The sequence below is a fragment of the Scyliorhinus torazame genome, chromosome 4, assembly GCF_047496885.1.
Source record: "Scyliorhinus torazame isolate Kashiwa2021f chromosome 4, sScyTor2.1, whole genome shotgun sequence".
NCBI classification, from domain to species: domain Eukaryota; kingdom Metazoa; phylum Chordata; class Chondrichthyes; order Carcharhiniformes; family Scyliorhinidae; genus Scyliorhinus; species Scyliorhinus torazame.
The window spans coordinates 64,443,913-64,732,270 of record NC_092710.1 but is presented as its reverse complement, the minus strand read 5'-3'; the positions used below and the strand labels follow the sequence as shown (position 1 = coordinate 64,732,270).

Here is a 288,358-nt window from a genome sequence, read left to right as displayed (position 1 = left end):
TATTGGGGTAATACGACGTTCGTAACAGACAGAATTCAGGAGCACACCCCGATCAGATGGAGATTACCTCAGAATAACACACCCTTCGGCCCCCATCATTATTTCAAATGCCCTCGAGATCAGACTTTCTCCCCCCCCCCCCCCCCCCAACTCACAGTATCAGTATTTGATCAATTCGGGTAAAGCCACCTTACGAACATAACCCCCTTATCATTAGCATCCCCTTCCCAGATTCTCTGGAATGGAATCCCGTCTCTCTCCGACTACGGGATCGGATTTTCTGTAAGGGGCCAGACACCTGGGGGATCTGATCGGCAAGCTGTTCTTGAAGCAGTCAGCCGCCCAGTCCTTCTTATGACAGCGACATTGCTCACGTTCGTCGTTTGGACCCAGGCACCGTCTGCAGTCGAAATGCAAATGTTTATACCAGAATAACAGAGCTGGAAATGTGAGGAAACATGGAAAGGAGGAGGAAGCGCCAATTGCCCGGAACAATGGCGGCGAATGGCTGGAAACCCCGCGGAGTGGAGAGAGAAGAGGAGGAGACACGTCTGTTAACTGTGGGTCAATTGCTGACGTCATCATACAAAACGTCAGCCCGCATTCCATCCATTCCCAGCGATTAAGCGGAACCATCTCCTATTACAAGAAGGCTGCCACAAAACATTAGAACTGTGGCTATAATCTCTAGCTTTTAATCACAGTGTTAAATGGGACAGGAGGGGAATAAATCGTTTAATTATAAAAATGAGTGGCATTGTTAATTGAACCTCGGTGGAAGAGCGTGGTAGGTTGACGAGAGAGAGGGGAGAGTAGGAGTGAGGATGCAGATTTCAAGTGAGAAGTGATTGGAAGCGGAGCATTACGTCTGCATACTGAATGGATTCTGTGTGTGGTCCTATCTCAATGAGCAGGAGATGCGATTGAGCTCACACTATACCGATGTAGAATTGTAGTTCATTCAAGCAATTCACTGTTTCACCTAGAATGATCCCGGAATGTGAAAAGGAGGGAAGTGAAGTGACCGGAGTTCCACTTCTTCTACTTGCACAGGAAGACAAAAAGGAGCAGAAATTGCGTTAAATTGAATAGTTTAAGCAGAACGAGGCAATAAACGTTCATTCAGTGCATTTAATATAATGTAATACAACAGTTACAGAGGCATTTCTCATGAGATTATATTATCAGTTGTTAGGTAAGAATGTAAAAATGTAATTCTGTCCTGATAGTTTTAGAGTCCACTATTTGGTTAAGCAAAAGAGCCTTAGTTATTCTAAATTAGTCCGAAGACGATTAGTAGATGACTGAGTTAATTGAGTTGACCCTCGCATATGCAATAATTGACAAATGCATAATTAATCTAACATTTCAAATGAATGAATCAGACAATCGTTCTTCAGTTTGGAAATATGTAGAAAAATGCCATCTTGAAATATCTTGCCAACTCGATTAGTTACATCTTTATCATAATTTAACACATGTTCAAAACTGATATACATCAGACATCCCTATAGTATCGCACCTTCCGACACCTCAACCCTCGCTCCAACGCCCCTCACCTCAGTATTAATTCCCGTCTAGATCAGAACCCCTCAGGATCAGACTCATTTCAACATCATACCCCACTGAAGGTACTAGAATGGGTGGCAGGACGGGCGCCGGAGAGAAATAAACTGTTGATGGTGAACCTCGATGCATCTGGCAATAAAGATGGAGCATTATGCGTTGAAGGAGGCTGGTGAACTAAAAGTAAGCTAAGAATTCTCACTGGAGCGAAAGGGGTGAAACTTGTACCAAGGGAATTGGGCTGAAAAAGTCCAGCATCCAGTAACCATCATGGAGGGGAATCTGGGATGAGAAAGAATGATGAACTTTCGGAAGCACGTGATTGGAAGATAGCATCCCTGGAACACATGGAATGGAGGTGAAGTAACTGGGAGATATCAGAAAACAAACTGTCCAGCTAGTGGGAAACGATGAAATATGTTGAAGGGAGCTTCGGAGTCAGTTAACTTGTAGTCGGTGTTGGTGAAAAATTAATTCTGTGAAATTGAAGTTGATAGGCCGAGGAAGGGAAGCAAAGTGTCAGAGGAGAACCATGTAATGGGGTGGTGTAAATTAGGAACAGTTGAATGGATTCTCCAGTTGCCCAGCCACGCATTTCATGGTGGCGCACCATTCGCTGGTGGCAAGAGTCTATCTTCCCAGTGCTTGTCGATGGAATTTACCATTGAACCCAACCCAAGCCGCTGGTAAACCCGCAGGCTGGGGTGTGTTGGCAGCGTGAAAAGCAAATCCCAAAGGAATTCCGGCCAGTGTTACTGAAATGTTTAGTACAAAGCATAATAAGGAACAGGCACCAACACATTCATAAACCACCAAAAGACAGCAGAGTTGGCACAGATAAAGGCTCTCTCAGCGGGGCAGCTTGCGTGGATGATATACGTCCGCTTACACCCGTATTCCGCAAATGTATAATTTTTAACCTTGTCCCAGTGAAGAAATCGGGATGCGGAAACTGGGAAGGTTAAAATTCCCAGACTCGAGCTGCTAAGGAAGAGACAATTTCCACCAGAAATCAACCGGAAGTTAAATTAAACAATTCCAACTCAGACTGCCCCGGCGGGAAAACGGTCTCATAGTGCCTGTCAGTCAAGACAGCATCAATTTCCACTTAAAGTTGGGGTTTAATAGACTCCAGAGGAGAGAGAAAGACTGACATGGGCAATAAAGGAATTAGATTTCTGGAGTACAGCTCTTAGGTCAGAAGGAAGGAAACCTTCCATGTAATGTGACAGTCGGGACAGGATGAATCAGTGAATTGGCGTTTAGAGATTGAAGAAGGGAAAGGGAATTCTGAGTGGAGAAACGTAAGTGTCAAATAATAGTGAATAAATCCAAACCAGAAACTCAATACATTTGAAGCAGATATTTGACACAGTAATCAAAGACAATATTGAACAAGTCCAAAGAAAGAGAGGTCAGTTAACACAATGTCAGAGTTAGGCAAGATAACTTACTAAAAAATATAATACAACACATCTAAAAACACTAATTATGATAAAGAGCAATCAACAAAATGTCTGAAATAAAGTTTATACTTGGCTAACGTCATTGAATTATTTGAATAAATATCAGAAATTGCAGATAAGATTAATTAGATCTATTAGATTAGTGGCAAACTTTGATTTTCTGAAGGTCTGCGCTGGCTCCAAAATAACAGCATCATGGCTAATGTCAGAGAAAGTGAAGGCATGGGACAAGGGGCAGAATGGACAGCAAGCTAGCTAAATAAATGAAACAGAAAACAGGGTGTAGGTCTTAATGAGATTTACTCGGATTGGTGGAAAGCGCAAAGTGCCATTCCACAAAGATCAGTGCATGGTTATTGGTTTTTACAATTTCCATGAGTAATGAGGAATATGAATAAGAAAACAACTTAAAATGTATCGACGAGTTCATATTTGCAGTCAGGTGGTAACAGAGGAAGAAGAGAACACATCTGGATAATGTATTTACAATAGAGAGTCAACTAACACAGTGAACAATTTATTAATCAATGTATTTCTCTAAGCTAAGCTTCCAGGGTTGAGCTTTGATCGAAACAATCAATTTCGCAAATACTCCTTGGAAAATAAGTGCCTGAATGGGATTGCGGAGTTTATTTCGGGGTCCAGGAGAAGGTCATTTATAACAGTAGGTTACACAGGATAACAAGACGCACAACATCCAACCAAAGCATTGGAGATCATCTCTAGAAGGATATAAGTGAAAGGAAGACCACAAAGAGAATTGTAATGCTGCAACAGTCTTGCCGGGATGTTTACAAGTCAGGAACAAGATTATATTTGTTTGTCTTGAAGCTCTTTAATAGAAAGAAGAGAAATATCGAAACTTCTACCCTTTGCAATCCTTATGAAAGAAAACTTCAACAAACAGCAAATGTATTCCTCTATTCATTCAACGAATTGGCAAAACATAGAGGCAGCTCCAAGGAACTGAGAGATCACTCACCAAATATTTTAATTTATGAATTGATTCAACTTATCCCACTTTCGTTGACCCACGGACAGTAGAATTTAACGTTGACAGTTACTCCCAGTTCTACATACATTTATAGGGCTCAGATATTCCAGTCTGCTGAGTAACATTCACTCAGTACAATTTTACAACAACAGATACTCACAGTAATTCATAATGATTCTGATGAGGCATTCCACTCTACGGAGGGTGCCACAATAAATATAATACCATACTGACAAATACTCCGAGTAATATATGGTCACTGGGGCCTATTCGTAGTTAAGCACACTCATTTAAATTATCTTGGCCATAAATTTCCAGCAATAATTTTGGATGACAGATTGCGGTGCTGTAATGGATTGTTTAAATTAATCATTTACCTTGACCATAAGACGTCAACAGAGTCATTTATATAGATCAACACATGTAGGAACAACGGCGAATGCCTTACTTAACAAAATGCTATCACTGATCCGGTGTCTGGATATCTGCGAGACCTAGATCAGCATGTAACGTTATGAGTTCTAAAATAACATCAGAAAATATCTCACTCGCAGAATTACACAACTTCAATGGTTATACTAACTTACCAGGAACACCAATCAGAGCAACGATGATGTAGAATATTTTCTCTGTCATATGAATTGGAGGAAGCATCTTCAGTATGAAGTGTTGTGTCCTTTCCTTCTGTAAGGAATCGCTGCATTACACTCTGAAGTGATACATTCCCAAAGCCTTTCATTTATAGCCTGTGGGACTACGTCAGACATAATGAGATTTCAAAATCATCCAGTTAAATAAAGTGTTATGAACAAGTATACTCCGACAGTGTATGAAATCCCTGCTGTGAAAAATAATATTTGCTGCTGCCATAGATTGAGCAAGCTGCAAAGACTGACAATTACTTTCGCAATCATTAACAGATATATTTAGCAGCTGTATTCTCTCAGATATGGTCCTATCTAGAAAACCACTATCAGTCCCGACTTTAAATCTCATTGTGTTCCAGTGATGGCCTTCACTAGTCTGTGAACACTCAAGAAGTAAATTATCATTAATATACTCTTTCGCAGGTCTGTTCGACAACACTCTCGGGCATTTTGGCTCTCTTAAATTTGGGGATCCAGTTAATGATAAAGTGGGATAATTTGCACTATAGATTGCAGTGTTCAGATAATTAGGTTTTAAAAAACCATCAATTATATACAGATTCCAAGAATGAAACGGTTAAAGTGTATTACCTGAGCAGAGGGATCTGCAGCAATAACTAACAATTAAACGTGTATTCTTCCAGCATAATTATAATTAAGTATATAAATCCATGTTAGCAATTAAATATTCGCAAGGCATAATGGGTCTTAGCCAAATAACTTGGCCACGTTCTTTACAAGGTCAGATTCACACAGAATCACACAGAAACAGTTTGTTAAGCAGAAACATTTCTTCTCACCAACCTCCAGGCAACGTTTATGAATATGGACGATGGTTACAGCCAGGAACAAGGTTATGACTATGGAGATTGTACATCAATGAAGCAAGGACAGGAGATAGGAGGGTCTGGTAGACATCAGGGGCGTCATTCCCCGCCGGCGGGAGTCTCCGTTTTGCCGGCGCCCGGGGGTTTCCCGACGGCGTGGGGCTGCCCCACAATGGGAAAACCCCATTGACCGGCCGGTGTGACGGAGCATCCCGCCGGCGGGTCGGGGCAGAAATGTGGCGGGGCGGGATGGAGAATTTCGCTCCAGGACTTCATGCATGAGCCCGGAACTCTCTTGAGCTGATCATGCAATGAAATAGCCAATTTCATTGGATCCAATAATCAATGTATGCAATTTATAATCACAATGATTGGATCATACCCAGCCGAGGTGGGCTATTCACTATTTGTAAAATGTATAAAGGATGATGTTTTATTTTGTTCTGCGGGGAGATGGTTGGCTTTGACCAAAGGTTTACTCCCCGCCGCCTTAATCAATAAACCTTTTAGCCTTTGGAGTAGACCCGAGTGTGGAGTAATTCTTCCAAGATTAGTTCCCGCTATCAAAATTAATAAGCATTTCAAATTGGTACAATTGCTCAAATTAATACAACAGATAACAGCATGTTTATGTGATGTACACATTCCACTCAAAATGATTACGCCAATAATTATAGCTCCTGAAGCTCACATAGACCTTTCAATCAATGCAAGTTTTCCAATTTATACACATTATCTAATAAATTAAGAACCTCAAACCGATACAGATCCTTGAATCGATGCGGACAGTTCTTCCATTGCAGGCTCTGCAACTGACACCGATCTGCCAACTGATTCAACCCCTCTAACTGACATGAACCTCCAACTAATAGTCCATAAATACCAAGACTAACCCTACCACATGCATAGTTTCTAAACTCCGAGTGGATGACTATCTGAAACTAATGAAACAATCCAAAATAATATATCAGGTGATGCTAACAGCGGCCTCAGATTAGTCTTCAAATCAATGTAAGGCCTCAAACTCATAGATACGTTCATACTTAATAGATGAAGAGAATAATTCAGGCATTGGAACAATGCTGGATTACATAATCCTCAACGTGTGTTTCCCTAGCTTTTCTGTGGTGCCGAAGAAACTCAGTTGAACAAAGAATCTCGGGAGCTGAGTGTGGCAAAGCAGCAGCGTGACCGATACCAACAGGGCCCAGTCTTCATTCTTATGCCGCACATTGTTTCCAAGCCTCAATGGTTTAAATCGAAAAGTATAAACAGTCCAGACCCTCCTTCCATGTTCTACAATGACCAGAGTGACGGACCATTGTATTTATTTCTGTTTCCAGGCCTGCTGAGTATTTTCTGAAAATATTCAGAACTTCGCCATCTATTGCGTACCGGAATTTCTTTTTTTGGTGTTTTTAAGTAGACGTTAACTCTGAGGGGAACAAGCACTGACCTGCTTGTACCTTGCTTATTCCGTAAAATTCAGATAAGGCTTATTATCTAAGGAAACGCCACGGGATTTTGCTTGTCGACAGTTCCTCAGTCCTTGGATTGAAAGACACCCTCCCAGAAGCTGATCCACGCCATCCCACCCAGCCCAATTACCTGGGGCAAGGATCCAGTATCTGCCTACTTTCTTGCTCATTCCCAACAAATTTTTCTTTCACTGCCAAACTTCCTCGGTTTTTGGTTACTTCCCCTCCCACCCAAAACCACAATGCTTCTTCATCTGTCACAACATCATTCCCAATATGTTTCCTTCCCAGTTTCATTCCTCTCCCACACCACATTCGTTCTATTCACCCTTCCATGCCCCCTTCGCCTTCTCCCCTCTTTCCCCAGCAGCAACATTAATAACATCTGATACAATCAACAGAACTAAAGTTATATTTGAGACACTATTGTTCTGACAGTATTATCAGGGACAGTCAACATGATTAAAATTATGTCATCCTCTATTGCGATGACAGTAATGCCAGATACAGTCAACGCAATTGAAGTTATATTGGAGGGGCTTCCGTGAATACAGTAAGGTCTGGCACAGTCAACATACATAAAACTATATTAGGGACACTATTGTGATGAGAGAGCACCGTTAATCCAAAAATGCTGGAGAAGCTTTATTATCAATAGTGCTGAATATGATCATAGTCAGCAATGTTGCTTTAGGGTCACTGCAATAATAGTGGTGTACGTTCCGCAGCAGCAGTCTTCAAATTATATCATCATTGAAACTGTATAATAGGGTTGCCGACAGTAATATTAGGAACGGATTATAAGCAGTCAGCTTATTGCGGTCACCCACCTTCGAGTTGGTTCATCACATGAGATTTTATCATGGCGCCAGTATTTGCAAACCTACTGTCAAACCATAAGCAGGAGCATTATGTTGTCGTCACTATCAACCATTCTAACAATACAAATCGATTTTTAAAAATTAGGTGATGGATAAGTTGAAGTTTTCATCAGGTTTACCTGAGGTCCCAAAACCAAATATGCTGCAGGGGGGAGGTCCCCCCCCCCCCACAAGACGTGCACAGAACTCATCCCCTCCGGAATTACAACCGCTCCTTACCCTAATGAAAATTATTTCACAGATATAGACATTTGCCTATTATGTTTGTTCCTATGTTGATAGCTATTAGGCCTGCAGCATCGTCAAGGAGCAGTACAGTTTGCAAGATGTTTCGAGAATAATTGTTATTTAGGAGCTGTCACCTCTACTCAGGTGTTCCACCAAGACCGACAATGATATCGAATATTTCAAAAAAAGAAAACAAAGAGAAAAGCACATCATGGCAGATGTTTAAAAAAGGTAAAGTCGTATGGGATTCGGGTGTGCTAGCTAGATGGATAAATAATTGGCTTGGGAACAGGAAACAGAGTGTAGCAGTGGAAGGAGGTTTTTCAGAATGGATATCTGTAACTGGTGGTTTATAGAACATTACAGCGCAGTACAGGCCCTTCGGCCCTCGATGTTGCGCCGACCTGTGAAACCACTCAAAAGCCCATCTACACTATTCCCTTATCGTCCATATGTCTATCCAATGACCATTTGAATGCCCTTAGTGTTGGCGAGTCCACTACTGTTGCAGGCAGTACTTACTACTCTCTGAGTAAAGAACCTACCTCTGACATCTGTCCTATATCTATCTCCCCTCAATTTAAAGCTATGTCCCCTCGTGCTAGACATCACCATCCGAGGAAAAAGGCTTTCACTGTCCACCGTTTCTAATCCTCTGATCATCTTGTATGCCTCAATTAAGTTACCTCTTAACATTCTTCTCTCTAACGAAAACAGCCTCAAGTCCCTCAGCCTTTCCTCATAAGATCTTCCCTCCATACCAGGCAACATTCTGGTAAATCTCCACTGCACCCTTTCCAATTTGGCAGCACGGTAGCATTGTGGATAGCACAATTGCTTCACAGCTCCAGCGTCCCAGGTTTGATTCCCGGCTTGGGTCACTGTCTGTGTGGAGTCTGCACATTCTCCCCGTGTCTGCGTGGGTTTCCTCCGGGTGCTCCGGTTTCCTCCCGCAGTCCATAGATGTGCAGGGTAGGTGGATTGGCCATGCTAAATTGCCCTTAGTGTCCAAAATTTCCCTTAGTGTTGGGTGGGGCTACTGGGTTATGGGGCAAGGATGGAGGTGTTGACCTTGGGTAGGATGCTCTTTCCAAGAGCCGGTGCAGACTCGATGGGTCGAATGGCCTCCTTCTGCACTGTAATTTCTATGATAATTTCTATGACAATGCTTCCACATCCTTCCTATAATGCGGTGACCAGAATTGCACGCAATACTCCAAATGCAGCTGCACCAGAGTTTTGTACAGCTGCAACATGACCTCATGGCTCCGAAACACAATCCCTCGACCAATAAAAGCTAACACACCGTACGCCTCCTTAATAACCCTCTCAAGCTGGGTGGCAACTTTCAGGGATCTATGTACATGGACACCGAGATCTCTCTGCTCATCCACACTACCAAGAATCTTACCATTAGCCCAGTACTCTGTCTTCCTGTTATCCCTACCAAAATGAATCATGTCACACTTTTCTGCATTAAACTCCATTTGCCACCTCTCAGCCCAGCGCTGCAGCTTATCTATGTCCCTCTGCAACTTGTAACATCCTTCCGCACTGTCCACAACTCCACCGACTTTAATGTCATCTGCAAATTTATTCAACCATCCTTCTACGCCCTCCTCCAGGTCATTTATAAAAATGACAAACAGCAGTGGCCCCAAAACAGATCCTTGTGGTACACCACTAGTAACTACACTCCAGTCTGAACATTTGGCATCAACCACCACCCTTTGTCTTCTTCCAGCTAGCCAATTTCTGATCCAAACTGCTAAATTACCCTGAATCCCATGCCTCCGTGTTTTCTTCAGTAGCCTACCGTGGGGAACCTTATCAAACGCTTTACTGAAATCCATATACACCACATCAACTGCTTTACCCTCATCCACCTGTTTGGTCACCTTCTCAAAGAACTCAATAAGGTTTGTGAGCACGACCTACCCTTCACAAAACCGTGTTGACTATCTCTAATCAAATTATTCCTTTCCAGATGATTATACAGCCTATCTCTTATAAATCTTTCCAAGACTTTGCCCACAACAGGAGTAAGGCTCACTGGTCTATATTTACCGGGGTTGTCTCTACTCCCCTTCTTGAACAAGGGGACAACGTTTGCTATCCTCCAGTCTTCTGGCACTATTCCTGTAGACAAAGATGACTTAAAGATCAAAGCCAAAGGCTCAGCAATCTCCTCCCTATTTTCCCAAAGAATCCTAGGATAAATCCCATCCGGCCCAGGGGACTTATCTATTTTCACACTTTCCAGAATTGCTAACACTTCCTCCTTATAAACCTCAAGCCCTTCTAGTCTAGTAGCCTGAATCTCAGTATTCTCCTCGACAACATTGTTTTTTTCCTGTGTGAAAACTGAAGAAAAATATTCATTTAGTACCTCTCCTATCTCTTCGGACTCCACGCACAACTTCCTACTACTGTCCTTGACTGGCCCTACTCTTACCCTAGTCATTCTTTTATTCCTGACATATCTATTGAAAGCTTTAATGTTATCCTTGATCCTACCTGCCAAAGACTTCTCATGTCCCCTCCTGGCTCTTCTTAGCTCTCTCTTTAGGTCCTTCCTAGCTAACTTGTAACTCTCGAGCGCCCTAACTGAACGTTCATGTCTAATCTTTATATAAGCCTCCTTCTTCCTCTTGACAAGTGTTCCGGCTACTTTAGTAAACTATGGCACCCTCGCTCGACCACTTCCTCCCTGCCTGACAGGTGCATACATATCTAGGACACGCAGTGGCTGTTCCTTGAACAAGCTCCACATTTCCATTGTGCCCATCCCTTGCAGTTTTCCTCTCCATCCGATGTATCCTAAGTCTTGCCTCATCGTATCATAATTACCTTTCCCCCAGATATAACTCTTGCCCTGCAGTATATACCTCTCCTTTTCCATCACTAAATTAAACGTAATCGAATTGTGGTCACTATCACCAAAGTGCTCACCTACCTCCAAATCTAACACCTGTCCTAGTTCATTACCCAGTACCAAATCCAATATGGCCTCGCCTCTTGTTGGCCTATCTACATACTGTGTCAGGAAACCCTCCTGCACACATTGGACAAAAACGGACCCATCTAAAGTACTCGAGTTATAGCGTTTCCAGTCAATATTTGGAAAGTTAAAGTCCCATAACAACGACCCTGTCGCTTTCGCTCCTTTCCAGAACCATCTTTGCAATCTTTTCCTCTACATCTCTGGAACTTTTCGGAGGCCTATAAAAAAACCCAAACTGGGTGACCTCTCCTTTCCTGTTTCTAACCTCAGCCGATACTACCTCAGTACACGAATTCTCATCATACGTCCTTTCTGCCATCGTAATACTGTCCTTGACTAACAATGCCACCCCTCCCCCTCTTTTACCACCTTCCCTGAGCTTACTGAAATATCTAAACCCCGGCACCTGCAACAAACATTCCTGTCCCTGCTTTATCCATGTCTCCGAAATGGCCACAACATCGAAGTCCCAGGTACCAACCCATGCTGCAAGTTCACCCACCTTATTCCGGATGCTCCTGGCATTGAAGAAGACACACTTTAAACCCCCTTCCTGCCTGCCGGTACACTCCTGCAACTTTGAAACCTTACTCATGACCTCACTACTCTCACCCTCCTGTATACTGGAGCTACAATTCAGGTTCCCAATCCCCTGCTGAACTAGTTTAAACCCTCCCGAAGAGCATTAGCAAATTCCACCCCCCCCCCAGGATATTGGTACCCCTCTGCTCCAGGTGTAGACCATCCCGTTGTTAGAGGTCCCACCAACCCCAGAATGAGCCCCAATTATCCAGAAATCTGAAACCCTCCCTCCTGCACCATCTCTGTGGCCACGTGATCAACTCCTCTCTCCCTATTCCTCAGCTCGCTAGCACGTGGCACGGGTAACAACCCAGAGATAATAACTCTGTTTGTCCTAGATCTAAGTTTCCACACTAGCTCCCTGAATTCCTACATTACATTCATATCCGTTTTCCTACCTATGTCGTTGGTACCTATGTGGACCACGAATTGGGGCTGCTCCCCCTTCCCCTTAAGGATCCCGAAAACACGATCCGAGACATCACGGACCCTGGCACCTGGGAGGCAACACACCAACCGCGAGTCTCTCTCATTCCCACAGAATCTCCTATCTATCCCCCTAACTATGGAGTCTCCAATGACTAATGCTTTACTCCTCTACCCCTTCCCTTCTGAGCAACAGGGACAGTCTCTGTGCCAGAGACCTGTACCCTGTGGCTTACTCCTGGTAAGTCGTCCCCCCAACAATATCCAAAGCTGCTTCCTCCCAGCCCCTCTCACCGTCACCCATCTATCTATATTCTTCGGAGTAACTACATCCCTGAAGCTTCTATCTGCAACCACCTTGTGGTGTTCCACAAGGATCAGTACTCGGGCCATTGGTGTTTGGAATACATATAAATGATCTGGAGGAAAAATTCGAAGGTCTGATCAGCAAGTTTGCAGATGACACTAAGGTAGGTGGGGTTGCAGATTGTAAAGGGGACTGTCAGAGAATAAAGAAGACTATATATTGATTGGCGAGTTGGGCAGATGGTGTTCAATCCGGACAAATGTGAGGTGATGCATTTGGAAGATCAAATTCAGGTGTGAATTATGCAGTAAATGGCGGAACCCTTAGGAGCATTGATGTGGAAAGGAATCGAAGCATTCATAGTTCCATGAAAGTAGCAATGCAGCTGGATAAGGTGGTCAAGAAGGCATACGGCATACTTGCCTTGATCAGCTAGGGTATCGAGTACAAAAGTTGGCAGGTCATGTTGCAGACATCTAAAACTTTGGTTAAGCCACATTTGAAATATTGCATGCAGTTCTGGTCGCCACTACCAGAATGACGTGGATGCTTTGGAGAGAATGCAAAGAATGCTTACCAGATTGTTGCCTGGTCTGGAGTGCGTTTGCGATGAGGAGAAGTTGAATAAACTCGGATTGTTTTCGTTGGAAACACAGAGGCTGAAGGGAGACCTGATTGAGGTCTACAGAATTACGAGAGGTGTTGACTGGGTGAATAGTCAGAAGCTTATTACAAGGGTGTAAGACTCAATTGCAAGTGGGTGCAGGTTCAAGGTCAGAGCGGTACATTTAGGGGAAATGTGCAGGGAACGTTTTTCATGCAGTGGGTGGTGGGTTCATGGAATGCGTTGTCAGTGGAGGGGGTGTAGGCAGGCACTATAGCAACGTTTAAGGTGCATTGTGGTAGACCCATGAACGGGTGGGGAATTGTGGGATACAAATCATTTGGGCAATATGTAGTAGGTCTAAATAAGGAATCTGGATAGGTGCAGGCGAGTTGGGCCTGTTCCTTTGCTGTTATACACTTTGTTCTTCGTTCACACGGCTGAACATGACCAATTCCTGCTTTATCAAGTGTAGAGCAGTGAGGTCGAACCTCGGTAAAACATAAACTGCATTACAGTGTAGATAGTAGAATGTATAGCAGAGTGGGATGGCACTAGGAAGGGTACAGAAGAGATTCGCTGGTCTGTTGCCTGAGCTGGTTAGGCTAGTGTTGTTTTCCTTCGCGCAAAGACAGCTGGGGGAAGGGTGGGTGGGATCTCATCGAGATGTACAACATTTTGAGCGACATAGATTGGGTGGATAGGAAGAAACGTGTTCCCTCAGTAGGGGAGGGTCAATAACTGGTGGCACAGATTTAACCCACGAGGCAGGAGAGTTAGGAAGGATACGAGGAAAGGGGTTTTCTACTAGTGGTTTGAACTTGGAACTCACTGCGCGTAAGATTGGTAGAGACAGGAACCATCACAACACATAAGGTATATTTAGAGGTATACTTGAAACACCATCGCACACAAAGTTACAGACAAAATGCTGCAGAATGTGGTTGGAATGGACAGGTCTTTGATTACTGGCACCGTCACGATGGGCCCAAGGCCTCTTTCCATGCTGTAAAAATCTATTATTATTTGAAAAAAAGATCAGGTTCTTTTATTGACAATGTACACTGTATTGTTGAAGCAATCTGTTGCAGGATGTTCTTGCGAATATTGCACTTACTAGTCTGCCCATCAAAGTCAATCCCCATGTTTGACTAAATGAATGGAATGGGACACATTATTCTGAACAGCGTGTAATGGTGGAGATTGTAGGAATTTAGTCAATTACTGTGAAATTAAACATTTTGTTTTATAAATAATTACTATCTATATCAACTGGTCATTCAAATATTTAAGTGTTGAAACAGGGCAAAGACACGTGGGGCCTAGCAGTACGGATCGTAATTTTCTACCCATTGAGCTAATAGATCCAAATTTCTAAGCATGCCTCAAAGTCCCTGCAGTGTATTTTATCAATTTGTTTTTTTAAATGTTATCTTAAATAATGACGGAAACTGTGCCTCTATTCATTAGTCTCCAGGTGCAGGACATGATAGAAGAGAGGGAAGGGAGGGAGGAGCGAGGGAGGGTGGAGCAAGAGGCAGTAGCCAACCCCAGTAGGAAAGAAAGGGGAGTAGCAAAGAAGAAGGGGGTGGAGGAGAGGGGGGATAAGGTGGGTAGGGAAGAGGCGGGGAGGAGTGGGGGGGGGGGGGGGGGGCAGGGAGGGAGGGAGGACGAGGGAAGCAGAACAAGAGAGGGGAGCCAGAGGGAGGAAAGTGGAGGGAACACAAACTGGGGGGAGCGCGCAGGAAACGACAACGTCCAGAACAAGCACAGCGATGTGAAAGCGAGAAAGAAATAACAGGAAGGAGGAACAACAGATGGCCGAAGCTGAGGCAAATGGGCAAAGACACGAAAACGACGAAGAAACCCGTTTCTGTTTTGCTTGGTTTGTATTACAAAAAGAGGATTGGAGTGGAGAGAACCAGGGAGTTAAGCTACTGCGATGTGTTATGAGAAAAATATATCATGTATAATACCCAGTAAAAACATTTTTTTAAAATAATCTCCAGATGAAGAATTTTCAGAGCCTACCAATTCCGAATTGCTCATGATTAATTTCCAACCAGTGGTCATTAGTTTCAACTAATGGAAGCAATCTGTTCTGATTCTTCCTTTTCCCACTCGACTTAACTCCCTGGTAAAACTGGGTAAATAGACTAGACTGGTGTCATTGCGTAATCTAGAAGAGTTCAAGGATGCACAGTTTAAACTGGAGTTCCAGAACTGTCTTCAGAAGTACAAAAATTCACATAATCACAGAATACCTACCTACTTTCTACTTAAGTCAAGTGCGCAACAGTTATCTCCTTACTCATATGGAGGGATGAGAAACATCGATTTATGAGTCGATTTCGGCGGCGGGAGAATAGCTGGTGAGTCAGTTTCAGCGGGAGCATTGCGGAAGGAGGTTGCTGGGAGGTAAGTCAACCTTTAAAAGCACTTGTCTTTGCAGGGGCAGGCCAGTCGATTTCGGCGGCGGGAGAACAGCTGGTGAGTGGTGAGTCAGTTTCAGCGGGAGCATTGCGGAAGGAGGTTGCTGGGAGGTAAGTCAACCTTTAAAAGCACTTGTCTTTGCAGGGGCAGGCCAGTCGATTTCGGCGGCGGGAGAACAGCTGGTGAGTGGTGAGTCAGTTTCAGCGGGAGCATTGCGGAAGGAGGTTGCTGGGAGGTAAGTCAACCTTTTAAAAGCACTTGTCTTTGCAGGGGCAGGCCAGTCGATTTCGGCGGCGGGAGAACAGCTGGTGAGTGGTGAGTCAGTTTCAGCGGGAGCATTGCGGAAGGAGGTTGCTGGGAGGTAAGTCAACCTTTAAAAGCACTTGTCTTTGCAGGGGCAGGCCAGTCGATTTCGGCGGCGGAGAACAGCTGGTGAGTGGTGAGTCAGTTTCAGCGGGAGCATTGCGGAAGGAGGTTGCTGGGAGGTAAGTCAACCTTTAAAAGCACTTGTCTTTGCAGGGGCAGGCCAGTCGATTTCGGCGGCGGGAGAACAGCTGGTGAGTGGTGAGTCAGTTTCAGCGGGAGCATTGCGGAAGGAGGTTGCTGGGAGGTAAGTCAACCTTTAAAAGCACTTGTCTTTGCAGGGGCAGGCCAGTCGATTTCGGCGGCGGGAGAACAGCTGGTGAGTGGTGAGTCAGTTTCAGCGGGAGCATTGCGGAAGGAGGTTGCTGGGAGGTAAGTCAACCTTTAAAAGCACTTGTCTTTGCAGGGGCAGGCCAGTCGATTTCGGCGGCGGGAGAACAGCTGGTGAGTGGTGAGTCAGTTTCAGCGGGAGCATTGTGGAAGGAGGTTGCTGGGAGGTAAGTCAACCTTTTAAAAGCACTTGTCTTTGCAGGGGCAGGCCAGTCGATTTCGGCGGCGGGAGAACAGCTGGTGAGTGGTGAGTCAGTTTCAGCGGGAGCATTGCGGAAGGAGGTTGCTGGGAGGTAAGTCAACCTTTAAAAGCACTTGTCTTTGCAGGGGCAGGCCAGTCGATTTCGGCGGCGGGAGAACAGCTGGTGAGTGGTGAGTCAGTTTCAGCGGGAGCATTGCGGAAGGAGGTTGCTGGGAGGTAAGTCAACCTTTTAAAAGCACTTGTCTTTGCAGGGGCAGGCCAGTCGATTTCGGCGGCGGGAGAACAGCTGGTGAGTGGTGAGTCAGTTTCAGCAGGAGCTGAGAATTTTTCTTTTTATTTTATTTTAAATTAGTTTTTTTTTAGGCGGGAATAGGAAGTCGACCCGCGGACGTCTGGGAAGACCCTCCCCAATAAATTCTGGTGGAGAGGAAACCCGAGACACTACACGTGTAGTGTCTCCCACCTGCCCTCCTCCTCTAACCTAATAATAAAACCCATTGGTCTGAGGTAAGTACCATATTTTGTTATATTGTTATTATTTTTTAGCCAGATCTTGGTAGAAAGTTAGAGGAATGGCAGGAAAGGGAGTGCAATATTCCTCCTGCAGGATGTTTGAGGTGAGGGATGCAGTTAGTGTCCCTGCTGATTTTACCTGCAGGAAGTGCTGCCATCTCCAGCTCCTCCAAGACCGAGTTAGGGAACTGGAGCTGGAGTTGGAAGAACTTCGGATCATTCGGGAGGCAGAAGGGGTCATAGATAGCAGCTTCAGGGAATTAGTTACACCAAAGATTGGAGATAGGTGGGTAACTGTAAGAGGGACTGGGAAAAAACAGTCAGTGCAGGGATCCCCTGCGGTCGTACCCCTGAGAAACAAGTATACCGCTTTGGATACTTGTGGGGGGGACGACTTACCAGGGGTAAGCCATGGGGTACGGGCCTCTGGCACGGAGTCTGTCCCTGTTGCTCAGAAGGGAAGGGGGGAGAGGAGCAGAGCATTAGTAATTGGGGACTCTATAGTCAGGGGCACAGATAGGAGATTTTGTGGGAGCGTGAGAGACTCACGTTTGGTATGTTGCCTCCCAGGTGCAAGGGTACGTGATGTCTCGGATCGTGTTTTCCGGGTCCTTAGGGGGGAGGGGGATCAGCCCCAAGTCGTGGTCCACATTGGCACCAACGACATAGGTAGGAAAGGGGACAAGGATGTCAGGCAGGCTTTCAGGGAGCTAGGATGGAAGCTCAGAACTAGAACAAACAGAGTTGTTATCTCTGGGTTGTTGCCCGTGCCACGTGATAGTGAGATGAGGAATAAGGAGAGAGAGCATTTAAACACGTGGCTACAGGGATGGTGCAGGCGGGAGGGATTCAGATTTTTGGATAACTGGGGCTCTTTCTGGGGAAGGTGGGACCTCTACAGACAGGATGGTCTACATCTGAACCTGAGGGGCACAAATATCCTGGGGGGGAGATTTGTTAGTGCACTTTGGGGGGGTTTAAACTAATGCAGCAGGGGCATGGGAATATGGATTGTAGTTTTAGGGAAAGGGAGAATGAGAGTATAGAGGTCAGGAGCACAGATTTGACATCGCAGGAGGGGGCCAGTGTTCAGGTAGGTGGTTTGAAGTGTGTCTACTTCAATGCCAGGAGTATACGAAACAAGGTAGGGGAACTGGCAGTGTGGGTTGGTACCTGGGACTTCGATGTTGTGGCCATTTCGGAGACATGGATAGAGCAGGGACAGGAATGGATGTTGCAGGTTCCGGGGTTTAGGTGTTTTAGTAAGCTCAGAGAAGGAGGCAAAAGAGGGGGAGGTGTGGCGCTGCTAGTCAAGAGCAGTATTACGGTGGCGGAGAGGATGCTAGATGGGGACTCTTCTTCCGAGGTAGTATGGGCTGAAGTTAGAAACAGGAAAGGAGAGGTCACCCTGTTGGGAGTTTTTTATAGGCCTCCTAATAGTTCTAGGGATGTAGAGGAAAGGATGGCGAAGATGATTCTGGATATGAGCGAAAGTAACAGGGTAGTTATTATGGGAGACTTTAACTTTCCAAATATTGACTGGAAAAGATATAGTTCGAGTACAATAGATGGGTCGTTTTTTGTACAGTGTGTGCAGGAGGGTTTCCTGAAACAATATGTTGACAGGCCAACAAGAGGCGAGGCCACGTTGGATTTGGTTTTGGGTAATGAACCAGGCCAGGTGTTGGATTTGGAGGTAGGAGAGCACTTTGGGGACAGTGACCACAATTCGGTGACGTTTACGTTAATGATGAATATACACCGCAGGGCAAGAGTTATAGCTGGGGGAAGGGCAATTATGATGCCATTAGACGTGACTTGGGGGGGATAAGGTGGAGAAGTAGGCTGCAAGTGTTGGGCACACTGGATAAGTGGGGCTTGTTCAAGGATCAGCTACTGCGTGTTCTTGATAAGTATGTACCGGTCAGACAGGGAGGAAGGCGTCGAGCGAGGGAACCGTGGTTTACCAAGGAAGTGGAATCTCTTGTTAAGAGGAAGAAGGAGGCCTATGTGAAGATGAAGTGTGAAGTTTCGGTTGGGGCGATGGATAGTTACAAGGTAGCGAGGAAGGATCTAAAGAGAGAGCTAAGACGAGCAAGGAGGGGACATGAGAAGTATTTGGCAGGAAGGATCAAGGAAAACCCAAAAGCTTTCTATAGGTATGTCAGGAATAAGCGAATGACTAGGGAAAGAGTAGGACCAGTCAAGGACAGGGATGGGAAATTGTGTGTGGAGTCTGAAGAGATAGGCGAGATACTAAATGAATATTTTTCGTCAGTATTCACTCAGGAAAAAGATAATGTTGTGGAGGAGAATGCTGAGCCCCAGGCTAATAGAATAGATGGCATTGAGGTACGTAGGGAAGAGGTGTTGGCAATTCTGGACAGGCTGAAAATAGATAAGTCCCCGGGACCTGATGGGATTTATCCTAGGATTCTATGGGAGGCCAGGGAAGAGATTGCTGGACCTTTGGCTTTGATTTTTATGTCATCATTGGCTACAGGAATAGTGCCAGAGGACTGGAGGACAGCAAATGTGGTCCCTTTGTTCAAAAAGGGGAGCAGAGACAACCCCGGCAACTATAGGCCGGTGAGCCTCACGTCTGTAGTGGGTAAAGTCTTGGAGGGGATTATAAGAGACAAGATTTATAATCATCTAGATAGGAATAATATGATCAGGGATAGTCAGCATGGCTTTGTGAAGGGTAGGTCATGCCTCACAAACCTTATTGAGTTCTTTGAGAAGGTGACTGAACAGGTAGACGAGGGTAGAGCAGTTGATGTGGTGTATATGGATTTCAGCAAAGCGTTTGATAAGGTTCCCCACGGTAGGCTATTGCAAAAAATACGGAGGCTGGGGATTGAGGGTGATTTAGAGATGTGGATCAGAAATTGGCTAGCTGAAAGAAGACAGAGGGTGGTGGTTGATGGGAAATGTTCAGAATGGAGTACAGTCACAAGTGGAGTACCACAAGGATCTGTTCTGGGGCCGTTGCTGTTTGTCATTTTTATCAATGACCTAGAGGAAGGCGCAGAAGGGTGGGTGAGTAAATTTGCAGACGATACTAAAGTCGGTGGTGTTGTCGATAGTGTGGAAGGATGTAGCAGATTACAGAGGGATATAGATAAGCTGCAGAGCTGGGCCGAGAGGTGGCAAATGGAGTTTAATGTAGAGAAGTGTGAGGTGATTCACTTTGGAAGGAATAACAGGAATGCGGAATATTTGGCTAATGGTAAAGTTCTTGAAAGTGTGGATGAGCAGAGGGATCTAGGTGTCCATGTACATAGATCCCTGAAAGTTGCCACCCAGGTTGATAGGGTTGTGAAGAAGGCCTATGGAGTGTTGGCCTTTATTGGTAGAGGGATTGAGTTCCGGAGTCGGGAGGTCATGTTGCAGCTGTACAGAACTCTGGTACGGCCGCATTTGGAGTATTGCGTACAGTTCTGGTCACCGCATTATAGGAAGGACGTGGAGGCTTTGGAGTGGGTGCAGAGGAGATTTACCAGGATGTTGCCTGGTATGGAGGGAAAATCTTACGAGGAAAGGCTGATGGACTTGAGGTTGTTTTCGTTGGAGAGAAGAAGGTTAAGAGGAGACTTAATAGAGGCATACAAAATGATCAGGGGGTTGGATAGGGTGGACAGTGAGAGCCTTCTCCCGCGGATGGATATGGCTGGCACGAGGGGACATAACTTTAAACTGAGGGGTAATAGATATAGGACAGAGGTCAGAGGTAGGTTCTTTACGCAAAGAGTAGTGAGGCCGTGGAATGCCCTACCTGCTACAGTAGTGAACTCGCCAACATTGAGGGCATTTAAAAGTTTATTGGATAAACATATGGATGATAATGGCATAGTGTAGGTTGGATGTCTTTTGTTTCGGTGCAACATCGTGGGCCGAAGGGCCTGTACTGCGCTGTATTGTTCTATGTTCTATGTTCTATGTATCAGCCACCATGTGATGCATTGTTAAATTCAGTGGGAGGTGCTAGACAGACAGACATTTCCACGATGAATGTAAGGTCTTGGGATACCATAGTGTGAGGAAGTGTGATATGTTGCCCGCCATGGAACTAAATGTGCCATGAATAATGATGAAAACCATCGTAACCAATAAAGAAATGTAAATTAGATGTTTCTTTGTTAAAGTTCATTTTTAGCCTCTGTAGAATTGTGCAATTAAATGTCGTGGCGGATACATTATGTTAAATGTGAACTTTTAGGGAATTGTGCAATTAAGTGTTGTGCCGACTGCCCATTGAAGGATGAGAGAATATGTAAACAAAACGTCCTGTGTGTAATGAATGTCTGAATTTAAAACGCAAATCCCAACATAATGATCTCAAAACTGTACCAAAATTAAATTCTTAAACAAGTATCATTCATCGTGGTTGTAATTTCTTTTTTATTACAAGATCAAATTATATGTTTGGAGTGGGGGATTAATAAACCTGTATCAAGAACCTTACTGAAATACTAGAATATTGAAAGTTTTCAATTTATTGTTAAAGATCTTTTTTCACAATAGTATTTAAGTGTTCCTTTTGGAATCATATTTATATGTTACAAACCATGCTTAGGTTCAACATTTTAATTTGTTTCCCAGAGTCCATGCTCTATCAAATCATTTGAATCTAACTTTTGTCAGAAATTATGGCGCACAGAGTTATTTTTATTGTAATTTCCACATTCTCATTTAGCTGTGTTCAAATAACCAGCACTGCTAAAGTCGAGTTTTAAACAACAGGATATAATTATTACGTTAAAAGAAAAAATATGCATCCCTGTTGGCGGAAGCAGGTTAAATGTCATCAGGATAATTGCTCCTCTAGGCACACGGCCCTGCTTCTGGTCTGTAACAATTTTAGATTGCGCAACAATTTTAATTCCCCATTCTCATCGAAGTGCCCAACGTTTACTTTTGCTCCTCCTTTTTGTTACACTACCTCTTTTTTAGAATCATAGAATTCCTACAACGTAGAAGGAGGCCAATGGCCCATCACAGGCCCTCTGAAAGAGCCCCCTTCCGAGCTCAGTCGCAAGTTCTTTTCCCGTAACACCGCTTCATCAATACTTCCTCGGACACTAAGGGACAATTTAGCATGGCCAATCCACATAACCTGCACATCTTTGTGCCATTGAGAGGAAACCGGAGCACCGGGAGGGAACACACGCAGACACGGGAGAATGTGCAAACTACACAGAGACAGTCACCCAAGGCCGGAATTGATCCAGGGTCACAGACTTTGTGGCGCAGCATTGCTTACCACTGTGCCACCGTACCATCCCTTTATTGATCGACTTTACCTTTGTTTCCTAAATTATCTCTTACTTTTTCCTGAACATTCTTCCTTTATAAATAGAATATCGGTTCTTTAAAAATATATGAAATGTTTCATATAATCTTTGCTGCTTCTTCGCTTTTGTCTTCATTTGTAACGCATTTCTACGTTTCAATTTTGGCAACTCTGTCTTCTTAGCTTTGTGTCTGTGTTTTGGTTTGCATTTAAGTCAATGGTTTCCCAGACAGTGACATTCTATCACTGTAGCCGAGAGGATACTTTATTGTGAGACCATTAGATGTCCTTCCAGCATTGTACCTTACCCGCTTCAAATAGTTTTTTTTATCTAAGGCTTCTAGAATGGGGATTCAGTGGCGTAGTTATACTCTCGCTGGACCTTTGGAGACCGGGGTTCGAATTTCGATGGTGAAATCTGATTTCAATAAAATATATGGAATTTAAAGTCGAGTGATAACTTTGAAGCTGGCCCTCTTACAAATCCTGTAGTTTATGCTGTCCTGAATGCGATTCCACATCCACACCAGTGCTGCAAATAACTCATAAATGGTCATCAAGGACCTTGGGGATGGTCAATTAATGCTGGCTCAGCCAGCGGCGCCAATATCCCCTGAATGAATTTAAAAATGCAATCTGTGAATGGATTCGAAAGACAAACTTAGATACTGATCTTCTAAAAACATTGATTCAAATCGCCCAAAATGACTGCAGTAATTTTTGAAGACTCCATTTTGTTTAATTTAACCTACATTCCATGAAGCAGTTCTTGTAGTGGGATTGAAAGCCAGTAACTTTCTTTCCTTATTTGTTGTCTCCACACAAACAGTTGAATTCGGATATGCCAATGTCGCTTCTACCTTGTGGAACTCGTCGCTTATCAGCAGAGCTATTCTATTTTCCTTTCAGTTCCTTCCAGATTTCGGAAATATTTAAGAATATTTAATCCCCAATCGTGACCATTGTGGAATTACATTTATATAGTGATGATCATATCGTACCCTTTCATTTTTATCAGCAATGGAAAATGGCCAACATTGAGCCGAAAGGCATGGTAGGAAAGATGGTCAACACTCGCCGTAATGCATCATGGGAGAAGTAAGCAATGACTAACTTTAAAGAAGCTAACAAGAGAAATGCAGTTCTTTGCCAAATGGATTTCATGAGAACCAGGAGCAATAACATCAATGATACGACTGTTGTTTTTTGAACACAGAGGACAGGCTCACATGGCATCTAGTATAACGTCCTTGTTTTTGGAACGTGAAGGATAAGCTCGAATGACGCCTGGAGCTGGAAGGATTGTTTAATTTAACCCGTATAAAATACGGTACCACCGAGATTTTACCAAGGATAACCCGGGATCAACCACCGTATGTGCAGACCTGACTTTCAAAGTTAATTAATTTGTGCCCCTCCGAGAAACTGGCCAAGCTTTCTCTAATGGGAAGTATCATTTAAGCTGTGCGCCTTGAAGGTTATATAACTGCTTAAAGAAACATATATCTGTAGCCTTGGTAAAGTCTTAGAGAAATGATAAAGCTGTGTTTAAAGTTAAATCAACTAAACTGTGATTATTTAATGGTGTTTGCATTCGTCAGTTGCAGCCAGCAGAGACACAACAGATTGGCACCTCAGATTGGATATGTCTAACTTTAGAGGTGGTTGGTGATCCGCTTCTGAGTCAAAAATCTCAACCATCCAGACGGTGCCAGAATTAAGAAGGCAGTAGCCCGTGATGGTCAGGATTAGGTGGCTGAAGAGAAAATAAGAAAAGGAGCTCGGTGGGCAATTAGTTCTGAGGACGTGCTCGAATGACAGATGTTGGAGTCATAATTATTAGAGTTAAAAGGTTAAAGTGACTAACGATTACAAAAGAGAGCTCCAATAATCAACCATAGGGGGTCTTCTGCAAATCGCAAGTGTGTAGGCGAGATGAGACCAGGCGGACAGTTAGTGACAAGATTATCTGGAAAGAAGTTTAAAAGGGTGAAAGAGAGATACGTATTCTCTTCCTCTCTGTCAGAAACCAGTGCTGGACCACACAAAAGGTCAATTACTATGTTGATTAACTCAACTGAGAAATGTCTGGCTCTCGCCCGGAATGGGAACAACACTCAGAATTTACACTTTAGGCAGTACCTAAATTGTAAATGTCCCAAATAGATAGATAGTTTGGGGGGAAAAGAAGAGGAGGCGGTGACATAGTGGTATGTCACTGGAATAGTAATCGAGAGGCCTAGGATAATGATCTGGGGACCTGGGTTCGATCCCACCACGGCACTTGATGGAATTTAAACTCAATAATATCTGGAATTAACAGTTTAATGACAATAATGAAACCATTGTCGATTGTCTTTAAAAAAAACATCTGTTTCGCTAATGTACTTGAGCAACGTAAATCTGCCATCATAATCTGTTAGAGCCTACATGTGACTCCTGACCCACAGCAATGTGATTGACTCTGAAATAGCCTAGCCACTCAGTTGTATTCACCTGCAACGACGCTCCTCCTTACTAATATCTGGCGGCTTATGCCAAAGTTGAGAGAGCTGTGTCATAGAATTCATGTCTGACATAGTCATACTCACAGAATCATACCTGAGAGACAATGTCCCAGGCACCACTGTCACCATTCCTGTGTATGTCCTGTCTCACCGGCAGAACAGATCCTGCAGAGATGGCGGCACAGTGGTATACAGTTGGGCGGGAGTAGCCCTGGGAGTCCTCAACATCGACTCTGGGCTCCATGATGCCTCATGGCTTCAGGTTAAACATAGGCAACGAAACTTCCTGCTAATTACCACGTACCGGCCACCATCAGCTGATGAATCAGTGTTGAACACAACTTGGAGGAAGCACTGAGGGTGGCAGGGAGCAGAATATGTTCTGGGTAGGGGACTTCAATATCCACCACCATGAGTGGCTCGGTGGGACCACCACAGACTGGGCTGGCCTGATCCTAAAGGATATATCTGCGATTGGACTGCAGCAACTGGTGAGGGAACCAACAAGAGGGAAAATCATACTTGACCTCATCCTCACCAATCTGTCTTTTGCAGATGCATCTGTTCATGACAGTATCGGTAGAAGTGACCACCGCACAGTCCTTGTGGAGACAAACTCCCGTCTTCACACTGAGGATACCACAATGTCATAAGCTCCAGCTCCAGCTCATTCAACTTGAAGAGAATGTTCCTGTGTCCCAACCTCTTTCTACAGATGTAGTTGCGGAGGATCACATTGGTTTCTCCCAGCAGCTTGTTGCTGCAGCGACGACACATCATGTTCAATTCAATTATTGTTTGATTAACTAAATAAGGTCACACGTTTAAACATATCATTCAATGTTACTTTGTAATAGTAATAAATAAGTTATCTGATTGGGTTTCTAGTTAAGTTCTAAATGTAGTACCTGACATTGATTTCCTGATTAAGAACTTCAACTATTGCCGCAGCACAGTGGTAAAATGAGACCTTGAGCCTCGCCAACTAGTAACCGAGATGCATGACCTGTTAATAGTTTTTGATCTCAGATATCAGGATGATGCTGGATTCTGCGCCGGTTCGGTCCTTCGTTTCGCCCGCAGCGCACTCAAGCCCGTGGATTTCAGTCGGCGTGGGTTGCTCGCAATGGGAAACCCTTAGCCGGCTGGCGAGACAGAGGATCCCGCTGCCGGTCAGGAAATGAGGACTGCCTCCTCATCATTCTCTGAGTCCACTCCTTGGTTTTGAAAGGCTAGAACAGCACCTTTTCCTTCAGTGTTCCTAACTCCCCCATTCACCAAATCCTGAGGCTCTGTGCTCTGTTCAAATTGTACTCCAACGTGCTGGACTCGGTGTTATTCATTCCACTACATTTTCAAAAGCCCGGGATTCTCCGTCGGCAGGATGCTCCGCCCCACCGGCAGCGCACGCACGCTTCGCGTTTCCCGGCGGTGTGGGGTGGCCCCAATGGGAAATCTCAAAGGCCGGCTGCGGGAACGGAGAACCCCCGCTGCCTGAGAGGGTGGGGGGGCGTAAAACGGGGCTGGCGGGAGAGAGAACCCCGCCCCATATACATATATATACACAACTGTGATCGCTTTCTTTATTCAATCCAGACTTTTCCAAACTATCATTTTGTTTTATTGAATTACCATTTTCAAAGTGTTGTCTAATTTTTATTTTTTCTTAAAATAATTTTTATTATAAGGTTTTCATAAAATATCAATAACAAAATGAGAAAGAAAAAAGAACCCAACAGGGTTAAGTACAAAACACCATCTAAAAAAGCAACCCCCCAAACCCCTCCCCCCCCTACTTAATAATAAATTAACATTAACACCCCGACTTAAGACAACAGGTGTATACACCCCCTCAGACCCTTCCAGTGTAAATAACATAAACAAAAATAAAGTAACCCCCCCCCACCCCCGAGCTGCTGCTGCCATTGACCAATGTCTAGCGTTCTGCCAGAAAGTCTAAGAATGGTTGCCACTGCCTAAATAACCCTTGTACCGACTCTCTCAAGGCAAATTTCACCCTCTCCAATTTAATGAACCCTGCCATATCGCTGATCCAGGATTCCACGCTTGGGGGTCTCGTATCTTTCCATTGAAGGAGAATCCTTTGCCGGGCTACCAGGGACGCAAAGGCCAGAATTCCGGCCTCTTTCACCTCCTGCACTCCCGGCTCCTCTGCCACCCCAAATATTGCGAGCCCCCAGCCCGGTTTGACTCTGGATCCTACCACCCTTGACACCGTCCTTGCTACACGCTTCCAAAATTCCTCCAGCGCTGGGCATGCCCAGAACATATGGGTGTGATTTGCTGGGCTCCCTGAGCACCTAACACACCTGTCCTCACCCCCAAAGAACCTGCTCATCCTTGTCCCGGTCATGTGTGCCCTGTGCAGCACCTTAAACTGTATGAGGCTGAGCTCAGCCTCCCTAGGGCATCTGCCCACGTCCCCTCTTCGATCTCCCCTCCCAACTCCTCCTCCCACTTACATTTCAACTCCACCACCGAGGCCTCCTCCTCCTCCTGCATCACCTGGTAAGTTTCTGAGATCTTCCCCACTCCCACCACCCCCCCCCCCCGAGAGCACCCTGTCCTGTACAGTGTGTGGCAGTAGCCGTGGGAATTACACCACCTGCCGTCTGGCATATGCCCTTACCTGTAAGTACCTGAAGGTGTTCCCCGGGGGGGAGCCCGTGCTTCTCCTCCAGTTCACCCAAGCTCGCGAACTTCCTGTCCACAAACAGGTCCCCCAACTTTCGTATGCCTGCCCTGTGCCACACCAAAAACCCTCCACCTGTTCTTCCTGGGGCGAACCGGTGGTTCCCCCGTAATGGGGTCCACGCCGAGGCCCTAACTTCCCCCCTATGCCGCCTCCACTGCCCCCATATTTTGAGGGCCGCCACCACCACCGGGCTCGTGGTATACCTCCTTGGAGGGAGCGGCAGCGGTGCCGTTGCCAATGCCCCCAGACTCGTACCCACACAGGACGCCATCTCCAGCCTCTTCCATGCAGCCCCCTCCCCCTCCATCACCCACTTGCGCACCATTGTCGCATTGCCGGCCCAGTAGTACCCACAGAGGTTGGGCAGCCCCCCCCCCCCCCGATCTCTACTCTGCTCCAGGAACACCCTTCTCACCCTCGGAGTCCCTCGCGCCCACACAAACCCCATTAAACTCCTGTTAACCCGCCTGATAAAAGCCTTCGGGATAAACATGGGGAGGCACTGGAACAGGAACAAAAACCTTGGGAGCACCGTCATTTTGATTGACTGCACCCTACCCGCTAGGGACAGCAGCAACGTGTCCCACCTCTTGAACTCCTCCTCCATTTGCTCCACCAGCCTTGTAAAGTTAAGCCTATGCAGGGGCCCCCAGCTCCTGGCCACCTGGACCCCCAAATATCTGAAACTCCTCTCCGCCCTTTTAGTGGGAGCTCACCAATCCCCCTCTCCTGGTCCCCTAGCTGAACTACGAACAGCTCGCTCTTCCCCACATTGAGCTTGTACCCCGAAAAGTCCCCAAATTCCCTAAGCATCTTCATTACCTCTGGCATTCCTCCCACCAGGTCCGCCACATACAGCAGCAGGTCGTCCGCATAAAGCGACACCCTATGCTCCTCCCCACCCCGCACCAACCCCCTCCAGCTCCTCGACTCTCTCAGTGCCATAGCCAGGGGTTCAATCGCCAGTGCGAAGAGCAGGGGGGACAGGGTACACCCCTGTCTCGTCCCTCCGTGCAACCAAAAGTACTCAGACCTCCTCCTATTTGTGGCCACACTCGCCATCGGGACCTCGTACAACAGCCTAACCCACCTGGCAAACCCCTCCCCAAACCCGAACCTCTTCAGCACCTCCCACAGGTACCCCCACACTACCCTATCAAAGGCTGTCTCAGCGTCTATCGCCACCACTATCTCCGCCTCCCCCTCCCTCGCCGGCATCATGATGATGTTCAAAAGCTTCCGCACATTCGCATTCAACTGTCTCCCCTTCACAAACCCCGTCTGGTCTTCATGGATGATCTGCGGCACACAATCCTCAATCCTCGTGGCTAAGACCTTCACCAGCACCTTGGCATCTACATTTAGCAAGGAAATAGGTCTGTAAGACCCACATTGCAGGGGATCCTTGTCCAGTTTCAGGATCAAGGAGATCAGTGCCCGGGACATCGTTGGGGGTAAAGCCGCCCCCTCCCTTGCCTCATTAAAGGTCCTAACTAACAGCGGGCCCAACAGGTACATATATTTTTTATAGAACTCGACCGGGAAACTGTCCGGCCCCAGTGCCTTCCCGCCTGCATGCTTCCTATCACTTTGATCTGCTCCTCCAGCCCAATCGGGGCCCCCAGTCCCGCCACCAGTCCCTCTTCCACCTTTGGAAACCTCAATTGGTCCAGGAAGCGGCCCATCCCTCCCTCCTCCCGTGGGGGCTCGGATCGGTACAATTCCTCGTAGAAGTCCCTGAACACCCCATTGATGCCAACCCCACTCCGCACCACGCTCCCTCCCCTGTCCTTAACTCCCCCGATCTCCCTAGCTGCGTCCCGCTTCCGAAGCTGATGCGCCAGCATCCGTCTTGCCTTTTCCCCATACTCGTAGACCGCCCCCTGGGCCTTCCTCCACTGCACCTCCGCCTTCCAGGTGGTCACCAGGTCGAATTCGGCCTGGAAGCTGCGCCTCTTCCTCAACAATCTTTTCTCAGGTTCTTCCGCATACCTCCTGTCTACCCTCACCATCTCGCCCACCAGCCTCTCCCTCACCCCCCGCTCCCTCCGCTCCTTGTGGGCCCTGATGGAGATCAGCTCTCCCCTCACCACCGCCTTCAGTGCCTCCCATACCAACCCCACTCGGACCTCCCCGTTGTCGTTGGTCTCCAAGTACCTCTCTATACTTCCTCGGACCCGCTCGCTCACCTCCTCGTCCGCCAACAGCCCCACCTCCAAGCGCCACAGCGGGCGCTGGTCCCTCTCCTCCCCCATCTCCAAGTCCACCCAATGCGGGGCGTGATCCGAAATGGCTATTGCCGAATACTCGGTATCCTCTACTCTCGCTATCAGCGCCCTACTCAAAATGAAAAAGTCGATTCGAGAATAAGCCTTATGGACATGTGAGAAGAATGAAAATTCCCTAGCCCCCGGCCTTGCAAATCTCCAAGGGTCCACCCCTACCATTTGGTCCATAAATCCCCTCAACACTCTAGCCGCCGCCGGCTTCCTACATGTCCTAGACCTGGAGCTATCCAGTGCAGGATCCAACACCGTGTTAAAGTCTCCCCCCATTATCAGGCCCCCCACTTCCAAGTCTGGGATCCGACCCAACATACGCCGCATAAAACCCGAATCGTCCTAGTTCGGAGCATACACATTGACCAGTACCACCCTCTCTCCCTGCAACTTACCACTTACCATTATGTACCTACCGCCATTATCTGCCACAATGCTCGACGCCTCGAATAACACCTTCTTTCCCACCAAGATCGCCACCCCTCGATTTTTGGCATCTAGCCCCGAGTGAAACACCTGACCTACCCACCCTTTCCTCAGTCTTACCTGGTCTGCCACCTTCAGGTGTGTCTCCTGGAGCATAACCACATCCGCCTTGAGCCCCTTCAGGTGCGCGAACACGCGGGCCCGCTTAACCAGCCCATTCAGTCCCCTTACATTCCAGGTTATCAGCCGGATTAGGGGGCTACCCGCCCCCCTCCCCCACCGACTAGCCATGACCCCTCCTCGGCCAGCCACGCGCCCGCACCCCACACCCGGCCCGTTCCCCACAGCGGCATACCCCCGTCTTGACCCACCCCACTCGCTCCAGCTCCTCCTTGATCTTAGCAGCAGCAACTCGATTCTCCCCCCCCCCCCACCCCCCCAGCTAGGACCCATCCTAGCTGGTTTACTCCCCCCATTGCACTTGCGCAAGTCAGCTGACTCCTGCTGACCCCGGCCACTCCCGCCTCCCCTTCGACTCCTCCCATGGTGTGGCACACCCTCCTCTCCCGCTCCCCATTCACAGGCTCTCCCCCTCCGTTCTAAGCGTGGGAAACAATCCTCGCTTCCCCGCCCCGGTCCGGGGGGGACTGGGGGGCCCCAGTCTTCAGCGCGGGAAATAAATCCCGCGCTCTCCACCTACCAGGCCTCGCCACCAACCAAAACAGTGCCCAACCCACCCCATCCACCCTCCCCAACCCGAAAGTGAAGAACACAGAGAAAAAGAAACCCAAAACAATGCAAAGGCCCCCTCCACCCGAACCAAAAATAGGCATAACATATCCACCGCAGTCCCCAATCGCCCATCCCGACCCTCAGTCTGTGTCCAGCTTCTCGGCCTGAACAAAGGCCCACGCCTCCTCCAGAGACTCAAAATAATGGTGCCGGTCCTTGTAGGTGATCCACAGTCGCGCCGGCTGCAACATGCCAAACTTCACCCCCTTCCTGTGCAGCACCGCCTTTGCTCGATTGTACCCGGCCCTCCTCTTCGCCACCTCCGCACTCCAGTCCTGATATATCCGAACCTCCGCGTTCTCCCACCTGCTGCTCCTCTCCTTCTTGGCCCACCTGAGCACACACTCCCGATCGACGAACCGATGGAACCGCACCAGCACCGCCCGCGGAGGCTCGTTAGCCTTGGGCCTCCTCGCCAAGACTCTATGGGCCCCTTCCAGCTCCAGGGGCCCCTGGAAGGACCCCGCTCCCATCAGCGAGTTTAACATGGTGACCACATAGGCCCCCATGTCCGGCCCCTCCAGCCCCTCTGGGAGGCCCAGAATCCGCAGATTCTTCTGCCTCGACCGATTCTCCATCTCCTCGAACCGCTCCTGCCATTTCTTGTGGAGCGCCTCATGCGCCTCCACCTTTACCGCCAGGACTAAGATCTCGTCCTCATTGTCAGAGATTTTTTGTTGAGCCTTTCGGATCGCCACTCCCTGGGCCGTCTGTGTCTCCAGCAGCTTATCAATAGAAGCCTTCATCGGCTCTAGCAGGTCCTTTTTAATCTCTCTGAGGCAGCGCTGGATACCCTCCTGTTGCTCCTCCGCCCACTGCCTCCACGCTGCCTGTCTCCACCCACCGCCATTTTGTCCTTCTTCCCTCCCTTCTTCTGGTCCACCACCACCTTTTTTGTCACCCCGCTCCTAGTTAAAGCCATATACTGACGGGGAACTATTATTAACTCCTTCCCACACCGGGAAACGTCGAAAAAGTGCCCTTGGGGGCCCTGAAAAGAGCCCAAAAGTCTCGAGAGGGAATCCTTTTAGCAGTATTCGCTTCACCAATCTGCCCCAAAATGTCCGTGGAAACTCCTGAAAAAGGTCTAAGTGTCCATTCCAGACGGGAGCTGCCGAATGCGCGACCTACTCCTCCATGGCCGCCACCAGAAGACTCATCCCCGCTTCTTCAGTGGCCCTGGTGAGATCTTTTCACAGTTGTTCCCTCTGCTGTTAGAATTCACTTTTGATAAAGGTCCTCAGGACTGTTTGCAGCTTTAAGCTTGCCCTTCCCCCGCTTGCGTGCTGGAAGAGGTCCTGTTTATCCTGTTGCAGCCAAATCTTCAACTGCTTCTGCCGGGCCTGGCAGCCAAAAGACACAACACTCCTGGGGGACACCATCAGGGGAGTGTTGCAGTCCTCTTGCCACACCGGGTATTGTCAAACAAATGCCATGGGGGCCCTGTAAAAGAGCCCAAAAGTCCGTTCCAAGCGGGAGCTGCCGAATATGCGACCTAGCTCTGCATAGCCGCACCCGGAAGTCGTGTTGTCTAATTTATAAGGCACTGCGACCAGTATATTGCTAAACTGTACCCAGGCGCCCTTATTTGTGAGATGAGCAAAGGACTGACACAAGTTCATATTTCAACCAAATTTATTTTCAAATCCAAAAAAACATTCCCCCCCCCCCCCCCCCCCCCCCCGCCCCGCCCAAAATTATCCCAACGGTAATATGTCCAGGATTCTGATACTACTCGTGCTGACGAACTGGACCGAGCTGCTGGTCCAATCCTCTGAGTCCGATTCATCCTTGAACCTTCATCTGCGAAAACGGATCCCGCATTCCTCTTCCATCTGTTCCCTGGTCCTACACCGAGTCTTCTCTTCTGCCTCTGCAGCGAGTCTTCGCTCGGGAGGGTCTTTGGGTATTTTTTCCTTAGCCCACTCTTTGCAACTTTCTGTAGCTTTCTCTGGCCCTCCGCCAATGGGGTCGCTGGGCGGTGTCGCAACAGCCAATGGAGATGCCGACTGCAACCGTGCAGGATACCCGAAACTCCCCCCCCCCCTCCCCAGGTCCATCTTGTCGTATATTATCTGCACGTAACCTTGACACGCAGAAGCTGACCTGGGTGCAAAAAAGTGTGGGTACATCTGGGCAATCGACAACACGAAATCGATTTGAAAGAGACCGAAAATCGTCCGATATTGCCCCGGATGTCTGTCGCTGTCCAGTGTACTCGAGATTATCTGTTTGACTTCCCATCAGGCCTGCCTGTGGTTCTGACCGTGGCTTTAATTTGAAGTGTTCAATTCTTAATTTAAAGTGTTCAATACTGTATCGGGCCTAAGACTCAGGTTGTTGATCATTGCATCACCGTCCTTCCTCTTAATCTAGTGAGTATCAGCGAATGGGATCGCACAACTCTAGGCCAGTCCCCAGACGAGCAAGTACCAGAATCTCAGGCAAACAATCCTTATCCCTAACCCAACAAATATACATTCTGCAGAAAGAAATAATAATGCAAAATTAGACTGCTCAGATATCAAAATGAACTGTAGGGAATACAGATAAGTACAAAAACAGAACAATGCAAAAAACCTTTTGGAAGCGAGAGTCCTTAATATGTCCCTTCATCCTGGATCATGGTTTCCACATCCAAGCGCCATATTTCCTTCTCCATGGCATGGTAATTCGATCTTTCTGTTGTGAGTACTTTCTTCTGTGGGCCTCTATCCTCGTGACCATTCCAGGCTGAAGAATTCCAATCAGCACACCAAGAGTTCGTAATACATTCTGAAAAGAGATCATGGTAGCATCTGTTATTATTCCCGATGCCCGATTCCACCTTACCCTACACCCATCCATCGCATGCTGGTTCACGCTCTTTACTGACCCCCCCCCCTATTCTATAATACAAAACGGCATTTTCTCATACCTTTATTCCAGAATCTGAGGTTGCCAGACATATGTGGACGATGAAAAATGTTGCTAATACCACAATGTAGAGTTGCATCAGCGGAAGTTGCGTGTGCGAGAAGAGAAGAAGGCAGAGGTTCACAGACCTCGGAAGTGTGAAGAGTGGTATGTTTAGCCGAGGGTATGTTGGTTGCTGATGGTTAGCAATTAGACTATATTGCAATGCGGCGTGCTGGTCATTGAGACCAATCACATTTGGGTGGTGTCACTACAAGCAGAAGCTCGTGGAGGGTTATACTGCCCTCCCAAAGTCATAGTGAAAGGCAGTGAGCCTGTCTAAAAATCAAGAGAAACCTGCACCCAGGTGAAGACGTTCATTCATTGAGCAGAACCAGTGTCTGTTGCCGTCTCACAAGATTTCGCTGAGCGAGATTAATGTAGAGGGGGGGGGGGGGGGGAGAGTGTGTATCAAGGGAAAGAAAACAAGGGGCCTGATCAGGGGAAAACGAATACTCGACATTTTATGTACAATCAGGGACGGTGGGGTACCTGTATTCTTCTAGAGATGGCCATTTTCTAAGTGGGCGGGCTCTGGCCACCTAGGGCCTGCTATTCCACTGTCTCCCGATCTGAGCGCCGTACCCCTGTGCCAGACGTCATTGAGCGTACGTGGCTTGATCAGAAATCATTACTTTTTCGTTTGGAGCATTAGATTGAGAGTTTTGGGTCTGGGTTCTGTGGGGATCAAACTTGTTGCAAGGGACCGGAGGCAGAGGTCGGGGCCACAGCTTCAATGCCCTCCAGCGATACATGGTATTGCTGGCAGTTGTTTTGGGAGCCAGATGCCTTCGTTCGGTTCGCATGGTGCCATACAACTTCCCCGGCGTCCATCAGTACCCGGTAAACATATGGACTCGCCTTATCTACCAAAGTAGATATCTAGGGGATAGGAATGTTCGTAGCTGGAAACGTTGAAGCATTGCCTTCTGCCTGAGCACATAGGTAATGGGGTTCACCTTGTCATCTGTTTATTTCTTTTTCACATTTTAACATCTGCTGCCAGCTGTGCAGCCTGAACGTTGCTCAGCATGTGTTTTGACTGTGATCTCATGGCGAAGGGCAGCGAGCTCGCGATCGGATAACTCCAGCCCGACCAGGTGATCAATCCCTCTGGCAGATCGCCCTGACATGATTAGATAGAGTGAACCGAGTGAACCCGGAAACTGAGCTCCGTCTGTGACGAGGACAAACGGTCGGGCTTCGTTCCAAGTATGTCTTTTCTTCCGGACGGTTTTATGGATCATTTTTTGAAGCTGCAGTTTACGCTTTCCACCATCCCACTGACTTGAAGATGATACACTATGTACAGCTTTTGGTTGATTCCAAATAATCTCATTACCCGTTACATCACCTGGGCGGTGAAATGAGGGCCTTGGTCCGAATCTATACAAAGAGGGAGACATCCACCTCGTGAAGATTTGCTGAAATAGGATATCTGCCGTGACTTTGTCCGTATTGGTTCAAGGGGGAAAGTCTTCTATCCACTGACTAAAAGTGCCGATGACAACCGGCATTTGTTTGTAACCGATATAATCAATCCCCAGATTTGTCCATGAGCCTTGTACCTTGTCGGGTGTGCCTCAGTTTTCCCTTGTGGGCATATCTGTCGGAATTGCTTTGGGTGCAGACTATGCAGTTTTACACATAATAACACGTGTCTTTATCTATGTCTGCTCACGAGCATAGTCGCTTAATTTTGTTCACGCGTGGCTCCTGCCCCTTGATAGTCCTGGACATTATAGTATAGTAAGCAATATGTTTACTCTCCCTGATTGGTACTGTAGCCACCTGGGTTGGCCACTTCCCGACTTTAAAGTGGAGGTCCGCAAAGGCTGCAGGGAAATTCAGTCAAGCCAGGAAAATCTAGCAGACTTTGCAGAAACCCAGACAGCACTGAAACTACCGACCATCTGCATACTAATGAGCGATCCCCGGAAACAATTGGAAACATTTAGTAAAACAAGGTCAAGCCAGACTCCTCGGCGCCAGCAGGAGCCAAGACCAGGGAAAGCCAACGGACACTGAGTGCTGAATTTGGTGAATTTGAGTGCTATAGTAAGAGTTTGGTGACCAAGGGAGTATAAGGCTTCATTTTTATCTAAAGTTTAGTCTTTCTTTTATTTAGTTAATTAACTTAAAATTTGCTGTTTGGTTTAGAAGAAGGTGAATTTTCAATCAACTTTAAACAGACTTCTACTTGTAGGTACTTGCAGCTGGAGCTTGTTAATTAGTTAATTAGATTAAGCCCATTTTCAGAGTCTAGATTTACAGTATAAAAGTGATCCCCTACAGTGCAGACTTTGTTTGCACTGAGTGCTGAATTTGGTGCATTTTGAGTGCTATAGTAAGAGTTTGGTGACCGAGGGAGTGCTGAATTTGGTGCATTTTGAGTACTATAGTAAGAGTTTGGTGACCGAGGGAGTGCTGAATTTGGTGCATTTTGAGTGCTATAGTAAGAGTTTGGTGACCGAGGGAGTTAGGTGAGGAGGGAAGTAAGGTGCTCCTTTCATTTTGTTTCCGACATTTCCGCAAAGAGTACGAAGAGAGCCAGGAGTTTACAGAAAGTGTAGCTGACTGGGAGCAGGGTCGGAGGGCGGAGATCTAGTTAATCCACACGGCAGCTATATTCTGGAAGGGAAGAGGGGATGGAGGCTAGGCCAGTTACATGCTCCTCCTGTAGGATGTGGGTGGTGAGGGATACCACCAGTGTCCCCACTGACTATACCTGCGGGAAGTGCACCCAACTTCAGCTCCTCAAAGACCGTGTTAGGGAACTGGAGCTGAAGCTGGATGAACTTCGGATCATCCGGGAGGCAGAGGGGGTGATTGAGAAGAGTTACAAGGAGGTAACCACACCCAAGGTACAGGACAAGAATAGCTGGGTTACAGTCAGGGGGAAAAAAACAAACAGGCAGACAGTGCAGGGATCCCTCGTGGCCGTTCCCCTTCAAAACAAGTATACCGTTTAGGATGCTGTTGGGGGGGATGGCCTACCGGGGGAAGGCCCTAGCGGCCAGGTCTCTGGCACTGAGTCTGGCTCTGGGGCTCAGAAGGGAAGGGGGGAGAATAGAAAAGCAATAGTTGTAGGAGATTCAATGGTTAGGGGAATAGATAGGAGATTCTGTGGTCGAGAGCGAGACTCCCGGAAGGTATGTTGCCTCCCGGGTGCCAGGGCCAGGGATGTCTCGGATCGTGTCTTCAGGATCCTTAAGGGGGAGGGGGAGCAGCCAGATGTCGTGGTGCACATTGGTACCAATGACATAGGTAGGAAAAGGGGTGTGGAGGTAATAAACAAGTTCAGGGAGTTAGGCTGGAAGTTAAAAGCCTGGACAGACAGAGTTGTCATCTCTGGTTTGTTGCCGGTGCCACGTGATAGCGAGGCTAGGAATAGGGAGAGAGTGCAGTTGGACACGTGGCTGCAGGAATGGTGTAGGAAGGAGGGCTTCTGGTATTTGGATAATTGGAGCGCATTCTGGGGAAGGTGGGACCTGTATAAGCAGGACAGGTTGCATCTGAACCAGAGGGGCACCAATATCCTGGGAGGGAGGTTTTCTAGTACTCTTCGGGAGGGTTTAAACTAATTTGGCAGGGGAATGGGAACCGGATTTGTAGTCCAGCAACTAAGGTAGCTGATATTCAGGACGCCAAAGCATGTAATGAGGCAGTGGGGAAGGGAACACTGACAAAGGAGAGTACTTGCAGGCACGGAGATGGGTTGAAGTGTGTATACTTCAACGCAAGAAGCATCAGGAATAAGGTGGGTGAACTTAAGGCATGGATCGGTACTTGGGTCTACGATGTGGTGGCCATCACGGAAACTTGGATAGAAGAGGGGCAGAAATGGTTGTTGGAGGTCCCTGGTTATAGATGTTTCAATAAGATTAGGGAGGGTGGTAAAAGAGGTGGGGGGGGGGGGTGGCATTGTTAATTAGAGATATTATGACAGCTGCAGAAAGGCAGTTCGAGGAGTATCACCCTAATGAGGTAGTATGGGTTGAAGTCAGAAATAGGAAAGGAGCAGTCACCTTGTTAGGAGTTTTCTATAGGCCCCCCAGTAGTAGCAGAGATGTGGAGGAGCAGATTGGGAAACAGATTTTGGAAAGGTGCAGAAGTCACAGGGTAGTAGTCATGGGTGACTTTAACTTCCCAAATATTGAGTGGAAACTCTTTAGATCAAATAGTTTGGATGGGGTGGTGTTTGTGCAGTGTGTCCAGGAAGCTTTTCTAACACAGTATGTAGATTGTCCGACCAAAGGAGGGGCAATATTGGATTTAGTACTTGGTAATTAACCAGGGCAAGTGATAGATTTGTTAGTGGGGAAGCATTTTGGAGATAGTGACCACAATTCTGTGACATTCACTTTAGTAATGGAGAGGGATAGATGCGTGCAACAGGGCAAGGTTTACAATTGGGGAAAGGGTAAATACGATGTTGTCAGACAAGAATTCAAGTGCATAAGTTGGGAACATAGGCTGTCAGGGAAGGACAGAAGTGAAATGTGGAACTTGTTCAAGGAACAGGTACTACGTGTCCTTGATATGTATGTCCCCGTCAGGCAGGGAAGAGATGGTTGAGTGAGGGAACCATGGTTGACAAGAGAGGTTGAATGTCTTGTTAAGAGGAAAAAGGAGACTTATGTAAGGCTGAGGAAACAAGGTTCAGACAGGGCATTGGAGGGATACAAGATAGCCAGGAGGGAACTGAAGAAAGGGATTAGGAGAGCTAAGAGAGGGCATGAACAATCTTTGGCGGGTAGGATCAAGGAAAACCCCAAGGCCTTTTACACATATGTGAGAAATATGAGAATGACTAGAGCGAGGGTAGGTCCGATCAAGGACAGTAGCGGGAGATTGTGTATTGAGTCTGAAGAGACAGGAGAGGTCTTGAGCGAGTACTTTTCTTCTGTATTTACAAATGAGAGGGGCGATATTGTTGGAGAGAACAGTGTGAAACAGACTGGTAAGCTCGAGGAAATACTTGTTAGGAAGGAAGATGTGTTGGGCATTTTGAAAAACGTGAGGATAGACAAATCCCCCGGGCCTGACGGGATATATCCAAGGATTCTATGGGAAGCAAGAGATGAAATTGCAGAGCAGTTGGCAATGATCTTTTCGTCCTCACTGTCAACAGGGGTGGTACCAGGGGATTGGAGAGTGGCGAATGTCGTGCCCCTGTTCAAAAAAAGGACTAGGGATAACCCTGGAAATTACAGGCCAGTTAGTCTTACTTCGGTGGTAGGCAAAGTAATGGAAAGGGTACTGAAGGATAGGATTTCTGAGCATCTGGAAAGACACTGCTTGATTAGGGATAGTCAGCACGGACTTGTGAGGGGTAGGCCTTGCCTTACAAATCTTATTGAATTCTTTGAGGAGGTGACCAAGCATGTGGATGAAGGTAAAGCAGTGGATGTAGTGTACATGGATTTTAGTAAGGCATTTGATAAGGTTCCCCATGGTAGGCTTCTGCAGAAAGTAAGGAGGCATGGGATAGTGGGAAATTTGGCCAGTTGGATAACGAACTGGCTAACCGATAGAAGTCAGAGAGTGGTGGTGGATGGTAAATATTCAGCCTGGATCCCAGTTACCAGTGGCGTACCGCAGGGATCAGTTCTGGGTCCTCTGCTGTTTGTGATTTTCATTAATGACTTGGATGAGGGAGTTGAAGGGTGGGTCAGTAAATTTGCAGACGATACGAAGATTGGTGGAGTTGTGGATAGTGAGGAGGGCTGTTGTCGGCTGCAAAGAGACATAGATAGGATGCAGAGCTGGGCTGAGAAGTGGCAGATGGAGTTTAACCCTGAAAAGTGTGAGGTTGTCCATTTTGGAAGGACAAATATGAATGCGGAATACAGGGTTAACGGTAGAGTTCTTGGCAATGTGGAGGAGCAGAGAGATCTTGGGGTCTATGTTCATACATCTTTGAAAGTTGCCACTCAAGTGGATAGAGCTGTGAAGAAGGCCTATGGTGTGCTCGCGTTCATTAACAGAGGGATTGAATTTAAGAGCCGTGAGGTGATGATGCAGCTGTACAAACTTTGGTAAGGCCACATTTGGAGTACTGTGTGCAGTTCTGGTCACCTCATTTTAGGAAGGATGTGGAAGCTTTGGAAAAGGTGCAAAGAAGATTTACCAGGATGTTACCTGGAATGGAGAGTAGGTCTTACGAGGAAAGGTTGAGGATGCTAGGCCTTTTCTCATTAGAACGTTTATAAGATGATCAGTGGACTAGATAGAGTAGACAGTCAGAGACTTTTTCCCCGGGTGGAACAAACCATTACAAGGGGACATAAATTTAAGGTGAAAGGTGGAAGATATAGGAGGGATATCAGAGGTAGGTTCTTTACCCAGAGAGTAGTGGGGGCATGGAATGCACTGCCTGTGGAAGTAGTTGAGTCGGAAACATTAGGGACCTTCAAGCAGCTATTGGATAGGTACATGGATTACGGTAAAATGATATCGTGTAGATTTATGTGTTCTGAAGGGCAGCATGGTAGCATTGTGGATAGCACAATTGCTTCACAGCTCCAGGGTCCCCGGTTCGATTCCGGCTCGGGTCACTGTCTGTGCGGAGTCTGCACGTCCTCCCCGTGTCTGCGTGGGTTTCCTCCGGGTGCTCCGGTTTCCTCCCACAGTCCAAAGATGTGCAGAGTAGGTGGATTGGCCATGATAAATTGCCCTTAGTGTCCAAAATTGCCCTTGGTGTTGGGTGGAGGTGTTGAGTTTGGGTGGGGTGCTCTTTCCAAGAGCCGGTGCAGACTCAGGGGGCCGAATGGCCTCCTTCTGCACTGTAAATTCAATGATAATCTGTGATTAATCTAGGACAAAGGTTCAGCACAACATCGTGGGCCGAAGGGCCTGTTCTGTGCTGTATTTTCTATGTTCTATGACACCTAGGGACCGCCCAGCGATCAGGGAACAGCTCCAGTATTGGAGAAATCGATCCAAGTGATCGAAACGCAGTCCAATCACTTGGAACCAGGTACGGGGTCCACCCAAAGGGGCAGGAAGCCCCTGTGGACTATAAAATAGAGCCCCCAAGTTCAATTCGTTCTTCTTGGCAGGGTCACTCAGCAGCTCGAACTAACCCTTGACATGACCTGCCTCGCGGCCACATCAAACAAGTAAGTCTCCAGTCAATGCACGCTACGAGATAGGCGCCCCTAGCTACCAGTCCATACCAGCTTTGAAGCCTGCAGATTCAGAACCTGAACGAAAGGCCATTTGTTCCCCTGACCTGGTGGGCCAGTCCCAAAGCTAAGTATAAGCTTATAGTATAGAGATAGTCTAGTAAGTAGAGTTTTATGCATGAGTAGTGATTGACTATGTATAATAAATGTGTTTTGATTTGAAACTTACTAATTGGTGAATTGAGTTATTGATCAGTACTTGAACTTGAACCTCGTGGTGGTATCATAAAGATACCTGGCGACTCTAGAGCAAAGATTATAAAACAGAGCAAATTGAACCAACCAAAAGTTAGCAACAGTACCAAGTACCAGCCATCCACAAGTAGTAGCCCGTTTTTTACCGTAATGTTGTCACGCCACTTGTCTAAGGAGGCGGGCTGTGCTCCTTTCTGAATCAGTTTCAGGTCCTGGTCACTGCTCTGAGGCTGTTTAAGTGAGACTGTCTGCCTGACAGTCACGGCGTTGACCCGTTCAGTAATCGGGGGTTGTGATGTTTCCCCCTCCCGTGCGTCCTACTTGCCCAATTAATCTGTCCTTACGTTCTCAATTGCAGAAGTTAAATGGTGGGCCTTAACTTTAATGATGCCGTGCTCGCGGCCTTGGGTAGTCTGAAAAATAAATGTAAGCACCAGTGTAGACAGTAAAGGTTTGCTGTTTATCAGACGAATCCCTAGCTTCCCACAGTGGAAAGAAGTGAATTAAACTGTTCCAGACATGCATGTTGTCCCAGTGTATGTCTGCTACTGTGTGGAGCTGGTCAAGGTTACTGACCACGTGGGCTGCGGCCGCCAGCTCTGGGGGCACTCAACTGAGTCGGATGTTTTAAGGCTATCTCCCGCCGGGCTTGCTTTGTTGCTCCTCCACATAGATGTCACACACTATTTTTCTGTTCCCGTATTACACCATACAGAATCCATCTACAAACATTTTCAGTGCCTGATTGTTTGCTTCCCTGCATCCACCTGCCTTGGGGCAATGTATTGTCGTTATTGGCATCAACTTGGCTCCGTAGCTCAAGTTGTCAGCGAGGAAGCTGTGCGCTCAGGTATGACTTACCGTGATGTCGCAGGCCTGGAGCATGAATCTCAAGTGCGCCATACGGTTTTAACCAACCATCCCGTCTTTAATCCGGCCATCCAACAATAACTGTATGGCAAGGTGCTACGTGAGATTGGATAATGGCAAAAGATGTAGCTGAAACGTTGTACCGCCCAGAAAAACGATACAATGTGCTTTTCACACACTGAGAACCCTTGTTCAACTGCAAGTAGGAACCATGGATTTAAAGGTCACCAACCCGAGTCTCCCGTGGATCTCCTGCAGGAAGTGTGCTGTCCACGGTCGCGCCACCTAGCGCAAAGGAAAGATCGGGTTCGGTATTTGCAGTGCTGTTGCCTACGCTAGGACTGGTTTTAGAACATTACAGCGCAGTACAGGCCCTTCAGCCCTCGATGTTGCGCCGACCTGTGAAACCACTCTAAAGCCCATCTACACTATGCCCTTATTGTCCATATGCCTATCCAATGACCATTTGAATGTCCTTAGAGTTGGCGAGTCCACTACTGTTGCAGGCAGGGCATTCCACGCCTCTACCACTCTCTGAGTAAAGAACCTACCTCTGACATCTGTCTTATATCAATCTCCCCTCAATTTAAAGCTATGTCCCCTCATGCTAGACATCACCATCCGAGGAAAAAGGCTTTCACTGTCCACCCTATCCAATCCTCTGATCATCTTGTATGCCTCAATTAAATCACCTCTTGACCTTCTTCTCTCTAACGAAAACAGCCTCAAGTCCCTCAGCCTTTCCTCATAAGATCTTCCCTCCATACCAGGCAACATTCTGGTAAATCTCCTCTGCACCCTTTCCAATGCGTCCACATCCTTCCTATAATGCGGCGACCAGAATTGCACGCAATATTCCAAATGCGGCCGCACCAGAGTGTTGTATAGCTGCAACATGACCTCATGGCTCCTAAACTCAATCCCTCTACCAATAAAAGCTAACACACCGTACGCCTTCTTAACAACCCTCTCAACCTGGGTGACAACTTTCAGGGATCTATGTACATGGACACCGAGATCTCTCTGCTCATCCACACTGCCAAGAATCTTACCATTAGCCCAGTACTCTGTCTTCCTGTTATTCCTTCCAAAATTAATCACCTCACACTTTTCTGCATTAAACTCCATTTGCCACCTCTCAGCCCAGCGCTGCAGCTTATCTATGTCCCTCTGTAACTTGTAACATCCTTCCGCACTGTCCACAACTCCACCGACTTTAGTGTCATCTGCAAATTTACTCACCCATCCTTTTACGCCCTCCTCCAGGTCATTTATAAAAATGACAAACAGCAGTGGCCCCAAAACAGATCCTTGTGGTACACCACTAGTAACTGGACTCCAGTCTGAACATTTCCCATCAACCACCACCCTTTGTCTTCTTCCAGCTAGCCAATTTCTGACCCAAACTGCTAAACCACCCTGAATCCCATGCCTCCGTATTTTCTGCAGTAGCCTACCATGGGTTTTAGCTCCGAGACAGAACCTGTGTGTGGTGCTCTGTTCTGTTCCATGGGGGATTTATCTTTAAAAGATCTGTTGGGGAGGGGGGGCGGCTTTGTTGGCGAAACCATGGATGCGTTTTCGGCAGTACCCACCAAGCCGAGAAAGGAGCATAACGAGTTCACAGCCTTTGGTAGGAGAAGGTGTGTTACTGGCTCGATCCGCTTCCTTTCTCTTTCGAACTTCCCCTTGGTCACCACTGTCCCCAAGTATGAGACCAGTGATCACATAACCTGGGCTTTCTTGGGATTGACCTTTAGGTCGGGCATAGTGAGGAGCTTCAGCAGTTCTTTCAACACGGTCTGGCTAAGGAGATTGTCGACATACTGAGCCAAGCATTCGAGTTTTGAAAAACATCCCAGGCCCATTTTGAGCCTGTGGTGGAATACGGAGGGTGAGTTATGGAAGCTCTCTGGCAGTTGCATCTACATATATTGCCGCCCTTGAAATGCAAACATATACTTGCATTGCCCGTCCAGAGAAATCGACCAAACGCCATTCCTAATATCCAGCACTGTGAAATACTTGGCGTGTGAGACCTGCCTCATCATGGCTCTGGGACTGGTCACTTCCATGGGGACTGTGATCGGGGTGGGCTCCCAGTAGTCGATCGTCAGTCACCATGACCCGTCCAGTCTTTGTACAAACCAAATCAGGGACTTATTGGTGGAGGCAACAGGGCACAGGTCTCCTGCTGCAGTAAACTCTTGATAACTTTAGCCACCTCTCCCTCGGCCTCCTCATGGATGCTCTACTGTCTTTGGAGGTTTGGATCGGAACCTCCAATAATAACTTCCCCTGTCATGTTGCCACTCTTATGTTTGCTGCTTCTGAATGCCTGTGCCTGGATCCTACATCATGTCCGTAAGTCCATTAGTTCCCTGTGGTGTAAATCCTATCCCCCAAGATACATCCTCAGGTACATGGTCTGCATAACCCATATAAGGTGATCTGGGTGCCAGAAAGTCTTGCTTCATCTGGACAATCCACAGCAATCGATTTATTTGAATGGAGCCGATTATCTCCCTATATCCTGTTTGCAGGACAAGCCCAGATTTTCCCGCTGTCTGTCTCTGTCCAATGTATTTGTGTTTGGTTGTTTGATTTCCCATCAGGCCTGGCTGTGGTTCTGACTGTAGCTTTAATTTTAAAAGTCCAATTCTTAATTTCAAGTGTCCAATTCTGTGTCGTGCCTAAGATTCAGGCCTTTGGCCATTTTTCCACAAAGGTTTTCCTACTACAGATAGAAACTGCGATCTGGATTTGCTGGACTCATCCTCGGCTGCTTTGAATATGTTTAACGCATTAATTCTTCAATCTTACCATCTCACATCAGATAGATAGATAGATAGATAGACAGACAGACAGACAGACAGACAGACAGATAGATAGATAGATAGATAGGTAGGTAGGTAGATAGATAGATGAATGAAAAACAAATCGATCATGGAAATTGTCATATATCTGCAGCAATTTGCTTTTGTAAGAATTTGTTTTATTTCCATCGTGAGGAGATGTAAGCAGATGGGGATCGAACCAACAGAGGTGTCGGAGAGACTGTACTCCTGTTTCACTTCCGGGCCTTCAGTGAATGTTCTGACTGTCCTCCTGGTTCTCTTATGTACACCCTCCGAATATCCACTCTTGTCCTTTGTTCACTGCTTTCTGCCCGCATACTTGCCTTCCCCGTACTTTAATTTGGGAATCTGCATGCCACCTCCCGCCATTGTCCCTCTCTTCTTTGGTGTCTGTGACTCTGCCTGCATAGTTCCTGCAGGCCATCCAAAATCTTCTCATGGAATTTACAATGCAGAAGCAGGCCATTCGGCCCATCGAGTCTGCACCGGCTCTTGAAAAGAGCACCCTACCTAAGGTCAACACCTCCACCCTATCCCCATAACCCAGTAACCCCACCCAACACTAAGGGCAATTTTGGACACTAAGGGCAATTTAACATGGCCAATCCACCTAACCTGCACATCTTTGGACTGTGGGAGGAAACCGGAGGAAACCCACGCACACACGGGGGGAACGTACAGACTCCGCACAGGCAGTGACCCAAGCCGGGATCGAACCTTGGGACTCTGGAGCTGTGAAGCAATTGTGCTATCCACAAGGCTACCGTGCTGCCCTCATGTTTTTGTGCCAGTTCTTATTGTTGTGTCTGATTACTTCTGCTCACCTATTCCTGGCCCTCCTACTGTCTTCCTTTTCAGCTGACTCAATGCTCTTCAGTGCATAAGATTCCTGCTGCTTGTTTTCTTCTCACCCTCTCTCTCCCTTTTCCCTCTTTCCCCTCGTTAACAGCCCGTTAATGTTCCTGCGTCAACCTGGCCCTTTCCTTCCGGCCCACTAGCGGTTACTTCTTACCCCACAATTTCGGATCGTTGACCTGTTTTAATTTTTTTTCGTTTGTTAATTAGTTTAATGGTTGATGTAAGCGGATATTTAACCGCGCCCCTCAACTGTTCTCTGAACTTGGACTGTGTCGCCACATAAATAAAAGTGTTGGTGCAACAACTTAAATTCCGCAGCATATATGCCATGTTTGAAAACATATGAAAGGAGACATCATCTAAGCCACTTGCAACATTAAAAAAATATAAAACATACATGAACCACAGAAGTATAAAGCTGCCCGAAATGGTGAACAGTAAAAGCATGGACTTCCTTCTGCTCTCCATCTCTGGGTCACTGTGCTTTTGTTCCTTGCTCTGACCCCTCAGTCCCGCCCGAACTCGACTGGTCATCAATATGTGTCTGACTGTCAGAGCATTGAGTAACACAATTATCCCGAATGGTATTAATGGGGTTAACACCTTTTCAAAAATTCTAAATCCAATCCATCTAGGGTCAGTAAAATAGCTTGGCTTGTTCGAACAGCGCCATGGTACATTATCGACTATCCTTCTAGGTTTAAATCTAAAGTAGATGGGAACGTTTTTTAGACAAAGCAAAATGCCGATTGTTCCTAATATGATGGGTGGTGCTTTCTTGGTGCAATATTTAGATTTTAGCTTCTGACAACAAATGGCGACAAATCGATCAAACGTGAAAGCGACGGTGAACCAGACAGAACAGTCTGTGGCGGCACGGAGAAGTACATAGCGAACGCTACACACAGGAGTGATTTGCAGGACATTCGTTGAGAAATAATATTCATTGATTCGCTTGAGAATGATTTCAGTAACGATGACCAGGAGATCTGCCGTTGACATTGCCACCAGGTATCGAGTGGTGCAGGTGGAGAGACCACAATTTCCACGGGAAAGGATCACGATTGCCATTGTATTAACTGTAAGATAAGTATATGAAAATAGACTTGAAATTGCTGACATACATTCTCCGTTTCTGAGTCTGGATAGCTGGAATTTAACATGAAAAACAGGTGGGCTAGGAATACACAATGAGTAGGGAATCTCAACCATGATCACAGCTAACTTTCAACCCTCATTTTTTCAAGCACACCAAACCAACTCCCCCACCGCTCCCCCCCCCCCCCCCACACACACACACATCTTCCCATCTCCCAGACTCGTAACAGTCGTTCTGGTTGGGGAGGCGCATAAATTTCGGGCCACTAAATGCGATATTACTACATCTGGGTGCACAAATTTATCATAATATTTAATGTGATTCTATAAACGTGTTTAAAGCGCAAGCATTCATTTCTGCTGGTAGATCACTAAAAGAAGAAACATATTACATTATATCGAACTGTGAATAAATACACATTACGTGGTGTGTTGGGTTCTCGCCGTCCTATCACAAATAACATCGCCGAATCTCTGGGAAAGGTGCACATGCGCTGTACGAAAATATTACCAAACAGAGATCGGAATGAGCGGGAAATATGACCGAATGGAGGGCTTTACAGTTATAAAGGGGGTTGATAGCGTAAAGCTGGATAGGATACATGTGACACCTATGGTTGTGTCCAATTTTGACTTCCATCAATATAAGACGAAAATCAATGTAAATCCAAACATATAATCAAGATGGAATGTTTTTCTTCGACGGTTCTGAGAATGTGGAATTGCCACCAACTGGAATAGTTGAGATAAAAATTCAGAAGACGAAAGGTTAACTTATGGGTGTCAAAGGAATGCACGTTGGATAAGCTGCAATGAAGACTATTTGGGACGATTTTGTTGTTTTTAAATCTGCAACTTGAATATTCACTAAGCATGGTTATCGGTGCCTTGTGCAATAGATTATTTATTAAAGAACTGCACCCATCAGTCAGTGACTCGCAGGAGCATGCTTGGGGAAGGACCTTAATCAGTATCGGAATGTTCTATCATTAACTCTACTTCGAATAATTGTAAAATAGTGTCCCACACTGAGTAGAATTGTACAATGACGGATCAGCCGGAAAGCACATGCTCACTGCTATCTGGTTTTGGCTCCAGTTAATTTACCACACTCTGTGCAATTTTAGATTGACATGGTAAATACTGATAACACATGGCCTTTGAAGTCAGGTGTTCCTCTCCAGTTAAGCATCACATTCAGTATATTTCTACACTGACAGATGCGGTCGGTAATCCTTTTCCTCATGGGTTTCCTGCTTTGATATTTGATTCAAAAGCACGCCACATTGGGCTGAGTGCAACAACTTCATCACACAAAGAGAGCCTGTGAGCTGTAAACAGTTGATGCAACAGAATGTAACCGCACAGATAATTCAGGGGATTTATGGAATGTATATTATTGAGCGTACAACTGCGACAATAGACCCAATTTAACATGACCATTATTACAGAATAAAAGTAGAATCAAGTTCATGAATAGATTTACTCAACAGAGTTGGATTCAAATACTTACCAGGAACACCAACTATGGCAAGGATCATATAGAATATTTTCCGAACCCATTGAATTGGTCGATGCATTTTTGGTATAAAATGAATCTGTCCTTTTGTTCAGTAGACAATGTCTATGGGTTCAAGCCTAAGGTTATACATCCCCTGTGCACCACCTTTATACATACCAGGATCTCTACAGCGATACTGACGTGACAAGATTTTTTTTTCTGAAACTGTGAACAAACAGATTATGGCACCTGCGTTAATTCCCTGCTGGGGGGATACATGAGTCGCTGAGGTTTAATTGGCCCACCTCCTATCTCATAGACTGTACACGCCTGATCACATTTTCGGAATTGGAAGCGGTGTTGAACAGCAATAGTATTGTTCCTGTAAATAGCATAACATCCATCGATTGATTCCAAAATGTTTCAGAGATGATATTCCTATGATTGACCATTCAGTAATTAATTCCTTAAAGTCGAATGTCCATTCAGGTGCTGAGTACTGTAGAATGCTGTTGTTTTATTTAGCTGGGCAATTCGGTTCAATAACTCCGAATGAGGCAGGATCTCCTCTATCTCACACCATCTCCCTCTATCTCACACAGGCTCTGAGCAACAGGCGTTTCAAATTTCGCCCCTTTTTTCGATATATTGTTGATTCGGGCTGTGTCATTTCGCTGTTTTGACACTGAATGCAACAATTTAATGTTGTATTAAATTTATTCGCCTCACGAGACTTCTGGTGGTGACCATGCTATAGCCGGTCGCGAATTTGGTGGCTCCCGCGCCAGACAGCGCATTTCGTCCTGCTGTACCCGACCAGGCGGCCGAACAAGGCAGTATCGCGTGAATCAGGCAGTGAGGGGTGAAAGTCTCTCCGTTTGCGGTGCCGTGCTCACAGTCCCAAGACAAGAGCTAAAAACAAAAACGGCTGCAGGCGGACCGGGTGGTCTTCACGAGTACCGTTGAAGGCGCAATGGGTGCTATCTCAGAGGCGGCGCATCTGGCGCAGTGGTCGGCCGACTAGCTGGTCGACTTTCTAACGCTCCAATTCAAAAAACAGAGGTTGTAAAGTTCAGAAGATCCAGCCAGAGTAACGAATCTGATCGGGCCAGTGTGGAAAGAGTGGAGCAAAAACATGTAGCCCAAGGTGCATCGTTGGCCACCTTGGAGGCGGAGTTTTCCCTGGTTATTTGTAGACACAAGAAACAAGGTGGGTGACCATGACAGCCGCGACCGACGCCAATAACCTTAGCATGGGGGACAGGGGGGGGTGGTGGTTGCCGGAGGGGATTGAGGACTCGCAGACCACGGAATATGTTGCACGATGCTGAAGAAATTGATGGGAGAGCGTTTGCTCGTCCCCTGGAGGTCGACAGAGCGTGAGGAAGAAGTTGAAGGTGGGCGAACAGTCGAGGGAAACGGTGCTGCACCTGCATAGGTTTCGAGACAAGGAGAAAATCTTGCGCTCAGCCACACTGAAAAAGAAGAGCACATGGGAGGGGAGGGAGCACTGAGTTGGCCAAGCGTTGGGCCGGGTTCAGTAGGGACAAGGCGATTCCGGATAAGGAAGGCGTAAAAGTCGGGATGCGTAATTCCTGCTCGTATGGGTCACACTTCTGAATCAGGAGTATTACATTGATACTCCAGGAGAAGCCACAAGTTTCTTCGTGTCCATGGGATTGGGAGTCTGTAAATATGTTTGACTGGGTTTGAATTTTGTTGTTACTAGTTCGGCTGTTGTTTACTCATTTTTCTTTTATCCTCTATCTCTGTTACCCTCCTTTTTCGAATGCACTGGTACATACGGGGGTGATGTGGAGTGTGTAAGTGTATATGATCTCTCAGGTGTGAAGGTATTGAGATCGGACTGGGGAAGGTGAGGGCCTCGTGAGGAGGCGACCATACTATCGTGAAAGATAGTAAACCATGTGATGTGGGGTTCGAGATGATAATGGAGTGGTGTATATGATTTTAGTTATTTTCTTTCTTTGGCTTGGATGGGGGAGGATGGGTACGGTGGGAAGACGTGGGAAGGCTGATGTTGAGAGTGTCGTTCTGGAGCAGATGCATAAGAGTGACTTGCTGTGGACATCGTATGGAGGCCTGATTGGGTGCAAAACAAGGCCTGGGGAAGTTAACGAAGACAGAAATATGACTGATCTTAACGGGATGAGGAGTGGGTGCCCACTTATCTAATTGGTGACTTGGAACGTTCGGGGACTAAATGGGTGTTCATGCATTGAATAATCTAAGGTCGGACTTAATTTTCCTACAGGCAACTCATTTGGAAGTGGCAGATCAGATGAGACTAAGGAAAAGCTGAGTGAGTCAGGTTTTCCACTTGGCATGAAGCCGACAAGGGTGGCTGTGTTGATCAGCGGGAAGGTGGCTTTAACCGCGAAAAAGATTGTGACCAACCCAGTTGGCAGATTTGTGAGTGGGAGGTGGAAGCTTCCCCAGGTGGCGCTAGGCAACATCTGTGCCCCAAACTGGAATGGTATGGAATTCAGGAGGCGGGTTCTGGTGATGATCCCGGATTATTCACAAATTGATTTTGAGGGGTTTTCAACACAGTGCTAGATTCGGATTTAGACTGATCATGCTCTAGACCCCGGAAGATGTCGCCTATGGCTAAGGAGCTGTCAAGGTTTATGTAACACGAGTGGCTGCAATGGAATACTCAGCGATTGTGGTGTCTGGTCACTCACCGTAATGGTTGGATCAACAGGCAGATCGGGCTTCCCCCCAATGTTCCCAGTGGAGGATGGATGTGGGACTTCTTCCAGATAAATGGATTTGTGAGACGATAGAGGGGGGGCAATTCGTAATCATATGAAGCAGAATGACATGGGTGAGGTTTGCGCCCGTATGCTGTGGGAGGCACTGAAAGCTCTCATTAGGCGAGAACTCATCTTGATTCTTCTGAAAGGGCGCTATTTAAGGAGTGACAGAGGCTCCAAATGCAGTTTAAACCGGTTTCTAGTGAAAAGGTGGTGAGGTAATTGCGTAAAGCTACAGGGGTGGGATATGAATGTGGGCTGAAGGCCAGCAGAGTAATTGCCTAACAATTGAGAAAAGTGGCGGAGGCGAGGGTGTTAGGTAGCTGAGGGATGGGAGGGTAAAGAGGTAACAGACCTGGAGGGGATCAATGGATTTTTTTCGTCTTTCTATCGGAAACTATAACGGTCGGATCCTCCACTTGGGCAAGGGAAGAAGATTCTTTCTGGATAGGTTGGATTTCAAAGGGTAGAACAGGGGCTGGGAGCTCCAGTAGGGCTGAGGGAGGTGATGGAGTGTGTGGGGTCGATGCAGTCTAAGAAATCCTAGGACCTAGATGGATTTCCTGCCGAACCTGATCAGCGTATTGTGTCCCTGATGGCTGCCTTGTCGGTGTGGATATATAACAAAGCGCTGGAGAAGGGAGAGATCCTCCAACCATCCCCTCCCCCACCCCCACAGTGTCGCAGGCATCTCTCTCACTCATCCTAATGAAGGTCAAAGACCCTGAACAGAGCGGGTCTTGCCGGCCGATCTCACCATTGAATGTTGATGTGAAACGTCTGGCAAAGATTTTGGCTACTAGAATTTAGGGTTGTGTGCCAGATATAGTCGGGGAAGACTAGATGGGATTTGTTAAGGGTACGCAATTATCAACAAGTGTACGGAGACAATTGGATGTGATCACGATGCCTACTAGGAGTTAGGGTGGAAGTGATGGTGCATATGGATGCGGGGTAGGCAGTCGAACGAGTGCAGTGGGCGTACTTACTTGATGTACTGGAAAGGTTTGGGTTTTAAGAGGACTTTGTAGACTGGGTCAGATTATTGTACAAGGCCCCGAAGGCGAGAGTCCTGACTAATGGGGTCAGCTCGAAGTACTTTGCCTTGCAGTGTTGGATGAGACAGGAGTGCCCACTCTTTCCATTGCTCTTTGTCATTGTGATTGAGCCATTCACGATGGTCCTCCGGACGTCTAGGGAATGGAGTGCATTAAGCGAGAGGGAGTGCAACACTGGGTCTCCCTATATGCGAACGACCTCCTACTGTACATATCAAACCCTGCAGAGTGGCTCCGTAGGATAATGGAGATTCTGAAAGAGTTTGGGAGCTTCTTGGATTGCAAACTCAACTTTGCCAAAAGTGAGGTATTCCCGATTAACACTGGAAGGCAGAGGGTCGTTCGAGTAATATTCCGTTTCGATTGGTGAGGTCGAGTTTCTGATATCTGGAGATACATGTGACACGAGACTTGGCCGCACTCCAGAAGTAAAATTTGGCCAGAATTGTGGAGCAGATAAGGGAGGACTTCAAGAGGTGGGATGTGTTGCCATTGTCCTTGGGGACAACTCTCATTGGGGAGAGTTCAGACTGTAATTTGTTTTTATTCCTTCATGGGATGTGAGTGTCACTGGCTGGGTCACCATCTATTGACAATCCCTGAGGGCATTTAAGAGTCAACCACATTGCTATGGATCTGGAGTCACATGTAGGCCAGACCAGTTAAGGCCGACAGTATTCCTTCCCTAAAGGACATTAGTGAACCGACGATTATTTAATGACAATCGACAATGGTTTCATGGTCATCATTCGAGTTTTAATTCCATATTTTTATCGAATTCAAATTTCACCTTCTGCGTGGCGGGATTCGAACATGGGTCCCAAAAGTATGACTCTGGTTCGCTGGTCCAGCGATTGCTAGTTCAGCAAAAGTACCACTATGCTACCGGCTCCTTGAGGTAGTGCCGTTGTTTCAGAGTCTCCCTATTTTCCTGTCTAAATCGTTCTTTAACAAGGTTAACAAGCGAACCCTGAGATTTGTGTGGACGGGGATGATTCCTCGAATTAAGAGAGCTTTCCTGGAAAATGATTGAGGAGCAGGAGGTCTGGTGCTTCCAATGTTACAAAATTATTACTGGGCTGCGAACATTGTCATGGTCAGGATGTGGATGAACAAAGAACAATACAGACAGGAATAGGCCCTTCTGCCCTCCAAACCTGTACCTGTCACGATACCAACCTTTGCCAAAACCCTCAGCACTTCCTTGTGCCGTATCCCTCTGTACCCATCCTATCCATGTGTTTGTCAAGTGCCTTCTGGACGCCGTTAATGTATCTGCTTCCACAACCTCCCCTGGAAACGCATTCCAGGTACTTACCATCCTCTGCGTAAAAAAACCTGCCTCGCACATATCCTCTAAACTTTGCCCCACGGACATTAAACCTATGACCCCTGGTGACGGACCCTTCCATCCTGGGAAAGAGTCCTGCCCATCCACTCTATCCATGCCCCTCATAATCTTGCAGACCTCTGTCAGGCCACCCCTCAACCTCCGTCTTTCTAATGAAAACAGTCCGAGTCTATTCAGCCTCTCCACATAGCTAACACCCTCCAAACCAGGCAACATCCTGGTAAACCTCCTCTGCACCCTCTCCAAATTCTCCACATCCTTCTGGCAGTGTGGCGACCATAATTGTGCACAATATTCCAAGTGCGGACTGACCAATGACTGCATGAGTTGCCAGTTTTTATACTCGATGCCCCGGCCAATGAAGGCAAGCCTTCCGTATGCTTTTTTGACTACCTTATCCACTTGTGTTACCACCTTCAAAAATCTGTGGACCTGCACGCCCAGATCTCTCTGACTTTCTATCCCGAAGAGTTTTATCATTTATGGTAGATTTCCCCTCTATGTTAGACCTACCAAAATGCATTACCTCACATTTGTCCGGATTAAACCCCATTTGCCATTTCTCTGCCCAAGTCTCCAACATACGCATGTCCTTCTGTATCTTCTGACAATCCTCAACACTCTCTGCCACTTCACCAACTTTGGTGTCTACCGCAAACGTATTAATCAGACCGGCGACATTTTCCTCCAAATCGTTTACGTACAAACAACAGAGGCGCAAGCACCGATCTCTGTGAAACACCACTAGTCACACACTTCCATTCAGAAAAACACCCTTCTACTGCTACCCTTTGCCTTCTGTGACCGAGCCTGTATCCATTTTACCACCCCACCTCTGATTCCATGTGACTTTACCTTTTGTACCAGTCTGCCATGAGGCACCTTATCAAAGGCATTACTGTAGTCCATGTAAACAACATCCACCGCCCTCCACTCATCAATCATCTTTGTCACCTCCCCAAAAAGGTCAATCATGTTAGTGAGGCACGACCGCCCCTTCACAGAACCATGATGTCAATCGCTTATGAGTCAATTTGTTTCCAAATGGATAAAATCCTGTCCCTGAGAATTCTCTCCAATAATTTACCGACTACCGACGTGAGGCTCACCGGCCTATAATGTCCAGGATTATCTCTGCTACGTTTCTTAAACAGCGGCACCACATTAGCTATTCTCCAGTCCTCTGGGATCTCACCTTTTGCCAATGAGGATACAAAGATGTCAGCCAACGTCCCAGACATTTCCTCCCTTGTTCCCTCAGTATGCTGGGATAAATCCCATCTGGTCCAGGAGACTTGTCTACCCTAATATATTTTAAAAGACCCAATACCTCCTCCTTTTCATTGTTAACATGATCCAGACTGTTCACACACCCTACCCAAGAATCATCTTCTACAAAGTTTATTCCTTTCGTGAACGCTGATGCAAAGCATTCATTTAGTACATCACCCATTTCCTCTGGCTCAACACATAGATTCCCCGCATTGTCCGTAAGTGGTCCAATCGTTTCCCTGGCCACCCTCTTGTTTTTTACATATGAATAAAAAGCTTTGGGATTCACCTTAATCCTGCTTGCCAAGGACTTTTCATGACTCCTACTAGCCCTCCTAGTTTCCCACTTCCTTACTTTCCTACTTTCTTTGTACTCCTCAAGGGTTTCGACTATTCCCACCCTTCTAGACGGTACAAAAGTCTCCTTTTTCTTTTTGACAATATCCCTCGTTATCCAAGACTCCTTAAACTCCCCAGACTTATCCTTCATTCTCTCAGGGACGTGGCTTTCATGAATCCTAATTAACTGTCGCTTGAAAGACTCCCACATGTCCGATGTTGATTTATTATCCAACAGCCGCACCCAATCCACATTTTTCAATTCCTGTGGAATGTTTTCGTCATTTGCCTTTCACCAGTTCAGCACCTCAACACGGGGGTTCCCCGCATCCCTGTCCAAAAGTACCGTAAAACTTACGGAATTGGGTTGCTACTCGCAAAATGTTCCCCTACTGAAACTTCAACCACCTGCCCAGGCTCATCCCCCATTACCAGATATGAGTATCCCACAGGATGGAGGACCACGTATTAGTATGGGGAAGAATGGAATAAGCCTCATGTAAGGGGACCATCTTGAGGGTACTGGCTTTAACGCCTCTGCCATTCTCGCCAAAGAGATACTCATCGAATCCGATGGTGATCTCTACACTGCGGGTGTGGAACCAGTGCCAGCAGCTCTTTGGGATGGAAGTCATGATTGTGAAGGCACCGATTTGCGATAACCACAGATTTCTCCCGGCGATACTAGTCACTACGTTTGGGGAATGGGACCAGCTGGGAATTAGATGAATAGGGGACCTGTTTTGGGGAAGGAACTTTGTAGCCTTGTCAGAGCAGGTGGAGGTTTCCCAGTTACCTGACGAAAATGCGTTCAGATATCTTCAGATTAGGGCCTTTCTGAGAAAGGACGTGGGTTCATTCCCAATGTTGACACCTTTGGAACTAAAGGGCGAGATTGGGGGAAACGTAAGATCTCACTTTGCTATGCAGAGCTGACCAAAAAGGAGGATGCATCAATGGAGCCTATTTGGCTAATATTGGAGGAGGAGTTAGGGAGGCAATGGCGGGGGAAGCTGGGAGGAGGCATTTCATAGGAATAATTCTTCCTCGGCATGGGCTAGACTAAGTCTTATCCAATTCAATGTGGTACTCCAAGCGCATATGAAGACGACCAGGATGTGCCAATTCTACTCGGGAGCAGATGATCAATGTGTGCGCGCTGCTGGGTCAGGTGAACCATACCCACATGTTCCGGGCTTGTCCGAAGTTGGTGGGGTCTGGAGGGGGGGAGGTTATCGATGTACTGCCAAAGGTTCTGGGAACGGAGCTCCCTTCAGGAGCCCCTCCCACGAAGGGTACGGTGACCCCGGTGTCCGCCCGGGGGCGGGTGTGCGTGAAAGGACCCCCCTCCTCCTCCAGGATGCGGCTGGCGATGGGGGGGGGGGGGGGGGGGGGGCGGGGGGGGGGGGGGGACAGACCAAAGATGTGCAGGTTAGGTGGATTGTCCATGATAAATTGTCCCTTTGTGTCTAAAAGTTAGGTTAGGGTTATGGGGATCAGGTGGAAGTATGGGCCTCGGTAGGTACTCTTACAAAGGGCCGGTGCAGACTCGACCTCCTTCTGCACTGTGTGAATTCTATGATTCTATGATTCCGGGATATTGCCCAACGACAGTGAAGGAACGGCGACATATTTCCAAGCCAGGGTGGGGAGTGACGTGGAGGGGAAAGTCCAGGTGGTGGGGTTCCCAGGTATCTGCTGCTATTCGCTTTCTGGATGTTAATGGTTGTGGGTTTGGAAGCTGCTGCCTAAGGAACCTTGGTGAGTTACTGCAGTGTAACCTTTGGATGGTACACGAAGCTGCTACTGTTCATCGGTGGTGGAGGGTTTGAATGTTTTGTGGAAGGGGGAGCAATCAAGTGGGTTGCTTTGTCCTGGAGGTGCCGGGCTTATTGTGTGCTGTTGGAGCTGCACTCATCCAGGCATGTGTACTCCTGACTTGTGCCTTGTTGATGGTGGACAGGCTTTGCGGGACCAGGGGGTGAGTTGCTTGCCGTTGAATTAGTATTCCTTAACTTGCTCCTGTAGCCACAGTATTAATATGGCTAGTCGAATTCAGTTTCTGATCAATGGTGACCCACAGGATGCTAAATGTGGGAGATTCAGCGATGGTAATTCCATTGAATATCAAAGGACAATGATTTGATTCTGTTGCTCGAGAGACTACTTGGATTTCAGCAAGGGTTTTGATAAAATCCCACATGGGAGACTGATAGCGAAGGGAAGACCCCATGGCATCCAAGGGAATTTGGCAAATTAGATCCAGAAATGGCTGAGTGGCAGGAAGTAGAGAACGACAGTAGAGGGGTGTTTTTCTGACTGGGAGCCTGTGTCCAAAGATGTCCCACAGGGATTAGTGTTGGGGCCTTGTTGTTTGTGTTTTTTAAATGATTTAGATATGAATAATAATAATAGCTTATTGTCACAAGTAGGCCTCAATGAAGTTACTGTGAAGAGCCCCGAGTCACTACATTCTGGCACCTGTTCGGGGAGGCCGATATGGGAATTGAACACTCGCTGCTGGCATTGTTCTACATTACAAGCCAGCTGTTTAGCCCGCTTTGCTAAACCACCCCCATATAGGAGGGCTGATCAGTGAATTTGCAGATGACACGAAAATTGCTGGTGTGGTAGTAATGAGGAGGACAGCCTTCGATTACAGGAGGATGTAGATGGGTTGGCCAGATGGGTTCATCAATGGCAAATGGAATTCAATCCGGATAAATAGGAGATGATCCACTTGACCAAGACAAACAAGGCAAGGGAATATATGATGAACAGAATCCTGGGAAGCACCGAGGATCAGGGGGATTTTGGTGTGAATGTACACCGATCCCTTAAGGTAGCAGTGCAAGTGAAAGAGTGGTTAAGAAGGCATACGGTAAAGTTGTCTTTATTCACAAAGCCATAGTGTTTAAGAGAAGGGAGGTTATGCTAAATGACATAAAACGTTAGTTAGGTGTTATGGGTCAGGGTTTAGAGAATCCCAAAGTCTATCATGGAGTTCACCTGACCCACACCTTTTAATAGATTGTGGTATGGGTGGCACAGTGCCCACTCCACAAGCGTGTCCTTCAGAAATGGAAAAGTTTTTTTTTTGAAGCAAAACAATGTTTATTCTATGAACTCAAGTTAACCTATTTAAAATAAACAGTGAATATCTTAGCAACCATTAATTCAAAGATAACCCCAAAGAATACAACACTAAGTAATCCGTATGCTGTCCTTTTACACCTAAAAGACGAAACAAACCTTTTAACAGAAGCACATCAGAGTTTACATTGAATACTGAAAACATTGATAATTCTGAATTCACCAAATGAGTAAGAGATAGTCCTTCATGGCAGAGAGCTCAACAATACAGCTGCTTTTGACGAATGTGATATAAAATAGTTACTTTAGAGATACTAGTTAATGTAATGTAGAAATAAGCCACTTTGATTCTGGCAGTTAGGGACAAAGGGGTTTGAGACCGCATGGAAAAAGCAGGAAAAGGTGTGTCTATGAGAGTGATGCTGCATTGATAGGGGCCAGAGAAAGGGATTGGAAGTGAGCCAATCAGAATAGATCGAACAGGTCAGGAGGGACATAGGCTGACCTATGTCCGTCGAGTATGTGAAACTTGATACCATTTGAATTGATTTGCAGAGATCCCTTTGTTTCTTTGTTCATTCGCTTTCTGGGATATAGGAAACTGGATGTCTCTTATATTTCTATGAAATGAATCAAGCTTGCAAGCTAAATAAATAACTTCTTTTTACATGCGAATCCATCTCAACTTTTATTGAGGCCAGACTGACAGAGAAAGAAATTTGGGGATCAACACTTTGGCAGACTTCAGTTGCAACACACTGAAAAACGAAACCAAAAAGACAGACACACCCAAGCTTTTCTCAAAGTGAAACTAAAAAGCAGAACCAGAGCTCAGCTCCACCCACACTCTGATATCACTGCAGTAACATGAGCAGCTAAACATTTCTTAAAGCGACATTCTCATGACACCTCCCCGCAAGAAAAAAAAACCCATCAACTTCAAGATGGTTTCATTTTTCACCCTTTCACCATCCTTGAAGAAATGCACACAGTAAATATACTTTATCGTTTCAAAAAACAACACACGCAAACAGGTATAATAATATAGTCCATTTCTTTGTTTTATGGATTGGATTGGATTTGTTTATTTTTTCTTGTTCCTCCAACTGAAATCCTTCTCGATTAACAGTCTCTTTGAACAAGGAGGTCTCAGCACGATCCGTCCATTGCTCTCTACGCCTTGGCATTTCTCTTTAAAGTCAGATACTTTAGTTCAATCTGATCACAGAGTCCGTTGCAATTCTCCAACACAGGAGCATTGGTCATCACAGCTGTCAGGCCGTCAAATGCCTGTTGACACTCCACTGTCCACTGGAATTTGTTACGCTTCTTGAGCAATTGCATCAGTGGAGTAACCACGCTACAAAACGTTTTCACCAATATTCGATCAAATCCACTCATGCCAAGAAATTGCATTATTTCACTTCGTCTCGAGCGTATAGGAAAGTCCTCAAGGAAAGTGACTTAGGCTTTTCCAAATTCTCTTTTGGCTAGGTTTATCACCAAACCCGCCTCCTGAAGTCGCTCGAATGACTCCATCAGATGTTGTAACTGTCTTTCCATGTCTGGCTGAAAATTACCAGATCGTCGATGTATACCGCACAATTGGGTAATCCTGAAACAACTTTGTTAGTTAACAGTTGAAATGTGGCTGGGGCATCGTTCATGCCAAATGGCATAACTTGAATTGGTATATACCATCTGGAGTCATAAAAGCTGAAATCTCCTTCGCCCTTTTGGATAAAGGTACCTACCAGTAACCTTTAGGTAAATCCAATTTGGAAATAAAAGCTGATTGTCCCACTTTCTCAATGCAATCCTCCAAACATGGGATAGGATAAGAGTCCATTCTTGTAATTTTCATTAATCTTTCTATAGTCCACACACAACCGTTGGGTACCGTCTGGTTTAGATACCATCACTATGGGTGAGCTCCATTGGCTGCAACCCACTTCAATTATTCCATTTTTCAGCATACTCTCAATCTCTTTGTTAAACTGTGCCAATTTTAAAGGGTTAAGTCTGTATGGATGTTGTTGCATTTCCCACATCTACATCATGTATTGCCATTTTAGTACTTCCCAATTTATCTCTACAAACTTGCCCATGTGATATCAATAACTCCTTCAGGTCAGTCCGTTTTTCCCCAGGAACGTAATTCAACAATTTATCCCAATTTTTAAGAATATCCTCATTTTCCAATTTAATTTGAGGTATGTCAAATTCACAGTCATCTGGATTTGGTTCGTCACTTGGAGTTAGAATCATTAAAACCTCCTCCTTTTTCTCTCCTTCCCCTTTCAAAGTACCCTTTAAGCATATTCACATGACACACTCGCTGATTATTCCTTCTATCTGGTGTTTTTACCACTTAATTCACCTCACTTAATTTCTTTTCAATCTGGTAAGGCCCTACAAAACCTAGCTTTTAAAGACTCACCCACCACTGGTAACAACACTCAAACTTTATCCCCACTGGCAAAACTACGAACTTTGGATTTCTTGTCCGCTACCCGTTTCAACACATTTTGTGCAACTTTCAAATGTTGTCTAGCCAATACACCTGCTCTATTTAATCGTTCCCTAAAATTTGACACGTAATCCAATAGTGTAATTTCCGATTTCTCACCCACCAATTTTTCCTTAATCAATTTAAGTGGTCCTCTTACCTCATGACCAAAAATTAGTTCAAAAGGACTACATTTGGTAGACTCATTGTGCATCCCTAATTGCAAACAATACGAATGGAATTCCTATATCCCAATCCTCTGGATAATCTTGACAATGCGCCCTCAACGTGGTCTTTAATGTCTGATGCCACCTTTCTAACGCTCCCTACGATTCTGGATGGTCCGCAGTTGATTTAAATTGTTTTATTCCTAAGGTATCCATCACTTCTTTGAATAACTTTGAAGTAAATTTCTGTGGGTAGTCCATATCTAGTAAAGAATTGAATGAACTCCTCCACAATCCTTTTAGCTGTAATATTACGTACTGGAATGTCCAGCATTGCGCTGGTCAAGGAGACACAGCCTGAATGAGTGAGACACAGACAGAGTGAGAATTTGGTAATTTGGTGCAGTGAGGTAATTCAGTGAAGAGTGGGAGAAGGTGCTTTTTCCCGACTGTTTTGTTCTCTCTCTTTCTCCGGGCCTAATTTCGGGAGCCGTTCGGAGGAGGAGGAGCAGTCTCTGTGAGTATAAAAACCTAATGGTAACTTCGTTTTCCATTTTTTCCCCAAAAGTGACGTCAGAGGGAAGCTGTGATCTGATTGGTTGATAGCAAATCTGCCCCAAATTCTAAAAAAAAACACAGCTAAACTCGTAAACTTAAATTAAATTAATTAATTAATTAGGGATGGCTGTTCAGGTGATGTGCTTGAGCTGCTTGATGTGGGAGCTGACAGATCCCATTGCGAGCTGCAGCAACCACATCTGCAGTAAGTGTTGGCGGCTCGAAGAGCTCCGGCTCAGAGTGGATGAGCTGGAGTCTGAGCTTCAAACACTGAGGCACATCCGGGAGGGGAGACTTACCTGTACACTGTATTTCAGGAGACAGTCACACCTGTCAGAGTAAGTAGTTTAAATCCTGCCAGTGGCCAGGGACAGCAGGGTGTGACTGCAAGTCAGGCAGGTAAAGGGAACCAGCAGTCAGGCACTCAGGAGCCTCAGCCCTTGACCCCCGTCCAACAGGTTTGAGGCACTTGCTCCCTGTGTGGATGGCGAACAGGGCTGCAGGAAGGATGAGTCAGCTGACCAAGGCACCATGGTTCAGCAGGCCATTCAAGGGGAGGGAGTAAATAGGCAAGTTGTAGTTGTAGGGGATTCTATTATCAGGGGGATAATAGATTTAATTTATGAGCAGGATAAAGAGTCCCGCATGGTATGTTGCCTGCCCGGTGCTGGGGTGCGGGACATCTCTGACCGGCTTGAAAGGATACTGGAGAGGGAGGGGGAGGATCCAGTTGTTGTGGTCCATGTCGGCACCAACAACATAGGCAAGTCTAGAAAAGAGCACCTGTTTAGAGATTATAAAGAGCTAGGATTCAAATTAAAAAACAGGTCCTCAAGGGTCATAATCTCCGGATTACTGCCCGAGCCATGTGCAAATTGGCATAGGGAGGCAAGAATAAGGAAAGTTAACAGGTGGCTGAAAGAGTGGTGTGGGAAAGAGGGGTTCCTTTTCATGGGACACTGGCATCAGTTCTGGGACAGGGGGGACCTATACCGTTGGGATGGTCTCCGCCTGAACCGAGCTGGGATCAGTGTTCTGGCGAAAAGAGTAAATAGGGTGGTCAATAGTACTTTAAACTAGAGATTGGGGGGGGGGGGGGGGGGGGAAGGGAAAGTCAGGGAACCAAGAGGTGAAGTAATCAGTGGGAAGCGTAGCTGCTTAGGAATACAAAAAAGCACGAAAAGGCAAAACTCAGGAGAGGTTGTGATAGTCCCAATCCCACAAAATATGACACAGTGTATGGAAAGGCTCAGTAAACCAAGGTCCACCACACTAAGAAAACAAAAAGGGACTGTCAATAGAGAATTAAAGGTGCTATATTTAAATGCGCGCAGTGTACGGAACAAGGTAAATCAGATTGTGACTGGCAGGTATGATGTGGTAGGCATCACAGAGTCGCGGTTGCAGAGGGTTCAGGACTGGCATTTAAACATCCAGGGATTCACAACCTATCGAAAAGACAGAGAGGTGGGCAGAGGGGGCGGGGTTGCCTTGTTAATTAGGAATGAAATTAAATCAATAGCACTAAACGACATAGGGTCAGATGATGTGGAGTCTGTGTGGGTAGAGTTGAGGAACCACAAAGGCAAAAAAAACATAATGGGAGTTATGTACAGGCCTCCTAACAGTGGTCAGGACGGGGGGCACAGAATGCACCACGAAATAGAAAGTGCATGTCAGAAAGGCAAGGTCACAGTGATCATCGGCGACTTCAATATGCAGGTGGACTGGGTAAATAATGCTGCCAGTGGACCCAAGGAAAGGGAATTCATTGAATGTTTACAGGAGGGCTTTTTAGAACAGCTTGTGATGGAGCCCACGAGGGAACAGGCCATTCTGGACTTACTGTTATGTAATGAGCCAGACTTGATTAAAGATCTTAAAGTAAGGGAACACTTAGGAGGCAGTGATCATAATATGGTAGAATTCAATCTCCAATTTGAAAGAAAGAAGGTAGAATCAGATGTAAAGGTGTTCCAGTGAAATAAAGGTAACTACAGGGGCATGAGGGAGGAACTGACGAAAATCGACTGGGAGCAGAGCCTAGTGGGAAAGACAGTAGAACAGCAATGGCAGGAGTTTCTGGGAGTAATTGAGGACACAGTACAGAGGTTCAATAGTCCCAGAGGATTGGAAAATCGCTGTTGTAACCCCCCTGTTCAAGAAGGGAACAAGGAAAAAGATGGAAAATTATAGGCCAATTAGCCTAACCTCGGTTGTGGGCAAGATTCTAGAATCCATTGTTAAGGATGAGATTTCTAAATTCTTGGAAGTTCAGGGTCGGATTAGGACAAGTCAGCATGGATTTAGTAAGGGGAGGTCGTGCCTGACAAACCTGTTAGAGTTCTTTGAAGAGATAACAAATAGGTTAGACCAAGGAGAGCCAATGGATGTTATCTATCTTGACTTCCAAAAGGCCTTTGATAAGGTGCCTCACGGGAGACTGCTGAGTAAAATAAGGGCCCATGGTATTCGAGGCAAGGTACTAACATGGATTGACGATTGGCTGTCAGGCAGAAGGCAGAGAGTTGGGATAAAAGGTTCTTTTTCGGAATGGCAACCGGTGACGAGTTGTGTCCCGCAGGGTTCAGTTTTGGGGCCACAGCTGTTATCTTTATATATTAACGACCTAGATGATGGGACTGGGGGCATTCTGGCTAAGTTCGCCGATAATACAAAGATAGGTGGAGGGGCAGGTAGTATGGAGGAGGTGGGGAGGCTGCAGAAAGATTTAGACAGTTTAGGAGAGTGGTCCAAGAAATGGCTGATGAAATTCAACGTGGGCAAGTGCGAGGTCTTGCACTTTGGAAAAAAGAATAGAGGCATGGACTATTTTCCAAACGGCGACAAAATTCATAATGCCGAAGTGCAAAGGGACTTGGGAGTCATAGTCCAGGATTCTCTAATGGCAAACTTGCAGGTTGAGTCCGTAATTAAGAAAGCAAATGCAATGTTGTCATTTATCTCAAGAGGCTTGGAATATAAAAGCAGGGATGTACTTCTGAAGCTTTATAAAGCATTAGTTAGGCCCCATTTAGAATACTGTGAGCAATTTGGGGCCCCACACCTCAGGAAGGACATACTGGCACTGGAGCGGGTCCAGCGGAGATTCACACGGATGATCCCAGGAATGGTAGGCCTAACATACGATGAACGTCTGAGGATCCTGGGATTATATTCATTGGAGTTTAGGAGGTTGAGGGGAGATCTAATAGAAACTTACAAGATAATAAATGGCTTAGATAGGGTGGGCGTAGGGAAGTTGTTTCCATTAGCAAGGGAGACTAGGACCCGGGGGCACAGCCTCAGAATAAAAGGGAGTCACTTTAGAACAGAGATGAGGAGAAATTTCTTCAGCCAGAGATTGGTGGGTCTGTGGAATCCATTGCCACAGAGGGCGGTGGAGGCCGGGAAGTTGAATGTCTTTAAGACAGAAGTTGATGAATTCTTGATTTCTCGAGGAATTAAGGGCTATGGGGAGAGAGCGGGTAAATGGAGTTGAAATCAGCCATGATTGAATGGTGGAGTGGACTCGATGGGCCGAATGGCCTTACTTCCGTTCCTATGTCTTATGGTCTTATGGTCCTTTGGAAACCTATTAGACGCATCCACTACAGTCAAAATATATTGATTCCCTCTTTTTGTTTTAGGAAACGGACCTACACAATCGATTAGGACCCTGGTAAAAGGTTCCTCAAATGCTGGAATGGGTACTAAGGGCGCTGGTTTTGTCACTGCTTGAGGTCTCCCTATCACTTGACATGTGTGACATGATTGACAAACTTTAACTACATCTTTATGTAGTCCAGGCCAATAAAAATACTCTCAGATTCCTCTTCCGTATATGCTTTCTGATATATCCGTTTTTTTCTACATCTTTCTGTTGTAACTCCGCCAATTTTCCTGAACTAAAAATATCCTCCTCATCCTCCACCTGTTCTTGTTCTTTTTCAACCATCTGATCAAAAATCGTTTCTGATAATTGCACTTCAACTTCATCTTCACTCTTTGATTTCTCCTCTTGTCTTAACCTGTGACTTTGCGACCTTGTTACTACACAATCCGGAAAAATCCCAGGATATTCGTCCTTCAACACTTCAGTTTACTGATTTTTCACTGGCTTATCAACCACAATAGGCATCACTCCTACTTCCGATCTAGCAATATCATTATGCAATATAAACTGTATTCCTGGACAAGATAGTTTCTCTATTACTCCTACTACCACTTCACCACTCTTCACTGGACTTTCCAACCTTACCTTATATAATGGAACGCTACTCCTCTCACCCTGAATTCCACATATCACTACCTTTTCTGGCAACATTCTTCCCAAACTACATAATTCCTCATCTCTTACCATTAAAGATTGACCAGCCCCTGTATCTCTTAAAATTATGACTTCTTTACCTGCCCCTCCTGATACACATGAGTAAACTTTACCCACACAAGTAAATTATTTAAATACAGCTGGCACCTTCTGAACAATTACTTCTTGAACAGGCTGTACAATCGTTTGCACCTCCTTCTCTTCCCTTGGGCTTTCCTTTACCAGGCTAACAAATCCCACTGTCTTCTCCTGTTTTACCACATCAGCCTTCCCAGTGCTTTTCTTCAACAACCAACACTGACTTTACATGGCCTAGTTTATTACAGTGAAAACATTTGAAACTTTTCATTTCTTTTCCACCCTCCTGGATTTATTTTTTAATCTGAGGTACACTCTCTTAATTGTCTCCCATCAGATCACCTTTACCTTTACCACTTGAGTATTTCTCATGTCCCCAGTTTCTATCCCACACCGGCTGAAACTGATGTCGGAAACCAATCCTTGATTTATGAACTAATTCATAATCATCTGCCATTTCCGCTGCTAATCTCGCAGTTTTAACCCCTTGTTTTTCCACATGAGTTCTCAGTACATCAGGAATTGAATTTTTAAACTCCTCCAAAAGTATAATTTCTCTGAGAGCTTCATACGTTTGGTCTATTTTCAAAACCCTTATCCACCTATCAAAATTACTCTGTTTGAGCCTTTCAAACTCCATGTATGTTTGACCAAATTCTTTCCTTCAATTTCTAAACCTTTGTCTGTACGCTTCAGTCACTATCTCATATGCACTTAAGGTGGATTTCTTCACCTCCTCATACGTTCCAGATACCTCCTCCGGTAGTGAAGCAAACACTTCACTCGCTCTACCTACCAGCTTTGTTTGAATCAGTAACACCCACATCTCCTGTGGCCATTTCATTTGTTTAGCTACCTTCTCAAATGAAATGAAAAAGGCTTCCACTTCCTTCTCGTCAAACCTTGGCAATGCTTGGACATATTTAAATAGATTCCCACCAAGCCTTCGACTATGACGCTCTTTCTCACTATCCTCATCACTATCATCCAACTGTACGTTTCCCTTTACGTCTGCCAATTTTAACTGATTGTCATGTTTCATGGCCATTTTCTGAAGTTCAAACTCCCTCTCTTTATCTTTCCGCCTGATCTGTATCTCCCTTTCTTTTTCTTTTTGTTCTGCCAGGGCTATTCTTTCTTTTCTCCTTTCTTCTCTCTCCTTTTCTTTGTCCTCTCTCTTTCTCTTTCTTTTTCCTCTCTCTCTCTTTCTCTTTCTTTTTCCTCTCTCTCTCTTTCTCTTTCTTTTTCCTCTCTCTCTCTCTTTCACTTTCTTTTTCCTCTCTCTCACTCTCATGTGCCAGCCGCTTAAATTTTTTCTCATGTTCCATTTGTTTAATTTGCAACTGAATTTTTGCCATTTCCAATGAGTCAAACTCTATCTCAGGCAACTTTAAATGCATAACCACCACCATAATTACCTCATCTTTTCGCATTTTGTCAGGAAATGTTAACTGCAATGTTCTTACCAAACCTAACAGTCTGCTTTTCGTTTCTGTCCGTAAAGTACAACGTGTGACATTCTCCACCCCAAAAAACTTCTGAGTCTCTGAAAGAGCCATTGTTCACAACACGCTCCCCACTTAAACTAAAATACCACACCGGAAAAGCAACAATCCTTCACTGTCTTTAAGTTCACAAAAGCCAATCCAATAGATAGACTTTTAGCCCCCTCGAACCCCCAATTGTTATGGGCGAGGCGTTTTCAGATGCCCAAAATGTATCATGGAGTTCAACCAACCTCTCCCTTTAATGGATTTGTTGCTTTTACTAGCACACGGCTTTTTCCCTAGGTGTGGAATTACAATGATGGACACGTGGGTTTTAAAACACAAAACACTGTTTATTTCATGAACTCAACTGAACATCTTAAATAAACATTGGATCTCTTAAGACCCCTTACTTCAAACATAACTCAGAAAATATTGCAACAGTAAATAATTACTCCAAGTGTTCCTTCAAACTTCCAAGAGACTTAACACCTTTAAACATAATCACATCAGTTTAAAGGCTTCACTATTATAAGTTTAAATCACCCAAATGATCCAGAGATAGTCTTTCATGGCAGAGATCCAGCTCACTGCAAAACACAGACACACACCCAACTCTTTTCCTCCAAACTGCAAAACTAAACTGCAAAATGGCTGACCTGAGGTCAGCCCCACCCACTTTCTGACATCACTGTTTTCTTAAAGGTACATTGCTTAAACATCCATGTCTTAAAGGTACTCTCACATGACATGGTACTCGAATCTAAATTGGACTGTGAGTAGTGTGTTTAGGGTCATGGACCCGATTGTGGTTAGCCTCAGGTCAGGGACCTCTTGATCTCGTTTTCAATCCGGATCAGGTTTATACAGGCTTAAGTTTGGGTCAGGGGCCCTGTGATTTGATTTTGGTACCAGGAATTGTTTTCACATTTTTTGCCAGGGGCAAAACTCATGCTGACGTTATGGGACAGCGTTTAGACAAAACAGGGGGAAATTCTCCTTTGCTTTTTATGTGTTCTGAGACCCCTTCTCAAGAACGTAATTTCCAAAGATTATCTGCTGCACTGAATGTTAAATTGGGTAAAGATATTTGGCCACTAGGTGGCACATGGAACTTGGAAAATTGCGGCTGAAAAAACTATTTGGTCAAAAAATGCAGTTTCCAAATGGAAAACTTTAATTTCAGAATGGCAAAAGAGTCGACTAGGTGCCACGAACAATCACTATTAATGAGTTGGAGGGATAGCGCCTGTAAAAAAGGGATTGTTGAGTGTGTGTACGGTAAATCAAAGAATTGGGAAACTTTAACGTAATAAGATATCTCCAAGAAATAGACAGGTAGGGCTAGCCCATCAGATTAAATGAAAGGAGGATCCTCACAGTTGCCCTGGCATGCTGATGTTTCCCTTCTCAGGCGATACGGAGGAAGAGGAGGAATCGACCCCGAGGCCCTCCCTTTATCAAGCGCTCCCCGCTGCTTATTTGTCACTGTCCCATGTCCAACCTCCCCCTTATGATCCCGCTGCCAATGAAATTCCCGCTTCCGCTTCTCCTGTGGCATCACCACTTGGTCACAAACGCAACTCCTGAATATGGAACAACCCTTCACCTCTGTCAATCAGGCTCTTCTTGAGTTATCATTCAAACCTCAGGAGGAGGAAGCTTTTCCGTCACCACCTCCCCCCCCCCCCCCCCGCAAATTATCCCATTAGCAGTGTTATCAACCCCCACGCTGGTGATACTGACGAACTATTCATTGAGTTGTGGCAGGCATTTAAACCTCAGGAACTATGTTTGATCATGGCCCAATGTCACTTGGTTCACTGAATTTTTGAGACGAACTGCGACCATGTACGGGGCTACCGCACATGATCAGTATTCACTCATTTTTTTCATCACTTCCCCCAGAGTTAGGGGAAAGGTGGAAAAATAAATTGGGACTTCATGGGGACACATGGATGGCCTTCAGCGCCGCACACAGAACGGAGGACGATCAATGCACTTTAATGTTCCCCGTGCTAAAACGGTCTCTCCGTAAGCCCGTGGACATCTGCATACTCCTTGACTGTACCCCCGCTTCTATGGAAGATGGTTCAGAACTTTTTGACCGCTTTTGTGGTGTGTATACTCTTTACTCCGGGGACATTGCTTTCAATGAAGGAACACAGTCTCCCAAATTTTCTGCACTATTAATGCAGGTATTGCCTGACCGCGTAGCATCCAGTATTAAAACTAATAATATGGATTGGTCTGACAATTCTAAATCTCAAATGAAACGGGCTGTGCCTTATTATTGGAGCAATGGCCACAACCGTGAGACCTGTTATAAAGACACTATGCCTAGAATTAAGTGCGAATTTGTCCAACGTCCCTCTCAAAGAAAACCTCCTAAAGGTCAAAACTCTCAGACAGATTCACGTTACTATCGCCCAGATTGCACGGTCCCTCCTGAATTTTGTCACCGCTCACAGGCTCCTGACCCCTGCACTCCACACACAGAGGATTTCAACAGCGCTCCTCGCGTCATCCTCCTGCGAAGTATAATGTCACTTGCTTCAACTGTCAACGGACAGGGCACTACGCTAGGGATTGTCCAGCACCCTGACGACAAGGTAAATTTCAACCCCGTCGGCAGACACACTTCACTGCCTCTAACCCCGACTGACTAGCCTGATCAAACTTTCCGGTCCTTTCAGCGGATCACTCTGACGAGACCACGGCTACGATTTACATAGAAGGTGTGCCTATCCCCTTCTTGATTGACACCGGTGCGACTAATTCCACGTTAGACTGGACATTAATTCAGAAGCATAGATTTCCCCTCTCTGATAAGCATGTGGAACTTGCTGGTTTCATGGCGGAAGATGCTGTTTATCCACTTACGAAGCCGCTCTCTGTTCAATTTGAGGGCATTCCTTTCACGGTTACCCGCGTCCTCGGTGTCAACCTGGCCGGATGTGATTTGCTGTGTCCCTTGCAGGTAGAGATTGTTTGTCTTTACATTTAAGGGCAACCAGTACACTTGGACAAGGCTCCCACAGGGCTTCATTCATTCTCTGACCCTTTTCTCACAGGCCCTGCACTCCCAGTTAGCGACATTATCACCCCCTGGTGGCTCCACCATCATCCAATATGTTGATGATTTACTCCTTGCCAGCCCTGACTTCGTCACTAAACAGCATGACAACGTTTATCTGCTCATCCGTCTCCATTCGTGGGGATATGTGATCCCGCCCACGAAAGTTCATAAAGGCCAACGGCAGGTCAAATTTTTGGGTGTCCTAATAAGTGAGACTGATCTCTCCATTACTCAGGAATGTATTGATCCTATAGTGCAGACCCCATTTCCTACCTCGTCCAAGCAGGTGCAAGCTTTTTTAGGGCTGGTGAACTTTTGCAGACAATGGATTCCGAATGTTACTGTCCATACTAAAGAACTTACTCCTTACTCCTCTCAAAATGCTCCTCTTAAATTTGAACTACCCGATTCAACAAAGCAATCTTTTGTTACTCTCAAAGACGCCCTGGCTACCGCCCCAGTGCTAGGACGACCTATGTATGACAGACCCTTTCAGTTGTACGTTAATGTTCTTGATGAATGTGCCACTGATGTTCTGACACAAGAGCACGGTGACCGGCGTCGCCCGATCGCCTACTATTCTACTAAATTAGATCTTGTAGCTTGCGGCCTACCTCCCTGCGCCCAAATTCTTATGGCTGTACATTTGTTAGCGCAAGTGGCCTCAAATCTGACCCTTCACCAGCCAGTACAAGTGCATACTTCGCACTCTATTGTGGCTCTCCTACCGTCTCAGCAAACCCAGCATCTGACTCATGCTCGCTTGAGCCGCTATGAGGTTTCACTATTGCAGAGCCCCTACCTCTCTTTTCATTACTGTTCTACCTTAAATCTTGCTGTGTTCCTCGAACAGCCCCCCGATAACCTTGCTGACCCACCGCACGATTGTTTGCTTAGGAATCACTTCCTTACATTGCCTCGCACAGATCTAACGGATCGGCCGATTGAAAATCCAGATCTCATTTTTTATGTTGATGGCAGTTCCTCCATTTATCTCACTGGCATCCCACAGTTGGGATATGCTGTTGTTACAGACACTGACGTTCGAGAAGCAGCTGCCTTCCAGACCCCTGTCTCTGCACAAAAAGACAAGCTATCCGCCCTTAATCGAGCATGTATTTTGGCCACAGATAAAAGTGCAAACTTTTCTAGCATACCGATTCTAGGTATCCTTTGGCGTGACCCACGATTTTGGCCGCCTCTGGCAACAACGAGGCTTTTTCACCTCTGCGGGAGCTCCCATTCAAAATGCTCTTTGGGTTAAAAATCTCCTCGATGATATTCAGCTTCCTCATCAATTGACAATTATTAAATCTGCTTCACACACGAAGGCGCACACTCCTGTTCAATTAGGGAATGCGCGTGCTGATTCAGCTGCTAAGGCTGTGACTACATCAGCCTCTTTGATTGTTCCCAGTGGGGCTAGTCATGCTCTAAATCAGGTACCTGCATTAGGAACGAAGGGCATGCCAGAGATAACTGAGGTTCAAAATTTACAGAGGGACTCCTCTGATTCTGAGCATGCACTATGGAAGTCAATGGGGTGTTTGCACTCCTTGACACGGGACCTCTGGCTTACTCCAGTTGGTCAAGTTTGTATTCCGAATACTTTATTGCCGGTACCTATTGATTATTTGCATTCTTGTACCCATCTTGGCAAGGAGGGAATGGTACAGCTACTCCTGAAAACTTGGTGGCACCCCGATTTGAATACAGCAGCGCAAATGCGGCTGCATCAATGCCTCATTTGCATGAAACATAATAAGGGTGAAGGCATTAAATGCCCTCCAGGAATCACTCCCTTGCCAAATGGCCCTTTTGCCTGTATACAGTTTGATTTTATTGAATTGCCTAAAGTACAGTGCGATAAATATTGTTTAGTGATAATCGATGTGTTTAGTAAATGGATTGAAGCCTTTCCCACCACGAATTGTACTGCACATACGGTGGTGAAGTTGTTAACAGAAGTCATTCCTCGTTTGGGGTACCCAAAATGGTGAACTCATACAATGGACCACATTTTGTGGCTCGGATCAATACTGAGTTGTGCGAAGCACTCGGAATTAAACAGCCACTGCACTGCGTGTATCACCCGCAGGCAGCAGGAATTGTGGAAAGAGCCAACGGGACTTTAAAAGAAAAATGATCTAAATTAACTGATGAAACTGTGTTAAATTGGCTAAAGGTATTACCCTTGGCACTGTTTCACATGCGGGTGACTCTACGTTCGCGGACCGGACTGTCAGCTGCAGAGATAGTCAATGGTCGGCCAATGAGGACTCCCTGGGAGGCCCATGAAAAACCTCTGGAGGGAATAGACCTCCATCTGATGGGGGAACAGATGCAGAACTATTTGAAGCAATCAACACTTACTCTGAAGTTTATCCACTCACAGGTGAAACAGGCTGATCTCCCAGTGACAACAGGGATAGCCGTCCCTCGGTGTCCAGTGATTGAACCCGGAGACTACATATTGGTAAAGAACTGGGACACAAAGAAACTAGGACAACGCTGGAGCGGACCGTTCCTAGTACTACCGACTACACCCACTTCTGTCAAGCTTGAAGGACGTTCAAGTTGGATACATCTAGCCGATTGCAAGAAGATAGTCTCCAACCCAGACGCGAAAACAGGATGAAGATCTTCATTATAATTTTTGGACTCTCTGGACTATTTAGCCTCAATGGCCACTCGGTAGTAGAAAAAACAAACTACCCGGGAACTGCATGCTAATACCTATTTATAAATGTCATATCTTTATGCTGAAAAATTGAATTTAAGCAAGTGTTGGGTTTGTATCCATTCGAGGGAAGGTATACCTCTCCAATCCCTCCCCTTTCATAGCGCAAAGACGGTTTAATAGGTTTTACGACAAAATCAAACAGGGATCAGGGGAGATAGGGGGGATATGGAAATATGTATATCTGCTGGCTATGACATGACTACATTTTCAGCTTCGTATCAACCTGCTTATTATCATGCTTTGACTCCACCCTCCCTTACCATCCATTTGAATAATATTCAAGGTTCTATGTGTTTTAATAAATAAGGAAAAGAAAGGTTGATGGGGCAAGGTAGGTGCAACCTTACAGTTGACTGGCAAGGACCAGTACCAGGCATATCCAACAAGGGCATGTTTAACTGTGATTGGTCCAGGGTATGGAATATAACCTCTAATAGTTCATGGGGACAGACATCCCCAATCCCGTGGATGACATTAGCTGATGATTTTACGGCCTACAATAGAACATATTTCATATGCGGCACTAAAGCATACCCGTGGCTCCCTATTGATTGGACAGGATCTTGTTACCTGGGATACGTCGTACCCCAAATGCGTCACCTACCCACCCTTAAGCACTACCCCTCGCGAGCCAAAAGGACTATTACGAAAACGGAACTGTTCTTCATGATGGCCTTTCCATTGTATGGAACAGGCAAGGCAGCCAACGAACTGATACACATGGCCTCAGCATTGGAACAACTGGTGAACGTAACGGCAGCAGAAGCCAAGGAAACTGGGCAGGCACTGGCCGAGGTCTCAGCTGAGCGAGCGGCTGTCCGGACCGTGGCATTACAAAATCGACTGGCTTTGGATTATCTGTTAGCCTCCCATGGAGGAACGTGCGATCTTGTAGGTCAGGAGTGCTGTACTTATATTCTGGATGGTTCTGAAAATATCACTAACCTGGCTGACCACATTAACAGACAGGCTGATCAAATTCAAGAGATTGACAGTGAATTTCATGACTATAACCCGCCGGGTTGGCTAGGATGGTTGGGTCATGGATTATTTGATTGGATCTTTAAGGCCTTCGTTCTACTACTATTAATGCTACTAGGGATAGGATTGCTTGGTTGCTTGTGTAAATGCATTTTCAATCGAGTCATGGATATACCTATTTGACAGTTGTCATGATATGACAAAAGGAGGGAAAGTGATGTTGTACGAATTAAGTAATGGGATGATGGGAAAACTGGTCAACTATTCGGTACAATGTAAGAAAAGTTGACCTAGCCATTTCAATATACCAGACCTCTTTGGAAGACCAATAAGGCTGACTCTGCATAACCTAAAGCATCAATAAGATCAGAGAAGGTCAAGCTATTCCAAAATGCCTGACATCTGTAACTTCTGATAATGCTAACTCGTCATAACCCAGGGCGGCATGAATAATACAAGATAAGGAATGGATGAGTCTGCTCCGACCTATTAATGTTCTATCAAAGGACAAGATAATGATATGAGCGATGAGACAAAGAGTCCGAGAAGATCAACAGGTCAGCAGGTTTATGAATTTGCTTCCGTTTCTACTTCCGATCGAATTCCTGACTGAGCTGTAGTCAGGCAATCTTGATAGTTGTAATGTATAAATACTGATTTTCTGTAAAAGCGCAGACTTGAGTAGAAATCAGCAGTGGTAGTAACTGCTCTCCGACCTCAACTTTCAGCCAAAGCTGCATGCGGTCGTTTCAGAAATAAAGCCTTGTTATTTTACCATAATAATCTATTGTTGAGTCTTTCCCACAGTCAAAAAAGCAGGAAAATGTTGACTTCTACAGCCCACACTCACTCTGAGATAACTGAAGGAAACCCGCAGTCCCTCCAATCTCCGTTTGTGGCTAATTCCTGAATGGAGTGGACCACTCCTTCATTTTCGGGTGATTATGTTTAGATCTGAAGAAAACCTCGATTTCTCAACATTCGAGAGAATTGTTTAAGTCCTTAACCCGCAGCAATGTTTAATACCTCGTGTTTGACCACCTCAGTGCTGGAATTTTAAATTTATTTTTCGTAAATGTTTCCCAGTATTGAGTTGGTTTTCTGTGTGGAGACCAGCTGCACGTGTGTGAAGTGGATCTGACAACAGGAGACGCAGGAATTGAATTTGAATCTATCAGACAAAATAAAAGTTTTGTTCAGTTGACATGCTGTCAGTTCAACTGAATATCCAACTTTCATCAAATCTTCGAAACCACTCCCTGCTGGTCTATTGGTGAGGATTCGGTGATTTCACCGTTGCGGCCCGGGTTCAATTTCGGTCAAGACATTTTATTAAACAGCTAACCGGTTGGATCCTACCTGTCGGGGAAGGAGAATTCTGTTCACGCTGTGTATGGGCCCTGCACCTGCAAAAGCAAATGTGTCAAGAGTCAGGTCACCCATCAGTGTCTCAGGCGAAACTAATAAGTTGAACAAAACAGAAACACCTAACTTCTTGTTCTCAGGTCAAAGCCAGGGTGACAATACGACGCGGAATCATCTGAATTACCATCAAAAACATTGGCTGCGAATCAAATACACGTCAACTTCCTGGAACGCAGCTCTGCTCACCATTATACCACATCACTGACAAACGCTAGGTGAATTTAGGCATATGTCTCAGGCTTTTGACAAAGGAGCAACAAGACATAATGTATTTTACAATAACATTATCATAAAGCGCAGCAGGGGGCCATAAGGCCGACGAGTCTGCACCAACCCTCTGAAAGAACATGCTACCTGGGCTCACGCCACGCAACTTCCCGGACCTGCACATCTTTGGACTGTGGGAGGAATTCCACGCAGAAAGTGCAAACTGTACACAGACACTTCAAGCCGGAATGAAACGCGGTCCCTCGCGCTGTGAGGCACTGCGCCACCGTGACTCTCCTAATTGCGGCCAATGAAATAAAGTTGACGCTGAGCCACAGAAGGAGATATTAGGTCAGCTGCCAAAAGCTTGGACAAAGAGGTAGATTTTGAGGATCTTCTTAAAGAGGAGAGCAAGCGAGATAAGTGGAGAGGTTTAGGAAAGGAGTCCAGAACGTTGGACCATAGATTAAAATCGGGAATGTACAGAATATCAAAAGAGCAGAAATCTGGAAGATTTGTTGGGCTGGAGAGGGTTTCAGAGAAAGGGAAGGACGATGTCATGGAAGGATTTGGACGTAAGGATGGGGATTTTAAAACATGCATTTTCGGGACAGGAGCCAGTGTCGATCAGCAAACACGGGGCTGATTGGTGAACTGGACTTGGTTCAGGTGAAGTTCCAGGCCGCAGGAGTCTGGATGAGCACAGCTATATTTAGGGTGGAAGATGGGAGGCCGGCCAGAGGAATACTGGAATGGTCAAGTCCAGAATGAACAAAGGCATGGATGAGTCTTTCAACTGCAGGTGAGGTGAGGCATGGCCGGAGTTGGACAATGATTAGAATGTGGAAATACAATGTATTCAACTGATAACATTCTGTCAGTCCGTCTAATATCACAGTAAGAAGTCTCACAACACCAGGTTAAAGTCCAACAGGTTTGTTTCAAACACTCGCTTTCGGAGCGCTGCTCCTTCCTCAGGTGAATGAAGAGGTGTGTTCCAGAAACACATATATAGACAAAGTCAAAGATGCAAGAAGATACTTTGAATGCGAGCATTTGCAGGTAATTAAGTCTGGTGTTAAGAAGTTGTAAGACAAGTCCAACGCCGGAACCTCCACATCATGTCTAATATCATACAGTTTAGTCAGGGATATTGGGGCGTAATGGATACAGTGTCAGTCATTGCTGAATATTAGGATTATTCCTGTATCTGTATCTCTGGAATATTATATCAGTGCGGAACATTCCACAATTCATTGTGATCAGAAGCGGTACATAATGTTTCAATAACTCCATGAATATAATCACGCTGCACAGTCTTGCTTTTGCGATCCCTCAGCACTCAATCCTGAAAAACCGAGTTCAAATTGGAAAGCCTGTTAATTAAAGGAAACTTCTCCCCGTCGGGGAATGGAACCCCGGTCTCCCGCGTGACAGGCGGGGACACAAACCACTATACTAACGAGGAACACCTGGTCAACTGCCAATACTGATCATCCAACAATCGAATTTCCGCCACTCAACCAAATCTGTTGAATTCTGTTAATGACCGTCCTACATCCCAGATGAGAATTGGAACACAGTCAGTTCACTGAGAGGAGGTTTCCTGTAATCCGCCCAATCTCACTCCGAGATATCTGAAGGAAACCCGCAGCCCCTCCAATCTCCGTTTGTGGTTAATTCCTGAATGGAGTGGACCACTCCTTCATTTTCAGATGATTATGTTCAGATCTGAAGTAAACAACGATTTTTCAACATTCGAGAGAATTGTTTGAGTCCTTAACCCGCAGCAATGTTTAATACCTCGTGTTTGACCACCTCAGTGCTGGACTTCTTAATTTATTTTTCGTACATGTTTCCCAGTATTGAGTCAGTTTTCTATGTGGACACCAGCTGCACGTGTGTGAAGTGGACCTGTTAACAGGAATTGAATTTGAATCTATCAGACAAAATCCAAGTTTTGTTCAGTTGACATCTCTCAGTTCAACTGAATATCCAAATTTCAATGAGTATTCGAAACCACTCCCTGCTGGTCTCTTGGTGAGGATTCGGTGCTTTCCCGCTGCGGACTGGGTTCAATTTCGGTCAAGACATTTTATTAAACAGCTGACCAGTTCGATGCTTTCTGTCGGGGAAGGAGAATTCTGCTCACTCTGTGTATGGGCCCTGCACCTAAAAGCAAATGTGTCAAGCGACAGGTCACCGTCAGTGTCTCAGGCGAAACTACTAAGTTGAACAAAATGGAAACACCTAACTTCTTGTCCTCAGGTCAGAGCCAGGGTGACGATGAAACGCGGAATCACCTGCATTACCAAAAGAAACATTCAATCAAATACACGTCAACTGCCTGGAAGGCAGCTCTGCTCACCATTATACCACATCACTGACAAAAGCTAGGGTGAAGTTAGGCATATGTCTCAAGCTTTTGACAAAGGAGCAACAAGACATAAGGTATTTTACAAGAACATTATCAAAAAGCGCAGAAGTAGGCCATTCGGCCCACTGAGTCTGCACCCACCCTCTGAAAGAACATGCCACCTGGGCTCACTCCACGCAACCACCCCGGACCTGCACATCTTTGGACTGTGGGAGGAATGCCCCGCAGACACGGTGAGAAAGTGCACACTGTACACAGGCACCTCAAGCCGGAATGAAACGCGGCCCCTCGTGCTGTGAGGCAGTGGTGCTAACCACTGCGCCACCGTGACGCTTCTATTGTGGGCAATGAAATAAAGTTGACGCTGAGCCACAGAAGGAGCTATTAGGTCAGCAGACAAAAGCTTGGTCAAAGAGGTAGATTTTAAGGATCATCTTAAAGAGGACAGCGAGCGAGATAAGTGGAGAGGTTTAGGAAAGGAGTCCAGGACGTTTGACCATAGATTAAAATCGGGAATGTACAGAATATCAAAAGAGCAGAAATCTGGAAGATTTGTTGGGCTGGAGAGGGTTTCAGAGAAAGGGAAGGACGATGTCATGGAAGGATTTGGACGTAAGGTTGGGGATTTTAAAACATGCATTTTCGGGACAGGAGCCAGTGAAGATCAGCAAACTCGGGGCTGATTGGTGAACTGGACTTGGTTCAGGTGAAGTTCCAGGCCGCAGGAGTCTGGATGAGCACAGCTATATTTAGGGTGGAAGATGGGAGGCCGGCCAGAGGAACACTGGAATGGTCAAGTCCAGAATGAACAAAGGCATGGATGAGTCTTTCAACTGCAGGTGAGCTGAGGCATGGTCGGAGTTGGACAATGTTTAGAATACAATGTATTCAACTGATAACATTCTGTCAGTCTGTCTAATATCACAGTAAGAAGTCTTACAACACCAGGTTAAAGTCCAACAGGTTTCTTTCAAACATTAGCTTTCTGAGCACTGCTCCTTCCTCAGGTGGATGAAGACGTGTGTTCCAGAAACATAACTACAGACAAAGTCAAAGATGAAAGATTATACTTTCAATGCGAACATTTGCAGGCAATTAAGTCTGGTGCTAAGAAGTTGTAAGACTTCTTACTGTGCTCACCCCAGTCCAACGCCGGCACCTCCACATCATGTCTAATATCATACAGGGATATTGGGGCATAATGGGTACAGTGTCAGTCATTGCTTCACATTAAGATCATTATTGTATCTCTATCTCTGGAATATTATATCAGTACAAAACATTCCACAATTCACTCTGATCAGAAGCGGAACATAATGTTTTAATAACTCCGAGAATATAATCATGCTGCACGTACTTCCTTTTGCGATGCCTCAGCACTCAATCCTGAAAATCCGAGTTCAAATTGGAAAGCCTGTTAATAAAAGGAAATTGCTCTTCGTTGGGGAATTGAACCCCGGTCTTCCTCGTGACAGGCAGGGACACTAGCCACGATACCAACGAAGAACAGCTGCTAAGTAGCCAACACTGATCATTGAAAATACATTTTCCGCCATTCAACAAAATATGTTGAGTTATGTTAATGACCATCATACATCTCAGATGAGAATTGGAACTCAGTCAGTTCACTGAGAGGAATATTCTTACGATCCGTCCAGTCTCATTCCGAGATAACTGAAGTAAACCCGCAGCCCCTCCAATCTCACAGTTTGTGACTAATTCCTGAATGGATTGTAGCAGTCCTTCATTTTCAGATGATTGTGTTCAGATCAGAAGTAAAACTCGATTTTTCCGCCAATTTCACCAATTAAGACTTGAATTGTTAGAGATGACTTCATATAATTAAATACAGTTTACGGAATTGGAAATCGAATTCGAATTAGATATTTGTAAATAAAACATTTATTTACTTACTTTATCTAAACTCACCATAAACCCGGACAGCTCTCGGGAATCTCCGATCAATCTATTTTACCCTTGTTGTATTTGCTGTTACAGAGACATGAAAAGTTCACTCTGTTTCTCTTAGATGTCTCTCACACTTACCTCTCAGAGGGAAGATGTGGAAATGCCGGTATTGGACTGGGATGAGCACAGTAAGCACTCTTACAACATCAGGTAAAAGTCCAACAGGTTTGTTTTGAATCATTAGCTTTTGGAGCTCCTTCCGCAGGTGAATGAAGAGATGGGTTCCAGAAACATATATATATCGACAAAATCAAAGATGCAAGATGATACTTTGAATGCAAGTCTTTGTAGGTAATTAAGTCTTTACAGGTCCAGATGGAGCAACTGGAGAGAGGGATAATCACAGGTTAAAGAGGCGTGATTTGTCTCAAGCCACGACAGTTTCACAGAGACATGGCTCACTGGACTGCGCCACACAAGCTGTCAGATTCTCAATACACCGGATGGACTGCATGGCGACGCGAAGGGTGGAGGATTTTGCCTGGAACTTCACCTGAACCAAGTCTAGTTCACCAATCAATTCCTACTGGTGTTTGTACATGGCGACCCTGGCGAACTACTGCTCCTCAGACCTGGAATACCTGCTGTGAAGTGCCGCCCATGCTACCTTCCACGGGAGCTCACTTCTGATATCATAGCGATCTACATCCTACCCCAGGCGGAAGTGCGAGATTGACTCTGTTAGAATTGTTCTCCCTCTAGGTCAGAAGAATGAGGTGGGATCTCATGGAAACTTATAAAATTCTAACAGGGCTAGACAGGGTAGATACAGGAAGGATGTTCCCGATGGTGGGTATGTCCAGAATCAGGGATCACAGTCTGAGGATACAGGGCAAATCATTTCGGACAGAGATGAGGAGACATTTCTTCACCCAAAGAGAGGTGAGCCTGTGGAATTCATTACCAGAGGAAGTAGTTGATGCTAAAACATTGAATATAATGAAGAGGCGGTTAGATATTGCATTTGGGTGAATGGGATCAAAGGTTATGGGGAGAAAGCAGGATTAGGCTATTGCATTGGATGATCAGCCATGATCGTGATAAATGATGGAGCATGCTCGAAGGGCCAAAATGCCTCCTCCTGCTCCTGTGTAACTATGAAGAAGGTACATGATGAATTGTACTTCTTTTAAAAATTCATTCATGGGATGTGAGAGTTATTGGCCATCGCGTGCATTTAATGGTCAACCACATTGCTGTGGGTCTGGAGTCACATGGAGGCCAGACCAGTAATGACAACAGATTTCCATTTCATGGTCATCTTTGGAGTTTTAGTTCCAGAATGTTTCACTGAATTCAAATTTCACCATCTACCATGGTGGTATTTGAACCTGGGTCCCCAGAGCATGACTCCAGGTTCTGGGGTACTCATAAAGCAACAGCACCACAATGCCACTGCCTCCCCACATCGTGAAAATATCAGTGAAACAGAATACCCAGAGGCCTTGTTCATCATGGCCGGGGTCTTCAACCAGACCAACCTCAAGAACGTACTGCCAAAATTCCACCAACATATTACTTGTCCCACCAGGGGTGCCAACATCCTTGACCACTGCTGCAAAATCATCAAGGACACCTACCGATCAATCCCCTGACCAGACTTCGAAAAATCGGCCCATAAGGCTCTGCACCTTATCCCTTCATTCAACAGAAACGTAAGGGAAGATTCCGGCTAAGTAAGTCATACACTGATGGTCTTAGGCAACAGAAATCTGATATATGACTGTTTGGAGTCACTGGATTAGTCCATATTGAAAAACTCTGCAGCAAACCTAAACGAGTATGCCTACAGTGTCACAAACTTCATCAGCAAGTGTGCCGAAGATTGCATGCCAATCAAGGTAGTACGTACATTCCCCAACTGGAAATCACAGTTTAATCAGGAGATTCACTCTCGACTGAAGGCCAGGTCTGAGACATTCAAGACAGGCGACCTGACCAATACAAGTAATCTAGATGCGACCTCCACAAAGCCATCAGGGATGCCAAGAGACAATACCAAAGTAAGCCAGAGTCACAGACTAACGACACGGCCACTCGTAGGCCATGGCAAGGCTTAAACAACATAACGGGCTACAAAGCAAAGCTGAATAGAATCTTCAGCAGCAGCGTACCCCTCCCCAATTAACTCAGTGCATTCTGTAGCTTCGTTCGAGCAGGAAACCAAAAAAATTGTTGTCAACTTCCCCAGCAGTCTCGGACACACCCATACCTACCTAGAGCATCTCGACAACAAGGACTCCTATGTCAGACTCTTGTTCATTGACTAACGCTCTGCTTTCAACATCATAATCCCAGCCAAGCTCATAACAAAACTCCAAAACCTCGTACCTCACTCCTCCCTCTGCAACTGGGTCCTTGGCTTCCTGACTCATAGACCACAAACAGTAAAGATAAACAACAATACCTCTTCAACGATAGTCCTCAATACCGGGGCGCTGCAAGGCTGCCTACTTAGCTCCTTCCTATATACCCTATACACACCAGACTGTGTGGCAGAATGTGGCTCCAACTCCATCCACATGTTTGCTGATGACACGACCATAGTGAGTCAGAGTACCGGAGGGAGATAGAGAACTTAATAACGACAACGTTCTCTCCTTCAATGTCAGCAAAACTAAGGGGATGGTCATTGACATCAGGAAGTGAAGGATCGTACATATGTCTATCTGCATCAATGGTGCCGATGTGGATATGCTTAACAGCTTCCAATTCCTAAGTGTACAAGTCACCAACAATCCGTCCTGGTCCATCCACATCGATGCTAAGACCAAGAAAGCCTTTCCTCCTCAGAAAATTCGGGATGCCCAGATTGACTCTCACAAATTTTTACGACAGAGAATCGTGGCCACAGCCCATTCCTCGTGATACCACACCCCATCCATTGACTCTGTCTACATCTCCTGCTGAACTGATCTCTCCATGCATTATCTCTACTGAGTAGTACTGCGCTCCATATGTTTCACCGGATGACAATGACTATGTATTTGCATTGTGTATTTATGTATGTCCTATGCTTTTACATGTATGGTACGATCTTTCCGTTCACAGAACAATAATTTTCACTGTGCCTCGGTACACGTGACAATAATTTGAATCGAAGTCCAAACCTGAATTGTGGACTCAACACCAGGCAGATCAGAATTCAATTCCTCTCTCCAAAGATTCTCCACCTACTGCCTCGCTAATGCTTTCAAATGTCTTTCTGCCTTATTTGGCTCCACCCACTAATCACCTCACTCCGCAAACCGAAAAACAAATGACCTCTGCAGAGTGCAAAACACATTAACTCCCCAGGGACTACCCCAGTCAAATCACAATCCATTAGCCTCGAATAAAACACACATTCCATTGCCTATTTCACCTTCTGGCTGGTAAAAATACCCAGCCCCTATTGCAGTCAAAGACATTTCAAACCATGATACTAACCCTTAAATTGCACCATACTTAGACTCCAATATTGCTAACGTCTTCCAGTCGTCACAGTGGTCTACGTTTAACAATCTCTAATAGTACAAGAGAGTGATGAATTCATTCTGGACCATTCAATCTCCGGTGCATGTGAAAGAAACGTTCAGTGACTCCCTGCCTCACTGCTTATTGCGTGCAATGCCTTAGTTACAGAAACGGCAACGGGCAGAGGATCATATCAACAGAGGTAGACCGTGTGGATCTTCAAACCTGCTCACTGCCTTCAATGTGACGGAGTGTGGGATTCAAATGTCTGATTGAAGAAATGGTTTCTCATTATTCTAAGCTGCAGAAAGTATAGACTCATTTTACTCAATGTGTCCTCTGAACCCTGGAATAAAACTCGGGATCAGGCCGATATTTTAACATTTAACGCAATCTCAATAAGAGGTATTGCTCCGCAAGATAAAGACTCCAAAACGGCACGTGTTCATTTATTTCCAATCCCTTGGAACAAAGGTTGTCGAGGAGAGTCAGGGAAGGTGCGGGGGAAGTGCAGGGGAGATGTCAATCAATGGATCACTGAGGTTTTGCAATTTTAACAATTTAGGGAGGGGGAGATGTCAATCAATGGATCACCGGGGCTTTGCAATCTTAACAATTTTTTGGGAATGCAAAATCAGCATTATTGTCCAATATAAACAGATCTGGTCAAAGCACAAAATTCTTGAAGCAGAAATTTCAATTAAAACCAAATTGTTCAGTAAAGGGCAGAAGCAGCAAATACACCAATCTGAAGTAAACACAGAAATATCTGAACTGCCATAAGCACAATGTCTTCCTGGCACTATCAGAGGCTGATGTTTCTCCCGATTTTCGGTATGAAATGAACAGTTTGAACAAAGAACAAAGAAATGTACAGCACAGGAACAGGCCCTTCGGCCCTCCAAGCCCGTGGCGACCATGCTGCCCATCTAAACTAAAATCTTCCACACTTCCTGGGTCCGCATCCCTCTATTCCCATCCTATTCATGTGTTTGTCAAGATGCCCCTTAAATGTCACTATCGTCCCTGCTTCCACCACCTCCTCGGGTAGCGAGTTCCAGGCACCCACTACCCTCGGTGTAAAAAAACTTGCCTCGTACATCTCCTCTAAACCTTGCCCCTCTCACCTTAAACCTATGCCCCCTAGTAATTGACCCCTCTAACCCAGGGAAAAGCCTCTGACTATCCACTCTGTCTATGCCCCTCATAATTTTGTAGACCTCTATCAGGTCGCCCCTCAACCTCCTTCGTTCCAGTGAGAACAAACCAAGTTTATTTAACCGCTCCTCATAGCTAATGATCTCCATACCAGGCAACATTCTGGTAAATCTCTTCTGCACCCTCTCTAAAGCCTCCACATCCTTCTGGTAGTGTGGCGACGAGAATTGAACACTTTTCTCCAAGTGTGGCCTAACTAAGGTTCTATACAGCTGCAACATGACTTGCCAATTCTTATACTCAATGCCCCGGCCAATGAAGGCAAGCATGCCGTATGCCTTCTTGGCTGTGGTGTTTTTGACACAGATGGTGTAATGGAGCACTAAATCAGGCACTGGGACTGTGTTGTTGCACAACATTTGAGAGAATTGTTTAAGTCCTTAACCGCAGCAATGGGAAACACCTGGGCGAGATTATCTGACCCTGAGGCTAAGTGTTGACGCCGTCGTAAATGCCACCACTTTTCTCGACGGCGTCAACTTGCCCTCAGGAGCAGCGATTTTGACCCGTACAGTGGGCCAACATGGCACTGGAGCAACCCACGCCACTCCAGCTGCCGATCCTGGCGTCAGATGGGCGCCAGTGGTCTGCGCATATGGAGTGGCTCCCCTCTCCCCACCCGCCCTGACGCAACATGGTGTAGGGCGACAGGGGCCAGCGCGGAACAAAAGAGACCCCCCAGCCTGAGAGGCCGGCTTGCCGATCGGTAGGCCCCGACCGCGGGCCAGGCCACAGCGGAGGCCCGCCCTGCGGTGGGACCCTCTTTCCCCCACCAGGCCATCCCCCGATGCATGCACGTCGAGGTCACGCCGGGTAAGACCACATGTGGATGGCGTGGCCGCTCGGCCCATCCCGGATGGAGAATCGCAGGGGGCGGGGGTACCGTAAAGCGGCCCCCAACCGGCGCCGCGCCGAACGCGCAGGCGCCAATGGCCATTCTCCGGCCCGACCTGGGCTGAGAGTGTCCCACCTCTCGTGTTTCACCACCTCAATGCCAGAATTTCTCATTTATTTTTTGTGTATGTTTACCAGTATGGAGTCAGTTTTCCGTGTGGAGACCAGCTGCATGTGTGTAAAGTGGATCTGTTAACAGGAGACTCAGGAATTGAATTTAAATCTATAAGACAAAGTCAAAGGTTTGTTCAGTTGACATGCTGTCAGTTCAACTGAATTTCCAAATTTCAATAAATCTTCGAAACCGCTCGCTGCGGTCTAGTGGTTAGCATTCGGTGATTTCACCGCTGCCGCCCGGGTTCAATTTCGATCAAGACATTTTATTAAACAGCTAACCGGTTGGATCCTACCTGTCGGGGAAGGAGAATTCTGTTCACGCTGTGTATGGGCCCTGCACCTGCGAAAGCAAATGTGTCAAGAGTCAGGTCACCCATCAGTGTCTCAGGCGAAACTAATAAGTTGAACAAAACAGAAACACCTAACTTCTTGTTCTCAGGTCAAAGCCAGGGTGACAATACAACGCGGAATCATCTGGATTACCATCAAAAACATTCGCTGCGAATCAAATACACGTCAACTTCCTGGAACGCAGCTCTGCTCACCATTATACCACATCACTGACAAACGCGAGGTGAATTTAGGCATATGTCTCAGGCTTTTAACAAAGGAGCAACAAGACATGATGTATTTTACAATAACATTATCATAAAGCGCACCAGGCCCACATTATCATAAAGCCATAAGGCCCACGAGTCTGCACCAACCTTCTGAAAGAACATGCTACCCGGGCTCACGCCACGCAACTTCCCGGACCTGCACATCTTTGGACTGTGGGAGGAATTCCACGCAGAAAGTGCAAACTGTACACAGACACTTCAAGCCGGAATGAAACGCGGTCCCTAGCGCTGTGAGGCACTGCGCCACCGTGACGCTCCTAATTGTGGCCAATTAAATAAAGTTGACGCTGAGCCACAGAAGGAGATATTAGGTCAGCTGCCAAAAGCTTGGCCAAAGAGGTAGATTTTGAGGATCTTCTTAAAGAGGAGAGCAAGCGAGATAAGTGGAGAGGTTTAGGAAAGGAGTCCAGAACGTTGGACCATAGATTAAAATCGGGAATGTACAGAATATCAAAAGAGCAGAAATCTGGAAGATTTGTTGGGCTGGAGAGGGTTTCAGAGAAAGGGAAGGACGATGTCATGGAAGGATTTGAACGTAAGGATGGGGATTTTAAAACATGCATTTTCGGGACAGGAGCCAGTGTCGATCAGCAAACACGGGGCTGATTGGTGAACTGGACTTGGTTCAGGTGAAGTTCCAGGCCGCAGGAGTCTGGATGAGCACAGCTATATTTAGGGTGGAAGATGGGAGGCCGGCCAGAGGAATACTGGAATGGTCAAGTCCAGAATGAACAAAGGCATGGATGAGTCTTTCAACTGCAGGTGAGCTGAGGCATGGTCGGAGTTGGACAATTTTTAGAATGTGGAAATACAATGTATTCAACTGATAACATTCTGTCAGTCCGTCTAATATCACAGTAAGAAGTCTCACAACACCAGGTTAAAGTCCAACAGGTTTGTTTCAAACACTAGCTTTCGGAGCGCTGCTCCTTCCTCAGGTGAATGAAGAGGTGTGTTCCAGAAACACATATATAGACCAAGTCAAAGATGCAAGACGATACTTTGAATGCGAGCATTTGCAGGTAATTAAGTCTGGTGTTAAGAAGTTGGAAGACTTCTTACTGTGCTCACCCCAGTCCAACGCCGGAACCTCCACATCATGTCTAATATCATACAGTTTAGTCAGGGATATTGGGGCGTAATGGATACAGTGTCAGTCATTGCTGAATATTAGGATTATTCCTGTATCTGTATCTCTGGAATATTATATCAGTGCGGAACATTCCACAATTCATTGTGATCAGAAGCGGTACATAATGTTTCAATAACTCCATGAATATAATCATGCTGCACAGACTTGCTTTTGCGATCCCTCAGCACTCAATCCTGAAAAACCGAGTTCAAATTGGAAAGCCTGTTAATAAAAGGAAACTTCTCCCCGTCGGGGAATTGAACCCCGGTCTCCAGCGTGACAGGCGGGGACACTAACCACTATACTAACGAAGAACAGCTGATCAACAGCCAATACTGATCATCCAACAATCCAATTTCCGCCACTCAACAAAATCTGTTGAATTATGTTAATGACCGTCCTACATCCCAGATGAGAATTGGAACAGTCAGTTCACTGAGAGGAGGTTTCCTGTAATCCGCCCAGTCTCACTGCGAGATATCTGGAGTAAACCCGCAGCCCCTCCAATCTCCGTTTGTGGCTAATTCCTGAATGGATTGGACCACTCCTTCATTTTCAGATGATTATGTTGAGATCTGAAGTAAACAACGATTTTTCAACATTCGAGAGAATTGTTTGAGTCCTTAACCCGCAGCAATGTTTAATACCTCGTGTTTGACCACCTCAGTGCTGGACTTTTTAATTTATTTTTCGTACATGTTTCCCAGCATTGAGTCAGTTTTCTATGTGGACACCAGCTGCACGTGTGTGAAGTGGACCTGTTAACAGGAATTGAATTTGAATCTATCAGACAAAATCCAAGTTTTGTTCAGTTGACATCTCTCAGTTCAACTGAATATCCAAATTTCAATGAGTATTCAAAACCACTCCCTGCTGGTCTATTGGTGAGGATTCGGTGCTTTCCCGCTGCGGACTGGGTTCAATTTCGGTCAAGACATTTTATTAAACAGCTAACCAGTTGGATGCTATCTGTCGGGGAAGGAGAATTCTGTTCACGCTGTGTATGGGCCCTGCACCTACGACAGCAAATGTGTCAAGCGACAGGTCACCGTCAGTGTCTCAGGCGAAACTACTAAGTTGAACAAAATGGAAACACCTAACTTCTTGTCCTCAGGTCAGAGCCAGGGTGACGATGAAACGCGGAATCACCTGCATTACCAAAAGAAACATTCAATCAAATACACGTCAACTGCCTGGAAGGCAGCTCTGCTCACCATTATACCACATCACTGACAAAAGCTAGGGTGAAGTTAGGCATATGTCTCAAGCTTTTGACAAAGGAGCAACAAGACATAAGGTATTTTACAAGAACATTTTCATAAAGCGCAGAAGTAGGCCATTCGGCCCACTGAGTCTGCACCCACCCTCTGAAAGAACATGCTACCTGGGCTCACTCCACGCAACCTCCCCGGACCTGCACATCTTTGGACTGTGGGAGGAATGCCCCGCAGACACGGTGAGAAAGTGCACACTGTACACAGGCACCTCAAGCCGGAATGAAACGCGGCCCCTCATGCTGTGAGGCAGTGGTGCTAACCACTGCGCCACCGTGACGCTTCTATTGTGGGCAATGAAATAAAGTTGACGCTGAGCCACAGAAGGAGCTATTAGGTCAGCAGACAAAAGCTTGGTCAAAGAGGTAGATTTTAAGGATCATCTTAAAGAGGACAGCGAGCGAGATAAGTGGAGAGGTTTAGGAAAGGAGTCCAGAACGTTGGACCATAGATTAAAATCGGGAATGTACAGAATATCAAAAGAGCAGAAATCTGGAAGATTTGTTGGGCTGGAGAGGGTTTCAGAGAAAGGGAAGGACGATGTCATGGAAGGATTTGGACGTAAGGTTGGGGATTTTAAAACATGCATTTTCGGGACAGGAGCCAGTGTCGATCAGCAAACACGGGGCTGATTGGTGAACTGGACTTGGTTCAGGTGAAGTTCCAGGCCGCAGGAGTCTGGATGAGCACAGCTATATTTAGGGTGGAAGATGGGAGGCCGGCCAGAGGAACACTGGAATGGTCAAGTCCAGAATGAACAAAGGCATGGATGAGTCTTTCAACTGCAGGTGAGCTGAGGCATGGCCGGAGTTGGACAATGTTTAGAATGTGGAAATACAATGTATTCAACTGATAACATTCTGTCAGTCCGTCTAATATCACAGTAAGAAGTCTCACAACACCAGGTTAAAGTCCAACAGGTTTGTTTCAAACACTCGCTTTCGGAGCGCTGCTCCTTCCTCAGGTGAATGAAGAGGTGTGTTCCAGAATCACATATATAGACAAAGTCAAAGATGCAAGACGACACTTTGAATGCGAGCATTTGCAGGTAATTAAGTCTGGTGTTAAGAAGTTGTAAGACTTCTTTCTGTGCTCTCCCCAGTCCAACGCCGGAACCTCCACATCATGTCTAATATCATACAGTTTAGTCAGGGATATTGAGGCGTAATGGATACAGTGTCAGTCATTGCTGAATATTAGGATTATTCCTGTATCTGTATCTCTGGAATATTATATCAGTGCGGAACATTCCACAATTGATTGTGATCAGAAGCGGTACATAATGTTTCAATAACTCCATGAATATAATCATGCTGCACAGACTTGCTTTTGCGATCCCTCAGCACTCAATCCTGAAAAACCGAGTTCAAATTGGAAAGCCTGTTAATAAAAGGAAACTTCTCCCCGTCGGGGAATTGAACCCCAGTCTCCCGCGTGACAGGCGAGGATACTAACCACTATACTAACGAGGAACAGCTGGTCAACTGCCAATACTGATCATCCAACAATCCAATTTCCGCCACTCAACACAATCTGTTGAATTATGTTAATGACCGTCCTACATCCCAGATGAGAATTGGAACACAGTCAGTTCACTGAGAGGAGGTTTCCTGTAATCCGCCCAGTCTCACTCCGAGATATCTGGAGAAAACCCGCAGCCCCTCCAATCTCCGTTTGTGGCTAATTCCTGAATGGAGTGGACCACTCCTTCATTTTCAGATGATTATGTTTAGATCTGAAGTAAACAACGATTTTTCAACATTCGAGAGAATTGTTTGAGTCCTTAACCCGCAGCAATGTTTAATACCTCGTGTTTGACCACCTCAGTGCTGGACTTTTTAATTTATTTTTCGTACATGTTTCCCAGTATTGAGTCAGTTTTCTATGTGGACACCAGCTGCACATGTGTGAAGTGGACCTGTTAACAGGAATTGAATTTGAATCTATCAGACAAAATCCAAGTTTTGTTCAGTTGACATCTCTCAGTTCAATTGAATATCCAAATTTCAATGAGTATTCAAAACCACTCCCTGCTGGTCTATTGGTGAGGATTCGGTGCTTTCCCGCTGCGGACTGGGTTCAATTTCGGTCAAGACATTTTATTAAACAGCTAACCAGTTGGATGCTATCTGTCGGGGAAGGAGAATTCTGTTCACGCTGTGTATGGGCCCTGCACCTACGAAAGCAAATGTGTCAAGCGACAGGTCACCGTCAGTGTCTCAGGCGAAACTACTAAGTTGAACAAAATGGAAACACCTAACTTCTTGTCCTCAGGTCAGAGCCAGGGTGACGATGAAACGCGGAATCACCTGCATTACCAAAAGAAACATTCAATCAAATACACGTCAACTGCCTGGAAGGCAGCTCTGCTCACCATTATATCACATCACTGACAAAAGCTAGGGTGAAGTTAGGCATATGTCTCAAGCTTTTGACAAAGGAGCAACAAGACATAAGGTATTTTACAAGAACATTATCATAAAGCGCAGAAGTAGGCCATTCGGCCCACTGAGTCTGCACCCACCCTCTGAAAGAACATGCTACCTGGGCTCACTCCACGCAACCTCCCCGGACCTGCACATCTTTGGACTGTGGGAGGAATGCCCCGCAGACACGGCGAGAAAGTGCACACTGTACACAGGCACCTCAAGCCGGAATGAAACGCGGCCCCTCGTGCTGTGAGGCAGTGGTGCTAACCACTGCGCCACCGTGACGCTTCTATTGTGGGCAATGAAATAAAGTTGACGCTGAGCCACAGAAGGAGCTATTAGGTCAGCAGACAAAAGCTTGGCCAAAGAGGTAGATTTTGAGTATCATCTTAAAGAGGACAGCGAGCGAGATAAGTGGAGAGGTTTAGGAAAGGAGTCCAGAACGTTGGACCATAGATTAAAATCGGGAATGTACAGAATATCAAAAGAGCAGAAATCTGGAAGATTTGTTGGGCTGGAGAGGGTTTCAGAGAAAGGGAAGGACGATGTCATGGAAGGATTTGAACGTAAGGATGGGGATTTTAAAACATGCATTTTCGGGACAGGAGCCAGTGTCGATCAGCAAACACGGGGCTGATTGGTGAACTGGACTTGGTTCAGGTGAAGTTCCAGGCCGCAGAAGTCTGGATGAGCACAGCTATATTTAGGGTGGAAGATGGGAGGCCGGCCAGAGGAATACTGGAATGGTCAAGTCCAGAATGAACAAAGGCATGGATGAGTCTTTCAACTGCAGCTGAGGCATGGTCGGAGTTGGACAATTTTTAGAATGTGGAAATACAATGTATTCAACTGATAACATTCTGTCAGTCCGTCTAATATCACAGTAAGAAGTCTCACAACACCAGGTTAAAGTCCAACAGGTTTGTTTCAAACACTCGCTTTCGGAGCGCTGCTCCTTCCTCAGGTGAATGAAGAGGTGTGTTCCAGAAACACATATATAAACAAAGTAAAAGATGCAAGACGATACTTTGAATGCGAGCATTTGCAGTTAATTAAGTCTGGTGTTAAGAAGTTGTAAGACTTCTTACTGTGCTCACCCCAGTCCAACGCCGGAACCTCCACATCATGTCTAATATCATACAGTTTCGTCAGGGATATTGGGGCGTAATGGATACAGTGTCAGTCATTGCTGAATATTAGGATTATTCCTGTATCTGTATCTCTGGAATATTATATCAGTGCGGAACATTCCACAATTCATTGTGATCAGAAGCGGTACAGAATGTTTCAATAACTCCATGAATATAATCATGCTGCACAGTCTTGCTTTTGCGATCCCTCAGCACTCAATCCTGAAAAACTGAGTTCAAATTGGAAAGCCTGTTAATAAAAGGAAACTTCTCCCCGTCGGGGAATTGAACCCCGGTCTCCCGCGTGACAGGCGGGGATACTAACCACTATACTAAAGAGGAACAGCTGGTTTCTGCCAATACTGATCATCCAACAATCCAATTTCCGCAACTCAACAAAATCTGTTGAATTATGTTAATGACCGTCCTACATCCCAGATGAGAATTGGAACACAGTCAGTTCACTGAGAGGAGGTTTCCTGTAATCCGCCCAGTCTCACTCCGAGATATCTGGAGAAAACCCGCAGCCCCTCCAATCTCCGTTTGTGGTTAATTCCTGAATGGATTGGACCACTCCTTCATTTTCACATGATTATGTTTAGATCTGAAGTAAACAACGATTTTTCAACATTCGAGAGAATTGTTTGAGTCCTTAACCCTCAGCAATGTTTAATACCTCGTGTTTGACCACCTCAGTGCTGGACTTCTTAATTTATTTTTCGTACATGTTTCCCAGTATTGAGTCAGTTTTCTCTGTGGACACCAGCTGCACGTGCGTGAAGTGGACCTGTTAACAGGAATTGAATTTGAATCTATCAGACAAAATCCAAGTTTTGTTCAGTTGACATCTCTCAGTTCAACTGAATATCCAAATTTCAATGAGTATTCAAAACCACTCCCTGCTGGTCTATTGGTGAGGATTCGGTGCTTTCCCGCTGCAATCGGGTTCAATTTCGGTCAAGACATTTTATTAAACAGCTAACCAGTTTGATGCTATCTGTCATGGAAGGAGAATTCTGTTCACGCTGTGTATGGGCCCTGCACCTACGAAAGCAAATGTGTCAAGCGACAGGTCACCGTCAGTGTCTCAGGCGAAACTACTAAGTTGAACAAAATGGAAACACCTAACTTCTTGTCCTCAGGTCAGAGCCAGGGTGACGATGAAACGCGGAATCACCTGCATTACCAAAAGAAACATTCAATCAAATACACGTCAACTGCCTGGAAGGCAGCTCTGCTCACCATTATACCACATCACTGACAAAAGCTAGGGTGAAGTTAGGCATATGTCTCAAGCGTTTGACAAAGGAGCAACAAGACATAAGGTATTTTACAAGAACATTATCAAAAAGCGCAGAAGTAGGCCATTCGGCCCACTGAGTCTGCACCCACCCTCTGAAAGAACATGCTAACTGGGCTCACTCCACGCAACCTCCCCGGACCTGCACATCTTTGGACTGTGGGAGGAATGCCCCGCAGACACGGTGAGAAAGTGCACACTGTACACAGGCACCTCAAACCGGAATGAAACGCGGCCACTCGCGCTGTGAGGCAGCGGTGCTAGCCACTGCGCCACCGTGACGCTTCTATTGTGGGCAATGAAATAAAGTTGACGCTGAGCCACAGAAGGAGCTATTAGGTCAGCTGCCAAAAGCTTGGTCAAAGAGGTAGATTTTAAGGATCATCTTAAAGAGGAGAGCGAGCGAGATAAGTGGGAGGCTTAGGAAAGGAGTCCAGAACGTTAGACTACAGATTAAAATCGGGTTATACAGAATGTCAAAAGAGCAGAAATCTTGAAGATTTGCTGGGCTGGAGAAGGTTCCAGAGAAAGGGAAGGACGACGTCATGGAAGGGTTTGGACGTAAGGATGGGGATTTTAAAACATGCATTTTCGGGACAGGAGCCAGTGTAGATTAGCAAACAAGGGGCTGATTGGTGAACTGGACTTGGTTCAGGTGAAGTTCCAGGCAGCAGGAGTCTGAATAAGCACAGGTATATTTAGGGTGGAAGATGGGAGGCCGGCCAGAGGAATACTGGAATGGTCAAGTCCAGAATGAACAAAGGCGTGGATGAGTCTTTCAACTGCAGGTGAGCTGAGGCATGGTCGGAGTTGGACAATGTTTAGAATGTGGAAATACTATGTATTCAACTGATAACATCCTGTCAGTCTGTCTAATATCACAGTAAGAAGTCTTACAACACCAGGTTAAAGTCCAACAGGTTTCTTTCAAACATTAGCTTTCTGAGCACTGCTCCTTCCTCAGGTGGATGAAGACGTGTGTTCCAGAAACATAACTATAGACAAAGTCAAAGATGAAAGATTATACTTTCAATGCGAGCATTTGCAGGCAATTAAGTCTGGTGCTAAGAAGTTGTAAGACTTCTTACTGTGCTCACCCCAGTCCAACGCCGGCACCTCCACATCATGTCTAATATCATACAGGGATATTGGGGCATAATGGGTACAGTGTCAGTCATTGCTTCACATTAAGATCATTATTGTATCTGTATCTCTGGAATATTATATCAGTACAAAACATTCCACAATTCACTCTGATCAGAAGCGGAACATAATGTTTTAATAACTCCGAGAATATAATCATGCTGCACGGACTTCCTTTTGCGATGCCTCAGCACTCAATCCTGAAAATCCGAGTTCAAATTGGAAAGCCTGTTAATAAAAGGAAACTTCTCTTCGTTGGGGAATTGAACCCCGGTCTTTCTCGTGACAGGCGTGGACACTAGCCACTATACCAACGAGGAACAGCTGCTAAGTAGCCAACACTGATCATTGAAAATACATTTTCCGCCATTCAACAAAATATGTTGAGTTATGTTAATGACCATCATACATCCCAGATGAGAATTGGAACACAGTCAGTTCACTGAGAGGAATATTCTTACGATCCGTCCAGTCTCATTCCGAGATAACTGAAGTAAACCCGCAGCCCCTCCAATCTCACAGTTTGTGACTAATTCCTGAATGGATTGTAGCAGTCCTTCATTTTCAGATGATTGTGTTTAGATCTGAAGTAAAACTCGATTTTTCCGCCAATTTCACCAATTAAGACTTGAATTGTTAGAGATGACTTCATATAATTAAATACAGTTTACGGAATTGGAAATCGAATTCGAATTAGATATTTGTAAATAAAACATTTATTTACTTACTTTATCTAAACTCACCATAAACCCGGACAGCTCTCGGGAATCTCCGATCAATCTATTTTACCCTTGTTGTATTTGCTGTTACAGAGACATGAAAAGTTCACTCTGTTTCTCTTAGATGTCTCTCACACTTACCTCTCAGAGGGAAGATGTGGAAATGCCGGCATTGGACTGGGATGAGCACAGTAAGCACTCTTACAACATCAGGTAAAAGTCCAACAGGTTTGTTTTGAATCATTAGCTTTTGGAGCTCCTTCCGCAGGTGAATGAAGAGGTGGGTTCCAGAAACATATATATATCGACAAAATCAAAGATGCAAGATGATACTTTGAATGCAAGTCTTTGTAGGTAATTAAGTCTTTACAGGTCCAGATGGAGCAACTGGAGAGAGGGATAATCACAGGTTAAAGAGGCGTGATTTGTCTCAAGCCACGACAGTTTCACAGAGACATGGCTCACTGGACTGCGCCACACAAGCTGTCAGATTCTCAATACACCGGATGGACTGCATGGCGACGCGAAGGGTGGAGGATTTTGCCTGGAACTTCACCTGAACCAAGTCTAGTTCACCAATCAATTCCTACTGGTGTTTGTACATGGCGACCCTGGCGAACTACTGCTCCTCAGACCTGGAATACCTGCTGTGAAGTGCCGCCCATGCTACCTTCCACGGGAGCTCACTTCTGATATCATAGCGATCTACATCCTACCCCAGGCGGAAGTGCGAGATTGACTCTGTTAGAATTGTTCTCGCTCTAGGTCAGAAGAATGAGGTGGGATCTCATGGAAACTTATAAAATTCTAACAGGGCTAGACAGGGTAGATACAGGAAGGATGTTCCCGATGGTGGGTATGTCCAGAATCAGGGATCACAGTCTGAGGATACAGGGCAAATCATTTCGGACAGAGATGAGGAGACATTTCTTCACCCAAAGAGAGGTGAGCCTGTGGAATTCATTACCAGAGGAAGTAGTTGATGCTAAAACATTGAATATAATGAAGAGGCGGTTAGATATTGCATTTGGGAGAATGGGATCAAAGGTTATGGGGAGAAAGCAGGATTAGGCTATTGCATTGGATGATCAGCCATGATCGTGATAAATGATGGAGCATGCTCGAAGGGCCAAAATGCCTCCTCCTGCTCCTGTGTAACTATGAAGAAGGTACATGATGAATTGTACTTCTTTTAAAAATTCATTCATGGGATGTGAGAGTTATTGGCCATCGCGTGCATTTAATGGTCAACCACATTGCTGTGGGTCTGGAGTCACATGGAGGCCAGACCAGTAATGACAACAGATTTCCATTTCATGGTCATCTTTGGAGTTTTAGTTCCAGAATGTTTCACTGAATTCAAATTTCACCATCTACCATGGTGGTATTTGAACCTGGGTCCCCAGAGCATGACTCCAGGTTCTGGGGTACTCATAAAGCAACAGCACAACAATGCCACTGCCTCCCCACATCGTGAAAATATCAGTGAAACAGAATACCCAGAGGCCTTGTTCATCATGGCCGGGGTCTTCAACCAGACCAACCTCAAGAACGTACTGCCAAAATTCCACCAACATATTACTTGTCCCACCAGGGGTGCCAACATCCTTGACCACTGCTGCAAAATCATCAAGGACACCTACCGATCAATCCCCTGAGCAGACTTCGAAAAATCGGCCCATAAGGCTCTGCACCTTATCCCTTCATTCAACAGAAACGTAAGGGAAGATTCCGGCTAAGAAAGTCATACACTGATGGTCTTAGGCAACAGAAATCTGATATATGACTGTTTGGAGTCACTGGATTAGTCCATATTGAAAAACTCTGCAGCAAACCTAAACGAGTATGCCTACAGTGTCACAAACTTCATCAGCAAGTGTGCCGAAGATTGCATGCCAAACAAGGTAGTACGTACATTCCCCAACTGGAAATCACAGTTAATCAGGAGATTCACTCTCGACTGAAGGCCAGGTCTGAGGCATTCAAGACAGGCGACCTGACCTATACAAGAAATCTAGATGCGACCTCCACAAAGCCATCAGGGATGCCAAGAGACAATACCAAAGTAAGCCAGAGTCACAGACTAACGACACGACCACTCGTAGGCCGTGGCAAGGCTTAAACAACATAACGGGCTACAAAGCAAAGCTGAATAGAATCTTCAGCAGCAGCGTACCCCTCCCCAATTAACTCAATGCATTCTGTAGCTTCGTTCGAGCAGGAAACCAAAAAAATTGTTGTCAACTTCCCCAGCAGTCTCGGACACACCCATACCTACCTAGAGCATCTCGACAACAAGGACTCCTATGTCAGACTCTTGTTCATTGACTAAAGCTCTGCTTTCAACACCATAATCCCAGCCAAGCTCATAACAAAACTCCAAAACCTCGGACCCCACTCCTCCCTCTGCAACTGGGTCCTTGGCTTCCTGACTCATAGACCACAAACAGTAAAGATAAACAACAATACCTCTTCAATGATAGTCCTCAATACCGGGGCGCTGCAAGGCTGCCTACTTAGCTCCTTCCTATATACCCTATACACACCAGACTGTGTGGCAGAATGTGGCTCCAACTCCATCCACATGTTTGCTGATGACACGACCATAGTGAGTCAGAGTACCGGAGGGAGATAGAGAACTTAATAACGACAACGTTCTCTCCTTCAATGTCAGCAAAACTAAGGGGATGGTCATTGACATCAGGAAGTGAAGGATCGTACATATATCTATCTGCATCAATGGTGCCGATGTGGATATGCTTAACAGCTTCCAATTCCTAAGTGTACAAGTCACCAGCAATCCGTCCTGGTCCATCCACATCGATGCTAAGACCAAGAAAGCCTTTCCTCCTCAGAAAATTCGGGATGCCCGGATTGACTCTCACAAATTTTTACGACAGAGAATCGTGGCCACAGCCCATTCCTCGTGATACCACACCCCATCCATTGACTCTGTCTACATCTCCTGCTGAACTGATCTCTCCATGCATCATCTCTACTGAGTAGTACTGCGCTCCATATGTTTCACCGGATGACAATGACTATGTATTTGCATTGTGTATTTATGTATGTCCTATGCTTTTACATGTATGGTACGATCTTTCCGTTCACAGAACAATAATTTTCACTGTGCCTCGGTACACGTGACAATAATTTGAATCGAAGTCCAAACCTGAATTGTGGACTCAACACCAGGCAGATCAGAATTCAATTCCTCTCTCCAAAGATTCTCCACCTACTGCCTCGCTAATGCATCCAAATGTCTTTCTGCCTTATTTGGCTCCACCCACTAATCACCTCACTCCGCAAACCGAAAAACAAATGACCTCTGCAGAGTGCAAAACACATTAACTCCCCAGGGACTACCCCAGTCAAATCACAATCCATTAGCCTCGAATAAAACACACATTCCATTGCCTATTTCACCTTCTGGCTGGTAAAAATACCCAGCCCCTATTGCAGTCAAAGACATTTCAAACCATGATACTAACCCTTAAATTGCACCATACTTAGACTCCAATATTGCTAACGTCTTCCAGTCGTCACAGTGGTCTACGTTTAGCAATCTCTAATAGTACAAGAGAGTGATGAATTCATTCTGGACCATTCAATCTCCGGTGTATGTGAAAGAAACGTTCAGTGACTCCCTGCCTCACTGCTTATTGCGTGCAATGCCTTAGTTACAGAAACGGCAACGGGCAGAGGATCATATCAACAGAGGTAGACCGTGTGGATCTTCAAACCTGCTCACTGCCTTCAATGTGACGGAGTGTGGGATTCAAATGTCTGATTGAAGAAATGGTTTCTCATTATTCTAAGCTGCAGAAAGTATAGATTCATTTTACTCAATGTGTCCTCTGAACCCTGGAATAAAACTCGGGATCAGGCCGATATTTTAACATGTAACGCAATCTCAATAAGAGGTATTGCTCCGCAAGATAAAGACTCCAAAACGGCACGTGTTCATTTATTTCCAATCCCTTGGAACAAAGGTTGTCGAGGAGAGTCAGGGAAGGTGCGGGGGAAGTGCAGGGGAGATGTCAATCAATGGATCACCGAGGTTTTGCAATTTTAACAATTTAGGGAGGGGGAGATGTCAATCATTGGATCACCGGGGCTTTGCAATCTTAACAATTTTTTGGGAATGCAAAATCAGCATTATTGACCAATATAAACAGATCTGGTCAAAGCACAAAATTCTTAAAGCAGAAATTTCAATTAAAACCAAATTGTTCAGTAAAGGGCAGAAGCAGCAAATACACCAATCTGAAGTAAACACAGAAATATCTGAACTGCCATAAGCACAATGTCTTCCTGGCACTATCAGAGGCTGATGTTTCTCCCGATTTTCGGTATGAAATGAACAGTTTGAACAAAGAACAAAGAACAATGAAATGTACAGCACAGGAACAGGCCCTTCGGCCCTCCAAGCCCGTGCGGACAATGCTGCCCGACTAAACTACAATCTTCCACACTTCCTGGGTCCGTATCCCTCTATTCCCATCCTATTCATGTATTTGTCAAGATTCCCCTTAAATGTCACTATCGTCCCTGCTTCCACCACCTCCTCGGGTAGCGAGTTCCAGGCACCCACTACCCTCTGTGTAAAAAACTTGCCTCGTACATCTCCTCTAAACCTTTAACCTCGCACCTTAAACCTATGCCCCCTAGTAATTGACCCCTCTAACCCGGGGAAAAGCCTCTGTCTATGCCCCTCATAATTTTGTAGACCTCTATCAGGTCGCCCCTCAACCTCCTTCGTTCCAGTGAGAACAAACCAAGTTTATTTAACCGCTCCTCATAGCTAATGATCTCCATACCAGGCAACATTCTGGTAAATCTCTTCTGCACCCTCTCTAAAGCCTCCACATCCTTCTGGTAGTGTGGCGTCGAGAATTGAACACTTTACTCCAAGTGTGGCCTAACTAAGGTTCTATACAGCTGCAACATGACTTGCCAATTCTTATACTCAATGCCCCGGCCAATGAAGGCAAGCATGCCGTATGCCTTCTTGGCTGTGGTGTTTTTGACACAGATGGTGTAATGGAGCACTAAATCAGGCAGTGGGACTGTGTTGTTGCACAACATTTGAGAGAATTGTTTAAGTCCTTAACCGCAGCAATGGGAAACACCTCGGGCGCGATTCTCTGACCCTGAGGCTAAGTGTTGACGCCGTCGTAAACGCCACCACTTTTCTCGACGGCGTCAACTTGCCCTCAGGAGCAGCGATTTTGACCCGTACAGTGGGCCAGCATGGCACTGGAGCAACCCACGCCACTCCAGCTGCCGATCCTGGCGTCAGATGGGCGCCAGTGGTCTGCGCATATGGAGTGGCTCCCCTCTCCGCACCCGCCCTGACGCAACATGATGTAGGGCGACAGGGGCCAGCGCGGAACAAAAGAGACCCCCCAGCCCGAGAGGCCGGCTTGCCGATCGGTAGGCCCCGACCGCGGGCCAGGCCACAGCGGAGGCCCGCCCTGCGGTGGGACCCCCTTTCCCCCACCAGGCCATCCCCCGATGCATGCACGTCGAGGTCACGCCGGGTAAGACCACATGTGGATGGCGTGGCCGCTCGGCCCATCCCGGATGGAGAATCGCAGGGGGCGGGGGTACCGTAGAGCGGCCCCCAACCGGCGCCGCGCCGAACGCGCCGGCGCCAATTGCCATTCTCCGGCCCGGCCTGGGCTGAGAGTGTCCCACCTCTCGTGTTTCACCACCTCAATGCCAGAATTTCTCATTTATTTTTTGTGTATGTTTACCAGTATGGAGTCAGTTTTTCGTGTGGAGACCAGCTGCATGTGTGTAAAGTGGATCTGTTAACAGGAGACTCAGGAATTGAATTTAAATCTATAAGACAAAGTCAAAGGTTTGTTCAGTTGACATGCTGTCAGTTCAACTGAATTTCCAAATTTCAATAAATCTTCGAAACCGCTCGCTGCGGTCAAGTGGTTAGCATTCGGTGATTTCACCGCTGCCGCCCGGGTTCAATTTCGATCAAGACATTTTATTAAACAGCTAACCGGTTGGATCCTACCTGTCGGGGAAGGAGAATTCTGTTCACGCTGTGTATGGGCCCTGCACCTGCGAAAGCAAATGTGTCAAGAGTCAGGTCACCCATCAGTGTCTCAGGCGAAACTAATAAGTTGAACAAAACAGAAACACCTAACTTCTTGTTCTCAGGTCAAAGCCAGGGTGACAATACAACGCGGAATCATCTGGATTACCATCAAAAACATTCGCTGCGAATCAAATACACGTCAACTTCCTGGAACGCAGCTCTGCTCACCATTATACCACATCACTGACAAACGCTAGGTGAATTTAGGCATATGTCTCAGGTTTTTGACAAAGGAGCAACAAGACATAAGGTATTTTACAATAACATTATCATAAAGCGCAGCAGGGGGGCCATAAGGCCCACCGAGTCTGCACCAACCCTCTGAAAGAACATGCTACCTGGGCTCACGCCACGCAACTTCCCGGACCTGCACATCTTTGGACTGTGGGAGGAATTCCACGCAGAAAGTGCAAACTGTACACAGACACTTCAAGCCGGAATGAAACGCGGTCCCGAGCGCTGTGAGGCACTGCGCCACCGTGACGCTCCTAATTGTGGCCAATGAAATAAAGTTGACGCTGAGCCACAGAAGGAGATATTAGGTCAGCTGCCAAAAGCTTGGCCAAAGAGGTAGATTTTGAGGATCTTCTTAAAGAGGAGAGCGAGCGAGATAAGTGGAGAGGTTTAGGAAAGGAGTCCAGAACGTTGGACCATAGATTAAAATCGGGAATGTACAGAATATCAAAAGAGCAGAAATCTGGAAGATTTGTTGGGCTGGAGAGGGTTTCAGAGAAAGGGAAGGACGATGTCATGGAAGGATTTGGACGTAAGGATGGGGATTTTAAAACATGCATTTTCGGGACAGGAGCCAGTGTCGATCAGCAAACACGGGGCTGATTGGTGAACTGGACTTGGTTCAGGTGAAGTTCCAGGCCGCAGGCGTCTGGATGAGCACAGCTATATTTAGGGTGGAAGATGGGAGGCCGGCCAGAGGAATACTGGAATGGTCAAGTCCAGAATGAACAAAGGCATGGATGAGTCTTTCAACTGCAGGTGAGCTGAGGCATGGTCGGAGTTGGACAATTTTTAGAATGTGGAAATACAATGTATTCAACTGATAACATTCTGTCAGTCCGTCTAATATCACAGTAAGAAGTCTCACAACACCAGGTTAAAGTCCAACAGGTTTGTTTCAAACAATAGCTTTCGGAGCGCTGCTCCTTCCTCAGGTGAATGAAGAGGTGTGTTCCAGAAACACATATATGGACAAAGTCAAAGATGCAAGACGATACTTTGAATGCGAGCATTTGCAGGTAATTAAGTCTGGTGTTAAGAAGTTGTAATACTTCTTACTGTGCTCACCCCAGTCCAACGCCGGAACCTCCACATCATGTCTAATATCATACAGTTTAGTCAGGGATATTGGGGCGTAATGGATACAGTGTCAGTCATTGCTGAATATTAGGATTATTCCTGTATCTGTATCTCTGGAATATTATATCAGTGCGGAACATTCCACAATTGATTGTGATCAGAAGCGGTACATAATGTTTCAATAACTCCATGAATATAATCATGCTGCACAGTCTTGCTTTTGCGACCCTTCAGCACTCAATCCTGAAAAACCGAGTTCAAATTGGAAAGCCTGTTAATAAAAGGAAACGTCTCCCCGTCGGGGAATTGAACCCCGGTCTCCCACGTGACAGGCGGGGACACTAACGACTATACTAACGAGGAACACGTGGTCAACTATCAATACTGATCATCCAACAATCCAATTTCCGCCACTCAACCAAATCTGTTGAATTATGTTAATGACCGTCCTACATCCCAGATGAGAACTGGAACACAGTCAGTTCACTGAGAGGAGGTTTCCTGTAATCCGCCCAGTCTCACTCCGAGATATCTGAAGGAAACCCGCAGCCCCTCCAATCTCCGTTTGTGGTTAATTCCTGAATGGAGTGGACCACTCCTTCATTTTCAGATGATTATGTTTAGATCTGAAGGAAACAACGATTTTTCAACATTCGAGAGAATTGTTTGAGTCCTTAACCCGCAGCAATGTTTAATACCTCGTGTTTGACCACCTCAATGCTGGACTTTTTAATTTATTTTTCGTACATGTTTCCCAGTATTGAGTCAGTTTTCTATGTGGACACCAGCTGAACGTGTGTGAAGTGGACCCGTTAACAGGAATTGAATTTGAATCTATCAGACAAAATCCAAGTTTTGTTCAGTTGACATCTCTCAGTTCAACTGAATATCCAAATTTCAATGAGTATTCGAAACCACTCCCTGCTAGTCTATTGGTGAGGATTCGGTGCTTTCCCGCTGCGGCCTGGGTTCAATTTCGGTCAAGACATTTTATTAAACAGCTAACCAGTTCGATGCTATCTGTCGGGGAAGGAGAATTCTGTTCACGCTGTGTATGGGCCCTGCACCTAAATGCAAATGTGTCAAGCGACAGGTCACCGTCAGTGTCTCAGGCGAAACTACTAAGTTGAACAAAATGGAAACACCTAACTTCTTGTCCTCAGGTCAGAGCCAGGGTGACGATGAAACGCGGAATCACCTGCATTACCAAAAGAAACATTCAATCAAATACACGTCAACTGCCTGGAAGATAGCTCTGCTCACCATTATATCACATCACTGACAAAAGCTAGGGTGAAGTTAGGCATATGTCTCAAGCTTTTGACAAAGGAGCAACAAGACATAAGGTATTTTACAAGAACATTATCAAAAAGCGCAGAAGTAGGCCATTCGGCCCACTGAGTCTGCACCCACCCTCTGAAAGAACATGCTACCTGGGCTCACTCCACGCAACCACCCCGGACCTGCACATCTTTGGACTGTGGGAGGAATGCCCCGCAGACACGGTGAGAAAGTGCACACTGTACACAGGCACCTCAAGCCGGAATGAAACGCGGCCCCTCGTGCTGTGAGGCAGTGGTGCTAACCACTGCGCCACCGTGACGCTTCTATTGTGGGCAATGAAATAAAGTTGACGCTGAGCCACAGAAGGAGCTATTAGGTCAGCAGACGAAAGCTTGGTCAAAGAGGTAGATTTTAAGGATCATCTTAAAGAGGACAGCGAGCGAGATAAGTGGAGAGGTTTGGGAAAGGAGTCCAGAACGTTGGACCATAGATTAAAATCGGGAATGTACAGAATATCAAAAGAGCAGAAATCTGGAAGATTTGTTGGGCTGGAGAGGGTTTCAGAGAAAGGGAAGGACGATGTCATGGAAGGATTTGGACGTAAGGATGGGGATTTTAAAACGTGCATTTATGGGACAGGAGCCAGTGTCGATCAGCAAACACGGGGCTGATTGGTGAACTGGACTTGGTTCAGGTGAAGTTCCAGGCCGCAGGAGTCTGGAGGAGCACAGCTATATTTAGGGTGGAAGATGCGAGGCCGGCCAGAGGAATACTGGAATGGTCAAGTCCAGAATGAACAAAGGCATGGATGAGTCTTTCAACTGCAGGTGAGCTGAGGCATGGTCGGAGTTGGACAATTTTTAGAATGTGGAAATACAATGTATTCAACTGATAACATTCTGTCAGTCCGTCTAATATCACAGTAAGAAGTCTCACAACACCAGGTTAAAGTCCAACAGGTTTGTTTCAAACAATAGCTTTCGGAGCGCTGCTCCTTCCTCAGGTGAATGAAGAGGTGTGTTCCAGAAACACATATATGGACAAAGTCAAAGATGCAAGACGATACTTTGAATGCGAGCATTTGCAGGTAATTAAGTCTGGTGTTAAGAAGTTGTAATACTTCTTACTGTGCTCACCCCAGTCCAACGCCGGAACCTCCACATCATGTCTAATATCATACAGTTTAGTCAGGGATATTGGGGCGTAATGGATACAGTGTCAGTCATTGCTGAATATTAGGATTATTCCTGTATCTGTATCTCTGGAATATTATATCAGTGCGGAACATTCCACAATTGATTGTGATCAGAAGCGGTACATAATGTTTCAATAACTCCATGAATATAATCATGCTGCACAGTCTTGCTTTTGCGACCCTTCAGCACTCAATCCTGAAAAACCGAGTTCAAATTGGAAAGCCTGTTAATAAAAGGAAACGTCTCCCCGTCGGGGAATTGAACCCCGGTCTCCCACGTGACAGGCGGGGACACTAACGACTATACTAACGAGGAACACGTGGTCAACTATCAATACTGATCATCCAACAATCCAATTTCCGCCACTCAACCAAATCTGTTGAATTATGTTAATGACCGTCCTACATCCCAGATGAGAACTGGAACACAGTCAGTTCACTGAGAGGAGGTTTCCTGTAATCCGCCCAGTCTCACTCCGAGATATCTGAAGGAAACCCGCAGCCCCTCCAATCTCCGTTTGTGGTTAATTCCTGAATGGAGTGGACCACTCCTTCATTTTCAGATGATTATGTTTAGATCTGAAGGAAACAACGATTTTTCAACATTCGAGAGAATTGTTTGAGTCCTTAACCCGCAGCAATGTTTAATACCTCGTGTTTGACCACCTCAATGCTGGACTTTTTAATTTATTTTTCGTACATGTTTCCCAGTATTGAGTCAGTTTTCTATGTGGACACCAGCTGAACGTGTGTGAAGTGGACCCGTTAACAGGAATTGAATTTGAATCTATCAGACAAAATCCAAGTTTTGTTCAGTTGACATCTCTCAGTTCAACTGAATATCCAAATTTCAATGAGTATTCGAAACCACTCCCTGCTAGTCTATTGGTGAGGATTCGGTGCTTTCCCGCTGCGGCCTGGGTTCAATTTCGGTCAAGACATTTTATTAAACAGCTAACCAGTTCGATGCTATCTGTCGGGGAAGGAGAATTCTGTTCACGCTGTGTATGGGCCCTGCACCTAAATGCAAATGTGTCAAGCGACAGGTCACCGTCAGTGTCTCAGGCGAAACTACTAAGTTGAACAAAATGGAAACACCTAACTTCTTGTCCTCAGGTCAGAGCCAGGGTGACGATGAAACGCGGAATCACCTGCATTACCAAAAGAAACATTCAATCAAATACACGTCAACTGCCTGGAAGATAGCTCTGCTCACCATTATATCACATCACTGACAAAAGCTAGGGTGAAGTTAGGCATATGTCTCAAGCTTTTGACAAAGGAGCAACAAGACATAAGGTATTTTACAAGAACATTATCAAAAAGCGCAGAAGTAGGCCATTCGGCCCACTGAGTCTGCACCCACCCTCTGAAAGAACATGCTACCTGGGCTCACTCCACGCAACCACCCCGGACCTGCACATCTTTGGACTGTGGGAGGAATGCCCCGCAGACACGGTGAGAAAGTGCACACTGTACACAGGCACCTCAAGCCGGAATGAAACGCGGCCCCTCGTGCTGTGAGGCAGTGGTGCTAACCACTGCGCCACCGTGACGCTTCTATTGTGGGCAATGAAATAAAGTTGACGCTGAGCCACAGAAGGAGCTATTAGGTCAGCAGACGAAAGCTTGGTCAAAGAGGTAGATTTTAAGGATCATCTTAAAGAGGACAGCGAGCGAGATAAGTGGAGAGGTTTGGGAAAGGAGTCCAGAACGTTGGACCATAGATTAAAATCGGGAATGTACAGAATATCAAAAGAGCAGAAATCTGGAAGATTTGTTGGGCTGGAGAGGGTTTCAGAGAAAGGGAAGGACGATGTCATGGAAGGATTTGGACGTAAGGATGGGGATTTTAAAACGTGCATTTATGGGACAGGAGCCAGTGTCGATCAGCAAACACGGGGCTGATTGGTGAACTGGACTTGGTTCAGGTGAAGTTCCAGGCCGCAGGAGTCTGGAGGAGCACAGCTATATTTAGGGTGGAAGATGCGAGGCCGGCCAGAGGAACACTGGAATGGTCAAGTCCAGAATGAACAAAGGCATGGATGAGTCTTTCAACTGCAGGTGAGGTGAGGCATGGCCGGAGTTGGACAATGTTTAGAATGTGGAAATACAATGTATTCAACTGATAACATTCTGTCAGTCCGTCTAATATCACAGTAAGAAGTCTCACAACACCAGGTTAAAGTCCTACAGGTTTGTTTCAAACACTCGCTTTCGGAGCGCTGCTCCTTCCTCAGGTGAATGAAGAGGTGTGTTCCAGAAACACATATATAGACAAAGTCAAAGATGCAAGGCGATACTTTGAATGCGAGCATTTGCAGGTAATTAAGTCTGGTGTTAAGAAGTTGTCAGACTTCTTACTGTGCTCACCCCAGTCCAACGCCGGAACCTCCACATCATGTCTAATATCATACAGTTTAGTCAGGGATATCGGGGCGTAATGGATACAGTGTCAGTCATTGCTGAATATTAGGATTATTCCTGTATCTGTATCTCTGGAATATTATATCAATGCGGAACATTCCACAATTGATTGTGATCAGAAGCGGTACATAATGTTTCAATAACTCCATGAATATAATCATGCTGCACAGACTTGCTTTTGCGATCCCTCAGCACTCAATCCTGAAAAACCGAGTTCAAATTGGAAAGCCTGTTAATAAAAGGAAACTTCTCCCCGTCGGGGAATGGAACCCTGGTCTCCCACGTGACAGGCGGGGATACTAACCACTATACTAAAGAGGAACAGCTGGTCAACTGCCAATACTGATCATCCAACAATCCAATTTCCGCCACTCAACAAAATCTGTTGAATTATGTTAATGACCGTCCTGCATCCCAGATGAGAATTGGAACACAGTCAGTTCACTGAGAGGAGGTTTCCTGTAATCCGCCCAGTCTCACTCCGAGATATCTGGAGAAAACCCGCAGCCCCTCCAATCTCCGTTTGTGGTTAATTCCTGAATGGATTGGACCACTCCTTCATTTTCAGATGATTATGTTTAGATCTGAAGTAAACAACGATTTTTCAACATTCGAGAGAATTGTTTGAGTCCTTCACCCGCAGCAATGTTTAATACCTCGTGTTTGACCACCTCAGTGCTGGACTTTTTAATTTATTTTTCGTACATGTTTCCCAGTATTGAGTCAGTTTTCTATGTGGACACCAGCTGCACGTGTGTGAAGTGGACCTGTTAACAGGAATTGAATTTGAATCTATCAGACAAAATCCAAGTTTTGTTCAGTTGACATCTCTCAGTTCAACTGAATATCCAAATTTCAATGAGTATTCGAAACCACTCCCTGCTGGTCTATTGGTGAGGATTCGGTGCTTTCCCGCTGCGGACTGGGTTCAATTTCGGTCAAGACATTTTATTAAACAGCTAACCAGTTGGATGCTATCTGTCATGGAAGGAGAATTCTGTTCACGCTGTGTATGGGCCCTGCACCTACGAAAGCAAATGTGTCAAGCGACAGGTCACCGTCAGTGTCTCAGGCGAAACTACTAAGTTGAACAAAATGGAAACACCTAACTTCTTGTCCTCAGGTCAGAGCCAGGGTGACGATGAAACGCGGAATCACCTGCATTACCAAAAGAAACATTCAATCAAATACACGTCAACTGCCTGGAAGGCAGCTCTGCTCACCATTATACCACATCACTGACAAAAGCTAGGGTGAAGTTAGGCATATGTCTCAAGCTTTTGACAAAGGAGCAACAAGACATAAGGTATTTTACAAGAACATTATCATAAAGCGCAGAAGTAGGCCATTCGGCCCACTGAGTCTGCACCCACCCTCTGAAAGAACATGCTACCTGGGCTCACTCCACGCAACCTCCCCGGACCTGCACATCTTTGGACTGTGGGAGGAATGCCCCGCAGACACGGTGAAAAAGTGCACACTGTACACAGGCACCTCAAACCGGAATGAAACGCGGCCCCTCGCGCTGTGAGGCAGTGGTGCTAACCACTGCGCCACCGTGACGCTTCTATTGTGGGCAATGAAATAAAGTTGACGCTGAGCCACAGAAGGAGCTATTAGGTCAGCTGCCAAAAGCTTGGTCAAAGAGGTAGATTTTAAGGATCATCTTAAAGAGGAGAGCGAGCGAGATAAGTGGGAGGCTTAGGAAAGGAGTCCAGAACGTTAGACTACAGATTAAAATCGGGTTATACAGAATGTCAAAAGAGCAGAAATCTGGAAGATTTGTTGGCTGGTGAAGGTTCCAGAGAAATGGAAGGACGACGTCATGGAAGGATTTGGACGTAAGGATGGGGATTTTAAAACATGCATTTTCGGGACAGGAGCCAGTGTAGATCAGCAAACAAGGGGCTGATTGGTGAACTGGACTCGGTTCAGGTGAAGTTCCAGGCCGCAGGAGTCTGGATGAGCACAGCTATATTTAGGGTGGAAGATGGGAGGCCGGCCAGAGGAACACTGGAATGATCAAGTCCAGAATGAACAAAGGCATGGATGAGTCTTTCAACTGCAGGCATGGCCGGAGTTGGACAATATTTAGAATGTGGAAATACAATGTATTCAACTGATAACATTCTGTCAGTACGTCTAATATCACAGTAAGAAGTCTCACAACACCAGGTTAAAGTCCAACAGGTTTGTTTCAAACACTCGCTTTCGGAGCGCTGCTCCTTCCTCAGGTGAATGAAGAGGTGTGTTCCAGAAACACATATACAGACAAAGTCAAAGATGCAAGACGATACTTTGAATGCGAGCATTTGCAGGTAATTAAGTCTGGTGTTAAGAAGTTGTATGACTTCTTTCTGTGCTCACCCCAGTCCATGTCTAATATCATACAGTTTAGTCAGGGATATTGAGGCGTAATGGATACAGTGTCAGTCATTGCTGAATATTTGGATTATTCCTGTATCTGTATCTCTGGAATATTATATCAATGCGGAACATTCCACAATTCATTGTGATCAGAAGCGGTACATAATGTTTCAATAACTCCATAAATATAATCATGCTGCACAGTCTTGCTTTTGCGATCCCTCAGCACTCAATCCTGAAAAACCGAGTTCAAATTGGAAAGCCTGTTAATAAGAGGAAACTTCTCCCCGTCGGGGAATAGAACCCTGTCTCCCGCGTGACAGGCGGGAATACGAACCACTATACAAACGAGGAACAGCTGGTCAACAGCCAATACTGATCATCCAACAATCCAATTTCGGCCACTGAACCAAATCTGTTGAATTCTGTTAATGACCGTCGTACATCCCAGATGAGAATTGGAACACAGTCAGTTCACTGAGAGGAGGTTTCCTGTAATCCGCCCAGTCTCACTCCGAGATATCTGAAGGAAACCCGCAGCCCCTCCAATCTCCGTTTGTGGTTAATTCCTGAATGGAGTGGACCATTCCTTCATTTTCAGATGATTATGTTTAGATCTGAAGGAAACAACGATTTTTCAACATTCGAGAGAATTGTTTGAGTCCTTAACCCGCAGCAATGTTTAATACCTCGTGTTTGACCACCTCAATGCTGGACTTTTTAATTTATTTTTCGTACATGTTTCCCAGTATTGAGTCAGTTTTCTATGTGGACACCAGCTGAACGTGTGTGAAGTGGACCCGTTAACATGAATTGAATTTGAATCTATCAGACAAAATCCAAGTTTTGTTCAGTTGACATCTCTCAGTTCAACTGAATATCCAAATTTCAATGAGTATTCGAAACCACTCCCTGCTAGTCTATTGGTGAGGATTCGGTGCTTTCCCGCTGCGGCCTGGGTTCAATTTCGGTCAAGACATTTTATTAAACAGCTAACCAGTTCGATGCTATCTGTCGGGGAAGGAGAATTCTGTTCACGCTGTGTATGGGCCCTGCACCTAAATGCAAATGTGTCAAGCGACAGGTCACCGTCAGTGTCTCAGGCGAAACTACTAAGTTGAACAAAATGGAAACACCTAACTTCTTGTCCTCAGGTCAGAGCCAGGGTGACGATGAAACGCGGAATCACCTGCATTACCAAAAGAAACATTCAATCAAATACACGTCAACTGCCTGGAAGGCAGCTCTGCTCACCATTATATCACATCACTGACAAAAGCTAGGGTGAAGTTAGGCATATGTCTCAAGCTTTTGACAAAGGAGCAACAAGACATAAGGTATTTTACAAGAACATTATCAAAAAGCGCAGAAGTAGGCCATTCGGCCCACTGAGTCTGCACCCACCCTCTGAAAGAACATGCTACCTGGGCTCACTCCACGCAACCACCCCGGACCTGCACATCTTTGGACTGTGGGAGGAATGCCCCGCAGACACGGTGAGAAAGTGCACACTGTACACAGGCACCTCAAGCCGGAATGAAACGCGGCCCCTCGTGCTGTGAGGCAGTGGTGCTAACCACTGCGCCACCGTGACGCTTCTATTGTGGGCAATGAAATAAAGTTGACGCTGAGCCACAGAAGGAGCTATTAGGTCAGCAGACGAAAGCTTGGTCAAAGAGGTAGATTTTAAGGATCATCTTAAAGAGGACAGCGAGCGAGATAAGTGGAGAGGTTTAGGAAAGGAGTCCAGAACGTTGGACCATAGATTAAAATCGGGAATGTACAAAAGAGCAGAAATCTGGAAGATTTGTTGGGCTGGAGAGGGTTTCAGAGAAAGGGAAGGACGATGTCATGGAAGGATTTGGACGTAAGGTTGGGGATTTTAAAACATGCATTTTCGGGACAGGAGCCAGTGTCGATCAGCAAACACGGGGCTGATTGGTGAACTGGACTTGGTTCAGGTGAAGTTTCAGGCCGCAGGAGTCTGGATGAGCACAGCTATATTTAGGGTGGAAGATGGGAGGCCGGCCAGAGGAATACTGGAATGGTCAAGTCCAGAATGAACAAAGGCATGGATGAGTCTTTCAACTGCAGGTGAGCTGAGGCATGGCCGGAGTTGGACAATGTTTAGAATGTGGAAATACAATGTATTCAACTGATAACATTCTGTCAGTCCGTCTAATATCACAGTAAGAAGTCTCACAACACCAGGTTAAAGTCCAACAGGTTTGTTTCAAACACTCGCTTTCGGAGCGCTGCTCCTTCCTCAGGTGAATGAAGAGGTGTGTTCCAGAAACACATATATAGACAAAGTCAAAGATGCAAGACGATACTTTGAATGCGAGCATTTGCAGGTAATTAAGTCTGGTGTTAAGAAGTTGTAAGACTTCTTACTGTGCTCACCCCAGTCCAACGCCGGAACCTCCACATCATGTCTAATATCATACAGTTTAGTCAGGGATATTGGGGCGTAATGGATACAGTGTCAGTCATTGCTGAATATTAGGATTATTCCTGTATCTGTAACTCTGGAATATTATATCAATGCGGAACATTCCACAATTCATTGTGATCAGAAGCGGTACATAATGTTTCAATAACTCCATGAATATAATCATGCTGCACAGTCTTGCTTTTGCGATCCCTCAGCACTCAATCCTGAAAAACCGAGTTCAAATTGGAAAGCCTGTTAATAAAAGGGAACTTCGCCCCGTCGGGGAATTGAACCCCGGTCTCCCGCGTGACAGGCGGGGATACTAACCACTATACTAACGAGGAACAGCTGGTCAACTGCCAATACTGATCATACAACAATCCAATTTCCGCCACTCAACACAATCTGTTGAATTATGTTAATGACCGTCCTACATCCCAGATGAGAATTGGAACACAGTCAGTTCACTGAGAGGAGGTTTCCTGTAATCCGCCCAGTCTCACTCCGAGATATCTGAAGGAAACCCGCAGCCCCTCCAATCTCCGTTTGTGGTTAATTCCTGAATGGAGTGGACCACTCCTTCATTTTCAGATGATTATGTTTAGATCTGAAGTAAACAACGATTTTTCAACATTCGAGAGAATTGTTTGAGTCCTTAACCCGCAGCAATGTTTAATACCTCGTGTTTGACCACCTCAGTGCTGGACTTTTTAATTTATTTTTCGTACATGTTTCCCAGTATTGAGTCAGTTTTCTATGTGGACACCAGCTGCACGTGTGTGAAGTGGACCTGTTAACAGGAATTGAATTTGAATCTATCAGACAAAATCCAAGTTTTGTTCAGTTGACATCTCTCAGTTCAACTGAATATCCAAATTTCAATGAGTATTCGAAACCACTCCCTGCTGGTCTATTGGTGAGGATTCGGTGCTTTCCCGCTGCGGCCTGGGTTCAATTTCGGTCAAGACATTTTATTAAACAGCTAACCAGTTGGATGCTATCTGTCATGGAAGGAGAATTCTGTTCACGCTGTGTATGGGCCCTGCACCTACGAAAGCAAATGTGTCAAGCGACAGGTCACCGTCAGTGTCTCAGGCGAAACTACTAAGTTGAACAAAATGGAAACACCTAACTTCTTGTCCTCAGGTCAGAGCCAGGGTGACGATGAAACGCGGAATCACCTGCATTACCAAAATAAACATTCAATCAAATACACGTCAACTGCCTGGAAGGCAGCTCTGCTCACCATTATACCACATCACTGACAAAAGCTAGGGTGAAGTTAGGCATATGTCTCAAGCTTTTGACAAAGGAGCAACAAGACATAAGGTATTTTACAAGAACATTATCATAAAGCGCAGAAGTAGGCCATTCGGCCCACTGAGTCTGCACCCACCCTCTGAAAGAACATGCTACCTGGGCTCACTCCACGCAACCTCCCCGGACCTGCACATCTTTGGACTGTGGGAGGAATGCCCCGCAGACACGGTGAGAAAGTGCACACTGTACACAGGCACCTCAAACCGGAATGAAACGCGGCCCCTCGCGCTGTGAGGCAGTGGTGCTAGCCACTGCGCCACCGTGACGCTTCTATTGTGGGCAATGAAATAAAGTTGACGCTGAGCCACAGAAGGAGCTATTAGGTCGGCTGCCAAAAGCTTGGTCAAAGAGGTAGATTTTAAGGATCATCTTAAAGAGGAGAGCGAGCGAGATAAGTGGGAGGCTTAGGAAAGGAGTCCAGAACGTTAGACTACAGATTAAAATCGGGTTATACAGAATGTCAAAAGAGCAGAAATCTGGAAGATTTGTTGGGCTGGAGAAGGTTCCAGAGAAATGGAAGGACGACGTCATGGAAGGATTTGGACGTAAGGATGGGGATTTTAAAACATGCATTTTCGGGACAGGAGCCAGTGTAGATCAGCAAACAAGGGGCTGATTGGTGAACTGGACTTGGTTCAGGTGAAGTTCCAGGCAGCAGGAGTCTGAATAAGCACAGGTATATTTAGGGTGGAAGATGGGAGGCCGGCCAGAGGAATACTGGAATGGTCAAGTCCAGAATGAACAAAGGCGTGGATGAGGCTTTCAACTGCAGGTGAGCTGAGGCATGGTCGGAGTTGGACAATGTTTAGAATGTGGAAATACTATGTATTCAACTGATAACATTCTGTCACTCTGTCTAATATCACAGTAAGAAGTCTTACAACACCAGGTTAAAGTCCAACAGGTTTCTTTCAAACATTAGCTTTCTGAGCACTGCTCCTTCCTCAGGTGGATGAAGACGTGTGTTCCAGAAACATAACTACAGACAAAGTCAAAGATGAAAGATTATACTTTCAATGCGAGCATTTGCAGGCAATTAAGTCTGGTGCTAAGAAGTTGTAAGACTTCTTACTGTGCTCACCCCAGTCCAACGCCGGCACCTCCACATCATGTCTAATATCATACAGGGATATTGGGGCATAATGGGTACAGTGTCAGTCATTGCTTCACATTAAGATCATTATTGTATCTGTATCTCTGGAATATTATATCAGTACAAAACATTCCACAATTCACTCTGATCAGAAGCGGAACATAATGTTTTAATAACTCCGAGAATATAATCATGCTGCACGGACTTCCTTTTGCGATGCCTCAGCACTCAATCCTGAAAATCCGAGTTCAAATTGGAAAGCCTGTTAATAAAAGGAAACTTCTCTTCGTTGGGGAATTGAACCCCGGTCTTCCTCGTGACAGGCAGGGACACTAGCCACGATACCAACGAGGAACAGCTGCTAAGTAGCCAACACTGATCATTGAAAATACATTTTCCGCCATTCAACAAAATATGTTGAGTTGTGTTAATGACCATCATACATCCCAGATGAGAATTGGAACACAGTCAGTTCACTGAGAGGAATATTCTTACGATCCGTCCAGTCTCATTCCGAGATAACTGAAGTAAACCCGCAGCCCCTCCAATCTCACAGTTTGTGACTAATTCCTGAATGGATTGTACCAGTCCTTCATTTTCAGATGATTGTGTTCAGATCAGAAGTAAAACTCGATTTTTCCGCTAATTTCACCAATTAAGACTTGAATTGTTAGAGATGACTTCATATAATTAAATACAGTTTACGGAATTGGAAATCGAATTCGAATTAGATATTTGTAAATAAAACATTTATTTACTTACTTTATCTAAACTCACCATAAACCCGGACAGCTCTCGGGAATCTCCGATCAATCTATTTTACCCTTGTTGTATTTGCTGTTACAGAGACATGAAAAGTTCACTCTGTTTCTCTTAGATGTCTCTCACACTTACCTCTCAGAGGGAAGATGTGGAAATGCCGGCATTGGACTGGGATGAGCACAGTAAGCACTCTTACAACATCAGGTAAAAGTCCAACAGGTTTGTTTTGAATCATTAGCTTTTGGAGCTCCTTCCGCAGGTTAATGAAGAGATGGGTTCCAGAAACATATATATATCGACAAAATCAAAGATGCAAGATGATACTTTGAATGCAAGTCTTTGTAGGTAACGAAGTCTTTACAGGTCCAGATGGAGCAACTGGAGAGAGGGATAATCACAGGTTAAAGAGGCGTGATTTGTCTCAAGCCACGACAGTTTCACAGAGACATGGCTCACTGGACTGCGCCACACAAGCTGTCAGATTCTCAATACACCGGATGGACTGCATGGCGACGCGAAGGGTGGAGGATTTTGCCTGGAACTTCACCTGAACCAAGTCTAGTTCACCAATCAATTCCTACTGGTGTTTGTACATGGCGACCCTGGCGAACTGCTGCTCCTCAGACCTGGAATACCTGCTGTGAAGTGCCGCCCATGCTACCTTCCACGGGAGCTCACTTCTGATATCATAGCGATCTACATCCTACCCCAGGCGGAAGTGCGAGATTGACTCTGTTAGAATTGTTCTCACTCTAGGTCAGAAGAATGAGGTGGGATCTCATGGAAACTTATAAAATTCTAACAGGGCTAGACAGGGTAGATACAGGAAGGATGTTCCCGATGGTGGGTATGTCCAGAATCAGGGATCACAGTCTGAGGATACAGGGCAAATCATTTCGGACAGAGATGAGGAGACATTTCTTCACCCAAAGAGAGGTGAGCCTGTGGAATTCATTACCAGAGGAAGTAGTTGATGCTCAAACATTGAATATAATGAAGAGGCGGTTAGATATTGCATTTGGGTGAATGGGATCAAAGGTTATGGGGAGAAAGCAGGATTAGGCTATTGCATTGGATGATCAGCCATGATCGTGATAAATGATGGAGCATGCTCGAAGGGCCAAAATGCCTCCTCCTGCTCCTGTGTAACTATGAAGAAGGTACATGATGAATTGTACTTCTTTTAAAAATTCATTCATGGGATGTGAGAGTTATTGGCCATCGCGTGCATTTAATGGTCAACCACATTGCTGTGGGTCTGGAGTCACATGGAGGCCAGACCAGTAATGACAACAGATTTCCATTTCATGGTCATCTTTGGAGTTTTAGTTCCAGAATGTTTCACTGAATTCAAATTTCACCATCTACCATGGTGGTATTTGAACCTGGGTCCCCAGAGCATGACTCCAGGTTCTGGGGTACTCATAAAGCAACAGCACCACAATGCCACTGACTCCCCACATCGTGAAAATATCAGTGAAACAGAATACCCAGAGGCCTTGTTCATCATGGCCGGGGTCTTCAACCAGACCAACCTCAAGAACGTACTGCCAAAATTCCACCAACATATTACTTGTCCCACCAGGGGTGCCAACATCCTTGACCACTGCTGCAAAATCATCAAGGACACCTACCGATCAATCCCCTGACCAGACTTCGAAAAATCGGCCCATAAGGCTCTGCACCTTATCCCTTCATTCAACAGAAACGTAAGGGAAGATTCCGGCTAAGAAAGTCATACACTGATGGTCTTAGGCAACAGAAATCTGATATATGACTGTTTGGAGTCACTGGATTAGTCCATATTGAAAAACTCTGCAGCAAACCTAAACGAGTATGCCTACAGTGTCACAAACTTCATCAGCAAGTGTGCCGAAGATTGCATGCCAAACAAGGTAGTACGTACATTCCCCAACTGGAAATCACAGTTTAATCAGGAGATTCACTCTCGACTGAAGAACAGGTCTGAGGCATTCAAGACAGGCGACCTGACCTATACAAGAAATCTAGATGCGACCTCCACAAAGCCATCAGGGATGCCAAGAGACAATACCAAAGTAAGCCAGAGTCACAGACTAATGACACGGCCACTCGTAGGCCGTGGCAAGGCTTAAACAACATAACGGGCTACAAAGCAAAGCTGAATAGAATCTTCAGCAGCAGCGTACCCCTCCCCAATTAACTCAATGCATTCTGTAGCTTCGTTCGAGCAGGAAACCAAAAAAATTGTTGTCAACTTCCCCAGCAGTCTCGGACACACCCATACCTACATAGAGCATCTCGACAACAAGGACTCCTATGTCAGACTCGTGTTCATTGACTAAAGCTCTGCTTTCAACACCATAATCCCAGCCAAGCTCATAACAAAACTCCAAAACCTCGGACCTCACTCCTCCCTCTGCAACTGGGTCCTTGGCTTCCTGACTCATAGACCACAAACAGTAAAGATAAACAACAATACCTCTTCAATGATAGTCCTCAATACCGGGGCGCTGCAAGGCTGCCTACTTAGCTCCTTCCTATATACCCTATACACACCAGACTGTGTGGCAGAATGTGGCTCCAACTCCATCCACATGTTTGCTGATGACACGACCATAGTGAGTCAGAGTACCGGAGGGAGATAGAGAACTTAATAACGACAACGTTCTCTCCTTCAATGTCAGCAAAACTAAGGGGATGGTCATTGACATCAGGAAGTGAAGGATCGTACATATATCTATCTGCATCAATGGTGCCGATGTGGATATGCTTAACAGCTTCCAATTCCTAAGTGTACAAGTCACCAGCAATCCGTCCTGGTCCATCCACATCGATGCTAAGACCAAGAAAGCCTTTCCTCCTCAGAAAATTCGGGATGCCCGGATTGACTCTCACAAATTTTTACGACAGAGAATCGTGGCCACAGCCCATTCCTCGTGATACCACACCCCATCCATTGACTCTGTCTACATCTCCTGCTGAACTGATCTCTCCATGCATCATCTCTACTGAGTAGTACTGCGCTCCATATGTTTCACCGGATGACAATGACTATGTATTTGCATTGTGTATTTATGTATGTCCTATGCTTTTACATGTATGGTACGATCTTTCCGTTCACAGAACAATAATTTTCACTGTGCCTCGGTACACGTGACAATAATTTGAATCGAAGTCCAAACCTGAATTGTGGACTCAACACCAGGCAGATCAGAATTCAATTCCTCTCTCCAAAGATTCTCCACCTACTGCCTCGCTAATGCATCCAAATGTCTTTCTGCCTTATTTGGCTCCACCCACTAATCACCTCACTCCGCAAACCGAAAAACAAATGACCTCTGCAGAGTGCAAAACACATTAACTCCCCAGGGACTACCCCAGTCAAATCACAATCCATTAGCCTCGAATAAAACACACATTCCATTGCCTATTTCACCTTCTGGCTGGTAAAAATACCCAGCCCCTATTGCAGTCAAAGACATTTCAAACCATGATACTAACCCTTAAATTGCACCATACTTAGACTCCAATATTGCTAACGTCTTCCAGTCGTCACAGTGGTCTACGTTTAGCAATCTCTAATAGTACAAGAGAGTGATGAATTCATTCTGGACCATTCAATCTCCGGTGTATGTGAAAGAAACGTTCAGTGACTCCCTGCCTCACTGCTTATTGCGTGCAATGCCTTAGTTACAGAAACGGCAACGGGCAGAGGATCATATCAACAGAGGTAGACCGTGTGGATCTTCAAACCTGCTCACTGCCTTCAATGTGACGGAGTGTGGGATTCAAATGTCTGATTGAAGAAATGGTTTCTCATTATTCTAAGCTGCAGAAAGTATAGATTCATTTTACTCAATGTGTCCTCTGAACCCTGGAATAAAACTCGGGATCAGGCCGATATTTTAACATGTAACGCAATCTCAATAAGAGGTATTGCTCCGCAAGATAAAGACTCCAAAACGGCACGTGTTCATTTATTTCCAATCCCTTGGAACAAAGGTTGTCGAGGAGAGTCAGGGAAGGTGCGGGGGAAGTGCAGGGGAGATGTCAATCAATGGATCACCGAGGTTTTGCAATTTTAACAATTTAGGGAGGGGGAGATGTCAATCATTGGATCACCGGGGCTTTGCAATCTTAACAATTTTTTGGGAATGCAAAATCAGCATTATTGACCAATATAAACAGATCTGGTCAAAGCACAAAATTCTTAAAGCAGAAATTTCAATTAAAACCAAATTGTTCAGTAAAGGGCAGAAGCAGCAAATACACCAATCTGAAGTAAACACAGAAATATCTGAACTGCCATAAGCACAATGTCTTCCTGGCACTATCAGAGGCTGATGTTTCTCCCGATTTTCGGTATGAAATGAACAGTTTGAACAAAGAACAAAGAACAATGAAATGTACAGCACAGGAACAGGCCCTTCGGCCCTCCAAGCCCGTGCGGACAATGCTGCCCGACTAAACTACAATCTTCCACACTTCCTGGGTCCGTATCCCTCTATTCCCATCCTATTCATGTATTTGTCAAGATGCCCCTTAAATGTCACTATCGTCCCTGCTTCCACCACCTCCTCGGGTAGCGAGTTCCAGGCACCCACTACCCTCTGTGTAAAAAACTTGCCTCGTACATCTCCTCTAAACCTTTAACCTCGCACCTTAAACCTATGCCCCCTAGTAATTGACCCCTCTAACCCGGGGAAAAGCCTCTGTCTATGCCCCTCATAATTTTGTAGACCTCTATCAGGTCGCCCCTCAACCTCCTTCGTTCCAGTGAGAACAAACCAAGTTTATTTAACCGCTCCTCATAGCTAATGATCTCCATACCAGGCAACATTCTGGTAAATCTCTTCTGCACCCTCTCTAAAGCCTCCACATCCTTCTGGTAGTGTGGCGTCGAGAATTGAACACTTTACTCCAAGTGTGGCCTAACTAAGGTTCTATACAGCTGCAACATGACTTGCCAATTCTTATACTCAATGCCCCGGCCAATGAAGGCAAGCATGCCGTATGCCTTCTTGGCTGTGGTGTTTTTGACACAGATGGTGTAATGGAGCACTAAATCAGGCAGTGGGACTGTGTTGTTGCACAACATTTGAGAGAATTGTTTAAGTCCTTAACCGCAGCAATGGGAAACACCTCGGCCGCGATTCTCTGACCCTGAGGCTAAGTGTTGACGCCGTCGTAAACGCCACCACTTTTCTCGACGGCGTCAACTTGCCCTCAGGAGCAGCGATTTTGACCCGTACAGTGGGCCAGCATGGCACTGGAGCAACCCACGCCACTCCAGCTGCCGATCCTGGCGTCAGATGGGCGCCAGTGGTCTGCGCATATGGAGTGGCTCCCCTCTCCGCACCCGCCCTGACGCAACATGATGTAGGGCGACAGGGGCCAGCGCGGAACAAAAGAGACCCCCCAGCCCGAGAGGCCGGCTTGCCGATCGGTAGGCCCCGACCGCGGGCCAGGCCACAGCGGAGGCCCGCCCTGCGGTGGGACCCCCTTTCCCCCACCAGGCCATCCCCCGATGCATGCACGTCGAGGTCACGCCGGGTAAGACCACATGTGGATGGCGTGGCCGCTCGGCCCATCCCGGATGGAGAATCGCAGGGGGCGGGGGTACCGTAGAGCGGCCCCCAACCGGCGCCGCGCCGAACGCGCCGGCGCCAATGCCCATTCTCCGGCCCGGCCTGGGCTGAGAGTGTCCCACCTCTCGTGTTTCACCACCTCAATGCCAGAATTTCTCATTTATTTTTTGTGTATGTTTACCAGTATGGAGTCAGTTTTTCGTGTGGAGACCAGCTGCATGTGTGTAAAGTGGATCTGTTAACAGGAGACTCAGGAATTGAATTTAAATCTATAAGACAAAGTCAAAGGTTTGTTCAGTTGACATGCTGTCAGGTCAACTGAATTTCCAAATTTCAATAAATCTTCGAAACCGCTCGCTGCGGTCTAGTGGTTAGCATTCGGTGATTTCACCGCTGCCGCCCGGGTTCAATTTCGATCAAGACATTTTATTAAACAGCTAACCGGTTGGATCCTACCTGTCGGGGAAGGAGAATTCTGTTCACGCTGTGTATGGGCCCTGCACCTGCGAAAGCAAATGTGTCAAGAGTCAGGTCACCCATCAGTGTCTCAGGCGAAACTAATAAGTTGAACAAAACAGAAACACCTAACTTCTTGTTCTCAGGTCAAAGCCAGGGTGACAATACAACGCGGAATCATCTGGATTACCATCAAAAACATTCGCTGCGAATCAAATACACGTCAACTTCCTGGAACGCAGCTCTGCTCACCATTATACCACATCACTGACAAACGCTAGGTGAATTTAGGCATATGTCTCAGGCTTTTGACAAAGGAGCAACAAGACATGATGTATTTTACAATAACATTATCATAAAGCGCAGCAGGGGGCCATAAGGCCCACCGAGTCTGCACCAACCCTCTGAAAGAACATGCTACCTGGGCTCACGCCACGCAACTTCCCGGACCTGCACATCTTTGGACTGTGGGAGGAATTCCACGCAGAAAGTGCAAACTGTACACAGACACTTCAAGCCGGAATGAAACGCGGTCCCTAGCGCTGTGAGGCACTGCGCCACCGTGACGCTCCTAATTGTGGCCAATGAAATAAAGTTGACGCTGAGCCACAGAAGGAGATATTAGGTCAGCTGCCAAAAGCTTGGCCAAAGAGTTAGATTTTGAGGATCTTCTTAAAGAGGAGAGCAAGCGAGATAAGAGGAGAGGTTTAGGAAAGGAGTCCAGAACGTTGGACCATAGATTAAAATCGGGAATGTACGGAATATCAAAAGAGCAGAAATCTGGAAGATTTGTTGGGCTGGAGAGGGTTTCAGAGAAAGGGAAGGACGATGTCATGGAAGGATTTGAACGTAAGGATGGGGATTTTAAAACATGCATTTTCGGGACAGGAGCCAGTGTCGATCAGCAAACACGGGGCTGATTGGTGAACTGGACTTGGTTCAGGTGAAGTTCCAGGCCGCAGGAGTCTGGATGAGCACAGCTATATTTAGGGTGGAAGATGGGAGGCCGGCCAGAGGAATACTGGAATGGTCAAGTCCAGAATGAACAAAGGCATGGATGAGTCTTTCAACTGCAGGTGAGCTGAGGCATGGTCGGAGTTGGACAATTTTTAGAATGTGGAAATACAATGTATTCAACTGATAACATTCTGTCAGTCCGTCTAATATCACAGTAAGAAGTCTCACAACACCAGGTTAAAGTCCAACAGGTTTGTTTCAAACACTCGCTTTCGGAGTGCTGCTCCTTCCTCAGGTGAATGAAGAGGTGTGTTCCAGAAACACATATATAGACAAAGTCAAAGATGCAAGACGATACTTTGAATGCGAGCATTTGCAGGTAATTAAGTCTGGTGTTAAGAAGTTGGAAGACTTCTTACTGTGCTCACCCCAGTCCAACGCCGGAACCTCCACATCATGTCTAATATCATACAGTTTAGTCAGGGATATTGGGGCGTAATGGATACAGTGTCAGTCATTGCTGAATATTAGGATTATTCCTGTATCTGTATCTCTGGAATATTATATCAGTGCGGAACATTCCACAATTGATTGTGATCAGAAGCGGTACATAATGTTTCAATAACTCCATGAATATAATCATGCTGCACAGACTTGCTTTTGCGATCCTTCAGCACTCAATCCTGAAAAACCGAGTTCAAATTGGAAAGCCTGTTAATAAAAGGAAGCGTCTCCCGGTCGGGGAATTGAACCCCGGTCGCCCGCGTGACAGGCGGGGATACTAACCACTATACTAACGAGGAACACATGGTTAGACGTCAATACTGATCATTGAACAATCCAATTTCCGCCACTCAACAAAATCTGTTGAATTCTGTTAATGACCGTCGTACATCCCAGATGTGAATTGGAACACAGTCGGTTCACGGAGAGGAGGTTTCCTGTAATCCGCCCAGTCTCACTCCGAGATATCTGAAGGAAACCCGCAGCCCCTCCAATCTCCGTTTGTGGTTAATTCCTGAATGGATTGGACCACTCCTTCATTTTCAGATGATTATGTTTAGATCTGAAGTAAACAACGATTTTTCAACATTCGAGAGAATTGTTTGAGTCCTTAACCCGCAGCAATGTTTAATACCTCGTGTTTGACCACCTCAGTGCTGGACTTTTTAATTTATTTTTCGTACATGTTTCCCAGTATTGAGTCAGTTTTCTATGTGGACACCAGCTGCACGTGTGTGAAGTGGACCTGTTAACAGGAATTGAATTTGAATCTATCAGACAAAATCCAAGTTTTGTTCAGTTGACATCTCTCAGTTCAACTGAATATCCAAATTTCAATGAGTATTCGAAACCACTCCCTGCTGGTCTCTTGGTGAGGATTCGGTGCTTTCCCGCTGCGGACTGGGTTCAATTTCGGTCAAGACATTTTATTAAACAGCTAACCAGTTCGATGCTATCTGTCGGGGAAGGAGAATTCTGTTCACGCTGTGTATGGGCCCTGCACCGACGAAAGCAAATGTGTCAAGCGACAGGTCACCGTCAGTGTCTCAGGCGAAACTACTAAGTTGAACAAAATGGAAACACCTAACTTCTTGTTCTCAGGTCAGAGCCAGAGTGACGATGAAACGCGGAATCACCTGCATTACCAAAAGAAACATTCAATCAAATACACGTCAACTGCCTGGAAGGCAGCTCTGCTCACCATTATACCACATCACTGACAAAAGCTAGGGTGAAGTTAGGCATATGTCTCAAGCTTTTGACAAAGGAGCAACAAGACATAAGGTATTTTACAAGAACATTATCAAAAAGCGCAGAAGTAGGCCATTCGGCCCACTGAGTCCGCACCCACCCTCTGAAAGAACATGCTACCTGGGCTCACTCCACGCAACCTCCCCGGACCTGCACATCTTTGGACTGTGGGAGGAATGCCCCGCAGACACGGTGAGAAAGTGCACACTGTACACAGGCACCTCAAGCCGGAATGAAACGCGGCCCCTCGTGCTGTGAGGCAGTGGTGCTAACCACTGCGCCACCGTGACGCTTCTATTGTGGGCAATGAAATAAAGTTGACGCTGAGCCACAGAAGGAGCTATTAGGTCAGCAGACAAAAGCTTGGTCAAAGAGGTAGATTTTAAGGATCATCTTAAAGAGGACAGCGAGCGAGATAAGTGGAGAGGTTTAGGAAAGGAGTCCAGAACGTTGGACCATAGATTAAAATATGGAATGTACAGAATATCAAAAGAGCAGAAATCTGGAAGATTTGTTGGACTGGAGAGGGTTTCAGAGAAAGGGAAGGACGATGTCATGGAAGGATTTGGACGTAAGGGTGGGGATTTTAAAACATGCATTTTCTGGACAGGAGCCAGTGTCGATCAGCAAACACGGGGCTGATTGGTGAACTGGACTTGGTTCAGGTGAAGTTCCAGGCCGCAGGAGTCTGGATGAGCACAGCTATATTTAGGGTGGAAGATGGGAGGCCGGCCAGAGGAACACTGGAATGATCAGGTCCAGAATGACAATGAATCCAACAATCCAATTTCCGCCACTGAACCAAATCTGTTGAATTCTGTTAATGACCGTCGTACATCCCAGATGAGAATTGGAACACAGTCAGTTCACTGAGAGGAGGTTTCCTGTAATCCGCCCAGTCTCACTCCGAGATATCTGAAGGAAACCCGCAGCCCCTCCAATCTCCGTTTGTGGTTAATTCCTGAATGGAGTGGACCACTCCTTCATTTTCAGATGATTATGTTTAGATCTGAAGTAAACAACGATTTTTCAACATTCGAGAGAATTGTTTGAGTCCTTAACCCGCAGCAATGTTTAATACCTCGTGTTTGACCACCTCAGTGCTGGACTTTTTCATTTATTTTTCGTACATGTTTCCCAGTATTGAGTCAGTTTTCTATGTGGACACCAGCCGCACGTGTGTGAAGTGGACCTGTTAACAGGAATTGAATTTGAATCTATCAGACAAAATCCAAGTTTTGTTCAGTTGACATCTCTCAGTTCAACTGAATATCCAAATTTCAATGAGTATTCGAAACCACTCCCTGCTGGTCTCTTGGTGAGGATTCGGTGCTTTCCCGCTGCGGACTGGGTTCAATTTCGGTCAAGACATTTTATTAAACAGCTAACCAGTTCGATTCTATCTGTCGGGGAAGGAGAATTCTGTTCACGCTGTGTATGGGTCCTGCACCTAAAAGCAAATGTGTCAAGCGACAGGTCACCGTCAGTGTCTCAGGCGAAACTACTAAGTTGAACAAAATGGAAACACCTAACTTCTTGTCCTCAGGTCAGAGCCAGGGTGACGATGAAACGCGGAATCACCTGCATTACCAAAAGAAACATTCAATCAAATACACGTCAACTGCCTGGAAGGCAGCTCTGCTCACCATTATACCACATCACTGACAAAAGCTAGGGTGAAGTTAGGCATATGTCTCAAGCTTTTAACAAAGGAGCAACAAGACATAAGGTATTTTACAAGAACATTATCATAAAGCGCAGAAGTAGGCCATTCCGCCCACTGAGTCTGCACCCACCCTCTGAAAGAACATGCTACCTGGGCTCACTCCACGCAACCTCCCCGGACCTGCACATCTTTGGACTGTGGGAGGAATGCCCCGCAGACACGGTGAGAAAGTACACACTGTACACAGGCACCTCAAGCCGGAATGAAACGCGGCCCCTCGCGCTGTGAGGCAGTGGTGCTAACCACTGCGCCACCGTGACGCTTCTATTGTGGGCAATGAAATAAAGTTGACGCTGAGCCACAGAAGGAGCTATTAGGTCAGCTGCCAAAAGCTTGGCCAAAGAGGTAGATTTTAAGGATCATCTTAAAGAGGAGAGCGAGCGAGATAAGTGGGAGGCTTAGGAAAGGAGTCCAGAACGTTAGACTACAGATTAAAATCGGGTTATACAGAATGTCAAAAGAGCAGAAATCTGGAAGATTTGTTGGGCTGGAGAAGGTTTCAGAGAAAGGGAAGGACGACGTCATGGAAGGATTTGGACGTAAGGATGGGGATTTTAAAACATGCATTTTCGGGACAGGAGCCAGTGTAGATCAGCAAACACGGGGCTGATTGGTGAACTGGACTTGGTTCAGGTGAAGTTCCAGGCCGCAGGAGTCTGGATGAGCACAGTTATATTTAGGGTGGAAGATGGGAGGCCGGCCAGAGGAATACTGGAATGGTCAAGTCCAGAATGAACAAAGGCGTGGATGAGGCTTTCAACTGCAGGTGAGCTGAGGCATGGTCGGAGTTGGACAATGTTTAGAATGTGGAAATACTATGTATTCAACTGATAACATTCTGTCAGTCTGTCTAATATCACAGTAAGAAGTCTTACAACACCAGTTTAAAGTCCAACAGGTTTCTTTCAAACATTAGCTTTCTGAGCACTGCTCCTTCCTCAGGTGAATGAAGAGGTGTGTTCCAGAAACACATATATAGACAAAGTCAAAGATGCAAGACGATACTTTGAATGCGAGCATTTGCAGGTAATTAAGTCTGGTGTTAAGAAGTTGTATGACTTCTTTCTGTGCTCACCCCAGTCCAACGCCGGAACCTCCACATCATGTCTAATATCATACAGTTTAGTCAGGGATATTGAGGCGTAATGGATACAGTGTCAGTCATTGCTGAATATTAGGATTATTCCTGTACCTGTAACTCTGGAATATTATATCAATGCGGAACATTCCACAATTCATTGTGATCAGAAGCGGTACATAATGTTTCAATAACTCCATGAATATAATCATGCTGCACAGTCTTGCTTTTGCGATCCCTCAGCAGAGAATCCTGAAAAACCGAGTTCAAATTGGAAAGCCTGTTAATAAAAGGAAACCTCTCCCCGTCGGGGAATTGAACCCCGGTCTCCCGCGTGACAGGCGGGGATACTAACCACTATATTAACGAGGAACACCTGGTGAACTATCAATACTGATCATCCAACAATCCAATTTCGGCCACTGAACCAAATCTGTTGAATTCTGTTAATGACCGTCGTACATCCCAGATGAGAATTGGAACACAGTCAGTTCACTGAGAGGAGGTTTCCTGTAATCCGCCCAGTCTCACTCCGAGATATCTGAAGGAAACCCGCAGCCCCTCCAATCTCCGTTTGCGGTTAATTCCTGAATGGAGTGGACCACTCCTTCATTTTCAGATGATTATGTTTAGATCTGAAGTAAACAACGATTTTTCAACATTCGAGAGAATTGTTTGAGTCCTTAACCCGCAGCAATGTTTAATACCTCGTGTTTGACCACCTCAGTGCTGGACTTTTTCATTTATTTTTCGTACATGTTTCCCAGTATTGAGTCAGTTTTCTATGTGGACACCAGCTGCACGTGTGTGAAGTGGACCTGTTAACAGGAATTGAATTTGAATCTATCAGACAAAATCCAAGTTTTGTTCAGTTGACATCTCTCAGTTCAACTGAATATCCAAATTTCAATGAGTATTCGAAACCACTCCCTGCTGGTCTCTTGGTGAGGATTCGGTGCTTTCCCGCTGCGGACTGGGTTCAATCTCGGTCAAGACATTTTATTAAACAGCTAACCAGTTCGATGCTATCTGTCGGGGAAGGAGAATTCTGTTCACGCTGTGTATGGGCCCTGCACCTAAAAGCAAATGTGTCAAGCGACAGGTCACCGTCAGTGTCTCAGGCGAAACTACTAAGTTGAACAAAATGGAAACACCTAACTTCTTGTCCTCAGGTCAGAGCCAGGGTGACGATGAAACGCGGAATCACCTGCATTACCAAAAGAAACATTCAATCAAATACACGTCAACTGCCTGGAAGGCAGCTCTGCTCACCATTATACCACATCACTGACAAAAGCTAGGGTGAAGTTAGGCATCTGTCTCAAGCTTTTGACAAAGGAGCAACAAGACATAAGGTATTTTACAAGAACATTATCAAAAAGCGCAGAAGTAGGCCATTCGGCCCACTGAGTCTGCACCCACACTCTGAAAGAACATGCTACCTGGGCTCACTCCACGCAACCACCCCGGACCTGCACATCTTTGGACTGTGGGAGGAATGCCCCGCAGACACGGTGAGAAAGTGCACACTGTACACAGGCACCTCAAGCCGGAATGAAACGCGGCCCCTCGTGCTGTGAGGCAGTGGTGCTAACCACTGCGCCACCGTGACGCTTCTATTGTGGGCAATGAAATAAAGTTGACGCTGAGCCACAGAAGGAGCTATTAGGTCAGCAGACAAAAACTTGGTCAAAGAGGTAGATTTTAAGGATCATCTTAAAGAGTACAGCGAGCGAGATAAGTGGAGAGGTTTAGGAAAGGAGTCCAGAACGTTGGACCATAGATTAAAATATGGAATGTACAGAATATCAAAAGAGCAGAAATCTGGAAGATTTGTTGGGATGGAGAGGGTTTCAGAGAAAGGGAAGGACGATGTCATGGAAGGATTTGAACGTAAGGATGGGGATTTTAAAACATGCATTTTCGGGACAGGAGCCAGTGTCGATCAGCAAACACGGGGCTGATTGGTGAACTGGACTTGGTTCAGGTGAAGTTCCAGGCCGCAGGAGTCTGGATGAGCACAGCTATATTTAGGGTGGAAGATGGGAGGCCGGCCAGAGGAAAATTGGAATGGTCAAGTCCAGAATGAACAAAGGCATGGATGAGTCTTTCAACTGCAGGTGAGCTGAGGCATGGTCGGAGTTGGACAATGTTTAGAATGTGGAAATACAATGTATTCAACTGATAACATTCTGTCAGTCCGTCTAATATCACAGTAAGAAGTCTTACAACACCAGGTTAAAGTCCAACAGGTTTGTTTCAAACACTAGCTTTCGGAGCGCTGCTCCTTCCTCAGGTGAATGAAGAGGTGTGTTCCAGAAACACATATATAGACAAAGTCAAAGATGCAAGACGATACTTTGAATGCGAGCATTTGCAGGTAATTAAGTCTGGTGTTAAGAAGTTGTAAGACTTCTTACTGTGCTCACCCCAGTCCAACGCCGGAACCTCCACATCATGTCTAATATCATACAGTTTAGTCAGGGATATTGGGGCGTAATGGATACAGTGTCAGTCATTGCTGAATATTAGGATTATTCCTGTACCTGTATCTCTGGAATATTATATCAATGCGGAACATTCCACAATTCATTGTGATCAGAAGCGGTACATAATGTTTCAATAACTCCATAAATATAATCATGCTGCACAGTCTTGCTTTTGCGATCCCTCAGCACTCAATCCTGAAAAACCGAGTTCAAATTGGAAAGCCTGTTAATTAAAGGAAACCACTCCCCGTCGGGGAATTGAACCCCGGTCTCCCGCGTGACAGGCGGGGATACTAACCACTATACTAACGAGGAACACCTGGTGAACTATCAATACTGATCATCCAACAATCCAATTTCCGCCACTGAACCAAATCTGTTGAATTCTGTTAATGACCGTGGTACATCCCAGATGAGAATTGGAACACAGTCAGTTCACTGAGAGGAGGTTTCCTGTAATCCGCCCAGTCTCACTCCGAGATATCTGAAGGAAACCCGCAGCCCCTCCAATCTCCGTTTGTGGTTAATTCCTGAATGGAGTGGACCACTCCTTCATTTTCAGATGATTATGTTTAGATCTGAAGTAAACAACGATTTTTCAACATTCGAGAGAATTGTTTGAGTCCTTAACCCGCAGCAATGTTTAATACCTCGTGTTTGACCACCTCAGTGCTGGACTTTTTCATTTATTTTTCGTACATGTTTCCCAGTATTGAGTCAGTTTTCTATGTGGACACCAGCTGCACGTGTGTGAAGTGGACCTGTTAACAGGAATTGAATTTGAATCTATCAGACAAAATCCAAGTTTTGTTCAGTTGACATCTCTCAGTTCAACTGAATATCCAAATTTCAATGAGTATTCGAAACCACTCCCTGCTGGTCTCTTGGTGAGGATTCGGTGCTTTCCCGCTGCGGACTGGGTTCAATTTCGGTCAAGACATTTTATTAAACAGCTAACCAGTTCGATGCTATCTGTCGGGGAAGGAGAATTCTGTTCACGCTGTGTATGGGCCCTGCACCTAAAAGCAAATGTGTCAAGCGACAGGTCACCGTCAGTGTCTCAGGCGAAACTACTAAGTTGAACAAAATGGAAACACCTAACTTCTTGTCCTCAGGTCAGAGCCAGGATGACGATGAAACGCGGAATCACCTGCATTACCAAAAGAAACATTCAATCAAATACACGTCAACTGCCTGGAAGGCAGCTCTGCTCACCATTATACCACATCACTGACAAAAGCTAGGGTGAAGTTAGGCATATGTCTCAAGCTTTTGACAAAGGAGCAACAAGACATAAGGTATTTTACAAGAACATTATCAAAAAGCGGAGAAGTAGGCCATTCGGCCCACTGAGTCTGCACCCACCCTCTGAAAGAACATGCTACCTGGGCTCACTCCACGCAACCACCCCGGACCTGCACATCTTTGGACTGTGGGAGGAATGCCCCGCAGACACGGTGAGAAAGTGCACACTGTACACAGGCACCTCAAGCCGGAATGAAACGCGGCCCCTCGTGCTGTGAGGCAGTGGTGCTAACCACTGCGCCACCGTGACGCTTCTATTGTGGGCAATGAAATAAAGTTGACGCTGAGCCACAGAAGGAGCTATTAGGTCAGCAGACAAAAACTTGGTCAAAGAGGTAGATTTTAAGGATCATCTTAAAGAGGACAGCGAGCGAGAAAAGTGGAGAGGTTTAGGAAAGGAGTCCAGAACGTTGGACCATAGATTAAAATCGGGAATGTACAGAATATCAAAAGAGCAGAAATCTGGAAGATTTGTTGGGCTGGAGAGGGTTTCAGAGAAAGGGAAGGACGATGTCATGGAAGGATTTGGACGTAAGGATGGGGATTTTAAAACATGCATTTTCGGGACAGGAGCCAGTGTCGATCAGCAAACACGGGGCTGATTGGTGAACTGGACTTGGTTCAGGTGAAGTTCCAGGCCGCAGGAGTCTGGATGAGCACAGCTATATTTAGGGTGGAAGATGGGAGGCCGGCCAGAGGAACACTGGAATGATCAGGTCCAGAATGACAATGAATCCAACAATCCAATTTCCGCCACTGAACCAAATCTGTTGAATTCTGTTAATGACCGTCGTACATCCCAGATGAGAATTGGAACACAGTCAGTTCACTGAGAGGAGGTTTCCTGTAATCCGCCCAGTCTCACTCCGAGATATCTGAAGGAAACCCGCAGCCCCTCCAATCTCCGTTTGTGGTTAATTCCTGAATGGAGTGGACCACTCCTTCATTTTCAGATGATTATGTTTAGATCTGAAGTAAACAACGATTTTTCAACATTCGAGAGAATTGTTTGAGTCCTTAACCCGCAGCAATGTTTAATACCTCGTGTTTGACCACCTCAGTGCTGGACTTTTTCATTTATTTTTCGTACATGTTTCCCAGTATTGAGTCAGTTTTCTATGTGGACACCAGCCGCACGTGTGTGAAGTGGACCTGTTAACAGGAATTGAATTTGAATCTATCAGACAAAATCCAAGTTTTGTTCAGTTGACATCTCTCAGTTCAACTGAATATCCAAATTTCAATGAGTATTCGAAACCACTCCCTGCTGGTCTCTTGGTGAGGATTCGGTGCTTTCCCGCTGCGGACTGGGTTCAATTTCGGTCAAGACATTTTATTAAACAGCTAACCAGTTCGATTCTATCTGTCGGGGAAGGAGAATTCTGTTCACGCTGTGTATGGGTCCTGCACCTAAAAGCAAATGTGTCAAGCGACAGGTCACCGTCAGTGTCTCAGGCGAAACTACTAAGTTGAACAAAATGGAAACACCTAACTTCTTGTCCTCAGGTCAGAGCCAGGGTGACGATGAAACGCGGAATCACCTGCATTACCAAAAGAAACATTCAATCAAATACACGTCAACTGCCTGGAAGGCAGCTCTGCTCACCATTATACCACATCACTGACAAAAGCTAGGGTGAAGTTAGGCATATGTCTCAAGCTTTTAACAAAGGAGCAACAAGACATAAGGTATTTTACAAGAACATTATCATAAAGCGCAGAAGTAGGCCATTCCGCCCACTGAGTCTGCACCCACCCTCTGAAAGAACATGCTACCTGGGCTCACTCCACGCAACCTCCCCGGACCTGCACATCTTTGGACTGTGGGAGGAATGCCCCGCAGACACGGTGAGAAAGTACACACTGTACACAGGCACCTCAAGCCGGAATGAAACGCGGCCCCTCGCGCTGTGAGGCAGTGGTGCTAACCACTGCGCCACCGTGACGCTTCTATTGTGGGCAATGAAATAAAGTTGACGCTGAGCCACAGAAGGAGCTATTAGGTCAGCTGCCAAAAGCTTGGCCAAAGAGGTAGATTTTAAGGATCATCTTAAAGAGGAGAGCGAGCGAGATAAGTGGGAGGCTTAGGAAAGGAGTCCAGAACGTTAGACTACAGATTAAAATCGGGTTATACAGAATGTCAAAAGAGCAGAAATCTGGAAGATTTGTTGGGCTGGAGAAGGTTTCAGAGAAAGGGAAGGACGACGTCATGGAAGGATTTGGACGTAAGGATGGGGATTTTAAAACATGCATTTTCGGGACAGGAGCCAGTGTAGATCAGCAAACACGGGGCTGATTGGTGAACTGGACTTGGTTCAGGTGAAGTTCCAGGCCGCAGGAGTCTGGATGAGCACAGTTATATTTAGGGTGGAAGATGGGAGGCCGGCCAGAGGAATACTGGAATGGTCAAGTCCAGAATGAACAAAGGCGTGGATGAGGCTTTCAACTGCAGGTGAGCTGAGGCATGGTCGGAGTTGGACAATGTTTAGAATGTGGAAATACTATGTATTCAACTGATAACATTCTGTCAGTCTGTCTAATATCACAGTAAGAAGTCTTACAACACCAGGTTAAAGTCCAACAGGTTTCTTTCAAACATTAGCTTTCTGAGCACTGCTCCTTCCTCAGGTGAATGAAGAGGTGTGTTCCAGAAACACATATATAGACAAAGTCAAAGATGCAAGACGATACTTTGAATGCGAGCATTTGCAGGTAATTAAGTCTGGTGTTAAGAAGTTGTATGACTTCTTTCTGTGCTCACCCCAGTCCAACGCCGGAACCTCCACATCATGTCTAATATCATACAGTTTAGTCAGGGATATTGAGGCGTAATGGATACAGTGTCAGTCATTGCTGAATATTAGGATTATTCCTGTACCTGTAACTCTGGAATATTATATCAATGCGGAACATTCCACAATTCATTGTGATCAGAAGCGGTACATAATGTTTCAATAACTCCATGAATATAATCATGCTGCACAGTCTTGCTTTTGCGATCCCTCAGCAGAGAATCCTGAAAAACCGAGTTCAAATTGGAAAGCCTGTTAATAAAAGGAAACCTCTCCCCGTCGGGGAATTGAACCCCGGTCTCCCGCGTGACAGGCGGGGATACTAACCACTATATTAACGAGGAACACCTGGTGAACTATCAATACTGATCATCCAACAATCCAATTTCGGCCACTGAACCAAATCTGTTGAATTCTGTTAATGACCGTCGTACATCCCAGATGAGAATTGGAACACAGTCAGTTCACTGAGAGGAGGTTTCCTGTAATCCGCCCAGTCTCACTCCGAGATATCTGAAGGAAACCCGCAGCCCCTCCAATCTCCGTTTGCGGTTAATTCCTGAATGGAGTGGACCACTCCTTCATTTTCAGATGATTATGTTTAGATCTGAAGTAAACAACGATTTTTCAACATTCGAGAGAATTGTTTGAGTCCTTAACCCGCAGCAATGTTTAATACCTCGTGTTTGACCACCTCAGTGCTGGACTTTTTCATTTATTTTTCGTACATGTTTCCCAGTATTGAGTCAGTTTTCTATGTGGACACCAGCTGCACGTGTGTGAAGTGGACCTGTTAACAGGAATTGAATTTGAATCTATCAGACAAAATCCAAGTTTTGTTCAGTTGACATCTCTCAGTTCAACTGAATATCCAAATTTCAATGAGTATTCGAAACCACTCCCTGCTGGTCTCTTGGTGAGGATTCGGTGCTTTCCCGCTGCGGACTGGGTTCAATCTCGGTCAAGACATTTTATTAAACAGCTAACCAGTTCGATGCTATCTGTCGGGGAAGGAGAATTCTGTTCACGCTGTGTATGGGCCCTGCACCTAAAAGCAAATGTGTCAAGCGACAGGTCACCGTCAGTGTCTCAGGCGAAACTACTAAGTTGAACAAAATGGAAACACCTAACTTCTTGTCCTCAGGTCAGAGCCAGGGTGACGATGAAACGCGGAATCACCTGCATTACCAAAAGAAACATTCAATCAAATACACGTCAACTGCCTGGAAGGCAGCTCTGCTCACCATTATACCACATCACTGACAAAAGCTAGGGTGAAGTTAGGCATCTGTCTCAAGCTTTTGACAAAGGAGCAACAAGACATAAGGTATTTTACAAGAACATTATCAAAAAGCGCAGAAGTAGGCCATTCGGCCCACTGAGTCTGCACCCACACTCTGAAAGAACATGCTACCTGGGCTCACTCCACGCAACCACCCCGGACCTGCACATCTTTGGACTGTGGGAGGAATGCCCCGCAGACACGGTGAGAAAGTGCACACTGTACACAGGCACCTCAAGCCGGAATGAAACGCGGCCCCTCGTGCTGTGAGGCAGTGGTGCTAACCACTGCGCCACCGTGACGCTTCTATTGTGGGCAATGAAATAAAGTTGACGCTGAGCCACAGAAGGAGCTATTAGGTCAGCAGACAAAAACTTGGTCAAAGAGGTAGATTTTAAGGATCATCTTAAAGAGTACAGCGAGCGAGATAAGTGGAGAGGTTTAGGAAAGGAGTCCAGAACGTTGGACCATAGATTAAAATATGGAATGTACAGAATATCAAAAGAGCAGAAATCTGGAAGATTTGTTGGGATGGAGAGGGTTTCAGAGAAAGGGAAGGACGATGTCATGGAAGGATTTGAACGTAAGGATGGGGATTTTAAAACATGCATTTTCGGGACAGGAGCCAGTGTCGATCAGCAAACACGGGGCTGATTGGTGAACTGGACTTGGTTCAGGTGAAGTTCCAGGCCGCAGGAGTCTGGATGAGCACAGCTATATTTAGGGTGGAAGATGGGAGGCCGGCCAGAGGAAAATTGGAATGGTCAAGTCCAGAATGAACAAAGGCATGGATGAGTCTTTCAACTGCAGGTGAGCTGAGGCATGGTCGGAGTTGGACAATGTTTAGAATGTGGAAATACAATGTATTCAACTGATAACATTCTGTCAGTCCGTCTAATATCACAGTAAGAAGTCTTACAACACCAGGTTAAAGTCCAACAGGTTTGTTTCAAACACTAGCTTTCGGAGCGCTGCTCCTTCCTCAGGTGAATGAAGAGGTGTGTTCCAGAAACACATATATAGACAAAGTCAAAGATGCAAGACGATACTTTGAATGCGAGCATTTGCAGGTAATTAAGTCTGGTGTTAAGAAGTTGTAAGACTTCTTACTGTGCTCACCCCAGTCCAACGCCGGAACCTCCACATCATGTCTAATATCATACAGTTTAGTCAGGGATATTGGGGCGTAATGGATACAGTGTCAGTCATTGCTGAATATTAGGATTATTCCTGTACCTGTATCTCTGGAATATTATATCAATGCGGAACATTCCACAATTCATTGTGATCAGAAGCGGTACATAATGTTTCAATAACTCCATAAATATAATCATGCTGCACAGTCTTGCTTTTGCGATCCCTCAGCACTCAATCCTGAAAAACCGAGTTCAAATTGGAAAGCCTGTTAATTAAAGGAAACCACTCCCCGTCGGGGAATTGAACCCCGGTCTCCCGCGTGACAGGCGGGGATACTAACCACTATACTAACGAGGAACACCTGGTGAACTATCAATACTGATCATCCAACAATCCAATTTCCGCCACTGAACCAAATCTGTTGAATTCTGTTAATGACCGTGGTACATCCCAGATGAGAATTGGAACACAGTCAGTTCACTGAGAGGAGGTTTCCTGTAATCCGCCCAGTCTCACTCCGAGATATCTGAAGGAAACCCGCAGCCCCTCCAATCTCCGTTTGTGGTTAATTCCTGAATGGAGTGGACCACTCCTTCATTTTCAGATGATTATGTTTAGATCTGAAGTAAACAACGATTTTTCAACATTCGAGAGAATTGTTTGAGTCCTTAACCCGCAGCAATGTTTAATACCTCGTGTTTGACCACCTCAGTGCTGGACTTTTTCATTTATTTTTCGTACATGTTTCCCAGTATTGAGTCAGTTTTCTATGTGGACACCAGCTGCACGTGTGTGAAGTGGACCTGTTAACAGGAATTGAATTTGAATCTATCAGACAAAATCCAAGTTTTGTTCAGTTGACATCTCTCAGTTCAACTGAATATCCAAATTTCAATGAGTATTCGAAACCACTCCCTGCTGGTCTCTTGGTGAGGATTCGGTGCTTTCCCGCTGCGGACTGGGTTCAATTTCGGTCAAGACATTTTATTAAACAGCTAACCAGTTCGATGCTATCTGTCGGGGAAGGAGAATTCTGTTCACGCTGTGTATGGGCCCTGCACCTAAAAGCAAATGTGTCAAGCGACAGGTCACCGTCAGTGTCTCAGGCGAAACTACTAAGTTGAACAAAATGGAAACACCTAACTTCTTGTCCTCAGGTCAGAGCCAGGATGACGATGAAACGCGGAATCACCTGCATTACCAAAAGAAACATTCAATCAAATACACGTCAACTGCCTGGAAGGCAGCTCTGCTCACCATTATACCACATCACTGACAAAAGCTAGGGTGAAGTTAGGCATATGTCTCAAGCTTTTGACAAAGGAGCAACAAGACATAAGGTATTTTACAAGAACATTATCAAAAAGCGGAGAAGTAGGCCATTCGGCCCACTGAGTCTGCACCCACCCTCTGAAAGAACATGCTACCTGGGCTCACTCCACGCAACCACCCCGGACCTGCACATCTTTGGACTGTGGGAGGAATGCCCCGCAGACACGGTGAGAAAGTGCACACTGTACACAGGCACCTCAAGCCGGAATGAAACGCGGCCCCTCGTGCTGTGAGGCAGTGGTGCTAACCACTGCGCCACCGTGACGCTTCTATTGTGGGCAATGAAATAAAGTTGACGCTGAGCCACAGAAGGAGCTATTAGGTCAGCAGACAAAAACTTGGTCAAAGAGGTAGATTTTAAGGATCATCTTAAAGAGGACAGCGAGCGAGAAAAGTGGAGAGGTTTAGGAATGGAGTCCAGAACGTTGGACCATAGATTAAAATCGGGAATGTACAGAATATCAAAAGAGCAGAAATCTGGAAGATTTGTTGGGCTGGAGAGGGTTTCAGAGAAAGGGAAGGACGATGTCATGGAAGGATTTGGACGTAAGGATGGGGATTTTAAAACATGCATTTTCGGGACAGGAGCCAGTGTCGATCAGCAAACACGGGGCTGATTGGTGAACTGGACTTGGTTCAGGTGAAGTTCCAGGCCGCAGGAGTCTGGATGAGCACAGCTACATTTAGGGTGGAAGATGGGAGGCCGGCCAGAGGAACACTGGAATGATCAAGTCCAGAATGAACAAAGGCATGGATGAGTCTTTCAACTGCAGGTGAGCTGAGGCATGGCCGGAGTTGGACAATGTTTAGAATGTGGAAATACAATGTATTCAACTGATAACATTCTGTCAGTCCGTCTAATATCACAGTAAGAAGTCTCACAACACCAGGTTAAAGTCCAACAGGTTTGTTTCAAACACTCGCTTTCGGAGCGCTGCTCCTTCCTCAGGTGAAGGATAGGCAAGGGAATCTATGTGTGGAGCCAGAGGAAATGGGCGAGGTACTAAATGAATACTTTGCATCAGTATTCACCAAAGAGAAGGAATTGGTAGATGTTGAGTCTGGAGAAGGGGGTGTAGATAGCCTGGGTCACATTGTGATCCAAAAAGACGAGGTGTTGGGTGTCTTAAAAAATATTAAGGTAGATAAGTCCCCAGGGCCGGATGGGATCTACCCCAGAATACTGAAGGAGGCTGGAGAGGAAATTGCTGAGGCCTTGACAGAAATCTTTGGATCCTCGCTGTCTTCAGGGGATGTCCCGGAGGACTGGAGAATAGCCAATGTTGTTCCTCTGTTTAAGAAGGGTGGCAGGGATAATCCCGGGAACTACAGGCCGGTGAGCCTTACTTCAGTGGTAGGGAAATTACTGGAGAGAATTCTTCGAGACAGGATCTACTCCCATTTGGAAGCAAATGGACGTATTAGTGAGAGGCAGCACGGTTTTGTGAAGGGGAGGTCGTGTCTCACTAACTTGATAGAGTTTTTCGAGGAGGTCACTAAGATGATTGATGCAGGTAGGGCAGTAGATGTTGTCTATATGGACTTCAGTAAGGCCTTTGACAAGGTCCCTCATGGTAGACTAGTACAAAAGGTGAAGTCACACGGGATCAGGGGTGAACTGGCAAGGTGGATACAGAACTGGCTAGGCCATAGAAGGCAGAGGGTAGCAATGGAGGGATGCTTTTCTAATTGGAGGGCTGTGACCAGTGGTGTTCCACAGGGATCAGTGCTGGGACCTTTGCTCTTTGTAGTATATATAAATGATTTGGAGGAAAATGTAACTGGTCTGATTAGTAAGTTTGCAGACGACACAAAGGTTGGTGGAATTGCGGATAGCGATGAGGACTGTCTGAGGATACAGCAGGATTTAGATTGTCTGGAGACTTGGGCGGAGAGATGGCAGATGGAGTTTAACCTGGACAAATGTGAGGTAATGCATTTTGGAAGGGCTAATGCAGGTAGGGAATATACAGTGAATGGTAGAACCCTCAAGAGTATTGAAAGTCAAAGAGATCTAGGAGTACAGGTCCACAGATCACTGAAAGGGGCTACACAGGTGGAGAAGGTAGTCAAGAAGGCATACGGCATGCTTGCCTTCATTGGCCGGGGCATTGAGTATAAGAATTGGCAAGTCATGTTGCAGCTGTATAGAACCTTAGTTAGGCCACACTTGGAGTATAGTGTTCAATTCTGGTCGCCACACTACCAGAAGGATGTGGAGGCTTTAGAGAGGGTGCAGAAGAGATTTACCAGAATGTTGCCTGGTATGGAGGGCATAAGCTATGAGGAGCGATTGAATAAACTCGGTTTGTTCTCACTGGAACGAAGGAGGTTGAGGGGCGACCTGATAGAGGTATACAAAATTATGAGGGGCATAGACAGAGTGGATAGTCAGAGGCTTTTCCCCAGGGTAGAGGGGTCAATTACTAGGGGGCATAGGTTTAAGGTGAGAGGGGCAAAGTTTAGAGTAGATGTACGAGGCAAGTTTTTTACGCAGAGGGTAGTGGGTGCCTGGAACTCACTACCGGAGGAGGTAGTGGAGGCAGGGACGATAGGGACATTTAAGGGGCATCTTGACAAATATATGAATAGGATGGGAATAGAAGGATACGGACCCAGGAAGTGTAGAAGATTGTAGTTTAGTCGGGCAGTATGGTCGGCACGGGCTTGGAGGGCCGAAGGGCCTGTTCCTGTGCTGTACATTTCTTTGTTCTTTGTTCTTTGTTCTTTGAATGAAGAGGTGTGTTCCAGAAACACATATATAGACAAAGTCAAAGATGCAAGACGATACTTTGAATGCGAGCATTTGCAGGTAATTAAGTCTGGTGTTAAGAAGTTGTATGACTTCTTTCTGTGCTCACCCCAGTCCAACGCCGGAACCTCCACATCATGTCTAATATCATACAGTTTAGTCAGGGATATTGAGGCGTAATGGATACAGTGTCAGTCATTGCTGAATATTAGGATTATTCCTGTATCTGTATCTCTGGAATATTATATCAATGCGGAACATTCCACAATTCATTGTGATCAGAAGCGGTACATAATGTTTCAATAACTCCATGAATATAATCATGCTGCACAGTCTTGCTTTTGCGATCCCTCAGCACTCAATCCTGAAAAACCGAGTTCAAATTGGAAAGCCTGTTAATAAAAGGAAACCTCTCCCCGTCGGGGAATTGAACCCCGGTCTCCCGCGTGACAGACGGGGATACTAACCACTATACTAACGAGGAACACCTGGTGAACTATCAATACTGATCATCCAACAATCCAATTTCCGCCACTGAACCAAATCTGTTGAATTCTGTTAATGACCGTCGTACATCCCAGATGAGAATTGGAACACAGTCAGTTCACTGAGAGGAGGTTTCCTGTAATCCGCCCAGTCTCACTCCGAGATATCTGAAGGAAACCCGCAGCCCCTCCAATCTCCGTTTGCGGTTAATTCCTGAATGGAGTGGACCACTCCTTCATTTTCAGATGATTATGTTTAGATCTGAAGTAAACAACGATTTTTCAACATTCGAGAGAATTGTTTGAGTCCTTAACCCGCAGCAATGTTTAATACCTCGTGTTTGACCACCTCAGTGCTGGACTTTTTCATATATTTTTCGTACATGTTTCCTAGTATTGAGTCAGTTTTCTATGTGGACACCAGCCGCACGTGTGTGAAGTGGACCTGTTAACAGGAATTGAATTTGAATCTATCAGACAAAATCCAAGTTTTGTTCAGTTGACATCTCTCAGTTCAACTGAATATCCAAATTTCAATGAGTATTCGAAACCACTCCCTGCTGGTCTCTTGGTGAGGATTCGGTGCTTTCCCGCTGCGGACTGGGTTCAATTTCGGTCAAGACATTTTATTAAACAGCTAACCAGTTCGATGCTATCTGTCGGGGAAGGACAATTCTGTTCACGCTGTGTATGGGCCCTGCACCTAAAAGCAAATGTGTCAAGCGACAGGTCACCGTCAGTGTCTCAGGCGAAACTACTAAGTTCAACAAAATGGAAACACCTAACTTCTTGTCCTCAGGTCAGAGCCAGGGTGACGATGAAACGCGGAATCACCTGCATTACCAAAAGAAACATTCAATCAAATACACGTCAACTGCCTGGAAGGCAGCTCTGCTCACCATTATACCACATCACTGACAAAAGCTAGGGTGAAGTTAGGCATATGTCTCAAGCTTTTGACAAAGGAGCAACAAGACATAAGGTATTTTACAAGAACATTATCAAAAAGCGCAGAAGTAGGCCATTCGGCCCAGTGAGTCTGCACCCACCCTCTGAAAGAACATGCTACCTGGGCTCACTCCACGCAACCATCCCGGACCTGCACATCTTTGGACTGTGGGAGGAATGCCCCGCAGACACGGTGAGAAAGTGCACACTGTACACAGGCACCTCAAGCCGGAATGAAACGCGGCCCCTCGTGCTGTGAGGCAGTGGTGCTAACCACTGCGCCACCGTGACGCTTCTATTGTGGGCAATGAAATAAAGTTGACGCTGAGCCACAGAAGGAGCTATTAGGTCAGCAGACAAAAACTTGGTCAAAGAGGTAGATTTTAAGGATCATCTTAAAGAGGACAGCGAGCGAGATAAGTGGAGAGGTTTAGGAAAGGAGTCCAGAACGTTAGACCATAGATTAAAATCGGGAATGTACAGAATATCAAAAGAGCAGAAATCTGGAAGATTTGTTGGGCTGGAGAGGGTTTCAGAGAAAGGGAAGGACGATGTCATGGAAGGATTTGGACGTAAGGATGGGGATTTTAAAACATGCATTTTCGGGACAGGAGCCAGTGTCGATCAGCAAACACGGGGCTGATTGGTGAACTGGACTTGGTTCAGGTGAAGTTCCAGGCCGCAGGAGTCTGGATGAGCACAGCTACATTTAGGGTGGAAGATGGGAGGCCGGCCAGAGGAACACTGGAATGATCAAGTCCAGAATGAACAAAGGCATGGATGAGTCTTTCAACTGCAGGTGAGCTGAGGCATGGCCGGAGTTGGACAATGTTTAGAATGTGGAAATACAATGTATTCAACTGATAACATTCTGTCAGTCCGTCTAATATCACAGTAAGAAGTCTCACAACACCAGGTTAAAGTCCAACAGGTTTGTTTCAAACACTCGCTTTCGGAGCGCTGCTCCTTCCTCAGGTGAATGAAGAGGTGTGTTCCAGAAACACATATATAGACAAAGTCAAAGATGCAAGACGATACTTTGAATGCGAGCATTTGCAGGTAATTAAGTCTGGTGTTAAGAAGTTGTATGACTTCTTTCTGTGCTCACCCCAGTCCAACGCCGGAACCTCCACATCATGTCTAATATCATACAGTTTAGTCAGGGATATTGAGGCGTAATGGATACAGTGTCAGTCATTGCTGAATATTAGGATTATTCCTGTATCTGTATCTCTGGAATATTATATCAATGCGGAACATTCCACAATTCATTGTGATCAGAAGCGGTACATAATGTTTCAATAACTCCATAAATATAATCATGCTGCACAGTCTTGCTTTTGCGATCCCTGAGCACTCAATCCTGAAAAACCGAGTTCAAATTGGAAAGCCTGTTAATAAAAGCAAACCTCTCCCCGTCGGGGAATTGAACCCCGGTCTCCCGGGGGACAGGCGAGGATACTAACCACTATACTAACGAGGAACAGCTGCTCAACAGCCAATACTGATCATCCAACAATCCAATTTCCGCCACTGAACCAAATCTGTTGAATTCTGTTAATGACCGTCGTACATCCCAGATGAGAATTGGAACACAGTCAGTTAACTGAGAGGAGGTTTCCTGTAATCCGCCCAGTCTCACTCCGAGATATCTGAAGGAAACCCGCAGCCCCTCCAATCTCCGTTTGCGGTTAATTCCTGAATGGAGTGGACCACTCCTTCATTTTCAGATGATTATGTTTAGATCTGAAGTAAACAACGATTTTTCAACATTCGAGAGAATTGTTTGAGTCCTTAACCCGCAGCAATGTTTAATACCTCGTGTTTGACCACCTCAGTGCTGGACTTTTTCATTTATTTTTCGTACATGTTTCCCAGTATTGAGTCAGTTTTCTATGTGGACACCAGCCGCACGTGTGTGAAGTGGACCTGTTAACAGGAATTGAATTTGAATCTATCAGACAAAATCCAAGTTTTGTTCAGTTGACATCTCTCAGTTCAACTGAATATCCAAATTTCAATGAGTATTCGAAACCACTCCCTGCTGGTCTCTTGGTGAGGATTCGGTGCTTTCCCGCTGCGGACTGGGTTCAATTTCGGTCAAGACATTTTATTAAACAGCTAACCAGTTTGATGCTATCTGTCATGGAAGGAGAATTCTGTTCACGCTGTGTATGGGCCCTGCACCTAAATGCAAATGTGTCAAGCGACAGGTCACCGTCACTGTATCAGGCGAAACTATTAAGTTGAACAAAATGGAAACACCTAACTTCTTGTCCTCAGGTCAGAGCCAGGGTGACGATGAAACGCGGAATCACCTGCATTACCAAAATAAACATTCAATCAAATACACGTCAACTGCCTGGAAGGCAGCTCTGCTCACCATTATACCACATCACTGACAAAAGCTAGTGTGAAGTTAGGCATATGTCTCAAGCTTTTGACAAAGGAGCAACAAGACATAAGGTATTTTACAAGAACATTATCAAAAAGCGCAGAAGTAGGCCATTCGGCCCACTGAGTCTGCACCCACCCTCTGAAAGAACATGCTACCTGGGCTCACTCCACGCAACCATCCCGGACCTGCACATCTTTGGACTGTGGGAGGAATGCCCCGCAGACACGGTGAGAAAGTGCACACTGTACACAGGCACCTCAAGCCGGAATGAAACGCGGCCCCTCGTGCTGTGAGGCAGTGGTGCTAACCACTGCGCCACCGTGACGCTTCTATTGTGGGCAATGAAATAAAGTTGACGCTGAGCCACAGAAGGAGCTATTAGGTCAGCAGACAAAAACTTGGTCAAAGAGGTAGATTTTAAGGATCATCTTAAAGAGGACAGCGAGCGAGATAAGTGGAGAGGTTTAGGAAAGGAGTCCAGAACGTTAGACCATAGATTAAAATCGGGAATGTACAGAATATCAAAAGAGCAGAAATCTGGAAGATTTGTTGGGCTGGAGAGGGTTTCAGAGAAAGGGAAGGACGATGTCATGGAAGGATTTGGACGTAAGGATGGGGATTTTAAAACATGCATTTTCGGGACAGGAGCCAGTGTCGATCAGCAAACACGGGGCTGATTGGTGAACTGGACTTGGTTCAGGTGAAGTTCCAGGCCGCAGGAGTCTGGATGAGCACAGCTACATTTAGGGTGGAAGGTGGGAGGCCGGCCAGAGGAACACTGGAATGATCAAGTCCAGAATGAACAAAGGCATGGATGAGTCTTTCAACTGCAGGTGAGCTGAGGCATGGCCGGAGTTGGACAATGTTTAGAATGTGGAAATACAATGTATTCAACTGATAACATTCTGTCAGTCCGTCTAATATCACAGTAAGAAGTCTCACAACACCAGGTTAAAGTCCAACAGGTTTGTTTCAAACACTCGCTTTCGGAGCGCTGCTCCTTCCTCAGGTGAATGAAGAGGTGTGTTCCAGAAACACATATATAGACAAAGTCAAAGATGCAAGACGATACTTTGAATGCGAGCATTTGCAGGTAATTAAGTCTGGTGTTAAGAAGTTGTATGACTTCTTTCTGTGCTCACCCCAGTCCAACGCCGGAACCTCCACATCATGTCTAATATCATACAGTTTAGTCAGGGATATTGAGGCGTAATGGATACAGTGTCAGTCATTGCTGAATATTAGGATTATTCCTGTATCTGTATCTCTGGAATATTATATCAATGCGGAACATTCCACAATTCATTGTGATCAGAAGCGGTACATAATGTTTCAATAACTCCATAAATATAATCATGCTGCACAGTCTTGCTTTTGCGATCCCTCAGCACTCAATCCTGAAAAACCGAGTTCAAATTGGAAAGCCTGTTAATAAAAGGAAACCTCTCCCCGTCGGGGAATTGAACCCCGGTCTCCCGCGTGACAGGCGGGGATACTAACCACTATACTAACGAGGAACAGCTGCTCAACAGCCAATACTAATCATCCAACAATCCAATTTCCGCCACTGAACCAAATCTGTTGAATTCTGTTAATGACCGTCGTACATCCCAGATGAGAATTGGAACACAGTCAGTTCACTGAGAGGAGGTTTCCTGTAATCCGCCCAGTCTCACTCCGAGATATCTGAAGGAAACCCGCAGCCCCTCCAATCTCCGTTTGCGGTTAATTCCTGAATGGAGTGGACCACTCCTTCATTTTCCGATGATTATGTTTAGATCTGAAGTAAACAACGATTTTTCAACATTCGAGAGAATTGTTTGAGTCCTTAACCCGCAGCAATGTTTAATACCTCGTGTTTGACCACCTCAGTGCTGGACTTTTTCATTTATTTTTCGTACATGTTTCCCAGTATTGAGTCAGTTTTCTATGTGGACACCAGCCGCACGTGTGTGAAGTGGACCTGTTAACAGGAATTGAATTTGAATCTATCAGACAAAATCCAAGTTTTGTTCAGTTGACATCTCTCAGTTCAACTGAATATCCAAATTTCAATGAGTATTCGAAACCACTCCCTGCTGGTCTCTTGGTGAGGATTCGGTGCTTTCCCGCTGCGGACTGGGTTCAATTTCGGTCAAGACATTTTATTAAACAGCTAACCAGTTTGATGCTATCTGTCATGGAAGGAGAATTCTGTTCACGCTGTGTATGGGCCCTGCACCTAAATGCAAATGTGTCAAGCGACAGGTCACCGTCACTGTATCAGGCGAAACTATTAAGTTGAACAAAATGGAAACACCTAACTTCTTGTCCTCAGGTCAGAGCCAGGGTGACGATGAAACGCGGAATCACCTGCATTACCAAAATAAACATTCAATCAAATACACGTCAACTGCCTGGAAGGCAGCTCTGCTCACCATTATACCACATCACTGACAAAAGCTAGTGTGAAGTTAGGCATATGTCTCAAGCTTTTGACAAAGGAGCAACAAGACATAAGGTATTTTACAAGAACATTATCATAAAGCGCAGAAGTAGGCCATTCGGCCCACTGAGTCTGCACCCACCCTCTGAAAGAACATGCTACCTGGGCTCACTCCGCGCAACCTCCCCGGACCTGCACATCTTTGGACTGTGGGAGGAATGCCCCGCAGACACGGTGAGAAAGTGCACACTGTACACAGGCACCTCAAGCCGGAATGAAACGTGGCCTCTCGCGCTGTGAGACAGTGGTGCTAACCACTGCGCCACCGTGACGCTTCTATTGTGGGCAATGAAATAAAGTTGACGCTGAGCCACAGAAGGAGCTATTAGGTCAGCTGCCAAAAGCTTGGCCAAAGAGGTGGATTTTAAGGATCATCTTAAAGAGGAGAGCGAGCGAGATAAGTGGGAGGCTTAGGAAAGGAGTCCAGAACGTTAGACTACAGTTATAAATCGGGTTATACAGAATGTCAAAAGAGCAGAAATCTGGAAGATTTGTTGGGCTGGAGAAGGTTTCAGAGAAAGGGAAGGACGACGTCATGGAAGGATTTGGACGTAAGGATGGCGATTTTAAAACATGCATTTTCGGGACAGGAGCCAGTGTCGATCAGCAAACACGGGGCTGATTGGTGAACTGGACTTGGTTCAGGTGAAGTTCCAGGCCGCAGGAGTCTGGATGAGCACAGCTATATTTAGGGTGGAAGATGGGAGGCCGGCCAGAGGAACACTGGAATGATCAAGTCCAGAATGAACAAAGGCATGGATGAGTCTTTCAACTGCAGGTGAGCTGAGGCATGGCCGGAGTTGGACAATGTTTAGAATGTGGAAATACAATGTATTCAACTGATAACATTCTGTCAGTCCGTCTAATATCACAGTAAGAAGTCTCACAACACCAGAATAAAGTCCAACAGGTTTGTTTCAAACACTCGCTTTCGGAGTGCTGCTCCTTCCTCAGGTGAATGAAGAGGTGTGTTCCAGAAACACATATATAGACAAAGTCAAAGATGCAAGACGATACTTTGAATGCGAGCATTTGCAGGTAATTAAGTCTGGTGTTAAGAAGTTGTATGACTTCTTTCTGTGCTCACCCCAGTCCAACGCCGGAACCTCCACATCATGTCTAATATCATACAGTTTAGTCAGGGATATTGAGGCGTAATGGATACAGTGTCAGTCATTGCTGAATATTAGGATTATTCCTGTATCTGTATCTCTGGAATATTATATCAATGCGGAACATTCCACAATTCATTGTGATCAGAAGCGGTACATAATGTTTCAATAACTCCATGAATATAATCATGCTGCACAGTCTTGCTTTTGCGATCCCTCAGCACTCAATCCTGAAAAACCGAGTTCAAATTGGAAAGCCTGTTAATTAAAGGAAACTTCTCCCCGTCGGGGAATTGAACCCCGGTCTCCCGCGTGACAGGCGGGGATACTAACCACTATACTAACGAGTAACACCTGGTCAACAGCAAATACTGATCATCCAACAATCCAATCTCGGCCACTGAACCAAATCTGTTGAATTCTGTTAATGACCGTCATACATCCCAGATGAGAATTGGAACACAGTCAGTTCACTGAGAGGAGGTTTCCTGTAATCCGCCCAGTCTCACTCCGAGATATCTGAAGGAAACCCGCAGCCCCTCCAATCTCCGTTTGTGGTTAATTCCTGAATGGAGTGGACCACTCCTTCATTTTCAGATGATTATGTTTAGATCTGAAGTAAACAACGATTTTTCAACATTCGAGAGAATTGTTTGAGTCCTTAACCCGCAGCAATGTTTAATACCTCGTGTTTGACCACCTCAGCGCTGGACTTCTTCATTTATTTTTCGACATGTTTCCCAGTATTGAGTCAGTTTTCTATGTGGACACCAGCCGCACGTGTGTGAAGTGGACCTGTTAACAGGAATTGAATTTGAATCTATCAGACAAAATCCAAGTTTTGTTCAGTTGACATCTCTCAGTTCAACTGAATATCCAAATTTCAATGAGTATTCGAAACCACTCCCTGCTGGTCTCTTGGTGAGGATTCGGTGCTTTCCCGCTGCGGACTGGGTTCAATTTCGGTCAAGACATTTTATTAAACAGCTAACCAGTTTGATGCTATCTGTCATGGAAGGAGAATTCTGTTCACGCTGTGTATGGGCCCTGCACCTAAATGCAAATGTGTCAAGCGACAGGTCACCGTCACTGTATCAGGCGAAACTACTAAGTTGAACAAAATGGAAACACCTAACTTCTTGTCCTCAGGTCAGAGCCAGGGTGACGATGAAACGCGGAATCACCTGCATTACCAAAAGAAACATTCAATTAAATACACGTCAACTGCCTGGAAGGCATCTCTGCTCACCATTATACCACATCACTGACAAAAGCTAGGGTGAAGTTAGGCATATGTCTCAAGCTTTTGACAAAGGAGCAACAAGACATAAGGCATTTTACAAGAACATTATCATAAAGCGCAGAAGTAGGCCATTCGGCCCACTGAGTCTGCACCCACCCTCTGAAAGAACATGCTACCTGGGCTCACTCCACGCAACCTCCCCGGACCTGCACATCTTTGGACTGTGGGAGGAATGCCCCGCAGACACGGTGAGAAAGTGCACACTGTAAACAGGCACCTCAAGCCGGAATGAAACGCGGCCTCTCGCGCTGTGAGACAGTGGTGCTAACCACTGCGCCACCGTGACGCTTCTATTGTGGGCAATGAAATAAAGTTGACGCTGAGCCACAGAAGGAGCTATTAGGTCAGCAGCCAAAAGCTTGGCCAAAGAGGTGGATTTTAAGGATCATCTTAAAGAGGAGAGCGAGCGAGATAAGTGGGAGGCTTAGGAAAGGAGTCCAGAACGTTAGACTACAGATTAAAATCGGGTTATACAGAATGTCAAAAGAGCAGAAATCTGGAAGATTTGTTGGGCTGGAGAAGGTTTCAGAGAAAGGGAAGGACGACGTCATGGAAGGATTTGGACGTAAGGATGGGGATTTTAAAACATGCATTTTCGGGACAGGAGCCAGTGTCGATCAGCAAACACGGGGCTGATTGGTGAACTGGACTTGGTTCAGGTGAAGTTCCAGGCCGCAAGAGTATGGATGAGCACAGCTATATTTAGGGTGGAAGATGGGAGGCCGGCCAGAGGAACACTGGAATGATCAAGTCCAGAATGAACAAAGGCATGGATGAGTCTTTCAACTGCAGGTGAGCTGAGGCATGGCCGGAGTTGGACAATGTTTAGAATGTGGAAATACAATGTATTCAACTGATAACATTCTGTCAGTCCGTCTAATATCACAGTAAGAAGTCTCACAACACCAGAATAAAGTCCAACAGGTTTGTTTCAAACACTCGCTTTCGGAGCGCTGCTCCTTCCTCAGGTGAATGAAGAGGTGTGTTCCAGAAACACATATATAGACAAAGTCAAAGATGCAAGACGATACTTTGAATGCGAGCATTTGCAGGTAATTAAGTCTGGTGTTAAGAAGTTGTATGACTTCTTTCTGTGCTCACCCCAGTCCAACGCCGGAACCTCCACATCATGTATAATATCATACAGTTTAGTCAGGGATATTGAGGCGTAATGGATACAGTGTCAGTCATTGCTGAATATTAGGATTATTCCTGTATCTGTATCTCTGGAATATTATATCAATGCTGAACATTCCACAATTCATTGTGATCAGAAGCGGTACATAATGTTTCAATAACTCCATGAATATAATCATGCTGCACAGTCTTGCTTTTGCGATCCCTCAGCACTCAATCCTGAAAAACCGAGTTCAAATTGGAAAGCCTGTTGATTAAAGGAAACTTCTCCCCGTCGGGGAATTGAACCCCGGTCTCCCGCGTGACAGGCGGGGATACTAACCACTATACTAACGAGGGACAACTGGTCAACAGCCAATACTGATCATCCAACAATCCAATCTCGGCCACTGAACCAAATCTGTTGAATTCTGTTAATGACCGTCGTACATCCCAGATGAGAATTGGAACACAGTCAGTTCACTGAGAGGAGGTTTCCTGTAATCCGCCCAGTCTCACTCCGAGATATCTGAAGGAAACCCGCAGCCCCTCCAATCTCCGTTTGTGGTTAATTCCTGAATGGAGTGGACCACTCCTTCATTTTCAGTTGATTATGTTTAGATCTGAAGTAAACAACGATTTTTCAACATTCGAGAGAATTGTTTGAGTCCTTAACCTGCAGCAATGTTTAATACCTCGTGTTTGACCACCTCAGCGCTGGACTTCTTCATTTATTTTTCGACATGTTTCCCAGTATTGAGTCAGTTTTCTATGTGGACACCAGCCGCACGTGTGTGAAGTGGACCTGTTAACAGGAATTGAATTTGAATCTATCAGACAAAATCCAAGTTTTGTTCAGTTGACATCTCTCAGTTCAACTGAATATCCAAATTTCAATGAGTATTCGAAACCACTCCCTGCTGGTCTCTTGGTGAGGATTCGGTGCTTTCCCGCTGCGGACTGGGTTCAATTTCGGTCAAGACATTTTATTAAACAGCTAACCAGTTTGATGCTATCTGTCATGGAAGGAGAATTCTGTTCACGCTGTGTATGGGCCCTGCACCTAAATGCAAATGTGTCAAGCGACAGGTCACCGTCAGTGTCTCAGGCGAAACTACTAAGTTGAACAAAATGGAAACACCTAACTTCTTGTCCTCAGGTCAGAGCCAGGGTGACGATGAAACGCGGAATCACCTGCATTACCAAAAGAAACATTCAATCAAATACACGTCAACTGCCTGGAAGGCAGCTCTGCTCACCATTATACCACATCACTGACAAAAGCTAGGGTGAAGTTAGGCATATGTCTCAAGCTTTTGACAAAGGAGCAACAAGACATAAGGTATTTTACAAGAACATTATCATAAAGCGCAGAAGTAGGCCATTCGGCCTACTGAGTCTGCACCCACCCTCTGAAAGAACATGCTACCTGGGCTCACTCCACGCAACCTCCCCGGACCTGCACATCTTTGGACTGTGGGAGGAATGCCCCGCAGACACGGTGAGAAAGTGCACACTGTACACAGGCACCTCAAGCCGGAATGAAACGCGGCCTCTCGCGCTGTGAGACAGTGGTGCTAACCACTGCGCCACCGTGACGCTTCTATTGTGGGCAATGAAATAAAGTTGACGCTGAGCCACAGAAGGAGCTATTAGGTCAGCTGCCAAAAGCTTGGCCAAAGAGGTGGATTTTAAGGATCATCTTAAAGAGGAGAGCGAGCGAGATAAGTGGGAGGCTTAGGAAAGGAGTCCAGAACGTTAGACTACAGTTATAAATCGGGTTATACAGAATGTCAAAAGAGCAGAAATCTGGAAGATTTGTTGGGCTGGAGAAGGTTTCAGAGAAAGGGAAGGACGACGTCATGGAAGGATTTGGACGTAAGGATGGGGATTTTAAAACATGCATTTTCGGGACAGGAGCCAGTGTCGATCAGCAAACACGGGGCTGATTGGTGAACTGGACTTGGTTCAGGTGAAGTTCCAGGCCGCAAGAGTCTGGATGAGCACAGCTATATTTAGGGTGGAAGATGGGAGGCCGGCCAGAGGAACACTGGAATGATCAAGTCCAGAATGAACAAAGGCATGGATGAGTCTTTCAACTGCAGGTGAGCTGAGGCATGGCCGGAGTTGGACAATGTTTAGAATGTGGAAATACAATGTATTCAACTGATAACATTCTGTCAGTCCGTCTAATATCACAGTAAGAAGTCTCACAACACCAGAATAAAGTCCAACAGGTTTGTTTCAAACACTCGCTTTCGGAGCGCTGCTCCTTCCTCAGGTGAATGAAGAGGTGTGTTCCAGAAACACATATATAGACAAAGTCAAAGATGCAAGACGATACTTTGAATGCGAGCATTTGCAGGTAATTAAGTCTGGTGTTAAGAAGTTGTATGACTTCTTTCTGTGCTCACCCCAGTCCAACGCCGGAACCTCCACATCATGTCTAATATCATACAGTTTAGTCAGGGATATTGAGGCGTAATGGATACAGTGTCAGTCATTGCTGAATATTAGGATTATTCCTGTATCTGTATCTCTGGAATATTATATCAATGCTGAACATTCCACAATTCATTGTGATCAGAAGCGGTACATAATGTTTCAATAACTCCATGAATATAATCATGCTGCACAGTCTTGCTTTTGCGATCCCTCAGCACTCAATCCTGAAAAACCGAGTTCAAATTGGAAAGCCTGTTAATTAAAGGAAACTTCTCCCCGTCGGGGAATTGAACCCCGGTCTCCCGCGTGACAGGCGGGGATACTAACCACTATACTAACGAGGAACAACTGGTCAACAGCCAATACTGATCATCCAACAATCCAAACTTGGCCACTGAACCAAATCTGTTGAATTCTGTTAATGACCGTCGTACATCCCAGATGAGAATTGGAACACAGTCAGTTCACTGAGAGGAGGTTTCCTGTAATCCGCCCATTCTCACTCCGAGATATCTGAAGGAAACCCGCAGCCCCTCCAATCTCCGTTTGTGGTTAATTCCTGAATGGAGTGGACCACTCCTTCATTTTCAGTTGATTATGTTTAGATCTGAAGTAAACAACGATTTTTCAACATTCGAGAGAATTGTTTGAGTCCTTAACCTGCAGCAATGTTTAATACCTCGTGTTTGACCACCTCAGCGCTGGACTTCTTCATTTATTTTTCGACATGTTTCCCAGTATTGAGTCAGTTTTCTGTGTGGACACCAGCCGCACGTGTGTGAAGTGGACCTGTTAACAGGAATTGAATTTGAATCTATCAGACAAAATCCAAGTTTTGTTCAGTTGACATCTCTCAGTTCAACTGAATATCCAAATTTCAATGAGTATTCGAAACCACTCCCTGCTGGTCTCTTGGTGAGGATTCGGTGCTTTCCCGCTGCGGACTGGGTTCAATTTCGGTCAAGACATTTTATTAAACAGCTAACCAGTTTGATGCTATCTGTCATGGAAGGAGAATTCTGTTCACGCTGTGTATGGGCCCTGCACCTAAATGCAAATGTGTCAAGCGACAGGTCACCGTCAGTGTCTCAGGCGAAACTACTAAGTTGAACAAAATGGAAACACCTAACTTCTTGTCCTCAGGTCAGAGCCAGGGTGACGATGAAACGCGGAATCACCTGCATTACCAAAAGAAACATTCAATCAAATACACGTCAACTGCCTGGAAGGCAGCTCTGCTCACCATTATACCACATCACTGACAAAAGCTAGGGTGAAGTTAGGCATATGTCTCAAGCTTTTGACAAAGGAGCAACAAGACATAAGGTATTTTACAAGAACATTATCATAAAGCGCAGAAGTAGGCCATTCGGCCTACTGAGTCTGCACCCACCCTCTGAAAGAACATGCTACCTGGGCTCACTCCACGCAACCTCCCCGGACCTGCACATCTTTGGACTGTGGGAGGAATGCCCCGCAGACACGGTGAGAAAGTGCACACTGTACACAGGCACCTCAAGCCGGAATGAAACGCGGCCTCTCGCGCTGTGAGGCAGTGGTGCTAACCACTGCGCCACCGTGACGCTTCTATTGTGGGCAATGAAATAAAGTTAACGCTGAGCCACAGAAGGAGCTATTAGGTCAGCTGCCAAAAGCTTGGCCAAAGAGGTAGATTTTAAGGATCATCTTAAAGAGGAGAGCGAGCGAGATAAGTGGGAGGCTTAGGAAAGGAGTCCAGAACGTTAGACTACAGATTAAAATCGGGTTATACAGAATGTCAAAAGAGCAGAAATCTGGAAGATTTGTTGGGCTGGAGAAGGTTTCAGAGAAAGGGAAGGACGACGTCATGGAAGGATTTGGACGTAAGGATGGGGATTTTAAAACATGCATTTTCGGGACAGGAGCCAGTGTCGATCAGCAAACACGGGGCTGATTGGTGAACTGGACTTGGTTCAGGTGAAGTTCCAGGCCGCAGGAGTCTGGATGAGCACAGCTATATTTAGGGTGGAAGATGGGAGGCCGGCCAGAGGAACACTGGAATGATCAAGTCCAGAATGAACAAAGGCATGGATGAGTCTTTCAACTGCAGGTGAGCTGAGGCATGGCCGGAGTTGGACAATGTTTAGAATGTGGAAATACAATGTATTCAACTGATAACATTCTGTCAGTCCGTCTAATATCACAGTAAGAAGTCTCACAACACCAGAATAAAGTCCAACAGGTTTGTTTCAAACACTCGCTTTCGGAGCGCTGCTCCTTCCTCAGGTGAATGAAGAGGTGTGTTCCAGAAACACATATATAGACAAAGTCAAAGATGCAAGACGATACTTTGAATGCGAGCATTTGCAGGTAATTAAGTCTGGTGTTAAGAAGTTGTATGACTTCTTTCTGTGCTCACCCCAGTCCAACGCCGGAACCTCCACATCATGTCTAATATCATACAGTTTAGTCAGGGATATTGAGGCGTAATGGATACAGTGTCAGTCATTGCTGAATATTAGGATTATTCCTGTATCTGTATCTCTGGAATATTATATCAATGCGGAACATTCCACAATTCATTGTGATCAGAAGCGGTACATAATGTTTCAATAACTCCATGAATATAATCATGCTGCACAGTCTTGCTTTTGCGATCCCTCAGCACTCAATCCTGAAAAACCGAGTTAAACCTGTTAATTAAAGGAAACTTCTCCCCGTCGGGTAATTGAACCCCGGTCTCCCGCGTGACAGGCGGGGATACTAACCACTATACTAACGAGGAACAGCTGGTCAACAGCCAATACTGATCATCCAACAATCCAATCTCGGCCACTGAACCAAATCTGTTGAATTCTGTTAATGACCGTCGTACATCCCAGATGAGAATTGGAACACAGTCAGTTCACTGAGAGGAGGTTTCCTGTAATCCGCCCAGTCTCACTCCGAGATATCTGAAGGAAACCCGCAGCCCCTCCAATCTCCGTTTTTGGTTAATTCCTGAATGGAGTGGACCACTCCTTCATTTTCAGATGATTATGTTTAGATCTGAAGTAAACAACGATTTTTCAACATTCGAGAGAATTGTTTGAGTCCTTAACCCGCAGCAATGTTTAATACCTCGTGTTTGACCACCTCAGCGCTGGACGTCTTCATTTATTTTTCGACATGTTTCCCAGTATTGAGTCAGTTTTCTATGTGGACACCAGCCGCACGTGTGTGAAGTGGACCTGTTAACAGGAATTGAATTTGAATCTATCAGACAAAATCCAAGTTTTGTTCAGTTGACATCTCTCAGTTCAACTGAATATCCAAATTTCAATGAGTATTCGAAACCACTCCCTGCTGGTCTCTTGGTGAGGATTCGGTGCTTTCCCGCTGCGGACTGGGTTCAATTTCGGTCAAGACATTTTATTAAACAGCTAACCAGTTTGATGCTATCTGTCATGGAAGGAGAATTCTGTTCACGCTGTGTATGGGCCCTGCACCTAAATGCAAATGTGTCAAGCGACAGGTCACCGTCACTGTATCAGGCGAAACTACTAAGTTGAACAAAATGGAAACACCTAACTTCTTGTCCTCAGGTCAGAGCCAGGGTGACGATGAAACGCGGAATCACCTGCATTACCAAAATAAACATTCAATTAAATACACGTCAACTGCCTGGAAGGCAGCTCTGCTCACCATTATACCACATCACTGACAAAAGCTAGGGTGAAGTTAGGCATATGTCTCAAGCTTTTGACAAAGGAGCAACAAGACATAAGGTATTTTACAAGAACATTATCATAAAGCGCAGAAGTAGGCCATTCGGCCCACTGAGTCTGCACCCACCCTCTGAAAGAACATGCTACCTGGGCTCACTCCACGCAACCTCCCCGGACCTGCACATCTTTGGACTGTGGGAGGAATGCCCCGCAGACACGGTGAGAAAGTGCACACTGTACACAGGCACCTCAAGCCGGAATGAAACGCGGCCTCTCGCGCTGTGAGGCAGTGGTGCTAACCACTGCGCCACCGTGACGCTTCTATTGTGGGCAATGAAATAAAGTTGACGCTGAGCCACAGAAGGAGCTATTAGGTCAGCTGCCAAAAGCTTGGCCAAAGAGCTGGATTTTAAGGATCATCTTAAAGAGGAGAGCGAGCGAGATAAGTGGGAGGCTTAGGAAAGGAGTCCAGAACGTTAGACTACAGATTAAAATCGGGTTATACAGAATGTCAAAAGAGCAGAAATCTGGAAGATTTGTTGGGCTGGAGAAGGTTTCAGAGAAAGGGAAGGACGACGTCATGGAAGGATTTGGACGTAAGGATGGGGATTTTAAAACATGCATTTTCGGGACAGGAGCCAGTGTCGATCAGCAAACACGGGGCTGATTGGTGAACTGGACTTGGTTCAGGTGAAGTTCCAGGCCGCAGGAGTCTGGATGAGCACAGCTATATTTAGGGTGGAAGATGGGAGGCCGGCCAGAGGAACACTGGAATGATCAAGTCCAGAATGAACAAAGGCATGGATGAGTCTTTCAACTGCAGGTGAGCTGAGGCATGGCCGGAGTTGGACAATGTTTAGAATGTGGAAATACAATGTATTCAACTGATAACATTCTGTCAGTCCGTCTAATATCACAGTAAGAAGTCTCACAACACCAGAATAAAGTCCAACAGGTTTGTTTCAAACACTCGCTTTCGGAGCGCTGCTCCTTCCTCAGGTGAATGAAGAGGTGTGTTCCAGAAACACATATATAGACAAAGTCAAAGATGCAAGACGATACTTTGAATGCGAGCATTTGCAGGTAATTAAGTCTGGTGTTAAGAAGTTGTATGACTTCTTTCTGTGCTCACCCCAGTCCAACGCCGGAACCTCCACATCATGTCTAATATCATACAGTTTAGTCAGGGATATTGAGGCGTAATGGATACAGTGTCAGTCATTGCTGAATATTAGGATTATTCCTGTATCTGTATCTCTGGAATATTATATCAATGCTGAACATTCCACAATTCATTGTGATCAGAAGCGGTACATAATGTTTCAATAACTCCATGAATATAATCATGCTGCACAGTCTTGCTTTTGCGATCCCTCAGCACTCAATCCTGAAAAACCGAGTTCAAATTGGAAAGCCTGTTAATTAAAGGAAACTTCTCCCCGTCGGGGAATTGAACCCCGGTCTCCCGCGTGACAGGCGGGGATACTAACCACTATACTAACGAGGAACAACTGGTCAACAGCCAATACTGATCATCCAACAATCCAAACTCGGCCACTGAACCAAATCTGTTGAATTCTGTTAATGACCGTCGTACATCCCAGATGAGAATTGGAACACAGTCAGTTCACTGAGAGGAGGTTTCCTGTAATCCGCCCATTCTCACTCCGAGATATCTGAAGGAAACCCGCAGCCCCTCCAATCTCCGTTTGTGGTTAATTCCTGAATGGAGTGGACCACTCCTTCATTTTCAGTTGATTATGTTTAGATCTGAAGTAAACAACGATTTTTCAACATTCGAGAGAATTGTTTGAGTCCTTAACCTGCAGCAATGTTTAATACCTCGTGTTTGACCACCTCAGCGCTGGACTTCTTCATTTATTTTTCGACATGTTTCCCAGTATTGAGTCAGTTTTCTGTGTGGACACCAGCCGCACGTGTGTGAAGTGGACCTGTTAACAGGAATTGAATTTGAATCTATCAGACAAAATCCAAGTTTTGTTCAGTTGACATCTCTCAGTTCAACTGAATATCCAAATTTCAATGAGTATTCGAAACCACTCCCTGCTGGTCTCTTGGTGAGGATTCGGTGCTTTCCCGCTGCGGACTGGGTTCAATTTCGGTCAAGACATTTTATTAAACAGCTAACCAGTTTGATGCTATCTGTCATGGAAGGAGAATTCTGTTCACGCTGTGTATGGGCCCTGCACCTAAATGCAAATGTGTCAAGCGACAGGTCACCGTCAGTGTCTCAGGCGAAACTACTAAGTTGAACAAAATGGAAACACCTAACTTCTTGTCCTCAGGTCAGAGCCAGGGTGACGATGAAACGCGGAATCACCTGCATTACCAAAAGAAACATTCAATCAAATACACGTCAACTGCCTGGAAGGCAGCTCTGCTCACCATTATACCACATCACTGACAAAAGCTAGGGTGAAGTTAGGCATATGTCTCAAGCTTTTGACAAAGGAGCAACAAGACATAAGGTATTTTACAAGAACATTATCATAAAGCGCAGAAGTAGGCCATTCGGCCTACTGAGTCTGCACCCACCCTCTGAAAGAACATGCTACCTGGGCTCACTCCACGCAACCTCCCCGGACCTGCACATCTTTGGACTGTGGGAGGAATGCCCCGCAGACACGGTGAGAAAGTGCACACTGTACACAGGCACCTCAAGCCGGAATGAAACGCGGCCTCTCGCGCTGTGAGGCAGTGGTGCTAACCACTGCGCCACCGTGACGCTTCTATTGTGGGCAATGAAATAAAGTTAACGCTGAGCCACAGAAGGAGCTATTAGGTCAGCTGCCAAAAGCTTGGCCAAAGAGGTAGATTTTAAGGATCATCTTAAAGAGGAGAGCGAGCGAGATAAGTGGGAGGCTTAGGAAAGGAGTCCAGAACGTTAGACTACAGATTAAAATCGGGTTATACAGAATGTCAAAAGAGCAGAAATCTGGAAGATTTGTTGGGCTGGAGAAGGTTTCAGAGAAAGGGAAGGACGACGTCATGGAAGGATTTGGACGTAAGGATGGGGATTTTAAAACATGCATTTTCGGGACAGGAGCCAGTGTCGATCAGCAAACACGGGGCTGATTGGTGAACTGGACTTGGTTCAGGTGAAGTTCCAGGCCGCAGGAGTCTGGATGAGCACAGCTATATTTAGGGTGGAAGATGGGAGGCCGGCCAGAGGAACACTGGAATGATCAAGTCCAGAATGAACAAAGGCATGGATGAGTCTTTCAACTGCAGGTGAGCTGAGGCATGGCCGGAGTTGGACAATGTTTAGAATGTGGAAATACAATGTATTCAACTGATAACATTCTGTCAGTCCGTCTAATATCACAGTAAGAAGTCTCACAACACCAGAATAAAGTCCAACAGGTTTGTTTCAAACACTCGCTTTCGGAGCGCTGCTCCTTCCTCAGGTGAATGAAGAGGTGTGTTCCAGAAACACATATATAGACAAAGTCAAAGATGCAAGACGATACTTTGAATGCGAGCATTTGCAGGTAATTAAGTCTGGTGTTAAGAAGTTGTATGACTTCTTTCTGTGCTCACCCCAGTCCAACGCCGGAACCTCCACATCATGTCTAATATCATACAGTTTAGTCAGGGATATTGAGGCGTAATGGATACAGTGTCAGTCATTGCTGAATATTAGGATTATTCCTGTATCTGTATCTCTGGAATATTATATCAATGCTGAACATTCCACAATTCATTGTGATCAGAAGCGGTACATAATGTTTCAATAACTCCATGAATATAATCATGCTGCACAGTCTTGCTTTTGCGATCCCTCAGCACTCAATCCTGAAAAACCGAGTTAAACCTGTTAATTAAAGGAAACTTCTCCCCGTCGGGGAATTGAACCCCGGTCTCCCGCGTGACAGGCGGGGATACTAACCACTATACTAACGAGGAACAGCTGGTCAACAGCCAATACTGATCATCCAACAATCCAATCTCGGCCACTGAACCAAATCTGTTGAATTCTGTTAATGACCGTCGTACATCCCAGATGAGAATTGGAACACAGTCAGTTCACTGAGAGGAGGTTTCCTGTAATCCGCCCAGTCTCACTCCGAGATATCTGAAGGAAACCCGCAGCCCCTCCAATCTCCGTTTGTGGTTAATTCCTGAATGGAGTGGACCACTCCTTCATTTTCAGATGATTATGTTTAGATCTGAAGTAAACAACGATTTTTCAACATTCGAGAGAATTGTTTGAGTCCTTAACCCGCAGCAATGTTTAATACCTCGTGTTTGACCACCTCAGCGCTGGACGTCTTCATTTATTTTTCGACATGTTTCCCAGTATTGAGTCAGTTTTCTATGTGGACACCAGCCGCACGTGTGTGAAGTGGACCTGTTAACAGGAATTGAATTTGAATCTATCAGACAAAATCCAAGTTTTGTTCAGTTGACATCTCTCAGTTCAACTGAATATCCAAATTTCAATGAGTATTCGAAACCACTCCCTGCTGGTCTCTTGGTGAGGATTCGGTGCTTTCCCGCTGCGGACTGGGTTCAATTTCGGTCAAGACATTTTATTAAACAGCTAACCAGTTTGATGCTATCTGTCATGGAAGGAGAATTCTGTTCACGCTGTGTATGGGCCCTGCACCTAAATGCAAATGTGTCAAGCGACAGGTCACCGTCACTGTATCAGGCGAAACTACTAAGTTGAACAAAATGGAAACACCTAACTTCTTGTCCTCAGGTCAGAGCCAGGGTGACGATGAAACGCGGAATCACCTGCATTACCAAAATAAACATTCAATTAAATACACGTCAACTGCCTGGAAGGCAGCTCTGCTCACCATTATACCACATCACTGACAAAAGCTAGGGTGAAGTTAGGCATATGTCTCAAGCTTTTGACAAAGGAGCAACAAGACATAAGGTATTTTACAAGAACATTATCATAAAGCGCAGAAGTAGGCCATTCGGCCCACTGAGTCTGCACCCACCCTCTGAAAGAACATGCTACCTGGGCTCACTCCACGCAACCTCCCCGGACCTGCACATCTTTGGACTGTGGGAGGAATGCCCCGCAGACACGGTGAGAAAGTGCACACTGTACACAGGCACCTCAAGCCGGAATGAAACGCGGCCTCTCGCGCTGTGAGGCAGTGGTGCTAACCACTGCGCCACCGTGACGCTTCTATTGTGGGCAATGAAATAAAGTTGACGCTGAGCCACAGAAGGAGCTATTAGGTCAGCTGCCAAAAGCTTGGCCAAAGGGGTAGATTTTAAGGATCATCTTAAAGAGGAGAGCGAGCGAGATAAGTGGGAGGCTTAGGAAAGGAGTCCAGAACGTTAGACTACAGATTAAAATCGGGTTATACAGAATGTCAAAAGAGCAGAAATCTGGAAGATTTGTTGGGCTGGAGAAGGTTTCAGAGAAAGGGAAGGACGACGTCATGGAAGGATTTGGACGTAAGGATGGGGATTTTAAAACATGCATTTTCGGGACAGGAGCCAGTGTCGATCAGCAAACACGGGGCTGATTGGTGAACTGGACTTGGTTCAGGTGAAGTTCCAGGCCGCAGGAGTCTGGATGAGCACAGCTATATTTAGGGTGGAAGATGGGAGGCCGGCCAGAGGAACACTGGAATGATCAAGTCCAGAATGAACAAAGGCATGGATGAGTCTTTCAACTGCAGGTGAGCTGAGGCATGGCCGGAGTTGGACAATGTTTAGAATGTGGAAATACAATGTATTCAACTGATAACATTCTGTCAGTCCGTCTAATATCACAGTAAGAAGTCTCACAACACCAGAATAAAGTCCAACAGGTTTGTTTCAAACACTCGCTTTCGGAGCGCTGCTCCTTCCTCAGGTGAATGAAGAGGTGTGTTCCAGAAACACATATATAGACAAAGTCAAAGATGCAAGACGATACTTTGAATGCGAGCATTTGCAGGTAATTAAGTCTGGTGTTAAGAAGTTGTATGACTTCTTTCTGTGCTCACCCCAGTCCAACGCCGGAACCTCCACATCATGTCTAATATCATACAGTTTAGTCAGGGATATTGAGGCGTAATGGATACAGTGTCAGTCATTGCTGAATATTAGGATTATTCCTGTATCTGTATCTCTGGAATATTATATCAATGCGGAACATTCCACAATTCATTGTGATCAGAAGCGGTACATAATGTTTCAATAACTCCATGAATATAATCATGCTGCACAGTCTTGCTTTTGCGATCCCTCAGCACTCAATCCGGAAAAACCGAGTTCAAATTGGAAAGCCTGTTAATTAAAGGAAACTTCTCCCCGTCGGGGAATTGAACCCGGTCTCCCGCGTGACAGGCGGGGATACTAACCACTATACTAACGAGGAACAGCTGGTCAACAGCCAATACTGATCATCCAACAATCCAATCTCGGCCACTGAACCAAATCTGTTGAATTCTGTTAATGACCGTCGTACATCCCAGATGAGAATTGGAACACAGTCAGTTCACTGAGAGGAGGTTTCCTGTAATCCGCCCAGTCTCACTCCGAGATATCTGAAGGAAACCCGCAGCCCCTCCAATCTCCGTTTGCGGTTAATTCCTGAATGGAGTGGACCACTCCTTCATTTTCAGATGATTATGTTTAGATCTGAAGTAAACAACGATTTTTCAACATTCGAGAGAATTGTTTGAGTCCTTAACCCGCAGCAATGTTTAATACCTCGTGTTTGACCACCTCAGCGCTGGACTTCTTCATTTATTTTTCGACATGTTTCCCAGTATTGAGTCAGTTTTCTATGTGGACACCAGCCGCACGTGTGTGAAGTGGACCTGTTAACAGGAATTGAATTTGAATCTATCAGACAAAATCCAAGTTTTGTTCAGTTGACATCTCTCAGTTCAACTGAATATCCAAATTTCAATGAGTATTCGAAACCACTCCCTGCTGGTCTCTTGGTGAGGATTCGGTGCTTTCCCGCTGCGGACTGGGTTCAATTTCGGTCAAGACATTTTATTAAACAGCTAACCAGTTTGATGCTATCTGTCATGGAAGGAGAATTCTGTTCACGCTGTGTATGGGCCCTGCACCTAAATGCAAATGTGTCAAGCGACAGGTCACCGTCACTGTATCAGGCGAAACTACTAAGTTGAACAAAATGGAAACACCTAATTTCTTGTCCTCAGGTCAGAGCCAGGGTGACGATGAAACGCGGAAACACCTGCATTACCAAAATAAACATTCAATTAAATACACGTCAACTGCCTGGAAGGCAGCTCTGCTCACCATTATACCACATCACTGACAAAAGCTAGGGTGAAGTTAGGCATATGTCTCAAGCTTTTGACAAAGGAGCAACAAGACATAAGGTATTTTACAAGAACATTATCATAAAGCGCAGAAGTAGGCCATTCGGCCCACTGAGTCTGCACCCACCCTCTGAAAGAACATGCTACCTGGGCTCACTCCACGCAACCTCCCCGGACCTGCACATCTTTGGACTGTGGGAGGAATGCCCCGCAGACACGGTGAGAAAGTGCACACTGTACACAGGCACCTCAAGCCGGAATGAAACGCGGCCTCTCGCGCTGTGAGGCAGTGGTGCTAACCACTGCGCCACCGTGACGCTTCTATTGTGGGCAATGAAATAAAGTTGACGCTGAGCCACAGAAGGAGCTATTAGGTCAGCTGCCAAAAGCTTGGCCAAAGGGGTAGATTTTAAGGATCATCTTAAAGAGGAGAGCGAGCGAGATAAGTGGGAGGCTTAGGAAAGGAGTCCAGAACGTTAGACTACAGATTAAAATCGGGTTATACAGAATGTCAAAAGAGCAGAAATCTGGAAGATTTGTTGGGCTGGAGAAGGTTTCAGAGAAAGGGAAGGACGACGTCATGGAAGGATTTGGACGTAAGGATGGGGATTTTAAAACATGCATTTTCGGGACAGGAGCCAGTGTCGATCAGCAAACACGGGGCTGATTGGTGAACTGGACTTGGTTCAGGTGAAGTTCCAGGCCGCAGGAGTCTGGATGAGCACAGCTATATTTAGGGTGGAAGATGGGAGGCCGGCCAGAGGAACACTGGAATGATCAAGTCCAGAATGAACAAAGGCATGGATGAGTCTTTCAACTGCAGGTGAGCTGAGGCATGGCCGGAGTTGGACAATGTTTAGAATGTGGAAATACAATGTATTCAACTGATAACATTCTGTCAGTCCGTCTAATATCACAGTAAGAAGTCTCACAACACCAGAATAAAGTCCAACAGGTTTGTTTCAAACACTCGCTTTCGGAGCGCTGCTCCTTCCTCAGGTGAATGAAGAGGTGTGTTCCAGAAACACATATATAGACAAAGTCAAAGATGCAAGACGATACTTTGAATGCGAGCATTTGCAGGTAATTAAGTCTGGTGTTAAGAAGTTGTATGACTTCTTTCTGTGCTCACCCCAGTCCAACGCCGGAACCTCCACATCATGTCTAATATCATACAGTTTAGTCAGGGATATTGAGGCGTAATGGATACAGTGTCAGTCATTGCTGAATATTAGGATTATTCCTGTATCTGTATCTCTGGAATATTATATCAATGCGGAACATTCCACAATTCATTGTGATCAGAAGCGGTACATAATGTTTCAATAACTCCATGAATATAATCATGCTGCACAGTCTTGCTTTTGCGATCCCTCAGCACTCAATCCGGAAAAACCGAGTTCAAACCTGTTAATTAAAGGAAACTTCTCCCCGTCGGGGAATTGAACCCCGGTCTCCCGCGTGACAGGCGGGGATACTAACCACTATACTAACGAGGAACAGCTGGTCAACAGCCAATACTGATCATCCAACAATCCAATCTCGGCCACTGAACCAAATCTGTTGAATTCTGTTAATGACCGTCGTACATCCCAGATGAGAATTGGAACACAGTCAGTTCACTGAGAGGAGGTTTCCTGTAATCCGCCCAGTCTCACTCCGAGATATCTGAAGGAAACCCGCAGCCCCTCCAATCTCCGTTTGTGGTTAATTCCTGAATGGAGTGGACCACTCCTTCATTTTCAGATGATTATGTTTAGATCTGAAGTAAACAACGATTTTTCAACATTCGAGAGAATTGTTTGAGTCCTTAACCCGCAGCAATGTTTAATACCTCGTGTTTGACCACCTCAGCGCTGGACTTCTTCATTTATTTTTCGACATGTTTCCCAGTATTGAGTCAGTTTTCTATGTGGACACCAGCCGCACGTGTGTGAAGTGGACCTGTTAACAGGAATTGAATTTGAATCTATCAGACAAAATCCAAGTTTTGTTCAGTTGACATCTCTCAGTTCAACTGAATATCCAAATTTCAATGAGTATTCGAAACCACTCCCTGCTGGTCTCTTGGTGAGGATTCGGTGCTTTCCCGCTGCGGACTGGGTTCAATTTCGGTCAAGACATTTTATTAAACAGCTAACCAGTTTGATGCTATCTGTCATGGAAGGAGAATTCTGTTCACGCTGTGTATGGGCCCTGCACCTAAATGCAAATGTGTCAAGCGACAGGTCACCGTCACTGTATCAGGCGAAACTACTAAGTTGAACAAAATGGAAACACCTAACTTCTTGTCCTCAGGTCAGAGCCAGGGTGACGATGAAACGCGGAAACACCTGCATTACCAAAATAAACATTCAATTAAATACACGTCAACTGCCTGGAAGGCAGCTCTGCTCACCATTATACCACATCACTGACAAAAGCTAGTGGAAGTTAGGCATATGTCTCAAGCTTTTGACAAAGGAGCAACAAGACATAAGGTATTTTACAAGAACATTATCATAAAGCGCAGAAGTAGGCCATTCGGCCCACTGAGTCTGCACCCACCCTCTGAAAGAACATGCTACCTGGGCTCACTCCACGCAACCTCCCCGGACCTGCACATCTTTGGACTGTGGGAGGAATGCCCCGCAGACACGGTGAGAAAGTGCACACTGTACACAGGCACCTCAAGCCGGAATGAAACGCGGCCTCTCGCGCTGTGAGGCAGTGGTGCTAACCACTGCGCCACCGTGACGCTTCTATTGTGGGCAATGAAATAAAGTTGACGCTGAGCCACAGAAGGAGCTATTAGGTCAGCTGCCAAAAGCTTGGCCAAAGAGGTAGATTTTAAGGATCATCTTAAAGAGGAGAGCGAGCGAGATAAGTGGGAGGCTTAGGAAAGGAGTCCAGAACGTTAGACTACAGATTAAAATCGGGTTATACAGAATGTCAAAAGAGCAGAAATCTGGAAGATTTGTTGGGCTGGAGAAGGTTTCAGAGAAAGGGAAGGACGACGTCATGGAAGGATTTGGACGTAAGGATGGGGATTTTAAAACATGCATTTTCGGGACAGGAGCCAGTGTCGATCAGCAAACACGGGGCTGATTGGTGAACTGGACTTGGTTCAGGTGAAGTTCCAGGCCGCAGGAGTCTGGATGAGCACAGCTATATTTAGGGTGGAAGATGGGAGGCCGGCCAGAGGAACACTGGAATGATCAAGTCCAGAATGAACAAAGGCATGGATGAGTCTTTCAACTGCAGGTGAGCTGAGGCATGGCCGGAGTTGGACAATGTTTAGAATGTGGAAATACAATGTATTCAACTGATAACATTCTGTCAGTCCGTCTAATATCACAGTAAGAAGTCTCACAACACCAGAATAAAGTCCAACAGGTTTGTTTCAAACACTCGCTTTCGGAGCGCTGCTCCTTCCTCAGGTGAATGAAGAGGTGTGTTCCAGAAACACATATATAGACAAAGTCAAAGATGCAAGACGATACTTTGAATGCGAGCATTTGCAGGTAATTAAGTCTGGTGTTAAGAAGTTGTATGACTTCTTTCTGTGCTCACCCCAGTCCAACGCCGGAACCTCCACATCATGTCTAATATCATACAGTTTAGTCAGGGATATTGAGGCGTAATGGATACAGTGTCAGTCATTGCTGAATATTAGGATTATTCCTGTATCTGTATCTCTGGAATATTATATCAATGCGGAACATTCCACAATTCATTGTGATCAGAAGCGGTACATAATGTTTCAATAACTCCATGAATATAATCATGCTGCACAGTCTTGCTTTTGCGATCCCTCAGCACTCAATCCTGAAAAACCGAGTTCAAACCTGTTAATTAAAGGAAACTTCTCCCCGTCGGGGAATTCAACCCCGGTCTCCCGCGTGACAGGCGGGGATACTAACCACTATACTAACGAGGAACAGCTGGTCAACAGCCAATACTGATCATCCAACAATCCAATCTCGGCCACTGAACCAAATCTGTTGAATTCTGTTAATGACCGTCGTACATCCCAGATGAGAATTGGAACACAGTCAGTTCACTGAGAGGAGGTTTCCTGTAATCCGCCCAGTCTCACTCCGAGATATCTGAAGGAAACCCGCAGCCCCTCCAATCTCCGTTTGTGGTTAATTCCTGAATGGAGTGGACCACTCCTTCATTTTCAGATGATTATGTTTAGATCTGAAGTAAACAACGATTTTTCAACATTCGAGAGAATTGTTTGAGTCCTTAACCCGCAGCAATGTTTAATACCTCGTGTTTGACCACCTCAGCGCTGGACTTCTTCATTTATTTTTCGACATGTTTCCCAGTATTGAGTCAGTTTTCTATGTGGACACCAGCCGCACGTGTGTGAAGTGGGCCTGTTAACAGGAATTGAATTTGAATCTATCAGACAAAATCCAAGTTTTGTTCAGTTGACATCTCTCAGTTCAACTGAATATCCAAATTTCAATGAGTATTCGAAACCACTCCCTGCTGGTCTCTTGGTGAGGATTCGGTGCTTTCCCGCTGCGGACTGGGTTCAATTTCGGTCAAGACATTTTATTAAACAGCTAACCAGTTTGATGCTATCTGTCATGGAAGGAGAATTCTGTTCACGCTGTGTATGGGCCCTGCACCTAAATGCAAATGTGTCAAGCGACAGGTCACCGTCACTGTATCAGGCGAAACTACTAAGTTGAACAAAATGGAAACACCTAACTTCTTGTCCTCAGGTCAGAGCCAGGGTGACGATGAAACGCGGAAACACCTGCATTACCAAAATAAACATTCAATTAAATACACGTCAACTGCCTGGAAGGCAGCTCTGCTCACCATTATACCACATCACTGACAAAAGCTAGGGTGAAGTTAGGCATATGTCTCAAGCTTTTGACAAAGGAGCAACAAGACATAAGGTATTTTACAAGAACATTATCATAAAGCGCAGAAGTAGGCCATTCGGCCCACTGAGTCTGCACCCACCCTCTGAAAGAACATGCTACCTGGGCTCACTCCACGCAACCTCCCCGGACCTGCACATCTTTGGACTGTGGGAGGAATGCCCCGCAGACACGGTGAGAAAGTGCACACTGTACACAGGCACCTCAAGCCGGAATGAAACGCGGCCTCTCGCGCTGTGAGGCAGTGGTGCTAACCACTGCGCCACCGTGACGCTTCTATTGTGGGCAATGAAATAAAGTTGACGCTGAGCCACAGAAGGAGCTATTAGGTCAGCTGCCAAAAGCTTGGCCAAAGGGGTAGATTTTAAGGATCATCTTAAAGAGGAGAGCGAGCGAGATAAGTGGGAGGCTTAGGAAAGGAGTCCAGAACGTTAGACTACAGATTAAAATCGGGTTATACAGAATGTCAAAAGAGCAGAAATCTGGAAGATTTGTTGGGCTGGAGAAGGTTTCAGAGAAAGGGAAGGACGACGTCATGGAAGGATTTGGACGTAAGGATGGGGATTTTAAAACATGCATTTTCGGGACAGGAGCCAGTGTCGATCAGCAAACACGGGGCTGATTGGTGAACTGGACTTGGTTCAGGTGAAGTTCCAGGCCGCAGGAGTCTGGATGAGCACAGCTATATTTAGGGTGGAAGATGGGAGGCCGGCCAGAGGAACACTGGAATGATCAAGTCCAGAATGAACAAAGGCATGGATGAGTCTTTCAACTGCAGGTGAGCTGAGGCATGGCCGGAGTTGGACAATGTTTAGAATGTGGAAATACAATGTATTCAACTGATAACATTCTGTCAGTCCGTCTAATATCACAGTAAGAAGTCTCACAACACCAGAATAAAGTCCAACAGGTTTGTTTCAAACACTCGCTTTCGGAGCGCTGCTCCTTCCTCAGGTGAATGAAGAGGTGTGTTCCAGAAACACATATATAGACAAAGTCAAAGATGCAAGACGATACTTTGAATGCGAGCATTTGCAGGTAATTAAGTCTGGTGTTAAGAAGTTGTATGACTTCTTTCTGTGCTCACCCCAGTCCAACGCCGGAACCTCCACATCATGTCTAATATCATACAGTTTAGTCAGGGATATTGAGGCGTAATGGATACAGTGTCAGTCATTGCTGAATATTAGGATTATTCCTGTATCTGTATCTCTGGAATATTATATCAATGCGGAACATTCCACAATTCATTGTGATCAGAAGCGGTACATAATGTTTCAATAACTCCATGAATATAATCATGCTGCACAGTCTTGCTTTTGCGATCCCTCAGCACTCAATCCTGAAAAACCGAGTTCAAACCTGTTAATTAAAGGAAACTTCTCCCCGTCGGGGAATTCAACCCCGGTCTCCCGCGTGACAGGCGGGGATACTAACCACTATACTAACGAGGAACAGCTGGTCAACAGCCAATACTGATCATCCAACAATCCAATCTCGGCCACTGAACCAAATCTGTTGAATTCTGTTAATGACCGTCGTACATCCCAGATGAGAATTGGAACACAGTCAGTTCACTGAGAGGAGGTTTCCTGTAATCCGCCCAGTCTCACTCCGAGATATCTGAAGGAAACCCGCAGCCCCTCCAATCTCCGTTTGTGGTTAATTCCTGAATGGAGTGGACCACTCCTTCATTTTCAGATGATTATGTTTAGATCTGAAGTAAACAACGATTTTTCAACATTCGAGAGAATTGTTTGAGTCCTTAACCCGCAGCAATGTTTAATACCTCGTGTTTGACCACCTCAGCGCTGGACTTCTTCATTTATTTTTCGACATATTTCCCAGTATTGAGTCAGTTTTCTATGTGGACACCAGCCGCACGTGTGTGAAGTGGACCTGTTAACAGGAATTGAATTTGAATCTATCAGACAAAATCCAAGTTTTGTTCAGTTGACATCTCTCAGTTCAACTGAATATCCAAATTTCAATGAGTATTCGAAACCACTCCCTGCTGGTCTCTTGGTGAGGATTCGGTGCTTTCCCGCTGCGGACTGGGTTCAATTTCGGTCAAGACATTTTATTAAACAGCTAACCAGTTTGATGCTATCTGTCATGGAAGCAGAATTCTGTTCACGCTGTGTATGGGCCCTGCACCTAAATGCAAATGTGTCAAGCGACAGGTCACCGTCACTGTATCAGGCGAAACTACTAAGTTGAACAAAATGGAAACACCTAACTTCTTGTCCTCAGGTCAGAGCCAGGGTGACGATGAAACGCGGAATCACCTGCATTACCAAAATAAACATTCAATTAAATACACGTCAACTGCCTGGAAGGCAGCTCTGCTCACCATTATACCACATCACTGACAAAAGCTAGGGTGAAGTTAGGCATATGTCTCAAGCTTTTGACAAAGGAGCAACAAGACATAAGGTATTTTACAAGAACATTATCATAAAGCGCAGAAGTAGGCCATTCGGCCCACTGAGTCTGCACCCACCCTCTGAAAGAACATGCTACCTGGGCTCACTCCACGCAACCTCCCCGGACCTGCACATCTTTGAACTGTGGGAGGAATGCCCCGCAGACATGGTGAGAAAGTGCACACTGTACACAGGCACCTCAAGCCGGAATGAAACGCGGCCTCTCGCGCTGTGAGGCAGTGGTGCTAACCACTGCGCCACCGTGACGCTTCTATTGTGGGCAATGAAATAAAGTTGACGCTGAGCCACAGAAGGAGCTATTAGGTCAGCTGCCAAAAGCTTGGCCAAAGAGGTAGATTTTAAGGATCATCTTAAAGAGGAGAGCGAGCGAGATAAGTGGGAGGCTGAGGAAAGGAGTCCAGAACGTTAGACTACAGATTAAAATCGGGTTATACAGAATGTCAAAAGAGCAGAAATCTGGAAGATTTGTTGGGCTGGAGAAGGTTTCAGAGAAAGGGAAGGACGACGTCATGGAAGGATTTGGACGTAAGGATGGGGATTTTAAAACATGCATTTTCAGGACAGGAGCCAGTGTCGATCAGCAAACACGGGGCTGATTGGTGAACTGGACTTGGTTCAGGTGAAGTTCCAGGCCGCAGGAGTCTGGATGAGCACAGCTATATTTAGGGTGGAAGATGGGAGGCCGGCCAGAGGAACACTGGAATGATCAAGTCCAGAATGAACAAAGGCATGGATGAGTCTTTCAACTGCAGGTGAGCTGAGGCATGGCCGGAGTTGGACAATGTTTAGAATGTGGAAATACAATGTATTCAACTGATAACATTCTGTCAGTCCGTCTAATATCACAGTAAGAAGTCTCACAACACCAGGTTAAAGTCCAACAGGTTTGTTTCAAACACTCGCTTTCGTAGCGCTGCTCCTTCCTCAGGTGAATTAAGAGGTGTGTTCCAGAAACACATATATAGACAAAGTCAAAGATGCAAGACGATACTTTGAATGCGAGCATTTGCAGGTAATTAAGTCTGGTGTTAAGAAGTTGTATGACTTCTTTCTGTGCTCACCCCAGTCCAACGCCGGAACCTCCACATCATGTCTAATATCATACAGTTTAGTCAGGGATATTGAGGCGTAATGGATACAGTGTCAGTCATTGCTGAATATTAGGATTATTCCTGTATCTGTATCTCTGGAATATTATATCAATGCGGAACATTCCACAATTCATTGTGATCAGAAGCGGTACATAATGTTTCAATAACTCCATGAATATAATCATGCTGCACAGTCTTGCTTTTGCGATCCCTCAGCACTCAATCCTGAAAAACCGAGTTCAAACCTGTTAATTAAAGGAAACTTTTCCCCGTCGGGGAATTGAACCCCGGTCTCCCGCGTGACAGGCGGGGATACTAACCACTATACTAACGAGGAACACCTGGTGAACTATCAATACTGATCATCCAACAATCCAATTTCCGCCACTGAACCAAATCTGTTGAATTCTGTTAATGACCGTCGTACATCCCAGATGAGAATTGGAACACAGTCAGTTCACTGAGAGGAGGTTTCCTGTAATCCGCCCAGTCTCACTCCGAGATATCTGAAGGAAACCCGCAGCCCCTCCAATCTCCGTTTGTGGTTAATTCCTGAATGGAGTGGACCACTCCTTCATTTTCAGATGATTATGTTTAGATCTGAAGTAAACAACGATTTTTCAACATTCGAGAGAATTGTTTGAGTCCTTCACCCGCAGCAATGTTTGATACCTCGTGTTTGACCACCTCAGCGCTGGACTTCTTCATTTATTTTTCGACATGTTTCCCAGTATTGAGTCAGTTTTCTATGTGGACACCAGCCGCACGTGTGTGAAGTGGACCTGTTAACAGGAATTGAATTTGAATCTATCAGACAAAATCCAAGTTTTGTTCAGTTGACATCTCTCAGTTCAACTGAATATCCAAATTTCAATGAGTATTCGAAACCACTACCTGCTGGTCTCTTGGTGAGGATTCGGTGCTTTCCCGCTGCGCACTGGGTTCAATTTCGGTCAAGACATTTTATTAAACAGCTAACCAGTTTGATGCTATCTGTCATGGAAGGAGAATTCTGTTCACGCTGTGTCTGGGCCCTGCACCTAAATGCAAATGTGTCAAGCGACAGGTCACCGTCACTGTATCAGGCGAAACTACTAAGTTGAACAAAATGGAAACACCTAACTTCTTGTCCTCAGGTCAGAGCCAGGGTGACGATGAAACGCGGAATCACCTGCATTACCAAAATAAACATTCAATTAAATACACGTCAACTGCCTGGAAGGCAGCTCTGCTCACCATTATACCACATCACTGACAAAAGCTAGGGTGAAGTTAGGCATATGTCTCAAGCTTTTGACAAAGGAGCAACAAGACATAAGGTATTTTACAAGAACATTATCATAAAGCGCAGAAGTAGGCCATTCGGCCCACTGAGTCTGCACCCACCCTCTGAAAGAACATGCTACCTGGGCTCACTCCACGCAACCTCCCCGGACCTGCACATCTTTGGACTGTGGGAGGAATGCCCCGCAGACACGGTGAGAAAGTGCACACTGTACACAGGCACCTCAAGCCGGAATGAAACGCGGCCTCTCGCGCTGTGAGGCAGTGGTGCTAACCACTGCGCCACCGTGACGCTTCTATTGTGGGCAATGAAATAAAGTTGACGCTGAGCCACAGAAGGAGCTATTAGGTCAGCTGCCAAAAGCTTGGCCAAAGGGGTAGATTTTAAGGATCATCTTAAAGAGGAGAGCGAGCGAGATAAGTGGGAGGCTTAGGAAAGGAGTCCAGAACGATAGACTACAGATTAAAATCGGGTTATACAGAATGTCAAAAGAGCAGAAATCTGGAAGATTTGTTGGGCTGGGTTTCAGAGAAAGGGAAGGACGATGTCATGGAAGGATTTGGACGTAAGGATGGGGATTTTAAAACATGCATTTTCGGGACAGGAGCCAGTGTCGATCAGCAAACACGGGGCTGATTGGTGAACTGGATTTGGTTCAGGTGAAGTTCCAGGCCGCAGGAGTCTGGATGACCACAGCTATATTTAGGGTGGAAGATGGGAGGCCGGCCAGAGGAACACTGGAATGATCAAGTCCAGAATGAACAAAGGCATGGATGAGTCTTTCAACTGCAGGTGAGCTGAGGCATGGCCGGAGTTGGACAATGTTTAGAATGTGGAAATACAATGTATTCAACTGATAACATTCTGTCAGTCCGTCTAATATCACAGTAAGAAGTCTCACAACACCAGAATAAAGTCCAACAGGTTTGTTTCAAACACTCGCTTTCGGAGCGCTGCTCCTTCCTCAGGTGAATGAAGAGGTGTGTTCCAGAAACACATATATAAACAAAGTCAAAGATGCAAGACGATACTTTGAATGCGAGCATTTGCAGGTAATTAAGTCTGGTGTTAAGAAGTTGTATGACTTCTTTCTGTGCTCACCCCAGTCCAACGCCGGAACCTCCACATCATGTCTAATATCATACAGTTTAGTCAGGGATATTGAGGCGTAATGGATACAGTGTCAGTCATTGCTGAATATTAGGATTATTCCTGTATCTGTATCTCTGGAATATTATATCAATGCGGAACATTCCACAATTCATTGTGATCAGAAGCGGTACATAATGTTTCAATAACTCCATGAATATAATCATGCTGCACAGTCTTGCTTTTGCGATCCCTCAGCACTCAATCCTGAAAAACCGAGTTCAAACCTGTTAATTAAAGGAAACTTTTCCCCGTCGGGGAATTGAACCCCGGTCTCCCGCGTGACAGGCGGGGATACGAACCACTATACTAACGAGGAACAGCTGGTCAACAGCCAATACTGATCATCCAACAATCCAATTTCGGCCACTGAACCAAATCTGTTGAATTCTGTTAATGACCGTCGTACATCCCAGATGAGAATTGGAACACAGTCAGTTCACTGAGAGGAGGTTTCCTGTAATCCGCCCAGTCTCACTCCGAGATATCTGAAGGAAACCCGCAGCCCCTCCAATCTCCGTTTGTGGTTAATTCCTGAATGGAGTGGACCACTCCTTCATTTTCAGATGATTATGTTTAGATCTGAAGTAAACAACGATTTTTCAACATTCGAGAGAATTGTTTGAGTCCTTCACCCGCAGCAATGTTTGATACCTCGTGTTTGACCACCTCAGCGCTGGACTTCTTCATTTATTTTTCGACATGTTTCCCAGTATTGAGTCAGTTTTCTATGTGGACACGAGCCGCACGTGTGTGAAGTGGACCTGTTAACAGGAATTGAATTTGAATCTATCAGACAAAATCCAAGTTTTGTTCAGTTGACATCTCTCAGTTCAACTGAATATCCAAATTTCAATGAGTATTCGAAACCACTACCTGCTGGTCTCTTGGTGAGGATTCGGTGCTTTCCCGCTGCGCACTGGGTTCAATTTCGGTCAAGACATTTTATTAAACAGCTAACCAGTTTGATGCTATCTGTCATGGAAGGAGAATTCTGTTCACGCTGTGTCTGGGCCCTGCACCTAAATGCAAATGTGTCAAGCGACAGGTCACCGTCACTGTATCAGGCGAAACTACTAAGTTGAACAAAATGGAAACACCTAACTTCTTGTCCTCAGGTCAGAGCCAGGGTGACGATGAAACGCGGAATCACCTGCATTACCAAAATAAACATTCAATTAAATACACGTCAACTGCCTGGAAGGCAGCTCTGCTCACCATTATACCACATCACTGACAAAAGCTAGGGTGAAGTTAGGCATATGTCTCAAGCTTTTGACAAAGGAGCAACAAGACATAAGGTATTTTACAAGAACATTATCATAAAGCGCAGAAGTAGGCCATTCGGCCCACTGAGTCTGCACCCACCCTCTGAAAGAACATGCTACCTGGGCTCACTCCACGCAACCTCCCCGGACCTGCACATCTTTGGACTGTGGGAGGAATGCCCCGCAGACACGGTGAGAAAGTGCACACTGTACACAGGCACCTCAAGCCGGAATGAAACGCGGCCTCTCGCGCTGTGAGGCAGTGGTGCTAACCACTGCGCCACCGTGACGCTTCTATTGTGGGCAATGAAATAAAGTTGACGCTGAGCCACAGAAGGAGCTATTAGGTCAGCTGCCAAAAGCTTGGCCAAAGAGGTAGATTTTAAGGATCATCTTAAAGAGGAGAGCGAGCGAGATAAGTGGGAGGCTTAGGAAAGGAGTCCAGAACGTTAGACTACAGATTAAAATCGGGTTATACAGAATGTCAAAAGAGCAGAAATCTGGAAGATTTGTTGGGCTGGAGAAGGTTTCAGAGAAAGGGAAGGACGACGTCATGGAAGGATTTGGACGTAAGGATGGGGATTTTAAAACATGCATTTTCGGGACAGGAGCCAGTGTCGATCAGCAAACACGGGGCTGATTGGTGAACTGGACTTGGTTCAGGTGAAGTTCCAGGCCGCAGGAGTCTGGATGAGCACAGCTATATTTAGGGTGGAAGATGGGAGGCCGGCCAGAGGAACACTGGAATGATCAAGTCCAGAATGAACAAAGGCATGGATGAGTCTTTCAACTGCAGGTGAGCTGAGGCATGGCCGGAGTTGGACAATGTTTAGAATGTGGAAATACAATGTATTCAACTGATAACATTCTGTCAGTCCGTCTAATATCACAGTAAGAAGTCTCACAACACCAGGTTAAAGTCCAACAGGTTTGTTTCAAACACTCGCTTTCGGAGCGCTGCTCCTTCCTCAGGTGAATGAAGAGGTGTGTTCCAGAAACACATATATAGACAAAGTCAAAGATGCAAGACGATACTTTGAATGCGAGCATTTGCAGGTAATTAAGTCTGGTGTTAAGAAGTTGTATGACTTCTTTCTGTGCTCACCCCAGTCCAACGCCGGAACCTCCACATCATGTCTAATATCATACAGTTTAGTCAGGGATATTGAGGCGTAATGGATACAGTGTCAGTCATTGCTGAATATTAGGATTATTCCTGTATCTGTATCTCTGGAATATTATATCAATGCGGAACATTCCACAATTCATTGTGATCAGAAGCGGTACATAATGTTTCAATAACTCCATGAATATAATCATGCTGCACAGTCTTGCTTTTGCGATCCCTCAGCACTCAATCCTGAAAAACCGAGTTCAAATTGGAAAGCCTGTTAATAAAAGAAAACTTCTCCCTGTCGGGGAATTGAACCCCTGTCTCCCGCGTGACAGGCGGGGATACTAACCACTATACTAACGAGAAACAGCTGGTCAACAGCCAATACTGATCATCCAACAATTCAATTTCGGCCACTGAACCAAATCTGTTGAATTCTGTTAATGACCGTCGTACATCCCAGATGAGAATTGGAACACAGTCAGTTCACTGAGAGGAGGTTTCCTGTAATCCGCCCAGTCTCACTCCGAGATATCTGAAGGAAACCCGCAGCCCCTCCAATCTCCGTTTGTGGTTAATTCCTGAATGGAGTGGACCACTCCTTCATTTTCAGATGATTATGTTTAGATCTGAAGTAAACAACGATTTTTCAACATTCGAGAGAATTGTTTGAGTCCTTAACCCGCAGCAATGTTTAATACCTCGTGTTTGACCACCTCAGTGCTGGACTTTTTCATTTATTTTTCGTACATGTTTCCCAGTATTGAGTCAGTTTTCTATGTGGACACCAGCTGCACGTGTGTGAAGTGGACCTGTTAACAGGAATTGAATTTGAATCTATCAGACAAAATCCAAGTTTTGTTCAGTTGACATCTCTCAGTTCAACTGAATATCCAAATTTCAATGAGTATTCGAAACCACTCCCTGCTGGTCTCTTGGTGAGGATTCGGTGCTTTCCCGCTGCGGACTGGGTTCAATTTCGGTCAAGACATTTTATTAAACAGCTAACCAGTTCGATGCTACCTGTCGGGGAAGGAGAATTCTGTTCACGCTGTGTATGCGCCCTGCACCTAAAAGCAAATGTGTCAAGCGACAGGTCACCGTCAGTGTCTCAGGCGAAACTACTAAGTTGAACAAAATGGAAACACCTAACTTTTTGTCCTCAGGTCAGAGCCAGGGTGACGATGAAACGCGGAATCACCTGCATTACCAAAAGAAACATTCAATCAAATACACGTCAACTGCCTGGAAGGCAGCTCTGCTCACCATTATACCACATCACTGACAAAAGCGAATGTGAAGTTAGGCATATGTCTCAAGCTTTTGACAAAGGAGCAACAAAACATAAGGTATTTTACAAGAACATTATCAAAAAGCGCAGAAGTAGGCCATTCGGCCCACTGAGTCTGCACCCACCCTCTGAAAGAACATGCTACCTGGGCTCACTCCACGCAACCACCCCGGACCTGCACATCTTTGGACTGTGGGAGGAATGCCCCGCAGACACGGTGAGAAAGTGCACACTGTACACAGGCACCTCATGCCGGAATGAAACGCGGCCCCTCGTGCTGTGAGGCAGTGGTGCTAACCACTGCGCCACCGTGACGCTTCTATTGTGGGCAATGAAATAAAGTTGACGCTGAGCCACAGAAGGAGCTATTAGGTCAGCAGACAAAAGCTTGGTCAAAGAGGTAGATTTTAAGGATCATCTTAAAGAGGACAGCGAGCGAGATAAGTGGAGAGGTTTAGGAAAGGAGTCCAGAACGTTGGACCATAGATTAAAATCGGGAATGTACAGAATATCAAAAGAGCAGAAATCTGGAAGATTTGTTGGGCTGGAGAGGGTTTCAGAGAAAGGGAAGGACGATGTCATGGAAGGATTTGGACGTAAGGATGGGGATTTTAAAACATGCATTTTCGGGACAGGAGCCAGTGTCGATCAGCAAACACGGGGCTGATTGGTGAACTGGACTTGGTTCAGGTGAAGTTCCAGGCCGCAGGAGTCTGGATGAGCACAGCTATATTTAGGGTGGAAGATGGGAGGCCGGCCAGAGGAACACTGGAATGATCAAGTCCAGAATGAACAAAGGCATGGATGAGTCTTTCAACTGCAGGTGAGCTGAGGCATGGCCGGAGTTGGACAATGTTTAGAATGTGGAAATACAATGTATTCAACTGATAACATTCTGTCAGTCCGTCTAATATCACAGTAAGAAGTCTCACAACACCAGGTTAAAGTCCAACAGGTTTGTTTCAAACACTCGCTTTCGGAGCGCTGCTCCTTCCTCAGGTGAATGAAGAGGTGTGTTCCAGAAACACATATATAGACAAAGTCAAAGATGCAAGACGATACTTTGAATGCGAGCATTTGCAGGTAATTAAGTCTGGTGTTAAGAAGTTGTATGACTTCTTTCTGTGCTCACCCCAGTCCAACGCCGGAACCTCCACATCATGTCCAATATCATACAGTTTAGTCAGGGATATTGAGGCGTAATGGATACAGTGTCAGTCATTGCTGAATATTAGGATTATTCCTGTATCTGTATCTCTGGAATATTATATCAATGCGGAACATTCCAAAATTCATTGTGATCAGAAGCGGCACATAATGTTTCAATAACTCCATGAATATAATCATGCTGCACAGTCTTCCTTTTGTGATCCCTCAGCACTCAATCCTGAAAAACCGAGTTCAAATTGGAAAGCCTGTTAATAAAAGGAAACCTCTCCTCGTCGGGGAATTGAGCCCCGGTCTCCCGCGTGACAGGCGGGGATACTAACCACTATACTAACGAGGAACACCTGGTGAACTATCAATACTGATCATCCAACAATCCAATTTCCGCCACTGAACCAAATCTGTTGAATTCTGTTAATGACCGTCGTACATCCCAGATGAGAATTGGAACACAGTCAGTTCACTGAGAGGAGGTTTCCTGTAATCCGCCCAGTCTCACTCCGAGATATCTGAAGGAAACCCGCAGCCCCTCCAATCTCCGTTTGTGGTTAATTCCTGAATGGAGTGGACCACTCCTTCATTTTCAGATGATTATGTTTAGATCTGAAGTAAACAACGATTTTTCAACATTCGAGAGAATTGTTTGAGTCCTTAACCCGCAGCAATGTTTAATACCTCGTGTTTGACCACCTCAGTGCTGGACTTTTTCATTTATTTTTCGTACATGTTTCCCAGTATTGAGTCAGTTTTCTATGTGGACACCAGCTGCACGTGTGTGAAGTGGACCTGTTAACAGGAATTGAATTTGAATCTATCAGACAAAATCCAAGTTTTGTTCAGTTGACATCTCTCAGTTCAACTGAATATCCAAATTTCAATGAGTATTCGAAACCACTCCCTGCTGGTCTCTTGGTGAGGATTCGGTGCTTTCCCGCTGCGGACTGGGTTCAATTTCGGTCAAGACATTTTATTAAACAGCTAACCAGTTCGATGCTATCTGTCGGGGAAGGAGAATTCTGTTCACGCTGTGTATGGGCCCTGCACCTAAAAGCAAATGTGTCAAGCGACAGGTCACCGTCAGTGTCTCAGGCGAAACTACTAAGTTGAACAAAATGGAAACACCTAACTTCTTGTCCTCAGGTCAGAGCCAGGGTGACGATGAAACGCGGAATCACCTGCATTACCAAAAGAAACATTCAATCAAATACACGTCAACTGCCTGGAAGGCAGCTCTGCTCACCATTATACCACATCACTGACAAAAGCTAGGGTGAAGTTAGGCATATGTCTCAAGCTTTTGACAAAGGAGCAACAAGACATAAGGTCTTTAAGAACATTATCAAAAAGCGCAGAAGTAGGCCATTCGGCCCACTGAGTCTGCATCCACCCTCTGAAAGAACATGCTACCTGGGCTCACTCCACGCAACCACCCCGGACCTGCACATCTTTGGACTGTGGGAGGAATGCCCCGCAGACACGGTGAGAAAGTGCACACTGTACACAGGCACCTCAAGCCGGAATGAAACGCGGCCCCTCGTGCTGTGAGGCAGTGGTGCTAACCACTGCGCCCCGTGACGCTTCTATTGTGGGCAATGAAATAAAGTTGACGCTGAGCCACAGAAGGAGCTATTAGGTCAGCAGACAAAAACTTGGTCAAAGAGGTAGATTTTAAGGATCATCTTAAAGAGGACAGCGAGCGAGATAAGTGGAGAGGTTTAGGAAAGGAGTCCAGAACGTTGGACCATAGATTAAAATCGGGAATGTACAGAATATCAAAAGAGCAGAAATCTGGAAGATTTGTTGGGCTGGAGAGGGTTTCAGAGAAAGGGAAGGACGATGTCATGGAAGGATTTGGACGTAAGGATGGGGATTTTAAAACATGCATTTTCGGGACAGGAGCCAGTGTCGATCAGCAAACACGGGGCTGATTGGTGAACTGGACTTGGTTCAGGTGAAGTTCCAGGCCGCAGGAGTCTGGATGAGCACAGCTATATTTAGGGTGGAAGATGGGAGGCCGGCCAGAGGAACACTGGAATGATCAAGTCCAGAATGAACAAAGGCATGGATGAGTCTTTCAACTGCAGGTGAGCTGAGGCATGGCCGGAGTTGGACAATGTTTAGAATGTGGAAATACAATGTATTCAACTGATAACATTCTGTCAGTCCGTCTAATATCACAGTAAGAAGTCTCACAACACCAGGTTAAAGTCCAACAGGTTTGTTTCAAACACTCGCTTTCGGAGCGCTGCTCCTTCCTCAGGTGAATGAAGAGGTGTGTTCCAGAAACACATATATAGACAAAGTCAAAGATGCAAGACGATACTTTGAATGCGAGCATTTGCAGGTAATTAAGTCTGGTGTTAAGAAGTTGTATGACTTCTTTCTGTGCTCACCCCAGTCCAACGCCGGAACCTCCACATCATGTCTAATATCATACAGTTTAGTCAGGGATATTGAGGCGTAATGGATACAGTGTCAGTCATTGCTGAATATTAGGATTATTCCTGTATCTGTATCTCTGGAATATTATATCAATGCGGAACATTCCACAATTCATTGTGATCAGAAGCGGTACATAATGTTTCAATAACTCCATGAATATAATCATGCTGCACAGTCTTGCTTTTGCGATCCCTCAGCACTCAATCCTGAAAAACCGAGTTCAAATTGGAAAGCCTGTTAATAAAAGGAAACCTCTCCTCGTCGGGGAATTGAACCCCGGTCTGCCGCGTGACAGGCGGGGATACTAACCACTATACTAACGAGGAACACCTGGTGAACTATCAATACTGATCATCCAACAATCCAATTTCCGCCACTGAACCAAATCTGTTGAATTCTGTTAATGACCGTCGTACATCCCAGATGAGAATTGGAACACAGTCAGTTCACTGAGAGGAGGTTTCCTGTAATCCGCCCAGTCTCACTCCGAGATATCTGAAGGAAACCCGTAGCCCCTCCAATCTCCGTTTGTGGTTAATTCCTGAATGGAGTGGACCACTCCTTCATTTTCAGATGATTATGTTTAGATCTGAAGTAAACAACGATTTTTCAACATTCGAGAGAATTGTTTGAGTCCTTAACCCGCAGCAATGTTTAATACCTCGTGTTTGACCACCTCAGTGCTGGACTTTTTCATTTATTTTTCGTACATGTTTCCCAGTATTGAGTCAGTTTTCTATGTGGACACCAGCTGCACGTGTGTGAAGTGGACCTGTTAACAGGAATTGAATTTGAATCTATCAGACAAAATCCAAGTTTTGTTCAGTTGACATCTCTCAGTTCAACTGAATATCCAAATTTCAATGAGTATTCGAAACCACTCCCTGCTGGTCTCTTGGTGAGGATTCGGTGCTTTCCCGCTGCGGACTGGGTTCAATTTCGGTCAAGACATTTTATTAAACAGCTAACCAGTTCGATGCTATCTGTCGGGGAAGGAGAATTCTGTTCACGCTGTGTATGGGCCCTGCACCTAAAAGCAAATGTGTCAAGCGACAGGTCACCGTCAGTGTCTCAGGCGAAACTACTAAGTTGAACAAAATGGAAACACCTAACTTCTTGTCCTCAGGTCAGAGCCAGGGTGACGATGAAACGCGGAATCACCTGCATTACCAAAAGAAACATTCAATCAAATACACGTCAACTGCCTGGAAGGCAGCTCTGCTCACCATTATACCACATCACTGACAAAAGCTAGGGTGAAGTTAGGCATATGTCTCAAGCTTTTGACAAAGGAGCAACAAGACATAAGGTATTTTACAAGAACATAAACAAAAAGCGCAGAAGTAGGCCATTCGGCCCACTGAGTCTGCACCCACCCTCTGAAAGAACATGCTACCTGGGCTCACTCCACGCAACCACCCCGGACCTGCACATCTTTGGACTGTGGGAGGAATGCCCCGCAGACACGGTGAGAAAGTGCACACTGTACACAGGCACTTCAAGCCGGAATGAAACGCGGCCCCTCGTGCTGTGAGGCAGTGGTGCTAACCACTGCGCCACCGTGACGCTTCTATTGCGGGCAATGAAATAAAGTTGACGCTGAGCCACAGAAGGAGCTATTAGGTCAGCAGACAAAAACTTGGTCAAAGAGGTAGATTTTAAGGATCATCTTAAAGAGGACAGCGAGCGAGACAAGTGGAGAGGTTTAGGAAAGGAGTCCAGAACGTTGGACCATAGATTAAAATCGGGAATGTACAGAATATCAAAAGAGCAGAAATCTGGAAGATTTGTTGGGCTGGAGAGGGTTTCAGAGAAAGGGAAGGACGATGTCATGGAAGGATTTGGACGTAAGGATGGGGATTTTAAAACATGCATTTTCGGGACAGGAGCCAGTGTCGATCAGCAAACACGGGGCTGATTGGTGAACTGGACTTGGTTCAGGTGAAGTTCCAGGCCGCAGGAGTCTGGATGAGCACAGCTATATTTAGGGTGGAAGATGGGAGGCCGGCCAGAGGAACACTGGAATGATCAAGTCCAGAATGAACAAAGGCATGGATGAGTCTTTCAACTGCAGGTGAGCTGAGGCATGGCCGGAGTTGGACAATGTTTAGAATGTGGAAATACAATGTATTCAACTGATAACATTCTGTCAGTCCGTCTAATATCACAGTAAGAAGTCTCACAACACCAGGTTAAAGTCCAACAGGTTTGTTTCAAACACTCGCTTTCGGAGCGCTGCTCCTTCCTCAGGTGAATGAAGAGGTGTGTTCCAGAAACACATATATAGACAAAGTCAAAGATGCAAGACGATACTTTGAATGCGAGCATTTGCAGGTAATTAAGTCTGGTGTTAAGAAGTTGTATGACTTCTTTCTGTGCTCACCCCAGTCCAACGCCGGAACCTCCACATCATGTCTAATATCATACAGTTTAGTCAGGGATATTGAGGCGTAATGGATACAGTGTCAGTCATTGCTGAATATTAGGATTATTCCTGTATCTGTATCTCTGGAATATTATATCAATGCGGAACATTCCACAATTCATTGTGATCAGAAGCGGTACATAATGTTTCAATAACTCCATGAATATAATCATGCTGCACAGTCTTGCTTTTGCGATCCCTCAGCACTCAATCCTGAAAAACCGAGTTCAAACCTGTTAATTAAAGGAAACTTCTCCCCGTCGGGGAATTGAACCCCGGTCTCCCGCGTGACAGGCGGGGATACTAACCACTATACTAACGAGGAAAACCTGTTCAACAGCCAATACTGATCATCCAACAATCCAATTTCGGCCACTGAACCAAATCTGTTGAATTCTGTTAATGACCGTCGTACATCCCAGATGAGAATTGGAACACAGTCAGTTCACTGAGAGGAGGTTTCCTGTAATCCGCCCAGTCTCACTCCGAGAGATCTGAAGGAAACCCGCAGCCCCTCCAATCTCCGTTTGTGGTTAATTCCTGAATGGAGTGGACCACTCCTTCATTTTCAGATGATTATGTTTCGATCTGAAGGAAACAACGATTTTTCAACATTCGAGAGAATTGTTTGAGTCCTTAACCCGCAGCAATGTTTAATACCTCGTGTTTGACCACCTCAGTGCTGGACTTTTTAATTTATTTTTCGTACATGTTTCCCAGTATTGAGTCAGTTTTCTATGTGGACACCATCTGCACGTGTGTGAAGTGGACCTGTTAACAGGAATTGAATTTGAATCTATCAGACAAAATCCAAGTTTTGTTCAGTTGACATCTCTCAGTTCAACTGAATATCCAAATTTCAATGAGTATTCGAAACCACTCCCTGCTGGTCTCTTGGTGAGGATTCGGTGCTTTCCCGCTGCGGACTGGGTTCAATTTCGGTCAAGACATTTTATTAAACAGCTAACCAGTTCGATGCTATCTGTCGGGGAAGGAGAATTCTGTTCACGCTGTGTATGGGCCCTGCACCTAAAAGCAAATGTGTCAAGCGACAGGTCACCGTCAGTGTCTCAGGCGAAACTACTAAGTTGAACAAAATGGAAACACCTAACTTCTTGTCCTCAGGTCAGAGCCAGGGTGACGATGAAACGCGGAATCACCTGCATTACCAAAAGAAACATTCAATCAAATACACGTCAACTGCCTGGAAGGCAGCTCTGCTCACCATTATACCACATCACTGACAAAAGCTAGGGTGAAGTTAGGCATATGTCTCAAGCTTTTGACAAAGGAGCAACAAGACATAAGGTATTTTACAAGAACATAATCAAAAAGCGCAGAAGTAGGCCATTCGGCCCACTGAGTCTGCACCCACCCTCTGAAAGAACATGCTACCTGGGCTCACTCCACGCAACCACCCCGGACCTGCACATCTTTGGACTGTGGGAGGAATGCCCCGCAGACACGGTGAGAAAGTGCACACTGTACACAGGCACCTCAAGCCGGAATGAAACGCGGCCCCTCGTGCTGTGAGGCAGTGGTGCTAACCACTGCGCCACCGTGACGCTTCTATTGTGGGCAATGAAATAAAGTTGACGCTGAGCCACAGAAGGAGCTATTAGGTCAGCAGACAAAAACTTGGTCAAAGAGGTAGATTTTAAGGATCATCTTAAAGAGGACAGCGAGCGAGCTAAGTGGAGAGGTTTAGGAAAGGAGTCCAGAACGTTGGACCATAGATTAAAATCGGGAATGTACAGAATATCAAAAGAGCAGAAATCTGGAAGATTTGTTGGGCTGGAGAGGGTTTCAGAGAAAGGGAAGGACGATGTCATGGAAGGATTTGGACGTAAGGATGGGGATTTTAAAACATGCATTTTCGGGACAGGAGCCAGTGTCGATCAGCAAACACGGGGCTGATTGGTGAACTGGACTTGGTTCAGGTGAAGTTCCAGGCCGCAGGAGTCTGGATGAGCACAGCTATATTTAGGGTGGAAGATGGGAGGCCGGCCAGAGGAACACTGGAATGATCAAGTCCAGAATGAACAAAGGCATGGATGAGTATTTCAACTGCAGTGAGCTGAGGCATGGCCGGAGTTGGACAATGTTTAGAATGTGGAAATACAATGTATTCAACTGATAACATTCTGTCAGTCCGTCTAATATCACAGTAAGAAGTCTCACAACACCAGGTTAAAGTCCAACAGGTTTGTTTCAAACACTCGCTTTCGGAGCGCTGCTCCTTCCTCAGGTGAATGAAGAGGTGTGTTCCAGAAACACATATATAGACAAAGTCAAAGATGCAAGACGATACTTTGAATGCGAGCATTTGCAGGTAATTAAGTCTGGTGTTAAGAAGTTGTATGACTTCTTTCTGTGCTCACCCCAGTCCAACGCCGGAACCTCCACATCATGTCTAATATCATACAGTTTAGTCAGGGACATTGAGGCGTAATGGATACAGTGTCAGTCATTGCTGAATATTAGGATTATTCCTGTATCTGTATCTCTGGAATATTATATCAATGCGGAACATTCCACAATTCATTGTGATCAGAAGCGGTACATAATGTTTCAATAACTCCATGAATATAATCATGCTGCACAGTCTTGCTTTTGCGATCCCTCAGCACTCAATCCTGAAAAACCGAGTTCAAATTGGAAAGCCTGTTAATAAAAGGAAACTTCTCCCCGTCGGGGAATTGAACCGCGGTCTCCCGCGTGACAGGCGGGGATACTAACCACTATGCTAACGATGAACAACTGGTAAACAGCCAATACTGATCATCCAACAATCCAATTTCGGCCACTGAACCAAATCTGTTGAATTCTGTTAATGACCGTCGTACATCCCAGATGAGAATTGGAACACAGTCAGTTCACTGAGAGGACGTTTCCTGTAATCCGCCCAGTCTCACTCCGAGATATCTGAAGGAAACCCGCAGCCCCTCCAATCTCCGTTTGTGGTTAATTCCTGAATGGAGTGGACCACTCCTTCATTTTCAGATGATTATGTTTCGATCTGAAGGAAACAACGATTTTTCAACATTCGAGAGAATTGTTTGAGTCCTTAACCCGCAGCAATGTTTAATACCTCGTGTTTGACCACCTCAGTGCTGGACTTTTTCATTTATTTTTCGTACATGTTTCCCAGTATTGAGTCAGTTTTCTATGTGGACACCAGCTGCACGTGTGTGAAGTGGACCTGTTAACAGGAATTGAATTTGAATCTATCAGACAAAATCCAAGTTTTGTTCAGTTGACATCTCTCAGTTCAACTGAATATCCAAATTTCAATGAGTATTCGAAACCACTCCCTGCTGGTCTCTTGGTGAGGATTCGGTGCTTTCCCGCTGCGGACTGGGTTCAATTTCGGTCAAGACATTTTATTAAACAGCTAACCAGTTCGATGCTATCTGTCGGGGAAGGAGAATTCTGTTCACGCTGTGTATGGGCCCTGCACCTAAAAGCAAATGTGTCAAGCGACAGGTCACCGTCAGTGTCTCAGGCGAAACTACTAAGTTGAACAAAATGGAAACACCTAACTTCTTGTCCTCAGGTCAGAGCCAGGGTGACGATGAAACGCGGAATCACCTGCATTACCAAAAGAAACATTCAATCAAATACACGTCAACTGCCTGGAAGGCAGCTCTGCTCACCATTATACCACATCACTGACAAAAGCTAGGGTGAAGTTAGGCATATGTCTCAAGCTTTTGACAAAGGAGCAACAAGACATAAGGTATTTTACAAGAACATTATCAAAAAGCGCAGAAGTAGGCCATTCGGCCCACTGAGTCTGCACCCACCCTCTGAAAGAACATGCTACCTGGGCTCACTCCACGCAACCACCCCGGACCTGCACATCTTTGGACTGTGGGAGGAATGCCCCGCAGACACGGTGAGAAAGTGCACACTGTACACAGGCACCTCAAGCCGGAATGAAACGCGGCCCCTCGTGCTGTGAGGCAGTGGTGCTAACCACTGCGCCACCGTGACGCTTCTATTGTGGGCAATGAAATAAAGTTGACGCTGAGCCACAGAAGGAGCTATTAGGTCAGCAGACAAGAACTTGGTCAAAGAGGTAGATTTTAAGGATCATCTTAAAGAGGAGAGCGAGCGAGATAAGTGGAGAGGTTTAGGAAAGGAGTCCAGAACGTTGGACCATAGATTAAAATCGGGAATGTACAGAATATCAAAAGAGCAGAAATCTGGAAGATTTGTTGGGCTGGAGGGGGTTTCAGAGAAAGGGAAGGACGATGTCATGGAAGGATTTGGACGTAAGGATGGGGATTTTAAAACATGCATTTTCGGGACAGGAGCCAGTGTCGATCAGCAAACACGGGGCTGATTGGTGAACTGGACTTGGTTCAGGTGAAGTTCCAGGCCGCAGGAGTCTGGATGAGCACAGCTATATTTAGGGTGGAAGATGGGAGGCCGGCCAGAGGAACACTGGAATGATCAAGTCCAGAATGAACAAAGGCATGGATGAGTCTTTCAACTGCAGGTGAGCTGAGGCATGGCCGGAGTTGGACAATGTTTAGAATGTGGAAATACAATGTATTCAACTGATAACATTCTGTCAGTCCGTCTAATATCACAGTAAGAAGTCTCACAACACCAGGTTAAAGTCCAACAGGTTTGTTTCAAACACTCGCTTTCGGAGCGCTGCTCCTTCCTCAGGTGAATGAAGAGGTGTGTTCCAGAAACACATATATAGACAAAGTCAAAGATGCAAGACGATACTTCGAATGCGAGCATTTGCAGGTAATTAAGTCTGGTGTTAAGAAGTTGTATGACTTCTTTCTGTGCTCACCCCAGTCCAACGCCGGAACCTCCACATCATGTCTAATATCATACAGTTTAGTCAGGGATATTGAGGCGTAATGGATACAGTGTCAGTCATTGCTGAATATTAGGATTATTCCTGTTACTGTATCTCTGGAATATTATATCAATGCAGAACATTCCACAATTCATTGTGATCAGAAGCGGTACATAATGTTTCAATAACTCCATGAATATAATCATGCTGCACAGTCTTGCTTTTGCGATCCCTCAGCACTCAATCCTGAAAAACCGAGTTCAAATTGGAAAGCCTGTTAATTAAAGGAAACTTCTCCCCGTCGGGGAATTGAACCCCGGTCTCCCGCGTGACAGGCGGGGATACGAACCACTATACTAACGAGGAACAGCTGGTCAACAGCCAATACTGATCATCCAACAATCCAATTTCGGCCACTGAACCAAATCTGTTGAATTCTGTTAATGACCGTCGTACATCCCAGATGAGAATTGGAACACAGTCAGTTCACTGAGAGGAGGTTTCCTGTAATCCGCCCAGTCTCACTCCGAGATATCTGAAGGAAACCCGCAGCCCCTCCAATCTCCGTTTGTGGTTAATTCCTGAATGGAGTGGACCACTCCTTCATTTTCAGATGATTATGTTTAGATCTGAAGTAAACAACGATTTTTCAACATTCGAGAGAATTGTTTGAGTCCTTAACCCGCAGCAATGTTTAATACCTCGTGTTTGACCACCTCAGCGCTGGACTTCTTCATTTATTTTTCGACATGTTTCCCAGTATTGAGTCAGTTTTCTATGTGGACACCAGCCGCACGTGTGTGAAGTGGACCTGTTAACAGGAATTGAATTTGAATCTATCAGACAAAATCCAAGTTTTGTTCAGTTGACATCTCTCAGTTCAACTGAATATCCAAATTTCAATGAGTATTCGAAACCACTCCCTGCTGGTCTCTTGGTGAGGATTCGGTGCTTTCCCGCTGCGGACTGGGTTCAATTTCGGTCAAGCCATTTTATTAAACAGCTAACCAGTTTGATGCTATCTGTCATGGAAGGAGAATTCTGTTCACGCTGTGTATGGGCCCTGCACCGAAATGCAAATGTGTCAAGCGACAGGTCACCGTTACTGTATCAGGCGAAACTACTAAGTTGAACAAAATGGAAACACCTAACTTCTTGTCCTCAGGTCAGAGCCAGGGTGACGATGAAACGCGGAATCACCTGCATTACCAAAATAAACATTCAATCAAATACACGTCAACTGCCTGGAAGGCAGCTCTGCTCACCATTATACCACATCACTGACAAAAGCTAGGGTGAAGTTAGGCATATGTCTCAAGCTTTTGACAAAGGAGCAACAAGACATAAGGTATTTTACAAGAACATTATCATAAAGCGCAGAAGTAGGCCATTCGGCCCACTGAGTCTGCACCCACCCTCTGAAAGAACATGCTACCTGGGCTCACTCCACGCAACCTCCCCGGACCTGCACATCTTTGGACTGTGGGAGGAATGCCCCGCAGACACGGTGAGAAAGTGCACACTGTACACAGGCACCTCAAGCCGGAATGAAACGCGGCCTCTCGCGCTGTGAGGCAGTGGTGCTAACCACTGCGCCACCGTGACGCTTCTATTGTGGGCAATGAAATAAAGTTGACGCTGAGCCACAGAAGGAGCTATTAGGTCAGCTGCCAAAAGCTTGGCCAAAGAGGTAGATTTTAAGGATCATCTTAAAGAGGAGAGCGAGCGAGATAAGTGGGAGGCTTAGGAAAGGAGTCCAGAACGTTAGACTACAGATTAAAATCGGGTTATACAGAATGTCAAAAGAGCAGAAATCTGGAAGATTTGTTGGGCTGGAGAAGGTTTCAGAGAAAGGGAAGGACGACGTCATGGAAGGATTTGGACGTAAGGATGGGGATTTTAAAACATGCATTTTCGGGACAGGAGCCAGTGTCGATCAGCAAACACGGGGCTGATTGGTGAACTGGACTTGGTTCAGGTGAAGTTCCAGGCCGCAGGAGTCTGGATGAGCACAGCTATATTTAGGGTGGAAGATGGGAGGCCGGCCAGAGGAACACTGGAATGATCAAGTCCAGAATGAACAAAGGCATGGATGAGTCTTTCAACTGCAGGTGAGCTGAGGCATGGCCGGAGTTGGACAATGTTTAGAATGTGGAAATACAATGTATTCAACTGATAACATTCTGTCAGTCAGTCTAATATCACAGTAAGAAGTCTCACAACACCAGGTTAAAGTCCAACAGGTTTGTTTCAAACACTCGCTTTCGGAGCGCTGCTCCTTCCTCAGGTGAATGAAGAGGTGTGTTCCAGAAACACATATATAGACAAAGTCAAAGATGCAAGACGATACTTTGAATGCGAGCATTTGCAGGTAATTAAGTCTGGTGTTAAGAAGTTGTATGACTTCTTTCTGTGCTCACCCCAGTCCAACGCCGGAACCTCCACATCATGTCTAATATCATACAGTTTAGTCAGGGATATTGAGGCGTAATGGATACAGTGTCAGTCATTGCTGAATATTAGGATTATTCCTGTATCTGTATCTCTGGAATATTATATCAATGCGGAACATTCCACAATTCATTGTGATCAGAAGCGGTACATAATGTTTCAATAACTCCATGAATATAATCATGCTGCACAGTCTTGCTTTTGCGATCCCTCAGCACTCAATCCTGAAAAACCGAGTTCAAATTGGAAAGCCTGTTAATTAAAGGAAACTTCTCCCCGTCGGGGAATTGAACCCCGGTCTCCCGCGTGACAGGCGGGGATACTAACCACTATACTAACGAGGAACAGCTGGTCAACAGCCAATACTGATCATCCAACAATCCAATTTCGGCCACTGAACCAAATCTGTTGAATTCTGTTAATGGCCGTCGTACATCCCAGATGAGAATTGGAACACAGTCAGTTCACTGAGAGGAGGTTTCCTGTAATCCGCCCAGTCTCACTCCGAGATATCTGAAGGAAACCCGCAGCCCCTCCAATCTCCGTTTGTGGTTAATTCCTGAATGGAGTGGACCACTCCTTCATTTTCAGATGATTATGTTTAGATCTGAAGTAAACAACGATTTTTCAACATTCGAGAGAATTGTTTGAGTCCTTAACCCGCAGCAATGTTTAATACCTCGTGTTTGACCACCTCAGCGCTGGACTTCTTCATTTATTTTTCGACATGTTTCCCAGTATTGAGTCAGTTTTCTATGTGGACACCAGCCGCACGTGTGTGAAGTGGACCTGTTAACAGGAATTGAATTTGAATCTATCAGACAAAATCCAAGTTTTGTTCAGTTGACATCTCTCAGTTCAACTGAATATCCAAATTTCAATGAGTATTCGAAACCACTCCCTGCTGGTCTCTTGGTGAGGATTCGGTGCTTTCCCGCTGCGGACTGGGTTCAATTTCGGTCAAGACATTTTATTAAACAGCTAACCAGTTTGATGCTATCTGTCATGGAAGGAGAATTCTGTTCACGCTGTGTATGGGCCCTGCACCTAAATGCAAATGTGTCAAGCGACAGGTCACCGTCACTGTATCAGGCGAAACTACTAAGTTGAACAAAATGGAAACACCTAACTTCTTGTCCTCAGGTCAGAGCCAGGGTGACGATGAAACGCGGAATCACCTGCATTACCAAAATAAACATTCAATCAAATACACGTCAACTGCCTGGAAGGCAGCTCTGCTCACCATTATACCACATCACTGACAAAAGCTAGGGTGAAGTTAGGCATATGTCTCAAGCTTTTGACAAAGGAGCAACAAGACATAAGGTATTTTACAAGAACATTATCATAAAGCGCAGAAGTAGGCCATTCGGCCCACTGAGTCTGCACCCACCCTCTGAAAGAACATGCTACCTGGGCTCACTCCACGCAACCTCCCCGGACCTGCACATCTTTGGACTGTGGGAGGAATGCCCCGCAGACACGGTGAGAAAGTGCACACTGTACACAGGCACCTCAAGCCGGAATGAAACGCGGCCTCTCGCGCTGTGAGGCAGTGGTGCTAACCACTGCGCCACCGTGACGCTTCTATTGTGGGCAATGAAATAAAGTTGACGCTGAGCCACAGAAGGAGCTATTAGGTCAGCTGCCAAAAGCTTGGCCAAAGAGGTAGATTTTAAGGATCATCTTAAAGAGGAGAGCGAGCGAGATAAGTGGGAGGCTTAGGAAAGGAGTCCAGAACGTTAGACTACAGATTAAAATCGGGTTATACAGAATGTCAAAAGAGCAGAAATCTGGAAGATTTGTTGGGCTGGAGAAGGTTTCAGAGAAAGGGAAGGACGACGTCATGGAAGGATTTGGACGTAAGGATGGGGATTTTAAAACATGCATTTTCGGGACAGGAGCCAGTGTCGATCAGCAAACACGGGGCTGATTGGTGAACTGGACTTGGTTCAGGTGAAGTTCCAGGCCGCAGGAGTCTGGATGAGCACAGCTATATTTAGGGTGGAAGATGGGAGGCCGGCCAGAGGAACACTGGAATGATCAAGTCCAGAATGAACAAAGGCATGGATGAGTCTTTCAACTGCAGGTGAGCTGAGGCATGGCCGGAGTTGGACAATGTTTAGAATGTGGAAATACAATGTATTCAACTGATAACATTCTGTCAGTCAGTCTAATATCACAGTAAGAAGTCTCACAACACCAGGTTAAAGTCCAACAGGTTTGTTTCAAACACTCGCTTTCGGAGCGCTGCTCCTTCCTCAGGTGAATGAAGAGGTGTGTTCCAGAAACACATATATAGACAAAGTCAAAGATGCAAGACGATACTTTGAATGCGAGCATTTGCAGGTAATTAAGTCTGGTGTTAAGAAGTTGTATGACTTCTTTCTGTGCTCACCCCAGTCCAACGCCGGAACCTCCACATCATGTCTAATATCATACAGTTTAGTCAGGGATATTGAGGCGTAATGGATACAGTGTCAGTCATTGCTGAATATTAGGATTATTCCTGTATCTGTATCTCTGGAATATTATATCAATGCGGAACATTCCACAATTGATTGTGATCAGAAGCGGTACATAATGTTTCAATAACTCCATGAATATAATCATGCTGCACAGTCTTGCTTTTGCGATCCCTCAGCACTCAATCCTGAAAAACCGAGTTCAAATTGGAAAGCCTGTTAATTAAAGGAAACTTCTCCCCGTCGGGGAATTGAACCCCGGTCTCCCGCGTGACAGGCGGGGATACTAACCACTATACTAACGAGGAACAGCTGGTCAACAGCCAATACTGATCATCCAACAATCCAATTTCGGCCACTGAACCAAATCTGTTGAATTCTGTTAATGACCGTCGTACATCCCAGATGAGAATTGGAACACAGTCAGTTCACTGAGAGGAGGTTTCCTGTAATCCGCCCAGTCTCACTCCGAGATATCTGAAGGAAACCCGCAGCCCCTCCAATCTCCGTTTGTGGTTAATTCCTGAATGGAGTGGACCACTCCTTCATTTTCAGATGATTATGTTTAGATCTGAAGTAAACAACGATTTTTCAACATTCGAGAGAATTGTTTGAGTCCTTAACCCGCAGCAATGTTTAATACCTCGTGTTTGACCACCTCAGCGCTGGACTTCTTCATTTATTTTTCGACATGTTTCCCAGTATTGAGTCAGTTTTCTATGTGGACACCAGCCGCACGTGTGTGAAGTGGACCTGTTAACAGGAATTGAATTTGAATCTATCAGACAAAATCCAAGTTTTGTTCAGTTGACATCTCTCAGTTCAACTGAATATCCAAATTTCAATGAGTATTCGAAACCACTCCCTGCTGGTCTCTTGGTGAGGATTCGGTGCTTTCCCGCTGCGGACTGGGTTCAATTTCGGTCAAGCCATTTTATTAAACAGCTAACCAGTTTGATGCTATCTGTCATGGAAGGAGAATTCTGTTCACGCTGTGTATGGGCCCTGCACCTAAATGCAAATGTGTCAAGCGACAGGTCACCGTTACTGTATCAGGCGAAACTACTAAGTTGAACAAAATGGAAACACCTAACTTCTTGTCCTCAGGTCAGAGCCAGGGTGACGATGAAACGCGGAATCACCTGCATTACCAAAATAAACATTCAATCAAATACACGTCAACTGCCTGGAAGGCAGCTCTGCTCACCATTATACCACATCACTGACAAAAGCTAGGGTGAAGTTAGGCATATGTCTCAAGCTTTTGACAAAGGAGCAACAAGACATAAGGTATTTTACAAGAACATTATCATAAAGCGCAGAAGTAGGCCATTCGGCCCACTGAGTCTGCACCCACCCTCTGAAAGAACATGCTACCTGGGCTCACTCCACGCAACCTCCCCGGACCTGCACATCTTTGGACTGTGGGAGGAATGCCCCGCAGACACGGTGAGAAAGTGCACACTGTACACAGGCACCTCAAGCCGGAATGAAACGCGGCCTCTCGCGCTGTGAGGCAGTGGTGCTAACCACTGCGCCACCGTGACGCTTCTATTGTGGGCAATGAAATAAAGTTGACGCTGAGCCACAGAAGGAGCTATTAGGTCAGCTGCCAAAAGCTTGGCCAAAGAGGTAGATTTTAAGGATCATCTTAAAGAGGAGAGCGAGCGAGATAAGTGGGAGGCTTAGGAAAGGAGTCCAGAACGTTAGACTACAGATTAAAATCGGGTTATACAGAATGTCAAAAGAGCAGAAATCTGGAAGATTTGTTGGGCTGGAGAAGGTTTCAGAGAAAGGGAAGGACGACGTCATGGAAGGATTTGGACGTAAGGATGGGGATTTTAAAACATGCATTTTCGGGACAGGAGCCAGTGTCGATCAGCAAACACGGGGCTGATTGGTGAACTGGACTTGGTTCAGGTGAAGTTCCAGGCCGCAGGAGTCTGGATGAGCACAGCTATATTTAGGGTGGAAGATGGGAGGCCGGCCAGAGGAACACTGGAATGATCAAGTCCAGAATGAACAAAGGCATGGATGAGTCTTTCAACTGCAGGTGAGCTGAGGCATGGCCGGAGTTGGACAATGTTTAGAATGTGGAAATACAATGTATTCAACTGATAACATTCTGTCAGTCAGTCTAATATCACAGTAAGAAGTCTCACAACACCAGGTTAAAGTCCAACAGGTTTGTTTCAAACACTCGCTTTCGGAGCGCTGCTCCTTCCTCAGGTGAATGAAGAGGTGTGTTCCAGAAACACATATATAGACAAAGTCAAAGATGCAAGACGATACTTTGAATGCGAGCATTTGCAGGTAATTAAGTCTGGTGTTAAGAAGTTGTATGACTTCTTTCTGTGCTCACCCCAGTCCAACGCCGGAACCTCCACATCATGTCTAATATCATACAGTTTAGTCAGGGATATTGAGGCGTAATGGATACAGTGTCAGTCATTGCTGAATATTAGGATTATTCCTGTATCTGTATCTCTGGAATATTATATCAATGCGGAACATTCCACAATTCATTGTGATCAGAAGCGGTACATAATGTTTCAATAACTCCATGAATATAATCATGCTGCACAGTCTTGCTTTTGCGATCCCTCAGCACTCAATCCTGAAAAACCGAGTTCAAATTGGAAAGCCTGTTAATTAAAGGAAACTTCTCCCCGTCGGGGAATTGAACCCCGGTCTCCCGCGTGACAGGCGGGGATACTAACCACTATACTAACGAGGAACAGCTGGTCAACAGCCAATACTGATCATCCAACAATCCAATTTCGGCCACTGAACCAAATCTGTTGAATTCTGTTAATGGCCGTCGTACATCCCAGATGAGAATTGGAACACAGTCAGTTCACTGAGAGGAGGTTTCCTGTAATCCGCCCAGTCTCACTCCGAGATATCTGAAGGAAACCCGCAGCCCCTCCAATCTCCGTTTGTGGTTAATTCCTGAATGGAGTGGACCACTCCTTCATTTTCAGATGATTATGTTTAGATCTGAAGTAAACAACGATTTTTCAACATTCGAGAGAATTGTTTGAGTCCTTAACCCGCAGCAATGTTTAATACCTCGTGTTTGACCACCTCAGCGCTGGACTTCTTCATTTATTTTTCGACATGTTTCCCAGTATTGAGTCAGTTTTCTATGTGGACACCAGCCGCACGTGTGTGAAGTGGACCTGTTAACAGGAATTGAATTTGAATCTATCAGACAAAATCCAAGTTTTGTTCAGTTGACATCTCTCAGTTCAACTGAATATCCAAATTTCAATGAGTATTCGAAACCACTCCCTGCTGGTCTCTTGGTGAGGATTCGGTGCTTTCCCGCTGCGGACTGGGTTCAATTTCGGTCAAGACATTTTATTAAACAGCTAACCAGTTTGATGCTATCTGTCATGGAAGGAGAATTCTGTTCACGCTGTGTATGGGCCCTGCACCTAAATGCAAATGTGTCAAGCGACAGGTCACCGTCACTGTATCAGGCGAAACTACTAAGTTGAACAAAATGGAAACACCTAACTTCTTGTCCTCAGGTCAGAGCCAGGGTGACGATGAAACGCGGAATCACCTGCATTACCAAAATAAACATTCAATCAAATACACGTCAACTGCCTGGAAGGCAGCTCTGCTCACCATTATACCACATCACTGACAAAAGCTAGGGTGAAGTTAGGCATATGTCTCAAGCTTTTGACAAAGGAGCAACAAGACATAAGGTATTTTACAAGAACATTATCATAAAGCGCAGAAGTAGGCCATTCGGCCCACTGAGTCTGCACCCACCCTCTGAAAGAACATGCTACCTGGGCTCACTCCACGCAACCTCCCCGGACCTGCACATCTTTGGACTGTGGGAGGAATGCCCCGCAGACACGGTGAGAAAGTGCACACTGTACACAGGCACCTCAAGCCGGAATGAAACGCGGCCTCTCGCGCTGTGAGGCAGTGGTGCTAACCACTGCGCCACCGTGACGCTTCTATTGTGGGCAATGAAATAAAGTTGACGCTGAGCCACAGAAGGAGCTATTAGGTCAGCTGCCAAAAGCTTGGCCAAAGAGGTAGATTTTAAGGATCATCTTAAAGAGGAGAGCGAGCGAGATAAGTGGGAGGCTTAGGAAAGGAGTCCAGAACGTTAGACTACAGATTAAAATCGGGTTATACAGAATGTCAAAAGAGCAGAAATCTGGAAGATTTGTTGGGCTGGAGAAGGTTTCAGAGAAAGGGAAGGACGACGTCATGGAAGGATTTGGACGTAAGGATGGGGATTTTAAAACATGCATTTTCGGGACAGGAGCCAGTGTCGATCAGCAAACACGGGGCTGATTGGTGAACTGGACTTGGTTCAGGTGAAGTTCCAGGCCGCAGAAGTCTGGATGAGCACAGCTATATTTAGGGTGGAAGATGGGAGGCCGGCCAGAGGAACACTAGAATGATCAAGTCCAGAATGAACAAAGGCATGGATGAGTCTTTCAACTGCAGGTGAGCTGAGGCATGGCCGGAGTTGGACAATGTTTAGAATGTGGAAATACAATGTATTCAACTGATAACATTCTGTCAGTCAGTCTAATATCACAGTAAGAAGTCTCACAACACCAGGTTAAAGTCCAACAGGTTTGTTTCAAACACTCGCTTTCGGAGCGCTGCTCCTTCCTCAGGTGGATGAAGAGGTGTGTTCCAGAAACACATATATAGACAAAGTCAAAGATGCAAGACGATACTTTGAATGTGAGCATTTGCAGGTAATTAAGCCTGGTGTTAAGAAGTTGTATGACTTCTTTCTGTGCTCACCCCAGTCCAACGCCGGAACCTCCACATCATGTCTAATATCATACAGTTTAGTCAGGGATATTGAGGCGTAATGGATACAGTGTCAGTCATTGCTGAATATTAGGATTATTCCTGTATCTGTATCTCTGGAATATTATATCAATGCGGAACATTCCACAATTGATTGTGATCAGAAGCGGTACATAATGTTTCAATAACTCCATGAATATAATCATGCTGCACAGTCTTGCTTTTGCGATCCCTCAGCACTCAATCCTGAAAAACCGAGTTCAAATTGGAAAGCCTGTTAATTAAAGGAAACTTCTCCCCGTCGGGGAATTGAACCCCGGTCTCCCGCGTGACAGGCGGGGATACTAACCACTATACTAACGAGGAACAGCTGGTCAACAGCCAATACTGATCATCCAACAATCCAATTTCGGCCACTGAACCAAATCTGTTGAATTCTGTTAATGACCGTCGTACATCCCAGATGAGAATTGGAACACAGTCAGTTCACTGAGAGGAGGTTTCCTGTAATCCGCCCAGTCTCACTCCGAGATATCTGAAGGAAACCCGCAGCCCCTCCAATCTCCGTTTGTGGTTAATTCCTGAATGGAGTGGACCACTCCTTCATTTTCAGATGATTATGTTTAGATCTGAAGTAAACAACGATTTTTCAACATTCGAGAGAATTGTTTGAGTCCTTAACCCGCAGCAATGTTTAATACCTCGTGTTTGACCACCTCAGCGCTGGACTTCTTCATTTATTTTTCGACATGTTTCCCAGTATTGAGTCAGTTTTCTATGTGGACACCAGCCGCACGTGTGTGAAGTGGACCTGTTAACAGGAATTGAATTTGAATCTATCAGACAAAATCCAAGTTTTGTTCAGTTGACATCTCTCAGTTCAACTGAATATCCAAATTTCAATGAGTATTCGAAACCACTCCCTGCTGGTCTCTTGGTGAGGATTCGGTGCTTTCCCGCTGCGGACTGGGTTCAATTTCGGTCAAGCCATTTTATTAAACAGCTAACCAGTTTGATGCTATCTGTCATGGAAGGAGAATTCTGTTCACGCTGTGTATGGGCCCTGCACCTAAATGCAAATGTGTCAAGCGACAGGTCACCGTTACTGTATCAGGCGAAACTACTAAGTTGAACAAAATGGAAACACCTAACTTCTTGTCCTCAGGTCAGAGCCAGGGTGACGATGAAACGCGGAATCACCTGCATTACCAAAATAAACATTCAATCAAATACACGTCAACTGCCTGGAAGGCAGCTCTGCTCACCATTATACCACATCACTGACAAAAGCTAGGGTGAAGTTAGGCATATGTCTCAAGCTTTTGACAAAGGAGCAACAAGACATAAGGTATTTTACAAGAACATTATCATAAAGCGCAGAAGTAGGCCATTCGGCCCACTGAGTCTGCACCCACCCTCTGAAAGAACATGCTACCTGGGCTCACTCCACGCAACCTCCCCGGACCTGCACATCTTTGGACTGTGGGAGGAATGCCCCGCAGACACGGTGAGAAAGTGCACACTGTACACAGGCACCTCAAGCCGGAATGAAACGCGGCCTCTCGCGCTGTGAGGCAGTGGTGCTAACCACTGCGCCACCGTGACGCTTCTATTGTGGGCAATGAAATAAAGTTGACGCTGAGCCACAGAAGGAGCTATTAGGTCAGCTGCCAAAAGCTTGGCCAAAGAGGTAGATTTTAAGGATCATCTTAAAGAGGAGAGCGAGCGAGATAAGTGGGAGGCTTAGGAAAGGAGTCCAGAACGTTAGACTACAGATTAAAATCGGGTTATACAGAATGTCAAAAGAGCAGAAATCTGGAAGATTTGTTGGGCTGGAGAAGGTTTCAGAGAAAGGGAAGGACGACGTCATGGAAGGATTTGGACGTAAGGATGGGGATTTTAAAACATGCATTTTCGGGACAGGAGCCAGTGTCGATCAGCAAACACGGGGCTGATTGGTGAACTGGACTTGGTTCAGGTGAAGTTCCAGGCCGCAGGAGTCTGGATGAGCACAGCTATATTTAGGGTGGAAGATGGGAGGCCGGCCAGAGGAACACTGGAATGATCAAGTCCAGAATGAACAAAGGCATGGATGAGTCTTTCAACTGCAGGTGAGCTGAGGCATGGCCGGAGTTGGACAATGTTTAGAATGTGGAAATACAATGTATTCAACTGATAACATTCTGTCAGTCAGTCTAATATCACAGTAAGAAGTCTCACAACACCAGGTTAAAGTCCAACAGGTTTGTTTCAAACACTCGCTTTCGGAGCGCTGCTCCTTCCTCAGGTGAATGAAGAGGTGTGTTCCAGAAACACATATATAGACAAAGTCAAAGATGCAAGACGATACTTTGAATGCGAGCATTTGCAGGTAATTAAGTCTGGTGTTAAGAAGTTGTATGACTTCTTTCTGTGCTCACCCCAGTCCAACGCCGGAACCTCCACATCATGTCTAATATCATACAGTTTAGTCAGGGATATTGAGGCGTAATGGATACAGTGTCAGTCATTGCTGAATATTAGGATTATTCCTGTATCTGTATCTCTGGAATATTATATCAATGCGGAACATTCCACAATTCATTGTGATCAGAAGCGGTACATAATGTTTCAATAACTCCATGAATATAATCATGCTGCACAGTCTTGCTTTTGCGATCCCTCAGCACTCAATCCTGAAAAACCGAGTTCAAATTGGAAAGCCTGTTAATTAAAGGAAACTTCTCCCCGTCGGGGAATTGAACCCCGGTCTCCCGCGTGACAGACGGGGATACTAACCACTATACTAACGAGGAATACCTGGTGAACTATCAATACTGATCATCCAACAATCCAATTTCCGCCACTGAACCAAATCTGTTGAATTCTGTTAATGACCGTCGTACATCCCAGATGAGAATTGGAACACAGTCAGTTCACTGAGAGGAGGTTTCCTGTAATCCGCCCAGTCTCACTCCGAGATATCTGAAGGAAACCCGCAGCCCCTCCAATCTCCGTTTGTGGTTAATTCCTGAATGGAGTGGACCACTCCTTCATTTTCAGATGATTATGTTTAGATCTGAAGGAAACAACGATTTTTCAACATTCGAGAGAATTGTTTGAGTCCTTAACCCGCAGCAATGTTTAATACCTCGTGTTTGACCACCTCAGCGCTGGACTTCTTCATTTATTTTTCGACATGTTTCCCAGTATTGAGTCAGTTTTCTATGTGGACACCAGCCGCACGTGTGTGAAGTGGACCTGTTAACAGGAATTGAATTTGAATCTATCAGACAAAATCCAAGTTTTGTTCAGTTGACATCTCTCAGTTCAACTGAATATCCAAATTTCAATGAGTATTCGAAACCACTCCCTGCTGGTCTCTTGGTGAGGATTCGGTGCTTTCCCGCTGCGGACTGGGTTCAATTTCGGTCAAGACATTTTATTAAACAGCTAACCAGTTTGATGCTATCTGTCATGGAAGGAGAATTCTGTTCACGCTGTGTATGGGCCCTGCACCTAAATGCAAATGTGTCAAGCGACAGGTCACCGTCACTGTATCAGGCGAAACTACTAAGTTGAACAAAATGGAAACACCTAACTTCTTGTCCTCAGGTCAGAGCCAGGGTGACGATGAAACGCGGAATCACCTGCATTACCAAAATAAACATTCAATCAAATACACGTCAACTGCCTGGAAGGCAGCTCTGCTCACCATTATACCACATCACTGACAAAAGCTAGGGTGAAGTTAGGCATATGTCTCAAGCTTTTGACAAAGGAGCAACAAGACATAAGGTATTTTACAAGAACATTATCATAAAGCGCAGAAGTAGGCCATTCGGCCCACTGAGTCTGCACCCACCCTCTGAAAGAACATGCTACCTGGGCTCACTCCACGCAACCTCCCCGGACCTGCACATCTTTGGACTGTGGGAGGAATGCCCCGCAGACACGGTGAGAAAGTGCACACTGTACACAGGCACCTCAAGCCGGAATGAAACGCGGCCTCTCGCGCTGTGAGGCAGTGGTGCTAACCACTGCGCCACCGTGACGCTTCTATTGTGGGCAATGAAATAAAGTTGACGCTGAGCCACAGAAGGAGCTATTAGGTCAGCTGCCAAAAGCTTGGCCAAAGAGGTAGATTTTAAGGATCATCTTAAAGAGGAGAGCGAGCGAGATAAGTGGGAGGCTTAGGAAAGGAGTCCAGAACGTTAGACTACAGATTAAAATCGGGTTATACAGAATGTCAAAAGAGCAGAAATCTGGAAGATTTGTTGGGCTGGAGAAGGTTTCAGAGAAAGGGAAGGACGACGTCATGGAAGGATTTGGACGTAAGGATGGGGATTTTAAAACATGCATTTTCGGGACAGGAGCCAGTGTCGATCAGCAAACACGGGGCTGATTGGTGAACTGGACTTGGTTCAGGTGAAGTTCCAGGCCGCAGAAGTCTGGATGAGCACAGCTATATTTAGGGTGGAAGATGGGAGGCCGGCCAGAGGAACACTAGAATGATCAAGTCCAGAATGAACAAAGGCATGGATGAGTCTTTCAACTGCAGGTGAGCTGAGGCATGGCCGGAGTTGGACAATGTTTAGAATGTGGAAATACAATGTATTCAACTGATAACATTCTGTCAGTCAGTCTAATATCACAGTAAGAAGTCTCACAACACCAGGTTAAAGTCCAACAGGTTTGTTTCAAACACTCGCTTTCGGAGCGCTGCTCCTTCCTCAGGTGGATGAAGAGGTGTGTTCCAGAAACACATATATAGACAAAGTCAAAGATGCAAGACGATACTTTGAATGTGAGCATTTGCAGGTAATTAAGCCTGGTGTTAAGAAGTTGTATGACTTCTTTCTGTGCTCACCCCAGTCCAACGCCGGAACCTCCACATCATGTCTAATATCATACAGTTTAGTCAGGGATATTGAGGCGTAATGGATACAGTGTCAGTCATTGCTGAATATTAGGATTATTCCTGTATCTGTATCTCTGGAATATTATATCAATGCGGAACATTCCACAATTGATTGTGATCAGAAGCGGTACATAATGTTTCAATAACTCCATGAATATAATCATGCTGCACAGTCTTGCTTTTGCGATCCCTCAGCACTCAATCCTGAAAAACCGAGTTCAAATTGGAAAGCCTGTTAATTAAAGGAAACTTCTCCCCGTCGGGGAATTGAACCCCGGTCTCCCGCGTGACAGGCGGGGATACTAACCACTATACTAACGAGGAACAGCTGGTCAACAGCCAATACTGATCATCCAACAATCCAATTTCGGCCACTGAACCAAATCTGTTGAATTCTGTTAATGACCGTCGTACATCCCAGATGAGAATTGGAACACAGTCAGTTCACTGAGAGGAGGTTTCCTGTAATCCGCCCAGTCTCACTCCGAGATATCTGAAGGAAACCCGCAGCCCCTCCAATCTCCGTTTGTGGTTAATTCCTGAATGGAGTGGACCACTCCTTCATTTTCAGATGATTATGTTTAGATCTGAAGTAAACAACGATTTTTCAACATTCGAGAGAATTGTTTGAGTCCTTAACCCGCAGCAATGTTTAATACCTCGTGTTTGACCACCTCAGCGCTGGACTTCTTCATTTATTTTTCGACATGTTTCCCAGTATTGAGTCAGTTTTCTATGTGGACACCAGCCGCACGTGTGTGAAGTGGACCTGTTAACAGGAATTGAATTTGAATCTATCAGACAAAATCCAAGTTTTGTTCAGTTGACATCTCTCAGTTCAACTGAATATCCAAATTTCAATGAGTATTCGAAACCACTCCCTGCTGGTCTCTTGGTGAGGATTCGGTGCTTTCCCGCTGCGGACTGGGTTCAATTTCGGTCAAGCCATTTTATTAAACAGCTAACCAGTTTGATGCTATCTGTCATGGAAGGAGAATTCTGTTCACGCTGTGTATGGGCCCTGCACCTAAATGCAAATGTGTCAAGCGACAGGTCACCGTTACTGTATCAGGCGAAACTACTAAGTTGAACAAAATGGAAACACCTAACTTCTTGTCCTCAGGTCAGAGCCAGGGTGACGATGAAACGCGGAATCACCTGCATTACCAAAATAAACATTCAATCAAATACACGTCAACTGCCTGGAAGGCAGCTCTGCTCACCATTATACCACATCACTGACAAAAGCTAGGGTGAAGTTAGGCATATGTCTCAAGCTTTTGACAAAGGAGCAACAAGACATAAGGTATTTTACAAGAACATTATCATAAAGCGCAGAAGTAGGCCATTCGGCCCACTGAGTCTGCACCCACCCTCTGAAAGAACATGCTACCTGGGCTCACTCCACGCAACCTCCCCGGACCTGCACATCTTTGGACTGTGGGAGGAATGCCCCGCAGACACGGTGAGAAAGTGCACACTGTACACAGGCACCTCAAGCCGGAATGAAACGCGGCCTCTCGCGCTGTGAGGCAGTGGTGCTAACCACTGCGCCACCGTGACGCTTCTATTGTGGGCAATGAAATAAAGTTGACGCTGAGCCACAGAAGGAGCTATTAGGTCAGCTGCCAAAAGCTTGGCCAAAGAGGTAGATTTTAAGGATCATCTTAAAGAGGAGAGCGAGCGAGATAAGTGGGAGGCTTAGGAAAGGAGTCCAGAACGTTAGACTACAGATTAAAATCGGGTTATACAGAATGTCAAAAGAGCAGAAATCTGGAAGATTTGTTGGGCTGGAGAAGGTTTCAGAGAAAGGGAAGGACGACGTCATGGAAGGATTTGGACGTAAGGATGGGGATTTTAAAACATGCATTTTCGGGACAGGAGCCAGTGTCGATCAGCAAACACGGGGCTGATTGGTGAACTGGACATGGTTCAGGTGAAGTTCCAGGCCGCAGGAGTCTGGATGAGCACAGCTATATTTAGGGTGGAAGATGGGAGGCCGGCCAGAGGAACACTGGAATGATCAAGTCCAGAATGAACAAAGGCATGGATGAGTCTTTCAACTGCAGGTGAGCTGAGGCATGGCCGGAGTTGGACAATGTTTAGAATGTGGAAATACAATGTATTCAACTGATAACATTCTGTCAGTCAGTCTAATATCACAGTAAGAAGTCTCACAACACCAGGTTAAAGTCCAACAGGTTTGTTTCAAACACTCGCTTTCGGAGCGCTGCTCCTTCCTCAGGTGAATGACGAGGTGTGTTCCAGAAACACATATATAGACAAAGTCAAAGATGCAAGACGATACTTTGAATGCGAGCATTTGCAGGTAATTAAGTCTGGTGTTAAGAAGTTGTATGACTTCTTTCTGTGCTCACCCCAGTCCAACGCCGGAACCTCCACATCATGTCTAATATCATACAGTTTAGTCAGGGATATTGAGGCGTAATGGATACAGTGTCAGTCATTGCTGAATATTAGGATTATTCCTGTATCTGTATCTCTGGAATATTATATCAATGCGGAACATTCCACAATTGATTGTGATCAGAAGCGGTACATAATGTTTCAATAACTCCATGAATATAATCATGCTGCACAGTCTTGCTTTTGCGATCCCTCAGCACTCAATCCTGAAAAACCGAGTTCAAATTGGAAAGCCTGTTAATTAAAGGAAACTTCTCCCCGTCGGGGAATTGAACCCCGGTCTCCCGCGTGACAGGCGGGGATACTAACCACTATACTAACGAGGAACAGCTGGTCAACAGCCAATACTGATCATCCAACAATCCAATTTCGGCCACTGAACCAAATCTGTTGAATTCTGTTAATGGCCGTCGTACATCCCAGATGAGAATTGGAACACAGTCAGTTCACTGAGAGGAGGTTTCCTGTAATCCGCCCAGTCTCACTCCGAGATATCTGAAGGAAACCCGCAGCCCCTCCAATCTCCGTTTGTGGTTAATTCCTGAATGGAGTGGACCACTCCTTCATTTTCAGATGATTATGTTTAGATCTGAAGTAAACAACGATTTTTCAACATTCGAGAGAATTGTTTGAGTCCTTAACCCGCAGCAATGTTTAATACCTCGTGTTTGACCACCTCAGCGCTGGACTTCTTCATTTATTTTTCGACATGTTTCCCAGTATTGAGTCAGTTTTCTATGTGGACACCAGCCGCACGTGTGTGAAGTGGACCTGTTAACAGGAATTGAATTTGAATCTATCAGACAAAATCCAAGTTTTGTTCAGTTGACATCTCTCAGTTCAACTGAATATCCAAATTTCAATGAGTATTCGAAACCACTCCCTGCTGGTCTCTTGGTGAGGATTCGGTGCTTTCCCGCTGCGGACTGGGTTCAATTTCGGTCAAGACATTTTATTAAACAGCTAACCAGTTTGATGCTATCTGTCATGGAAGGAGAATTCTGTTCACGCTGTGTATGGGCCCTGCACCTAAATGCAAATGTGTCAAGCGACAGGTCACCGTCACTGTATCAGGCGAAACTACTAAGTTGAACAAAATGGAAACACCTAACTTCTTGTCCTCAGGTCAGAGCCAGGGTGACGATGAAACGCGGAATCACCTGCATTACCAAAATAAACATTCAATCAAATACACGTCAACTGCCTGGAAGGCAGCTCTGCTCACCATTATACCACATCACTGACAAAAGCTAGGGTGAAGTTAGGCATATGTCTCAAGCTTTTGACAAAGGAGCAACAAGACATAAGGTATTTTACAAGAACATTATCATAAAGCGCAGAAGTAGGCCATTCGGCCCACTGAGTCTGCACCCACCCTCTGAAAGAACATGCTACCTGGGCTCACTCCACGCAACCTCCCCGGACCTGCACATCTTTGGACTGTGGGAGGAATGCCCCGCAGACACGGTGAGAAAGTGCACACTGTACACAGGCACCTCAAGCCGGAATGAAACGCGGCCTCTCGCGCTGTGAGGCAGTGGTGCTAACCACTGCGCCACCGTGACGCTTCTATTGTGGGCAATGAAATAAAGTTGACGCTGAGCCACAGAAGGAGCTATTAGGTCAGCTGCCAAAAGCTTGGCCAAAGAGGTAGATTTTAAGGATCATCTTAAAGAGGAGAGCGAGCGAGATAAGTGGGAGGCTTAGGAAAGGAGTCCAGAACGTTAGACTACAGATTAAAATCGGGTTATACAGAATGTCAAAAGAGCAGAAATCTGGAAGATTTGTTGGGCTGGAGAAGGTTTCAGAGAAAGGGAAGGACGACGTCATGGAAGGATTTGGACGTAAGGATGGGGATTTTAAAACATGCATTTTCGGGACAGGAGCCAGTGTCGATCAGCAAACACGGGGCTGATTGGTGAACTGGACTTGGTTCAGGTGAAGTTCCAGGCCGCAGGAGTCTGGATGAGCACAGCTATATTTAGGGTGGAAGATGGGAGGCCGGCCAGAGGAACACTGGAATGATCAAGTCCAGAATGAACAAAGGCATGGATGAGTCTTTCAACTGCAGGTGAGCTGAGGCATGGCCGGAGTTGGACAATGTTTAGAATGTGGAAATACAATGTATTCAACTGATAACATTCTGTCAGTCAGTCTAATATCACAGTAAGAAGTCTCACAACACCAGGTTAAAGTCCAACAGGTTTGTTTCAAACACTCGCTTTCGGAGCGCTGCTCCTTCCTCAGGTGAATGAAGAGGTGTGTTCCAGAAACACATATATAGACAAAGTCAAAGATGCAAGACGATACTTTGAATGCGAGCATTTGCAGGTCATTAAGTCTGGTGTTAAGAAGTTGTATGACTTCTTTCTGTGCTCACCCCAGTCCAACGCCGGAACCTCCACATCATGTCTAATATCATACAGTTTAGTCAGGGATATTGAGGCGTAATGGATACAGTGTCAGTCATTGCTGAATATTAGGATTATTCCTGTATCTGTATCTCTGGAATATTATATCAATGCGGAACATTCCACAATTGATTGTGATCAGAAGCGGTACATAATGTTTCAATAACTCCATGAATATAATCATGCTGCACAGTCTTGCTTTTGCGATCCCTCAGCACTCAATCCTGAAAAACCGAGTTCAAATTGGAAAGCCTGTTAATTAAAGGAAACTTCTCCCCGTCGGGGAATTGAACCCCGGTCTCCCGCGTGACAGGCGGGGATACTAACCACTATACTAACGAGGAACAGCTGGTCAACAGCCAATACTGATCATCCAACAATCCAATTTCGGCCACTGAACCAAATCTGTTGAATTCTGTTAATGGCCGTCGTACATCCCAGATGAGAATTGGAACACAGTCAGTTCACTGAGAGGAGGTTTCCTGTAATCCGCCCAGTCTCACTCCGAGATATCTGAAGGAAACCCGCAGCCCCTCCAATCTCCGTTTGTGGTTAATTCCTGAATGGAGTGGACCACTCCTTCATTTTCAGATGATTATGTTTAGATCTGAAGTAAACAACGATTTTTCAACATTCGAGAGAATTGTTTGAGTCCTTAACCCGCAGCAATGTTTAATACCTCGTGTTTGACCACCTCAGCGCTGGACTTCTTCATTTATTTTTCGACATGTTTCCCAGTATTGAGTCAGTTTTCTATGTGGACACCAGCCGCACGTGTGTGAAGTGGACCTGTTAACAGGAATTGAATTTGAATCTATCAGACAAAATCCAAGTTTTGTTCAGTTGACATCTCTCAGTTCAACTGAATATCCAAATTTCAATGAGTATTCGAAACCACTCCCTGCTGGTCTCTTGGTGAGGATTCGGTGCTTTCCCGCTGCGGACTGGGTTCAATTTCGGTCAAGACATTTTATTAAACAGCTAACCAGTTTGATGCTATCTGTCATGGAAGGAGAATTCTGTTCACGCTGTGTATGGGCCCTGCACCTAAATGCAAATGTGTCAAGCGACAGGTCACCGTCACTGTATCAGGCGAAACTACTAAGTTGAACAAAATGGAAACACCTAACTTCTTGTCCTCAGGTCAGAGCCAGGGTGACGATGAAACGCGGAATCACCTGCATTACCAAAATAAACATTCAATCAAATACACGTCAACTGCCTGGAAGGCAGCTCTGCTCACCATTATACCACATCACTGACAAAAGCTAGGGTGAAGTTAGGCATATGTCTCAAGCTTTTGACAAAGGAGCAACAAGACATAAGGTATTTTACAAGAACATTATCATAAAGCGCAGAAGTAGGCCATTCGGCCCACTGAGTCTGCACCCACCCTCTGAAAGAACATGCTACCTGGGCTCACTCCACGCAACCTCCCCGGACCTGCACATCTTTGGACTGTGGGAGGAATGCCCCGCAGACACGGTGAGAAAGTGCACACTGTACACAGGCACCTCAAGCCGGAATGAAACGCGGCCTCTCGCGCTGTGAGGCAGTGGTGCTAACCACTGCGCCACCGTGACGCTTCTATTGTGGGCAATGAAATAAAGTTGACGCTGAGCCACAGAAGGAGCTATTAGGTCAGCTGCCAAAAGCTTGGCCAATGAGGTAGATTTTAAGGATCATCTTAAAGAGGAGAGCGAGCGAGATAAGTGGGAGGCTTAGGAAAGGAGTCCAGAACGTTAGACTACAGATTAAAATCGGGTTATACAGAATGTCAAAAGAGCAGAAATCTGGAAGATTTGTTGGGCTGGAGAAGGTTTCAGAGAAAGGGAAGGACGACGTCATGGAAGGATTTGGACGTAAGGATGGGGATTTTAAAACATGCATTTTCGGGACAGGAGCCAGTGTCGATCAGCAAACACGGGGCTGATTGGTGAACTGGACTTGGTTCAGGTGAAGTTCCAGGCCGCAGAAGTCTGGATGAGCACAGCTATATTTAGGGTGGAAGATGGGAGGCCGGCCAGAGGAACACTAGAATGATCAAGTCCAGAATGAACAAAGGCATGGATGAGTCTTTCAACTGCAGGTGAGCTGAGGCATGGCCGGAGTTGGACAATGTTTAGAATGTGGAAATACAATGTATTCAACTGATAACATTCTGTCAGTCAGTCTAATATCACAGTAAGAAGTCTCACAACACCAGGTTAAAGTCCAACAGGTTTGTTTCAAACACTCGCTTTCGGAGCGCTGCTCCTTCCTCAGGTGGATGAAGAGGTGTGTTCCAGAAACACATATATAGACAAAGTCAAAGATGCAAGACGATACTTTGAATGTGAGCATTTGCAGGTAATTAAGCCTGGTGTTAAGAAGTTGTATGACTTCTTTCTGTGCTCACCCCAGTCCAACGCCGGAACCTCCACATCATGTCTAATATCATACAGTTTAGTCAGGGATATTGAGGCGTAATGGATACAGTGTCAGTCATTGCTGAATATTAGGATTATTCCTGTATCTGTATCTCTGGAATATTATATCAATGCGGAACATTCCACAATTGATTGTGATCAGAAGCGGTACATAATGTTTCAATAACTCCATGAATATAATCATGCTGCACAGTCTTGCTTTTGCGATCCCTCAGCACTCAATCCTGAAAAACCGAGTTCAAATTGGAAAGCCTGTTAATTAAAGGAAACTTCTCCCCGTCGGGGAATTGAACCCCGGTCTCCCGCGTGACAGGCGGGGATACTAACCACTATACTAACGAGGAACAGCTGGTCAACAGCCAATACTGATCATCCAACAATCCAATTTCGGCCACTGAACCAAATCTGTTGAATTCTGTTAATGACCGTCGTACATCCCAGATGAGAATTGGAACACAGTCAGTTCACTGAGAGGAGGTTTCCTGTAATCCGCCCAGTCTCACTCCGAGATATCTGAAGGAAACCCGCAGCCCCTCCAATCTCCGTTTGTGGTTAATTCCTGAATGGAGTGGACCACTCCTTCATTTTCAGATGATTATGTTTAGATCTGAAGTAAACAACGATTTTTCAACATTCGAGAGAATTGTTTGAGTCCTTAACCCGCAGCAATGTTTAATACCTCGTGTTTGACCACCTCAGCGCTGGACTTCTTCATTTATTTTTCGACATGTTTCCCAGTATTGAGTCAGTTTTCTATGTGGACACCAGCCGCACGTGTGTGAAGTGGACCTGTTAACAGGAATTGAATTTGAATCTATCAGACAAAATCCAAGTTTTGTTCAGTTGACATCTCTCAGTTCAACTGAATATCCAAATTTCAATGAGTATTCGAAACCACTCCCTGCTGGTCTCTTGGTGAGGATTCGGTGCTTTCCCGCTGCGGACTGGGTTCAATTTCGGTCAAGCCATTTTATTAAACAGCTAACCAGTTTGATGCTATCTGTCATGGAAGGAGAATTCTGTTCACGCTGTGTATGGGCCCTGCACCTAAATGCAAATGTGTCAAGCGACAGGTCACCGTTACTGTATCAGGCGAAACTACTAAGTTGAACAAAATGGAAACACCTAACTTCTTGTCCTCAGGTCAGAGCCAGGGTGACGATGAAACGCGGAATCACCTGCATTACCAAAATAAACATTCAATCAAATACACGTCAACTGCCTGGAAGGCAGCTCTGCTCACCATTATACCACATCACTGACAAAAGCTAGGGTGAAGTTAGGCATATGTCTCAAGCTTTTGACAAAGGAGCAACAAGACATAAGGTATTTTACAAGAACATTATCATAAAGCGCAGAAGTAGGCCATTCGGCCCACTGAGTCTGCACCCACCCTCTGAAAGAACATGCTACCTGGGCTCACTCCACGCAACCTCCCCGGACCTGCACATCTTTGGACTGTGGGAGGAATGCCCCGCAGACACGGTGAGAAAGTGCACACTGTACACAGGCACCTCAAGCCGGAATGAAACGCGGCCTCTCGCGCTGTGAGGCAGTGGTGCTAACCACTGCGCCACCGTGACGCTTCTATTGTGGGCAATGAAATAAAGTTGACGCTGAGCCACAGAAGGAGCTATTAGGTCAGCTGCCAAAAGCTTGGCCAAAGAGGTAGATTTTAAGGATCATCTTAAAGAGGAGAGCGAGCGAGATAAGTGGGAGGCTTAGGAAAGGAGTCCAGAACGTTAGACTACAGATTAAAATCGGGTTATACAGAATGTCAAAAGAGCAGAAATCTGGAAGATTTGTTGGGCTGGAGAAGGTTTCAGAGAAAGGGAAGGACGACGTCATGGAAGGATTTGGACGTAAGGATGGGGATTTTAAAACATGCATTTTCGGGACAGGAGCCAGTGTCGATCAGCAAACACGGGGCTGATTGGTGAACTGGACTTGGTTCAGGTGAAGTTCCAGGCCGCAGGAGTCTGGATGAGCACAGCTATATTTAGGGTGGAAGATGGGAGGCCGGCCAGAGGAACACTGGAATGATCAAGTCCAGAATGAACAAAGGCATGGATGAGTCTTTCAACTGCAGGTGAGCTGAGGCATGGCCGGAGTTGGACAATGTTTAGAATGTGGAAATACAATGTATTCAACTGATAACATTCTGTCAGTCAGTCTAATATCACAGTAAGAAGTCTCACAACACCAGGTTAAAGTCCAACAGGTTTGTTTCAAACACTCGCTTTCGGAGCGCTGCTCCTTCCTCAGGTGAATGAAGAGGTGTGTTCCAGAAACACATATATAGACAAAGTCAAAGATGCAAGACGATACTTTGAATGCGAGCATTTGCAGGTAATTAAGTCTGGTGTTAAGAAGTTGTATGACTTCTTTCTGTGCTCACCCCAGTCCAACGCCGGAACCTCCACATCATGTCTAATATCATACAGTTTAGTCAGGGATATTGAGGCGTAATGGATACAGTGTCAGTCATTGCTGAATATTAGGATTATTCCTGTATCTGTATCTCTGGAATATTATATCAATGCGGAACATTCCACAATTCATTGTGATCAGAAGCGGTACATAATGTTTCAATAACTCCATGAATATAATCATGCTGCACAGTCTTGCTTTTGCGATCCCTCAGCACTCAATCCTGAAAAACCGAGTTCAAATTGGAAAGCCTGTTAATTAAAGGAAACTTCTCCCCGTCGGGGAATTGAACCCCGGTCTCCCGCGTGACAGACGGGGATACTAACCACTATACTAACGAGGAATACCTGGTGAACTATCAATACTGATCATCCAACAATCCAATTTCCGCCACTGAACCAAATCTGTTGAATTCTGTTAATGACCGTCGTACATCCCAGATGAGAATTGGAACACAGTCAGTTCACTGAGAGGAGGTTTCCTGTAATCCGCCCAGTCTCACTCCGAGATATCTGAAGGAAACCCGCAGCCCCTCCAATCTCCGTTTGTGGTTAATTCCTGAATGGAGTGGACCACTCCTTCATTTTCAGATGATTATGTTTAGATCTGAAGGAAACAACGATTTTTCAACATTCGAGAGAATTGTTTGAGTCCTTAACCCGCAGCAATGTTTAATACCTCGTGTTTGACCACCTCAGCGCTGGACTTCTTCATTTATTTTTCGACATGTTTCCCAGTATTGAGTCAGTTTTCTATGTGGACACCAGCCGCACGTGTGTGAAGTGGACCTGTTAACAGGAATTGAATTTGAATCTATCAGACAAAATCCAAGTTTTGTTCAGTTGACATCTCTCAGTTCAACTGAATATCCAAATTTCAATGAGTATTCGAAACCACTCCCTGCTGGTCTCTTGGTGAGGATTCGGTGCTTTCCCGCTGCGGACTGGGTTCAATTTCGGTCAAGACATTTTATTAAACAGCTAACCAGTTTGATGCTATCTGTCATGGAAGGAGAATTCTGTTCACGCTGTGTATGGGCCCTGCACCTAAATGCAAATGTGTCAAGCGACAGGTCACCGTCACTGTATCAGGCGAAACTACTAAGTTGAACAAAATGGAAACACCTAACTTCTTGTCCTCAGGTCAGAGCCAGGGTGACGATGAAACGCGGAATCACCTGCATTACCAAAATAAACATTCAATCAAATACACGTCAACTGCCTGGAAGGCAGCTCTGCTCACCATTATACCACATCACTGACAAAAGCTAGGGTGAAGTTAGGCATATGTCTCAAGCTTTTGACAAAGGAGCAACAAGACATAAGGTATTTTACAAGAACATTATCATAAAGCGCAGAAGTAGGCCATTCGGCCCACTGAGTCTGCACCCACCCTCTGAAAGAACATGCTACCTGGGCTCACTCCACGCAACCTCCCCGGACCTGCACATCTTTGGACTGTGGGAGGAATGCCCCGCAGACACGGTGAGAAAGTGCACACTGTACACAGGCACCTCAAGCCGGAATGAAACGCGGCCTCTCGCGCTGTGAGGCAGTGGTGCTAACCACTGCGCCACCGTGACGCTTCTATTGTGGGCAATGAAATAAAGTTGACGCTGAGCCACAGAAGGAGCTATTAGGTCAGCTGCCAAAAGCTTGGCCAAAGAGGTAGATTTTAAGGATCATCTTAAAGAGGAGAGCGAGCGAGATAAGTGGGAGGCTTAGGAAAGGAGTCCAGAACGTTAGACTACAGATTAAAATCGGGTTATACAGAATGTCAAAAGAGCAGAAATCTGGAAGATTTGTTGGGCTGGAGAAGGTTTCAGAGAAAGGGAAGGACGACGTCATGGAAGGATTTGGACGTAAGGATGGGGATTTTAAAACATGCATTTTCGGGACAGGAGCCAGTGTCGATCAGCAAACACGGGGCTGATTGGTGAACTGGACTTGGTTCAGGTGAAGTTCCAGGCCGCAGAAGTCTGGATGAGCACAGCTATATTTAGGGTGGAAGATGGGAGGCCGGCCAGAGGAACACTAGAATGATCAAGTCCAGAATGAACAAAGGCATGGATGAGTCTTTCAACTGCAGGTGAGCTGAGGCATGGCCGGAGTTGGACAATGTTTAGAATGTGGAAATACAATGTATTCAACTGATAACATTCTGTCAGTCAGTCTAATATCACAGTAAGAAGTCTCACAACACCAGGTTAAAGTCCAACAGGTTTGTTTCAAACACTCGCTTTCGGAGCGCTGCTCCTTCCTCAGGTGGATGAAGAGGTGTGTTCCAGAAACACATATATAGACAAAGTCAAAGATGCAAGACGATACTTTGAATGTGAGCATTTGCAGGTAATTAAGCCTGGTGTTAAGAAGTTGTATGACTTCTTTCTGTGCTCACCCCAGTCCAACGCCGGAACCTCCACATCATGTCTAATATCATACAGTTTAGTCAGGGATATTGAGGCGTAATGGATACAGTGTCAGTCATTGCTGAATATTAGGATTATTCCTGTATCTGTATCTCTGGAATATTATATCAATGCGGAACATTCCACAATTGATTGTGATCAGAAGCGGTACATAATGTTTCAATAACTCCATGAATATAATCATGCTGCACAGTCTTGCTTTTGCGATCCCTCAGCACTCAATCCTGAAAAACCGAGTTCAAATTGGAAAGCCTGTTAATTAAAGGAAACTTCTCCCCGTCGGGGAATTGAACCCCGGTCTCCCGCGTGACAGGCGGGGATACTAACCACTATACTAACGAGGAACAGCTGGTCAACAGCCAATACTGATCATCCAACAATCCAATTTCGGCCACTGAACCAAATCTGTTGAATTCTGTTAATGACCGTCGTACATCCCAGATGAGAATTGGAACACAGTCAGTTCACTGAGAGGAGGTTTCCTGTAATCCGCCCAGTCTCACTCCGAGATATCTGAAGGAAACCCGCAGCCCCTCCAATCTCCGTTTGTGGTTAATTCCTGAATGGAGTGGACCACTCCTTCATTTTCAGATGATTATGTTTAGATCTGAAGTAAACAACGATTTTTCAACATTCGAGAGAATTGTTTGAGTCCTTAACCCGCAGCAATGTTTAATACCTCGTGTTTGACCACCTCAGCGCTGGACTTCTTCATTTATTTTTCGACATGTTTCCCAGTATTGAGTCAGTTTTCTATGTGGACACCAGCCGCACGTGTGTGAAGTGGACCTGTTAACAGGAATTGAATTTGAATCTATCAGACAAAATCCAAGTTTTGTTCAGTTGACATCTCTCAGTTCAACTGAATATCCAAATTTCAATGAGTATTCGAAACCACTCCCTGCTGGTCTCTTGGTGAGGATTCGGTGCTTTCCCGCTGCGGACTGGGTTCAATTTCGGTCAAGACATTTTATTAAACAGCTAACCAGTTTGATGCTATCTGTCATGGAAGGAGAATTCTGTTCACGCTGTGTATGGGCCCTGCACCTAAATGCAAATGTGTCAAGCGACAGGTCACCGTCACTGTATCAGGCGAAACTACTAAGTTGAACAAAATGGAAACACCTAACTTCTTGTCCTCAGGTCAGAGCCAGGGTGACGATGAAACGCGGAATCACCTGCATTACCAAAATAAACATTCAATCAAATACACGTCAACTGCCTGGAAGGCAGCTCTGCTCACCATTATACCACATCACTGACAAAAGCTAGGGTGAAGTTAGGCATATGTCTCAAGCTTTTGACAAAGGAGCAACAAGACATAAGGTATTTTACAAGAACATTATCATAAAGCGCAGAAGTAGGCCATTCGGCCCACTGAGTCTGCACCCACCCTCTGAAAGAACATGCTACCTGGGCTCACTCCACGCAACCTCCCCGGACCTGCACATCTTTGGACTGTGGGAGGAATGCCCCGCAGACACGGTGAGAAAGTGCACACTGTACACAGGCACCTCAAGCCGGAATGAAACGCGGCCTCTCGCGCTGTGAGGCAGTGGTGCTAACCACTGCGCCACCGTGACGCTTCTATTGTGGGCAATGAAATAAAGTTGACGCTGAGCCACAGAAGGAGCTATTAGGTCAGCTGCCAAAAGCTTGGCCAAAGAGGTAGATTTTAAGGATCATCTTAAAGAGGAGAGCGAGCGAGATAAGTGGGAGGCTTAGGAAAGGAGTCCAGAACGTTAGACTACAGATTAAAATCGGGTTATACAGAATGTCAAAAGAGCAGAAATCTGGAAGATTTGTTGGGCTGGAGAAGGTTTCAGAGAAAGGGAAGGACGACGTCATGGAAGGATTTGGACGTAAGGATGGGGATTTTAAAACATGCATTTTCGGGACAGGAGCCAGTGTCGATCAGCAAACACGGGGCTGATTGGTGAACTGGACATGGTTCAGGTGAAGTTCCAGGCCGCAGGAGTCTGGATGAGCACAGCTATATTTAGGGTGGAAGATGGGAGGCCGGCCAGAGGAACACTGGAATGATCAAGTCCAGAATGAACAAAGGCATGGATGAGTCTTTCAACTGCAGGTGAGCTGAGGCATGGCCGGAGTTGGACAATGTTTAGAATGTGGAAATACAATGTATTCAACTGATAACATTCTGTCAGTCAGTCTAATATCACAGTAAGAAGTCTCACAACACCAGGTTAAAGTCCAACAGGTTTGTTTCAAACACTCGCTTTCGGAGCGCTGCTCCTTCCTCAGGTGAATGACGAGGTGTGTTCCAGAAACACATATATAGACAAAGTCAAAGATGCAAGACGATACTTTGAATGCGAGCATTTGCAGGTAATTAAGTCTGGTGTTAAGAAGTTGTATGACTTCTTTCTGTGCTCACCCCAGTCCAACGCCGGAACCTCCACATCATGTCTAATATCATACAGTTTAGTCAGGGATATTGAGGCGTAATGGATACAGTGTCAGTCATTGCTGAATATTAGGATTATTCCTGTATCTGTATCTCTGGAATATTATATCAATGCGGAACATTCCACAATTCATTGTGATCAGAAGCGGTACATAATGTTTCAATAACTCCATGAATATAATCATGCTGCACAGTCTTGCTTTTGCGATCCCTCAGCACTCAATCCTGAAAAACCGAGTTCAAATTGGAAAGCCTGTTAATTAAAGGAAACTTCTCCCCGTCGGGGAATTGAACCCCGGTCTCCCGCGTGACAGGCGGGGATACTAACCACTATACTAACGAGGAACAGCTGGTCAACAGCCAATACTGATCATCCAACAATCCAATTTCGGCCACTGAACCAAATCTGTTGAATTCTGTTAATGGCCGTCGTACATCCCAGATGAGAATTGGAACACAGTCAGTTCACTGAGAGGAGGTTTCCTGTAATCCGCCCAGTCTCACTCCGAGATATCTGAAGGAAACCCGCAGCCCCTCCAATCTCCGTTTGTGGTTAATTCCTGAATGGAGTGGACCACTCCTTCATTTTCAGATGATTATGTTTAGATCTGAAGTAAACAACGATTTTTCAACATTCGAGAGAATTGTTTGAGTCCTTAACCCGCAGCAATGTTTAATACCTCGTGTTTGACCACCTCAGCGCTGGACTTCTTCATTTATTTTTCGACATGTTTCCCAGTATTGAGTCAGTTTTCTATGTGGACACCAGCCGCACGTGTGTGAAGTGGACCTGTTAACAGGAATTGAATTTGAATCTATCAGACAAAATCCAAGTTTTGTTCAGTTGACATCTCTCAGTTCAACTGAATATCCAAATTTCAATGAGTATTCGAAACCACTCCCTGCTGGTCTCTTGGTGAGGATTCGGTGCTTTCCCGCTGCGGACTGGGTTCAATTTCGGTCAAGACATTTTATTAAACAGCTAACCAGTTTGATGCTATCTGTCATGGAAGGAGAATTCTGTTCACGCTGTGTATGGGCCCTGCACCTAAATGCAAATGTGTCAAGCGACAGGTCACCGTCACTGTATCAGGCGAAACTACTAAGTTGAACAAAATGGAAACACCTAACTTCTTGTCCTCAGGTCAGAGCCAGGGTGACGATGAAACGCGGAATCACCTGCATTACCAAAATAAACATTCAATCAAATACACGTCAACTGCCTGGAAGGCAGCTCTGCTCACCATTATACCACATCACTGACAAAAGCTAGGGTGAAGTTAGGCATATGTCTCAAGCTTTTGACAAAGGAGCAACAAGACATAAGGTATTTTACAAGAACATTATCATAAAGCGCAGAAGTAGGCCATTCGGCCCACTGAGTCTGCACCCACCCTCTGAAAGAACATGCTACCTGGGCTCACTCCACGCAACCTCCCCGGACCTGCACATCTTTGGACTGTGGGAGGAATGCCCCGCAGACACGGTGAAAAAGTGCACACTGTACACAGGCACCTCAAGCCGGAATGAAACGCGGCCTCTCGCGCTGTGAGGCAGTGGTGCTAACCACTGCGCCACCGTGACGCTTCTATTGTGGGCAATGAAATAAAGTTGACGCTGAGCCACAGAAGGAGCTATTAGGTCAGCTGCCAAAAGCTTGGCCAAAGAGGTAGATTTTAAGGATCATCTTAAAGAGGAGAGCGAGCGAGATAAGTGGGAGGCTTAGGAAAGGAGTCCAGAACGTTAGACTACAGATTAAAATCGGGTTATACAGAATGTCAAAAGAGCAGAAATCTGGAAGATTTGTTGGGCTGGAGAAGGTTTCAGAGAAAGGGAAGGACGACGTCATGGAAGGATTTGGACGTAAGGATGGGGATTTTAAAACATGCATTTTCGGGACAGGAGCCAGTGTCGATCAGCAAACACGGGGCTGATTGGTGAACTGGACTTGGTTCAGGTGAAGTTCCAGGCCGCAGGAGTCTGGATGAGCACAGCTATATTTAGGGTGGAAGATGGGAGGCCGGCCAGAGGAACACTGGAATGATCAAGTCCAGAATGAACAAAGGCATGGATGAGTCTTTCAACTGCAGGTGAGCTGAGGCATGGCCGGAGTTGGACAATGTTTAGAATGTGGAAATACAATGTATTCAACTGATAACATTCTGTCAGTCAGTCTAATATCACAGTAAGAAGTCTCACAACACCAGGTTAAAGTCCAACAGGTTTGTTTCAAACACTCGCTTTCGGAGCGCTGCTCCTTCCTCAGGTGAATGAAGAGGTGTGTTCCAGAAACACATATATAGACAAAGTCAAAGATGCAAGACGATACTTTGAATGCGAGCATTTGCAGGTAATTAAGTCTGGTGTTAAGAAGTTGTATGACTTCTTTCTGTGCTCACCCCAGTCCAACGCCGGAACCTCCACATCATGTCTAATATCATACAGTTTAGTCAGGGATATTGAGGCGTAATGGATACAGTGTCAGTCATTGCTGAATATTAGGATTATTCCTGTATCTGTATCTCTGGAATATTATATCAATGCGGAACATTCCACAATTCATTGTGATCAGAAGCGGTACATAATGTTTCAATAACTCCATGAATATAATCATGCTGCACAGTCTTGCTTTTGCGATCCCTCAGCACTCAATCCTGAAAAACCGAGTTCAAATTGGAAAGCCTGTTAATTAAAGGAAACTTCTCCCCGTCGGGGAATTGAACCCCGGTCTCCCGCGTGACAGGCGGGGATACTAACCACTATACTAACGAGGAACAGCTGGTCAACAGCCAATACTGATCATCCAACAATCCAATTTCGGCCACTGAACCAAATCTGTTGAATTCTGTTAATGGCCGTCGTACATCCCAGATGAGAATTGGAACACAGTCAGTTCACTGAGAGGAGGTTTCCTGTAATCCGCCCAGTCTCACTCCGAGATATCTGAAGGAAACCCGCAGCCCCTCCAATCTCCGTTTGTGGTTAATTCCTGAATGGAGTGGACCACTCCTTCATTTTCAGATGATTATGTTTAGATCTGAAGTAAACAACGATTTTTCAACATTCGAGAGAATTGTTTGAGTCCTTAACCCGCAGCAATGTTTAATACCTCGTGTTTGACCACCTCAGCGCTGGACTTCTTCATTTATTTTTCGACATGTTTCCCAGTATTGAGTCAGTTTTCTATGTGGACACCAGCCGCACGTGTGTGAAGTGGACCTGTTAACAGGAATTGAATTTGAATCTATCAGACAAAATCCAAGTTTTGTTCAGTTGACATCTCTCAGTTCAACTGAATATCCAAATTTCAATGAGTATTCGAAACCACTCCCTGCTGGTCTCTTGGTGAGGATTCGGTGCTTTCCCGCTGCGGACTGGGTTCAATTTCGGTCAAGACATTTTATTAAACAGCTAACCAGTTTGATGCTATCTGTCATGGAAGGAGAATTCTGTTCACGCTGTGTATGGGCCCTGCACCTAAATGCAAATGTGTCAAGCGACAGGTCACCGTCACTGTATCAGGCGAAACTACTAAGTTGAACAAAATGGAAACACCTAACTTCTTGTCCTCAGGTCAGAGCCAGGGTGACGATGAAACGCGGAATCACCTGCATTACCAAAATAAACATTCAATCAAATACACGTCAACTGCCTGGAAGGCAGCTCTGCTCACCATTATACCACATCACTGACAAAAGCTAGGGTGAAGTTAGGCATATGTCTCAAGCTTTTGACAAAGGAGCAACAAGACATAAGGTATTTTACAAGAACATTATCATAAAGCGCAGAAGTAGGCCATTCGGCCCACTGAGTCTGCACCCACCCTCTGAAAGAACATGCTACCTGGGCTCACTCCACGCAACCTCCCCGGACCTGCACATCTTTGGACTGTGGGAGGAATGCCCCGCAGACACGGTGAGAAAGTGCACACTGTACACAGGCACCTCAAGCCGGAATGAAACGCGGCCTCTCGCGCTGTGAGGCAGTGGTGCTAACCACTGCGCCACCGTGACGCTTCTATTGTGGGCAATGAAATAAAGTTGACGCTGAGCCACAGAAGGAGCTATTAGGTCAGCTGCCAAAAGCTTGGCCAAAGAGGTAGATTTTAAGGATCATCTTAAAGAGGAGAGCGAGCGAGATAAGTGGGAGGCTTAGGAAAGGAGTCCAGAACGTTAGACTACAGATTAAAATCGGGTTATACAGAATGTCAAAAGAGCAGAAATCTGGAAGATTTGTTGGGCTGGAGAAGGTTTCAGAGAAAGGGAAGGACGACGTCATGGAAGGATTTGGACGTAAGGATGGGGATTTTAAAACATGCATTTTCGGGACAGGAGCCAGTGTCGATCAGCAAACACGGGGCTGATTGGTGAACTGGACTTGGTTCAGGTGAAGTTCCAGGCCGCAGAAGTCTGGATGAGCACAGCTATATTTAGGGTGGAAGATGGGAGGCCGGCCAGAGGAACACTAGAATGATCAAGTCCAGAATGAACAAAGGCATGGATGAGTCTTTCAACTGCAGGTGAGCTGAGGCATGGCCGGAGTTGGACAATGTTTAGAATGTGGAAATACAATGTATTCAACTGATAACATTCTGTCAGTCAGTCTAATATCACAGTAAGAAGTCTCACAACACCAGGTTAAAGTCCAACAGGTTAGTTTCAAACACTCGCTTTCGGAGCGCTGCTCCTTCCTCAGGTGGATGAAGAGGTGTGTTCCAGAAACACATATATAGACAAAGTCAAAGATGCAAGACGATACTTTGAATGTGAGCATTTGCAGGTAATTAAGCCTGGTGTTAAGAAGTTGTATGACTTCTTTCTGTGCTCACCCCAGTCCAACGCCGGAACCTCCACATCATGTCTAATATCATACAGTTTAGTCAGGGATATTGAGGCGTAATGGATACAGTGTCAGTCATTGCTGAATATTAGGATTATTCCTGTATCTGTATCTCTGGAATATTATATCAATGCGGAACATTCCACAATTGATTGTGATCAGAAGCGGTACATAATGTTTCAATAACTCCATGAGTATAATCATGCTGCACAGTCTTGCTTTTGCGATCCCTCAGCACTCAATCCTGAAAAACCGAGTTCAAATTGGAAAGCCTGTTAATTAAAGGAAACTTCTCCCCGTCGGGGAATTGAACCCCGGTCTCCCGCGTGACAGGCGGGGATACTAACCACTATACTAACGAGGAACAGCTGGTCAACAGCCAATACTGATCATCCAACAATCCAATTTCGGCCACTGAACCAAATCTGTTGAATTCTGTTAATGACCGTCGTACATCCCAGATGAGAATTGGAACACAGTCAGTTCACTGAGAGGAGGTTTCCTGTAATCCGCCCAGTCTCACTCCGAGATATCTGAAGGAAACCCGCAGCCCCTCCAATCTCCGTTTGTGGTTAATTCCTGAATGGAGTGGACCACTCCTTCATTTTCAGATGATTATGTTTAGATCTGAAGTAAACAACGATTTTTCAACATTCGAGAGAATTGTTTGAGTCCTTAACCCGCAGCAATGTTTAATACCTCGTGTTTGACCACCTCAGCGCTGGACTTCTTCATTTATTTTTCGACATGTTTCCCAGTATTGAGTCAGTTTTCTATGTGGACACCAGCCGCACGTGTGTGAAGTGGACCTGTTAACAGGAATTGAATTTGAATCTATCAGACAAAATCCAAGTTTTGTTCAGTTGACATCTCTCAGTTCAACTGAATATCCAAATTTCAATGAGTATTCGAAACCACTCCCTGCTGGTCTCTTGGTGAGGATTCGGTGCTTTCCCGCTGCGGACTGGGTTCAATTTCGGTCAAGCCATTTTATTAAACAGCTAACCAGTTTGATGCTATCTGTCATGGAAGGAGAATTCTGTTCACGCTGTGTATGGGCCCTGCACCTAAATGCAAATGTGTCAAGCGACAGGTCACCGTTACTGTATCAGGCGAAACTACTAAGTTGAACAAAATGGAAACACCTAACTTCTTGTCCTCAGGTCAGAGCCAGGGTGACGATGAAACGCGGAATCACCTGCATTACCAAAATAAACATTCAATCAAATACACGTCAACTGCCTGGAAGGCAGCTCTGCTCACCATAATACCACATCACTGACAAAAGCTAGGGTGAAGTTAGGCATATGTCTCAAGCTTTTGACAAAGGAGCAACAAGACATAAGGTATTTTACAAGAACATTATCATAAAGCGCAGAAGTAGGCCATTCGGCCCACTGAGTCTGCACCCACCCTCTGAAAGAACATGCTACCTGGGCTCACTCCACGCAACCTCCCCGGACCTGCACATCTTTGGACTGTGGGAGGAATGCCCCGCAGACACGGTGAGAAAGTGCACACTGTACACAGGCACCTCAAGCCGGAATGAAACGCGGCCTCTCGCGCTGTGAGGCAGTGGTGCTAACCACTGCGCCACCGTGACGCTTCTATTGTGGGCAATGAAATAAAGTTGACGCTGAGCCACAGAAGGAGCTATTAGGTCAGCTGCCAAAAGCTTGGCCAAAGAGGTAGATTTTAAGTATCATCTTAAAGAGGAGAGCGAGCGAGATAAGTGGGAGGCTTAGGAAAGGAGTCCAGAACGTTAGACTACAGATTAAAATCGGGTTATACAGAATGTCAAAAGAGCAGAAATCTGGAAGATTTGTTGGGCTGGAGAAGGTTTCAGAGAAAGGGAAGGACGACGTCATGGAAGGATTTGGACGTAAGGATGGGGATTTTAAAACATGCATTTTCGGGACAGGAGCCAGTGTCGATCAGCAAACACGGGGCTGATTGGTGAACTGGACTTGGTTCAGGTGAAGTTCCAGGCCGCAGGAGTCTGGATGAGCACAGCTATATTTAGGGTGGAAGATGGGAGGCCGGCCAGAGGAACACTGGAATGATCAAGTCCAGAATGAACAAAGGCATGGATGAGTCTTTCAACTGCAGGTGAGCTGTGGCATGGCCGGAGTTGGACAATGTTTAGAATGTGGAAATACAATGTATTCAACTGATAACATTCTGTCAGTCAGTCTAATATCACAGTAAGAAGTCTCACAACACCAGGTTAAAGTCCAACAGGTTTGTTTCAAACACTCGCTTTCGGAGCGCTGCTCCTTCCTCAGGTGGATGAAGAGGTGTGTTCCAGAAACACATATATAGACAAAGTCAAAGATGCAAGACGATACTTTGAATGTGAGCATTTGCAGGTAATTAAGCCTGGTGTTAAGAAGTTGTATGACTTCTTTCTGTGCTCACCCCAGTCCAACGCCGGAACCTCCACATCATGTCTAATATCATACAGTTTAGTCAGGGATATTGAGGCGTAATGGATACAGTGTCAGTCATTGCTGAATATTAGGATTATTCCTGTATCTGTATCTCTGGAATATTATATCAATGCGGAACATTCCACAATTGATTGTGATCAGAAGCGGTACATAATGTTTCAATAACTCCATGAATATAATCATGCTGCACAGTCTTGCTTTTGCGATCCCTCAGCACTCAATCCTGAAAAACCGAGTTCAAATTGGAAAGCCTGTTAATTAAAGGAAACTTCTCCCCGTCGGGGAATTGAACCCCGGTCTCCCGCGTGACAGGCGGGGATACTAACCACTATACTAACGAGGAACAGCTGGTCAACAGCCAATACTGATCATCCAACAATCCAATTTCGGCCACTGAACCAAATCTGTTGAATTCTGTTAATGACCGTCGTACATCCCAGATGAGAATTGGAACACAGTCAGTTCACTGAGAGGAGGTTTCCTGTAATCCGCCCAGTCTCACTCCGAGATATCTGAAGGAAACCCGCAGCCCCTCCAATCTCCGTTTGTGGTTAATTCCTGAATGGAGTGGACCACTCCTTCATTTTCAGATGATTATGTTTAGATCTGAAGTAAACAACGATTTTTCAACATTCGAGAGAATTGTTTGAGTCCTTAACCCGCAGCAATGTTTAATACCTCGTGTTTGACCACCTCAGCGCTGGACTTCTTCATTTATTTTTCGACATGTTTCCCAGTATTGAGTCAGTTTTCTATGTGGACACCAGCCGCACGTGTGTGAAGTGGACCTGTTAACAGGAATTGAATTTGAATCTATCAGACAAAATCCAAGTTTTGTTCAGTTGACATCTCTCAGTTCAACTGAATATCCAAATTTCAATGAGTATTCGAAACCACTCCCTGCTGGTCTCTTGGTGAGGATTCGGTGCTTTCCCGCTGCGGACTGGGTTCAATTTCGGTCAAGCCATTTTATTAAACAGCTAACCAGTTTGATGCTATCTGTCATGGAAGGAGAATTCTGTTCACGCTGTGTATGGGCCCTGCACCTAAATGCAAATGTGTCAAGCGACAGGTCACCGTTACTGTATCAGGCGAAACTACTAAGTTGAACAAAATGGAAACACCTAACTTCTTGTCCTCAGGTCAGAGCCAGGGTGACGATGAAACGCGGAATCACCTGCATTACCAAAATAAACATTCAATCAAATACACGTCAACTGCCTGGAAGGCAGCTCTGCTCACCATTATACCACATCACTGACAAAAGCTAGGGTGAAGTTAGGCATATGTCTCAAGCTTTTGACAAAGGAGCAACAAGACATAAGGTATTTTACAAGAACATTATCATAAAGCGCAGAAGTAGGCCATTCGGCCCACTGAGTCTGCACCCACCCTCTGAAAGAACATGCTACCTGGGCTCACTCCACGCAACCTCCCCGGACCTGCACATCTTTGGACTGTGGGAGGAATGCCCCGCAGACACGGTGAGAAAGTGCACACTGTACACAGGCACCTCAAGCCGGAATGAAACGCGGCCTCTCGCGCTGTGAGGCAGTGGTGCTAACCACTGCGCCACCGTGACGCTTCTATTGTGGGCAATGAAATAAAGTTGACGCTGAGCCACAGAAGGAGCTATTAGGTCAGCTGCCAAAAGCTTGGCCAAAGAGGTAGATTTTAAGGATCATCTTAAAGAGGAGAGCGAGCGAGATAAGTGGGAGGCTTAGGAAAGGAGTCCAGAACGTTAGACTACAGATTAAAATCGGGTTATACAGAATGTCAAAAGAGCAGAAATCTGGAAGATTTGTTGGGCTGGAGAAGGTTTCAGAGAAAGGGAAGGACGACGTCATGGAAGGATTTGGACGTAAGGATGGGGATTTTAAAACATGCATTTTCGGGACAGGAGCCAGTGTCGATCAGCAAACACGGGGCTGATTGGTGAACTGGACTTGGTTCAGGTGAAGTTCCAGGCCGCAGGAGTCTGGATGAGCACAGCTATATTTAGGGTGGAAGATGGGAGGCCGGCCAGAGGAACACTGGAATGATCAAGTCCAGAATGAACAAAGGCATGGATGAGTCTTTCAACTGCAGGTGAGCTGAGGCATGGCCGGAGTTGGACAATGTTTAGAATGTGGAAATACAATGTATTCAACTGATAACATTCTGTCAGTCAGTCTAATATCACAGTAAGAAGTCTCACAACACCAGGTTAAAGTCCAACAGGTTTGTTTCAAACACTCGCTTTCGGAGCGCTGCTCCTTCCTCAGGTGGATGAAGAGGTGTGTTCCAGAAACACATATATAGACAAAGTCAAAGATGCAAGACGATACTTTGAATGTGAGCATTTGCAGGTAATTAAGCCTGGTGTTAAGAAGTTGTATGACTTCTTTCTGTGCTCACCCCAGTCCAACGCCGGAACCTCCACATCATGTCTAATATCATACAGTTTAGTCAGGGATATTGAGGCGTAATGGATACAGTGTCAGTCATTGCTGAATATTAGGATTATTCCTGTATCTGTATCTCTGGAATATTATATCAATGCGGAACATTCCACAATTGATTGTGATCAGAAGCGGTACATAATGTTTCAATAACTCCATGAATATAATCATGCTGCACAGTCTTGCTTTTGCGATCCCTCAGCACTCAATCCTGAAAAACCGAGTTCAAATTGGAAAGCCTGTTAATTAAAGGAAACTTCTCCCCGTCGGGGAATTGAACCCCGGTCTCCCGCGTGACAGGCGGGGATACTAACCACTATACTAACGAGGAACAGCTGGTCAACAGCCAATACTGATCATCCAACAATCCAATTTCGGCCACTGAACCAAATCTGTTGAATTCTGTTAATGACCGTCGTACATCCCAGATGAGAATTGGAACACAGTCAGTTCACTGAGAGGAGGTTTCCTGTAATCCGCCCAGTCTCACTCCGAGATATCTGAAGGAAACCCGCAGCCCCTCCAATCTCCGTTTGTGGTTAATTCCTGAATGGAGTGGACCACTCCTTCATTTTCAGATGATTATGTTTAGATCTGAAGTAAACAACGATTTTTCAACATTCGAGAGAATTGTTTGAGTCCTTAACCCGCAGCAATGTTTAATACCTCGTGTTTGACCACCTCAGCGCTGGACTTCTTCATTTATTTTTCGACATGTTTCCCAGTATTGAGTCAGTTTTCTATGTGGACACCAGCCGCACGTGTGTGAAGTGGACCTGTTAACAGGAATTGAATTTGAATCTATCAGACAAAATCCAAGTTTTGTTCAGTTGACATCTCTCAGTTCAACTGAATATCCAAATTTCAATGAGTATTCGAAACCACTCCCTGCTGGTCTCTTGGTGAGGATTCGGTGCTTTCCCGCTGCGGACTGGGTTCAATTTCGGTCAAGCCATTTTATTAAACAGCTAACCAGTTTGATGCTATCTGTCATGGAAGGAGAATTCTGTTCACGCTGTGTATGGGCCCTGCACCTAAATGCAAATGTGTCAAGCGACAGGTCACCGTTACTGTATCAGGCGAAACTACTAAGTTGAACAAAATGGAAACACCTAACTTCTTGTCCTCAGGTCAGAGCCAGGGTGACGATGAAACGCGGAATCACCTGCATTACCAAAATAAACATTCAATCAAATACACGTCAACTGCCTGGAAGGCAGCTCTGCTCACCATTATACCACATCACTGACAAAAGCTAGGGTGAAGTTAGGCATATGTCTCAAGCTTTTGACAAAGGAGCAACAAGACATAAGGTATTTTACAAGAACATTATCATAAAGCGCAGAAGTAGGCCATTCGGCCCACTGAGTCTGCACCCACCCTCTGAAAGAACATGCTACCTGGGCTCACTCCACGCAACCTCCCCGGACCTGCACATCTTTGGACTGTGGGAGGAATGCCCCGCAGACACGGTGAGAAAGTGCACACTGTACACAGGCACCTCAAGCCGGAATGAAACGCGGCCTCTCGCGCTGTGAGGCAGTGGTGCTAACCACTGCGCCACCGTGACGCTTCTATTGTGGGCAATGAAATAAAGTTGACGCTGAGCCACAGAAGGAGCTATTAGGTCAGCTGCCAAAAGCTTGGCCAAAGAGGTAGATTTTAAGGATCATCTTAAAGAGGAGAGCGAGCGAGATAAGTGGGAGGCTTAGGAAAGGAGTCCAGAACGTTAGACTACAGATTAAAATCGGGTTATACAGAATGTCAAAAGAGCAGAAATCTGGAAGATTTGTTGGGCTGGAGAAGGTTTCAGAGAAAGGGAAGGACGACGTCATGGAAGGATTTGGACGTAAGGATGGGGATTTTAAAACATGCATTTTCGGGACAGGAGCCAGTGTCGATCAGCAAACACGGGGCTGATTGGTGAACTGGACTTGGTTCAGGTGAAGTTCCAGGCCGCAGGAGTCTGGATGAGCACAGCTATATTTAGGGTGGAAGATGGGAGGCCGGCCAGAGGAACACTGGAATGATCAAGTCCAGAATGAACAAAGGCATGGATGAGTCTTTCAACTGCAGGTGAGCTGAGGCATGGCCGGAGTTGGACAATGTTTAGAATGTGGAAATACAATGTATTCAACTGATAACATTCTGTCAGTCCGTCTAATATCACAGTAAGAAGTCTCACAACACCAGGTTAAAGTCCAACAGGTTTGTTTCAAACACTCGCTTTCGGAGCGCTGCTCCTTCCTCAGGTGAATGAAGAGGTGTGTTCCAGAAACACATATATAGACAAAGTCAAAGATGCAAGACGATACTTTGAATGCGAGCATTTGCAGGTAATTAAGTCTGGTGTTAAGAAGTTGTATGACTTCTTTCTGTGCTCACCCCAGTCCAACGCCGGAACCTCCACATCATGTCTAATATCATACAGTTTAGTCAGGGATATTGAGGCGTAATGGATACAGTGTCAGTCATTGCTGAATATTAGGATTATTCCTGTATCTGTATCTCTGGAATATTATATCAATGCGGAACATTCCGCAATTGATTGTGATCAGAAGCGGTACATAATGTTTCAATAACTCCATAAATATAATCATGCTGCACAGTCTTGCTTTTGCGATCCCTCAGCACTCAATCCTGAAAAACCGAGTTCAAATTGGAAAGCCTGTTAATTAAAGGAAACTTCTCCCCGTCGGGGAATTGAACCCCGGTCTCCCGCGTGACAGGCGGGGATACTAACCACTGTACTAACGAGGAACAGCTGGTCAACAGCCAATACTGATCATCCAACAATCCAATTTCGGCCACTGAACCAAATCTGTTGAATTCTGTTAATGACCGTCGTACATCCCAGATGAGACTTGGAACACAGTCAGTTCACTGAGAGGAGGTTTCCTGTAATCCGCCCAGTCTCACTCCGAGATATCTGAAGGAAACCCGCAGCCCCTCCAATCTCCGTTTGTGGTTAATTCCTGAATGGAGTGGACCACTCCTTCATTTTCAGATGATTATGTTTAGATCTGAAGTAAACAACGATTTTTCAACATTCGAGAGAATTGTTTGAGTCCTTAACCCGCAGCAATGTTTAATACCTCGTGTTTGACCACCTCAGCGCTGGACTTCTTCATTTATTTTTCGACATGTTTCCCAGTATTGAGTCAGTTTTCTATGTGGACACCAGCCGCACGTGTGTGAAGTGGACCTGTTAACAGGAATTGAATTTGAATCTATCAGACAAAATCCAAGTTTTGTTCAGTTGACATCTCTCAGTTCAACTGAATATCCAAATTTCAATGAGTATTCGAAACCACTCCCTGCTGGTCTCTTGGTGAGGATTCGGTGCTTTCCCGCTGCGGACTGGGTTCAATTTCGGTCAAGACATTTTATTAAACAGCTAACCAGTTTGATGCTATCTGTCATGGAAGGAGAATTCTGTTCACGCTGTGTATGGGCCCTGCACCTAAATGCAAATGTGTCAAGCGACAGGTCACCGTCACTGTATCAGGCGAAACTACTAAGTTGAACAAAATGGAAACACCTAACTTCTTGTCCTCAGGTCAGAGCCAGGGTGACGATGAAACGCGGAATCACCTGCATTACCAAAATAAACATTCAATCAAATACACGTCAACTGCCTGGAAGGCAGCTCTGCTCACCATTATACCACATCACTGACAAAAGCTAGGGTGAAGTTAGGCATATGTCTCAAGCTTTTGACAAAGGAGCAACAAGACATAAGGTATTTTACAAGAACATTATCAAAAAGCGCAGAAGTAGGCCATTCGGCCCACTGAGTCTGCACCCACCCTCTGAAAGAACATGCTACCTGGGCTCACTCCACGCAACCTCCCCGGACCTGCACATCTTTGGACTGTGGGAGGAATGCCCCGCAGACACGGTGAGAAAGTGCACACTGTACACAGGCACCTCAAGCCGGAATGAAACGCGGCCTCTCGCGCTGTGAGGCAGTGGTGCTAACCACTGCGCCACCGTGACGCTTCTATTGTGGGCAATGAAATAAAGTTGACGCTTAGCCACAGAAGGAGCTATTAGGTCAGCTGCCAAAAGCTTGGCCAAAGAGGTAGATTTTAAGGATCATCTTAAAGAGGAGAGCGAGCGAGATAAGTGGGAGGCTTAGGAAAGGAGTCCAGAACGTTAGACTACAGATTAAAATCGGGTTATACAGAATGTCAAAAGAGCAGAAATCTGGAAGATTTGTTGGGCTGGAGAAGGTTTCAGAGAAAGGGAAGGACGACGTCATGGAAGGATTTGGACGTAAGGATGGGGATTTCAAAACATGCATTTTCGGGACAGGAGCCAGTGTCGATCAGCAAACACGGGGCTGATTGGTGAACTGGACTTGGTTCAGGTGAAGTTCCAGGCCGCAGGAGTCTGGATGAGCACAGCTATATTTAGGGTGGAAGATGGGAGGCCGGCCAGAGGAACACTGGAATGATCAAGTCCAGAATGAACAAAGGCATGGATGAGTCTTTCAACTGCAGGTGAGCTGAGGCATGGCCGGAGTTGGACAATGTTTAGAATGTGGAAATACAATGTATTCAACTGATAACATTCTGTCAGTCCGTCTAATATCACAGTAAGAAGTCTCACAATACCAGGTTAAAGTCCAACAGGTTTGTTTCAAACACTCGCTTTCGGAGCGCTGCTCCTTCCTCAGGTGAATGAAGAGGTGTGTTCCAGAAACACATATATAGACAAAGTCAAAGATGCAAGACGATACTTTGAATGCGAGCATTTGCAGGTAATTAAGTCTGGTGTTAAGAAGTTGTATGACTTCTTTCTGTGCTCACCCCAGTCCAACGCCGGAACCTCCACATCATGTCTAATATCATACAGTTTAGTCAGGGATATTGAGGCGTAATGGATACAGTGTCAGTCATTGCTGAATATTAGGATTATTCCTGTATCTGTATCTCTGGAATATTATATCAATGCGGAACATTCCACAATTCATTGTGATCAGAAGCGGTACATAATGTTTCAATAACTCCATGAATATAATCATGCTGCACAGTCTTGCTTTTGCGATCCCTCAGCACTCAATCCTGAAAAACCGAGTTCAAATTGGAAAGCCTGTTAATTAAAGGAAACTTCTCCCCGTCGGGGAATTGAACCCCGGTCTCCCGCGTGACAGGCGGGGATACTAACCACTATACTAACGAGGAACAGCTGGTCAACAGCCAATACTGATCATCCAACAATCCAATTTCGGCCACTGAACCAAATCTGTTGAATTCTGTTAATGGCCGTCGTACATCCCAGATGAGAATTGGAACACAGTCAGTTCACTGAGAGGAGGTTTCCTGTAATCCGCCCAGTCTCACTCCGAGATATCTGAAGGAAACCCGCAGCCCCTCCAATCTCCGTTTGTGGTTAATTCCTGAATGGAGTGGACCACTCCTTCATTTTCAGATGATTATGTTTAGATCTGAAGTAAACAACGATTTTTCAACATTCGAGAGAATTGTTTGAGTCCTTAACCCGCAGCAATGTTTAATACCTCGTGTTTGACCACCTCAGCGCTGGACTTCTTCATTTATTTTTCGACATGTTTCCCAGTATTGAGTCAGTTTTCTATGTGGACACCAGCCGCACGTGTGTGAAGTGGACCTGTTAACAGGAATTGAATTTGAATCTATCAGACAAAATCCAAGTTTTGTTCAGTTGACATCTCTCAGTTCAACTGAATATCCAAATTTCAATGAGTATTCGAAACCACTCCCTGCTGGTCTCTTGGTGAGGATTCGGTGCTTTCCCGCTGCGGACTGGGTTCAATTTCGGTCAAGACATTTTATTAAACAGCTAACCAGTTTGATGCTATCTGTCATGGAAGGAGAATTCTGTTCACGCTGTGTATGGGCCCTGCACCTAAATGCAAATGTGTCAAGCGACAGGTCACCGTCACTGTATCAGGCGAAACTACTAAGTTGAACAAAATGGAAACACCTAACTTCTTGTCCTCAGGTCAGAGCCAGGGTGACGATGAAACGCGGAATCACCTGCATTACCAAAATAAACATTCAATCAAATACACGTCAACTGCCTGGAAGGCAGCTCTGCTCACCATTATACCACATCACTGACAAAAGCTAGGGTGAAGTTAGGCATATGTCTCAAGCTTTTGACAAAGGAGCAACAAGACATAAGGTATTTTACAAGAACATTATCAAAAAGCGCAGAAGTAGGCCATTCGGCCCACTGAGTCTGCACCCACCCTCTGAAAGAACATGCTACCTGGGCTCACTCCACGCAACCTCCCCGGACCTGCACATCTTTGGACTGTGGGAGGAATGCCCCGCAGACACGGTGAGAAAGTGCACACTGTACACAGGCACCTCAAGCCGGAATGAAACGCGGCCTCTCGCGCTGTGAGGCAGTGGTGCTAACCACTGCGCCACCGTGACGCTTCTATTGTGGGCAATGAAATAAAGTTGACGCTGAGCCACAGAAGGAGCTATTAGGTCAGCTGCCAAAAGCTTGGCCAAAGAGGTAGATTTTAAGGATCATCTTAAAGAGGAGAGCGAGCGAGATAAGTGGGAGGCTTAGGAAAGGAGTCCAGAACGTTAGACTACAGATTAAAATCGGGTTATACAGAATGTCAAAAGAGCAGAAATCTGGAAGATTTGTTGGGCTGGAGAAGGTTTCAGAGAAAGGGAAGGACGACGTCATGGAAGGATTTGGACGTAAGGATGGGGATTTTAAAACATGCATTTTCGGGACAGGAGCCAGTGTCGATCAGCAAACACGGGGCTGATTGGTGAACTGGACTTGGTTCAGGTGAAGTTCCAGGCCGCAGGAGTCTGGATGAGCACAGCTATATTTAGGGTGCAAGATGGGAGGCCGGCCAGAGGAACACTGGAATGATCAAGTCCAGAATGAACAAAGGCATGGATGAGTCTTTCAACTGCAGGTGAGCTGAGGCATGGCCGGAGTTGGACAATGTTTAGAATGTGGAAATACAATGTATTCAACTGATAACATTCTGTCAGTCCGTCTAATATCACAGTAAGAAGTCTCACAACACCAGGTTAAAGTCCAACAGGTTTGTTTCAAACACTCGCTTTCGGAGCGCTGCTCCTTCCTCAGGTGAATGAAGAGGTTTGTTCCAGAAACACATATATAGACAAAGTCAAAGATGCAAGACGATACTTTGAATGCGAGCATTTGCAGGTAATTAAGTCTGGTGTTAAGAAGTTGTATGACTTCTTTCTGTGCTCACCCCAGTCCAACGCCGGAACCTCCACATCATGTCTAATATCATACAGGGATATTGGGGCATAATGGGTACAGTGTCAGTCATTGCTTCACATTAAGATCATTACTGTATCTGTATCTCTGGAATATTATATCAGTGCAAAACATTCCACAATTCACTCTGATCAGAAGCGGAACATAATGTTTTAATAACTCCGAGAATATAAGCATGCTGCACAGACTTCCTTTTGCGATGCCTCAGCACTCAATCCTGAAAATCCGAGTTCAAATTGGAAAGCCTGTTAATAAAAGGAAACTTCTCTTCGTTGGGGAATTGAACCCCGGTCTTTCTCGTGACAGGCAGGGACACTAGCCACTATACCAACGAGGAACAGCTGCTAAGTAGCCAACACTGATCATTGAAAATACATTTTCCGCCATTCAACAAAATATGTTGAGTTATGTTAATGACCATCATACATCCCAGGTGAGAATTGGAACTCAGTCAGTTCACTGAGAGGAATATTCTTACGATCCGTCCAGTCTCATTCCGAGATAACTGAAGTAAACCCGCAGCCCCTCCAATCTCACAGTTTGTGACTAATTCCTGAATGGATTGTAGCAGTCCTTCATTTTCAGATGGTTGTGTTTAGATCTGAAGTAAAACTCGATTTTTCCGCCAATTTCACCAATTAAGACTTGAATTGTTAGAGATGACTTCATATAATTAAATACAGTTTACGGAATTGGAAATCGAATTCGAATTAGATATTTGTAAATAAAACATTTATTTATTTACTTTATCTAAACTCACCATAAACCCGGACAGCTCTCGGGAATCTCCGATCAATCTATTTTACCCTTGTTGTATTTGCTGTTACAGAGACATGAAAAGTTCACTCTGTTTCTCTTAGATGCCTCTCACACTTACCTCTCAGAGGGAAGATGTGGAAATGCCGGCATTGGACTGGGATGTGCACAGTAAGCACTCTTACAACATCAGGTAAAAGTCCAACAGGTTTGTTTGGAATCATTAGCTTTTGGAGCTCCTTCCGCAGGTGAATGAAGAGGTGGGTTCCAGAAACATATATATATCGACAAAATCAAAGATGCAAGATGATACTTTGAATGCAAGTCTTTGTAGGTAATTAAGTCTTTACAGGTCCAGATGGAGCAACTGGAGAGAGGGATAATCGCAGGTTAAAGAGGCGTGATTTGTCTCAAGCCACGACAGTTTCACAGAGACATGGCTCACTGGACTGTTGACAAAGCTGTCAGATTCTCAATACACCGGATGGACTGCATGGCGACGCGAAGGGTGGAGGATTTTGCCTGGAACTTCACCTGAACCAAGTCTAGTTCACCAATCAATTCCTACTGGTGTTTGTACATGACGACCCTGGCGAACTACTGCTCCTCAGACCTGGAATACCTGCTGTGAAGTGCCGCCCATGCTACCTTCCACGGGAGCTCACTTCTGATATCATAGCGATCTACATCCTACCCCAGGCGGAAGTGCGAGATTGACTCTGTTAGAATTGTTCTCGCTCTAGGTCAGAAGAATGAGGTGGGATCTCATGGAAACTTATAAAATTCTAACAGGGCTAGACAGGGTAGATACAGGAAGGATGTTCCCGATGGTGGGTATGTCCAGAATCAGGGATCACAGTCTGAGGATACAGGGCAAATCATTTCGGACAGAGATGAGGAGACATTTCTTCACCCAAAGAGAGGTGAGCCTGTGGAATTCATTACCAGAGGAAGTAGTTGATGCTAAAACATTGAATATAATGAAGAGGCGGTTAGATATTGCATTTGGGTGAATGGGATCAAAGGTTATGGGGAGAAAGCAGGATTAGGCTATTGCATTGGATGATCAGCCATGATCGTGATAAATGATGGAGCATGCTCGAAGGGCCAAAATGCCTCCTCCTGCTCCTGTGTAACTATGAAGAAGGTACATGATGAATTGTACTTCTTTTAAAAATTCATTCATGGGATGTGAGAGTTATTGGCCATCGCGTGCATTTTATGGTCAACCACATTGCTGTGGGTCTGGAGTCACATGGAGGCCAGACCAGTAATGACAACAGATTTCCATTTCATGGTCATCTTTGGAGTTTTAGTTCCAGAATGTTTCACTGAATTCAAATTTCACCATCTACCATGGCGGTATTTGAACCTGGGTCCCCAGAGCATGACTTCAGGTTCTGGGGTACTCATAAAGCAACAGCACCACAATGCCACTGCCTCCCCACATCGTGAAAATATCAGTGAAACAGAATACCCAGAGGCCTTGTTCATCATGGCCGGGTTCTTCAACCAGACCAACCTCAAGAACGTACTGCCAAAATTCCACCAACATATTACTTGTCCCACCAGGGGTGCCAACATCCTTGACCACTGCTGCAAAATCATCAAGGACACCTACCGATCAATCCCCTGACCAGACTTCGAAAAATCGGCCCATAAGGCTCTGCACCTTATCCCTTCATTCAACAGAAACGTAAGGGAAGATTCCGGCTAAGAAAGTCATACACTGATGGTCTTAGGCAACAGAAATCTGATATATGACTGTTTGGAGTCATTGGATTAGTCCATATTGAAAAACTCTGCAGCAAACCTAAACGAGTATGCCTACAGTGTCACAAACTTCATCAGCAAGTGTGCCGAAGATTGCATGCCAAACAAGGTAGTACGTACATTCCCCAACTGGAAATCACAGTTTAATCAGGAGATTCACTCTCGACTGAAGGCCAGGTCTCAGGCATTCAAGACAGGCGACCTGACCTATACAACAAATCTAGATGCGACCTCCACAAAGCCATCAGGGATGCCAAGAGACAATACCAAAGTACGCCAGAGTCACAGACTAACGACACGGCCACTCGTAGGCCGTGGCAAGGCTTAAACAACATAACGGGCTACAAAGCAAAGCTGAATAGAATCTTCAGCAGCAGCGTACCCCTCCCAAATTAACTCAATGCATTCTGCAGCTTCGTTCGAGCAGGAAACCAAAAAAATTGTTGTCGACTTCCCCAGCAGTCTCGGACACACCCATACCTACCTAGAGCATCTCGACAACAAGGACTCCTATGTCAAACTCTTGTTCATTGACTAAAGCTCTGCTTTCGACACAATAATCCCAGCCAAGCTCATAACAAAACTTCAAAACCTCGGACCTCACTCCTCCCTCTGCAACTGGGTCCTTGGCTTCCTGACTCATAGACCACAAACAGTAAAGGTAAACAACAATACCTCTTCAATGATAGTCCTCAATACCGGGGCGCTGCAAGGCTGCCTACTTAGCTCCTTCCTATATACCCTATACACACCAGACTGTGTGGCAGAATGTGGCTCCAACTCCATCCACATGTTTGCTGATGACACGACCATAGTGAGTCAGAGTACCGGAGGGAGATAGAGAACTTAATAACGACAATGTTCTCTCCTTCCATGTCAGCAAAACTAAGGGGATGGTCATTGACATCAGGAAGTGAAGGATCGTACATATATCTATCTGCATCAATGGTGCCGATGTGGATATGCTTAACAGCTTCCAATTCCTAAGTGTACAAGTCACCAACAATCCGTCCTGGTCCATCCACATCGATGCTAAGACCAAGAAAGCCTTTCCTCCTCAGAAAATTCGGGATGCCCGGATTGACTCTCACAAATTTTTACGACAGAGAATCGTGGCCACAGCCCATTCCTCGTGATACCACACCCCATCCATTGACTCTGTCTACATCTCCTGCTGAACTGATCTCTCCATGCATCATCTCTACTGAGTAGTACTGCGCTCCATATGTTTCACCGGATGACAATGACTATGTATTTGCATTGTGTATTTATGTATGTCCTATGCTTTTACATGTATGGTACGATCTTTCCGTTCACAGAACAATAATTTTCACTGTGCCTCGGTACACGTGACAATAATTTGAATCGAAGTCCAAACCTGAATTGTGGACTCAACAACAGGCAGATCAGAATTCAATTCCTCTCTCCAAAGATTCTCCACCTACTGCCTCGCTAATGCTTTCAAATGTCTTTCTGCCTTATTTGGCTCCACCCACTAATCACCTCACTCCGCAAACCGAAAAGCAAATGACCTCTGCAGAGTGCAAAACACATTAACTCCCCAGGGACTACCCCAGTCAAATCACAATCCATTAGCCTCGAATAAAACACACATTCCATTGCCTATTTCACCTTCTGGCTGGTAAAAATACCCAGCCCCTATTGCAGTCAAAGACATTTCAAACCATGATACTAACCCTTAAATTGCACCATACTTAGACTCCAATATTGCTAACGTCTTCCAGTCGTCACAGTGGTCTACGTTTAACAATCTCTAATAGTACAAGAGAGTGATGAATTCATTCTGGACCATTCAATCTCCGGTGTATGTGAAAGAAACGTTCAGTGACTCCCTGCCTCATTGCTTATTGCGTCCAATGCCTTAGTTACAGAAACGGCAACGGGCAGAGGATCATATCAACAGAGGTAGACCGTGTGGATCTTCAAACCTGCTCACTGCCTTCAATGTGACGGAGTGTGGGATTCAAATGTCTGATTGAAGAAATGGTTTCTCATTATTCTAAGCTGCAGAAAGTATAGACTCATTTTACTCAATGTGTCCTCTGAACCCTGGAATAAAACTCGGGATCAGGCCGATATTTTAACATTTAACGCAATCTCAATAAGAGGTATTGCTCCGCAAGATAAAGACTCCAAAACGGCACGTGTTCATTTATTTCCAATCCCTTGGAACAAAGGTTGTCGAGGAGAGTCAGGGAAGGTGCGGGGGAAGTGCAGGGGAGATGTCAATCAATGGATCACCGAGGTTTTGCAATTTTAACAATTTAGGGAGGGGGAGATGTCAATCAATGGATCACCGGGGCTTTGCAATCTTAACAATTTTTTGGGAATGCAAAATCAGCATTATTGTCCAATATAAACAGATCTGGTCAAAGCACAAAATTCTTAAAGCAGAAATTTCAATTAAAACCAAATTGTTCAGTAAAGGGCAGAAGCAGCAAATACACCAATCTGAAGTAAACACAGAAATATCTGAACTGCCATAAGCACAATGTCTTCCTGGCACTATCAGAGGCTGATGTTTCTCCCGATTTTCGGTATGAAATGAACAGTTTGAACAAAGAACAAAGAACAAAGAAATGTACAGCACAGGAACAGGCCCTTCGGCCCTCCAAGCCCGTGGCGACCATGCTGCCCGTCTAAACTAAAATCTTCCACACTTCCTGGGTCCGCATCCCTCTATTCCCATCCTATTCATGTGTTTGTCAAGATGCCCCTTAAATGTCACTATCGTCCCTGCTTCCACCACCTCCTCGGGTAGCGAGTTCCAGGCACCCACTACCCTCGGTGTAAAAATACTTGCCTCGTACTTCTCCTCTAAACCTTGCCCCTCTCACCTTAAACCTATGCCCCCTAGTAATTGACCCCTCTAACCCAGGGAAAAGCCTCTGACTATCCACTCTGTCTATGCCCCTCATAATTTTGTAGACCTCTATCAGGTCGCCCCTCAACCTCCTTCATTCCAGTGAGAACAAACCAAGTTTATTTAACCGCTCCTCATAGCTAATGATCTCCATACCAGGCAACATTCTGGTAAATCTCTTCTGCACCCTCTCTAAAGCCTCCACGTCCTTCTGGTAGTGTGGCGACGAGAATTGAACACTTTACTCCAAGTGTGGCCTAACTAAGGTTCTATACAGCTGCAACATGACTTGCCAATTCTTATACTCAATGCCCCGGCCAATGAAGGCAAGCATGCCGTATGCCTTCTTGGCTGTGGTGTTTTTGACACAGATGGTGTAATGGAGCACTAAATCAGGCAGTGGGATTGTGTTGTTGCACAACATTTGAGAGAATTGTTTAAGTCCTTAACCGCAGCAATGGGAAACACCTCGGGCGAGATTCTCTGACCCTGAGGCTAAGTGTTGACGCCGTCGTAAACGCCACCACTTTTCTCGACGGCGTCAACTTGCCCTCAGGAGCAGCGATTTTGACCCGTACAGTGGGCTAGCATGGCACTGGAGCAACCCACGCCACTCCAGATGCCGATCCTGGCGTCAGATGGGCGCCAGTGGTCTGCGCATATGGAGTGGCTCCCCTCTCCGCACCCGCCCTGACGCAACATGGTGTAGGGCGACAGGGGCCAGCGCGGAACAAAAGAGACCCCCCAGCCCGAGAGGCCGGCTTGCCGATCGGTAGGCCCCGACCGCGGGCCAGGCCACAGCGGAGGCCCGCCCTGCGGTGGGACCCCCTTTCCCCCACCAGGCCATCCCCCGATGCATGCACGTCGAGGGCACGCCGGGTAAGACCACATGTGGATGGCGTGGCCGCTCGGCCCATCCCGGATGGAGAATCGCAGGGGGCGGGGGTACCGTAGAGCGGCCCCCAACCGGCGCTGCGCCGAACGCGCCGGCGCCAATGGCCATTCTCCGGCCCGGCCTGGGCTGAGAGTGTCCCACCTCTCGTGTTTCACCACCTCAATGCCAGAATTTCTCATTTATTTTTTGTGTATGTTTACCAGTATGGAGTCAGTTTTCCGTGTGGAGACCAGCTGCATGTGTGTAAAGTGGATCTGATAACAGGAGACTCAGGAATTGAATTTAAATCTATAAGACAAAGTCAAAGGTTTGTTCAGTTGACATGCTGTCAGTTCAACTGAATTTCCAAGTTTCAATAAATCTTCGAAACCGCTCGCTGCGGTCCAGTGGTTAGCATTCGGTGATTTCACCGCTGCCGCCCGGGTTCAATTTCGATCAAGACATTTTATCAAACAGCTAACCGGTTGGATCCTACCTGTCGGGGAAGGAGAATTCTGTTCACGCTGTGTATGGGCCCTGCACCTGCGAAAGCAAATGTGTCAAGAGTCAGGTCACCCATCAGTGTCTCAGGCGAAACTAATAAGTTGAACAAAACAGAAACACCTAACTTCTTGTTCTCAGGTCAAAGCCAGGGTGACAATACAACGCGGAATCATCTGGATTACCATCAAAAACATTCGCTGCGAATCAAATACACGTCAACTTCCTGGAACGCAGCTCTGCTCACCATTATACCACATCACTGACAAACGCTAGGTGAATTTAGGAATATGTCTCAGGCTTTTGACAAAGGAGCAACAAGACATAATGTATTTTACAATAACATTATCATAAAGCGCAGCAGGGGGCCATAAGGCCCACCGAGTCTGCACCAACCCTCTGAAAGAACATGCTACCAGGGCTCACGCCACGCAACTTCCCGGACCTGCACATCTTTGGACTGTGGGAGGAATTCCACGCAGAAAGTGCAAACTGTACACAGGCACTTCAAGCCGGAATGAAACGCGGTCCCTTGCGCTGTGAGGCACTGCGCCACCGTGACGCTCCTCATTGTGGCCAATGAAATAAAGTTGACGCTGAGCCACAGAAGGAGATATTAGGTCAGCTGCCAAAAGCTTGGCCAAAGAGGTAGATTTTGAGGATCTTCTTAAAGAGGAGAGCAAGCGAGATAAGTGGAGAGGTTTAGGAAAGGAGTCCAGAACGTTGGACCATAGATTAAAATCGGGAATGTACAGAATATCAAAAGAGCAGAAATCTGGAAGATTTGTTGGGCTGGAGAGGGATTCAGAGAAAGGGAAGGACGACGTCATGGAAGGATTTGGACGTGAGGATGGGGATTTTAAAACATGCATTTTCGGGACAGGAGCCAGTGTAGATCAGCAAACACGGGGCTAATTGGTGAACTGGACTTGGTTCAGGTGAAGTTCCAGGCCGGAGGAGTCTGGATGAGCACAGCTATATTTAGGGTGGAAGATGGGAGGCCGGCCAGAGGAACACTGGAATGGTCAAGTCCAGAATGAACAAAGGCATGGATGAGTCTTTCAACTGCAGGTGAGCTGAGGCATGGTCGGAGTTGGACAATTTTTAGAATGTGGAAATACAATGTATTCAACTGATAACATTCTGTCAGTCCGTCTAATATCACAGTAAGAAGTCTCACAACACCAGGTTAAAGTCCAACAGGTTTGTTTCAAATACTAGCTTTCAGAGCGCTGCTCCTTCCTCAGGTGGATGAAGAGGTGTGTTCCAGAAACACATATATAGACAAAGTCAAAGATGCTAGACGATACTTTGAATGCGAGCATTTGCAGGTAATTAAGTCTGGTGTTAAGAAGTTGTAAGACTTCTTACTGTGCTCACCCCAGTCCAACGCCGGAATCCCCACATCATGTCTAATATCATACAGTTTAGTCAGGGATATTGGGGCGTAATGGATACAGTGTCAGTCATTGCTGAATATTAGGATTATTCCTGTATCTGTATCTCTGGAATATTATATCAGTGCGGAACATTCCACAATTCATTGTGATCAGAAGCGGTACATAATGTTTCAATAACGCCATGAATATAATCATGCTGCACAGACTTGCTTTTGCGATCCCTCAGCACTCAATCCTGAAAAACCGAGTTCAAATTGGAAAGCCTGTTAATAAAAGGAAACTTCTCCCCCTCGGGGAATGGAACCCCGGTCTCCCACGTGACAGGCGGGGATACTAACCACTACACTCACGAGGAACACCTGGTTAGTTGTCGACACTGATCATCCAACAATCCAATTTCCGCCACTCAACAAAATCTGTTGAATTATGTTAATGACCGTCCTACATCCCAGATGAGAATTGGAACACAGTCAGTTCACTGAGAGGAGGTTTCCTGTAATCCGCCCAGTCTCACTCCGAGATATCTGAAGGAAACCCGCAGCCCCTCCAATCTCCGTTTGTGGTTAATTCCTGAATGGATTGGACCACTCCTTCATTTTCAGATGATTATGTTTCGATCTGAAGTAAACAACGATTTTTCAACATTCGAGAGAATTGTTTGAGTCCTTAACCCGCAGCAATGTTTAATACCTCGTGTTTGACCACCTCAGTGCTGGACTTTTTAATTTATTTTTCGTACATGTTTCCCAGTATTGAGTCAGTTTTCTATGTGGACACCAGCTGCACGTGTGTGAAGTGGACCTGTTAACAGGAATTGAATTTGAATCTATCAGACAAAATCCAAGTTTTGTTCAGTTGACATCTCAGTTCAACTGCATATCCAAATTTCAATGAGTATTCGAAACCACTCCCTGCTGGTCTATTGGTGAGGATTCGGTGCTTTCCCGCTGCGGACTGGGTTCAATTTCGGTCAAGACATTTTATTAAACAGCTAACCAGTTCGATGCTATCTGTCGGGGAAGGAGAATTCTGTTCACGCTGTGTATGGGCCCTGCACCTACGAAAGCAAATGTGTCAAGCGACAGGTCACCGTCAGTGTCTCAGGCGAAACTACTAAGTTGAACAAAATGGAAACACCTAACTTCTTGTCCTCAGGTCAGAGCCAGGGAGACGATGAAACGCGGAATCACCTGCATTACCAAAAGAAACATTCAATCAAATACACGTCAACTGCCTGGAAGCAGCTCTGCTCACCATTATACCACATCACTGACAAAAGCTAGGGTGAAGTTAGGCATATGTCTCAAGCTTTTGACAAAGGAGCAACAAGACATAAGGTATTTTACAAGAACATTATCATAAAGCGCAGAAGTAGGCCATTCGGCCCACTGAGTCTGCACCCACCCTCTGAAAGAACATGCTACCTGGGCTCACTCCACGCAACCTCCCCGGACCTGCACATCTTTGGACTGTGGGAGGAATGCCCCGCAGACACGGTGAGAAAGTGCACACTGTACACAGGCACCTCAAGCCGGAATGAAACGCGGCCCCTCGTGCTGTGAGGCAGTGGTGCTAACCACTGCGCCACCGTGACGCTTCTATTGTGGGCAATGAAATAAAGTTGACGCTGAGCCACAGAAGAAGCTATTAGGTCAGCAGACAAAAGCTTGGTCAAAGAGGTAGATGTTAAGGATCATCTTAAAGAGGACAGCGAGCGAGATAAGTGCAGAGGTTTAGGAAAGGAGTCCAGGACGTTGGACCATCGATTAAAATCGGGAATGTACAGAATATCAAAAGAGCAGAAATCTGGAAGATTTGTTGGGCTGGAGAGTGTTTCAGAGAAAGGGAAGGACGATGTCATGGAAGGATTTGGACGTAAGGTTGGGGATTTTAAAACATGCATTTTCGGGACAGGAGCCAGTGTCGATCAGCAAACACGGGGCTGATTGGTGAACTGGATTTGGTTCAGGTGAAGTTCCAGGCCGCAGGAGTCTGGATGAGCACAGCTATATTTAGGGTGCAAGATGGGAGGCTGGCCAGAGGAACACTGGAATGGTCAAGTCCAGAATGAACAAAGGCATGGATGAGTCTTTCAACTGCAGGTGAGGTGAGGCATGGCCGGAGTTGGACAATGTTTAGAATGTGGAAATACAATGTATTCAACTGATAACATTCTGTCAGTCCGTCTAATATCACAGTAAGAAGTCTCACAACACCAGGTTAAAGTCCAACAGGTTTGTTTCAAACACTCGCTTTCGGAGCACTGCTCCTTCCTCAGGTGAATGAAGAGGTGTTTTCCAGAAACACATATATAAACAAAGTAAAAGATGCAAGACGATACTTTGAATGCGAGCATTTGCAGGTAATTAAGTCTGGTGTTAAGAAGTTGTAAGACTTCTTACTGTGCTCACCCCAGTCCAACGCCGGCACCTCCACATCATGTCTAATATCATACAGGGATATTGGGGCATAATGGGTACAGTGTCAGTCATTGCTTCACATTAAGATCATTATTGTATCTGTATCTCTGGAATATTATATCAGTACAAAACATTCCACAATTCACTCTGATCAGAAGTGGAACATAATGTTTTAATAACTCCGAGAATATAATCATGCTGCACGGACTTCCTTTTGCGATGCCTCAGCACTCAATCCTGAATATCCGAGTTCAAATTGGAAAGCCTGTTAATAAAAGGAAACTTCTCTTCGTTCGGGAATTGAACCCCGGTCTTCCTCGTGACAGGCAGGGACACTAGCCACTATATCAACGAGGAACAGCTGCTAAGTAGCCAACACTGATCATTGAAAATACATTTTCCGCCATTCAACAAAATATGTTGAGTTATGTTAATGACCATCATACATCCCAGGTGAGAATTGGAACACAGTCAGTTCACTGAGAGGAATATTCTTACGATCCGTCCAGTCTCATTCCGAGATAACTGAAGTAAACCCGCAGCCCCTCCAATCTCACAGTTTGTGACTAATTCCTGAATGGATTGTAGCAGTCCTTCATTTTCAGATGATTGTGTTTAGATCTGAAGTAAAACTCGATTTTTCCGCCAATTTCACCAATTAAGACTTGAATTGTTAGAGATGACTTCATATAATTAAATACAGTTTACGGAATTGGAAATCGAATTTGAATTAGATATTTGTAAATAAAACATTTATTTACTTACTTTATCTAAACTCACCATAAACCCGGACAGCTCTCGGGAATCTCCGATCAATCTATTTTACCCTTGTTGTATTTGCTGTTACAGAGACATGAAAAGTTCACTCTGTTTCTCTTAGATGTCTCTCACACTTACGTCTCAGAGGGAAGATGTGGAAATGCCGGCATTGGACTGGGATGAGCACAGTAAGCACTCTTACAACATCAGGTAAAAGTCCAACAGGTTTGTTTTGAATCATTAGCTTTTGGAGCTCCTTCCGCAGGTGAATGAAGAGGTGGGTTCCAGAAACATATATATATCGACAAAATCAAAGATGCAAGATGATACTTTGAATACAAGTCTTTGTAGGTAATTAAGTCTTTACAGGTCCAGATGGAGCAACTGGAGAGAGGGATAATCACAGGTTAAAGAGGCGTGATTTGTCTCAAGCCACGACAGTTTCACAGAGACATGGCTCACTGGACTGCGCCACACAAGCTGTCAGATTCTCAATACACCGGATGGACTGCATGGCGACGCGAAGGGTGGATGATTTTGCCTGGAACTTCACCTGAACCAAGTCTAGTTCACCAATCAATTCCTACTGGTGTTTGTACATGGCGACCCTGGCGAACTACTGCTCCTCAGACCTGGAATACCTGCTGTGAAGTGCCGCCCATGCTACCTTCCACGGGAGCTCACTTCTGATATCATAGCGATCTACATCCTACCCCAGGCGGAAGTGCGAGATTGACTCTGTTAGAATTGTTCTCGCTCTAGGTCAGAAGAATGAGGTGGGATCTCATGGAAACTTATAAAATTCTAACAGGGCTAGACAGGGTAGATACAGGAAGGATGTTCCCGATGGTGGGTATGTGCAGAATCAGGGATCACAGTCTGAGGATACAGGGCAAATCATTTCGGACAGAGATGAGGAGACATTTCTTCACCCAAAGAGAGGTGAGCCTGTGGAATTCATTACCAGAGGAAGTAGTTGATGCTAAAACATTGAATATAATGAAGAGGCGGTTAGATATTGCATTTGGGTGAATGGGATCAAAGGTTATGGGGAGAAAGCAGGATTAGGCTATTGCATTGGATGATCAGCCATGATCGTGATAAATGATGGAGCATGCTCGAAGGGCCAAAATGCCTCCTCCTGCTCCTGTGTAACTATGAAGAAGGTACATGATGAATTGTACTTCTTTTAAAAATTCATTCATGGGATGTGAGAGTTATTGGCCATCGTGTGCATTTAATGGTCAACCACATTGCTGTGGGTCTGGAGTCACATGGAGGCCAGACCAGTAATGACAACAGATTTCCATTTCATGGTCATCTTTGGAGTTTTAGTTCCAGAATGTTTCACTGAATTCAAATTTCACCATCTACCATGGTGGTATTTGAACCTGGGTCCCCAGAGCATGACTCCAGGTTCTGGGGTACTCATAAAGCAACAGCACCACAATGCCACTGCCTCCCCACATCGTGAAAATATCAGTGAAACAGAATACCCAGAGGCCTTGTTCATCATGGCCGGGGTCTTCAACCAGACCAACCTCAAGAACGTACTGCCAAAATTCCACCAACATATTACTTGTCCCACCAGGGGTGCCAACATCCTTGACCACTGCTGCAAAATCATCAAGGACACCTACCGATCAATCCCCTGACCAGACTTCGAAAAATCGGCCCACAAGGCTCTGCACCTTATCCCTTCATTCAACAGAAACGTAAGGGAAGATTCCGGCTAAGAAAGTCATACACTGATGGTCTTAGGCAACAGAAATCTGATATATGACTGTTTGGAGTCACTGGATTAGTCCATATTGAAAAACTCAGCAGCAAACCTAAACGAGTATGCCTACAGTGTCACAAACTTCATCAGCAAGTGTGCCGAAGATTGCATGCCAAACAAGGTAGTACGTACATTCCCCAACTGGAAATCACAGTTTAATCAGGAGATTCACTCTCGACTGAAGGCCAGGTCTGAGGCATTCAAGACAGGCGACCTGACCTATACAAGAAATCTAGATGCGACCTCCACAAAGCCATCAGGGATGCCAAGAGACAATACCAAAGTAAGCCAGAGTCACAGACTAACGACACGGCCACTCGTAGGCCGTGGCAAGGCTTAAACAACATAACGGGCTACAAAGCAAAGATGAATAGAATCTTCAGCAGCAGCGTACCCCTCCCCAATTAACTCAATGCATTCTGTAGCTTCGTTCGAGCAGGAAACCAAAAACATTGTTGTCAACTTCCCCAGCAGTCTCGGACACACCCATACCTACCTAGAGCATCTCGACAACAAGGACTCCTATGTCAGACTCTTGTTCATTGACTAAAGCTCTGCTTTCAACACCATAATCCCAGCCAAGCTCATAACAAAACTCCAAAACCTCGGACCTCACTCCTCCCTCTGCAACTGGGTCCTTGACTTCCTGACTCATAGACCACAAACAGTAAAGATAAACAACAATACCTCTTCAATGATAGTCCTCAATACCGGGGCGCTGCAAGGCTGCCTACTTAGCTCCTTCCTATATACCCTATACACACCAGACTGTGTGGCAGAATGTGGCTCCAACTCCATCCACATGTTTGCTGATGACACGACCATAGTGAGTCAGAGTACCGGAGGGAGATAGAGAACTTAATAACGCCAACGTTCTCTCCTTCAATGTCAGCAAAACTAAGGGGATGGTCATTGACATCAGGAAGTGAAGGATCGTACATATATCTATCTGCATCAATGGTGCCGCTGTGGATATGCTTAACAGCTTCCAATTCCTAAGTGTACAAGTCACCAACAATCCGTCCTGGTCCATCCACATCGATGCTAAGACCAAGAAAGCCTTTCCTCCTCAGAAAATTCGGGATGCCCAGATTGACTCTCACAAATTTTTACGACAGAGAATCGTGGCCACAGCCCATTCCTCGTGATACCACACCCCATCCATTGACCCTGTCTACATCTCCTGCTGAACTGATCTCTCCATGCATCATCTCTACTGAGTAGTACTGCGCTCCATATGTTTCACCGGATGACAATGACTATGTATTTGCATTGTGTATTTATGTATGTCCTATGCTTTTACATGTATGGTATGATCTTTCCGTTCACGGAACAATAATTTTCGCTGTGCCTCGGTACACGTGACAATAATTTGAATCGAAGTCCAAACCTGAATTGTGGACTCAACACCAGGCAGATCAGAATTCAATTCATCTCTCCAAAGATTCTCCACCTACTGCCTCGCTAATGCTTTCAAATGTCTTTCTGCCTTATTTGGCTCCACCCACTAATCACCTCACTCCGCAAACCGAAAAACAAATGACCTCTGCAGAGTGCAAAACACATTAACTCCCCAGGGACTACCCCAGTCAAATCACAATCCATTAGCCTCGAATAAAACACACATTCCATTGCCTATTTCACCTTCTGGCTGGTAGAAATACCCAGCCCCTATTGCAGTCAAAGACATTTCAAACCATGATACTAACCCTTAAATTGCACCACACTTAGACTCCAATATTGCTAACGTCTTCCAGTCGTCACAGTGGTCTACGTTTAACAATCTCTAATAGTACAAGAGAGTGATGAATTCATTCTGGACCATTCAATCTCCGGTGTATGTGAAAGAAACGTTCAGTGACTCCCTGCCTCACTGCTTATTGCGTGCAATGGCTTAGTTACAGAAACGGCAACGGGCAGAGGATCATATCAACAGAGGTAGACCGTGTGGATCTTCAAACCTGCTCACTGCCTTCAATGTGACGGAGTGTGGGATTCAAATGTCTGATTGAAGAAATGGTTTCTCATTAGTCTAAGCTGCAGAAAGTACAGACTCATTTTACTCAATGTGTCCTCTGAACCCTGGAATAAAACTCGGGATCAGGCCGATATTTTAACAATTAACGCAATCTCAATAAGAGGTATTGCTCTGCAAGATAAAGACTCCAAAACGGCACGTGTTCATTTATTTCCAATCCCTTGGAACAAAGGTTGTCGAGGAGAGTCAGGGAAGGTGCGGGGGAAGTGCAGGGGAGATGTCAATCAATGGATCACCGAGGTTTTGCAATTTTAACAATTTAAGGAGGGGGAGATGTCAATCAATGGATCACCGGGGCTTTGCAACCTTAACAATTTTTTGGGAATGCAAAATCAGCATTATTGTCCAATATAAACAGATCTGGTCAAAGCACAAAATTCTTAAAGCAGAAATTTCAATTAAAACCAAATTGTTCAGTAAAGGGCCGAAGCAGCAAATACACCAATCTGAAGTAAACACAGAAATATCTGAACTGCCATAAGCACAATGTCTTCCTGGCACTATCAGAGGCTGATGTTTCTCCCGATTTTCGGTATGAAATGAACAGTTTGAACAAAGAACAAAGAACAAAGAAATGTACAGCACAGGAACAGGCCCTTCGGCCCTCCAAGCCCGTGGCGACCATGCTGCCCGTCTAAACTAAAATCTTCCACACTTCCTGGGTCCGCATCCCTCTATTCCCATCCTATTCATGTGTTTGTCAAGATGCCCCTTAAATGTCACTATCGTCCCTGCTTCCACCACCTCCTCGGGTAGCGAGTTCCAGGCACCCACTACCCTCGGTGTAAAAAAACTTGCCTCGTACATCTCCTCTAAACCTTGCCCCTCTCACCTTAAACCTATGCCCCCTAGTAATTGACCCCTCTAACCCAGGGAAAAGCCTCTGACTATCCACTCTGTCTATGCACCTCATAATTTTGTAGACCTCTATCAGGTCGCCCCTCAACCTCCTTCGTTCCAGTGAGAACAAACCAAGTTTATTTAACCGCTCCTCATAGCTAATGATCTCCATACCAGGCAACATTCTGGTAAATCTCTTCTGCACCCTCTCTAAAGCCTCCACATCCTTCTGGTAGTGTGGCGACGAGAATTGAACACTTTACTCCAAGTGTGGCCTAACTAAGGTTCTATACAGCTGCAACATGACTTGCCAATTCTTATACTCAATGCCCCGGCCAATGAAGGCAAGCATGCCGCATGCCTTCTTGGCTGTGGTGTTTTTCACACAGATGGTTTAATGGAGCACTAAATCAGGCAGTGGGACTGTGTTGTTGCACAACATTTGAGAGAATTGTTTAAGTCCTTAACCGCAGCAATGGGAAACACCTCGGGCTAGATTCTCTGACCCTGAGGCTGAGTGTTGACGCCGTCGTAAACGCCACCACTTTTCTCGACGGCGTCAACTTGCCCTCAGGAGCAGCGATTTTGACCCGTACAGTGGGCCAGCATGGCACTGGAGCAACCCACGCCACTCCAGCTGCCGATCCTGGCGTCAGATGGGCGCCAGTGGTCTGCGCATATGGAGTGGCTCCCCTCTCCGCACCCGCCCTGACGCAACATGGTGTAGGGCGACAGGGGCCAGCGCGGAACAAAAGAGACCCCCCAGCCCGAGAGGCCGGCTTGCCGATCGGTAGGCCCCGACTGCGGGCCAGGCCACAGCGGAGGCCCGCCCTGCGGTGGGACCCTCTTTCCCCCACCAGGCCATCCCCCGATGCATGCACGTCGAGGTCACGCCGGGTAAGACCACATGTGGATGGCGTGGCCGCTCGGCCCATCCCGGATGGAGAATCGCAGGGGGCGGGGGTACCGTAGAGCGGCCCCCAACCGGCGCCGCGCCGACCGCGCCGGCGACAATGGCCATTCTCCGGCCCGGCCTGGGCTGAGAGTGTCCCACCTCTCGTGTTTCACCACCTCAATGCCAGAATTTCTCATTTATTTTTTGTGTATGTTTACCAGTATGGAGTCAGTTTTCCGTGTGGAGACCAGCTGCATGTGTGTAAAGTGGATCTGTTAACAGGAGACTCAGGAATTGAATTTAAATCTATAAGACAAAGTCAAAGGTTTGTTCAGTTGACATGCTGTCAGTTCAACTGAATTTCCAAATTTCAATAAATCTTCGAAACCGCTCGCTGCGGTCTAGTGGTTAGCATTCGGTGATTTCACCGCTGCCGCCCGCGTTCAATTTCGATCAAGACATTTTATTAAACAGCTAACCGGTTGGATCCTACCTGTCGGGGAAGGAGAATTCTGTTCACGCTGTGTATGGGCCCTGCACCTGCGAAAGCAAATGTGTCAAGAGTCAGGTCACCCATCAGTGTCTCAGGCGAAACTAATAAGTTGAACAAAACAGAAACACCTAACTTCTTGTTCTCAGGTCAAAGCCAGGGTGACAATACAACGCGGAATCATCTGGATTACCATCAAAAACATTCGCTGCGAATCAAATACACGTCAACTTCCTGGAACGCAGCTCTGCTCACCATTATACCACATCACTGACAAACGCTAGGTGAATTTAGGCATATGTCTCAGGCTTTTGACAAAGGAGCAACAAGACATAATGTATTTTACAATAACATTATCATAAAGCGCAGCAGGGGGCCATAAGGCCCACCGAGTCTGCACCAACCCTCTGAAAGAACATGCTACCTGGGCTCACGCCACGCAACTTCCCGGACCTGCACATCTTTGGGCTGTGGGATTAATTCCACGCAGAAAGTGCAAACTGTACACAGACACTTCAAGCCGGAATGAAACGCGGTCCCTAGCGCTGTGAGGCACTGCGCCACCGTGACGCTCCTAATTGTGGCCAATGAAATAAAGTTGACGCTGAGCCACAGAAGGAGATATTAGGTCAGCTGCCAAAAGCTTGGCCAAAGAGGTAGATTTTGAGGATCTTCTTAAAGAGGAGAGCAAGCGAGATAAGTGGAGAGGTTTAGGAAAGGAGTCCAGAACGTTGGACCATAGATTAAAATCGGGAATGTACAGAATATCAAAAGAGCAGAAATCTGGAAGATTTGTTGGGCTGGAGAGGGTTTCAGAGAAAGGGAAGGACGATGTCATGGAAGGATTTGAACGTAAGGATGGGGATTTTAAAACATGCATTTTCGGGACAGGAGCCAGTGTCGATCAGCAAACACGGGGCTGATTGGTGAACTGGACTTGGTTCAGGTGAAGTTCCAGGCCGCAGGAGTCTGGATGAGGACAGCTATATTTAGGGTGGAAGATGGGAGGCCGGCCAGAGGAATACTGGAATGGTCAAGTCCAGAATGAACAAAGGCATGGATGAGTCTTTCAACTGCAGGTGAGCTGAGGCATGGTCGGAGTTGGACAATTTTTAGAATGTGGAAATACAATGTATTCAACTGATAACATTCTGTCAGTCCGTCTAATATCACAGTAAGAAGTCTCACAACACCAGGTTAAAGTCCAACAGGTTTGTTTCAAACACTAGCTTTCGGAGCGCTGCTCCTTCCTCAGGTGAATGAAGAGGTGTGTTCCAGAAACACATATATAGACAAAGTCAAAGATGCTAGACGATACTTTGAATGCGAGCATTTGCAGGTAATTAAGTCTGGTGTTAAGAAGTTGTAAGACTTCTTACTGTGCTCACCCCAGTCCAACGCCGGAACCTCCACATCATGTCTAATATCATACAGTTTAGTCAGGGATATTGGGGCGTAATGGATACAGTGTCAGTCATTGCTGAATATTAGGATTATTCCTGTATCTGTATCTCTGGAATATTATATCAATGCGGAACATTCCACAATTGATTGTGATCAGAAGCGGTACATAATGTTTCAATAACTCCATGAATATAATCATGCTGCACAGTCTTGCTTTTGCGATCCCTCAGCACTCAATCCTGAAAAACCGAGTTCAAATTGGAAAGCCTGTTAATAAAAGAAAACTTCTCCCCGTCGGGGAATTGAACCCCGGTCTCCCGCGTGACAGGCGGGGATACTAACCACTATATTAACGAGGAACAGCTGGTCGACTATCAATACTGATCATCCAACAATCCAATTTCCGCCGCTCAACCAAATCTGTTGAATTATGTTAATGACCGTCGTACATCCCAGATGAGAATTGGAACACAGTCAGTTCACAGAGAGGAGGTTTCCTGTAATCCGCCCAATCTCACTCCGAGATATCTGAAGGAAACCCGCAGCCCCTCCAATCTCCGTTTGTGGTTAATTCCTGAATGGAGTGGACCACTCCTTCATTTTCAGATGATTATGTTTAGATCTGAAGGAAACAACGATTTTTCAACATTCGAGAGAATTGTTTGTGTCCTTAACCCGCAGCAATGTTTAATACCTCGTGTTTGACCACCTCAATGCTGGACTTTTTAATTCATTTTTCGTACATGTTTCCCAGTATTGAGTCAGTTTTCTATGTGGACACCAGCTGCACGTGTGTGAAGTGGACCTGTTAACAGGAATTGAATTTGAATCTATCAGACAAAATCCAAGTTTTGTTCAGTTGACATCTCTCAGTTCAACTGAATATCCAAATTTCAATGAGTATTCCAAACCACTCCCTGCTGGTCTATTGGTGAGGATTCGGTACTTTCACCGCTGCGGCCTGGGTTCAATTTCGGTCAAGACATTTTATTAAACAGCTAACCAGTTTGATGCTATCTGTCATGGAAGGAGAATTCTGTTCACGCTGTGTATGGGCCCTGCACCTAAAAGCAAATGTGTCAAGCGACAGGTCACCGTCAGTGTCTCAGGCGAAACTACTAAGTTGAACAAAATGGAAACACCTAACTTCTTGTCCTCAGGTCAGAGCCAGGGTGACGATGAAACGCGGAATCATCTGCATTCCCAAAAGAAACATTCAATCAAATACACGTCAACTGCCTGGAAGGCAGCTCTGCTCACCATTATACCACATCACTGACAAAAGCTAGGGTGAAGTTAGGCATATGTCTCAAGCTTTTGACAAAGGAGCAACAAGACATAAGGTATTTTACAAGAACATTATCAAAAAGCGCAGAAGTAGGCCATTCGGCCCACTGAGTCTTCACCCACCCTCTGAAAGAACATGCTACCTGGGCTCACTCCACGCAACCACCCCGGACCTGCACATCTTTGGACTGTGGGAGGAATGCCCCGCAGACACGGTGAGAAAGTGCACACTGTACACAGGCACCTCAAGCCGGAATGAAACGCGACCCCTCGTGCTGTGAGGCTGTGGTGCTAACCACAGCGCCACCGTGACGCTTCTATTGTGGGCAATGAAATAAAGTTGACGCTGAGCCACAGAAGGAGCTATTAGGTCAGCAGACAAAAGCTTGGTCAAAGAGGTAGATTTTAAGGATCATCTTAAAGAGGACAGCGAGCGAGATAAGTGGAGAGGTTTAGGAAAGGAGTCCAGAACGTTGGACCATAGATTTAAATCGGGAATGTACAGAATATCAAAAGAGCAGAAATCTGGAAGATTTGTTGGGCTGGAGAGGGTTTCAGAGAAAGGGAAGGACGATGTCATGGAAGGATTTGGACGTAAGGATGGGGATTTTAAAACATGCATTTTCGGGACAGGAGCCAGTGTAGATCAGCAAACACGGGGCTGATTGGTGAACTGGACTTGGTTCAGGTGAAGTTCCAGGCCGCAGGAGTCTGGATGAGCACAGCTATATTTAGGGTGGAAGATGGGAGGCCGGCCAGAGGAACACTGGAATGGTCAAGTCCAGAATGAACAAAGGCATGGATGAGTCTTTCAACTGCAGGTGAGCTGAGGCATGGCCGGAGTTGGACAATGTTTAGAATGTGGAAATACAATGTATTCAACTGATAACATTCTGTCAGTCCGTCTAATATCACAGTAAGAAGTCTCACAACACCAGGTTAAAGTCCAACAGGTTTGTTTCAAACACTCGCTTTCGGAGCGCTGCTCCTTCCTCAGGTGAATGAAGAGGTGTGTTCCAGAAACACATATATAGACAAAGTCAAAGATGCAAGACGATACTTTGAATGCGAGCATTTGCAGGTAATTAAGTCTGGTGTTAAGAAGTTGTATGACTTCTTACTGTGCTCACCCCAGTCCAACGCCGGAACCTCCACATCATGTCTAATATCATACAGTTTAGTCAGGGATATTGGGGCGTAATGGATACAGTGTCAGTCATTGCTGAATATTAGGATTATTCCTGTATCTGTATCTCTGGAATATTATATCAGTGAGGAACATTCCACAATTGATTGTGATCAGAAGCGGTACATAATGTTTCAATAACTCCATGAATATAATCATGCTGCACAGACTTGCTTTTGCGATCCCTCAGCACTCAATCCTGAAAAACCGAGTTCAAATTGAAAAGCCTGTTAATAAAAGGAAACTTCTCCCCGTCGGGGAATTGAACCCCGGTCTCCCGCGTGACAGGCGGGGATACTAACCACTAAACTAACGAGGAACAGCTGGTCAACTGCCAATACTGATCATCCAACAATCCAATTTCCGCCACTCAACCAAATCTGTTGAATTATGTTAATGACCGTCGTACATCCCAGATGAGAATTGGAACACAGTCAGTTCACTGAGAGGAGGTTTCCTGTAATCCGCCCAGTCTCACTCCGAGATATCTGAAGGAAACCCGCAGCCCCTCCAATCTCCGTTTGTGGTTAATTCCTGAATGGAGTGGACCACTCATTCATTTTCAGATGATGATGTTCAGATCTGAAGTAAACAACAATTTTTCAACATTCGAGAGAATTGTTTGAGTCTTTAACCCGCAGCAATGTTTAATACCTCGTGTTTGACCTCCTCAGTGCTGGACTTCTTAAATTATTTTTCGTACATGTTTTCTTCAGTTGACATCTCTCAGTTCAACTGAATATCCAAATTTCAATGAGTATTCGAAACCACTCCCTGCTGGTCTATTGGTGAGGATTCGGTACTTTCACCGCTGCGGCCTGGGTTCAATTTCGGTCAAGGCATTTTATTAAACAGCTAACCAGTTTGATGATATCTGTCATGGAAGGAGAATTCTGTTCACGCTGTGTATGGGCCCTGCACCTAAAAGCAAATGTGTCAAGCGACAGGTCACCGTCAGTGTCTCAGGCGAAACTACTAAGTTGAACAAAATGGAAACACCTAACTTCTTGTCCTCAGGTCAGAGCCAGGGTGACGATGAAACGCGGAATCATCTGCATTACCAAAAGAAACATTCAATCAAATACACGTCAACTGCCTGGAAGGCAGCTCTGCTCACCATTATACCACATCACTGACAAAAGCTAGGGTGAAGTTAGGCATATGTCTCAAGCTTTTGACAAAGGAGCAACAAGACATAAGGTATTTTACAAGAATATTATCAAAAAGCGCAGAAGTAGGCCATTCGGCCCACTGAGTCTGCACCCACGCTCTGAAAGAACATGCTACCTGGGCTCACTCCACGCAACCACCCCGGACCTGCACATCTTTGGACTGTGGGAGGAATGCCCCGCAGACACGGTGAGAAAGTGCACACTGTACACAGGCACCTCAAGCCGGAATGAAACGCGGCCCCTCGTGCTGTGAGGCTGTGGTGCTAACCACAGCGCCACCGTGACGCTTCTATTGTGGGCAATGAAATAAAGTTGACGCTGAGCCACAGAAGGAGCTATTAGGTCAGCAGACAAAAGCTTGGTCAAAGAGGTAGATTTTAAGGATCATCTTAAAGAGGACAGCGAGCGAGATAAGTGGAGAGGTTTAGGAAAGCATTCCAGAACGTTGGACCATAGATTAAAATCGGGAATGTACAGAATATCAAAAGAGCAGAAATCTGGAAGATTTGTTGGGCTGGAGAGGGTTTCAGAGAAAGGGAAGGACGATGTCATGGAAGGATTTGGACGTAAGGATGGGGATTTTAAAACATGCATTTTCGGGACAGGAGCCAGTGTAGATCAGCAAACACGGGGCTGATTGGTGAACTGGACTTGGTTCAGGTGCAGTTCCAGGCCGCAGGAGTCTGGATGAGCACAGCTATATTTAGGGTGGAAGATGGGAGGACGGCCAGAGGAACACTGGAATGGTCAAGTTCAGAATGAACAAAGGCATGGATGAGTCTTTCAACTGCAGGTGAGCTGAGGCATTGCCGGAGTTGGACAATGTTTAGAATGTGGAAATACAATGTATTCAACTGATAACATTCTGTCAGTCCGTCTAATATCACAGTAAGAAGTCTCACAACACCAGGTTAATTCCAACAGGTTTGTTTCAAACACTCGCTTTCGGAGCGCTGCTCCTTCCTCAGGTGAATGAAGAGGTGTGTTCCAGAAACACATATATAGACAAAGTCAAAGATGCAAGACGATACTTTGAATGCGAGCATTTGCAGGTAATTAAGTCTGGTGTTAAGAAGTTGTAAGACTTCTTACTGTGCTCACCCCAGTCCAACGCCGGAACCTCCACATCATGTCTAATATCATACAGTTTAGTCAGGGATATTGGGGCGTAATGGATACAGTGTCAGTCATTGCTGAATATTAGGATTATTCCTGTATCTGTATCTCTGGAATATTATATCAGTGCTGAACATTCCACAATTCATTGTGATCAGAAGCGGTACATAATGTTTCAATAACTCCATGAATATAATCACGCTGCACAGACTTGCTTTTGCGATCCCTCAGCACTCAATCCTGAAAAACCGAGTTCAAATTGAAAAGCCTGTTAATAAAAGGAAACTTCTCCCCATCGGGGAATTGAACCCCGGTCTCCCGCGTGACAGGCGGGGATACTAACCACTATACTAACGAGGAACAGCTGGCCAATTGCCAATACTGATCATCCAACAATCCAATTTCGGCCACTGAACCAAATCTGTTGAATTCTGTTAATGACCGTCGTACATCCCAGATGAGAATTGGAACACAGTCAGTTCACTGAGAGGAGGTTTCCTGTAATCCGCCCAGTCTCACTCCGAGATATCTGAAGGAAACCCGCAGCCCCTCCAATCTCCGTTTGTGGTTAATTCCTGAATGGAGTGGACCACTCCTTCATTTTCAGATGATTATGTTCAGATCTGAAGTAAACAACAATTTTTCAACATTCGAGAGAATTGTTTGAGTCTTTAACCCGCAGCAATGTTTAATACCTCGTGTTTGACCTCCTCAGTGCTGGACTTCTTAAATTATTTTTCGTACATGTTTTCTTCAGTTGACATCTCTCAGTTCAACTGAATATCCAAATTTCAATGAGTATTCGAAACCACTCCCTGCTGGTCTATTGGTGAGGATTCGGTACTTTCACCGCTGCGGCCTGGGTTCAATTTCGGTCAAGGCATTTTATTAAACAGCTAACCAGTTTGATGATATCTGTCATGGAAGGAGAATTCTGTTCACGCTGTGTATGGGCCCTGCACCTAAAAGCAAATGTGTCAAGCGACAGGTCACCGTCAGTGTCTCAGGCGAAACTACGAAGTTGAACAAAATGGAAACACCTAACACCGAGGAGAGCGAGCGAGATAAGTGGGAGGCTTAGGAAAGGAGACCAGAACGTTAGACTACAGATTAAAATCGGGTTATACAGAATGTCAAAAGAGCAGAAATCTGGAAGATTTGTTGGGCTGGAGAAGGTTCCAGAGAAAGGGAAGGACGACGTCATGGAAGGATTTGGACGTAATGATGGGGATTTTAAAACATGCATTTTCGGGACAGGAGCCAGTGTAGATCAGCAAACAAGGGGATGATTGGTGAACTGGACTTGTTTCAGGTGATGTTCCAGGCAGCAGGAGTCTGAATAAGCACAGGTATATTTAGGGTGGAAGATGGGAGGCCGGCCAGAGGAATACTGGAATGGTCAAGTCCAGAATGAACAAAGGCGTGGATGAGGCTTTCAACTGCAGGTGAGCTGAGGCATGGTCGGAGTTGGACAATGTTTAGAATGTGGAAATACTATGTATTCAACTGATAACATTCTGTCAGTCTGTCTAATATCACAGTACGAAGTCTTACAACACCATGTTAAAGTCCAACAGGTTTCTTTCAAACATTAGCTTTCTGAGAACTGCTCCTTCCTCAGGTGAATGAAGACGTGTGTTCCAGAAACATAACTATAGACAAAGTCAAAGATGAAAGATTATACTTTGAATGCGAGCATTTGCAGGCAATTAAGTCTGGTGCTAAGAAGTTGTAAGACTTCTTACTGTGCTCACCCCAGTCCAACGCCGGCACCTCCACATCATGTCTAATATCATACAGGGACATTGGGGCATAATGGGTACAGTGTCAGTCATTGCTTCACATTAAGATCATTATTGTATCTGTATCTCTGGAATATTATATCAGTACAAAACATTCCACAATTCACTCTGATCAGAAGTGGAACATAATGTTTTAATAACTCCGAGAATATAATCATGCTGCACGGACTTCCTTTTGCGATGCCTCAGCACTCAATCCTGAAAATCCGAGTTCAAATTGGAAAGCCTGTTAATAAAAGGAAACTTCTCTTCGTTGGGGAATTGAACCCAGGTCTTCCGCGTGACAGGCAGGGACACTAGCCACTATACCAACGAGGAACAGCTGCTAAGTAGCCAACACTGATCATTGAAAATACATTTTCCGCCATTCAACAAAATATGTTGAGTTATGTTAATGACCATCATACATCCCAGATGAGAATTGGAACACATTCAGTTCACTGAGAGGAATATTCTTACGATCCGTCCAGTCTCATTCCGAGATAACTGAAGTAAACCCGCAGCCCCTCCAATCTCACAGTTTGTGACTAATTCCTGAATGGATTGTAGCAGTCCTTCATTTTCAGATGATTGTGTTTAGATCTGAAGTAAAACTCGATTTTTCCGCCAATTTCACCAATTAAGACTTGAATTGTTAGAGATGACTTCATATAATTAAATACAGTTTACGGAATTGGAAATCGAATTCGAATTAGATATTTGTAAATAAAACATTTATTTATTTACTTTATCTAAACTCACCATAAACCCGGACAGCTCTCGGGAATCTCCGATCAATCTATTTTACCCTTGTTGTATTTGCTGTTACAGAGACATGAAAAGTTCACTCTGTTTCTCTTAGATGTCTCTCACACTTACCTCTCAGAGGGAAGATGTGGAAATGCCGGCATTGGACTGGGATGAGCACAGTAAGCACTCTGACAACATCAGGTAAAAGTCCAACAGGTTTGTTTTGAATCATTAGCTTTCGGAGCTCCTTCCTCAGGTGAATGAAGAGGTGGGTTCCAGAAACATATATATATCGACAAAATCAAAGATGCAAGATGATACTTTGAATGCAAGTCTTTGTAGGTAATTAAGTCTTTACAGGTTCAGATGGAGCAACTGGAGAGAGGGATAATCACAGGTTAAAGAGGCGTGATTTGTCTCAAGCGACGACAGTTTCACAGAGACATAGAACATAGAACATAGAACAATACAGCGCAGTACAGGCCCTTCGGCCCACGATGTTGCACCGAAGCAAAAGCCATCTAACCTACACTATGCCATTATCATCCATATGTTTATCCAATAAACTTTTAAATGCCCTCAATGTTGGCGAGTTCACTACTGTAGCAGGTAGGGCATTCCACGGCCTCACTACTCTTTGCGTAAAGAACCTACCTCTGACCTCTGTCATATATCTATTACCCCTCAGTTTAAAGTTATGTCCCCTCGTGCCAGCCATATCCATCCGCGGGAGAAGGCTCTCACTGTCCACCCTATCCAACCCCCTGATCATTTTGTATGCCTCTATTAAATCTCCTCTTAAGCTTCTCCTCTCCAACGAAAACAACCTCAAGTCCATCAGCCTTTCCTCATAAGATTTTCCCTCCATACCAGGCAACATCCTGGTAAATCTCCTCTGCACCCGCTCCAAAGCCTCCACGTCCTTCCTATAATGCGGTGACCAGAACTGTACGCAATACTCCAAATGCGGCCGGACCAGAGTTCTGTACAGCTGCAAAATGACCTCCCGACTTTCACCATCTACCATGGTGGTATTTGAACCTGGGTCCCCAGAGCATGACTTCAGGTTCTGGGGTACTCATCAAGCAACAGCACCACAATGCCACTGCCTCCCCACATCATGAAATATCAGTGAAACAGAATACCCAGATGCCTTGTTCATCATGGCCGGGGTCTTCAACCAGGCCAACCTCATGAACGTACTGCCAAAATTCCACCAACATATTACTTGTCCCACCAGGGGTGCCAACATCCTTGACCACTGCTGCAAAATCATCAAGGACACCTACCGATCAATCCCCTGACCAGACTTCGAAAAATCGGCCCATAAGGCTCTGCACCTTATCCCTTCATTCAACAGAAACGTAAGGGAAGATTCCGGCTAAGAAAGTCATACACTGATGGTCTTAGGCAACAGAAATCTGATATATGACTGTTTGGAGTCACTGGATTAGTCCATATTGAAAAACTCAGCAGCAACTCAGGTTAAAGTCCAACAGGTTTGTTTCAAACACTCGCTTTCGGAGCGCTGCTCCTTCCTCAGGTGAATGAAGAGGTGTGTTCCAGAAACACATATATAGACAAAGTCAAAGATGCAAGACGATACTTTGAATGCGAGCATTTGCAGGTAATTAAGTCTGGTGTTAAGAAGTTGTATGACTTCTTTCTGTGCTCACCCCAGTCCAACGCCGGAACCTCCACATCATGTCTAATATCATACAGTTTAGTCAGGGATATTGAGGCGTAATGGATACAGTGTCAGTCATTGCTGAATATTAGGATTATTCCTGTATCTGTATCTCTGGAATATTATATCAATGCGGAACATTCCACAATTCATTGTGATCAGAAGCGGTACATAATGTTTCAATAACTCCATGAATATAATCATGCTGCATAGTCTTGCTTTTGCGATCCCTCAGCACTCAATCCTGAAAAACCGAGTTCAAATTGGAAAGCCTGTTAATAAAAGGAAACTTATCCCCGTCGGGGAATTGAACCCCGGTCTCCCGCGTGACAGGCGGGGATACTAACCACTATACTAACGAGGAACACCTGGTGAACTATCAATACTGATCATCCAACAATCCAATTTCCGCCACTGAACCAAATCTGTTGAATTCTGTTAATGACCGTCGTACATCCCAGATGAGAATTGGAACACAGTCAGTTCACTGAGAGGAGGTTTCCTGTAATCCGCCCAGTCTCACTCCGAGAGATCTGAAGGAAACCCGCAGCCCCTCCAATCTCCGTTTGCGGTTAATTCCTGAATGGAGTGGACCACTCCTTCATTTTCAGATGATTATGTTCAGATCTGAAGTAAACAACGATTTTTCAACATTCGAGAGAATTGTTTGAGTCCTTGACCCGCAGCAATGTTTAATACCTCGTGTTTGACCACCTCAGTGCTGGACTTTTTCATTTATTTTTCGTACATGTTTCCCAGTATTGAGTCAGTTTTCTTTGTGGACACCAGCTGCACGTGTGTGAAGTGGACCTGTTAACAGGAATTGAATTTGAATCTATCAGACAAAATCCAAGTTTTGTTCAGTTGACATCTCTCAGTTCAACTGAATATCCAAATTTCAATGAGTATTCGAAACCACTCCCTGCTGGTCTCTTGGTGAGGATTCGGTGCTTTCCCGCTGCGGACTGGGTTCAATTTCGGTCAAGACATTTTATTAAACAGCTAACCAGTTCGATGCTATCTGTCGGGGAAGGAGAATTCTGTTCACGCTGTGTATGGGCCCTGCACCTAAAAGCAAATGTGTCAAGCGACAGGTCACCGTCAGTGTCTCAGGCGAAACTACTAAGTTGAACAAAATGGAAACACCTAACTTCTTGTCCTCAGGTCAGAGCCAGGGTGACGATGAAACGCGGAATCACCTGCATTACCAAAAGAAACATTCAATCAAATACACGTCAACTGCCTGGAAGGCAGCTCTGCTCACCATTATACCACATCACTGACAAAAGCTAGGGTGAAGTTAGGCATATGTCTCAAGCTTTTGACAAAGGAGCAACAAGACATAAGGTCTTTAAGAACATTATCAAAAAGCGCAGAAGTAGGCCATTCGGCCCACTGAGTCTGCACCCACCCTCTGAAAGAACATGCTACCTGGGCTCACTCCACGCAACCACCCCGGACCTGCACATCTTTGGACTGTGGGAGGAATGCCCCGCAGACACGGTGAGAAAGTGCACACTGTACACAGGCACCTCAAGCCGGAATGAAACGCGGCCCCTCGTGCTGTGAGGCAGTGGTGCTAACCACTGCGCCACCGTGACGCTTCTATTGTGGGCAATGAAATAAAGTTGACGCTGAGCCACAGAAGGAGCTATTAGGTCAGCAGACAAAAACTTGGTCAAAGAGGTAGATTTTAAGGATCATCTTAAAGAGGACAGCGAGCGAGATAAGTGGAGAGGTTTAGGAAAGGAGTCCAGAACGTTGGACCATAGATTAAAATCGGGAATGTACAGAATATCAAAAGAGCAGAAATCTGGAAGATTTGTTGGGCTGGAGAGGGTTTCAGAGAAAGGGAAGGACGATGTCATGGAAGGATTTGGACGTAAGGATGGGGATTTTAAAACATGCATTTTCAGGACAGGAGCCAGTGTCGATCAGCAAACACGGGGCTGATTGGTGAACTGGACTTGGTTCAGGTGAAGTTCCAGGCCGCAGGAGTCTGGATGAGCACAGCTATATTTAGGGTGGAAGATGGGAGGCCGGCCAGAGGAACACTGGAATGATCAAGTCCAGAATGAACAAAGGCATGGATGAGTCTTTCAACTGCAGGTGAGCTGAGGCATGGCCGGAGTTGGACAATGTTTAGAATGTGGAAATACAATGTATTCAACTGATAACATTCTGTCAGTCCGTCTAATATCACAGTAAGAAGTCTCACAACACCAGGTTAAAGTCCAACAGGTTTGTTTCAAACACTCGCTTTCGGAGCGCTGCTCCTTCCTCAGGTGAATGAAGAGGTGTGTTCCAGAAACACATATATAGACAAAGTCAAAGATGCAAGACGATACTTTGAATGCGAGCATTTGCAGGTAATTAAGTCTGGTGTTAAGAAGTTGTAAGACTTCTTACTGTGCTCACCCCAGTCCAACGCCGGAACCTCCACATCATGTCTAATATCATACAGTTTAGTCAGGGATATTGGGGCGTAATGGATACAGTGTCAGTCATTGCTGAATATTAGGATTATTCCTGTTTCTGTATCTCTGGAATATTATATCAATGCGGAACATTCCACAATTCATTGTGATCAGAAGCGGTACATAATGTTTCAATAACTCCATGCATATAATCATGCTGCACAGTCTTGCTTTTGCGATCCCTCAGCACTCAATCCTGAAAAACCGAGTTCAAATTGGAAAGCCTGTTAATTAAAGGAAACTTCTCCCCGTCGGGGAATTGAACCCCGGTCTCCCGCGTGACAGGCGGGGATACTAACCACTATACTAACGAGGAACACCTGATCAACAGCCAATACTGATCATCCAACAATCCAATTTCCGCCACTGAACCAAATCTGTTGAATTCTGTTAATGACCGTCGTACATCCCAGATGAGAATTGGAACACAGTCAGTTCACTGAGAGGAGGTTTCCTGTAATCCGCCCAGTCTCACTCCGAGATATCTGGAGAAAACCCGCAGCCCCTCCAATCTCCGTTTGTGGTTAATTCCTGAATGGAGTGGACCACTCCTTCATTTTCAGATGATTATGTTTAGATCTGAAGTAAACAACGATTTTTCAACATTCGAGAGAATTGTTTGAGTCCTTAACCCGCAGCAATGTTTAATACCTCGTGTTTGACCACCTCAGCGCTGGACTTCTTCATTTATTTTTCGACATGTTTCCCAGTATTGAGTCAGTTTTCTATGTGGACACCAGCCGCACGTGTGTGAAGTGGACCTGTTAACAGGAATTGAATTTGAATCTATCAGACAAAATCCAAGTTTTGTTCAGTTGACATCTCTCAGTTCAACTGAATATCCAAATTTCAATGAGTATTCGAAACCACTCCCTGCTGGTCTCTTGGTGAGGATTCGGTGCTTTCCCGCTGCGGACTGGGTTCAATTTCGGTCAAGACATTTTATTAAACAGCTAACCAGTTTGATGCTATCTGTCATGGAAGGAGAATTCTGTTCACGCTGTGTATGGGCCCTGCACCTAAATGCAAATGTGTCAAGCGACAGGTCACCGTCACTGTATCAGGCGAAACTACTGAGTTGAACAAAATGGAAACACCGAACTTCTTGTCCTCAGGTCAGAGCCAGGGTGACGATGAAACGCGGAATCACCTGCATTACTAAAATAAACATTCAATCAAATACACGTCAACTGCCTGGAAGGCAGCTCTGCTCACCACTATACCACATCACTGACAAAAGCTAGGGTGAAGTTAGGCATATGTCTCAAGCTTTTGACAAAGGAGCAACAAGACATAAGGTATTTTACAAGAACATTATCATAAAGCGCAGAAGTAGGCCATTCGGCCCACTGAGTCTGCACCCACCCTCTGAAAGAACATGCTACCTGGGCTCACTCCACGCAACCTCCCCGGACCTGCACATCTTTGGACTTTGGGAGGAATGCCCCGCAGACACGGTGAGAAAGTGCACACTGTACACCTCAAGCCGGAATGAAACGCGGCCCCTCGCGCTGTGAGGCAGTGGTGCTAACCACTGCGCCACCGTGACGCTTCTATTGTGGGCAATGAAATAAAGTTGACGCTGAGCCACAGAAGGAGCTATTAGGTCAGCTGCCAAATGCTTGGCCAAAGAGGTAGATTTTAAGGATCATCTTAAAGAGGAGAGCGAGCGAGATAAGTGGGAGGCTTAGGAAAGGAGTCCAGAACGTTAGACTACAGATTAAAATCGGGTTATACAGAATGTCAAAAGAGCAGAAATCTGGAAGATTTGTTGGGTTTCAGAGAAAGGTTTCAGAGAAAGGGAAGGACGACGTCATGGAAGGATTTGGACGTAAGGATGGGGATTTTAAAACATGCATTTTCGGGACAGGAGCCAGTGTAGATCAGCAAACACGGGGCTGATTGGTGAACTGGACTTGGTTCAGGTGAAGTTCCAGGCCGCAGGAGTCTGGATGAGCACAGCTATATTTAGGGTGGAAGATGGGAGGCCGGCCAGAGGAACACTGGAATGATCAAGTCCAGAATGAACAAAGGCGTGGGTGAGGCTTTCAACTGCAGGTGAGCTGAGGCATGGTCGGAGTTGGACAATGTTTAGAATGTGGAAATACTATGTATTCAACTGATAACATTCTGACAGTCTGTCTAATATCACAGTAAGAAGTCTTACAACACCAGGTTAAAGTCCAACAGGTTTCTTTCAAACATTAGCTTTCTGAGCACTGCTCCTTCCTCAGGTGCATGAAGACGTGTGTTCCAGAAACATAACTATAGACAAAGTCAAAGATGAAAGATTATACTTTCAATGCGAGCATTTGCAGGCAATTAAGTCTGGTGCGAAGAAGTTGTAAGACTTCTTACTGTGCTCACCCCAGTCCAACGCCGGCACCTCCACATCATGTCTAATATCATACAGGGATATTGGGGCATAATGGGTACAGTGTCAGTCATTGCTTCACATTAAGATCATTACTGTATCTGTATCTCTGGAATATTATATCAGTGCAAAACATTCCACAATTCACTCTGATCAGAAGCGGAACATAATGTTTTAATAACTCCGAGAATATAAGCATGCTGCACTTCCTTTTGACTTCCTTTTGCGATGCCTCAGCACTCAATCCTGAAAATCCGAGTTCAAATTGGAAAGCCTGTTAATAAAAGGAAACTTGTCTTCGTTGGGGAATTGAACCCCGGTCTTCTTCGTGACAGGCAGGGACACTAGCCACTATACCAACGAGGAACAGCTGCTAAGTAGCCAACACTGATCATTGAAAATACATTTTCCGCCATTCAACAAAATATGTTGAGTTATGTTAATGACCATCATACATCCCAGATGAGAATTGGAACACAGTCAGTTCACTGAGAGGAATATTCTTACGATCCGTCCAGTCTCATTCCGAGATAACTGAAGTAAACCCGCAGCCCCTCCAATCTCACAGTTTGTGACTAATTCCTGAATGGATTGTAGCAGTCCTTCATTTTCAGATGATTGTGTTTAGATCTGAAGTAAAACTCGATTTTTCCGCCAATTTCACCAATTAAGACTTGAATTGTTAGAGATGACTTCATATAATTAAATACAGTTTACGGAATTGGAAATCGAATTCGAATTAGATATTTGTAAATAAAACATTTATTTATTTACTTTATCTAAACTCACCATAAACCCGGACAGCTCTCGGAAATCTCCGATCAATCTATTTTACCCTTGTTGTATTTGCTGTTACAGAGACATGAAAAGTTCACTCTGTTTCTCTTAGATGTCTCTCACACTTACCTCTCAGAGGGAAGATGTGGAAATGCCGGCATTGGACTGGGATGAGCACAGTAAGCACTCTTACAACATCAGGTAAAAGTCCAACAGGTTTGTTTTGAATCATTAGCTTTCGGAGCTCCTTCCTCAGGTGAATGAAGAGGTGGGTTGCAGAAACATATATATATCGACAAAATCAAAGATGCAAGATGATACTTTGAATGCAAGTCTTTGTAGGTAATTAAGTCTTTACAGGTTCAGATGGAGCAACTGGAGAGAGGGATAATCACAGGTTAAAGAGGCGTGATTTGTCTCAAGCGACGACAGTTTCACAGAGACATAGAACATAGAACATAGAACAATACAGCGCAGTACAGGCCCTTCGGCCCACGATGTTGCACCGAAGCAAAAGCCATCTAACCTACACTATGCCATTATCATCCATATGTTTATCCAATAAACTTTTAAATGCCCTCAATGTTGGCGAGTTCACTACTGTAGCAGGTAGGGCATTCCACGGCCTCACTACTCTTTGCGTAAAGAACCTACCTCTGACCTCTGTCCTATATCTATTACCCCTCAGTTTAAAGTTATGTCCCCTCGTGCCAGCCATATCCATCCGCGGGAGAAGGCTCTCACTGTCCACCCTATCCAACCCCCTGATCATTTTGTATGCCTCTATTAAGTCTCCTCTTAACCTTCTCCTCTCCAACGAAAACAACCTCAAGTCCATCAGCCTTTCCTCACAAGATTTTCCCTCCATACCAGGCAACATCCTGGTAAATCTCCTCTGCACCCGCTCCAAAGCCTCCACGTCCTTCCTATAATGTGGTGACCATAACTGTACGCAATACTCCAAATGCGGCCGGACCAGAGTTCTGTACAGCTGCAACATGACCTCCCGACTCCGGAACTCAATCCCTCTACCAATAAAGGCCAACACTCCATAGGCCTTCTTCACAACCCTATCAACCTGGGTGGCAACTTTCAGGGATCTATGTACATGGACACCTAGATCCCTCTGCTCATCCACACTTTCAAGAACTTTACCATTAGCCAAATATTCCGCATTCCTGTTATTCCTTCCAAAGTGAATCACCTCACACTTCTCTACATTAAACTCCATTTGCCACCTCTCAGCCCAGCTCTGCAGCTTATCTATATCCCTCTGTAACCTGCTACATCCTTCCACACTATCGACAACACCACCGACTTTAGTATCGTCTGCAAATTTACTCACCCACCCTTCTGCGCCTTCCTCTAGGTCATTGATAAAAATGACAAACAGCAACGGCCCCAGAACAGATCCTTGTGGTACTCCACTTGTGACTGTACTCCATTCTGAACATTTCCCATCAACCACCACCCTCTGTCTTCTTTCAGCTAGCCAATTTCTGATCCACATCTCTAAATCACCCTCAACCCCCAGCCTCCGTATTTTCTGCAATAGCCTACCGTGGGGAACCTTATATAATGCTTTGCTGAAATCCATATACACCACATCAACTGCACTACCCTCGTCTACCTGTTCAGTCACCTTCTCAAAGAACTCAATAAGGTTTGTGAGGCATGACCTACCCTTCACAAAGCCATGCTGACTATCCCTGATCATATTATTCCTACCTAGATGATTATAAATCTTGTCTCTTATAATCCCCTCCAAGACTTTACCCACTACAGACGTGAGGCTCACCGGTCTATAGTTGCCGGGGTTGTCTCTGCTCCCCTTTTTGAACAAAGGGACCACATTTGCTGTCCTCCAGTCCTCTGGCACTATTCCTGTAGCCAATGATGACATAAAAATCAAAGCCAAAGGTCCAGCAATCTCTTCCCTGGCCTCCCATAGAATCCTAGGATAAATCCCATCAGGTCCTGGGGACTTATCTATTTTCAGCCTGTCCAGAATTGCCAACACCTCTTCCCTAAGTACCTCAATGCCATCTATTCTATTAGCCTGGGGCTCAGCATTCTCCTCCACAACATTATCTTTTTCCTGAGTGAATACTGACGAAAAATATTCATTTAGTATCTCGCCTATCTCTTCAGACTCCACACACAATTTCCCATCCCTGTCCTTGACTGGTCCTACTCTTTCCCACGTCATTCGCTTATTCCTGACATACCTATAGAAAGCTTTTGGGTTTTCCTTGATCCTTCCTGCCAAATACTTCTCATGTCCCCTCCTTGCTCGTCTTAGCTCTCTCTTTAGATCCTTCCTCGCTACCTTGTAACTATCCATCGCCCCAACCGAAACTTCACACTTCATCTTCACATAGGCCTCCTTCTTCCTCTTAACAAGAGATTCCACTTCCTTGGTAAACCACGGTTCCCTCGCTCGACGCCTTCCTCCCTGTCTGACCGGTACATACTTATCAAGAACACGCAGTAGCTGATCCTTGAACAAGCCCCACTTATCCAGTGTGCCCAACACTTGCAGCCTACTTCTCCACCTTATCCCCCCCAAGTCACGTCTAATGGCATCATAATTGCCCTTCCCCCAGCTATAACTCTTGCCCTGCGGTGTATACTTATCCCTTTCCATCATTAACGTAAACGTCACCGAATTGTGGTCACTGTCCCCAAAGTGCTCTCCTACCTCCAAATCCAACACCTGGCCTGGTTCATTACCCAAAACCAAATCCAACGTGGCCTCGCCTCTTGTTGGCCTGTCAACATATTGTTTCAGGAAACCCTCCTGCACACATTGTACAAAAAACGACCCATCTATTGTACTCGAACTATATCTTTTCCAGTCAATATTTGGAAAGTTAAAGTCTCCCATAATAACTACCCTGTTACTTTCGCTCATATCCAGAATCATCTTCGCCATCCTTTCCTCTACATCCCTAGAACTATTAGGAGGCCTATAAAAAACTCCCAACAGGGTGACCTCTCCTTTCCTCTTTCTAACTTCAGCCCATACTACCTCGGAAGAAGAGTCCCCATCTAGCATCCTCTCCGCCACCGTAATACTGCTCTTGACTAACAGCGCCACACCTCCCCCTCTTTTGCCTCCTTCTCTGAGCTTACTAAAACACCTAAACCCCGGAACCTGCAACATCCATTCCTGTCCCTGCTCTATCCATGTCTCCGAAATGGCCACAACATCGAAGTCCCAGGTACCAACCCACGCTGCCAGTTCCCCTACCTTGTTTCGTATACTCCTGGCATTGAAGTAGACACACTTCAAACCACCTACCTGAACACTGGCCCCCTCCTGCGACGTCAAATCTGTGCTCCTGACCTCTATACTCTCATTCTCCCTTACCCTAAAACTACAATCCAGGTTCCCATGCCCCTGCTGCATTAGTTTAAACCGCCCCAAAGAGCACTAACAAATCTCCCCCCCCAGGATATTTGTGCCCCTCAGGTTCAGATGTAGACCATCCTGTCTGTAGAGGTCCCACTCAGTGAAAGGGCTCACTGGACTGCGCCACACAAGCTGTCAGATTCTCAATACACTGGATGGACTGCATGGCGACGCGAAGGGTGGAGGATTTTGCCTGGAACTTCACCTGAACCAAGTCTAGTTCACCAATCAATTCCTACTGTTGTTTGTACATGGCGACCCTGGCGAACTACTGCTCCTCGGACCTGGAATACCTGATGTGAAGTGCCGCCCATGCTACCTTCCACGGGAGCTCACTTCTGATATCATAGCGATCTACATCCTACCCCAGGCGGAAGTGCGAGATTGACTCTGTTAGAATTGTTCTCGCTCTAGGTCAGAAGAATGAGGTGGGATCTCATGGAAACTTATAAAATTCTAACAGGGCTAGACAGGGTAGATACAGGAAGGATGTTCCCGATGGTGGGTATGTCCAGAATCAGGGATCACAGTCTGAGGATACAGGGCAAATCATTTCGGACAGAGATGAGGAGACATTTCTTCACCCAAAGAGAGGTGAGCCTGTGGAATTCATTACCAGAGGAAGTAGTTGATGTTAAAACATTGAATATAATGAAGAGGCGGTTAGATATTGCATTTGGGTGAATGGGATCAAAGGTTATGGGGAGAAAGCAGGATTAGGCTATTGCATTGGATGATCAGCCATGATCGTGATAAATGATGGAGCATGCTCGAAGGGCCAAAATGCCTCCTCCTGCTCCTGTGTAACTATGAAGAAGGTACGTGATGAATTGTACTTCTTTTAAAAATTCATTCATGGGATGTGAGAGTTATTGGCCATCGCGTGCATTTAATGGTCAACCACATTGCTGTGGGTCTGGAGTCACATGGAGGCCAGACCAGTAATGGCAACAGATTTCCATTTCATGGTCATCTTTGGAGTTTTAATTCCAGAATGTTTCACTGAATTCAAATTTCACCATCTACCATGGTGGTATTTGAACCTGGGTCCCCAGAGCATGACTCCAGGTTCTGGGGTACTCATAAAGCAACAGCACCACAATGCCACTGCCTCCCCACATCATGAAAATATCAGTGAAACAGAATACCCAGATGCCTTGTTCATCATGGCCGGGGTCTTCAACCAGGCCAACCTCAAGAACGTACTGCCAAAATTCCACCAACATATTACTTGTCCCACCAGGGGTGCCAACATCCTTGACCACTGCTGCAAAATCATCAAGGACACCTACCGATCAATCCCCTGACCAGACTTCGAAAAATCGGCCCATAAGGCTCTGCACCTTATCCCTTCATTCAACAGAAACGTAAGGGAAGATTCCGGCTAAGAAAGTCATACACTGATGGTCTTAGGCAACAGAAATCTGATATATGACTGTTTGGAGTCACTGGATTAGTCCATATTGAAAAACTCAGCAGCAAACCTAAACGAGTATGCCTACAGTGTCACAAACTTCATCAGCAAGTGTGCCGAAGATTGCATGCCAAACAAGATAGTACGTACATTCCCCAACTGGAAATCACGGTTTAATCAGGAGATTCACTCTCGACTGAAGGCCAGGTCTGAGGCATTCAAGACAGGCGACCTGACCTATACAAGAAATCTAGATGCGACCTCCACAAAGCCATCAGGGATGCCAAGAGACAATACCAAAGTAAGCCAGAGTCACAGACTAATGACACGGCCACTCGTAGGCCGTGGCAAGGCTTAAACAACATAACGGGCTACAAAGCAAAGCTGAATAGAATCTTCAGCAGCAGCGTACCCCTCCCCAATTAACTCAGTGCATTCTGTAGCTTCGTTCGAGCAGGAAACCAAAAAAATTGTTGTCAAATTCCCCAGCAGTCTCGGACACACCCATACCTACCTAGAGCATCTCGACAACAAGGACTCCTATGTCAGACTCTTGTTCATTGACTAAAGCTCTGCTTTCAACACCATAATCCCAGCCAAGCTCATAACAAAACTCCAAAACCTCGGACCTCACTCCTCCCTCTGCAACTGGGTCCTTGGCTTCCTGACTCATAGACCACAAACAGTAAAGATAAACAACAATACCTCTTCAATGATAGTCCTCAATACCGGGGCGCTGCAAGGCTGCCTACTTAGCTCCTTCCTATATACCCTATACACACCAGACTGTGTGGCAGAATGTGGCTCCAACTCCATCCACATGTTTGCTGATGACACGACCATAGTGAGTCAGAGTACCGGAGGGAGATAGAGAACTTAATAACGACAACGTTCTCTCCTTCAATGTCAGCCAATCTAAGGGGATGGTCATTGACATCAGGAAGTGAAGGATCGTACATATATCTATCTGCATCAATGGTGCCGCTGTGGATATGCTTAACAGCTTCCAATTCCTAAGTGTACAAGTCACCAACAATCCGTCCTGGTCCATCCACATCGATGCTAAGACCAAGAAAGCCTTTCCTCCTCAGAAAATTCGGGATGCCCAAATTCACTCTCACAAATTTTTACGACAGAGAATCGTGGCCACAGCCCATTCCTCGTGATACCACACCCCATCCATTGACTCTGTCTACATCTCCTGCTGAACTGATCTCTCCATGCATCATCTCTACTGAGTAGTACTGCGCTCCATATGTTTCACCGGATGACAATGACTATGTATTTGCATTGTGTATTTATGTATGTCCTATGCTTTTACATGTATGGTACGATCTTTCCGTTCACAGAACAATAATTTTCACTGTGCCTCGGTACACGTGACAATAATTTGAATCGAAGTCCAAACCTGAATTGTGGACTCAACACCAGGCAGATCAGAATTCAATTCCTCTCTCCAAAGATTCTCCACCTACTGCCTCGCTAATGCTTTCAAATGTCTTTCTGCCTTATTTGGCTCCACCCACTAATCACCTCACTCCGCAAACCGAAAAACAAATGACCTCTGCAGAGTGCAAAACACATTAACTCCCCAGGGACTACCCCAGTCAAATCACAATCCATTAGCCTCGAATAAAACACACATTCCATTGCCTATTTCACCTTCTGGCTGGTAAAAATACCCAGCCCCTATTGCAGTCAAAGACATTTCAAACCATGATACTAACCCTTAAATTGCACCATACTTAGACTCCAATATTGCTAACGTCTTCCAGTCGTCACAGTGGTCTACGTTTAGCAATCTCTAATAGTACAAGAGAGTGATGAATTCATTCTGGACCATTCAATCTCCGGTGTATGTGAAAGAAACGTTCAGTGACTCCCTGCCTCACTGCTTATTGCATGCAATGGCTTAGTTACAGAAACGGCAACGGGCAGAGGATCATATCAACAGAGGTAGACCATGTGGATCTTCAAACCTGCTCACTGCCTTCAATGTGACGGAGTGTGGGATTCAAATGTCTGATTGAAGAAATGGTTTCTCATTATTCTAAGCTGCAGAAAGTATAGACTCATTTTACTCAATGTGTCCTCTGAACCCTGGAATAAAACTCGGGATCAGGCCGATATTTTAACAATTAACGCAATCTCAATAAGAGGTATTGCTCTGCAAGATAAAGACTCCAAAACGGCACGTGTTCATTTATTTCCAATCCCTTGGAACAAAGGTAGTCGAGGAGAGTCAGGGAAGGTGCGGGGGAAGTGCAGGGGAGATGTCAATCAATGGATCACCGAGGTTTTGCAATTTTAACAATTTAGGGAGGGGGAGATGTCAATCAATGGATCACCGGGGCTTTGCAACCTTAACAATTTTTTGGGAATGCAAAATCAGCATTATTGTCCAATATAAACAGATCTGGTCAAAGCACAAAATTCTTAAAGCAGAAATTTCAATTAAAACCAAATTGTTCAGTCAAGGGCAGAAGCAGCAAATACACCAATCTGAAGTAAACACAGAAATATCTGAACTGCCATAAGCACAATGTCTTCCTGGCACTATCAGAGGCTGATGTTTCTCCCGATTTTCGGTATGAAATGAACAGTTTGAACAAAGAACAAAGAAATGTACAGCACAGGAACAGGCCCTTCGGCCCTCCAAGCCCGTGCGGACCATGCTGCCCGACTAAACTACAATCTTCCACACTTCCTGGGTCCATATCCCTCTATTCCCATCCTATTCATGTATTTGCCAAGATGCCCCTTAAATGTCACTATCGTCCCTGCTTCCACCACCTCCTCGGGTAGCGAGTTCCAGGCACCCAGTACCCTCTGTGTAAAAAACGTGCCTCGTACATCTCCTCTAAACCTTGCCCCTCTCACCTTAAACCTATGCCCCCTAGTAATTTTCCCCAGGGTAGAGGGGTCAATTACTAGGGGGCATAGGTTTAAGGTGAGAGGGGCAAAGTTTAGAGTAGATGTACGAGGCAAGTTTTTTACGCAGAGGGTAGTGGGTGCCTGGAACTCACTATCGGAGGAGGTAGTGGAGGCAGGGACGATAGGGACATTTAAGGGGCATCTTGACAAATATATGAATAGGATGGGAATAGAAGGATACGGACCCAGGAAGTGTAGAAGATTGTAGTTTAGTCGGGCAGTATGGTCGGCACGGGCTTGGAGGGCCGAAGGGCCTGTTCCTGTGCTGTACATTTCTTTGTTCTTTGTTCTTTGTAATTGACCCCTCTAACCCAGGGAAAAACCTCTGACTATCCACTCTGTCTATGCCCCTCATAATTTTGTAGACCTCTATCAGGTCGCCCCTCAACCTCCTTCGTTCCAGTGAGAACAAACCAAGTTTATTTAACCGCTCCTCATAGCTAATGATCTCCATACCAGGCAACATTCTGGTAAATCTCTTCTGCACCCTCTCTAAAGCCTCCACATCCTTCTGGTAGTGTGGCGACGAGAATTGAACACTTTACTCCAAGTGTGGCCTAACTAAGGTTCTATACAGCTGCAACATGACTTGCCAATTCTTATACTCAATGCCCCGGCCAATGAAGGCAAGCATGCCGTATGCCTTCTTGGCTGTGGTGTTTTTAACACAGATGGTGTAATGGAGCACTAAATCAGGCAGTGGGACTGTGTTGTTGCACAACATTTGAGAGAATTGTTTAAGTCCTTAACCGCAGCAATGGGAAACACCTCGGGCGAGATTCTCTGACCCTGAGGCTAAGTGTTGACGCCGTCGTAAACGCCACCACTTTTCTCGACGGCGTCAACTTGCCGTCAGGAGCAGCGATTTTGACCCGTACAGTGGGCCAGCATGGCACTGGAGCAACCCACGCCACTCCAGCTGCCGATCCTGGCGTCAGATGGGCGCCAGTGGTCTGCGCATATGGAGTGGTTCCCCTCTCCGCCCGCCCTGACGCAACATGGTGTAGGGCGACAGGGGCCAGCGCGGAACAAAAGAGACCCCCCAGCCCGAGAGGCCGGCTTGCCGATCGGTAGGCCCCGACCGCGGGCCAGACCACAGCGGAGGCCCGCCCTGCGGTGGGACCCTCTTTCCCCCACCAGGCCATCCCCCGATGCATGCACGTCGAGGGCACGCCGGGTAAGACCACATGTGGATGGCGTGGCCGCTCGGCCCATCCCGGATGGAGAATCGCAGGGGGCGGGGGGACCGTAGAGCGGCCCCCAACCGGCGCCGCGCCGAACGCGCCGGCGCCAATGGCCATTCTCCGGCCCGGTTAGGGCTGAGAGTGTCCCACCTCTCGTGTTTCACCACCTCAATGCCAGAATTTCACATTTATTTTTTGTGTATGTTTACCAGTATGGAGTCAGTTTTCCGTGTGGAGACCAGCTGCATGTGTGTAAAGTGGATCTGTTAACAGGAGACTCAGGAATTGAATTTCAATCTATAAGACAAAGTCAAAGGTTTGTTCAGTTGACATGCTGTCAGTTCAACTGAATTTCCAAATTTCAATAAATCTTCGAAACCGCTCGCTGCGGTCTAGTGGTTAGCATTCGGTGATTTCACCGCTGCCGCCCGCGTTCAATTTCGATGAAGACATTTTATTAAACAGCTAACCGGTTGGATCCTACCTGTCGGGGAAGGAGAATTCTGTTCACGCTGTGTATGGGCCCTGCACCTGCGAAAGCAAATGTGTCAAGAGTCAGGTCACCCATCAGTGTCTCAGGTGAAACTAAAAAGTTGAACAAAACAGAAACACCTAACTTCTTGTTCTCAGGTCAAAGCCAGGGTGACAATACAACGCGGAATCATCTGGATTACCATCAAAAACATTCGCTGCGAATCAAATACACGTCAACTTCCTGGAACGCAGCTCTGCTCACCATTATACCACATCACTGACAAACGCTAGGTGAATTTAGGCATATGTCTCAGGCTTTTGACAAAGGAGCAACAAGACATAATGTATTTTACAATAACATTATCATAAAGCGCAGCAGGGGGCCATAAGGCCCACGAGTCTGCACCAACCCTCTGAAAGAACATGCTACCTGGGCTCACGCCACGCAACTTCCCGGACCTGCACATCTTTGGACTGTGGGAGGAATTCCACGCAGAAAGTGCAAACTGTACACAGACACTTCAAGCCGGAATGAAACGCGGTCCCTAGCGCTGTGAGGCACTGCGCCACCGTGACGCTCCTAATTGTGGCCAATGAAATAAAGTTGACGCTGAGCCACAGAAGGAGATATTAGGTCAGCTGCCAAAAGCTTGGCCAAAGAGGTAGATTTTGAGGATCTTCTTAAAGAGGAGAGCAAGCGAGATAAGTGGAGAGGTTTAGGAAAGGAGTCCAGAACGTTGGACCATAGATTAAAATCGGGAATGTACAGAATATCAAAAGAGCAGAAATCTGGAAGATTTGTTGGGCTGGAGAGGGTTTCAGAGAAAGGGAAGGACGATGTCATGGAAGGATTTGAACGGAAAGATGGGGATTTTAAAACATGCATTTTCGGGACAGGAGCCAGTGTCGATCAGCAAACACGGGGCTGATTGGTGAACTGGACTTGGTTCAGGTGAAGTTCCAGGCCGCAGGAGTCTGGATGAGCACAGCTATATTTAGGGTGGAAGATGGGAGGCCGGCCAGAGGAATACTGGAATGGTCAAGTCCAGAATGAACAAAGGCATGGATGAGTCTTTCAACTGCAGGTGAGCTGAGGCATTGTCGGAGTTGGACAATTTTTAGAATGTGGAAATATAATGTATTCAACTGATAACATTCTGTCAGTCCGTCTAATATCACAGTAAGAAGTCTCACAACACCAGGTTAAAGTCCAACAGGTTTGTTTCAAACACTAGCTTTCGGAGCGCTGCTCCTTCCTCAGGTGAATTAAGAGGTGTGTTCCAGAAACACATATATAGACAAAGTCAAAGATGCAAGACGATACTTTGAATGCGAGCATTTGCAGGTAATTAAGTCTGGTGTTAAGAAGTTGTAAGACTTCTTACTGTGCTCACCCCAGTCCAACGCCGGAACCTCCACATCATGTCTAATATCATACAGGGATATTGGGGCGTAATGGATACAGTGTCAGTCATTGCTGAATATTAGGATTATTCCTGTATCTGTATCTCTGGAATATTATATCAGTGCGGAACATTCCACAATTGATTGTGATCAGAAGCGGTACATAATGTTTCAATAACTCCATGAATATAATCATGCTGCACAGTCTTGCTTTTGCGATCCCTCAGCACTCAATCCTGAAAAACCGAGTTCAAATTGGAAAGCCTGTTAATAAAAGGGAATTTCTCCCCGTCGGGGAATTGAACCCCGGGCTCTCGCGTGACAGGCGGGGATACTAACCACTATACTACCGAGGAACAGCTGGTCAACTGCCAATACTGATCATCCAACAATCCAATTTCCGCCACTCAACACAATCTGTTGAATTATGTTAATGACCGTCCTACATCCCAGATGAGAATTGGAACACAGTCAGTTCACTGAGAGGAGGTTTTCTGTAATCCGCCCAGTCTCACTCCGAGATATCTGAAGGAAACCCGCAGCCCCTCCAATCTCCGTTTGTGGTTAATTCCTGAATGGATTGGACCACTCCTTCATTTTCAGATGATTATGTTTAGATCTGAAGTAAACAACGATTTTTCAACATTCGAGAGAATTGTTTGAGTCCTTAACCCGCAGCAATGTTTAATACCTCGTGTTTGACCACCTCAGTGCTGGACTTTTAAATTTATTTTTCGTACATGTTTCCCAGTATTGAGTCAGTTTTCTATGTGGACACCAGCTGCACGTGTGTGAAGTGGACCTGTTGACAGGAATTGAATTTGAATCTATCAGACAAAATCCAAGTTTTGTTCAGTTGACATCTCTCAGTTCAACTGAATATCCAAATTTCAATGAGTATTCGAAACCACTCCCTGCTGGTCTATTGGTGAGGATTCGGTGCTTTCCCGCTGCGGACTGGGTTCAATTTCGGTCAAGACATTTTATTAAACAGCTAACCAGTTGGATGCTATCTGTCATGGAAGGAGAATTCTGTTCACGCTGTGTATGGGCCCTGCACCTACGAAAGCAAATGTGTCAAGCGACAGGTCACCGTCAGTGTCTCAGGCGAAACTACTAAGTTGAACAAAATGGAAACACCTAACTTCTTGTCCTCAGGTCAGAGCCAGGGTGATGATGAAACGCGGAATCACCTGCATTACCAAAAGAAACATTCAATCAAATACACGTCAACTGCCTGGAAGGCAGCTCTGCTCACCATTATACCACATCACTGACAAAAGCTAGGGTGAAGTTAGGCATATGTCTCAAGCTTTTGACAAAGGAGCAACAAGACATAAGGTATTTTACAAGAACATTATCATAAAGCGCAGAAGTAGGCCATTCGGCCCACTGAGTCTGCACCCACCCTCTGAAAGAACATGCTACCTGGGCTCACTCCACGCAACCTCCCCGGACATGCACATCTTTGGACTGTGGGAGGAATGCCACGCAGAAACGGTGAGAAATGCACACTGTACACAGGCACCTCAAACCGGAATGAAACGCGGCCATTCGCGCTGTGAGGCAGTGGTGCTAGCCACTGCGCCACCGTGACGCTTCTATTGTGGGCAATGAAATAAAGTTGACGCTGAGCCACAGAAGGAGCTATTAGGTCAGCTGCCAAAAGCTTGGTCAAAGAGGTAGATTTTAAGGATCTTAAAGAGGAGAGCGAGCGAGATAAGTGGGAGGCTTAGGAAAGGAGTCCAGAACGTTAGACTACAGATTAAAATCGGGTTATACAGAATGTCAAAAGAGCAGAAATCTGGAAGATTTGTTGGGCTGGAGAAGGTTCCAGAGAAAGGGAAGGACGACGTCATGGAAGGATTTGGACGTAAGGATGGGGATTTTAAAACATGCATTTTCGGGACAGGAGCCAGTGTAGATCAGCAAACAAGGGGCTGATTGGTGAACTGGACTTGGTTCAGGTGAAGTTCCAGGCAGCAGGAGTCTGAATAAGCACAGATATATTTAGGGTGGAAGATGGGAGGCCGGCCAGAGGAATACTGGAATGGTCAAGTCCAGAATGAACAAAGGCGTGGATGAGGCTTTCAACTGCAGGTGAGCTGAGGCATGGTCGGAGTTGGACAATGTTTAGAATGTGGAAATACTATGTATTCAACTGATAACATTCTGTCAGTCTGTCTAATATCACAGTAAGAAGTCTTACAACACCAGGTTAAAGTCCAACAGGTTTCTTTCAAACATTAGCTTTCTGAGCACTGCTCCGTCCTCAGGTGGATGAAGAGGTGTGTTCCAGAAACATAACTATAGACAAAGTCAAAGATGAAAGATTATACTTTAAATGCGAGCATTTGCAGGCAATTAAGTCTGGTGCTAAGAAGTTGTAAGACTTCTTACTGTGCTCACCCCAGTCCAACGCCGGCACCTCCACATCATGTCTAATATCATACAGGGATATTGGGGCATAATGGGTACAGTGTCAGTCATTGCTTCACATTAAGATCATTATTGTATCTGTATCTCTGGAATATTATATCAGTACAAAACATTCCACAATTCACTCTGATCAGAAGCGGAACATAATGTTTTAATAACTCCGAGAATATAATCATGCTGCACGGACTTCCTTTTGCGACGCCTCAGCACTCAATCCTGAAAATCCGAGTTCAAATTGGAAAGCCTGTTAATAAAAGGAAACTTCTCTTCGTTGGGGAATTGAACCCCGGTCTTCCTCGTGACAGGCAGGGACACTAGCCACTATACGAACGAGGAACAGCTGCTAAGTAGCCAACACTGATCATTGAAAATACATTTTCCGCCATTCAACAAAATATGTTGAGTTATGTTAATGACCATCATACATCCCAGATGAGAATTGGAACAGAGTCAGTTCACTGAGAGGAATATTCTTACGATCCGTCCAGTCTCATTCCGAGATAACTGAAGTAAACCCGCAGCCCCTCCAATCTCACAGTTTGTGACTAATTCCTGAATGGATTGTAGCAGTCCTTCATTTTCAGATGATTGTGTTTAGATCTGAAGTAAAACTCGATTTTTCCGCCAATTTCACCAATTAAGACTTGAATTGTTAGAGATGACTTCATCTAATTAAATACAGTTTACGGAATTGGAAATCGAATTCGAATTAGATATTTGTAAATAAAACATTTATTCACTTACTTTATCTAAACTCACCATAAACCCGGACAGCTCTCGGGAATCTCCGGTCAATCTATTTTACCCTTGTTGTAGTTGCTGTTACAGAGACATGAAAAGTTCACTCTGTTTCTCTTAGATGTCTCTCACACTTACCTCTCAGAGGGAAGATGTGGAAATGCCGGCATTGGACTGGGATGAGCACAGTAAGCACTCTTACAACATCAGGTAAAAGTCCAACAGGTTTGTTTTGAATCATTAGCTTTTGGAGCTCCTTCCGCAGATGAATGAAGAGGTGGGTTCCAGAAACATATATATATCGATAAAATCAAAGATGCAAGATGATACTTTGAATGCAAGTCTTTGTAGGTAATTAAGTCTTTACAGGTCCAGATGGAGCAACTGGAGAGAGGGATAATCACAGGTTAAAGAGGCGTGATTTGTCTCAAGCGACGACAGTTTCACAGAGACATAGAACATAGAACAATACAGCGCAGTACAGGCCCTTCGGCCCACGATGTTGCACCGAAGCAAAAGCCATCTAACCTACACTATGCCATTATCATCCATACGTTTATCCAATAAACTTTAAAATGCCCTCAATGTTGGCGAGTTCACTACTGTAGCAGGTAGGGCATTCCACGGCCTCACTACTCTTTGCGTAAAGAACCTACCTCTGACCTCTGTCCTATATCTATTACCCGTCAGTTTAAAGTTATGTCCCCTCGTGCCAGCCATATCCATCCGCGGGAGAAGGCTCTCACTGTCCACCCTATCCAACCCCCTGATCATTTTGTATGCCTCTATTAAGTCTCCTCTTAACCTTCTCCTCTCCAACGAAAACAACCTCAAGTCCATCAGCCTTTCCTCATAAGATTTTCCCTCCATACCAGGCAACATCCTGGTAAATCTCCTCTGCAACCGCTCCAAAGCCTCCACGTCCTTCCTATAATGCGGTGACCAGAACTGTACGCAATACTCCAAATGCGGCCGGACCAGAGTTCTGTACAGCTGCAACATGACCTCCCGACTCCGGAACTCAATCCCTCTACCAATAAAGGCCAACACTCCATAGGCCTTCTTCACAACCCTATCAACCTGGGTGGCAACTTTCAGGGATCTATGTACATGGACACCTAGATCCCTCTGCTCATCCACACTTTCAAGAACTTTACCATTAGCCAAATATTCCGCATTCCTGTTATTCCTTCAAAGTGAATCACCTCACACTTCTCTACATTAAACTCCATTTGCCACCTCTCAGCCCAGCTCTGCAGCTTATCTATATCCCTCTGTAACCTGCTACATCCTTCCACACTGTGGACAACACCACCGACTTTAGTATCGTCTGCAAATTTACTCACCCACCCTTCTGCGCCTTCCTCTAGGTCATTGATAAAAATGACAAACAGCAACGGCCCCAGAACAGATCCTTGTGGTACTCCACTTGTGACTGTACTCCATTCTGAACATTTCCCATCAACCACCACCATCTGTCTTCTTTCAGCTCGCCTATTTCTGATCCACATCTCTAAATCACCCAAAATCCCCAGCCTCCGTATTTTCTGCAATAGCCTACCGTGGGGAACCTTATCAAACGCTTTGCTGAAATCCATATACACCACATCAACTGCACCACCCTCGTCTACCTGTTCAGTCACCTTCTCAAAGAACTCAATAAGGTTTGTGAGGCATGACCTACCCTTCACAAAGCCATGCTGACTATCCCTGATCATATTATTCCTATCTAGATGATTATAAATCTTGTCTCTTATAATCCCCTCCAAGACTTTACCCACTACAGACGTGAGGCTCACCGGTCTATAGTTGCCGGGGTTGCCTCTTCTCCCCTTTTTGAACAAAGGGACCACATTTGCTGTCCTCCAGTCCTCTGGCACTATTCTTGTAGCCAATGATGACATAAAAATCAAAGCCAAAGGTCCAGCAATCTCTTCCCTGGCCTCCCATAGAATCCTAGGATAAATCCCATCAGGTCCTGGGGACTTATCTATTTTCAGCCTGTCCAGAATTGCCAACACCCCTTCCCTACGTACCTCAATGCCATCTATTCTATTAGCCTGGGGCTCAGCATTCTCCTCCACAACATTATCTTTTTCCTGAGTGAATACTGACGAAAAATATTCATTTAGTATCTCGCCTATCTCTTCAGACTCAACACACAATTTCCCATCCCTGTCCTTGACTGGTCCTACTCTTTCCCTAGTCATTCGCTTATTCCTGACATACCTATAGAAAGCTTTTGGGTTTTCCTTGATCCTTCCTGCCAAATACTTCTCATGTCCCCTCCTTGCTCGTCTTAGCTCTCTCTTTAGATCCTTCCTCGCTACCTTGTAACTATCCATCGCCCCAACCGAAACTTCACACTTCATCTTCACATAGGCCTCCTTCTTCCTCTTAACAAGAGATTCCACTTCCTTGGTAAACCACGGTTCCCTCGCTCGACGCCTTCCTCCCTGTCTGACCGGTACATACTTATCAAGAACACGCAGTAGCTGATCCTTGAACAAGCCCCACTTATCCAGTGTGCCCAACACTTGCAGCCTACTTCTCCACCTTATCCCCCCCCCCCCAAGTCACGTCTAATGGCATCATAATTGCCCTTCCCCCAGCTATAACTCTTGCCTGCTTATCCCTTTCCATCATTAACGTAAACGTCACCGAATTGTGGTCACTGTCCCCAAAGTGCTCTCCTACCTCCAAATCCAACACCTGGCCTGGTTCATTACCCAAAACCAAATCCAACGTGGCCTCGCCTCTTGTTGGCCTGTCAACATATTGTTTCAGGAAACCCTCCTGCACACACTGTACAAAAAACGACCCATCTATTGTACTCGAGCTATATCTTTTCCAGTCAATATTTGGAAAGTTAAAGTCTCCCATAATAACTACCCTGTTACTTTCGCTCATATCCAGAATCATCTTCGCCATCCTTTCCTCTACATCCCTAGAACTATTAGGAGGCCTATAAAAAACTCCCAACAGGGTGACCTCTCCTTTCCTCTTTCTAACTTCAGCCCATACTACCTCGGAAGAAGAGTCCCCATCTAGCATCCTCTCCGCCACCGTAATACTGCTCTTGACTAGCAGCGCCACACCTCCCCCTCTTTTGCCTCCTTCTCTGAGCTTACTAAAACACCTAAACCCCGGAACCTGCAACATCCATTCCTGTCCCTGCTCTATCCATGTCTCCGAAATGGCCACAACATGGAAGTCCCAGGTACCAACCCACGCTGCCAGTTCCCCTACCTTGTTTCGTATACTCCTGGCATTGAAGTAGACACACTTCAAACCACCTACCTGAACACTGGCCCCCTCCTGCGACGTCAAATCTGTGCTCCTGACCTCTATACTCTCATTCTCCCTTACCCTAAAACTACAATCCAGGTTCCCATGCCCCTGCTGCATTAGTTTAAACCGCCCCAAAGAGCACTAACAAATCTCCCCCCCCCCAGGATATTTGTGCCCCTCAGGTTCAGATGTAGACCATCCTGTCTGTAGAGGTCCCACTCAGTGAAAGGGCTCACTGGACTGCGCCACACAAGCTGTCAGATTCTCAATACACTGGATGGACTGCATGGCGACGCGAAGGGTGGAGGATTTTGCCTGGAACTTCACCTGAACCAAGTCTAGTTCACCAATCAATTCCTACTGTTGTTTGTACATGGCGACCCTGGCGAACTACTGCTCCTCGGACCTGGAATACCTGATGTGAAGTGCCGCCCATGCTACCTTCCACGGGAGCTCACTTCTGATATCATAGCGATCTACATCCTACCCCAGGCGGAAGTGCGAGATTGACTCTGTTAGAATTGTTCTCGCTCTAGGTCAGAAGAATGAGGTGGGATCTCATGGAAACTTATAAAATTCTAACAGGGCTAGACAGGGTAGATACAGGAAGGATGTTCCCGATGGTGGGTATGTCCAGAATCAGGGATCACAGTCTGAGGATACAGGGCAAATCATTTCGGACAGAGATGAGGAGACATTTCTTCACCCAAAGAGAGGTGAGCCTGTGGAATTCATTACCAGAGGAAGTAGTTGATGCTAAAACATTGAATATAATGAAGAGGCGGTTAGATATTGCATTTGGGTGAATGGGATCAAAGGTTATGGGGAGAAAGCAGGATTAGGCTATTGCATTGGATGATCAGCCATGATCGTGATAAATGATGGAGCATGCTCGAAGGGCCAAAATGCCTCCTCCTGCTCCTGTGTAAATATGAAGAAGGTACATGATGAATTGTACTTCTTTTAAAAATTCATTCATGGGATGTGAGAGTTATTGGCCATCGCGTGCATTTAATGGTCAACCACATTGCTGTGGGTCTGGAGTCACATGGAGGCCAGACCAGTAATGACAACAGATTTCCATTTCATGGTCATCTTTGGAGTTTTAATTCCAGAATGTTTCACTGAATTCAAATTTCACCATCTACCATGGTGGTATTTGAACCTGGGTCCCCAGAGCATGACTCCAGGTTCTGGGGTACTCATAAAGCAACAGCACCACAATGCCACTGCCTCCCCACATCATGAAAATATCAGTGAAACAGAATACCCAGATGCCTTGTTCATCATGGCCGGGGTCTTCAACCAGGCCAACCTCAAGAACGTACTGCCAAAATTCCACCAACATATTACTTGTCCCACCAGGGGTGCCAACATCCTTGACCACTGCTGCAAAATCATCAAGGACACCTACCGATCAAGCCCCTGACCAGACTTCGAAAAATCGGCCCATAAGGCTCTGCACCTTATCCCTTCATTCAACAGAAACGTAAGGGAAGATTCCGGCTAAGAAAGTCATACACTGATGGTCTTAGGCAACAGAAATCTGATATATGACTGTTTGGAGTCACTGGATTAGTCCATATTGAAAAACTCAGCAGCAAACCTAAACGAGTATGCCTACAGTGTCACAAACTTCATCAGCAAGTGTGCCGAAGATTGCATGCCAAACAAGGTAGTACGTACATTCCCCAACTGGAAATCACGGTTTAATCAGGAGATTCACTCTCGACTGAAGGCCAGGTCTGAGGCATTCAAGACAGGCGACCTGACCTATACAAGAAATCTAGATGCGACCTCCACAAAGCCATCAGGGATGCCAAGAGACAATACCAAAGTAAGCCAGAGTCATAGACTAATGACACGGCCACTCGTAGGCCGTAGCAAGGCTTAAACAACATAACGGGCTACAAAGCAAAGCTGAATAGAATCTTCAGCAGCGTACCCCTCCCCAATTAACTCAGTGCATTCTGTAGCTTCGTTCGAGCAGGAAACCAAAAAAATTGTTGTCAACTTCCCCAGCAGTCTCGGACACACCCATACCTACCTAGAGCATCTCGACAACAAGGACTCCTATGTCAGACTCTTGTTCATTGACTAAAGCTCTGCTTTCAACACCATAATCCCAGCCAAGCTCATAACAAAACTCCAAAACCTCGGACCTCACTCCTCCCTCTGCAACTGGGTCCTTGGCTTCCTGACTCATAGACCACAAACAGTAAAGATAAACAACAATACCTCTTCAATGATAGTCCTCAAT

General features: G+C 45.6%; 1 protein-coding gene and 47 non-coding genes across 48 annotated transcripts in view; all 48 read right to left on the bottom strand.

The window, feature by feature from the left end:
* LOC140411377 (probable G-protein coupled receptor 139) overlaps window positions 1-4,680 on the bottom strand; it is an 11,255-nt gene extending 6,575 nt beyond the window's left edge. The window contains exon 1 of the mRNA XM_072500494.1: window positions 4,614-4,680. Within this exon, the coding sequence (XP_072356595.1) occupies window positions 4,614-4,680 (67 nt within the window). The remainder of the gene's footprint in view (window positions 1-4,613) is intronic.
* An 85,625-nt stretch (window positions 4,681-90,305) lies between these two features.
* Window positions 90,306-90,377, bottom strand: trnad-guc (transfer RNA aspartic acid (anticodon GUC)). Its single transcript has one exon. It is a non-coding gene; the product is annotated as a tRNA-Asp (tRNA).
* A 2,357-nt stretch (window positions 90,378-92,734) lies between these two features.
* trnad-guc (transfer RNA aspartic acid (anticodon GUC)) lies at window positions 92,735-92,806 on the bottom strand. Its single transcript has one exon. It is a non-coding gene; the product is annotated as a tRNA-Asp (tRNA).
* A 20,231-nt stretch (window positions 92,807-113,037) lies between these two features.
* trnad-guc (transfer RNA aspartic acid (anticodon GUC)) lies at window positions 113,038-113,109 on the bottom strand. The gene has a single exon. It is a non-coding gene; the product is annotated as a tRNA-Asp (tRNA).
* A 14,673-nt stretch (window positions 113,110-127,782) lies between these two features.
* On the bottom strand, window positions 127,783-127,854 carry trnad-guc (transfer RNA aspartic acid (anticodon GUC)). The gene has a single exon. It is a non-coding gene; the product is annotated as a tRNA-Asp (tRNA).
* A 2,360-nt stretch (window positions 127,855-130,214) lies between these two features.
* On the bottom strand, window positions 130,215-130,286 carry trnad-guc (transfer RNA aspartic acid (anticodon GUC)). The gene has a single exon. It is a non-coding gene; the product is annotated as a tRNA-Asp (tRNA).
* A 4,054-nt stretch (window positions 130,287-134,340) lies between these two features.
* On the bottom strand, window positions 134,341-134,412 carry trnad-guc (transfer RNA aspartic acid (anticodon GUC)). The gene has a single exon. It is a non-coding gene; the product is annotated as a tRNA-Asp (tRNA).
* Window positions 134,413-136,772: 2,360 nt separating this feature from the next.
* Window positions 136,773-136,844, bottom strand: trnad-guc (transfer RNA aspartic acid (anticodon GUC)). Its single transcript has one exon. It is a non-coding gene; the product is annotated as a tRNA-Asp (tRNA).
* Window positions 136,845-140,983: 4,139 nt separating this feature from the next.
* Window positions 140,984-141,055, bottom strand: trnad-guc (transfer RNA aspartic acid (anticodon GUC)). Its single transcript has one exon. It is a non-coding gene; the product is annotated as a tRNA-Asp (tRNA).
* A 4,792-nt stretch (window positions 141,056-145,847) lies between these two features.
* trnad-guc (transfer RNA aspartic acid (anticodon GUC)) lies at window positions 145,848-145,919 on the bottom strand. The gene has a single exon. It is a non-coding gene; the product is annotated as a tRNA-Asp (tRNA).
* Window positions 145,920-148,277: 2,358 nt separating this feature from the next.
* trnad-guc (transfer RNA aspartic acid (anticodon GUC)) lies at window positions 148,278-148,349 on the bottom strand. The gene has a single exon. It is a non-coding gene; the product is annotated as a tRNA-Asp (tRNA).
* A 2,357-nt stretch (window positions 148,350-150,706) lies between these two features.
* Window positions 150,707-150,779, bottom strand: trnad-guc (transfer RNA aspartic acid (anticodon GUC)). The gene has a single exon. It is a non-coding gene; the product is annotated as a tRNA-Asp (tRNA).
* Window positions 150,780-153,135: 2,356 nt separating this feature from the next.
* On the bottom strand, window positions 153,136-153,207 carry trnad-guc (transfer RNA aspartic acid (anticodon GUC)). The gene has a single exon. It is a non-coding gene; the product is annotated as a tRNA-Asp (tRNA).
* Window positions 153,208-155,555: 2,348 nt separating this feature from the next.
* Window positions 155,556-155,627, bottom strand: trnad-guc (transfer RNA aspartic acid (anticodon GUC)). Its single transcript has one exon. It is a non-coding gene; the product is annotated as a tRNA-Asp (tRNA).
* A 2,357-nt stretch (window positions 155,628-157,984) lies between these two features.
* trnad-guc (transfer RNA aspartic acid (anticodon GUC)) lies at window positions 157,985-158,056 on the bottom strand. The gene has a single exon. It is a non-coding gene; the product is annotated as a tRNA-Asp (tRNA).
* A 2,348-nt stretch (window positions 158,057-160,404) lies between these two features.
* trnad-guc (transfer RNA aspartic acid (anticodon GUC)) lies at window positions 160,405-160,476 on the bottom strand. The gene has a single exon. It is a non-coding gene; the product is annotated as a tRNA-Asp (tRNA).
* Window positions 160,477-165,253: 4,777 nt separating this feature from the next.
* trnad-guc (transfer RNA aspartic acid (anticodon GUC)) lies at window positions 165,254-165,325 on the bottom strand. The gene has a single exon. It is a non-coding gene; the product is annotated as a tRNA-Asp (tRNA).
* A 2,348-nt stretch (window positions 165,326-167,673) lies between these two features.
* trnad-guc (transfer RNA aspartic acid (anticodon GUC)) lies at window positions 167,674-167,745 on the bottom strand. Its single transcript has one exon. It is a non-coding gene; the product is annotated as a tRNA-Asp (tRNA).
* A 2,349-nt stretch (window positions 167,746-170,094) lies between these two features.
* On the bottom strand, window positions 170,095-170,166 carry trnad-guc (transfer RNA aspartic acid (anticodon GUC)). Its single transcript has one exon. It is a non-coding gene; the product is annotated as a tRNA-Asp (tRNA).
* A 2,349-nt stretch (window positions 170,167-172,515) lies between these two features.
* trnad-guc (transfer RNA aspartic acid (anticodon GUC)) lies at window positions 172,516-172,587 on the bottom strand. Its single transcript has one exon. It is a non-coding gene; the product is annotated as a tRNA-Asp (tRNA).
* Window positions 172,588-174,931: 2,344 nt separating this feature from the next.
* trnad-guc (transfer RNA aspartic acid (anticodon GUC)) lies at window positions 174,932-175,003 on the bottom strand. The gene has a single exon. It is a non-coding gene; the product is annotated as a tRNA-Asp (tRNA).
* A 4,789-nt stretch (window positions 175,004-179,792) lies between these two features.
* trnad-guc (transfer RNA aspartic acid (anticodon GUC)) lies at window positions 179,793-179,864 on the bottom strand. Its single transcript has one exon. It is a non-coding gene; the product is annotated as a tRNA-Asp (tRNA).
* A 2,356-nt stretch (window positions 179,865-182,220) lies between these two features.
* Window positions 182,221-182,292, bottom strand: trnad-guc (transfer RNA aspartic acid (anticodon GUC)). The gene has a single exon. It is a non-coding gene; the product is annotated as a tRNA-Asp (tRNA).
* A 2,352-nt stretch (window positions 182,293-184,644) lies between these two features.
* trnad-guc (transfer RNA aspartic acid (anticodon GUC)) lies at window positions 184,645-184,716 on the bottom strand. Its single transcript has one exon. It is a non-coding gene; the product is annotated as a tRNA-Asp (tRNA).
* Window positions 184,717-189,507: 4,791 nt separating this feature from the next.
* trnad-guc (transfer RNA aspartic acid (anticodon GUC)) lies at window positions 189,508-189,579 on the bottom strand. Its single transcript has one exon. It is a non-coding gene; the product is annotated as a tRNA-Asp (tRNA).
* A 2,357-nt stretch (window positions 189,580-191,936) lies between these two features.
* Window positions 191,937-192,008, bottom strand: trnad-guc (transfer RNA aspartic acid (anticodon GUC)). The gene has a single exon. It is a non-coding gene; the product is annotated as a tRNA-Asp (tRNA).
* A 2,357-nt stretch (window positions 192,009-194,365) lies between these two features.
* On the bottom strand, window positions 194,366-194,437 carry trnad-guc (transfer RNA aspartic acid (anticodon GUC)). The gene has a single exon. It is a non-coding gene; the product is annotated as a tRNA-Asp (tRNA).
* A 2,357-nt stretch (window positions 194,438-196,794) lies between these two features.
* trnad-guc (transfer RNA aspartic acid (anticodon GUC)) lies at window positions 196,795-196,866 on the bottom strand. The gene has a single exon. It is a non-coding gene; the product is annotated as a tRNA-Asp (tRNA).
* Window positions 196,867-199,223: 2,357 nt separating this feature from the next.
* On the bottom strand, window positions 199,224-199,295 carry trnad-guc (transfer RNA aspartic acid (anticodon GUC)). Its single transcript has one exon. It is a non-coding gene; the product is annotated as a tRNA-Asp (tRNA).
* A 2,357-nt stretch (window positions 199,296-201,652) lies between these two features.
* trnad-guc (transfer RNA aspartic acid (anticodon GUC)) lies at window positions 201,653-201,724 on the bottom strand. Its single transcript has one exon. It is a non-coding gene; the product is annotated as a tRNA-Asp (tRNA).
* Window positions 201,725-204,081: 2,357 nt separating this feature from the next.
* Window positions 204,082-204,153, bottom strand: trnad-guc (transfer RNA aspartic acid (anticodon GUC)). Its single transcript has one exon. It is a non-coding gene; the product is annotated as a tRNA-Asp (tRNA).
* A 2,357-nt stretch (window positions 204,154-206,510) lies between these two features.
* Window positions 206,511-206,582, bottom strand: trnad-guc (transfer RNA aspartic acid (anticodon GUC)). The gene has a single exon. It is a non-coding gene; the product is annotated as a tRNA-Asp (tRNA).
* Window positions 206,583-208,939: 2,357 nt separating this feature from the next.
* On the bottom strand, window positions 208,940-209,011 carry trnad-guc (transfer RNA aspartic acid (anticodon GUC)). The gene has a single exon. It is a non-coding gene; the product is annotated as a tRNA-Asp (tRNA).
* Window positions 209,012-211,368: 2,357 nt separating this feature from the next.
* On the bottom strand, window positions 211,369-211,440 carry trnad-guc (transfer RNA aspartic acid (anticodon GUC)). Its single transcript has one exon. It is a non-coding gene; the product is annotated as a tRNA-Asp (tRNA).
* A 2,357-nt stretch (window positions 211,441-213,797) lies between these two features.
* trnad-guc (transfer RNA aspartic acid (anticodon GUC)) lies at window positions 213,798-213,869 on the bottom strand. The gene has a single exon. It is a non-coding gene; the product is annotated as a tRNA-Asp (tRNA).
* A 2,357-nt stretch (window positions 213,870-216,226) lies between these two features.
* trnad-guc (transfer RNA aspartic acid (anticodon GUC)) lies at window positions 216,227-216,298 on the bottom strand. The gene has a single exon. It is a non-coding gene; the product is annotated as a tRNA-Asp (tRNA).
* Window positions 216,299-218,655: 2,357 nt separating this feature from the next.
* Window positions 218,656-218,727, bottom strand: trnad-guc (transfer RNA aspartic acid (anticodon GUC)). The gene has a single exon. It is a non-coding gene; the product is annotated as a tRNA-Asp (tRNA).
* Window positions 218,728-221,084: 2,357 nt separating this feature from the next.
* Window positions 221,085-221,156, bottom strand: trnad-guc (transfer RNA aspartic acid (anticodon GUC)). Its single transcript has one exon. It is a non-coding gene; the product is annotated as a tRNA-Asp (tRNA).
* Window positions 221,157-223,513: 2,357 nt separating this feature from the next.
* trnad-guc (transfer RNA aspartic acid (anticodon GUC)) lies at window positions 223,514-223,585 on the bottom strand. Its single transcript has one exon. It is a non-coding gene; the product is annotated as a tRNA-Asp (tRNA).
* A 2,357-nt stretch (window positions 223,586-225,942) lies between these two features.
* On the bottom strand, window positions 225,943-226,014 carry trnad-guc (transfer RNA aspartic acid (anticodon GUC)). The gene has a single exon. It is a non-coding gene; the product is annotated as a tRNA-Asp (tRNA).
* A 2,357-nt stretch (window positions 226,015-228,371) lies between these two features.
* Window positions 228,372-228,443, bottom strand: trnad-guc (transfer RNA aspartic acid (anticodon GUC)). Its single transcript has one exon. It is a non-coding gene; the product is annotated as a tRNA-Asp (tRNA).
* Window positions 228,444-230,800: 2,357 nt separating this feature from the next.
* Window positions 230,801-230,872, bottom strand: trnad-guc (transfer RNA aspartic acid (anticodon GUC)). Its single transcript has one exon. It is a non-coding gene; the product is annotated as a tRNA-Asp (tRNA).
* A 2,357-nt stretch (window positions 230,873-233,229) lies between these two features.
* On the bottom strand, window positions 233,230-233,301 carry trnad-guc (transfer RNA aspartic acid (anticodon GUC)). Its single transcript has one exon. It is a non-coding gene; the product is annotated as a tRNA-Asp (tRNA).
* A 21,184-nt stretch (window positions 233,302-254,485) lies between these two features.
* On the bottom strand, window positions 254,486-254,557 carry trnad-guc (transfer RNA aspartic acid (anticodon GUC)). The gene has a single exon. It is a non-coding gene; the product is annotated as a tRNA-Asp (tRNA).
* A 2,361-nt stretch (window positions 254,558-256,918) lies between these two features.
* On the bottom strand, window positions 256,919-256,990 carry trnad-guc (transfer RNA aspartic acid (anticodon GUC)). The gene has a single exon. It is a non-coding gene; the product is annotated as a tRNA-Asp (tRNA).
* Window positions 256,991-259,247: 2,257 nt separating this feature from the next.
* On the bottom strand, window positions 259,248-259,319 carry trnad-guc (transfer RNA aspartic acid (anticodon GUC)). Its single transcript has one exon. It is a non-coding gene; the product is annotated as a tRNA-Asp (tRNA).
* A 4,150-nt stretch (window positions 259,320-263,469) lies between these two features.
* trnad-guc (transfer RNA aspartic acid (anticodon GUC)) lies at window positions 263,470-263,541 on the bottom strand. The gene has a single exon. It is a non-coding gene; the product is annotated as a tRNA-Asp (tRNA).
* A 2,357-nt stretch (window positions 263,542-265,898) lies between these two features.
* Window positions 265,899-265,970, bottom strand: trnad-guc (transfer RNA aspartic acid (anticodon GUC)). The gene has a single exon. It is a non-coding gene; the product is annotated as a tRNA-Asp (tRNA).
* Between the last annotated feature and the right edge of the window lie 22,388 nt (window positions 265,971-288,358).